Source organism: Monodelphis domestica, chromosome 4, assembly GCF_027887165.1.
Source record: "Monodelphis domestica isolate mMonDom1 chromosome 4, mMonDom1.pri, whole genome shotgun sequence".
Taxonomy (NCBI): Eukaryota; Metazoa; Chordata; class Mammalia; order Didelphimorphia; family Didelphidae; genus Monodelphis; species Monodelphis domestica.
The window spans coordinates 290,886,005-291,174,362 of record NC_077230.1 but is presented as its reverse complement, the minus strand read 5'-3'; the positions used below and the strand labels follow the sequence as shown (position 1 = coordinate 291,174,362).

General features: G+C 37.5%; 2 protein-coding genes and 1 pseudogene across 2 annotated transcripts; 2 read left to right on the top strand and 1 right to left on the bottom strand.

Annotated features, from left to right (window-relative positions):
- Positions 1 to 5,592: 5,592 nt before the first annotated feature.
- SAP18 (Sin3A associated protein 18) lies at positions 5,593 to 10,734 on the bottom strand. Its single transcript, XM_001366519.5, has 4 exons — positions 10,416 to 10,734; positions 10,070 to 10,179; positions 6,281 to 6,403; positions 5,593 to 6,010 (listed from the first exon to the last, which is right to left on the bottom strand). Exons 1-4 carry the CDS (start codon positions 10,542 to 10,544, stop codon positions 5,854 to 5,856), a joined length of 519 nt encoding a protein of 172 aa, XP_001366556.2. The 5' UTR covers positions 10,545 to 10,734; the 3' UTR covers positions 5,593 to 5,853.
- Positions 10,735 to 108,143: 97,409 nt separating this feature from the next.
- Positions 108,144 to 184,817, top strand: LOC100619618 (mitotic spindle assembly checkpoint protein MAD2A-like; annotated as a pseudogene).
- LATS2 (large tumor suppressor kinase 2) lies at positions 184,332 to 263,105 on the top strand. The gene is made up of 8 exons (XM_007495206.3): positions 184,332 to 185,129; positions 203,138 to 203,676; positions 246,307 to 246,439; positions 251,487 to 253,027; positions 254,494 to 255,076; positions 256,226 to 256,408; positions 258,033 to 258,139; positions 260,736 to 263,105. The coding sequence occupies exons 2-8, from the start codon at positions 203,347 to 203,349 to the stop codon at positions 261,228 to 261,230; spliced, it is 3,372 nt and encodes a 1,123-aa protein (XP_007495268.1). The 5' UTR covers positions 184,332 to 185,129; positions 203,138 to 203,346; the 3' UTR covers positions 261,231 to 263,105.
- The last annotated feature ends 25,253 nt before the right edge of the window (positions 263,106 to 288,358 follow it).

Sequence of the window (288,358 nt, the reverse complement as noted above, 5' to 3'; positions counted from 1 at the left end):
GTGGTCTTTATTTTTTTTGTTTCACTACTGCTAGCATTGTCCCTGTTGTAATAAGGGATTATTTGAATGATAAATGATAATTTAAGAGCTACAAATCTCCCTTTCCTCCTTTCACCCTCCCTGTTTGTTCCTCCTCCTCCCTTCCTCCCTCTCTTTCTGGTTGCTGCTTCTGTTGGTCTCTCTAAAATCAACTCAGAATGAATATTATGGTGTATCAAATAAATCACTCCTTTCTCTTCTCTAAGATTAAGGGATTTATTGGGGAGAAAGAGAAAGATAGGAAGATGGAGGGAAAGAGGGTTTGGGGTTTCCCTATTACTTGATTAGTTCCTAGGTTGGAGGATGGTGGCATATAGTTCAGATGGGGAAAATGGGTTAACAGGTCTGGAAATTCAGTCACTGTAGCACAGCAGAGAAATCAGAGAGAGCTGGACTTTGTCCTTTCTTTCTGTCCCCAAACCAAGAGATCTGATCTAGTCCCTTAGCCTTACTTTCTTCCTTTCTGTCTCCAAGGCAAAAAAGACCAAGATTTCAGTTTGTCTCCTTTCTCAACAGTCTTTTCTGGTCATCATTCCAATTAGAATGTTCTCCCTGAGTGACAGCTCAGTAGTCCAGCTCTGTTGCAAACTTTTCCCTCCAAATCTTGCTTTCACAACATTACACCGTCCCCAATTAACCAAGAGAAAAAGGAAAAAATGATCCTGGTGGCAAGTATGTATGGTCAAGCAAACCATATCAAGACAGCGGTCACATGCCAGAAAGATTTGTCTCTGCACCTTGAGTCTATCACCTCACTTTTAGTAGTTAATCACTACTTTGATGACAGCAAAGTCTTTCAGTCGTTTCTCTTTGCCCTGTTTCTACTGGTTCTGCTCACTTCCCCCTGCTTCAGTTTGTACTACGCAGGATTCTCTGTAAGTCTTATTACTTATTGTGGCACCATCGTGCTATATACAGTTCTTTCCATCGCTGTGTCAAGAGGAAATCTAAGGCACTCCCTTCTGTCCTAGGTCTTTTCTAGTCTTCAAGATTGGAAACTATTTTTACTTGTGACTACTACCTTTCTCAGTATTATCTTCCTACTTAAATCCCTCTTCCCACCCAGTCCTCAATTGTTTTCCCGTCATTAGAAGTGTTTCTATTTTTAAAAACTGGTCAGGTATGTGTTCAACCCTCCTCCGCTCATTTCAGATGAAAATGACATTTGTATGATGCCCACTTCTCCCCTCCCCACCCCTTCCTATCTGTATGGCCTTTTCATACCATTTCACCTTCTTCCTCCTCCTTTTACCTTCCCCCCTTTATTTCCCTCAGGTAAGAACCAATTCATGATAGGCACTGGGAATTCAAAATGGGTGTAGTCATCAACATTCATCTTGAGACATTTTCCCCATCCTAAAGATGCACCATGGAAGACCGCATCTCCTATTCGTTTGCATAACATTAGCTCAGTATCTCTGATCTGGGAATCATCACCCTCTTCTGACCTGTTACTGTATTGCCTGTCTAGCAGCACTCTACAACCCTTATTAGGATCTCCCTGCCTGGGATCTAGCTTCTTGTCCCAGCTCTGCTACTAGCAGTGCAAAGCTAGGCAATCCCTTTGGCTTTAAAGCACATCCCAGGTATCATCTCCTGCCTAACACCTTTTAAAATCCTTTCAATTATTAGTACTTTTTCTCTGAAAATGACTTTGTATGCATACCCTAACCATCCATTTAGGGTAGGGACTCTTATCTGAATATTCTCTACAAGGCCTAGTATTGGGCCTTGTACAGCCTAGGAACTTGATTGAATTGAATCTCTCTGGTTTTGTTCTTATCTGTAAGGCTAAGGGACTAGATCAGATCTCTGGAGTTGCTTCTAGTCTAGCTTCCACTATGAATGAACTTATGGCTGAAGCTCAGCTTTCTCTGTAGGGAGCCTCAAAATCTATTGCATAATCCCAGAGATTCAGGGATGCCTCTTCCCGTCCTTCCATCCTCTCACCCCTGCCTTTAACATGTACTTTTATTTGAACAGATCTTAAATCAGTGTACAGGTATAGTTCCTTCTCTCAAATACTTGAACCAAATTCTTTAGGAGAAAGCAAGTGATTGTAAATAGCCTTCAGTTATATCTATGTTGGAGGCTAGAAGGGAAAGAGGAGGCTAACAACTGAAGATTTTTTAGAAAGGAACAAGTATTAAGGCAGAAGTTTGGTTGTTTGGTTTTTTAAAGATTACATAATTTATATATTTGCACTCCCCTCTCAGCTCCCTCGTCTGGATTTATGCAATTTGTTCCTTTTATGGAATTCCAAGTCAAATACACGTTAAAAAGTTTTATAAATTTAAATGATGCCATGCCAATGTCATCTCTCCTTTGGGTAATTATTTCACACTTTTTGACAAGACAAAACAAAAGTTCACTGAATAGCATTGGCAGAAGACAATAGAGGGCTTTGATTCACATCTGCCAGAAAGTGGCCACTTCAGCCAACTTGACAGCAACAAGCTCTTCTTTTTCAAAGAGCCAGATGCAGTAGTGGCTACCTCCTCCATAAAGCCTTGGGCAACCTAACAGTTACTCTTCGTAGTTAAGGAATATTATCAGAATCTTTGTGAAGTCGTCCATTAGGTCACAGCCAACCATATGGACATCAGATAGCATGGGAAAGAACATAACCTTCACACCACCACCAGAGCCTAGCACAATACCAGTAGTACGGGGGTAGGACAGGCTGGATGAAACCATATGGCTGGGGTGTAGTTCTCACATGTCAGCTTTTCTTTGGTGGCTTCGGGGTTCAGGAGGCTCCTATAAGTAGCCCAGAGTGCTCTTCAAGAGGCGCATGGAGGTCATTATACTTCAGGGTCAGAATACCTCTCTTGCTCTGCACCTCATCATGAGGAAGCTCTTTCTGGCTGATACCTATCCCAGTGAACATAGAGCATCAGTATCTCCAGGGGACCCAACTATGAAACTTTGCACATTCTGAAGATATTGTCAACAATAGGGACAATAACATCATTATTCATGGCAAATTTAAATCTTTAAGGCAGAGGTGATGGTGCAGCACCTGAAAAGGAGGGTAGAGACTGGTGCTCTGCCTTGCACTAACAGCTACTCCTCCCCTCCTTTTCTCCACCCTGACAAAGCAGTTTTTTGGCAGCCAGGTGGTACTGCTTGAAGCAATGAGTCTAAAGTCAGGAAGATCTGAATTCAAATCTAGCCTCAGATACTTCCTGTGACCTTAGACAAGTCACTTAACTTGCCTTTTTCATCATCTGTATAACAAAATAAAAACACCTCTACCCTTAGAGTTGTAAGACCAAATATTTATAAGTGTCTAGCATATTGCTTATTCCCTTTCCACATGTAACTGTTACAGGAGCATGAACACAAGTACTCCCTGGTCACTAAAATATGCCCCATACCTACCCATTTGATCAAACTGAATTCTTCAGTTCTTTTTGGCTTCTACAGCTGTTCTTTTTCCTAAACATTTTACTGTTTCTCTGCAGCAACTGTTTGAGAGCTTGTTGGCTATAATGTACCAGTTGCTAGAAGCTCCTGGGGTAAAATTTGACTCAGTGAGTTCTCCAATCTTCTTCTAAGCCTTCTCTCCCATTCTTTTCCTTACAGTACTACCTGCTCACTTTTGCCAGTGCCTGTTAGGCCTTAAGCAGAAATAGAATTTTTTTTTCGTTTTCACCACTTGTCTTCTAATTTTTACCAAACTTTTACAATCATCTTGCTAAGTTCCCATGTGAAAAATTAATCTATTCTGAAAAATTGAGAATTTTAGATATACTTTATTGTATTAACTTCTGGGCCATCAGAAACTAATGTTCAGAGTGTTCTCAAACTATTTAGGAAATGTATGAGTAGACAAAATTTACCACCTTAGATAATTAAGTCTTTTTGATAGCCCTAGGGAACACCAACATATGGCCTAGTGTGTACCTGGGTTATAAGGGTAGAGAACAGTCCAAGTTCTGAGACCTAAGTTCAAAATTGCATTAAAATAAGTTCCAAGTTATGATCTGATGATGTATTTGCCCCTTTCCTGAGCAAATTTTCTCCAAAAAAAGATAGAATTCCACAAACATCTACTCATGACTTCTATATACATTAAAACTGGCAACTATAAATTCTGACAAAGTTTATCCTTTGATCTTAACCTAGATAACTAATGAAATCTTCCTCCCATCAAAAAGAATGGAATAAACCAATTCCTCTTATAGTATTACAAAGCAAATTTAGATTTTTGGTAATAGGCATCAGAAATTGTTTTTGTTCTCCAGTATATGGCACAATTTATAAAGATAAATGGATTTTTTTTTCAAGTTTTCTTTATTCTAGGTTCCTGTGAAACTGAAGGACGTAAATGAGCAAGTAAATGCCTGGCTGGCTTCACTGTCAAATATAAGTGACCTTTAAGAATATATTATATTTTAGAGGCAGCCAGGTGGCTTAGTGGACAAAGTGCTAGGCCAAAAGTCAGGAGGTCCTAGAGTCAAATCTGGCCTGAAACACTTAATAGCCACGTGACCCTGGGCAAGTTAGTTAACCCAATTGCCTAGCCTTTATCACTCTTCTGATACTTAGTATTGATTCAAAGACAAAAGGGTTTAAAATATATATGTAAAATTATAATTTTGTAGACAAATAGCAACTCCCTGATTTTACAAAGAAATTGAGATATATCACAATTATGTGATTACCCAAAAACATAGCTAAGTCATAAGCAATATTTCTTGAGAGGTTTTCTGATAAGGTGTATATTCTGACCTTTCTTTATTCTGAGGATTTTCAATTTCTAAATGCAGACTAAGGACCTAGTATTTTTATTTCTCAATATCTGAAGGATCAAGAGATAAGTCTTGAAAATGTGCTTCTATAAGAACATCTTAGAATAGCAAAAATGTAACTAAAGCAATTCGTTTCAATTCCCTCCCCATTTCAAACTTTATTATGGCTGGCTAAAAGAATTTAAGAATATAAAATTCATTTAATCTTGGGCATAAATATAAAAGATTTAAATAAAAACATTATACAGAAAATCACAAACTATAGCTGAAAACAAGCCTTACTTAATAAAAGGCTGTCACTCAATCTTTAGTAAAATCTACATACACCTCCAATTCTCAAATTGCTATTAGATTCCAAGATGTTCAAATGATCTCATTTTTTCCTCTCTTCTGTACTTAAGACATGCAGATGGAAGTGATTATGCAGAAATACTGCAACTGTAGTTTATTCTAGACTTATCTTCAGATTTTAACGTCCTAGAAGGTGGAACCAGTGTCTTGGTGTTTTCTCCACAGCCCAAGCCAGGGTACTGCATATGGTAAAATCAATCTTTTTTCACACACACACCACCACTACCACCATTCCCCCAGCCATTATTCCTGGCCCTTCCTTTGTAACTTCATTCAGAACATTTGTCCACTACTATTACAAGACTTCCTATTCGATGCAGACTCAATCCTGAATCATTCAGTTTGTTTCTGGGCTTCAGAGACCCATCTGAGGAAGATAGTGAAGTTAGCAGCGTGGAAAAGCAACACATTTCAAGTCAAAGAACCCAGCGTTGTTGTTACAGAATCAGTTCAATTGCACAAGTGTATTTTAGCAAGACACTTTCAATGAGAATGCTAAGAGCACTTTTATGTTCTTATATTTTACACAAGATTTGAAACATAGCCCCTCATCTGCCAATATTTGCACAACCACCAAAACAGAGCCAAGGTTTTAATTCTTAAAACAAATGATTTAAAAATAGGTTTAGGGCTTCCAAAGCTTAAAGGCAATAAAGAGCTGATATTGACACAATGTCAAACAAATGCAAGAAATTGTAAACAAAGTTTAATATGGTCTCATGCGCCCTGAGGGAGGTGGTGCCCGATTTGGAGGAGTGATTGCTATGTCCAAATAATCTCCTATTTGGAACTTCTGTGACTGTAGGGTCATGGAGTCATCAGTTCCCTTTCTGCCAGACATAGTACTGCCAATCTCTTTCACTCTGTAGAAAGGGAAACAAATTATTTAAAGTGTCAATTATTTACACTTAATCACTTTTAGCACATGTAGAAGAAAAAATATGTAGAAAAATTAAGGGTCTTTACTAATAGACTACTAGATACTAGTCATCTCTGATATAATTATAATCCAAAGCCGAGTCAGTCCATCTTATCTCTGCACTTGATTAGCCTTGTGAAAGAGCACTAAGTCTAATTATGCTGACATATAAACAATAATTATAGTGTAGTAATTAGATATAGAAGTTACCTACCGATAACCAGGTCTTTTAACATCTGTGAAAACAATAGCAAAATTGAAGTGTGTACCCTTCTTTCGAGCTTCTGGGTAGACCTCTTTTACTAAACTAGTCAATTCTTTCAAGGTTGCATCCATCCTAAGTGAAGAAAACGTCAATTTAATAAGTAACAAAAAAAATACTAAAATTAATTATTTGTAATTAGCAACAAGAGTTAAGTACTAAAGAGTTCTTAAGCTGTTCTTACTTTGTAATGAATTAACTGGGGTCTTATACACAAGTACAGTACAGTTTAAGGGATACTGGAAATTAACAAAATTATCCTGTGTTCGAAGGGAAGACTTTTTTTTTTTTTAATATCAATTCACATGTCCTTAGAAAAACACTTTTCCCCTACAACTCTATACAATATAAAGTCCTGGCGGTGTGTGTGTATGATCCTTGGCAAATCATTCAAGATCATAGATTTAGAGCAATAAGAAATCTTAAGAGACCCATCAATTCCAAGCCCCAGGTACTTATAAAAAAATTGTTATTCTGAACTTAAAAAATACTAAACATAAGCATTTCTATATGCTGAGAACAGAAAACAAAGATTGTATTGTATATATTATGTATAGTTTGCTTTTTTTAGGAAGTAATAAATTCACCACTTTAGTCTCAAAGTTGTTCTTCTGGTCTGTCTCTCTGAACCTCCAATTCTATGTGCACTTTTAAGAAAGGGACTTTACCATTTTTATCTTCCTTTTTGGCCATCATTACTGCTACCCTTTCCCTCTCCCTGTTAATTTTTAAAAAATCCTTTTCATAAGTAGTCAAGTAAATAAACAGTCTCTGATTCTGCATCTCAAGTCCATCACCTCCATCAGGAGGTGAATAGAAGTCTTTGTCATCAATCTTCCAGTCACTGACCTCCTCAAATTCCTTATTTTAAAAGGAAACTAAAGCACAGAAAGGTGAAATGAATAGCGCGCGCGCACACACACACACACACACACACAAATAATCACACAAATCACAAGCTGAACAGGCTAGTTTTTAACCCATATCTTCTGACTTCACATTCAATGTTCTTTCCATTCCACCACATACTTCTCCATGGCCTTTCCCCTAATCTAAGGTCTCTTCTAGTTCTGAATCAGTTTTGAGGAAGATTTTCGAGTCTGAGTATCCAAACTGCCACTTCAAACTGCCTGTGAGTCCCCCCATCCCTCCCACCCCCACATTATTCCAGAGAGTGGAGGAAGTGTTCACTTTGGGCTGCTGGACAGAGGGGGAATATGCAAAAAATGTCCTAGGGTACCATGAAGAGGGGGAATGGAGCAGCTCCCAGTGCTGGCACACATGCCAATACTTCAACAACACTGTCTTATGTTCTTCCTAAAAATTGGTTCTCATCTGATAAACAGCTAGATGAGCAAAATTTTAGTTCCATTTGACAGATGAGAAAACAGGTTCATAGAGGACCATGACCATGATCAGAGAGCACTAAGTGATGAGACCAGAATTCAAACTCAGGTCTTCTTATCTCCCAAGACTAGCATTAAAATAACCTGTAAATAGAGGCAGCAAGGGAGCACAGTGGATAAAGCACAAGACCTGGAGTTGGGAGGAGTGGGTCCAAATTTGAACTCACAGTTCCTATCTATGTGACCCTAGGCAAGTCACTTAACCCCAACTGCCTAGGCCTCACCATTCTTCTGTCTTAGAATTCATACTAAGAAGGGTTTTAAAAATAAATAACACTTAGTATTAACACTTTTATATGTTATTTTCCAATAACTTTCTATGACAGCTTATTCAGAAGCATACCATGGAAATATTTTTAAATTTCATTGATGCCTTTTTTTTTTAACATCAGCTATTTCCAGATTACTTTCTTCAAAAAAATAAACACCTCCTCTCCCCCGCCATCCTGCTTAAGGAAGGAAAACAGTCAAGCAAGACCAGTGCTAATCTATGCTTAATAGTAGATGAAACATTTCATACCTGTAGTCCCCTACCTTTACCAAAAATAAACATATTTCAATACTGCTTCTTCAAGACCAATATCATTCTACCTACTCACTTCAGCTTCTTTGTGTTTTTTGAATCAGATTACTATAACTGTGTGTATGTGTGTGTGATGTGCTACCCTAGTCAATTGACGCCCACTTAATTTCTCATTTTTTGCTGATACCTTACTCGCCACTGTGAATATTTTCATCCATCTTTGATTTCTTGGGTAGGGTCACTGGGCCAAAGAATATGAACAACCCAATAACTCTTTGCATTGTTCCCCTCCCCCCCTAACAATTCTTTACTGTACTAACTTCCCACAACCCTGCCAACACTGGGAAATAATTTTAGGGAAAGGAGAATTTTGAAATCAAATGAGAGTGCTCAGAAAGCTTAGAGTAGGTTGCCACAACTTTCTACTTAAGGACCTAAGTACAAATAGGAAACATGAGAAAGCCCCAAACTACTTTAGAACACTGGATAGCAAACTAAACTCTATTACACATTTTTTTATTAAACATTTAGCTCTTTAAAAAAATGTTATTCTCTAGTTAAAAGTTGGATAGGCTCCACAGAGTGATGAATTTTGGGGACAACTCTTGAAAAAAATCATCTACTAAAATACAAAAAAGTTGTGTGACATGTAGTAGAGGGAGTATTGACACACTGAGGAAATTAGATTAATTAGTACTTGAAGAATCTACAATGTTAATTCATAAAGAAGTAATCACTGTCAAACCTCACAGTTGCATAATATACAGAGGTGAAGTTTTTGGAATAGAGGATACAGTTAACTTCACTCAACAAGTAAAATTTGATTCTACCCAAAACACATAAAAAGGGGCAATAGGCTTTTCTCTTTGGGTTCCTGCTCAAAAATACTATAAGAATAGCATAGAAGTGTTGAATTTTCAAGTCAGATGACCTTGGTTCAAATTCTGGGTTTGCTACCTGTATGAACTCTGCTGAATCTAAATGAGAGTATTAAACTCTATACCCCTCTGAATTCTTGATATTTATCTTTTCTTTAAAATTTGATATATCATTACTATCATATGCAATAATTTGTGCAGTCACTCATATTATCTATTGATTTTCAGTTACCAGAAATTCCACACAGCAGAGACAATCATATTTTTTAGAAAGTTTTTGTTCACAAGGTTTAAGTATTCAGTCAGAAGCAGGTGAGGTTATAACCAGGCAATCCCAGTATTTAAAGAGTTATATTTAGAGATACCAAGATGGGAGTTAAGGATGAGTTTTTCTGCTAAAACAGCTGAAGACTACTAAGATGGAATGTGTTGTGATGTGACTGAGGAATGAATGATGGATTTGAAGTTCAAAAGACCCAAGTTCAATTCTGACCTCTAAAACTAACCCTAGGCCCTTAGCCTCTCCAAATTTGTTACCTTGTTTGTTAAAATGGTAGCACGAATTAATACCAGGGACACCTCAATGGTTAAACAATCAATGAACACTTTTAAACCGACTACTGTGTAAGGTGCTTGTTGGTTGCTCGAATAACATATGAAAGAATTTTGTTAATTTTAACGTACTATGTAAGTGTCTGTGGTTACTATTACAGGTCAAGGGAATCCCCGCATTAAGTCAGACCACAAGAGGTTTCATCAAGATGGGAAAATCGATTCTCCCCCATGGTCAAAACTACCCTACCCAAAGGATCCCTTCAAAAAGACAGTAAAACTAATGACGTCAGGCGGGCGGGCGGCCAAGGGGGGGTGGGGCCGATAATGAACCGCTTGGGGTCAGGTGGAGCCTCATCTTCCCTCCCTCCCCAACACTCACCAGGTGTAGATCTGCAGCTCACTCGAAGGCACGTTTCCGCGGGAGAACTCTTCCACTCGGTGATGTCGGCCGTTATTAGTGGTGAAGACCCGCAGAAGCAGAGGGCACGTCTGCGTGCGGGGGCGGAGAAGCCAAGACACAATTGAGGGAGGAAAGAGGCTCCGGACCCAGCCCCCTCAGCCCGCGGCCACTCCCTGGGCCCCGCAGCCGTCCCCACAGGCCCCGGGCACCCCTAACCTCCCCAGCAGGGGCCGCCCGCCCTCGCAGGCCGCGGTTTCCCACCCCCAACCGCCAGCAAGGCCCCGCCTCCGCCTCCACCGGAACCCCAGCGGCCCCGGGCCCTCACCTTCTCTCGGTCAATGGGCTGCTCCGGCTCCTTCTTAATTTCCTCCTGGGTGACGCGGGACTCCACTGCCATCTTCCTCCTTCGGCCTCCTAGACGCTCACTGTGACCTCCGACCCCGGCCGCGAGCATGAATGAACGAAGTCTCTCGCGAGGAGAATCTCGACAGACTTATAGGGAGGGAAGAGGCGGGGCAAGGCGAGGCGGCTCTCCAGCGCAGGCGCACGATATGACCAGGCCTTCTCTGCGGCGCGTGCGCATCTAGTTCCTGAAGCCTAGAGTCAGCGAGTGGGTGGGGCGGGAGTGGGAGGGACTAGCGCTGGGGGCGGGGTTAAGGTTGAGAGCGCGTTCTATTTACCTTCTGGCCCCGCCTTCCCCTACCCCTCCCGCTGCCACCCCCAATCCCTGGAGTTTTTATACCTCGTTCTTAAATGACCGAGTTTTCACCCTCGATAAGAAAATAATTTCCACAGAATGACCGAAGGCTTTCCTGGAGTGTGAATTGCTGAACTGAAAACTTAGTTCCTCTATAAATAAAAAAACACACTCCCCAGTTAATTCCTTCCTCCCTTTCTCGCAAAGATAAACCATTCTGCTCCTGAAGATTCTCTCCCAATCCTCTTCCTTTGGTAATTTAAGCATTTCAAAGGATTGCTTTGGAAAGAATAGGTAGCGCAGCAAATCAGAGCCCATTTACTTAAAATCATTGGCATCAGATAGAAGGACGTTGCCAAAACTCAATCTATAGGCCCTCTAAAACCCCTGGCTACTGGTCAGTTAATGAATTGAATTCAACCCAAATTGAGATCTATGACAATCAATAAACATTTATTAAGATCCTTCTGTATGCTACACTGTGCCAAGTATTGAGGATATAGAAAGTGTCAAAAGACATCCCTTGCCCTCAAGGACATTACAATTTAATTGATGGGAGGGTGAGGGGAGGAAAGGGACAGCTAAGTAGGTTGATGGATTGAGAGCCGGGCCCAGAAAGTGGAGGTCCTGGGTTCAAATATGGCCTCAGACACTTCCTAGCTGTGGAATCCTGGGCAAGTCACTTAACCCCCATTGTCTAACCCTTACCACTCTTCTGCCTTGGAACCAATATATAGTATTGATTCTAAGACAGAAGGTAAGGGTTTAAAAAAACAACAGCAATCTAATTGATATAATATATAAACATTAGGTATGTACATATGTGCAAACAAGCTATATACAAGATAAATAGAAAATAATAAACTGAAGGAAGACACTAGAGTTATGAGAGTTTGGGAAAGACTTCCTGTAAAAGTTGAGATTTTAGTTGGGACTTGAAGGTTGACAGACAAATCAGTAGAGATGAGGAGGAAAAAGCTTTCCAGTTTTGGGGAGCAAGACAGATAAAGAAAATGCTCTAAGAAGAGAGATGGAATGTCTCCTTCCTGGAACAGTGAGAAGGCCAGTGTCATTATCGAAATATATGTAGTGTAAAGATGAATTTAGAGTTGTGACTTTAAATCTAAATTTAAATGGTCACCAAATAAAATTCCCAAGCCAGTTTGGAAATTTATGGTAATTTAATTAATATAGAGGGAAAGAATTTAAAGAGAAGAGAGAGGGAGAGGGAAAAGAGTTAATTTAAACTGCTCCAGCTCAGGCTGAGCCAGGCAGGAGTTAAAGGCCTTGGCCAAAGGGGCCTCCCTGAGCCCAAGGGAAAAGGAAGTCAGTCTTATCATTCACCCGAGACCATCTCAAGGTAGTTCTGAGCCTGGTCATAGGCCAACTTTGGGATTCTGGGTACTGGGCTACATCAACAACAGAGTATCCCAGACCCCATATTCATCCCCTTGAAGTCCCAGGCCCTGGTACCAACCCAAAGTGTGGCCTAGAACTTGGCCCTTTCAAGCCTGCAGTAAAGCCCTAGCCTCAGAGCAAAATAGCTCGGACAGCCATCAGCAGAGGAGACAGAATCATCAGCTTTCAGAACTAGTCCATAGGCAAAAAAAAAAAAAAAAACTAGAAAAATGAGCAAACAGCAAAAGAAATACCTAATCTGGAAAATTTCTATGAATACAAAGAGGAAATCACAGATTCAGCAGGATAAGCCATTTAACTTCTGCCCCAGTTTCTTCATCTGTAAAAGTCACTTATCCCCCCATGGCCTAGCCCTTACTACTCTTCTGCCTTGGAACTAATAAACAACATTGATTCTAAGGTTAAAAAATTTTTTTAAATGGGATAATGATAGTACCTGCTTTCCATGGTTGTTGTGAGGATCAAATAATACAAGATTTATAAAGCTTAGTACAACATCTGGCTCATAGTAACTACTAAATAGATGTTATCTATTATTATTAAATATAGAATTTGTATTCGATTTTAGAGATGATAGAATTTATTGAGTTGAGGAGTAAGATGTTTGGAACTATACCTTAGAAAATCTCTTTGGTGACTGAAAGGAAGATAGACTGGAATGGGGAGAGACTTAAGAAAGGCATACTCCATTGCAATAATCCAGGTGTATGGTGATGAGGACTTGTACCAGAGTGGTAGCAGTGTCAGAGAAGAGAAGGGGACACATTACAGAGATATTGCAAAGGTAAAATTGACAGGCCTTGGCAACAGATTGGATGGGGGTAGGAGGCAGTGAGAGATATTGAGGAATCTAGGATGACTCCTAAATTGTGAGTCTGAGGGACTAGGAGGATGGTGTTGCCCTTTACAGTATTAGAGAAGGTAGGAAGAGGAGGAAGGGTTTAGGAAGAAAAATAATAAGTTTTCTTTGGGACATATTTAGAGTAAGATATCTATTGAATATTAAGTTTGAGATATCTGAAAGGCAGTTGGTGATTCAAGACTGGAGATCAGCAAAGAGGTTGGGGCAGGATAGGTGGATGTGAGAATCATTAGTATAGAGATGGTAATTTAACTCATGGGAGCTAATGAAATCACCAAGTGAAGAAGTATAGAAGGAGAAGAGAAGAGGATACAGGGAAGAACCCTGAAAGAAACCAGTAGTTAGAGGGTGAGATGTGAATGATGATCCAACAGAGATAGAGGAGTTGTCAGGGAGGAGGAGAAGCAGGGGTCAGGAAGGTAGGAGAAACAGGAGAGTGGTATCCTAAAAACTTAGAGAAAAAAAGTACCAATGAAGAGAGGGTGATCTAAAGGGGCAAACCTGCAGAGAGGTTAGGGGGAATGATCCCATTATTTGACAACTAAATGGTCATTGGTAATTTTAGAGAGAGCAGTTTCTATGGAATAAAAAAATCAGAAGCTGGATAGTAAGGAAGTAAGAAGACAGAAAGTAGAGGTACCTGTTGTAGACAGCCTTTTTGAAGAGTTTCCATATAAAAAAGAGACAGAAGATAATAGCATGAATGGAAGGATTAAATGAGGGTTTTTTCGGGATAGAAAAACATAACATGGGCCCATACTAGTGTAGCAGTTAAAAGAGTGGGAGCCATAAACTGTAATAGTTAAAATAGCTGTGGCATAAACTGTAGTGATTAAAATAGTGGAAGATATAAATTGTGATAGATATAAAGAGTGGATGAGTAAGTTGTGACCGCAGGAAATATGTTTTCACTACAGTGTTTTGTTTTTAAATCAAATATAAGGTGGTCACCAGGGAAATATTCCCAATTATTCAAATATACCCAAGTCAGCTGGGTTTTATAGAGATTTTAATTAATACAAATGAGGAATTAAAGAAAAGGAGAGAAAGAGAGAAAAAGGGGAATAATGAGAAAAGGTTAAGGATAAGCCGGCCCTGGCCAGTCCTGGCCAACCCAGGCCTAAGCCCTAAGAGAAAAGATCAGTCAGTCCTTAATCACTCACCACAAGATCTGTCCAAGCAAGGATTCTAGTGACACCAGGCCAGCATCATCTCAGCTGACTTCACTAGCTCAATCCTCAATCTGAATATTTCAGAATGACCCTTGAGCTCCTATTTGAGCTCCTATTTAAAGGGCATTTTCTCCTATGTCACCTCCCCTAAGTCCTTACATCTACCAATCATAGTAGACATTTTTCAAAGGACAGACCATTCTTAGTTCACACCTGAGTAGACTAATCTTTTGAGTAATTCACACCTGAGTAGACTAGAATCTCTCAGTAAGTTTTCACCTCTTTGCTCCTTGTAAGTTCATAAGTTGCTTGACCTTTATAGGTACTTAGCACCCCTTTGTATTAGTCCTAAAATAGGCATGGCTTAAGTATGGGTTTAAGTACTTTTCATTGTTCAGAAAAGAGTTTACAACTTTATCTTCCCCTAGGGCAGACTTAAGTAGGTGAGTTCTCACATTCCTGATTTAAGTAGAGTTCACTGCCCAAATGGGGAATGGTCTTAATCCAATCTTACGAAATAGGATCTGGGAATTTTTAAGGTTCACACTAGGCAGTAGGGAATAAGCCAATAGACAGAGAAAGATTGAAAATACGTAATAGAGTGGAAATGACAGGGCAATCTTTTGGAGAAGAAAGACTGGAAACGGATGCTTGAACAAGTGTGAAATTAGAGCGAAGGCAGAGATAGTGATAGAAAGCATCTAAATGATAAAAGAAAGGAAAGAGGGGAGAAATACCTTATAATTAATGGCCTCAATTTTTTTTCTGTAAAATCAGAGATGAGGATCTCACCTAAGGCAGGGAAGGGGGCCATGGGAGGACTAAAGAAAGAAGAAAAAGTTTGGGAGAGCCCCTGTGGAGGGTAGGATAGTGAGTTGATAAGTCAGGTATAATAGGATTGCCCAGTAATAGGGAGGGTTCAATTGAGGTTATGTAATATAAATTTGTAGTGTACTCAGTCAGAATGATTTCATGATTTTTCTTTACCTTCATCAAGAGCCCACATGTAGGAATGAAGGTGGTAAATGGTGAGAGTCATCCAAAGTAGAGGCTTGGCAGACAATGAATAGCCAATGAATGGAATTCAACCCAATAGCAGAAACATTAATTATGTATCATATCATGATTTGGAGACAGGTGATTTGTGTTTTAATCTCACTGTTCATGCTTCTGGTATTTATGTTGTATATAGCTTGTTTATCCCTATTTATTTGCTTTTTGTCTCTCCCATTATACTGTGAGCTTCTTGAGGGCAAGCATTGTCTTTTGCTTTTTATATTCCCAGAGCTTAGCACCTGGCATATAGTCTTCTCTTAATACATACTTATTAACTGTTTGAAGCACAGGTGGATAAGGCATATATTAAACTGCTTCCTATGTGGATACAAGTACAAGGCAGTAAGATATCCCTTGCTTACGTTAAAATTAAATTTTAAATTTAAAATAAATTTAAAATAAATTTAAAATAAAAATTTTAAAAATTAAAAACAACACACAAAGATGGTAGAATGGTAGCGAGGTAGAAAGGGAGTACAAGGTCCCAGAGATGGGGAGGAAAGTGCATAAAATGGAATAGAAGCCCATTTGGGGGCCAGATAAGGCTAAAAGTTCAACTATAAGTGCTAGAGAGAACCATGTTTAAAGACAAGTTTTCTCACAGTAGGTGAGTAGGTATACAGAGCAATGGGGGAAGGTGGTATGGAGGCTTGGCCTTGAAACAAGACAAAAGGCTCACTTTTGCTGTCAAAGAGCACAGCACTATGAGAAATGGATGAAAGGAAACACTCTGGGCAATTTTAATCTTTTTGCACTTGTTAGTGCAGGTGAGGAAGCCTAAACTGTGAGAGGTTAGAATAGGTTGGAAAAATTATGACAATGGCACATGATTGGACAACTCTTGGGCCTCTTAAAAAGAACTCCTTCAAAGTATGTCGTGTATTTTTAAAATATGTCATTTATTTGCCATCCCAGGAGGCCAGTTCCCTTTCTTTATCTAGTTATATTTGTCAGACTTTCCCGAGGCCCCAAAGTCATTATTTCCTAGCAGCTTTCACTATAGCTTTAGGTAATTGGCAAACTTTCCAAAATAATATCTGTAATACAGAGAATCATACATTAGCCTTTCAGGCTATACTTTTACTGGCAAAGTCTGATTTATTTGTTTAGTTTTCATCTTATTGTCTTACACCTGATAATCTTTTGTTATGTGACTGTTTGTAAGTTAAATTGCAATAACATTGCAAAAAAAACAATAGTGTATATTACTTCCTAATTTTATATTGGGCAGAAACAGAAATGTGCTTTTTAAAAAACTGTGAAATCTTTAGTGACCCTCCCCATCCATCCCAACTCCCATCTAGGTGCCCTTTCTTCGTCTTGAACCAGACAACTGGTATATTCATGCTGCCCCTTAACTGTACATGGGTCCTTCCTGTACTACATCACCTTAGAACTGTGGTGGTGAACCTATGATACATGTGCCAGAGGGGGTGTAAAAAATAGACTTGAATACAGGACTACAATCCCCATGAGCCTTTGCTCTACTTCCCCAGAATGCCTTGTAATCTCACCTGCGCCGAGATTGAGAAGGTATTTAAGCTGATTCAAAGGCTTTTGAGCTGTCTTTTCTTGCTCTTGGACTTCCGTTTTGGGGCAGGCCTGGCTTTTTTTCATAATGTAGGTGAGGTTGTGTCTAGGCCACTCTATGGCCTGGACACGTGTTTCTTATCCTGTATTTTCTTTAACCCTTAATCTTCAATAAACCTCTAAAAAAATATTATACTCCTTGCAGAGAGAAACTAATTTCTACCTGCCTCAGTCTCCCCGTCTCCCCTAAATTTTAATCTTTACAGTTTGGCGACCTAATGGGAAAAAAAACCTCAATCTTCTGATTTCTTTTCTGATCTTTAGTTCAACTTTTAATATCTAGTACCTAGAAAAAAAATTTTTTTGAGGCATATCTCTCTGGCCAAGGTTTTCTACCCTCGCAAAGCTGCTACAGGCTCCAGACCTGCTGCCCACCCCACCTGGCTCGGCCCGCCACTTCCTGCCTACAGCCTGCAGCCCCGATCATCCTCACCTGGTACCTGGTCCCGGCCTTGCCCACCCCCGCAGCCACTCCAGCTCCTGCTCCTGGCCTCTCACCAGCCCGCTGCCTGCCTATTTCTGAGCCCCAGACCCACGAGCACAACCCCAGTTGGCTCATCACCCAGATCCTTGGAGCAGATCTCTCAGGACTCATTGCGATCCAGCTGGTAACAGTATTGGCCACGTGGGCGGAGGGGAGAGACGAGAGGGAAAGGAGACCGGGTAATTTTCCCTTAAGCTAAGCCTCCAAGCAAACGGGGGTGTATTGGCTCCACGTGGGTGGACTGGGGCAGGAGGAGGGATCATATCAGGGGAGAGGGGAAAGAGAGAAAAGGGAGAGGAGAAGAAACAGATTTTTCAAATAGAAACTTAAAAAGCAATGGGCTGTTTAAAAGGATTTTTGACTGTTCTGGTAATTTCATTGATTTTACCTGTCTGTCAGGGAGCAGACTCACCCCAAAGATTCAACTTTAACTTTGGGGAGGAAAATGGGTGGCTCAGGTGACCTGATAGCCAGACATAAAGACATTTGGTCCTGGGTTAAAATCTGGCCTCAGATACTTCCCAGCTATGGGGCCCTGGACGGGTCCCTTGAAACCCATTGCCTAGCCCTTACTATGCCTTCGGACAATAGACATTTAAATGGATAAGAACCCAAGGAACTTTGAAGAGACTAAAGGCTATATTCTAAGGCATTTCAGACTCCAATGGTTTATAAAAATCTCTGTATCCTATTGCATTTTTTGTTTAAGGTTTAACTTTGTGATTTTAAGTTCATATATTACTGGATTCAATATTATTCTGCTTGAACTGAAGGTTGATTGAATTTATTTTGAATGTACTGAGTTTTGAAATTCTGTTGTTTTTCCCCTATAACTGTGTTGAACAAATATTATTGTGAATAAGCCCATATATGAAAAAAGAGCTTTTTTCTATTTTGCTGAGGATAGATGGACTTCAGAACTGGTTATAATTGTATTAACAACCTTTGGAATTTTAATGTGCTAAATACCTCAAATGATTTGATTTTAAGGGTTTTTAAAATATGATTTTTGGAATTTTTTTTAACAATCTGGTTATTTTTGCCTCCCATTAGCTGAAGTGAAATACATTTTATAAAACCCAACCTTCCCACATGTGAATGGAAGTTGGGCAGTTAATTTCAGGGCATTTGTACCCTTAAAAAGCCTCCAAAAGGAGCACCCCTTTATTTATACTCTTCAGCTTACTACTTTACTTGCACCAGAATGATATATAGATTTCTTGATTATGTTCTTAACCCTAGATGAGTTTTACTTTGTTTAAAAAAAAAAAGTATGTTTATTACCAAGGTTGAAAGATTGCTATGTTTGTAAAAATTGTGACAAATGTCCATCAATTCATAGGTTTTAAGAAATGCCATACAGCAACTTATATGAAATATGAAAGTGTGTTTGTTTGCTATTGTAATTAATTGGGCTATTGAGAATTTTGGGGATTTTGGTAACTACATAGTTGTACTACTGTATTTTTAAAAATGAAAAAATTGTTAATCTTGTTCAATTCATTTGCCTTCTACTCACAGTGATCATAGCCAGATATTAAGAGGAAATGGATCTCATTTTTGGTGAGAAAGTCTTGTAATCTTTATTTTCTTAGCTGACACAGAGTGTCAATGATTATAAGCTATATTTTTGAATTTTTAAAGCTCTTTTATTATTATATTTTTCTTGCATGTGCAATATACTTTTTTAGTTTTTTTATTATTTTTTTCTCTCCTTTTTATATTTGAAGCACATGTCACCAGCATTAAGTTTTTCTTTAACTTTTTGACTTTTCAGTGCTACAAGTTTGAAATACATTTCTCAGAGCATGCCCTAAAAAGCTTGTGACTATAAAAATGATGCCACTAATTATTTAAATAAATTATGGGACTTTGCTTAATGATTCTGTCTGATTCCAAGACAAGATATACACACAAGAGCCATTGCACAGAGCCAAAAAAAAAGGCCAATCCAGGATGGATTGATGCACTTCTAGGCCATTACAAAGGTCTTGAACCTAGTGTGAAGACTCGAGGTTACTATGTTTAACATGTGTTAAGACATAAGCTTTCCTTGTGTCCACACTCACTCTGAAGATACTCACAGACGAGTATCCCCAAAACCTTGGCTCCTACTTGGCTTCTATAATCTGGTCCCTTCCTTTTCTGCCTCTCATAATGTGGTACCTTTCTGTAGTCCTGGCTACTGACTGGGTAAATGCCTCATTGCTTAGATCATTTTGATTGGGCCCTGATTCAATTATACATTTATTTTTCTTTTACTTGGAATTTTTACACATAAGACTTTGATAGTCTATATTTTCATCCAGAGATTTTTCTTTTCTTTTTGATTTTTCTGATGTCTTTTTAATATCTCTTGCCAATTGATTCATATACCTCAGCCATGCATCCCTAAGTGATCCCAGTTTTTTAATCACCCTCTTAACTGGGGGGGGGGGGGATGTAAAAAAATATCATTATTTAAATTGCAAAGTTTAAATTCCTTTTGAGAAGAATTTTAGGTAAAGAAGATGCTACCTCTCTGAATCCAGAACTGAACTGTTGGAGAAGCCACCATGAAGAAGCCTCCAGACCACAAGCTGCACAAAATTGAACTTTGGGTGTGGTTGATTGAACATTTATTTGTATCTGTACTTTCATGCCAAAGGGGACTGCCCCCTAATTGGCTTTTTGTCAATGCGTTCAGCAATTATTGGTTTTATTCTTTTGTTTCTCTTATCCTCAAATTATTGTAATCTTTAAATTGATTATGTTTTCATGATCCTTTGGAAAAAAATTAATTTTTTTCAAAAGATCAAATGGGGAAATGTAAAAAATAGACTTGAATACAGGACTACAATCCCCATGAGCCTTTGCTCCACTTCCCCAGAATGCCTTGTAATCTCACCTGCGCCGAGATTGAGAAGGTATTTAAGCTGATTCAAAGGCTTTTGAGCTGTCTTTTCTTGCTCTTGGACTTCCGTTTTGGGGCAGGCCTGGCTTTTTTTCATAATGTAGGTGAGGTTGTGTCTAGGCCACTCTATGGCCTGGACACGTGTTTCTTATCCTGTATTTTCTTTAACCCTTAATCTTCAATAAACCTCTAAAAAAATATTATACTCCTTGCAGAGAGAAACTAATTTCTACCTGCCTCAGTCTCCCCGTCTCCCCTAAATTTTAATCTTTACAGGGGCACTCAGAGCCTTCTCTGTGGGAATACGTGCCATCACCCCAGCACAGAGTTCATTACCAGAAAGCCAGAGGGACACAGACCAGGCTGCTCCCTCTCCCTCTCCACAAGCGCCTGAGGACATGTCTTACATCACCCACCCCTTTAAAAGGCTCACCATCACTGCCCTAGAACAACTAGAGATCCTGACTCATTCTGTTTCTTAGTACTTCCCCCCTAGATCTGGAAAATGAAATTTAAAAATATATGTAGATATATGTAATATGTATATGGGTGTATGGGGTGCTCAGGGAGGGGTAATATCTCTGGTACGGAGGGCTTGTCGTGCCCTTCTAGGGCAGCTCTCCAGCCACTGACCCTCACCTGACACCCAGCTCTCACTTGTGGCTCCCAGTAGCTGCTAGCATGCGGCAGCGGCCACACCCCGGGCAACGGCTTTGACAGGCCGGTTAAACCTTGTGAGGGTAGCCATCGGGTTGTCAACCCCTGGTGAACCAGGGCTTTGCTCACCCAGCATGTGAAGACTGCTTCAGCCGAACAGGCAGAAGAAACCAACAAGAAGGTTCAACGGCTGAGATGGCGATGCAGCAAGGCACTGTGGAGTGCTTAGGGCGTGATGGAGCACAAAAGACAACATGGCCATCCAATGCAGCTGAGGAAGCCTCCAGGTGTAACGACTTTTCGTGCCACTGGACCCAGGCTTCCAACGCCGAGAGAGTGGGACTGTCTCTGTGCATCGACTTTTCCACTTAAATCTTCATGCACAGTTGTCTTTGTGCACAAAAACGCACAAAGACAATCATCATCCTCGGTTCGAGAGACAACCAACAACAACAAATATGTATATATTAATTTCATTGATGCAGTTATTAAAATAGATACTCTTAGCTGAGATTTTGATTGTTCTTATACGTGTAAGTGTGTTTGGGCCCAGATGATGTTTCTGAAAGCCATCTTTAATCACAGTTAAGAAGTGAAAGAATTTTTAAGACCACAAAAAAAAGAAACCAACCAGAAGTCGCCTTTCTTGCCACAGTAGATAAAAGTCAGCTACAACTTTCTGGGCTGAATGAGAGATTTAGTGGGGTTACTTATTTTAGGGCAAGTCGTTTCTCCTCTTTGGACTTTAGTTCTTTTATCTGTAAAATGAGGGTTCTAGCTTTTATATTCTGTGACTCTTAAGAATGCATCCTTCAGCCTTAAGACAAAGAACGCTATCCAACTCTAGAGAGAAAACTTTTAGAGTTGGAATCCAGACCAAAGCACACTATTTTCTACATTCGATTATTTGTTTTTATTTGGGGCTTTGGGTTTTATATAAGAATTCTTTTACAATGAACAATATGGAAGTATGTTTTGCATGATAATACATGTATAATGAAGATCAAATTACTCACCATCTCCAGGAGAGGGGAGGCAAGGACAGGAGGGAGACTATTTGGATCTTATAATTTCTGAAAATGTATGTTGAAAATTGTTATTACATGTAATTGGGAAAATAAAATATCTTAAAAAAAATAAAAAAGAATGCATCATTCAAAAGACTGCCAAGGATATTTAGACAAAGAGACACACGAGGGCACTCTAACCAACAACAATAGTAGGATAAATAGTTGAGGTTTTGAAATTCCGGAAAAATAACATTTTGTTTGTTGATTTATCCTTTGTTGATGATAATGGTGAATTCTGGCTTGCATTTTTGTTCAGGATAAGCCTTGCCCACCTGGGAAATTTCTCAACCTCTACTGCTTATCAGAATTTACTGATAGGGTTTCTTTTAAAGCCTTGTTCTTTTCTAGGTGTTAACTACCTTATCGTATAAACTAATCTAATCCTTTCTACATGTAATCATGGGTTCTTATGTCTTGTATTCAGTTTACCTAGGAGCTGGTTTATATTTCAATTGGGAGGTTCATTAACTCCCTTCTGGCCACACTTTGGTCTTTCCTGTCCAAGTTGAGTATCGCTATCAAACTTTTAAAAACTGCTTTCAGCAACACCCTAGTTTACATTACCCCCACCCCCACCCCCAATTTACTATTCCTGCTGGGCCACTGCCCAACTCCGAACTATCCTTACAGAATCACAGGACTTTTTAGAGTTAGTAGGGATCTCAGTGGCCCTCTGGTCCAACCCTCATTTGAAAGGAATTTCACACCTGAAAAGTGGCAATATAATCTCTCATTGGTAAAATCCAAAGAACAGGAAAGCACCACCAGCTAGGAGGCACAGTAGATTGGGGCTGAAGTCAAGAAGACCTGAATTAAAATTAAATTAAAATTAAAATGTGGACAAGTTAACCTTTTTTTGCCTCCGTTTCCTCATCTGTAAAATGGCAATAACAATGGTACCTATTTCCTAGGGTTGTGAGAATCAAATGAGATAATATCTATAAAATACCACAATGCCTAGCACATAGTACTTAACAAATGCTTCCTCCCTTCCTTTTGAGGTAGTCCATTCCACTTTTGTACAGTTCTAATTATTACAAATTTTTCCTCACAGCCAACCTAAATTTGTCTCTTTTCAACTTCAACCTACTTATTGATCCTGGTTTTGCCAGCAGAGGACAATCAGAATAAGTATTATCTTTTCCCACAACTCTTCAAATACCCAAAGAGAGTTATGTCTCCAAGGAGTCTTCTCTTCTCCAGATTTGAACATTCCAATCTTTTTTCAATCAATCCTTATATAGCATCCTATCAAAGTACTTTATCATCCTGGCTGTCCCTCCTCTGGATGCCTTGTAATTTAGGAATGCCCTCTCTATATAGTATGATCCGAGAGCTAAATATATGCTCCAGAGATGGTCTATAGAGGGCATAGTCAAGGCTTAGCTATGGACCGTTTCCCATTAATGAGCAACAATAGAAAGTTTGTTTTATTTATTTTTGTGTTTAAAACATGTTTATTTTTCAAAAGGTCATTTTTATTAAAGTTCACATTGAAGCAAAAACATTTTGTCTTTTAATAACTTGTTTCAGACTAAGATTTTGTTTCTATCCTTTTGCCTGAATGGCATATCTAATCTATAAGTGTATTTCCATTTGGCTTTTGTTGACTACCTGAGAAAACTGGAAATTACATCCCCTGGACTAATAATATTTAAGGAGGGTAGACAGACATAATTCTAGCCCCTTACCCTCTTGTTCCTAGGGAGAGCAAAGTGGCCAACCTTTTGGACCTAACCAACTGCTTCCCCTCCTGGAAGGAAAAAAAGTCTCGTTTGGAGAAGGAATAGGCAGCTGAGTAGCACTGTAGACAGAATGCAGGACCTGGAGTCAGGAAGATTCATCTTCCTGGGATCAAATCTGGCCTCAGATTCTTAGGAGTTCTGACCCTAGGCAAATCACTTAACCTTGTTTGCCTCAGTTTCCTCATCTGTAAAAGTGAGCTGGAGAAGGGAATGGCAAACCACTCCAGCATCTTTGCCAAGAAAATCCCAAATGAGGGGGAAGCTCAGTGGATTGAGATCCAGGCTTTAGAAGATGGGAGGTCCTGGGTTCAAATATGGCCTCAGACACTTCCCAGCTGTATGACCCTGGGTAAGTCACTTATCCCCCTTTGCCTAGCCCTTACCACTCTTCTGCCTTGGAACCAATACACAGTATTGATTCCAAGATGGAAGGTAAGGGTTTAAAAAAAAAGGAAGAAAGAAAATCCCAAATGAGATTACAGAATTGGACATGACTGAAATGACTAAACATGGGCTAGGGACACAAATACAAAAGCAATGGCAGGGGCCATCCTCAAGGAACTCACATTCCCAAGGGGATGGGGATCCAAGCCACTTAACCCTGTTTGCCTCAGTTTCCTCATCTATAAAATGAGCCAGAGAAGGAAATGGCAAACCACTTCAGTATCTTTGCCAACAACAGCCCAAATCCAGTCACAAAGAGTCAGACACAAGTGAAAGGACCGAACGAATAGCTGGAGAAGGCATAGAAGAGAGTAGGCTAGCAATGACTATTCTGCTTCCCTTGGAGCCACACAAGACCCTCTAGCTCTCTCTATGTGGAGGACAGACTTTATTACATACATCAGCAGTTTTCCCTCTCCCCCATTCTCTTTAAATCGATGGTCCTTCTCAGTGCCCTTACACTGTTCAGGGCACACACACACATACACACATCTGGTAGTAATCTTTTCCCCAAACTACTTTATACCTAACTATTCAAGATATATTTGTATTTATTTATTTATTTTTAAAACTCTTGTGTATTGGTTCCAAGGCAGAAGAGGGGTAAGGGCTAGGCAATGGAGGTCAAGTGACTTGCCCAGGGTCACAAAGCTAGGAAGTGTCTGACCTCCTGTCTCTATTCTTGGCTCTCAATCCACTGAACCACCCAGCTGCCCCCCTATATTTGCATTTATTAACTTTGCATGCTGTATTTATTTTTATACATATTCCTGCCTCCTCTATTAGAAGCGTGCTCCTTGTGAGTACAAAGTTTCATTCTTTGTCTTTTGCATCCCTCATACTTAATACAGAGTCTGCACTTGGTAAATAGTGTTAATTAATCGGTTCAAGATTCAAAAGGCAGTAAGCGAAGACATTCTCACCAGCCTTTGCCAGGTGTACTCTGGTCCTGACCAGGAGCCAAGTTTGAAACTACTATCTGGAAATCCTAATCCTAGTCTCGGACACCGAATCCTTCACCAGCTATCCCCTTCTCTAATGACCGATTTTCTCTTCCCTGTAGTCCCTTGTCATCAATGGACTGCAATGGTGACACAATCCTGTGTCCCTCTCGTCATCTTCAGTTGTTTCTTTTTCCCCTCTGAGACTTTGCCATCTTTGGCAATACAGTCTAGGTTCCTTTTGGCAGCATCCCTTGTGCCCACACGTACTGCCAGAAGTGGGTAGCAGTCATCTGTTTTGACAAGTCTTGAGGAGTTGCTTGTTATGTCTTGGATTCGCATCCCAGGAAGACAACAAACCTCTCTATTGTTGTTATCAGGCCGATAAATAGCTGCCTGGGTTACCCCTGAGTCACCCAACAGCACTATCTCCCATCTGCTTTCCCTGTTCCTACACCCTGGCTTCAGAGTGTGGAGGAAAATCAGGAGCTGCGCTGACGTGGCTGTCTTCAACGCTATACAATCATTTCTATTTTCTCACTTCTCAGAGGTTTACTCCCAGAATGACTAGTTCAGACCTTCTCCACCTTCCTTAGTTCCTTCCTCCTACCTTCATCTCCACTCTCTCCAATGGCTGCTGTATATTATATTTTAGAAATTAAGGCAATTAGGGAGAAGCTTTCTGTTTTTCATCCTCTACATCGTAGTCTAGCTCTGTCTCTCCACCTATGCTTTTTCCTTTCCTCCTCTCAGAGAAAAAAAATGTCCCCCATCATTCTCAGGGGTACCATTTTTGTGTTTGTGTCGCACTCCATCTCACCTCTTCCAGGACCCTGTTCCCTCAATTATCCAGGTCTCTTTTTAACATCATCAATCTTCTAGCCTTCACTTAAAATAGTTACCACGTCATAGCATTGTCCTATTGACCTTCATTTCACAGCTAAGCTTTTCGAAGGAGTGGCAGGCCTGGGGAGATATTTTCAGGTAGACAAGCTCTTCAGCATACCTCAGACCTCCTACTCTGCCCATGATTAGGACTGATTCCAGGGACAAGTTAGGATATTTGAGTAAAAAAAGGACATTGATCGTTTCATTTTTAGAAGTTCCCATTGATGGATTCAATGTGAATTTCTTCAAGAAAAATGATTTTTAAGAAAAAAATGTAAAGAATGGAGGGTTTTGTCATCATTAAGGTCAAAAAGTCCTAGATTTCTAAACTAAGAGCCCAATACAATCTTTGAATTAGAAAGGACCTCAGTTGTTGTTCAGTCCTTTTCCAGTCATGTCAGACTTGGTGATCTCATTTGTGGTTTTCTTGGCAAAGATACTAGAGTGGCTTTCCATTTCTTTCTCCAGCTTATTTTATTTTATTTATTAATTTATTTTATAAACCCTTACCTTCCATCTTGGAGTCAATATTGAGTATTGGCTCCAAGGTAGACGAGTGGTAAGGGCTAGGCAATGGGAGTCAAGTGACTTGCCCAGGGTCACAGCTGGGAAGTGTCTGAGGCCAGGACCTCCTGTCTCTAGGCCTGACTCTCAATCCATTGAGCTACCCAGCTGCCCACTCTAGCTCATTTTACAGATGAAGAAATGAGGCAAACAGGGCTAAGTGACTTGCCCAGAGTCACACACACTAGTAAGTGTCTGAAGCCAGATTTGACCTCAGGAAGATGAATCTTGATTGCAGGCCCTGTGCTATATCCACTGTGCCACCTCACTGCCCCAGAAAGATCTCAGGGACCATCTACTCAAATTTCAACCTATATCCTGAATAAAACCTAATGTGAAGATGGTACTTAGCTCTTCCTTGATTGTGAAGATTAAATTGTAATCCCTCATCTATTTTTAGATTTAATCCCCAAAGTGTAAGCATAGTACTTAAAGTTGAGTATAGAGATCTGTCTATTTTTAGATTTTGATCCCCCCCAAAAGCATAAGCACAGTACTTAAAGTTGAATATGTAGATCTGCCCACTTTGGATTTAATAAAAAAGGTACAAACACTCATCTCACACACTGAGTGGGTGGTCTGTGACCCACATGTGAAATAGTGGGTGGCAAATCAGAATCAACTGACTGCCTTATGGGCGGTCCTAGAGCAGAGCGTCAGCTGTGATTGGTAGACATAAAGATTACAGGAAGTGACACAAGAAAAAAGGTCTTTAAAAGAGAGTGACAAGGGCCTGAAGGCACTGAGTTCTTCTGGAAGTTCAATTTCAACTTCCACTTTGGCTGGAGTTCTACTGGCAGTTCTTCTGGAGTGGAAAATAATTCTTCATTCAGAAGAGTGCTGACTGGACCTGTTTTTCCTGGTGTCCCTGTTTGTTTGAACTGACATATGGTGAGTGTAAAGGCTGACTCCCTTTCCCTTGGCCTTTCTGGAGGCACCAGCCTCTGGAGAGGTCAATCATCTTGAGACTCTTTTCCCTTGACTGGGGCCTCTGAACTCCTGCCTGACTCAGAGGAGGCCAGAGCAACTATCTCTCTCCTTTTTCTTCTCTCTCTCTCTTCCTTAGTATCTTCCCTCTTTATTGTAAATAAACTACCATAAATTCTATTCTGACTTTAGAAATTCATTTGGGATTTAGTAATTAAATTCCTGGTGACCAACTAAAATATTATTCAGTACAACTGTAAAAATTAAATTTAGTCTCTAGTAATAGAAATATTATATTTTATGAGGTTTATTAAGGATTGATAGAAATCAAGGATACAAAACAATCATGTGCCCATGGCTGATTAGTCAATTCAGAATGTCCACACTTAGCTTACTTACTACATCATTGCAATGGCCAAGAGAGCATGTGGGAGGCAGAGAGCCAGTTAAATACTAATTGTGATCTCGCCCAGGTGGAGACTGAGGTGAGATTATAGGGAATTCTGGGAAATACCAAGGACTTCTGGGGATTGAAGTCTAAGGTTCAAATCTCCATTTTATACAACCATATAAATTTAACACTAATAATAATAAAACCAATTATATTATACAAGCTCTCTTTAAGTACCTCAACTGACATTGAATTCACTAATTTTCAAAGTAGCCCATTCCATTTTGGAGAAGAGAAATGTCTTTTTTTTTAAATTTTATTTAATTAGATGATTTAGAATAATTTTCCATGGTTACAAGACTCATGTTCCTTCCCTCCTCTCCCCCACCCCACTCCCATATCTGATGCACAATTGCACTGGGTTTAACCTGTGCCATAGATCAAGACCCATTTCCTTTTTATTAATATTTGCACTAGGGTGATCTTTTAGAGTCTACTTTCCCAGTCATAGCCCCACCAACCCATGGGATCAAGCTGTTGTTTTCCTTCTGTGTTTCTTTTCCCACAGTTCTTCCTTTGGAGGTGGATAGCATTCTTTCTCATATGTCCCTCCAAATAGTTCTGGATCATTGCATTGCTGCTAGTAGAGAAGTCCATTACATTTGATTTTACCACAGTGTACAATGGAGAACTGAAATTCTAAAGAACTTTTCTCTGATACAAAGTCAAAATATGCCTCTCTCTAATGTATATATTTGGTTCTATATTTTCTCTCCTGGGCCAAACAAAATATCTTCAAATATTTAAAATATTATTATTGTATTTAACTTAATTCTTCTGTTCTATGGACAAAGTATCACTGGTTTCTCCAACTAATTTTCCTATGGAATAGTTTCTAGTCCGCTCGCCATCTTGATCAATCTCCCTTGAATGAACTCTGGCTTATCAATAACCTTTTTACTATGCCATGTCTATGCAATACTTTAGCTATGGTCCAACCATAGCCCAGGACAGTGGACCTATCCCTTCTCTTATACTGGATATTATATACTATAGCTTGACAATATCATTAATGCTTTTGGCTGCCACTCCACATTGCCGGCTCAGAATGAACTTACAGTTCACCAAAACTCCCAAGGTCTATCTTTTTTATATGAACACTTTCTAGGCTTTTCTTCCCAAATTTGTGCTTGTATAGGTGATTTTTTTTCCACAACCAGAGTGCAGAAGTTAATAATAATCCACCCTTACTCAATTTCAACTTTGGTCTTATTATTCTAGTGTACTGAGATTTTGGTAGTGGCTGTTTCCATTGCTTTGGACTACTGAAATAGTTGTTAAATAATAATAGGATAATGGGTAATTTGCTATGTACTTAGTTCTAAGTTTGGAGAATCACAATTTAGAGCCAGAAGGGATCACAAAAGCCTTCTGGACCAATGCCTTTCTTTTGCAAATGAATAAACTAAAGCCAAGGGGGCCAAGTGTGACCTAAGGTCACATAAGTTGGGAGTAGCAGAGTGGGGCTTGGACCTAAGTTTTATAACTCTAAAACTATAGTCACCTAATTCAACACCCCTTCCTCCTTAATTTCATGTTTGAGGAAACTGAGTCCTGAAGAATTGATTTGCTGAAGATCACACAAATAATAAATGGTAGGATGGTGACTAAAGCCCAGATCCTTGAATTCCAAATACAGTGCTTCCTTTCACTTATAAAAGTTCTCAAGATGAAAAGTAAAATTAATGTTTTGTAATTATTTATAAAAATGGATTTTAAAAACAGTTATATTTGAAAAGGAAAGAAAACCAAATGGCCCTATCTATGGTAGATAGAGCAGTAGATAGAGTTCCTGGCCTGGAGTCAAGAAAACTTATCTTCCTGAGTTCAAATTTGACCTCCAACACTTAGTAGCTATGTGACTCTTTACTAGTCACTTAATCCTTTTTGCCTCAGTTTCTTTATCTGAAAAATGAGTTCGAGAAGGAAATATTGAACCACTCTAGAATGTTTGCCAAGAAAAACTCAAATGGTGTCACAAAGAATGAGACATGACTGAAAATGACTGAACAATGACGAAAAGAGTAGGCTGAGATTCCATAGACACTTACTAACTGCTATAGTAATACTGACAGTACTGAAGGTAATATCAAAAGGAGGATTTGTCGGTTTTTTTGTTTGGGGGCATTTTTTCATGTAAAAGCTATTTGAGAGTGAGAAAGACTCCTTTTATGCCATTACCATAATATTGCTGTGTTTTGTAGTAAAAATCTCCAAAATGATAGTAAATGTGGGATGCTGAGATGTCTGACAATGGAAAATAAGCCCTGTGAAAGCCATCTCTTTTTCTCCCCCAGCCCCCCTTCTCTCTTTTTATTTCTCTGGCCCTTGTATCATGAAAGGGACAAGAAGAAAGAAAAAAGGCAGATTGTCTTATTAAAATTAGAAAAATGTCATGGGAACATTCCCAGAATATTCTTCAGTCTGTCATGAACAACTTGAGGGTTTTTTTCCTTGCTGTTTTGATCAAGAAGAGTGCCTTCCTGAATAAAGAAATGGAGGTTCTTGAAATTCAGTAACTGGAGAGCTCATCTAGGGGCTCAGGGGAATTTTCTGCATCTTTTTAGAAACTGGTTTAGGTTATCCATTTGAACCTCCTTATGGGATTATTGAAGGGTTTTGTTTTCTTTTCCCAGAATTTTAAAAAAGGTTCCGTTTCCTTCAGGTATATCTACAAGTAGACCAGGCTTATGGAATTTGTAGACATTTACTTCATAGGGTTCTGACTGGGAAAGGATTGTGTTAGACATACTATCAGCAAAGCACCTGTTTTGTTACCAAGAAAAGGAAACATATATTGACAGATTAATCCTAGGAGAATCAAGCCTTGGGACAACAGAGTTATTACCAGGAAGAGATATTAGACTCGGTCCTTTAACTGCTTTTTGCAAATGAGTGCACAAATATGTTTAGAAGAAACAGTTTTTAAATTTCCCTTTTCAAATATAAGCACTGATACCTAGGGAAAGGGTTCATCAAAGAGTCATTGAAAAAATTTTAAGTTTGATTTGTTCAGGAAATAAATAGTAGTTTCCAATGGTTATAGTTGATTTGATTATGTGCTAATGAGAACAAGGTCACAGATTTAGTTCTTTCATAGGCCCACTAGCATTGAATAGGAAAAACAAAACAAAACTGTGTCATGGCATGAAAGATTTCTACCTTCCAGGGGAGATTTGGTTGGCAGAAGTTGCTGGAGATAAATAATTGACCTAAATGAAGAAGGGCAACATGAAGGTTATTTGAAGAACTTGTGAAGAAGAAAATTTGAAATCAGAAAACAGGAATTTGGGAAAACTTGAGTTGCAGGGGAATTCATTATTTTTTAAAAAATTAATTTATTTAGTTAATTTAGAACATTATTCCTTGGTTACAAGAATCACATTATTTCGCTCCCCCCTCCCCCTACCCTTGTGCGGCGTAGGTGCAATTTCACTGGGTTTTACATGTGTCCTTGATCAGAGGTTATTTCCATGTTGTTGGTGTTTGCATTAGGATGTTCATTTAGAGTCTACATCCCCAGTCATATCCCCATTGACCCATGTATTCAAGCAGTTGTTTTTCTTCTATGTTTCTACTCCCACAGTTTTTCCTCTGAATGTGGATAGTGTTCTTTCTCATAGATCCCTCTGGGTTGTTCAGGATCACTGCATTGCTACTACTAGAGAAGTCCATTACATTCAATTGTACCACAGTGTATCAGTCTCTGTGAACAATGTTTTCCTGGTTCTGCTCCTTTTGCTCTGCATCACTTCCTGGAGGTTGTTCCAGTCTCCATGGAATTCCTCCACTTTATTATTCCTTTTAGCACAATAGTATTCCATCACCAACATATACCACAATTTGTTCAGCCATTCCCCAATTGAAGGGCATTTCCAATTTTTGGCCACCACAAAGAGTGCAGCTAGGAATATTCTTGTACAAGTCTTTTTCCTTATTATCTCTTTGGGGTACAAACCCAGCAGTGCTGTGGCTGGATCAAAGGGCAGACAGTCTTTTATTGCCCTTTGGGCATAGTTCCAAATTGCCCTCCAGAATGGTTGGATCACTTCACAACTCCACCAGCAATGCATTAATATCCCCACTTTGCCACATCCCCTCCAGCATTCATTACTTTCCTTTGCTGTCATGTTAGCCAATCTGCTAGATGTGAGGTGATACCTCAGAGTTGTTTTGATTTGCATCTCCCTGATTATCAGAGATTTAGAACACTTTTCATGGGCTTGTTAATTGCTTTGATTTCTTTGACTGAAAATTGCCTATTCATGTCCCTTGCCCATTTATCAATTGGAGAATGGCTTGATTTTTTGTACAATTGATTTAGCTCTTTATAAATTTGAGTAATTAGACCTTTATCAGAGGTTTTTGTTATGAAGATTGTTTCCCAATTGGTTGCTTCCCTTCTAATTTTGGTTGTATTGGTTTTGTTTATACAAAACCTTTTTAATTTGATGTAATCAAAATTATTGATTTTGCATTTTGTGATTTTTTTTCTAGCTCTTGCTTAGTTTTAAAGTCTTTCTTTCCCAAAGATCTGACATGTATGCTATTCTGTGTTCACCTAATTTGCTAATAGTTTTCTTCTTTATATTCAGGACATTTACCCACTATGAGTTTATCTTGGTGTGGGGTGTGGGATGTTGATCCAAACCTAATCTCTCCCATACTGTCTTCCAATTTTCCTAGCAGTTTTTATCAAATAGTGGGTTTTGGTCCCCAAAACTGGGATATTTGGGCTTATCATAGACTGTCTTGCTGAGGTCACTTATCCCAAGTCTATTCCACTGATCCTCCTTTCTGTCTCTTAGCCAGTACCAAATTGTTTTGATGACCACTGCTTTATAGTATATTTTGAGATCTGGGATTGCAAGGCCTCCTTCCTTTGCATTTTTTTTTTCATGAATTCCCCATTGCAGGGGAATTCATTCTTTAAAAAAAAAAAAGGAAAAATACTGAGGAGACAGTCTTGGGGAGGATGATCTAGGGCAAAAGAAAATATGCTTGGTACAGCAAGATAAATAAAGATGAACAATCTTGGCAATAGATCTTCCTTATCTAATTGTTCTTTCCTGTGTGAATTATCAGTGATTTTGGAGGATCCAGTTGGAAAGATATCTTTTTAGCCAAAAAAAAAAAAGTCTTCAAGGATTGATCAGAATTTTAGAAGCAGATGATTAGATTCAAATGAGCCTTTTGCAAAATTTTATATTTTTAAGTGACATTTATTCTTATATAAATTAAAAAAAAAAAACCCTTACCTTATGTCTTAGAATCAATACTATATATTGGTTCTGTGAATTTTAAAATCTCCATCTTGCTTGGACTAGCACCCAAAATTGTGCACACCCACACTACACGGGCATGTGCTAGTCAATGACAAATCAGAAATAACTAACTGCCCACCTGGGCTGTCCTAAGCTAAGCTTGAGCCACCATTGGCACTTGTGAGGCACAGGAAGTGAGGTAGGGTACAGCCTCTGGAATTCGCTCACTTCCTGTGGATAGAGCTAGACCCCAGTTAGTGCTAGGAACTGGAGCAGAGAGGTGGCCCACAGACAGCTTTCCTTCAGATTGTGTGAGTCAAGGACTGATTCTCCTTTCTACCATGGCCTTAGGGCCTAATCTCCCTCTGGCTTGGCCAGAAGGTTGAGTTAACCCTTTTCCCTTTCCTCCTCTCTCCTTTACTCCCTGTCTTGTTTCCTTACTCCCATTGTGATTAAACCACCATAAACTCCATTCTGACTTGAGTGTTTCATTTTAGGAATTTCATAAGTAAATTCCTTGGCGACCATAAATTAATATTATAACAATCTTTAAAGGTGAATTTTCACCACAACAGTTCTAAGGCATAAGAACTAGGCAATGGGGGTTAAGTAACTTGCCCAGGGTCACACAGATAGGAAGTGTCTGAGGCCAGATTTGAAAATTTATAATTTTTTTTATGTCTTTCCTGTTTCTTTCTCAGGAGGTGGCTATTCACAGGTTATTCTTCAAATCTTAATTCTGTAGCTATATCTAATATTATCTTCGTTCTATTTTCTATTCATTTCTCTTTCATTATTTCAGATGTTTTTCCAAGTTTTTACAAAATTAACCTGCTCATCATTTCTTATAGCACAGTAGTATTCCAAACATTTATTCATATGTAATTAACATTAAACTATTGAGTTAGTTTTTTTCCATTTGAATTAGTTTATTTAGTCCATTTAGAACATTATTCCTTGGTTACAATAATCACATTATTTTTGAGTTAGTTTTTAAAGCAAGCTTAGTTGAACTTTAGTTTCTTTAGCTCATTTGATGAATAAAAATGATGTCCTTTGTAACTGACTATTCAGTAAATGTTCACCTTTAAACAAATAAGGAAAATCTCCTGGGTAAACACTTTAGTAAAATGTTCTATTGGCTCAGGATCACATAGCCTGGATATTAAAGGTGGGACTTAATTCTAGATCCAACTTGCATGGCTCCAAGGCCAGCTTTATTCACTGTACCATGGCTAGGTTTATTTCAAACTTTTGAGATTTACCTAAATATCTGAGTAACCTTAAAAATATCCATTAAAAAAATTTAAATCCTTAAGAATCAGATGATTTTTGGTGGTGTGTATAAATAACTAATTTTAAAAGTAAATCTCATATCGAATTTTATAGTTTTATTTAAAATAGTCATCCTCACTTATTTAAAGAGGCAGATTTTCCTTACGGTCTTAATACATCTGCACCCACCTCCATGGGATCACAGATCCCTAAAAATATCCCTCCCCTAACTGCTCCTAAATGAGTTCTAAATGGCGTCCTGATGGCCTGAAAGAGTTAATTTATTTTCCCAGTTCTTCATTCACTATGAGGGAGTGAATGCCTTAGGCCTGAGGGAAAATAAAGTCCATTAAAATGCCAGTTCCATAATACACATTAAGATCCTATGCTTAAGCATACTAAACATACAGTTGATTTTCCCCAGTGGACTAATAGAGTATGAGTTACAAAAATATAAAATTAAGAAGAAATATTGCCAAAAAATGAACCTGGAATTCACTAATATGGATTGTCATTTCTCTATGAGAAATACATCTGTTTGCATGTTGCAGAAATTTTAGGTACTCCATAGACTAATAAAATTATTTTATAACTTGGTCAAGACTCTGCTTATGGAATCTTGGTTCCTACCCCCTCGTGCTTAGCATTGCATTACCTAGGTTTGAACATCATTATGCACTTGCTCCTTTAAAACCAGAATGCCTTTTTACTGAAGCAGAAAAAATAGGATCCAAGAGGGAGGGAGACCCAAGCATCATTCACATATCAGATTAAAGGGATTCAAGAAGTGTCCATGATTTTCTCCATAATTAGTATGAAAAAGACTCAGACAGAAACCAGACATCCTTAGACCTTTACTGGAAGGCCCTTTTACTAGGAAGCAGTATATCCTGATGGAGAGTGTTGTAATTAGCAGCCAAAAGATCTCAGTTCAGGACTCTCTTCCAACACTGATTAGCTGTGTAACCAGGTGTGGCCAGGTGTGGCCATGGGCAAGTCACTTAAGATGCAGGTCTATAAGATGAGGATAATGTGATTTATAGTGAGGCTCAAATGAGATAATTATATAAAGTATTTTGGAAGTTTTATATATATATGTATATATATATATATATATATATATAGAGAGAGAGAGAGAGAGAGAGAGAGAGAGAGAGAGAGAGAGAGAGAGAAATATAAACTACTCACAGACTACTAGGGCTAACAGAAAGAATTCAAAAGTTTTGCCAATGTGCATGTGTTGTTATTTTAACTCTTACCTTTTGTCTTAAAAATCTATATAAAGTAACTAATAGAAACACAGAAGACAAACAACAGTTTGATCACATGGGTTGATGGGGATATGACTGGGGATGTAGACTCTAAATGATCACCCCAGTGTAAATATCAATAATATGGAAATAGGTCTTGATCAGTGACACATGTAAAACCCAGTGGAATTGAGCATTGGCTCTAGGAGGTGGGTGGGAGGAAGGGAGGGAAATAACATGAATCATGTAACCATGGGAAAATATTCTAAATTAATTAATTAAATAAAAAATTTCAATTAAAAAAAATCTATGCAAAGTATTGGTTCCAAGGCAGAAGAGCATTTAAGGCTAGGCAATTGAGGTTACATGACTTGCCTAGAGCCATATAGTTAGTAATTGTTGGAGGTCAAATTTGAACCCAGGATCTCCCATCTTTACCATTGGCTATTTATCCACTGAGCCAGTCACCTAGTTGCCTGTAATGTGCATTTGTTTTAATGCATCCTTCTCTAATGGATAGATTGTGTTTTCATACAAGATATGGTTAAAATCAATAATTGGTTAGGTTTGGGATCTAGTAGGTCCTTCAAACAAAACAGACCATAACCCATCTGTGTTTACCCATTCTTTGGGATTTGCTCCTAAACAGAATTTCCACAAGTGGTTCACTCAACATTCTCAAAGCTTTTCTTTAGATCTCTTGACGTGATCTATATTCTCTTGGATCAGACAAAGGGATTATTACTCAGTCATGCTATATGATTAACTCCATTTTTTTCTTCTTCTGATCATTTTGCTTTTTGAAGATAGCTTTGATGTGGCTTCTCCTGAAGAATTCTGTATTTGCAATGTGTTGTGGCTTCCTCATGTGCACCATATGCTGTTCTATTGCCCTTTTAATAATCTACAATTTAACTTCTTCACATTTTATGTTGTCTTATGATATATAGGCTTATACCATCACCAGGAGAATATTGCTGTTAGACACTGAACAATTTCTCAAAGGCAGCCTAAGATACTCTCTTCTTTCTGTTCAACCATGGAAAAGCTTTTGTTGTTCATTTGCAATATCACTCCCAGATATATGTATGGACAGACCAGCTTTGTGGATTGGTCATCCACCTGTATATCATACTCTGGCCAAAAGACATTTTTCATCCACTTGGTTATTCTTATGTATTTAGTACAAACTTTTAAAGTGATTGATTACAGATTTCGTTTATTAGGCTCTCTAATAATAATAATAGCTAACATATATCTAATTTTACTTATAGTAACTAATTTTATCTGCACATTAATCCTAAACAATTAAATCCTAATTTAATCTTCACAACAAACAATAGGGAAGTGCTCTTATTATCTCCATTTTACAAATGAGGCAGATGGAGATTAAATGACTTGTCCAGGATCATATAATTATTAAGTGTCTGAAGTTGGATTTGAACTCTGGTCTTCTAGTTCAGTTCCAACACTCTATCCACTATTCTGTGTAGTTCTATAAAATTACCACGCTTGATACAATCAGCACAATGTCATCTACAAGCAGAAGGATCTAGAGGACTTTATCTTTGACATGAAATCCTTCTTCATTTTGGACTCTTAGATATATTCCATGACAGTGGGAGATAGGTGCTATTATTTTCCTCATTTTTAAGTTGAGAATACTGAAGTAAAGAGAAGTTGAGGGACTTTTCCAGGATCACACAACTAGTAACTAGTGTCTATGGCCAATTTGAACTTGGATTTTCCTAGTTCCAGTGTGTTAATAAAAGAGGGTCATTAAACAAAGTTATCTCTACTGAATTCTTTCAAGAAATCTTGCATGATTTATAACACATGCTTGGAAGACTTCTTACTGGAAGAAATTCATTAAGGTAGAGTCTTGTTCTACTGAATCAAATGCTTTTTAAAAATAATTACAAGAAAGCTTTGAAAATAACATATTGAATTTACCATATACTTAAAAACAGTTCAGTAATACAGACTCACAGCTTCATGCGCAACATTCTTTTTCTGTGCTAATTAGGATATGGAAGTGATCATCTTATTTAGCATTAGTTAATTTCAGAAGTAAAAAAGAGAAAAAGAAAAATCAACAAACACTGGGATCTTATATTTTATCTTTTGAACATAAAGATGTATAGAGTGCTGTAGAATGTCATTTACAGATTTCTACCTGTACTGTTTTCAAAAGATAGTTGAGTTTCCTGCCGAACTTTCTATATATTTTGTTTTTTTCCCTTCACAGTTTCTTGTTGTTTTATAATATTATTCTGCTCATAGCCTTTCACTACCCTTTTCCATAAGATTTGACAAATGAATTTTATATAGTTCTTTTCTGGCAAAGAGATCAAATCTCTGCTGGTTGAAACAGAGATCTTTGATTTCTTTGTTGCAATGATTGATTTACATTTGCTAAACTTTCTGTAGAAGAGATAAGAATCAGGGGCAGCTAGGTAGGAAAGCAAGGCCTAGAGATGGGAGGTCCTGGGTTCAAATGTAGCCTCAGATACTTCCTCACTGTATGACCCTGGGCAAATCATGTAATTTCCACTTCCTTGCCCTTACTAGCTTCTGATTTGGAACCAATATACAACATTTATTCTAAGATAAAAGGTAAGGGTTTATTTAAAAAAAAAAGAAAGAAAAAAGAAATGATAAGGACCTGAATTGACATTTGTTCTTTTATCCATTTTCCATTTTTTCAGCATCAATGGCTTTTAAAAACAGATCATGTTGTTGTTTCAATTGTATATTATATCTTGTCATTTTTATTCCTTCTAGTTTGTTATGGATTTTGATATTTGTTCTAACAAATCAATGGCCTGACTCTACACAGATGATTAACTGGAAATGACTTCTGTATCAATAAAAAATTATTTCCTATCTGTTAAAATATAATCATTTTCATTTTGTGACATTAAGTGGTATTCACTATGTCCTGTACTTTGCAACTCTATGCTCAAAGAAAATATTTTTCATCTAGAGCCATGTTGGTGAACGTATAGCACACATGCCAGAGGGGGGCACTCAGAGCCCTTTCTGTGCCTGCTGTTGCCCTAGCACAGAGCTTGCCAGAATTTGTTACTAGAAAGCTAGACAGATGTGGGGCAGGTCTGCTCCCCTCCCCCTCTCTACATAGTTTGCCATTTGGGCACTTGGTCTCTAAAAGATTTACCATCACTGCTCTAGAGGTATGAGAATTTGACAGAATCTACAAGAGTTAGGCTTCTCTTTTTGGCTCCCTGAGAGTAAGAATTATTTCATTTCTGTTTTTGCATTCCCAACATCTAACACAGAGCCTGGCACATAGTAGGTACTAACAAATGCTTGTTATATCATTGGCTTGATGGGTTTTTTCTTTTAAAAAAGTTTTATTTGTTGATTACATTAAAATTCTCAGGTATTTCTCTCCCTCCCCTCCCCACATTAGAGGTTTCATTGGACAAAATATATGTATATAAACTATGTCTTTCATGTTTCTGTTTTTCAGTTCTTTCTCCAGAAGTGAACATTCACAAGTTATTCTTCAAACATTAATTCTGTTGCTGTATACAATGTTCTCTTAGTTCTATTCATCTTGCTTTTCATAATTTCTTGTAGGTTTTGCCATGTTTTGTTTTGCTTTTTAAATGAACTGTTCATTATTACTTATGGCACAGTAGTATTCCATCATAATCATTTGTCATAGATTGTACAGGTTCAGCCATTCCCCAATTGATAAATATCCCCTCAATGTCCAGTTCTTGGCTTAATGTTTTTTACTCCAACCTTCCTAGAATTCTTTTAGTCTTCTCTTGATATTTGTCTTTTTAGATGTTATTACATTGTGGATCAGTCACTTCCAATTGAAGGTTAGATAGAAATTCCACAACTTCACAATTAAAGGTATTTTGAAATACGGAAATTCCTTTCGCATTTGCATAGAGATTTTAAAAATGCTGCTTTTTGCTAGCATGGAAAGTGTGTAAAGTAGTTTGATATTACTTGTGATTCAAACATTAGTTGTCATCAAATTGACTTTACCCCATTATGTTTTACACATAAGTACTGGTTTGCCTTGTCATTTTAGGTTGGATTCATTAAGACACATTATCTCTGCATGAAAAACTAATTTTCAAAACCACTGAGTGTTTGATAATAGTGGTTGAGGGGAATTCTCATTCCAGAATGTTTCAGTGGCAGCCTGAGCTCAAAAGAATCATAATAAAACTTTTTTCTCTCTTCTTTTCTTGTTTTGACATGATGAGTATGCATCGGTAATAAAAAAAAATGTTGCTGTAAGGTGATATTCTTGGCACTCAAAATACTATAGAGTTATAATTGTGTCACTGTAGTGAGCCAAGCAGACATGTAAAGCTATGAGGATACTACGTCTGTCTTAACTATTCAACTCTACTGTTATCGTGTGAAAGCAGCCATATATTTTGAGTATGGACACATGAGTGTGGCTGCATCCCAATAAAACTTTATTTAAAATTATAAAAACTCTTCTGAGTTCATGGCTATGCAAAAAGCATTTGTGGGCTGGAATGGCCTATGGGCCATAGTTTGCCGAACCAAGCTATATCATAATGCTCTATACCCATAGTCCTACCTCTATAAGAAAGGGATAGAAGTACATTTTCTCATTACTTCTTCAATGTCAAGCTTGGTTATTATAATAATACAGTTCTTGGTTAGTTTTTTTGTTCTCTCAATCTAGATTATTATAATCACTGTATATGATTTTGCTGGTACTATTTACTTCACTCTGTATCAATTTAAATGTCTTTCTATGCATCTACTTAACTGGCCACAGATTTTTCATTGTGATAACATAGTATTCCATCACCTTCATGTATCATTATTTAGCCCTTCTCCAGCTGGTGGATACCTACTTTGATTCCATTTATTTGCTACCATGTGTAAAGATTAAAATTTAGGAAACTGAGGCAGGCAGAAATTAGTTTCTCTCTGCAAGGAGTATCATATTTTAGAGGTTTATTAAAGGTACGATATACAAGTAAAAATATACAAGTAAGAAAAGGCACGTGCCAGGTGGGCCATGAGGCCCACCCAAAATTTCACTCACATCATGAGACGAGTCTGTTTGCCAGCAGAGATAGGAAGTAAAAAGATCAAAAGGGCCTTTCCAATCAGGTTAAATACCTTGTCGATCTTGGCCCATGTGAGAATTCAGTGAGATTACAAAGCATTTTGGGGAAGTGGAGCAAGAGCTTCTGGGAATTGAAGTCCTGGATTCGAGTCTATTTTTTACACATGAAAAAGTATCACAATGAATGTTTTTGGTGTTTATGGGACCATTCTGTCTTTGATTTTCTTGGCAATATGCTAAGCAATGGAATCTTTGGGTGAAAGAGATTAATTCAAAAATTTTTGATCACCTTTTTTAATGTAATTCCAAATCTGCAATGATCTTCATAAAAATCCTTTTGTAAACATTCATCAAAATCACTGTAGTACAAAACAACCAAATGTTCTATGAAAGGATGTCTCTTTTGCTTATGCATGTAAGATCAAACCAACTTCTTTATTTTCTCATCTAGAAATCATTTTTCCATTTAATATCAATTTCCTTTTTTTCTTTTGGTTTAATGTATAGAGAAAATGTCAACAAAGGGGATTAACTAGGGAATTCCCTAATCAACCTGATGAATTTATAAAATTTATATAAGACTTTGTATAAGATTTCATATCTACTTCTGAAAAGAGTGAACATGACCATTGGATCTAGTCATGACACAGAATGGATTGACTGAAGATGAACTGACTGGTTTAGAGTGTTATGAGAAAATCCTCTCTCCTCTCCCCACACTTAGTACTGAGGTATAAAAGAGAGACTTTATCACTATTGATTTTTGCCCTTTTTTACTCTTTTATCTTCTTCCCTTTTTTGGAGGCCAGACTGGAGAATTGCAAAAAAAAGAATAGATTCCAAGAGTCACTGATGCCTGCTGAGTGACAGAAGTACATGGGAGTTGCCCCTGCTTTTACCCACAAGGCCAGAAGGTAGATAGGACCCATAAACCAGCATTCTGGGACTCCCGGGACCTGGATCCAGCCCTCAATAGGCAAAGACAGACGTACATTTACTCCCAATCACAGGGTCCTAGTAGAGGGGAACCATGGAACCAAGTAGTATATAAGGACTAGGCAATGGGGATTAAATGACCTGCCCAGGATCACATAGCTAGGAAGTGTCTAAGATCAGATTCAAAGCGAGGACTGCTCCTCATCTCTAGGTGTGACTCTCAAGCCACTGAGTCACCTAGCTGTCCCCTGTAATAACTCTTTAGGATAGCAAATAAGACAAATACTTGGACGAAAGGAAACCAAAAGTCATTGTATTTTGGCTTTCAAGAAATTTGTGACAATGTTATATACCAAAGGCTATTTTGCAAAATCTATTGTATTGGGATGAGGGCAATGTCTATCATAGGCAGGATCCAGAGTCGGGAAAAAAAGAATAGGTATTTCTCTGGGTGTTAATAAGAAAAGTATTAATATTATTCATCCCCTAGAAATGGGTACTAGGACAAGTCATATTACATCTTTATCAATGGTCTAGAAGAAAGAGTATGAGTTAAATCTTCAAGAAGACAATGAAGTTTCTAGCTGTTGAAATGTCAATAGGAAGGTGATAAATTATAGTAGATACTATAAAACTGTGTGAATAAACAGAAAAGTTACAGAAGTGGTAAATATGGAAAGAGTAAATATAAAATCATCAAAGAACCATTGACTTTAAAGTTTCCTTATAGGTCATCTAGTCCAACCACCCACCAGCAATAGGGGCATGTATTTAGGGGGAAATGATTCGAATTCTACTAATAAGAGCTATTCATTATAATTCAAGAAAGGAATTCTGAAATTGTTTGTTCATTGTTTCTGAAATATGAATGTCTTTTTAAAAGAAAAAAGAGATTGGAAAAGTATGTTATAATCTTCAATTCAGTTTACTATGTCTGTGACAGCTTGTTTGCAACATGAGGCTAAAACTCAAGTACCCCTGTCCACATGGCAGCACCTAACCTCCAAAACTGAAGACATGCTGCAGAGAATAAAATAAAACAGCTTTATATATATATATTTGTCTGACAAATCCAAATATAAAGGGACAGCAAATGCCACACAGATGAATAGTTAAATTGTCTCTGATGGAGACATTGCTTTATTTTAAAAATAACCAGTATCAAGTACTCTAACAATTTTAGAAGTTATAACATTAAAAGCACAATTTTCTGAACAGGAAACTTTGTTTGCTCAGAGAATAACTGTTCATTATGTTCAAGAAAGGATTGGGAGCTGGATAGGGAAGGATATCTGCCAACATCTTTTATTGTGAACATTAGAAATAAATATAAACATTTCAACATACAAAAACAGAAAGACTTGTATGAGAAACCAAACTAATAATGTACAATGTGTAAGTAGACATATACACATATAAATTTAACAGCATAGTACCAAAATTTTTTTGTTATATTTCGTACCTTTTTGTTTTCTTCTGTGTATTTTTTAGAAAATATTTTTGTTATGTATTGCTACCCAAGAACATAATAGTCTTATTCCGTCAGAGTGGAAATTTTTCTTTTAAGTAATATACAGAGCCCCACAGAATGGATTAATTCTTTGGCCATATCTGAGAAAACATATACTGTTCTGTATCTGAAGATTTTTGCCTCTGCCATGATATGGAAGCTATGTTTTATCACTATTCCTTAGAAAATATTCTTGATCATTACTTTGATAAGAGTTCTGAGGTCTTTCAATGTTGATTTTTCTTCATATTATTTTGTATTTCATAATCATTTCATGTTATTGTTGTTTTGGTCATGAAAATTATTTTCCTAGTTCTGCTCAACTTCTTTTGCATGTTGTTGTTGTTTGGTCATTCAGTTACATCCAATTCTTCATGACCCTGTGGACAATATAGCACGCCAATACTATCCATGGGAATTTTTTTTGGCAAAGATAAGGGAATACTTTGCTATTTCCTTTCCAATGGATTAAGGCAAACAAAGGATAAGTGACTTGCCCAAAGTCACATAACTAGTAAAGGTCCAAGAGGGGATTTGAACTCAAATCTTACAGACTCCAGTCCCAGCACTCTATCCTATCACCTATCCAGTTTAAAAATAAATTTAGCAAGCTCTAAAATAAAATATTTAGATGGAAAAACTGTTCAAATAAAGGTTCAAAACTTTTCAAAACTCTTTAACTCACCAATCAAGTTCAAACTGTTCAGATACTTTTGATAGAGGTAATCAAAAGTATCCTCAGTGATGAAGTGGAAGCTCAAATATGAACTTCCCTTCAGGGCCAGGCTCAAGGACATTAAAGAGACTCTTATTATAAACATAAAATGTTTATTGAAATATATAAGGATAAATAAAGGATTTCTAAATCTAAGGGATTCTAAATCCACCCAAATAAACTCCCAGGTTCCACAAGGAACTGCTTCTCCTGTGTTTCACAGGCTACACTAATCCTCCCTGATCTGACTAACCCAAATTTATACTATCTAAATAAAACTACCACTGATATCCTTAGAAATCTTAACTTCGCCTTCAAATTATAAAATAGCAAAGGCTAGCTGGTTGAGTCTCAACAAGAATCCAGTTAGGACTCTGAGAATAGACTCAGAGTCCAAACCAAAGACCAGATCTTTCTTTGGTCTTCTCAGATATAAACCAATCTATAAAAACCACAACAGATATTCAATAGTGTTTCCCAAGTTGGGAAAGGAAAACACTAAGTTCCTTCAGATCTTTCCCTCAGACAGAGAGAGAGGCAAAGGTGTTACCTCCTCCAGCCCTGAGAGAGAGTCTCAGAGAGTGTGTGTCTCTGCCAACTGCCAGAGAGCAACTCCCAACTGCTAGAGAGAGTAATTGACATAGAAAAAATGGTTATAACTGTCAGTAGTTGAAATTAACATGCTCTCTCAGCTCTGCTTCAAACTCCAATTCTTTTCTTAAGCCAGTCACTCTACTTCTTATCCATAAACTAATAAAACAATATTTATTTTCTAATATCATCCTTATACCACCCCTCGCTTTTCATACACTCATATAAGATATCCTGTGTTTCTTTGAATTAGCCATATTTATAATTTCTTTTAGCACAATAATATTCTGCTATATTTATATGCCACCATTTATTCATCCAGTTAAGTAGTATTTTGTTACTACAAAAACATGTGACAATATTCTTGTATTTATGAGTCATTTTCTTCTATCTTTGATCCCTTTGGGATATGTGCCTAATATATCATAGGGTCAGAGGATATGTATGTATTGGTAACATTTGAGATTTGGTTTCAAATTGTTTTATAGAATGGTTGAATTAATTCCCAACTCTTCCAATAGTGCATTGGTGTCCAATTTTCCCATAACTCCTACAACAATTATTATTTTTTTCTATCATCTTTTTCAGTCTGATGGATATGATATAGACAAAGTTGTTTAATTTGTATTTCTCTGATATTTAGTGATTTGGAGGATTTTTTCCTAATGATTATTGATAGTTTGCATTTCTTCATCTAAGAACTGCCTATTCAGATCCTTTGACTTGATCTAATACAGAATGGCTCTTATTATATATTTGTATATATAAAGGAAGACTAGTCAATGAAATCCCAGTCCTTCTGATCATGTGTAGCATACTCATCCTGGTTCAATCTCCCATGTTGATTTTGTATTCAGTGACCAATTCTGGTCCATTTATGATGTGTTGAGGAAAGGCTTTTGTTTGGTCAATGCCAGAATTTAAGGGTAACTAGGGAGGAAACTGACCCAGCCCAACAGTGGATTTATACCAAATTTGCTTTTAGTACACAAGAGAGAATTGAGAAGTGAACTCAGTGGGGTCAATACTTAGTAGCAGCCATTTAAAAGAGAACCCATTCTCCCCAAGGACTAAAGCAGTAAAGGAAAGAATATGCCCCAGGTTTGAAGGATTTTTTATGCTTCTCTTCTGGCTGTGTCTTCTCAGAAAATGTTCCTTTGTAAAAACTAACTGATGCCAATAAGCTAAATGATACTAGGTTGGTAATCAATGGACCAATCAGCGATCAGGGATATTAATTGCAATTGGTGATCAAATCTTGAAGAAAACACACTGGAATGGTGAGTTTGGTTGATAGCATTAGAAAGACACTCCATCCCTTCAAGGGTACCCCTAGAATACTTAGGGGGAAATCCAGCCTTGCTCTGCAGGACCCAACTTGTTCATGTAAGTGGGAGCTAGGATAAAGACCTCCAGAGTTTCATAAAAGCTCCATTATAAATTCTTCATATTTCATGAATATTAGACCTTTAGCAGATAAGTTTCCTTTAAAAATTTCCCCCTCCAATTGTTTCCCTTTTAATTCTAACTGCATTTGACATGCCTATGTAAAAGGGTTTCAATTTTATGTGATTGAATTTGTTCATCTTTACTGATCACCTCTATCTATCCCTTGTTTAGGTAACAGTGCTTCCCTACTGGGTATTGTGAATCATTTACATTCTTGGCAGGCAGGTTCAAGTTCACATGAATGATTATTTTGAACAGTATCAGAGAGAGTGGGAAGGAGAGAGAGGGGAGGGAGAGAGAGAGGGAGGGAGAGAGGGGGAGAGAGAGAGAGAGAGAGAGAGAGAGAGAGAGAGAGAGAGAGAGAGAGAGAGAGAGAGAGAGAGAGAGGGAGGGAGGGAGAGGGAGAGAGGGAGAGAGAGAGAGGGAGAGAGAGGGAGAGAGAGAGAGGGAGGGAGGGAGGGAGGGAGAGAGAGAGAGAGAGAGAGGGAGAGAGGGAGAGAGGGGAGAGGGGAGAGAGAAGCATTTATTTTGCATGGAAGAAAGTGCAAAATGGCCAGCCAAGAAAGAAGACAATAATGCCAGTGTACAAATTGTTTTCCTTAAGGCAACTTACTGACTTTCAGTTAAAGAAAAGCCATTCTAAATTAGAACAGTTCTGAAAGAAGGAAAACAAGGTGGTTATATGCCAGGTGAAAGCAACTACAATTGGCAGAAATGTAGGATGTTGCCCAGCCTGAGGCAGGAAAAGAAGCTGATAAAGTATTATCATTATTGTTTTTATGGTGAAATAGTTCTTTGGGGGCTGGATGAGGAGTAAAATGGGAAAGTGGTTATCTGTTTTTGAACATCACTACTATTTTATATTTATGTTGTGACTTTGGGCCCCTAAAATATCATCATTGCTGATAATTTCAACATTTGAGTTTTAGTAGAAAAAAGATTTTTGTTTTGTGGAAGATTCAGACCTTTGAGATTCTCTTTGTTCAGTCAAACCCAATGTTCATTAACTTTAAAGTAGGCTCATTTTGGGAAGAGGGGGAAGGTGGTTTTTGGGTTACTGTAGTAGGTAAAAATAATAAACACATAGAATATCAGAACTGGAAGGGACCTTAGTGATCTTCTAGTCCAATTTCCTTTTTTTTCAAATGAGGAAATAGCAGCTCAGTGAAATGACTAGTCCACAGACATACAAAAAAGAAGTGACTAAGTTAAGTTTTATACTTCTACTTCAGTGCCTCTAAGGACAAAGTTCTCCATGATATTATAACTTCTACTTTTTTTTTCACTTTAAAATAAGGGTTATATGTTCTTCTGAAACATAATACTGTTAAGTGTTGCACCTTGAAATGTAACATTTTGCTCTGATCTTTGTAATCACCATGGCCCAAGGCACATTTCAGTTCAATTTAATTTCTATTTAATACTCTTTCATTTTAGACTTTGCCAGGATGAGGAGGCTAAAAAAGAAAACCTAGTAGTACCTACCCTAGCATAGTTCAAACATGACATGGACATCATTCCAAAAGATTAGCAACCTGACCTATATAAAAAGTATATCTGTTCCATCTTGAAATTCAATTAATTTAAATAAACACCTATTGGTTCAACTAGGTGGCACAGTGCTGGACCTGAAGTTATCTTTCTGAGTTCAAATCCAATCATAGGCACTTCCTAGCCATGTGGCCCTGAGCAATAATGATGTAACAGGGATTAGAGAGAAAATTTTTGAAACAGTGGAACAAGATACAAAGAAAGAGGAAGGAACAGATATGGCAACAGTCTGTACACAAACCTTAAACTTATTAGGACATTATAGCTTAAAAAGCAAAGAACATGAAAGATTAGATCCAAACAACAGTGAATTGCAACGTCTCAGCACAAGACAAAAGTAACTTAATGGAAAGTAAAGAATATACTTTAGAAACAAAAAGTATAGAACAAATAGCAAAACCAAAAAAAGAACCACATGAGACACAAAGAGTAGAGGGTCCTAGATATTCTAAACAAACTGCAAATGAATTAATTGAAGCTCATGAGCAAACAACAGAATGGTCCAATGGGGAGGAAACTGCAATAACAGAAAACATTCAAATTAGCAGACCTCCTGGAGACAATGACACTGAAAGCAGGGATGATATTACAAAAGAAAATACCAATGACAGAATAGAAAAATCAACCTTAAATCCTTATGCTGAACAATTCCAACCAATAGTAATTGCACAAGAAAAAACAAATACAAACATTATTACACCATCCTTAAGTCTCCATGATAATGCAATTCCATTGCAAACTGATGATGGATTGCAAAATGAATGCTCAAAGCCACAAGAGACATCTGTAGCTAAAGAACAAAACTGGGATATGATAGCACATCCACAGGAACAAATACACAAGAACCAAATTTATCAACACATAACAGAGAGTTGCAGCATACTACTAGGCAAGAGCTTGCAAAAAACTTGGGGAATATAGAAATCACCAAGCAAGAGTCAGAGCAAGACACAAATCACACAGAACCACTACATACAACGATATTTGACTCAGAAAGCGAGGAAGAACAAGAACTTTATGAATATATCAAACTTTACAATCAAGATCACAAAGCTTTACAAGAGTGAGAGACAGATGATTACATTAACAACTCAAATCAAGAACAAATGATCCTGTCAGAAGAGTTAGTTTAGGACAGAGAATACACAAAACTCATTAGAAGAAATGCTGGAGGCATTGGTAGTCAAGAATTATCAAGAACTTTATGAAAAGTATGAGGTTGAGAAAGAAGACACTGAATTAGAAGCAGAACAAAATTATGTACCTGATAGAAAACAAACAGAAGAAGCAAACAACGTAATGATCTTACCACACCTTCCTTTCTCTGACTTAGAACTTCTCACAAACCAGACTGTCAATTAACAAAATATATACAAGCTTTACAAACAAGAATAGCAGAGTTGCATGAAATGGACTTGATAAAACAAACAGTACTGTTGGATTACAATTTGCACAACATCAAACCAGGAGATATGGTATACTTAAAAAATTTCAATAGAAAATTGGCTACAGACATAAAATGGACTGGACCACATGAAGTATTGCTTACTACCCCAATAGTTATAAAAATTGCAGGGAAAGACTCATGGTTTCACTGTTCCCACATAAAACCAGAAAAATTCAACATCACTGTAACAGATATAGAAGATAATTAGACAAAAGAAGGTGCTGAGAAATGAAAACAAAAACTGATTAACATCAAAAAGTACACTGCCAAGAAACAATAGTGACACATGTTTGAGACAACAAGATCCCAGCAGTTAAGCATGCCATAGTGAGAAGACAACTTTCCAGGCCAGAGGAAAAGCATCCCAGAAGAAAAGATTTTAAACCAGCCCAGAGGAAAAGATTTTAAAGCATCCCAGAGGAAAAGCATCAAGAAAAGCTGCTAGAGATAAGAAACAAAGAGGAAAAGCTGAAATGGACAGTTAAGACTGAACTTTTAAAATTTGTTTATATAAGAACAGGACAGATGGAAAATGAGACTTATATGTAAGACTGAGTGTGTTGAAATAATAATACAAAATTAATTTCACATATTAGGAAAATAGCATGCAACACTATGTTACTTGGAAGAAAGAAGAGATCCATCAGTAAACAGAAGTAGAAATCTGAAGAAACTTGATAAGTATTAATTCAATACAACACCATTAGACACAAATCACAAAATCACAAATTGACATATATTGGGTGACCTTGTTTAAATAAACAAGTGTCTGAAATTGTATTTAAGCAAAAAAAAATATATATATATATATATAGTTAATTAGTTAGTTCCATAAGGTCTTAGCCAAAGAGAAAGATAAATAGATATTTCTATTTGACTGACATCAAGATTAGGGAACTACATATATTATTGTATTATATGTAAATAATCTCTATGAATAATTATATACTATAATTAGGTTAGTCACATAGTGATAGAGTCTGTAAATATTTAGCATAACATGTATATATGTTGTACATAAGATTAGGTTATAAATTAGACTAGGGACTTAGAGAATAGTTATAATAAATGGGGAATAGATTAGGAGTAAATTAAGCATAGCATAGACAGTTAGTTATACTTGGGAATATACTTAAGCTGCATTTGCAGATAGTAAATTTTTAATTGTTTATTGTAAAGTTGATGCTGAAATTGTGTTTAATGGAAATATATATATATGTACATATATATATATATAAATAGTTTGCAAATAATAATAGATATATAAAATGCTGGGGACCATGTGCTAGGGGCCATCAGTTCCGATGTCTTGACAGAGTCACGCATGGTAGCTGGGGAGACTACAGAGTAGTCCTTGGAGAGATGTGACTGCCCACTCTATCCCCCTTGCCTGACTTCTCTCATCAATGCCCATTACCTATGAATTGACATGATTATTATTCCCCCTAGTCTCAAAAGAAATAATACAAGAGCAAAACACATGTACCCCAATTCCCTAAAACATCACAAAAAATCAGACCCTTAAACCCAATCCCAAAAAGTCTATCATGGGTTAACTTTTACTTAGGTGCATAATTCCCAGTGAAACCCAGCTACAGGCCAAGCCCAAAACTTTCTCATGAAGTCACCACACAAATCAATCATAGAAGCCCATACAATAGGTACAGGTACAGTACAGGTACACTAAGCCTCAGTATGCCTCAGTAACTCAATTACACAAATCAATAATTCAAACTCCCTAGTAAGCCACCTATGACAAAATCATTTATCTTGTATCCGGTCTGTAATCACAATACAAAAATATAGAATATTAATCAAGTGATTTGTTAAAAGTCAGTGTATCACTTTTCCAATTATATCTCTTTGATTTTGTGTATCTGCATGCCAAGAGAATGGGTATAAAAATAAAGATCAGACATTGGAAAAGTGGAGCAGCTGAGATGCAAAGCAATCCCATGGCCATTATGATTAAGCTGTCTTCTGTTTGTTATTTATTTTATTTAATTTATTTTGACTGATCGTTCGCCACCTGCCGGGAACCCTGGAGTTGTGAGTGGGGTTAGACCCTGACCATGGCAATAAAATAGGAAAAATGTTTGTTTTAGTTTAACTTTGCAAGAGCAAGTAGTATTAGCACTAAGATTCAAATCTCTTTGTAATGGTTTTGTTCAAACATTTATTGTACTGAATTTATTGTAAAACCCTAAAACTACCCTTACCCAAACTTTCCTGCATAGAATTCCTTAGAGTAGATAAAGTTAGCATAGAATAGTGATAGAGTAATTGAGGGAAGTTTATAATTTTGGGGGGAGTAGTTAGAAATTAGACTTAATAGCTTGGTAAATATAATAAAAATAAGTGACCTTGAGATGGTCACAATAAAAAAAGGGGACAATTGTGGAAAGGAAAACTGAAGCAAGTTTTGGACTTTCTGCCCATCAGATGGAACAAACAGCAGTTTGAATGTTAGAGAGAATATATTGACAAGTTGTGGGGGAGGGGCAACTAGGAGTGGCAATAGGTTGTGAATTTTAAAAAGTCTCCATCTTGGTCTAGCACCCAAAAATTGTGCACACCCACACTACACGGGCATGTGCTAGTCAATGACAAATCAGAAATAACTAACTGCCCACCTGGGCTGTCCTAAGCCAAGCTAGAGCCAACCATTGGATTTTGTGAGACACAGGAAGGGAGGTAGGGAACAGCCTCTGGAATTCGCTCACTTCCTGTGGAGAGAGCGAGACAGGAGTTGGTGTTAGGAGCTTGGACAGGGAGGACGCCCGCAGACAGCTTTCCTTCAGAGCGGTCACGTGAGTTAAGGACTGATTCTTTCCACCTGGGCCCTTTGGGCCTAGAACTCACTCTGCCTTGGTCAGAGGTTGAGTAGCCCCTTTCCCTTTTCTCTTCTCTCCTTCTCTCCCTCTCCTTTCCCTACTCCCAGTGTGATTAAACCTCCACAAACTCCATTCTGACTTGAGTGTTTCATTTTAGGAATTTCATAAGTAAATTCCTTGGCGGCCATTGTTCAATATTACATAAATCCTGTAGCCACATTTTTAACCATTACAGTGCTCATAACCTCTCCAAGAAGTCTAAAATTTCCACCATTACAAGGTCTTGTGATGCTCTCTTTTCTAGGCTCTCGGGCTGGAAGGAGTCTCTCTCCCCGACTCAGGATAGAAGTGCCTCTCTTCCTGATTTTCCCATATATTTGCTTTACCTGGATTCCTGTGATAATGCCATCGAACAAAAGAACTTAAGGGAAGCAGTTTGAACTGAAAGGCCCATCTTTAGGGATGTCAGCCTGAAGAGACAGTCCCAACCAGCTCTGAAAGTCAGAACCTTTTCTTCCTCTTGCTCTCTATTGCTAAAGACTTTGAACTTAAGAAAACTAGCATAGATCAGCATAGACAGGAATAAAAGAAATCCTCTACCGGCCTGCGAGGCCTGACCTCAGCTCAAAAGCTGAGAGAGACTCAGACCCAATCTAGGGAAATCCTGATTCCCTCTTCCCTGATACCCTCCCAATCTAAACTTGTTATTAAAATTTACCTTTATTTTTTTAAAAATCAGATAAGAGGACTATAATTTCAGGCAAACATAGAGGGATTGAAACCAAGTACAGCCATTAAACTGTAAAGATAATTTTAGCATTGTGACTTAAAATCTAAATTTAATTGGTCACCAGGGAAAATCTGAAATAATAAAATACCCAAGTCAGATGGAAATTTATGGTGATTTAATTGATATAGTGGAAAGAAACTAAGAAGAAGGGTAAAGGATTTCTCCTGCCTGGCTTGAATCAGGTGGGAAGATTAGGGGATCTAGAAAGTAAGGTTTTGGAGTGTGAAGGAGGAAGGAATCAGCCTGAACTCTAAAAGGGCTCAGCCAAGATGCCTGAGCCTGAATCAGCTCAAGGGAAACTCACCGCCAAACCCAGACAAATATCTGCCACCACATCAAGATGTCAGAACGCTTAGCACGCTGCCAGCCAGAGTCGCCTCTCTAGGGAAAGAGGGAGAGAGAGGAAGTGACATGCCTTATATAAACGGTTTTACGCCACTTTCCTGTGTCTCATCTGTACCAATGATAGCATAGCTTGACTTAGGACAGCCCAGGGGTCTGTCCACTGTTTCTGATTTGTCATTTGCTAGCACATGCCCATGTAGTGTGGGTGTGCACATTCCTGGGTGCTAGAACAAGCAAGATGGAGAGAATCTAAAAATCACACAACCCTAAACGGTCCTTATTGGACCCCTGCTGGGTGACCTTGGTCTGAGGGGATGCTTTTCCTTTAGGGGGGTCCATGCTTACCTGCTCTGGGGCATCTTCAACATCATTCAATAGAGAAAATGTTCCCTCAGGCTATCATAGGTGGCCCATTTCTTGGGAACCCCAATTTTCAAATATAGCCTCTCAGCAGGGGTATCTCTCACCTTTTTCCTCTCTGGCAGCCATATTCCCTCTCTCCCTTCAATTCCTCATTTCCCTGTTATAAAACCTTCCTTATCCCCTGTACTTCTTCTCCTCTCACAATCCCTATAATTATAACGCCCTGAGCAAGTCACTTAACCCTGTTTGCCTCAATTTCCTAATCTATAAAATAAGCTGGAGAAGGAAATGACATACTAAATCAGTATCCTTGCTAAGAAACCCCCCTCCCCACAATGGGGTCACAGAATATTGGATACCACTGAAAAACCACTGAACTGAACTGAAAGACCTGTTAAATGCCTTTTCTTTGCAAGACACAGGGGATTCTGAATCCTAGAAGGATTTCCAATTTTATCATATCTGATCCCAGATAAAGTAGGATCTTCTTTTATGTGATTAATACATTTTAAGACTCTTTGAGTAAGATGAAAATCTCACATAAAAGCAAACCCCATTATTTAATAAATATTTATTATATGAAATAACTAGGCACTTTATGACTTTTCTTTTTTTTTAATTAAAACCCTTACCTTCTGTCTTAGAGTCAATACTGTGTATTGGCTCTGTAAAAATGGAGATTTTAAACCCTAGACTTCAATCCCCAGAAGTCCTTGGTATTTCCAAGAATTCCCTATAATCTCACCTGAGTCTCCACCTGGACAAGATCACAATTGGTATTTAACACCTACCACGCTCTCTTCACTCTCCTCTCAGCCATTGCAATGATGTAGTAAGTTAAGCGAGGGGATTTAGAATGGGCTAATCAGCCATGGGCACATGGTTTTTTATTTTGTATCCTTGATTCTAATAATCCTTAATAAACCTCAAAAAATATAAACATTTTTATTATTAGAAATATAATTTTAAATTTTAACAGTTGACAACCAAAAGGGATGAGAGAAAAAACTCTCAATTTTTTTTTAAAGATAGCCTAGATAATTTTTTTTAAACCATGTTTCTCCTGCCAAGGCTCTTGATTTAGCCCACTCTTGCTGCCTGCTTCTGTACTCCAATTTGTGCTTGCCTCCAGCCATCCACTCCAGACCTGCTTGACCCAGATCACTCTCCCGTCCCGACCCACTCCAGCCCCAACCACAGCCCCAGCTAATCTCCAGCCTCTGAGCCAGATCTCCCCGTGATCAAACTGGCCAGCCCTAGGACCCAGACTGCTGGTAGCTTTTCCTGTGTCTTCAGAATCACAAACAAACTGGTAAAAAACTGGGGTGTTCTTTCCTTAGGCAACAATTAGCCTCCACATGGCAGGGGACCTCAAGGGGGGGGGTGGAACAAGGAGAAGGAAGAGACTTTTCCAAATAGGAAATTACAAGTATGGCATATTCTATGAGAGAGCAGTGCATTGCGTATTTCAAAGGATATTTTTTGAGTGCACTGATCCTTTTTCTTATGTTACCTGAGATTCAGGGGAGAAATTCATCTCCCTGCAACTCTTTGCCATTTGGGCCTGCCCAATTTGAGATTCCGAAAACCCATGTTCACTCTTTCTATGAAAAATCCCACAGTACTTACAAAAGATATCTCACCGGGAAAACAAACAAACCAAAAAACCATGAACTTTAAAGAGACTGAAGGTTATATTTTTAAGGCTTTTCAAACTTCAATGTTTTATAAAAATCTCTGTATTTCATTGCATTTTGCTCATTGTTTTGCTTAATATTTAATTTTGTTGGTTTTAAGTTCATATATTAATGTATTTGATACTATTCTGTTACACTGAATCATTTTAATGTACTAGGTTTTAACTACTGTTACATTCTGTTGCTTTTCCCCTTTAACTATACTGAACAAATATTATTGAATAAGCCCATATAAAAAAACAGCCTTTTTTCTATTTTGACTTTGTAATTTGTCACATAAAGAATGAATGGACTTCATCAAAACTGGTTACAATTGTATAACAATCCTTGGAAAATTTAATGAGCTAAATATCTCAAATTGATTTTAAGGGGTTTTTAGACATGATTTTCAGATTTTTTCAACAACTCCGATCATTTTGCCTACCTCTAATAGGAGGTAAGGTCCATTTTAGTAGCTGAAGTGAAATACAATTATAATCCCCACCTCCCACATTTATAAAAATATGAATGGATGGGACATCACAGTCTCATACCAAAGGAGTTGGGAAGTTAATCCCAGGGCATGGTACCCCTGGATGGCTCCCAAAAGAGGAGCATCTCTCTCATTTATAACTCTTCATTTCACTTTACTTCCACCAAAACAATCTAGATTTCTTGATGATGTTCTAGACCCAAATAAGTTTTACTAAATTTAAAAATGTATTTGCCAAGGTTGAAAGATTTGCTACGTCTGTATAAATTGTGGCAAATATCCATCAGTTCATAGGATTTTTTATGTCATACAGCAACTTATGTGAAATATGATAGTAGGTTTGTTTGCTATTGTAATTAACAGGACTATTGTGAATTTTGGGGATTTTGGCACTTTTTGAATTTATATTACATATTGTACTACTGTTCTTCATAAAAAACTGTTACTTTGTGAAATTCATTTGCTTATACTCACAGTGGATCATGGTCAGGTATGAAGAGGAAATGGATCTCATTTTTGGTGAGAAACCTTGTATTCTGCATTTTCTTAGCTGACACAGTGTGTCAATGATTATAAGCTATATTTTTTTATTTTTAAAACTCTTTTATTATATTTTTCTTGCATGTGCAATATATTATTTCAGTTTTATTTTTTCTTTCCTTTCTGTAGTTGAAGCATATGACACCAGTATTGATTTTCTTTAACTTTTTTTGATTTTGCAGTAATATAAGTTTAAAATATATTTGCTATAATGTCAATGCATACCCAAAAGCTTGAGACTATAAAAATGATGCCACTGATTATTTAAAAAAAATTTTTTTGGACTTTGCTTAATGATTCTGTCTGATTCCAGGACAGGAGAATACAAAAGAGCTATTGCACAGTACCAAAAAAGCACAAAGCTAAACTGCATAGTGCCAATTGAGCACAAGGTCAAAGAGACCAACCAATCCCGATGGGGTTGATGAAAATGTTGAGCTATGACAAGAGGACTTGAACATGTTTGGGGTTTGAGGTTGAGGCTGTTTAATATGTGTTAAAGGCAGGTCTTCCTTGTTCTACATTCTACCAAGTATCTCAAATTTGACTCCTACCTGGTTCCTATAATCTAGTCCCTTTTCTGTCTTTCATAGTGTGACAGACTTTCTGTAGTCCTGGCTACTGATTGGGTAAATGCATCAGTGCTAAAATCATTTTAATTGGTCCCTGATTCAATGACCTGTTATAGATTTATTTTTTCTTTCCTTGGAATTTTTACACATAAGACTTTGATAGTCTATATTTCATCCAGAAATTATCTTTTTTTAATTTGGATTTTTGGATGTTTTTTATTTCTCTTGCCAATTGATTCATATACCTCATAACTCAGTCATGCATCCCTAAGTCATCCCTGTGTTTTTTAATCACCCTCTTTGGGGGGAGGGGATGTAAAATTATTATTTTAAATTGCAAAGTTTAAATTCTTTTTGAGAGAGAAATTTTAGGTTAAGAAACATTCTACCTCTCCAAATCCAGAAAGTGAACTGTTTGGAGAAGACACCATGAAGATGCCTCCACAGACACATGCTGTACCAGAAGATCCAGAGCGAACTTTGGGATGTGGTGATTTGAACTGTGTGAGGTTTGAATGCATTTGTTTTGCATGTATACTCTTATGCCAAAAGGGACTGCCCCCTAACTGGCTTTTTGTCAATGTGCCTGGCAATTATTGGGTTTGCTCTCTTTTCCTCTTATCCTTAAATTATTGTAATTTCCTAGCTGGTATGTTTACAAGACCCATCGGAGAGACTAGTCTTCCTCGGGCCTCGGGGGGATATAAAAATGAAGATTTTGAACCCTAGACTTCAATCCCCAGAAGTCCTTGGTATTTCCAAGAATTCCCTATAATCTCACCTGAGTCTCCACCTGGGCAAGATCACAGTTGGTATTTAACTGGCAGTAACATCTACCACGCTCTCTTCACTCTCCTCTCAGCCATTGCAATGATGTAGTAAAAGATAAGTGAGGGGATTTAGAATGGGCTAATCAGCCATGGGCACATGGTTTTTTATTTTGTTTCTTTGATTCTAATAATCCTTAATAAACCTCAAAAATATACATATTTTTATTATTAGAAATATGATTTTAAATTTAATAACTCCAAGGCAGAAGAATGGTAAGGGCTAGGCAATGGGGGTTAAGTGACTTGCCTAGGGTCACACAGCTGGGAAGTGTCTGAGGCCAGATTTGAACCTAGGACCTCCGGTCTCTAGGCCTAACTCTCAATCCACTGAGCCACCCTTTATGAATTTTCTTCACTTATTAGAGCTATCAGCATCACTACTCTTATGCTTTGGGACCATTATTAAAAACTAAATAGCATTAATGAAATAGAGAAGTACTGCTGTGATGCAAACAAAGACTTGTCACAGTGAGAATTCCAGACAAACACTGATGCAAGAGTTGGTATTTGGTATAAAATACTAACACTTCTCAGAGTGATCAAACTGCTGTAAGAATTTACTCTGCTTGGAAAAATCACACAGATTTAGAATGTAATTGAAAATTTTTTATTTTACATATTTTTCTGCCTTTTTTTTGATGACCAATCGTATACCAGATTTTGCCTGTGTTGATCTTTGAGTAAGACAAGGTCCTAATATATAGGAATTTGCTAAGAGAGAGAAACTTGTCTGTGACCTATTAAAAGAAATCCTAGAAAGTTGCCTGAGGCAATCAATTAAAAATGATTTTTTAAAAAGCACCTACTATGTGCTTAAAATTCATTATTCTGGGTGCTGGAGATATGAAGACAAAAATGAAACAATTCCTGTCCTTAAAGACTTTAAATTCTATTGGGAAAGGAATAAAGGAACAAACATTTAGATAACATCTATATAAATGGAGTATATGGAATATTCAAGGAGGACTGACATCTCTGGTAGAAGGGCTCACTGAGCCCTTTTCAGGGTTGTTCACTCACCTTTGGTATCCACCAGTCACCCAACTCACCTGTGGTTCCAAGAAGCTTGTACCATGTGAAGTAACCACAACCCAGTAAAACCATCTCTGGAAACAAGCTAAACCAGGTTGAGTAATCTAAGGGGATGTCTGCCCCAAGCACATGAAGACTTCTCCCAATAGAATAGGTGAATGAGGGTAATTCTTTTCAACAGGCATTAAGGCAATTAAGCTGACACCATGGAGTGCCTAGAGCTTGGTCAGACATCAAAGATGGTCATTCATTGCATCCCAGACCATTTCCAGTCTTCCTGACTTTTGACTTGCCACTGAACTTCATTGGCTCTGGGAGAGAAAATGAAGCTGATGACTATGTACAAGTCTGTCTTACTTTACTCTTATGGCAAGTCAAGACATCACCCATGATGTTATTGGCTTTCTTCAAAAAGGAAGGATGAACAACAACAGCACCTATGGTACTATGTTTCAGGCACTGTGCCAAGAGGGTTTTTTAAATTTTAAACTTAATTTAAAATTTTTTCCATTTTTACATGATTCTTGTTGTCTTCCCTCCCCTCTTCCCTCCCTACTCCTGGAGTTGACAAGTAATTCCACTGGGTTAAACATATATTATCACTCAAAACTTATTTCTATATTATTCATTTTAATAGAGTAATCTTTTAAAACCAAAACCCCAAATCATAAACCAAAATAAACAAGTCATATGTTTTTCTTCTGGATTTCTTTCTGCTCCCATAGTCCTTTCTTTAGATGTGGATATGTGCCAAGAATTTTATTGGCAACAATATAATTTGAGTTAGATTAAGTGATCTGGCCAGGGTCACACTATGAGAGAGAGAGAGAGAGAGAGAGAGAGAGAGAGAGAGAGAGATGGACTTTGAACACAAAACCTGACTTCCAGCCCAGGTATCATACTACCTCTTGACATTAGGGATGCTAGACAGAAGAGGATGAACACAACAGTTTGGTGTTTGGTGTATTCAAAGACCCAAGACACTGGTAAAAGTTCACTACTTAACAAAAACTACTGGGAAAACTGAAAGAAGTCTGGAAGAAGGAAAAAAAAAGAAATAGTCACCCTCAAAGAGCTTATAATCTACTAGGGTGATACAACAAGGATATAGCTTACTGAAGCCAATAGTAAAATTTTTGGTGTGAGCATTGACACCTCAAAAACTGGCAATCACTATAGATTAGGACTTGATTTCTTGTTTTGTAGATTGTCTAGACTTAAAGAGAAACTGTTCATAGACTTCTAGACTTAAGAGAAAATGTTCAGAATACAGATTTAAAATGTGTCTTCCATACATGGAGAAGTGGAAGCGTCATACAGAGCTTCATCTGTCAAGTCAACTCTTTCTCACCCCCACCCTCAACTATTTAAAAGTGTGAACAGAGGAGAAATAATGACTTGCCCTGGGTCCCATAGCTAGCAAGTGTCAAAGATGAGATTGAACCTATCTTTTTGATTCTAAAGCCATTATTCCTACTTTGCCTCATCCCCGCCCTATATAGAGCATTTAACTTGCTGTAGAAACTAAATTGCACATGCACCGCCTAGGTTATCTACTGTGAGAAGGGTGGACACATCCGGCTCCTGACTACACAAGCTGCCACTGTCTATAGAGCCAATTTTACTTGGCAGGATATCAGAATGCAACTTGGATCCTGGGCTAGAAACTCCTACCAAGTGTCTGTCATATCATGAATGAGCTTTGTGGGATTTGCAACAATCAGAAACTGCTGAGACTTTAGTCTTCTGTCTAACAGGAAGTACCTTAGAGGGTACTTTCTGTACTAACTGGACTCTGCTACTCACCTCTACTTCAAAGATTCCCTACCTCCCTTTAAAGCAGAGCTCACATACTCTCTCCTAAGTGAAGTCTTTCCCTATGCCCACTTTCCTCCTTGAAATTTCTTCGTATTGTTTGGTATATATTTTTATACTGACTTACACCTGGTGTTCATGTTGTATTCCCCAGAAAGGAGGGGGCCTTAGCAGTACCAGATTGAAAACTATACTACAAAGCAATAATCATCAAAATGATTTAGTACTACTAGTTAAGAAATAGAAAAGATGACTAGTAGACTAGACAGAGGCAAATGAACACAGCAGCCCAGCATTTGATACACCCAAAACACTGAGGCAAGAATTCACTATTAGACAAAAACTACTGAGAAAAGTGGGAAAAAGTCTTGCAGAAATAGTTAAAGGCAAACATCTCACATAATATACCAAAATAAGCTAAAAATGAATGCATGACTTAGGTATTAAGAATGACATCATAAAGAAATTAGAGGCTCAAGGAAGAAATTATCATTCATATTTATGGATATTGTACGAGTTTATGACCGAACAAGGGATAGAGAGGATCCTAGATGACAAAATGTATAATTTTGATTACTTAAAAAAGTTTTTGCATGAACAAAGCCAATATAGCTTAAGTTAGAAGTGAAATAGGTAAACGCCCACATAAATCTTTGCAATAATTTTTGCTAACGAGTCTCATATATAGGAAACAGAAGGGAATTATTCAAACCTATGGGAATATGAGCCATTCATTCATTGATAAGTGATCAAAGGATACAAATAAGCAGTTTTCTAATAGTCATATAAAAATACTCCAAATCACTAATATTTAAAGTAGTTCAAAGTAAAGCTACTCTGATCTGTCTTATACCCATCATATTGGGCAAAATGGGGGAAAAAAAGGAAAATTTATCAATCAACTAGCATTAATTTAGATGTTTTATTACATAATAGACACTTGTCTATCATACATCAAACACTGTGCTAAGTACTAAAGATATAAAGGCAAAAAATAGTCCTTGATGTCAAGGCAGTCAGAGTCTAATGGGGGAGACAACATGCAAAAAATAATTATCAAACAAAATATATACAGAATAAATTTGAGGGAGCCTCAGAAGGCAAGTTACTAAGATTAGAGAAAGGGCTAAGAAAGACTTCCTTCCAGAGGTAAGACTTTATCTGAGACTTGAAGAAAGACAGGAAAACTAGGGGGCAGAGATGAGGGAAGAAAATATTCCAGGCATGAGGGATCACCACTAAAAAATCCTGGGAGCAGGGACAGCTAGCTTGCACCGTGTCAGGTTTGGAGTTAGGAGGACCTGGGTTTTCATTTGGCCTCACTTTTTAGCTCTGTGACCCTAGGCAAATCACTTAACCCCAGTTGCCTAGTTCTTACCTTGTTCTTCTGCCTTAGTATCATTCTAAGAGGGAAGGGAAGGTTGGTTTTGTTTTGTTTTGTTTTAATGCTGAGAGTGAAGAGATGCAGCATTGTATAGGCAGAACAGCAAGGAAGCCAGAGGGTTGATTCATCAATCATCTTGCCAAAAAAAATTCAACTAACCACAAAGAATAGCAACAGGAGGGGGGAAAAGGCCTTTGGATAATACCTGGAAGAAAAGAGTCAGTAAGGAAGGAAAAAAAGAGCCAAGTAGTATAAGACCGAACAGAACCTGGATTTAAGACCATTACAAGCTTTTGGATTTGGTGTTTGGTTATTTTAACTCCTCTCTTTATTAGTTTCTCATATTGTATATTTATTTATTTATTTGTTTATTTTTATAAACCCTTACCTTCCATCTTGGAGCCAAGACAGAAGAGTGGTAAGGGCTAGGCAATGGGGGTTAAGTGACTTGCCCAGGGTCACACAGCTGGGAAGTGTCTGAGGCCAGATTTGTACCTAGGACCTCCTGTCTCTAGGCCTGGCTCTCAATCCACTGAGCCACTCAGCTGCCCCCATATTGTATATTTATTTTGAAGCAATTATTATACTTAAATTTTACTTTTAAATAAGACTAAGGCCCAGAAGATCCTTTTTTCCTAAGCTGAAAATGACAAATTTTGGAGGTGCTTTAAGAAAAGAGACACAATATTGCAATTGGTAGAACTGTAAGCTAGTATAACCTTTCTGGAAATCATTTTAGAACTATACCCCCAAACTATACGTGTTTACCCCAAAAGTTATTAAACTGTTCAAATTCTTTCACCTAGCAATACTATTACTAGGTCTATACCACCACCACCACCCCCCAAATCAAAGAAAGAGGAAAAGGTCCCATATGTACAAACATATTTCTAGAAACTCCTTTTCAAATAGCATAGAACTAGAAACTAAGAGGGGCACCCATCTTTTGGGGAATGGTTGAACATATTATAGTATATGATTGTGATGGATTATTATTATATCACAAGAAATAGAGAATTCTTATCCCCAAAACTTGGATCTTTACTTTTTCTGAACACAAGGTAAGTTTAATTTTTTACAACTATTTGTTGTATATCTCTTCTCTTCCAGTGATCTGCTTTTCTGTTTCTTAGCCAGTACCAAGATAGTTTTGATAATTACTGCTTTATAATATAGTTCAAAATCTGGTCCCACTAGACCTCTTCCTTTAATTTTTTTCATCAATTTCTTTGATAATCATGACCTTTTGTTCTTCAAAATGAATTTTATTATTTTTTCTAGTTCAATAAAATAATTTTTTGATGATTTAATTGGGACTGTAGATTTATTTCCTAATAAGATTGGGGTAAAAGGAAAAAAATCTATATGTTCTAAAATATTTATAGCAGCTCTCTTTGTGATGGCAAAGAACTGAAAATTGAAGGGATGCCCATCAATAGGGGAATGACTAAACAAGTTGTGGCATATGATTGTGATAGAATACTGCTTTGCTATAAGAAATGAAAAGCAGGTTAATTTAAAAAAATGACAAAGACCTACAGAACCCAGAAAACATTTTAAACAGAAGCAAAAATGTTGTTTAATGAATGACTCGTGTATCCACCTTCAGAGAAAGAACTGATAAATAATTTTATACAAACATGTATAAAGGCCATCTAGTCGAATCCCCTCATTTTATAGATGAGGAAACCTAGGGAGGTTTAGTGACTTGTCTAAGGTCACATAGGTAGCAAGGATAAGAGGCAAGATTTGAACTTAGATCCTCTGACTAGAGCCAATACTCTCTCTTCTGTATTATATAGTCTTAACTAGTATTTTTTAACTAGTATAATTTTTTGAAATATGGAAAAGTAAATAAAATGAAAATTCCTGAGGTTTTCTTTTATATCTATCAGATTGGCATATATAACAAAAGAAAATAGTAAATGTTGGACAGGCTTTTTAAAGTTAGGCATATGTAGTGGTGGTGTGAATTGTTCTGATTGTTCTGAAAAACAAATTTGGAATTATGCTAAAAATGTCATTAAACTATAGATCCCTTTTGACACAACTCTACTGAACATATATACCAGGAAGGTGTAAGGAAAAGAGAAAAGCCTCAGAGAAATAAAATATTTATAGCTATACTTGAGATAGCAAAGAATTAGAAGCAAAGGAAGTATCTGTTAATTGGAATAGCTGTCCAAATAATGGCATTTGAATACAATGCAACATGATTAGAAATGACTAGGAAGAATTGAGAGAAGCTTGGAAAAATCTGAATAAACCTATGCAAAGTTAGCAGAACCATGAAAACAATGTATACAAAATGCAAAGCAAAATAGCATTGAAAGACAGAAATCAGTAGTGTGAGTTGGCAGCTAAAAAAAGCAAATTCATCTTGGGCTACCCTGAAGGGTAAACAATAATCTCATTGAGTTCTTTCTGTGTCAGTTCTCATCAAGAATTTTGAATTCAGTCCTGGGACTAAACATTGATGAGCTGTATACAGAGTATACTGAAAAATCAACCAGAGGGGACAGCTAGTGGCCCAATGGATAGAGATCCAGGTCTAGAGATGGGAGGGCCTGGTTTCAAATGTGATCTCAGACTCTTCCTAGCTGTGTCATTTGACCCTCATTGCCTAGCCCTTACCATTCTTTTGCCTTGGAACTAATACACAGTATTGATTCTAAGATGGAAGGTAAAGGTTTTTATTTAAAAAACTTTTTTTTTTAAAATCAACAGGATGGCAAAAGACCTGTGTGCTTTTAGCCTGGAGAAGAGAAGATTCAACAGGACTTTGGGAACTCTTTTGAAGTATTTGAAGAGCTATAATATGAAGGAAGGATTGGACTTGTTCCATTTGGTCCCAGAGGGGAGAACCTGGAACAAATATTAGAATTGGCAAAGAGAAAAATATAGGTTTGAGGTGTGAATTACTTATTATTCTGCCCAACTGGACCCAGTAGTGTCAGGAGCACCACCATGTCTTAGAGGAGTAGCTGCTACAGCCTTACTAGTGACAAAAACTGTTGATCTAGTATTGGGATGCCCGTTAACAATTATGTGCCCACATGAGGTAGAAGCATTGTTGCTAAGACATAGAACACAGGCATTTTCTGATCAGCGAATTACAAGGTATAAAATAGCCTTGTTAAACAATGAAAACATTACCTTGAAATGTTGTTCAACCCTTAACCCTGCCACCTTGCTTCCAGATTTACCAACTTCAGGAGAACCATTACATAGTTGTGAAACGTTAGTGTCCATGGCAGAAAATCCTCAAGATAATCTCTTGGACACTCCCTTAGACAATTCAGATCTGGTCTTATTTACTAATGGTTCTTCTTTTATGAGAGATGGCATACGCTACACTGGAACTGCTGTAATCACAGAATTTGCCACTGAGTGGTCAGCTTCACTGCCCTCTAACATTAGCGCTCAAGGAGCAGAACTCATAGCTCTGAAGCACGCTTGTATAATTGCCAAGGATAAAAAGGCAACAATTTATGTGGATTCTAGATATGCTTTTGGCATTTGTCACTCAGTTGGGATGCTATGGCTCTAGAGAGGATTTTTAACCTCAGCTAGAAAATCCATAGCTAATGCAGAAATTATTAATGAAGTTCTTTCTGTTCTCAAACTGCCTAAAACCCTAGCTGTAGTTCATTGCTCTGCCCATACAGGTGGTACTGACCCTGTCTCTAGGGGAAATGACCAAGCAGATACTACTGCAAAGCTAGCAGCCATCGAAGGGCCTGAATTAATTTTAACATTAACAACCACTGATGATTTAAATTTATCATTTTCCTATAATGAAAAGGAAGTGGGAAAATGGAAACAAAAATTCAAAGCAAAACAGATTAATGGAGTATGGGTGTCATCTGAAGGAAAACCCCTGCTCCCTAGAAGTTACTATCACCAAATTTGCCAATCTGTTCATAAAAATGGTCACTTTGGTACCCAGGGCATTGTGGACTCTGTTAAGAGAGTATGGATATCCCCCGGTATAACTACCAAAGCCTCTAAAGTGTGTTCAGTCTGCTTTACCTGCCAGGCATATAACCAACATGCCTTTCGTGGAAAAGCTTTTGGTGGGCGTCCTCTGGATTACACACCTTTTGAGCACCTACAGATAGATTTCATAACAATGCCAAAGGCCAGACATTATAAATTTTGTCTAGTCATAGTAGATCAACTGACCAGATGGCCGGAAGCATTTCCTGTGACCTGAGCCACAGTGGCTTTTGTTGCTAAGGTGCTTTTAAAAGAAATTATTCCTCGCTTTAGCCTGCCAGCACATATTGATTCAGATAGAGGGAGTCATTTTACTGATTCTGTCTTAAATCAAATATACTCTTGCTTGGGGATAACTCCCAAATTCCATGCTCCATATCATTGCCAGAGCTCAGGCCAAGTTGAAAGGATGAATAAAGAACTTAAAACTATGATTGGCAAATTATGCACTGAGACCCATTTAAAATGGCCTGAAATTCTCCCTCTGGCCCTATTTTCTCTTAGAAGCAGGCCTAGAGGAGACCTACACATTTCACCATTTGAGATGCTTTTTGGACATTCGCCTATAAAGGCTAAGCCTTTCTCTCCGGCATATACATCACTATTAGGGGGAGATACAACTAATGCTTTCTATATACAGGAATTAGAGCACAAACTGCGTGAACTCCATGAATCCAGAACTGCAGTACAAGCTGGACCGCTAGATTTTTCACTTCACGACCTGAATCCAGGAGATAAGGTGTATATTAAGAATTTCCAGCATACTGGAGCAACTCAGCCTTCCTGGGAGGGACCATTCCAAATATTGTTAATTACTCCAACATCTATGGAGAGAAGGACTCTTGGATTCATTGCTCACATGTAAAGAGAGGATCTTCTGTTAAGACTGATTGACTGTATCCTATCACATGCATTGAAGATAATAATCAATTGACAAGTGTTTTTCGAGAACACATTGAATTCCTGATTTTTTCCCCTTATTTTTTTTGCTTTTCTTTTATTTTGATTAGAATATTTGATTTCCCCCCCCTTTTCCTCATTTCTTATACTAAAGGTACATACAATTAAATTTTTTTCTCTCTTTGTAGTAATATGTTTAATATATATACTTGCTATAATATCAATACATACCCCACAGCTTTCAACTGTGGGAACTGCCATTAATTGATAAAATGTTATGGGACTATGATTAATGTTTGTGTCTGATTCCAGGAAATGGGATAAAAACAAGGAGCACAGACTTAACCTGAATAGTGCCAAAAGAGCACACAGGAAATACTAATGTGGACTCAAGGTTGCAACACTTGACATATGTTAAGTTGTAGGACTTCCTTGTATCTACACTCTTTGTGAAATACTCATACGAGTATCAAAATTTGACTATCATTCTGGCTCCCTATATCCCTGAGAATGACTAAAAATCAGACCAGGGAATGACGCTTCCCTATCAAAATAGAATTCTAATTCCTTTCCTTTTTATAGTATGGCAACTTCCTGTAGTCTTGGCTGTAAATGGGTAAGTGAAATATTACTGCATTCTGTCCTACAGATTTGTGGGATAGAAATTACTTTAAATTGGACCTGTACAAGGGCTTATTATGAATTTATTCTTGTTTACTCACATTTTATATATAGAAATTTTGGCAATTTTGATTCTGATTTTGAATTTTATTTTTTCTTTTTCCCAAAAGTTTAACTTTCTTCCATATTTTTTCCCTTTATATATTTTTGTTTTGTTTGTTTGTTTGTTTTGTTTTGATTGTTTTTGAATTCTTTTAATAACTGACTCATACACCCCCATAACTCAACAATGCATCCTGAGCTGAACTGGCTGGTTTTTTTTTAACACTCACTTCAGGGGGGGATTGTATTTTAATAAAAATCCAAGATTTTGCATTTTTTTTTTGTTCAAGAAAGGTCTTCAAGGAAGAAGCTCGCTAACTCCTAAATCCAAAGAATGAGTTGTTGCAGAAAGATGCCAGAAAACTTATATTATATTATATCAAGATCAAGAATGAACCTTGGGGTGTGGTTGATCGAACATTTATTTTGAATGTACACTCTTATGCCAAAGGGGACTGCCCCCTAATTGGCTTTTGTCAATGCACCCAGCAAAACATATGTTTTGCGCTCTCTCTCTCTCTCTCTCTCTCTCTCTCCTATTTCCCCCTTATCTCTAACTATTGTAATTTCATAGCTGGTATGTTTATAAGACCCATCGGAGAGACTAGTCTTCCTCAGGCCTCAGGGGGTAGATGGTGAATGTTAAAACTATTCCACCCTAATCAGACCATTCTTTAGAAGATTTGATTTAGCTATTTCCTGATCAATAACAAAGCTTCACAAGATTTTGAAGGTCTGCATCAAACTCAAGATTAAATTATCTAAGGAATGGCCTTCAACAGACATTTGCAGAAAAAAGGATAGACCTCTGGGCTGTCCTAAGTCAAGCTAAGTCCTCATTGGTACAGATAAGACACAGAAAAGTGATGTAAAAATATCCGTATGTCACTTCACTTCCTGTCCCTTCCTCTTAGCCTGGAGAGGCGACTTTGGCTGGCAGCATGCTAGGCGTTTTGACATCTTGGGAGTGGTGGCTGGGTTTTGGCAGTGAGTTTTGTACTTGACCTGATTCAGGTTCAGGCATCTCAGCTGAACCCTTTTTGGAGTTCAGGTTGATTCCTTCCTCCTTTACTTTTTAGATCTTCTAATCTTCCTGCCCAGCCAGGGAAGGGGGGGGGGGAAGGAAAGGGGGAGGAAACATCCTTCAATCCTTTATCCTTTCCTTCTCCCTTCTTCTTAATCTTCTCTACTATATCAATTAAATCACCATAAAATTTGGCAGCTGACTTGGGTATTTTATTATTTGGGTTTTTCATTAGGATTTTTATAAATAAAATCCTTGGTGACCTAAATTAATTATACATTCAGTCTCAGTCATAATTTCACCCTTTTACAGAGGTTAGGAAAAAAACTTCCTAACAATTAGAGCTGTCCAAAACTGGAATGATATAGGTTCTCCTTTTTTTGGTTGGGGGGGGAGGGTTGGGAGGGAAGGGAGATCCTTCAAATATAAGCTTTTTGCATTTTTAGCTACTTGTTGTGTAGAGAGATCAAAGGGATTCTTTTTGCATATGATTTAGACCAGGTAAGGTTGCTTGCTTGCTTCTTTCCTTCCTTCCTTCCTTCCTTCCTTCCTTCCTTCCTTCCTTCCTTCCTTCCTTCCTTCCTTCCTTCCTTCCTCCCTCCCTCCCTCCCTCCCTCCCTTCTTTCTCTCTCTCTTTCTCTCTCTTTCTCTCTCTCTCTCTCTCTTTCTTTCTTTCTTTCTCTCTTTCTTTCTCTCTTTCTTTCTTTCTTTCTCTCTCTCTCTCTCTCTCTCTCTCTCTTTCTTTCTTTCTTTCTTTCTTTCTTTCTTTCTTTCTTTCTTTCTTTCTTTCTTTCTTTCTTTCTTTCTTTCTTTCTTTCTTTCTTTCTTTCTTTCTTTCTTTCTTTCTTTCTTTCTTTCTTTCTTTCTTTCTCTCTTTCTCTCTTTCTCTCTTTCTCTCTTTCCCTTACCATTCCCAGGAGGGAGTGCAGGAGCTGCTCCCTAGACTTGATCCCAAAACTAATTGGCACAGAAACTTTGGCCTGATCCTTTCCTCTGTCCTTGGTCTTTTCATCCCTCTTTAGGCTCTCCCCACTTTCCAGAAACTATCCCTATTGGTGCTGGATTTAGTGTGGACATCTGATTGGCTTTGGTCCTAATGTAGTTCAGAACAATCGAGCTGAATCTATCCACCAGCTCGGCCTTCTGCCACAACAGTGATTATAGGTATGTATCACATCCTTTGGCTCCCACTGTGATTCTGAGACTTAAGAACTGTGATTAATGCAGTGACCAAATATGGACTTTAGAGAACTAATGTTGAATGTGCTTCCTTCCTCTCAGCAGAGACTTGGCCAACTACAGGTGCAGAAAGAGGCATACATTGTTTGTTACACATGGCCTTGTATTGTTTTGTTTTGCTTAAATCAGGCTTCTTTGTTACAAGGGAGAGTTCCGTGGTTGCAGAGGGAAGAAGTCACAGGGAAGTGATAACAATGTAAAAAAAATCAATGAAACATTTATTTTAAAATAAATACAAATCAGAGATGTTTTCTTTCTCTTTCTTTCCTTCTCTCTTTCTTTCTCTCCTTTCTTTCTCTCCTTCTTTCTTTTTCTTTTCTTCTTTCTTTCCTTCTTTTTCTCTTTCTCCCTCTTTCTTCTTTTTCTCTTCCACTCTCCCTCTTTTTTCCTTCCTTCCTTCCTTTCTTTGTTTTTTTTTTGTTTCCTTCCTTACTTCCCTCCCTCCTTTTCATCCTCCCTCCCTTCCTTCTTTTCTTCCTTCCTTCCTTCTTTCCTTCCTTTCTTTCTTTTGTTACCTTTAGTTTTAGAATCGATTCTAAAGCAGGAGAACATTATACACAGAGATGAATACACTATGGCACAATAGAATATAATGAACTTCCCTACTAGCAGCAATGCAATGATCCAGGACAATTCTGAGGGACTTATGAGAAATAACACTATCCACATTCAGAGAAAGTACTGTGGGAGTAGAAACACAGCAGAAAAACAACTTCTTGATCACATGGTTCACTGGGGGTATGATTGGGAATGTAGACTCTAAATGATCATCCTAGTGCAAATATCAATAATATGGAAATAGGTCTTGATCAATGACATGTAAAACCTAGCATCTGCTACGAGGGGGGGGGACGGAAGGGAAAGAACATGAATCTTATAATCATGGAAAAATATTCTAAATTAATCAATTAAATATAATTTTCCAAATTAAAAGAAAAAGAATTGATTCTAAGCAGAAGAGCAGTAAGGGCAATTGTGACTTGCCCAGAATCACACAGCTAGGAAGTGTCTGAGTCCAGACTTGAATCTAGATTCTTCTGACTCCTGGCCTGGCACTCTATCCATCTAGTTGCCCAAGGAGATTCTTTCAACTGAGCTCTAAGTTGGGTTAATGGTCTTTGGGGAAGAAAATAAATGTTTAAAAGTATACCATATGAAGAATGTCTGTGATACTCATGACTAGTCCACAGTGCCATCTTCATAACATTTTACATTTAATTAAATCAAGAGGAATTCAACTGTACTCCCAAGGGAAGCTGATTCATCTTTAGCTTCAGGTCTATAACAATACACTAATTCCTTGGACAGTGCTTAAAAGACCAACCGGTGTTAAAGGGACAAACTGTAATTATACACATTCATTATTTTCAAACCCAGTCCTTGACTTCAGTCCAGGCAAGCTCCCGGAGGCCTCTAATGATGATAATGCAAAGCTCTAATTCTTTGGCAGAAAAAGTGTGAGTATACTCAATTACAATAGAGCAGCTGCTGTGTGGGAGAGGTCAGAGAGCCTGAAACAGGATGTAGAATGAATAATCTCCATTCCTGGAGAGGGTGGTCCCAACAGGTCAGGGTTGAGTTCAGTGATATGACTGGCAGTCAGAGGAAATACTAAGCATGATGTCCATAATCCTTGATCTATGAATAAATATCAAACTGAATTTTTATGCTTTTCCTCCCTAAATCTAAGAAGAAATGAACAAGATTTGGGGGCATTTAATTTTTTTCTTCATTCTTCTGCACTAGTCAGACCAGTTTTTTATTTCTTTGTTCACTAAATAAACTTTAAAAAAGAGAACTTGTTTGCTTACTAATTAATAAACTGCCTCTTGGTTTTATGACTTTGAATTGTGTTAATTATATGATTTTTTTTAAAAAGCACTTTAGCCAAAGAGTGACCATAGTGGTCTTTATAAGTCCCAGTAGCAGACAGATTAGAGAAGCTGACAAGTAATGATAATAATATCAACAACTGTTATTATAGACATTTTTGGTAACTTGCATAGCTGCAAATGGTGGACACATTTTCTGAAGAAACAAAATTAAGGCTCATCTAGGAGGCCATGGAGATTGTGAGAAGCAGCAGCACAGAGGATTATTATCAGAAAGATGTATAAGCAAAAAAAAAAAGACTGATTATGAAGCAAAAACGAGGGATAATTAATAAGCATCCCAGGCATTCCTTTGGTGCCCATACTTTGTCAATAAGGTATCCAAGCCATTGACTTGGCTACCTATGAAGGATTTATAAGACAGGGCCAAAAATGGCAGAGGATGAGCAGGCTGGAGGATTAGTTGCTAACTGCATTGGTGGAGGAAATATGTGATTGAGGCTACAGATCATTCAAAGTATCAGGTTATAGTGACAAAATGCTTTAACGTACAGGGTGTCCAAGAAGTTTTAGTGTAGTTTTACTTAGCTTAAAATTACATTGAAGCTTATGGGACACCATTTCATTTCATTAGATCCCCACAATGACCCTTCTAAGGTTAGACAATACAACTATAGTTTTCCTCACATGCATAAGTAGAAATTCAAGGAGATTGTGACTTGCCAATAGTCACACAACTAGTAAAAGCATAGACTAGGAAAGTACTTCCTATCTCTGGATATTCCCCAGAAATCTTTACCTAATAAGCTTCCATTGATTAAAAGAATGAGTCATTTTATAATCAAACAGATATTCCCACTTTAAGAAAACAATTATTTAAGGACTAGTTCCACATACTACCTTCAATTGCCCTTTGATCATTTCAGAACCTGTTAGCCTCTCCAACTCAAAACTTCATTTTCCAATGATTTGGTATTTGGAGAAATTTTTCAAAAGAGATAATAGTAAAACTGTCAAATTTGAGCTTCAACTTATACCTATATTCTTACTCAACTCCCTGACACTAATGTCAAGAAAAATTTTCCTTAAAATTTCCTTAAAAAGTAGGTGGTAGATGTCAAGCAAGGGCATCTAGAAAGCTAAAGGGCTAGACAATATTCACTTTTTATGAATCTTTTGTTATTATGGGATTAATGGATCCATTCACAAAGAAAACTTCCCCCCAATGTACAGAATGTAGGGAGCAGAATTAAGTAAAAAAACTCAGATTCAAGTCCTTTCTTTGATACATACAGCCTTACATTTGACAACTCATTTAACTTTTCAATGCCTGAGGCACTGAGACTTTAAATCTAGAACTGAGGTTTAAGACAATATATATGAACCGTTACCTTCTGTTTAAGAATCAATACTAAGTATCACTTCTAAGGTAACTTGGGTTAAGTGACTTGCCCAGGGTCCCAGAGCTAGGAAGTTTCTGAGGCCAGCTTCCAACCTAGCTCCTCCTGATTCTGGACCTGGCACAAATTTAACCTGTCTCATTGATACCACTGGTCACTGCTGGATAAAGGTGTAACAATTTACAGGGTCATTATGGAGTAAGCTGTCCTGAAGTTTCTGTTTAAAGTTTTTGGCTTTTGCTGGAATACCTAGTTGAGGAGCAACCTTTTCTCCATAAGAGGAAAAATGGGCTTGGACACTTCTCTTTTAGTTTAAATTCCAGAGACCCAAGTTAAAGCTGTTTTAAAAAAGGAAGGTCATAAACCGTCAAAGGATATGAACAAGCAGTTTCCAGAAGAAATCAAAACTATCAATAATCATAAAAAACATCCTAAATCACTCTTGATTAGAGAAATGCAAATTAAAACAACTCATACCTATCAGATTGGCCAATATGATAGTAAAGGAAAGTGATAAATGTTGGAGAGGGTATGACAACATTGGGACACTAATGCATTGTTGGTGGAGTTGTGAACTGATTGAACTATTCTGAAAGGCAATTTGGAACTATGCCCAAAGGGTCATAAAATTGTGCATTCAAACCCTTTGATCCAGTAATACTACTCCTAGTCTGTATCCCAAAGAGATAGAAATAGGGGTGGGAGAAAGACATACTTGTACAAAAATATTTATAGCAGCCCTGTTTGTGCTGAAAAAGAATTGGAAATTGAGGGAATGTCCATCAATTAGTGAATAGCTGAGCAAATTGTGGTATATTACAATGATGGAATACTATTAAGCTATAAGAAATGATGAATAGGAAGATTTCAGAAAGAGGTGGAAAGACTTACATGAACCAATATAGAATGAAGTAAGCAGAACCAGAAGAGCATTGTACACAGTAACAACAATATTGTGGGATTATCAACTGTGAATGATTTAGCAACTCTCAGCTATGCAATATCCAGGACAATCCTGAAGGACTTATGACAAAGAATGCTATCCACTGCCAGAGAAAGAACCATTGGAGTTGGAATGTACTTTAGTTCATTTGTGTTTTTAGTTCAGGGTTTTAGTTTTATATGAGTATTCTCTTATAACAATGAGCCATAGGAAATAGGCTTTGCATGATAATATGTCTATAATACTGATCAAATTGCTCACCATTGGAAAGGGGAGGGAAGGAAGAGAGGGAGACAATTTGGATCTTATCTTCATAACACTCATGTGGAAAATTATTTAAAGTAATATGTCTTTTTTTTTAAAACCAAGTCTTCTTATTCCATGTCTCACACTCTTTCCTTTGCAACATACAGTCTCTAAAAAGTTTACTCTTACAAAGTGCTTTACACTTTTAAAAATGCTTTATGTCTTTAGCAAACATTCTCTGGATTCACTAGTCCCAAATCTCCCTTTTACAGTTTTAGGGCTATCCTGAAGAATGGGGTGTCTGCTCTCTAATGCTATTGATTTAAGCCCCCATTAGTTGTGTTTTGTGACCATCTACCCCTTCTTCTACATACTGTTACTACATACCAGTGACTATTGCCCAATTCCATAAAATGCCTTTTTAAAAAAAGGTCATTCATACTCCATTCATCGGACTAGGAAAAAACCCTCTAGCATCTCTTCACCCCATAAAGAGAGGGTCAGTTTGTGAGTCTTCGATATAATAGGCATTTCATCTCCAAAAGAAGATTCCTTATTTTGGGGGCCAAGCTCACAGAACCAGAACAGTCAGTCAGCCAGCCAGTCAAGGAACCTTTCAGTAGCCACAGGCTTTCAGTATTTTTTTAAACTCAATTTCCTGTCACAAAGAAATTGTCATTATCTGAAGTTTGTTGAACTTAGGGTCAGAAAGTACACATGACTCCCTGCTTAATGTCTGATTGACATTGTATCCCATCAATGACAATTTAGAGACTGTTCTTTCAAAGAACTGTGAAGGGTTCTCTAGATGTGAGGTTCAAGGTTCTTCATATATATATGTACTTGGCCTATTGCACACTAGTTTTGTGTGGCTATACAGACATATATAAATGCTTGAGCCCTTACTTTCCATCTGAAAATCAATACTGTATATTGGTTCTAAGGCAGAAGAGTGGTAAGGGCTAGGCAATGGGGGTTAAGTGACTTGCCCAGGGTCACACAGGTGGGAAGTATCAGAGGACAGATTTGAATTCAGGAAGATAAATCTTCCTGACTCCAGGCCTGGCCCTCTGTCCACTGTACCACCTATTTACCCTAGTAGATATTTAACAAATGCTTCTTTCCTTCCATTAAAAAAATTATAAAATTGAGTGGTTAAAGTTGGACTCTCTGACCTCTAAGATCCCTTCCAGCTCTATGTATTGGGGAAAAAAATGTCAAGCTATACTTAGTAGGAATTCATGACTTTATATACAGCCCCTTTCTTCTCTTCATATATGAACATGGTTGTGTTTGCTGGTGTTTATCAAATTCATAATAATACTTTTTTATTAGAACTACTAGTTCTGGAGAGAAAGACCAATTTCTGAGACTGGACTGCTACTTCCTACTTATATGTGCTTGGGCAAGTCACTGACCCTTTCTGAGCTTCAATCTGGTAATCTCGAAAAGGGTAAAATGAGAAGATCCTCATCTTTCCAGGGCTGTCTAGGAACCTATTATGTTAGAAGACAAATTAAATTCAGTTTCTTTGACTTCAAACCCAGCTCTCTTTCTACTGAACTTCTTGCTTCCATTAGCTATAAAATGAAGGGATTGAATTAGCTAAGGTACTTTAGTGGGAATATTTTATGATCCTATGATTAAAAATAATTAATACAGTAGCACTTTAAGGCTTACAAAGAGCTTTGTAGGGCTCTTCTCATTTCTTTTCACAACAATCCTATAAAGGAGATACTATTAATACTACCATTTTATATATAAAGGAAACTGAGTCTGAAAAAAGCTAAATGACTTACTCAGGGTCTCACATCAAGTGGATTTGAATTCTAAGATTTCTATGATCCCTTCTAGCTCTCCATTCTATAATCTTGGTCTACAAATTTCTTTCTAAGATAAAAATCAATAAAATTTTTAACAACTACTGCATGCTAGACACTGTGCTAGAACATGGAGATACAAAAAAGTTCTTATACCCCCCCAAATTTACAGTCTAATGAGAGAGACAACATGTGGACAAATATATATGTTTTCATATATACACACATATGTAACAATTATACACACACACACACATAAAGCTATATGCAGGATAAAGAAGAAATAATAGAGGGAAGATACTGGAATTAACAGGGGCTGAGAACGTTTTCTGGGGCTTCATAATTACTAAATTACTAAGCATAATTACTAAAACTTAATATAGATATGTAGATATAGATACAATTGGACTTCTTCTTATGCAAACCCAACATATGTAAATTTGAATATACACAATTGGCAATTGTAAAAAGTGAAGGCATTAAAAAATTTTGTTACATGCTAAATCCATGACATTTTCCCAAGTAGCAGAAAGATTAGTGTGAGTCATTATATTGTTTTGTGCCAAACAGTAGCTCCTGCATCAGTCTTTGCCCAGAGTTTTTGTATGTAACAAGTCATGTCCTTGCCAGAGCAGTGCTTCTTTTTGTTTTATTAAAGCCTTTTAGTTGTTAATAATGGCCCCAAAGTACAAAAGTAGTGATGCTAGTAGCTCTGATAAGTCTAAGAAAGTTGTGAAGTGTCTAGGTATGTTTGTATCTTGTATGAACTTATGTTTGTTAAATACTGGATTTGCTATTATGCAAGATTTTCAACTTACACAAATCTTGGAACATATTAGTTCCATAAAATGAGATCTTACTGGGAGAGGAGAGAGAGAGAAAGAAACAGAGACAGAGACAGAGACAGAGTTATAGCACAGTGAATAGAGCTCCAAACTAGAAGTTAGCAAGACCTGAATTCAAATCTCATCTCCAATCTGACACCAATGAGGTATGAGATTGTGAGCAAGCCACGTAACCCTGTTTGTCTCAGTTTCCTCATCTATAAAATGAGCTGGAGAAAGAAATGGCAAACCACTCCAGCATCTTTGCCAAGAAAATCTCAAAAATATATTTAAAGACAGTCTGATATAGCAGTAGTGGATGGAGAACAAACCTTGGAATCAGAAAGACAAAGATTCAAGTCCAGCTCATGATATATGCTGGCTGATTTAAGCTCTCAGTGCCTCAGACAATTCTATAAGACTCTAAATGGCAGAGTAGGTGCTAAGATGCATTGCTAGAGAAAGTTCTCCCTCACCTTTCATCCCAGAGGTCCTTATACTAATGAAATTACAGGTCCAGTTCATAAAAGTGATTTTTTTCTCCATTTATCTAAATTAACAACCCCATCCTGTTATATCCTGTATCCTGTTATATCAATAGTCCACAAAGTATTTTAGCTAAAGGAAAGGCTATTCTCTCTCTAGTAGGATGGGCATGTATAACCCAGTAACTAAATTAGAGGGTAACTATCAATAATAGTGTAATCATTGAAAAAGACAGAAAAAAGTGATTAGGATTTTCCATTTTGTAGGAATGAAAGCTGATTCATTTAAGCTTATTGTGAGATCCTAGCTTCATTGTTTCCCTTTTAGATTTTATTATGAAGATGGAATTTTTAGTGGAAAGTGAAATAGATACAATCACATACTGAATAGCACAAATACTAGATAATAGAATTCTAAATGTATTCTCTCTCTCCCTGGGTAAATATTGGAAATACACATATATGATGGCAAATGGGTTACATTAGTGCCTTCTTCTAGAACCTTAAACTCCACTTAAGTATTTAAACTTGGGAGTGAAAAGAAATAGACAGAATAATCATAACTTCATAAATTGCCTATTATTCTCAAAGAATTGGGAATATTAATAATTAGACATCTGGTTTCTAAAAATATTACAGTATACTCCATTAGAGCAGTCTTCAGCTAATTCCATGACATTTATAAATCTAAATGACAAAGAACAAAACAAAAATCTTTAAAGTAATCTGATGATTTTTGGTATACATAATCTCTATTTGTCTGCCAAGCATCTCTACCTGGATATCTCACTGGATTCTATCTCACCTCTAGAATCAATGTGTCCAAAACTCAATGTGTGATCTTCCTTGAGGAGCCAACTCTTCCTCTAAACTCATCTATTTTTGTTGAACTGCCATCTTCTCAGTTACTCAGGTTTGTAATACTGTACAAAGTATTCCCTGAACTTAAAATTCTATTTCCTGCCTCCATGCATTTACATAATTAATACCCAATGTCTAGAACACACTTCTACCACATCATCTTTCAGAATCTTTATATTACATCAATGCTTAGGTACAACTCCTTCCATGAAACCTTTTCTGATTCCTTCAGTTGAGGTTCTCTTTCCAAATTCTCTGATATTTACTTGTATTCTTCCCATGCACACCTTGGCTGTCTAAAAGCAGTCATAGGGAGGCACTGAGAGCAATCTCTGTAATCTTTCCCTTCCCTTTTCTTTAAACTTTTACCTTTTGTCTTAGAATCAATAGGAGGTATGGATTCCAAGGCAGAACAGTAGTAAGGGCTGGGCAACTGGGATTTAGTTGTCCTGGGTCACACAGCTAAGAAGTATTTGTAATAAAGCAGGAAAAGGAGAGATTTATGATAAAGGAAGAAAGGGTGAAAAGGGAATGGAGTCTTCTCTCTTCTAGCAAGGACAGAGTGAGAGGAGGAGTTGTTGTTTAGCCGGAGGAGAGAAGGAGGATGGATTTTGTCTTACCCCCTTCAGCCCTCTCTGACTAGACCCCCTCACTGTGGCTGCCTTAAACTCCTACTGCCAGGCTCTCTGGGATCTTTGTTGAAAGAGGTTTCTTCTGGAGAGAGAGAGAGAGAGAGAGAGAGAGAGAGAGAGAGAGAGAGAGAGAGAGAGAGAGAGAGAGAGAGAGAGAGAGAGAGAGAGAGCACTTCTCTTCCCCCCCCAATTCAGGCTGTCTTCTAATAAAGCTGGAGTCAATTCTGGGTTCTAATAACTGAGTTTATTCAAGGAAAACAGGAAAGTGACAAGACTGATGAATGATAAGGATTGAGATTCAGGAGGGAAAGAGGGAGAGGGGGTCCCTATCTAATTAACACCCTTCCTCCCAATGTTAGGTAGCTCAGGTCTGATAGCCTGAACCTCTGAGTGGTTCAGAGTACAGAAACCCTGGTTTCTTGGCTGGCACAGCAAGTGTCCCCAAGTTTAAGGTTCGAAGGGAGTTGCAGAGATCTTTGTGGACTGCTTGTCTCTCAAAGTCCTTGTCCACTGGCTGGGGTTCAGGAAGATCTGGGATCAGGAATTTAGGGAGAGAAAGATCACTGACATTGAGATTCAGTCAGTCAAACCCTCTGCTCAGGTACTCTCAGCCAGGAGTCAGTTTCAACTGCCTGGATCAGCTTTTTTTTCCCCCCTCACCCCAAGGTTCCAAGTTCCTTTCTGCTCATCCCTCCTTTGCTGTTTGCAGGATTCTTGCAGCTTTTCCAGGCTTATTCCCAAAGTTTCCAGATTTCTCTCTCTTACATATCTGAGACAAGATTTGAACCCAAAACTTCCTATCTCCAGGCCTAGCTCTGTATCCACTGAGCCACTCATCTGTCCCTTCTCTTCTCTTTTCAAAGGAGAACAGAGAGGAATAGAAGGGAATAAGCATTTGTGTTCCAGGCAATTTTTAAGTGCTTTACAAATATTCTCTCACTTTATCCTTACCACAATCCTGTGAGGTAGGAACTGTTATTATCATTCCCATTTTACAGTTAAAGTAAGTGGGGCAGTAGAAGTTAAATGAATTGTCCAGGATCACAAAGTTAGTAAGTATCTGAGAGTTGATTTGAACTCACATCTTCCTGATTCTATGCCTAACACTCTTTCTACTGAGCCACCCAATTGCTCTATGATTCCTAAGCCTAGTATTCCTACCTGGAAGGGAACAGGAGAAAAGGCCATGAGACTGGCCTCTAATAGAGGAAACAGGAATAGAATTATATCTTCTGATCTAGAGAAACATATATTTTAAAATATTTAAGCTACTTTCCTTATCTCTATCCCTTAAGGGAGAAGTAAGTCCAAGTTTACTCCCACAGGCTTAACTCCTTCCCACCAAATGCTAGTTACACAAAAAACCATCACAAACAGTGAAGGTTGAATGAACTCATTTATCTAAGAAAGGCAAAAAGTCATCAGAATCAGCAGAGTAGAATGTACCAGAAAATACACTGAGTGAATAAATCGTTTAGAAAGGGGCAAGCAAAGATCTCATTCAACCAAGGGAGGCAACAATCTAACCCATGCACGTTGCCTCAAGTCTTCTGGGAAGTAAGCTGGAACATTTTTAGTCACTAACTGAAAGCTTTTCTTTCTCCATGTGTCTAGAGTTAGTATTCAAGAGAGTCTGAAACCAGACATGTCTTTTCTCAAAGGAGAAAGTGCAGAATTTTTCTCCTCTTCCAAACTCTTCCCAACTCTACCCCTAGAGGTTCAGTAAGTTATCGATCCAGAATCACACTTCAACATCAATATTCAAAATGGCTGGAAATGTAAAAATCCGCGTTACACATACACACTATTTTCTAGTTGTTTTTTTTTCAGTTGGGCCCTATTCTTTATGACCTCATTTGGAGGTTTTCTTGGCAAAGATATTAGAGTGGTTTGCCATTTCATTCTCCAGATTCTTTTTACATATGAGGAAACTGAGGCAAACAGGATTAAGTGACTTGCCTAGAGTTACATAGCTAATAAGTGTTTGAGGCTGAATTTGAACTAAGGAAGATGAGTCTTCCTAACTTTAGACCTGGTACTTTATCCACTGCACCACCTAATTGCTCTATGCTTCCTCTGGATAAAGATTCTTCAGAGTAGAGACAATTTCATTTTTGCCTCCTGTGGCAGTAAAGTCTTAGTACTATGCATTTTAGCTGAGATTTGAAGGAAAGCATGAAGCTTTGGAGGGAGAGAATTCCAGACTTGGAAGCATCATGTTCCCATTGAAAGAACACTGGATTTGGGGTGAGAATGTGTGGGCTAAAATCCTGGCTTTTCTCCTTTATTCCATTAGGTTTCAAGTCTGTCAGTTGTTGCATCAATATATATGACCCATTTTTAAGGACTGGCCAATGAAAGTCCAGACCTTAAAACCTGCATAATCATTCTTTACCTGCTGCTAATTCAATACATGGACTTTCAGAAGCTGGTTTTGGCCATAAAGACCTAGAGATTCAGGTGGCTCAGTGGGTTGAAATCGAGGCCTAGAAATGAGAGGTACTGGGTTCAAATATGACCTCAGACACTTCCTAGCTCTATGACCTTGAACAAGTCACTTAACCGCACTCCCCACCCTCCATTGCCTCACCCTTATCACTGTTGTGCCTTGGAACGGATGCACAATATTGATTCTAAGAAGGTAAGAATAAAACAAAAAAAACTAACTTTGAGACATATCATGTGGTGTTGTTTTAAAAGCCTTCTAATTGTTTTCAAAACAAGGAAGAGTGATAACTTATAGGTCATCAGACTGAAATTGAGCTTCTGTACAAAACTTTTCCATTCTCTGAGACCATTTATACTTTTCCTTCCAGACCACAAGCAATCAAAAACTGTTGTGAGCCACCATGCAGGAAGAAGGGCAGGTGACCACTTTATTCTTCCTTCCCCCACCTTCCTGACCAATGTCCCTACATACTTGGAACCTGTTTCTTTTGTTTACTCTTTTCCTGATTTTAGGTGAATGAATATCCAGACACAGAACTGACCAGGTTTGACTTTGTGAACTTTGAACTATCAGCAGAGCCAATCGGTGGTCCCCTCAGATACCAAAGTCAATAGCAGAAACCCTTGGAGTCAGCAATGGCAGCCCACCTGTCAGTCAACTAATCTATCACTGATGCTAGCTAGGTTCAGAGGCAAACCTGGTGAGGACTCCATGCAGGCAGAAAAGGGTGACCAGAGCCAAGAGCTGCAAGGTACTCGCTCCTCAGCTCCATATGTTCCCTACCTATGCATGGTACCATTGTGCTTCAAATTTGAGCCTACTCTTGAGCCCTGGGACCTGGACTGGATTAACATTTATTATGTACCTTTGGGATGCCGTACACCGTGCTTAGTACTGAAGGTACAAAGAAAGGCAAGACTGTTTTCCCCCTCACAAGGAATGTTTGAGCAGAGGGAAAAATGTGCCTTCTCAGTACTGGACCCATGTATGTGAGACTGGGTTCAAACCCTAGAGTACACATATCTTATCTCAAACTGTTGGCTGTTTACACACACACACACACACATACACATACACAGAGGAGCCTGATTGAAAAACTGCTTTAATTAAACCAGAAAGACATTGTACCCAGTAATAGCAATCTCATGGGACGATAAACTATGAATGACTTAGCTTCAATAATCCAGGACAATTTTGAGCAACTTAGGGCAGAGAATGCTGCCCACCTCCAGAGAAAGAACTGTTGGACTCAAAATGAAGATGAAAACATACAATTTTTCATTTTAGTGTATTTGTGTTTTTATTTGGAGGTTTTGGTTTCGTATAAGTATTCTCTTACAATAATGAACAATATGGAAATATGTTTTGCATGATAATACATGTATACTGGGGGGGGAAGGAAAAATGCTTTAAGAGGTTATATAAAATAGAGATTCTCAGTTTCATGTATAATCTTCATCTGTTCTACTTTATATAGAAATACTCATCTTATTTGTCTTTTTTAAGTTCCAATTTTCTTCTAAAAATAAAAAAAATGAAAATTGTTTTAAACTTAATTATTTTAAGTTAAGGTTTTGGCTCTTCCTAGATTCTCCCCAAAAAGGAAAGTAGAAATGTACTCAATGTACAATATGAATCAGGCATTAACTAGTTATAGTGCAACATCCAATTCCACCCCTGCTACAAGTAACAAGTAGGAAAGCCAGGATTTCAAGCACATATTCTCATCCAAAATCCTATGTTCTTTTAATGGTAGTATGATACCTCTGTGACTGGAATTCTCTCTCTCCTTGTATCCTTCATGCTTTCTTTCAAATTCTAGCTAAAATCTTATCTTCTGCAAGAAGCCTATCCCAGGGAGCAGCTAGGTGGCTTAATGGATTGAGAGCCAGGATTAGAGATGGGAGGTCCTGGGTTCAAATCTATCCTCTGACACTTCCTAGCTGTGTGAACATGGGAAAGTTACTTGATCCCCATTGTCTAGTTCTTGCCTTAGAACCAATACACAGTATTAATTCTAAAATGGAAGGTAAGGGCTAAAAAAAAAAAAAGAAGCCTATCCCAGTCTCCCTTAATGTTGGTATCTTCCCTCCTCCTGAGATCATCTCCAATTTATCATATATATATATATATATATATACATATATATATGCACATATGTACATTAGACTGTAATCAGTCCTGAAGTTCCTGAAATTCTGTTCTGTAGTCAATCCTGAAGTGAATTCCTGAAGATGAGACTATTTTCACTTTTTTTAATCCCATCAGTTAGCACAGTGCTTGATACATTTGTAGGGTGCTAAATAAATGCTTGTTGCCTTGACTTGATGTCTATAAAACCCCTTTGAAACCATAAAACACTATATATTAATAAACTATAATTATTATTATTCCTATAAATTGGTCCCTTGAAGTTTTCCATAACTCTCCCTTTTACTCTTTCTCTTTAAAAACCCTTACCTTCTGTCTTAGAATCAATACTAATTTATGGTTCCAAAACAGAGGAAAGGTAAAGGCTAGAAAATTGGAGCTAAGTGACTTGTCCAGGTTCACATAGCTAGGAAAATAATGACACATTTTTTTCTTTTTTTTTTAAGTTCAGAATTGCTCTTTTTTCCTATATTGATGCTAAAGCAGAAGGTAAGGATTATTTTTTTTAAAGGCATTTCCAGAAAGAAAGACAACAAGAGTAGCTGTAGAACCTGTATGACCCTGAGCAAGTCACCTAACCCTAAACACCTAGCTCAGTGATGGCAAGCCTATGGCACACAGAGTGCTCTCCAAGAGCACTTGGCCACCCTTCTTCCCTACCCCTCAACCCTAGAGTTTCTTACTAGAAAAGCAGAGATTCGGGTGGAGCTGCTTCCTTCTCCCTCTCCACCATGTCAGATGAAATTTTTTCACATCACCCACCCCTCTGCCTAGCAGTCCAATGGGAGTGCACAGGGAGTAAGGTCAGTGGGCTCTCAGGCAGCAGAGCTGGAGAAGAGCAGAGTGTTCAGACCACTCCCCTTTCTCTACACTAGCTGAGGACATTCCTTATTTCACCCACCTCTCTATCCAGCAGCCCATTGGGAGTGCTTTCTCCCTCCCCTATGTGGGCTAATGGATGGATAGGCAGGGCATACCCAGCATGTGGTGGTGGGGAGGGATAGATACCCCACACAGTCTCTGGGGGCATTGGGCACAACACTCAGTCTGGGGCGTGAGGTTGGGGTGGGGCCCAGCATGCCATGTCTAAAAGGTTTGCCATCACTAGGCTAACCCTTACCACTCTTCTGCCTTGGAACTGATAATTGGTATTGACTCTAAAACAAAAGTTAAATGTTTTTTTAAAAAAGTCAGGGTTGATTTGGGCAATATTTCCTCTAATTTTTTTAAATTTGTGAGCAAATAGTTATGTTAAATAGCAAGTCATGAAGGTTCAGAATATATGTACAGAGATTTAGTATTGTAATAAAATAAAATGCACAGTAAAACTCTCTGATGCATTTTATAATATGTGTGTTAGTTATTGCATGACATGACAATTAAGCATAAATGAGAAACTGTTCCTATAAATGTCTCTAGATTCTTAATGCTTTTTAAAAAAGTGTTATTGATGTGTTTTGTTTTTACATTGCAAACATTTGCAGATCCTTCCCACTTAATGACAGGTCTCTTACAATAAAGTAAAATGGTTAAGTAAAACCAACAACACAATGATTTAATCAGAAAGGTCATGAAACAGTTCATATTTATAGCCTCTCCCCACCCTACCGTCACTGCACAGTGCCTTAACAATAACCAAATTTTTTTCCTTGTGTTGTTAGAAGTTAGGAGTGGTACCATGGACAGGGTACTGGACCTAGAATCAGGAAGGTCTAAGTTCAAATCCAGTCTCTGTCTCAGTGAAACCTGGGAAAGAAACACCTCACTCAAAACAAGATAGTTAGTTGTTATAATGAATAGATTTAGACATAAGTTCGGATCCTGACTCAGACATTTACTGTGCTACCTTAATGAGGTCATTTTCTTTCATTTGTAATTTAGTAATCTATAAAGTGGGATTGAGAAGAGCATCTTCCCCCCCTGAGGTTTTTTGTGAAGATCAAATTAGTTAATGCAGTGGCTCTCCAAATATTATCTGAGGTCCCCCTTTCATGGGGTTCTCTAGGTTGACTATTTTCATAATAATACTAAGATATTTACATTTCTCCTATAGTATATATGAATAAATATCCAGGGATGGGCTGGTAAATTTTTAACAATCCCATCTCTAAAAATAAAAAATGTGCATATAACATTCTTTTAAATTCAATCTGCTTTAATGACATTTTCTCCATCACTTTCATAAATCTAGGCAAAGAAACAAGCTCTATCATGAAAATTTACAATCAGTTGCAGAAAGAACTGGAAAGGAGGGTTAGAGAAGGGCACTAGTGGAACTGGGACAAGGTAGCCACTGTGAAACTGCCATATAGCAGAATGAGCAAAAAGGGAAGCATTTTTATAATTTCTAGCAATGTTTTTAAAATCCACTGAAAATATTTCTTTGAAAGATTTTTAAACAGACCAGAAAATTCTATTCCTAAGTTTATAAAATGTACAAATATGCATTTTATAAGTGAAATATTTATGTCATATTTAGTACTTCAGAAAGTAGAGAGTAAATATCCAGGAGGAGGAAGGATCAACAATGTCAAATGCTGCTGAGAGATCAAGAAGGATGAGGATCTAGAAAAGACCATTAGATTTGTATTTAAAAGGTCATGGATAACTCTGAAGACAAGAGTTTCAGTTAGGTGAGAAATCAGGAATAATGAAGAAATTGAGAACTGAAGAGGCTGTAAGAATTGTTTGGTGCCCTCAAAAATAATTCCATGTCAGGATAGCTAGGTAGCACAATGGATAGAGTTACAATTTTGGAGGGACTCTTGCTCCTTAAATGGAGAAATAAGGGTTGAAAGCAGTGAGGAAAGGGTTGATGAAATGGCTTCCTTACTACCCCCTCCCAGAGTCCCAGGATTACTTGAAAGGAGCCACAATGGAGATCTCCCCTCTGTGAAGGCTTGCCCTTGCTAGCCCTCAAAGGAGGCAGGGAAGTCTTCTCTACAAGGAGAGGTGTGTGGAGCCCCAATTCAGATATTCATTACTTTGGAGCGCTCACAAGCCTCCCCCTTGAGTCTTCTTGAAAGCTGACAGCAAGATGGAGTCTGCCAATGAGCTTTCTCTCCAGATATAAATAAACAAGATTAAATTCACTATCTGACTGCTCAATGTGATTTATTTGTGAACTGGGGTAAAGGAGAAGCAGGTAAAGGTTAGGGGGTTGTGGGTCACCCTAATTTCTGTCTAACTAGTTGCCCCTATCAGTCACTGTTAATTCTGTAGGCAGGGGAGAGGTAGAAAGAGAGAGAGGGCCCTGCTCACTGAATTGAGTCTAGTATCTCAATAGTTGATGGAATGAAAGTCTTCAGAGAAGTTAGGGTTTGTTTGCAGGATCAAGCGATATTAAGATTTCTGTCCCCAAAAGTGTCTTGAAATGGCCCAGAGAAACAGCTCCTCCTTCCACTCTCTTCTTGGTCTCAGCACTCCAGACCCCTCACCCCCCAGGAAAATTTCCCAGAAGTCCTTATCCATTTTCCAACTGTTGTTCCTGCCTCATGCAACTGTAGAGTTCTCAACATCCCATTTCCCCCAATGGTTCTTTTTTCCTACTCCCCATCATTACAGAGTCCCAGACCTTGGGAGTGCTTGGGTTCAAATGTGGCCTCGGGCATTTCCCAGTTGTGTGACCCTGGGCAAGTCACTTAATCCTAATTGCCTATCTTCTAATTCAGTGATGGGCAACCTTTTGAGCTTGGTGTGTCAAAATTCACCAAAAAACCGAGCATAACTTGGTGGTGGGTCACTTTGAGAAAAAAAATAATTTCCCAATTTTAAATAACAAAAATGTATAATTGTAATATATAACTGTATTTAATAAACTAAAAACTAATTATTTAATTTACCTGCTTAGTGACTTCTTTGCTCATCTGTCAGTCAGTTTCTTGTGTTGGTCTTGATATTATTTAACTTGTGTGGGGTGCTGTGAATTAAGTGAGGGGGAGGGGGAATTCTTTAACCAACCTGCCTATTAGTGACTTTTTTGTTGCTAAATTTTCATTGGCTAAATCTTCAATTGAAGATTGGTATTTTGTACAATTCAAGCCCAAGAAAGTGCTACTAACTTCATCTGTCGATCTGTTTCTTTTGTTGGTTTTGATATTATTTAACATTGAGAATAAGGTCTCACAAAAGTACATAGAGGGAAAAATTGTGAGTAAAGCCATTGCTATATTTTTCAGGGTGCTAAAAGTGTCTGGTAATTGGCTCCAGGCACTCCTCTGTTGCACATGGGCCTCTCAGAGCCCCACCCAGTCTTCCATAGCCAGGCAGGCCCTGCCCCGCCCCACCCCACCCCAGCCTGCCTATCCAGGCATGTTCATTCTTCTCACCTCTGAGGGAGCCCCACATGGCCCAGCCACCTGGCACACACTGCCCTCCACTTGTCCCCCTCCACCCCCAAGGACAGCAGGTGGAACAGCCTTCTATCCCCTTTCCCCAGGCCGGGGAATAGCCATGGCCATGGCTGCAGGCATGCAGCTTCCTAGGCAGCTCCTGGGTAGAGGTATTGCTGAGCCTGCATGTGGCTGCGTGTCATAAAAAATGTCCATACATGTCAGTGCTGACACATGTGTCATAGATTCATCATCACAGTTCTAATCCATATTCAGTATGAATTCTAAGACAGAAGGCAACAAAGATTTTTTTTAATGAATCTTATGTCTTGAGCAAAAAGCAAAATAAAATCATGAAAAAAAGGAAAAACAAACAAATAAAAACACAAACCCTCTTTGAACCATTGCTCTAAATTTTACTCTCCTTTATTTCTCTTTCCTTCTAGGAGAGAAGCCAGTTTGTATTTTTGGACCCAAATTCCTATCATTTAGAGGTGGCATGGTTGATAGAGTCCAGGAAGTCTAGAGTAAAAATCTGAATTCAGACACTAGCTATGTTACCCTGAATCACCTAACCCAATTTGCTTCAGCTTTTTTCATTTGTAAAATGAGCCAAAGAAGGAAATAGCAAACCACTCTAGTATCTTTGCTAAGAAAACCTCAAATTATTTTAAAAGAATACAAGCCATTCCCCAACTGATAAACAGTCAAAGGTTATAAACAAGCAATTTTTCAGATGAAGAAATCAAAGCCATTAATAATTATATGAAAAAATGTTTTAAATCACTCTCAATAAGAGAAATTCAAATTCAAACAATGCTGAGGGACTACCTCACACCCATCAGATTGGCTAATATGGCAGTAAAGGAAAGGGGTAAGTTTTGGAGGTCATGTGGCAAAATTTGGACACTAATGTATTGTTAGTGGAATTGTAAACTAATCCAACAATTCTGGAAGGAAATTTGGAACTATACAAAAGAGCTATAAAACTGGGCCCTTTGATCTGGTAATATCACTACTGGATCTGTATCCCAAAGAGATAATAAAAAAAAGGGGAAAGCACCTAATTGTACAAAAATATTTATAGCAGCTCTTTTTGTAGTAGCAAAGAATTGGAAATTGAGGGAATGTCCATCAATAGGGGAATGACTGAACAAATTGTGATAACATGTTGGTGATATAATATTAAGCAAAATGATTTCAGAAAGAGCTGGAAAGATATGTAGGAACTGATGCAGAAATAAGCAGAACCAAGGGAACATTGTACACAGTAACAGCAATACTGTAAGATGATAACTTTGTATGACTTAGCTACTCTCATCAATGCAATGATCTGGTACAATCCTGAAAGACTTATGATGGGGAATGCTATCCACCTCTAGAAAAAAGAGCTATTGGAGTTAGATGGATGCAGATCAAAGCATAAGATCTTTCGTATCAGTGTATTTATGGCTTTATTTGGGGGTTTTAGTTTTGTTTGAGTATGCTCTTACAACAATGACTAATATGGAAATTTATTTTGCATGGTAATAAGAATAAAAATTTAAAAAATAAGTAAAACATTAAATATACAGAAAAAAAGAGAGAGCCTCAAATGGAGTTACAAAGAGTCAGACTAGCTGAATGACAAGAACTGTCATTTGGCCATAGAAGAATAATTCACTATATGCAAAACACTCAAAGTTCTTTCTCTTTTCTCTTCTTTCTGCTAATTTATAACCTTTTATAACTTAACACTTTTCTTCACTTTATTATTTTTATAATTTACTTCCTTTTATTCCCTCTTAACAACTTGGCAGCCACACCCAACTTTCTTTTCTTTCTCTCAACAACTGTTACTCAACTATTCAAACAGTTTAGCCCATCTGCAGAGATGGTTTACCCCACCTTGGCTGGTGCACATGATATAGCTTCTTAGAATCACAGATAAGAGTTGAGGACCAGGTACACACCAAAGGTGGATGAGGAGCCCTGAAAAGAACTAGACAACCTTCTCACTAAAAGTGTTATTCTCCTTGAATAACCATACACCCTGATGGGCCATTGTGATAGCAAAGAATTGGAAATTAAGAGGTTGTCCATCAATTGGGGAATGGATGAGCAAGTTGTGCTATATGAATGTGATGGAATACTATTGTGCTTTAAGAAATGACAAGCAGAATGATTTAGGGAGAATTTGGAAAGACATGAACTGATGCAGAGTGAAGTGAGCAGAAACAGAACACTTTACACAATGACAGCGATACATTTTGATGAACAACTGTGAATGAATGACCTAGTTATTCTCAACAAAGCAGTGATCTAAGACAATCCCAGAGATTTGGGATAAAAAATGCCATCTGCCCTCTGAGAAAGAACTGATGGAATATGAATACAGATCAAAACATACTACATTTTACTTTCTTCTTTTGTTTGAGATCTCTTACACAAAATGACTAATTTGGGAAAATGTTTTATTTAATTACACATGTAAAATCAGATTTCTTACTATCTCAAGGAGTGGTAGTAAGTGAAAGAGAAAAAGTGAGAAGGTGGGAGAGAATTTGGAACTCAAAAAACTTTTTTAAATGGATGATAAAAAATTGTTTTAAATGTAATTGGGGAAAAAATAAAATCTTATTTAAAAAAAAATCACTGCTTTTATATCGATTGCCCTCTAGTTTTTAGGGAAACTTCATCATCCTGAAGTGTGGAAACACTTTCCTCTGGACTCTTCACTTCATCTTTTAGGAGTAAGACTAGCCTGTACTTTGAGTATATGTAGTAGACACTTGGTTTCTACAACAAGAAGAGTCCACCTAAGAAAATTCATGCCAATTCATTTATCTTGGGGGTAAGTCCCAATCAGGGATACTTACTAAGAGTTTTTCTGTCTTCTGAACATGGCACCAATGGGCAAATTCACACCCACTTAGAAAACTAGAATCAAAACTGACACCGGCTAGGCTTACCTCTGGTAAGAGAATAAAATTGATTAGTGAGTTCTTTTGATCAACCCTCTCCCAACATTCCTTTCTCTTAAATACTTGCATACTGATTACCTTCTTCTCTTCTTTGAGTTCTTCTCCTCAGGTTCTTTTCCTCTTTCAAATGGAATTTTCCATCTCCTAAGACATTCAGCTTGAGACCATCTTCTTTAATTCTTCCTCAAGTTCTCCTAAATTTCTCCTTTCCAAATTCAGTCTCTGGCCTTTTTCACAAGTCCAAAACATTTACAATATGGGTGTATTGATCCCAATTCCCTCTTTATCTCCAAACCCTTTTACCACACCACCTTCTTCTTTGAAAACTGGAAGTCTTCCTAATCACATTAAGGGTAATGATTTCTCTAAATTTATTAATATTCTTGAGACTCTCTAAAGCTAGTTGGCAGCAAAATCCTATGGCAGAATGCTATTAGCATGGCACACTCTAAAATGCTTTAGGGGGGCTTATTTTAGATCTCTACCCATTCTAGAAAAATAAAATGACTCTTTCCTCTAAGTTAACCAAACTGGAAAAGTCAATTCAAATCAACAAATATTTATTAAGCACCTATCAAGTGCCAGGTACTGTGCTAAATCCTGAGATTCAAATAAAGGCCAAAGAGAAAGGGAAGGAGGGTTGGAATTTAAGTAATGCCAGCTGAGGTCCTCTCTTCAGTCAGCCCTGCTACAAATAGTCCTTTCCCCTTTAAAGGCCACCGGATTGTATAATAATCCTGAAATGCATTTCTGAAGAATCAACCCTGACTGACCTTAGTGGGGAAAAAAAATCTCCCTATGGGAGTAACTACCACTTGACTAATGCTTTTTGAGTCTCTAAGAGAAAAGGCCCCCTCATTTACTATTATGCTCTTAAATAAAACATACCCTCGTTTCCAGCACAACAGAAAGAGTTTTTATTTCAGATTGATAGTTAGGAAACCCGACATAGCCCTGGTCATTATGCTGCAATTTACATGGGGAATATAGTCATGCTCTAAAAGCTTCGGTGCATTCCTTTATTCACATTTTGCTGGATGGTAATAAATTGTTTATTTGTGACATTATAAGGCTTAAAGTATCCAGCGTTTGTTTTGTCCCTGTGTGAGATTAGGAGGACTAACTGTTAAACCTTCATTCACCCTGGGCTTTTGCTTAGCTATTCATGGACCACAGACTATTTATTATGTGAGGCCTGCTGCTTTTAATGACAGATGACAAATACATGCCACCTGGGAATATCAAAGCCCATTTTCTATACTCTTCAATCTTGTTCAACAAGAGTATCCTGGGGGACAAAATGGGGGGGGGCGGGGAACTGATGCAAAATATATACAAAAAGAAGCAAAGCTAAAATTGGAATTGATGGCAGGAACTGCTCTAGGGCCTTTGCAAATAAGCAAGTAAGTAGGCCCCAATGGGAAGGGGGGGGGGAGAAATTAAGGCAGTTTGGTTTATTTTCTACTGTCGGAAGAAGGTTGAGAATAGCTGGAGTTTGAGAAATTGCGGGGAAGTCCAAGGGACCAGCTGTGACCAGAACAAAAGCAGAAGGTGGAAGCTGATGGTAATGGCTAGGGTTTAACAATTAAAAATCATCTCATTTCTTGGATATTTCCTGTTAGGATTGCTTTTCACTTTCCAGTTCAGCAACTTTTTATGGAACATCAGGGCTTTTTAGCTCTTTGCCTCCTTGGGGTAAAGATGCCTAACTGAGATCTGCTTGGTTTCTTGCCAGAAACCTAAGGAGCCTGACTTTAAACAAAACATTTTCTCCTCCACCCCTGGGGACACATATATCTCACCTCCTGGGGTGAGATGTAGTTCTGGGAAGTTCAACCCTTGCTCAGGAAAGGTGGTTTCCTATTGTGCCCATTTTCCCCAGACTAAGCCCAGAATAAGCCTCCCTCTCACCCCCACCACTCCTGAGCCTTAAACAAATAAATCTATTTATTTTTACATGTATTTATAATCTGTCCCTTCCATTTCCCTTTTCTGATTGAACAACAACCAAAATCAGACATGAAACCATCATCAAAAACATGCATAGCTCATCAAAGCTACTTTCCACCTTGGCCATGCCTCAAAATCTATTTCTTTGAATTGGAAGTCTATCACTCCCAGGTGGGAAGGTGGTGGCATGGGTCTTCTTCAGCCTTCTGGAATCATGATTTACCATATCATTGATCAGAGTTCTCAAGTCCTTCCTCTATAATGTTGTTGCATAAATTGTTAACTTAGCTCTATTCACGCTGCTCTGTTTGGGTACATAGAGGTCTTCCACGTTCCCTCTGGAACTTTTTCATTATTTCTTATGGCACAATAATATTCTATTACATTCATAGATCACAGTTTTTTTAGTCATTCCCCATAAAAGGATGCCTCCTTAGTTTCCAGTTTTTTGGCTACCAATAAAAGAACTGCTATAAATGTTTTTGTACTTATAAATTCTTTTCTCCTTTCTTGATTCCTTTAGGGTATAAACCAGTAGTGATATAGCTATATCTAGTCTGGTAACTGTTTGGTAACTTGTAAGTTACCAAGTAATACCATAACAATTCGGTTAATGGATTAATATGATTAATAGTAATTATTCTATAATATTAATCAATAATAGTAATAAAATTGATTATTGATAAATTAATTAATACACCAACAGTGTACTGGTACCATCTTTTTTTTTTTAAGCTAAAAGGATGAGATTAGAAGTAAGGAAAGAGGGAAGATTTTGAACCACTTATCTGGGAATGGGGAAGGGATCAAAAGATGGAGAGATGTGGACTAGATAATTGTGTAATTAGGTCAGATGATTTGAAGTTTTTTGAATAGTTATAGTCTGAGTAGTCATTAATGTTTCAAAGTCTACTAGGAATGAAAGTTCTTTAGCAAGATAAGTTTGACCTTGGCTGGTTTAACATTTTTATCAATGATTTAGATAAAGGCAAGAAAAACATGCTTATCAAATTTGTAGGTGACACAAAGCAGGGAGAAATAGCTAACACCTTGGATGACAATATTAGGACAGAAAGAAATCTTGATAAGCTAGAAAATTGGGCTATGATAAATATGATGAAATTTAAGAGGAATTATTGTAAAGTCTCACACTTGACTTCAAGAAACTGATTTCACAAAACGTAAGATAATTGAGACTTGATTAAAAATAAAACAACCCAGAAGATCTCAGGTTTTAGTGGACTGCAAACTTTATGAGTCAACAGTGTGATATGACAACCAAAAAAGATACTATGATCTTAAGGAAAGAGACTAATAAGCTAGAGAGAGAGTAATCTGAAGGCAACCTGATAGTGAAAGCCCTCAAGTTCATGCTTTATGGCAGTCCAATTGAAAAAACTAGGGCACGAAGGTGATGCAGAGTGGATAGAGCACCAGACCTGGAATAAGGAGTCCTAATCTTTGTGAGTTCAAATCTGGTCTTTGACCCTTACTAGTTATGTGACCCTGGGCAAGTCACCTAACCCTGTTTTCCCCAGTTTTCTCATCTATAAAATGAGCTGAACAAGTAAATGTAAACCATTCCAGGATCTTTGCTAAGAAAACCCCCTGTCTGAGGAATCAGACATGACTGAAAACCAAATGAACAACAATGAAAAAAACAAGAGCAATCTAGTACATTGGAAAGAGAATTGATTCTATAGTCAGAGAATATGGATTTGTATCTCACCCCTAACATTTGCTGTGTGGGTGGCCTTTGATAAGTCACTTAAAGTCCATGGGTTTCCGTTTCTTTATTTGTAAAAAGAAAAGGTTGGACTAGATGGCCTCTGAGGTCCCTTCCATCTCTAGATTTGATTTTTATCAACCAGAATTGTCTCACTTGGAGAAGAACTACTCAAAGGGACTACTTGGAAGATGATTTTTTGAAAAAAAGGATTACATTTTTTTTCTTAATCCTTAAAAGGGAGAAAAAGGTGCATTGGATGGAAGTTTCAAAGAGGAAAATTTAGGATTTCAGGAAATTTTTCCTTACAACTAGTGTAAGCTGTGTGTTCCTTTTGTAAGATATGTATATCCATATGAGTTGTCTAAATGCAGCTATCTAAGTGTACCTGAGATATCTCTGGAAAGCTGCCCAAACTTTAGCAAAGGAAACTGTAATTCCTGCTAGGAGGGAAGCAAAAGGAGGGCCAAATTGCTAACCTCTCTCTTCCCCAGTCTCTTGGGAGCAGTGCCACACTAGATTTTATCTATCTGTTCCCCCTAAATATTCTGCTTAGAATTGATACTGAGTATGGATTCCAAGGAAGAGGAGTGGTAAGTGAGTCAACTGGGGTTAAATGGCTTGTCTGGAGTTAAAGAGCTAGAAAGTGTCTGAGGACAAATTTGAATACAGGACCTCCCTCATCCAGTCCTGGCTGTCTTTTCACTGAGCCACCTCACTGCCTTTCCTGATCAATCTTAACAGGGGAGAATTTCTCTGAGGTTACACTACAAGTCTCATGAAAGTGAGGAAGCAGACATATGGGTCACTAATAATAGCTAGCATTTACTCAGCACCTCAAAATTTGCAAAACACTTAAAAATATTAGCTTATTTAGTCCTCACAAGTCTGGGAGTTAGGTGATATTTATATTTTGCAGATGGAGAAACTGAGGCAGACAGGTTAATTGACTTGCCCAGAGACACATAGCTAGGGAATATCTGAGGTGGATTTGAACTTGGGTCTTCCTGACTCCAGTTGTAATGCTCTATTCATTTTGCCATCTAAGCTGCCTCAGATATATCAGGAGTTGCTGATGTCTGATCAGTTGCCTTTGCAGGAGAAATATTACCATCTGTGATCTCCATCTGTGCCTGCTTCCTCACATTGATGAGAATGCAAGATTGAGAGCATCCTGGATGAAAACAAGAGAATGGAACAGTCAGATTTTTTATAGACCCTTTCCTAGAACATAACGCATCTCACACATAACTTCCCAAAAGATGTAGAAAATATGAGATCCTACTGTATTCATTATTTATTATTAATTTTTTTACTTTGTAAAAACTGTTGAAATAAAGTCTTAAAGGTCTTCCAAATACCCTCATTTTCAGATGATGTGTTGGAGTCTTAGAATGCTAAAAGGGCTCCCTCCATGTCATCCATACTGACTCAAAAGGGACTAGTCTATCTATCTACACTGGGAAAAACAAAGGGCATGACAAATTCATGCCACCCAAATGATGACTTGCAATCCGATGGATAACCTATTGGATTAATGACACAGTAGATAAGTCTGGATTCAGGGAAAGGTATATCCTGTAAAAGAACTAGGATTCACTTTCTCCTCCCTCCACATAAACTGAAGGATGGGAGGATGATTTTGTAAACTCATTTTGATCTATTTCCAGTGTAAATACCCATCAAATGGAAGTGGAAAGTGAGTTTCAGGGACAAGAAGACCAGACCTCTATGAAGGGTGTGGGGAATAAGTAGCATCAAGCACATATGCAGGCAGATCCCTTAGGCTAAGGGGTGATTGAAAATTCTTATAGTCTTATTCACCAGGACTACCTAGTAGTTAGTTGCATTTATATAACTTCATGTAGTTATGTTTATATTTTATGTAACATAGGATCATAGATTTGGTTCTGGAAAGGGACCTTATAAATCTAACTCCCTTATTTTATAAATAAAAAAACTAAGGCACTAAGAGGTTAAATGTAGTATCATGTATGTACTAAATATCTGAGGCAGAATTTGAATTTAAGTCTTCTAGACTCTAATATGCCCACTTATCAATAATATTATTTTTTATTGAAAAAAAAAACCTTACCCTACATCTTAAAATCAATACTGTGTATTGGTTCCAAGACAGAAGAGCAGTAAGAGCTATGCAATGGGGGCTAAGAAACTTGCCCACACCTAGGAAATATTGGAGGCTGAATTTGAACCCAGGACCTCACATTTCTAGGTCTGGCTCTATCAATAACATTCTAATCATATCTAGTGAAATTCTGGACTCATTCTTCCAGAACAAGGCTGGGGGTTTCAGAGATCCCCCTAAGGTGCTAGCATGATTTTTCTCTAATACTATCAGTTTGAGCCCCGATGCTTCCAATTATTGACTGCCAGTGATTAGCATCATAATTCCATTTAAACAATTAGCATCAATTACCTTTTTTAAAAATAAATTTCTTATTCATTTGTTTTTATCATTCTTTTCCTTTAAAGCTTTGAGTTCCAAATTCTCTTTTCCCCTTTCATCTCTTCCCCTCCCCACTGAGAAGGCAAGTAATATATTATCAACTATTTCATACGGATCATACCACAAAAAAGGGCAAGAAAATTTTACTATGAATTGTACTAAGAGTTCACCAGTTTTCTCTCTGGAGGCAAATAGCATTTTTTCGCCCTAAGTCCTCTGGAAATGTCTTAGATGAATGTATTGCTCAAAGTAGCAAGATCTTTCTCAGTTGACCCTCATTACAACATTACTGTTACTATGCACACAATAATCTCCTAATTCTTCTCAATCCACTTTGTATCAGTTCATATAGGTCTTGCTGCATTTTCTGAAACCATCTCCCTCATCATTTCCCATAGCACAACAGTATTCTATTATATGCTGCACCTTTTTTAGTCATTCCCCAGTTGATAAGCTTATCTTTGGTTTCCAATACTTTGCCACTACAAAAAGAGCTGCTATAAATATTTTTGGATGTTTTTTCTTTCATTTCTTTAATATACAGAACTGGCATGTGCCATTTTATATCCCTGTGGACTTAGTTCCAAATTGTTCTCCAGAATAGAACAATTCATAATTCCACCAAAAGTTCGTCAATGTACCTATTTTCCCTCATTCCATCTGGCATTTGTAATTTCTGATATATGTGAGATAATACCTCAGAGTTGTTTTAATCTGTCTTTCTCTAATCAATAGTGCTTTAGAGCACTTTAGAGTGTATATCCTTTGGTCATTTATTAATTGGGTAATGGCTCTCATTTTTATAAAATTTACTCTGTTCTATATTAATTGTATTCTGAGAAATAAGGCCTTTATCGGAGAAACTTGCTGTAAACATATTTTATATTACTTCACTGTCAATGGTATCTTTTAGCAAAATGCCATTTCCCTTATTATCCCTTTTAATTAGGTCTATTTTTGCTTTGCTTTGTCTAAGATCAAGATTGCTTATCCCCTGCCTTTTTTTTAGCCAAACCTTTTGAGATTCTTCTCTGGTCCTTATTTTGACTGTATGTAAAGTTTCCTTTACAGAAAGATATTAACTATTAAATTTATATACATGTGTATATTTATTAAAATAAAGTTACCTTCATAAAAGGATAGTTACTAAGTTTTATATAGGTATGCATATATTAAAATAAAGTCACCTTTTACGAAAGGATATTTACTTCAAAGATATAACAATGGAAGTATGAAAATTCCCAATCTCTCATTCCCCAACATCTTGGATATATATACTCCTCTTTATTCTCTATGCCACCACAGTCTCTGGAAATAATGGGCTCAAACTTAAAATAATTTCTACACAGCATTTGTCCACCCAGCTCACTTGCAAATGCAGCATGGCTGATGGATGGATGGATGGATGGATAGATGGATGGATGGATGGATGAGTTCAGTTCTCTGCTACTGTTGGACTCCCCCAAGCCAGTTGCTCCCCACATTGCTCCTCATCATTCCTGCTTCTGACAAATCATAGCATGGACTCCAGCTCCCAGACTTCTGGTGCTGTGATCTCTTAAACTTTCAGATGCTCACAAGGTCAGAGGCATCTCCAGTGGTTTCATCCAAAAGCAATAAAGAAAGCATAATAGAGGCAGTATCAACAACCAAGCTATATGCCTTTGATGGGGTAATAAAGATCCTGAGGACCCTTTCCCTACTAAGGCCATAGTCTTTACCTCCTCACCTGAACATAGGTAGGAAATGAAACTATTTAGCGCTTTTTGAACACATCCCAATTCTAACTAATCAATAGTCCATTTCTTCATCACTTGGTTAGTAACCCAGAACCAGTTATAGCATGTCTGAGCATGTGCTAAAGTCCATATGGGGATAGCATCTGCCAAACATGCTGTGAATACCCAAATGAAATGGGCTCATTGGTCAGCCCAGTTCTGCCCCTTTTACCCATGACCTACCCACCACAGTTTGTTTTGTTTGTTTGTTCAGCCATTTCAATTGTGTCCAACTCTCTATGATCCCAGTCGAGGTTTTCTTGGCAAAGATACTAGAGTGGTTTACCATTTCTTTCTCCAGCTCATTTTACAAATGGGAAACTGAGGCAAAGAATGTTAAGTGACTTGCCCAAGAACACACAGCTAGTAAGCTACCTGAGGTTATCTTTAAATTCAGGAATATGAGTCTCTCTGACTTCAGGCTGGGCTCTCTAACCACTGTGCCACTCAGCAGCCCTGGTTCAGCCTGTCTATATGTCCCCAGTGAGGGGGCATTTTCTTTGTTTCCAGTTCTTAGCTATCACAAAAATGCTGTTATAAAAATATATTGGGGCACAGTGGATAGAACACCAAGCCTGGAATCGAGAGGACCTGGTTCAAATATGACTTCAGACACTTCCAAGTTGTGTGACTGTGGATAAATCACTTAACCCCATTTGTCTTGCCCTTGTGCTTCAATGTTAGAATTGTTAATAAGGCAGAAAGTAAGATTTCAAATATATGCATTGTGAAATATATATGCATTGTATATGTATCACTTCAGTTGCATGCATGGTTCTCATTTTCCTGATTTGTAAAATGAATGAATTAGACTATATGGCTTCTGAAGTCCTTAGTAACTCTGGATTGATGATCCCATGATCCCTGAGGTTTATGGCCAGCAGTGGGGTCTAGACCAAAGAGCGTGGTCAATTTATTTCCATTTAAAACATAGTTCCAAATTGCTCTCAAGAACAACTGGACCAGTGCACAGGTCCAACAATAGTGTATTAGTATGCCTGTCTTTCTTCAACTGCTCCCTCCAGCACTATTTCCGTCGTTTGTCATCTATGCTGATTTGCTGGGTATGAGTTGAAACCTCAAATTTGTTTCAGTTTGCATAATTGTCATTATTAGTGATTTGGAACAACCTTTCATAGCATTGTTAATAACTTCTTTTGAGAACTGTTTCTTCTTTTGAGAACTGTTTGTTCATATCTTTTAGCCTCTTCCATTTACAGAAAGACATGGGCTTAGATAGGATTAGATGATCTGGATAGGTCATGTTCTGTTCTGTTCAGAAAGAGTACATGAACTGATGTATCAAACTGTCCATGCCTTATGTCTTCTGGTCAGCCCTAAGTGAAGCTTTGGATTTCAGTTCTTTGAAAGATACCTTTTCTATTATTCATTTCACAATTCTGCAATAACTGGATTTCTTTTGACTCCTTACTATAGCTGTTTTGTTACAAATCCATCTTTATCTTCCTTTCAAAATATCAAAACAATACAAATCCTTTAAAATGTCCCTTGTAATAGGTATCATAGTGTGATTTGTAGATTTCAGCACTCAAAATTTAGAGTGTGAATTTACAAATATTGATTTCCTTAGGAAGTTCATTTTATAGGGAATTAAAACTTTTATATAAAGGTGTTAGCAGAGGCAGCATAATAAAAAAGTATTGAACACAGAATCAGGAGGATCTAAATTTAAATCCTTCATCTGAAACTTACCAGTTAAATGACCCTGGGTGAGTCAAAAATACACATGTGCCTCAAATAGTTCTCTAGGAATTTACGTACTAAGTGAACTCTCTATATACATGTTGCCACATTGACAAAAAATTTGTAAAGATTAAAATTTGGGAAACTGAGGCAGGTAGAATTTAGTTTCTCTCTGCAAGGAGTATTATATTTTTTAGAGTGTTATTTAAGATAAGGATTAAAGAAAATACAGAATAAGAAAGCACATGTCTAGGTCCAGAGAGGCCTAGACAACCTCACTTACATCATGAAAGAGACGCGTCTGCTAGGAAGTGGAAGTAGGAAAAGAGACCTCAGTAGGCGGAGAACTCCTTTAAATAATAATTTATGATCTCACCCAGGTGAGAGTTCAGTGTGATTACAAAGCATTCTGGGAAATGAGCAAGGACTTCTGGGGACTGGAGTCCTGGATTCAAGTCTCCGTTTTTATAAATTATAAATTCCTTGTATCATGATATTTTATTGGTTGGTCAACTGTTCGGGTCCAACTCTTTATGACCCCCATTTAGAGTTTTCTTGGAAATTTATTAGAATGATTTGCCATTTTCTTCTCTAGCTCATGTTACAGTTCAAGAAACTGAGTCTAATAGAGATAAGTGACTTGTTCAAGGTCACATAGCTACTAAGTGTATGAGGCTGAATTTGAACTCAGATCCCTTTGACTCTAGGGCCAGTATTCTATCCACTACACTACCTAGATGATCCATTAGCCTATGATGGTTATTAATAAAATTTTATCTTTATAATATCTCTTTTGCTATAATGCTCCATCATACAGCTGACATTCTGAATCAGACTGAAAGATGCTCAAGATAAATCCATTTATAAAGCATTAGAAGACTGTTACCTCATATCAGGGTTTATTCAGAGTATCTGAAAACTAGAATATTTAATTAATCTAAACTCCAGGGAATGTTGCAGGAAATTTTAATTTAATAAATTTTTAATTATTTAAGAATATTTTGAGGGGGCAGCTGGGTGGCTCAGTGGATTGAGAGCCAGGCCTAGAGATGGGGGTCCTAGGTTCAAATCTGGCCTCAGACACTTCCCAGCTGTGTGATCCTGGGCAAGTCACTTGACCCCCATTGCCTAGGCCTTACCACTCTTCTGCCTTGGAGCCAATATACACTATTGACTCCAAGATGGAAGGTAAGGGTTTAAAAAAAAGAATAATTTAATTTAAGAAAGTGTTTTAATAGTTTAAGATAATTTAGGAAAAATAACATTTTTTAAAGAAGTATAGGCAGGAGAGTCAGGGCTTCTATCCTAGTTGTCTTTGGTCTTTTCCTTCTGTGTTTCAAAAAGATATCCCTGCCACTGGAATTTTATAAGAACTCAAAGAATTAGATTACATTCTTTATCTCATTTAGAGGCCTTTTTTTTTAATTGCTTAGTTTTTGGTAGAGCCCTCCAATATTTTCAGTGATGCAAATACATAGATAGATTTTTGCAAATCTTACATTTTTTTAGTGAAAATCAACCTTGGCAAATCTTATAACACTACATAATAAATTACAAACTCCTTTGATTCTCTAAAATCCAACTTAACATGATCCCAAGCTTTGGAAGAACAAATTTCATAAAACAAACAAACAAAATACTCCCCTCATCTCCTTGGTCCTTTTGAGAGGCTCTGAACAGAGGATTTTGATGTCTCATGGAGCTATTAGCTTCTACTTGACTCGTTCTAATTTTTAAGAAATTATTTTCTTCAGTGAGGTTTTGTACCTTTTTTAATCAAGCTATTTATATTTTCATGATTTTCCTTTATTACTCTCCTTTCTTTTCTGAAAATTTCTTCTATTGCTTTCATTTGATTTTTTAAAAATAATTTTTAAAATCTTTCTTTAGCTTTTCTAGGAATTCTTATTAGACTTGTTTCCAATCTTCATTTTTCTTTGAAAAATGTATTTTCAAGTCATTCTCTTCTGAATTTGTGTCTTAAACTTCCCTATCTCCATAGAAACTTTCTTAAAATCTAGTTCTTTGTTTGTTGTTTGCCCATTTCCCCAGTTTATTTCTTGACTTTGGATTTTATGTTAAAGTTGGGCTCTTCTCACCTCTGAGAAGGAGACAGCTAGCCTGAACTTCTATGACTAGATCTGAGGGCCTTTAGATTTTAGGTGCTTCACAAGTGGTGTGATTTGGGGAGAGTTCTGGTCACTATTCTCCTGGTCAATGATCTTATCCTTAATCAGGTAGAACCTCTATTCCCTACTAATCATAGACAGTAATTACTCCTCTCCACACTGGAACTACAACCAGGAACCGGGTAATGGATGGGGAAGCTGCCAAATGGTGCCATTACTTTGCCCTCTGTGATATCCTTCTGATAAGGTGTTTAATCCCCTTCCTTCCTATCTTTAGGTGCTGTTCACTCTTGGTGCCAGCATTGCTTCTGCTTCTTCTGCTGTTTCTGCCACTACTTCCAGGCTTCATAGCCCAAGCTGCTTTCTACCCCAGTGACCTTAGGCAGACCTATTTTCCAATTCCCCTAAGTTGTCCTAAACTGGAAAAATGAAATACTGGGTTTTGTTTTGATTTTTTTGTTTTTCAGTTATTCCACTTAAAATTTTATTTGAGGGGGCAGCTGGGTAGCTCAGTGGATTGAGAGCTAGATCTAGAGATGGGAGATCCTAGGTTCAAATATGACCTCAGACACTTCCCAGCTGTGTGACCCTGGGCAAGTCACTTGACCCCCATTGCCTAGCCCTTACCACTCTTTCTGCCTTGGAACCAATACACAGTATTGACTCCAAGACAGAAGGTAAGGGTTTTTAAAAAATTATTTGAGATGAGCTTTAAAAAAAGTTGTTTAAAGGGTCAAGAGTTCTTAAAAGATATGCTCAGTTCCCTCCATCATCTGGACTTTACCTCTAGGCATATATTTTGAGGGAGAACTTCATGAGATGTAACTGGACCTAGCTAATGTATCTTGCCAGCTAACTCATTTTACTTTTGTCTTTCCATTCTCCTTTCCTGAAACCCACTGAGAAAATGGATGTTTGGAGTAGGAACTAGAGGCTGGGGATGAAAGGGTAGTCAAACCAACTTTATTCCATAGGGATAGTATGTGTTGGCATTATTTCTTTCATAAATTTTACTCACCTCGTCTTCTTTGTGCTTTGAAATATAGTTGCTCAACCTTACCCAGACATCTTTTAGTACTTTCATCATCACATATAATTTTTCTAACATACTCTGTTAAACTCCTTAATCTTTCAAATCCTCTATACATAATTTTTTGCTTGTTGCTAACCATTTTTCATTCAACCATTCTGTGTTTTGTCTAAGCCAGATGTTTTTATTATTCAATGGTATGCATGACTGAGTCTTATAGTGGTAACTAACTGTTTCTTGGAATGCATGTTAGTTCCTGTAGGTATCTTTCCTTCCACATTCATTTCCCTTAATTCATATTACAGTCTTTTACTTTGGATTTAATTTTAGTCCTGTAACAAAATTTGCTTCAGCATTTTTCCTTTTAAAAAATTGTTTTTGCTACCATTCTTTTTACATCCAACATGGCTAGAGACGTAATGGAAAGAGCACCAAATCTGGAGTCAAAAAGACTTGGATTTGAATCCCACCCCTGACACCTACTAGTTCTGTGACCATGAGCAAGTCACAGCCTTTCATTCTGTTAATTCATCTATAAGATGAAGCTAATAATACCCATAGGAACTGCCTCGCAGAGTTATGAGGCTTAAACAAGAGCACATATATAAAGTGCTCTTCAAACCTTAAAAATGCTACTTAAATGCTTTGCTGTTGTTGTGGTCATGAGTTCTTGGCAGTGAAGATCACTGCAGTATACTACAAAAGATTAACCAGATACATTGTGATCCTGGAGAATTTTGGGCTATGTATTTATGCACTTGATAATAGAGTTTTTTGCCTTTCATCATATCCCATTCACTAAGCACAGAGTAAGTACTGCCTTTTTCATAACAGAACACTAATATATAAAGTTTCCAAGGTTTCCATAAAGGTTCCAAAGTGTTTTACAAACTGTTCACTCATTTACTGTTTAAAAACTTAAAAAATAAACTTGATAATTATCCATTTGGATAGTTTAGTAGAAGCTTACACATCTTTTTGCAAGTAAGGTGCCACACTTCCAATCAAGACGGTGACATGAACAGGAGAAGAGCCATCCAGTTCACATACATATACTTCAGAAAACATAAAAGATCATCAGACTCAATAATGATTAGGAAATGAAAGAAAATTCATTGAGAACCTTTATCTGGAAAAGGGTCATCAAAAGTCTGTGGATTTTAAGGGGTAGCAGGCAATTAAAGATGCTGGAGAAAGGTATGCCCAGGTCTCTGAAGTCTTCCATTTGCCATATCCTTGGGATGCTCCAGGCAGTAAGTCCCACAGTGATCAAGCACATTCTGGCCAGAAGACCTAGTGGTCCAGTGAGATAGGCCCCAAGGTGTTTAAATGCCCAGAGAAAGAGACCAGGAGGGCACCTGGCAAAGCAGAAAAATCTGGGATTACTGCACAGGTCCTACAGACTCTAAAATCTTCAGTGATGAAACTGAACCACTCCTGATGACTAGGAAAAGCTCATCACTCTGAACCTGGATAGATAAACAGACAAGCAGGCAGACAGACAGACAGAAGACAGACAGACAGACAGATAGATAGATAGATAGATAGATAGATAGATAGATAGATAGATAGATAGATAGATAGATAGATAGATAGATAATGTCTGGGGGTTTGTAAACAGCAGATAACAGCCATGGGAGGACGAGGAATAGGATCTCAGGCAATACAAATTAAGAACATGCAAGGGCCCATCAAATCACCTAAGGATATAGTAACAGGCAGAGCCTGGCTTATGAAAAAAAAATCTGAAAGGAAATCTTGAGACATGAAAAAAATAAAGAAAATGTCAATAATAAAGCAATTGTTATGTATCCATGGACCTCCAGGACTGAAGTCTAGAGGAAAAGGGTCACTTCACATTATTTACAGGCAGAGCCTTAGATGAGGGTATGACTTGCCTTTCTTTATGGTCTATTAGAATTCCTGGAAGAGATGAAACAAGACATTTTTCAAAGGATATTATAAATTAAATGAGAACACTAGAGGAAAGGATTTGAAGGAGAAAAAAGCAGGCTAGTAAAGGATATGCAAAATCTTATACAAGAAATAAACTGGAATTAAGAATGGAGCAAACAGAAATAAATTATTCCATAATATAAAATATTAAAAGAAAGTCAGGGACAGCTAGATGGCTCAGTGGATTAAGAGCTAAACCTAGAGATAGGAGGTTCTAGGTTCAAATCTGGCCTCAGACACTTCTTAGCTGTGTGACTCTGGGCAAGCCACTTAAACTACACACACACACACACACACACACACACACACACACACACACCCATTGCCTAGCCTTAACTGCTCTTCTGTCTTGGAACCAATACACAGATTTGATTCTGTGATGGAAGGTAAGGGTTGTTTGTTTTTTTTTAAGGAAAATCAAAAGGATGAAAAAATAAAAGAAAATTATCACTTATTTTTTTTAAAAAAAACTGATCTATAAAACCATTCAATAAGAGATTGCCTAAGAATCAACTACCAGAAAAATATGACCCCAAAAAATCTGTGAACATCATATTCCAAGAAATCATGAATGAAAATTTCTGAGACCTGGTCGAACCACAGGAGAAAGTGAAATTAGAAATAATTCACCAATCACCGCCTGAAAGAACCTTAAAATTTTAAATTCCAGGACAATGAGCCAAAACACAGAGCTTCTAGATTAAGGAACAAGTACTCCAAGAAACCAGAAGGAAAGGGTTCAAGTTCCTAGAATCACAAAAGATTTGGACTCTAGCACTTTAAAGAACAGGAGCTTAGAATAAGATAGAACAAAGGCAAAAAATAAAGGCTTACATCAAGAATAACTTACTGGGCAAAACTATGTATAATCCTACAGGACAAAAACAGATTTTTAATAAAATAGAGGAATTCCAAGCATTCCTAATGAAAATGCCAGAGTTGAATAGCATCTTTGAAAAGCAAATACAAGAATCAAGAGAAATCATAAAAGGTAAATACAAAGGAGTAATTACAAAGGACACTACATTGAAATGTTTATAATCAAATGGGGGAAGAAGAAACAGGTCCCTCATCAGAACCCTAATGTCTTTAAGGGTCATAGGGAGTTCAACAAGAAAATTAGAGAGTCTAGGAACAGTTTTGTTCTGCTTTGATCTTAAATGAATAGAAAATAGGGAAGGGGAAAGCAATATACTAGAAAAGAAAGGAGAAAGGGGGAGAAACTTACTGTTTCACATAATTAGATTGTTTGAGAAAAAAATAATATAAACTTGGAGGAAATGGTGGGTGGAATGGGCCTCCCACTAACTTCACTTTCCAGGCAGGAACAGGGAGAAGGAAAGGGAAACATAAGAGTAAAGGTAAAATAAGGGGAGGATTAATTACAAGAAAAAATGACTCCAACTTTGAAGGATGTATTTTGAAGGAGTGATTAACAGGAAAGAAAAGAATCTTATATTGTGGTTTGGAAAAAGGGAAGAGAATTATAGAGGAGGGAAGGGTATAAAGAGAAGAAAAAGGATAAGACAACAGACTGAAGGGAAATGCCCAATTAATGAGTATTATATGTAAAGATACTCTGCAGTTCCTGGTCCAAATTTTCATTTTCACAAAGGAGTTAAGTCTTCCTTACTCCCTCTGGATTCCAGGGGTAACTAACTATAAGGGGTGGTGGGATTTTCTCTAATGCCATAAGCTTGAGCTCCAGTTCTGGGGAGTTCTCCCCAATGTCAATTGCCAGCTTCAATTGGTATCATTCTTATAATATTGATTGCCCCTTCGGGAAGTGCGGTGGGGGCCAAAAAGAAACACATTTGAAATAAGAAGAGTCTCACCAAGTTAAAATAAAGGACTAGAATAAATTTTATTTTTCAGATGAATTTTAAAAAGCAGGGGGATATGTATCATGGTGTCAAATAAAGCAATAGTAAAAATAGATGTGATTAAAAGAGATAAATAGAATATTACATTATTCCTCATGGTACCATAGACATTAAATTAAAAGTAACACTTAATGTAGATATATCAAATGACATTGCATCTAAATACTCAAGGGAAAAGTTAGTCAATGTAGAGAAAAAAATATTCAAACTGATATTTGGGGACTTAAGGTATATTTTGCAAAAAGACAGAACTAAGGCAGCAATTAGATGGTTCAGTTGATTGAGATCTAGGCCTAGAGACACAAGGTCCTGGGTTCACATCTGGCCTCAGATACTTACCTCCTAGCTATGTAACCCTGGACAAGTCACTTAACCCCCTTTGCTTAATCCCTATCTTTCTTCTGCCTTGGAACTAATATATAGTATTGATTCTAAGACAGAAGGTAAAGGTTTTAAAGAAAAAAGGGATAAATCTAACAAAAAGATAAATAAGAAAGAAGATAAGATCCTGAACAGATTTTTATTTTATTTATTTATTTACATTTATTTTATTCATAGAAAAGATAAATATGATGGCTCCCTGGGTAATTAATGAACATGAATAGAAAAGCAAATGCATCTTTCTCAGATGTGAACAATCCCTTTACGAAAATTGATCGTGTATTAGGGCAGGGGTCCCCAAACTACAGCCTGCAAGCCACATGCAACCCCCGAGGCCATTTATCCGGCCCCCACCGCACTTCCTGAAGGGGCACCTCTTTCATTGGTGGTCAGTGCGAGGAGCACACTATGTGGCGATGCTGCAAATCATGGTGTCACTCACCTACAGTACTATTTCTGGTGGCATGATTCTTTGCATGGAGCCTTGTTCTGAGAGAATGAGGTGCCACACAAAGGATTATGTGGCTGCACAATGGAAGATGTCCATGGTGAGTGGCGATCTAGGGGAGGGGATTCTGCACTGTATATACTGCTGCCCGGTATAGTGATGGCGGTGATGGGCCTGTGTAAGGTGTGACAGACCCAACACAGTGAGGGCTGCAGCCTCCACTATTCCAGACAGTGGTATACGGATTTGTTCATAGTTTATTTTTTTATAGTCTGGCCCTCCAACAGTCTGAGGGGCAGTGAACTGGACCCCTGTGTAAAAAGTTTGGGGACCTCTGTATTAGGGCATAAGAAATCTTATAAACAAGTTCAGAAAAACAAAAAATATTAAACATATCCCTTATTGACCAAAGTGAAATAAAAAATAATATTCAATAATATGTTTTTGAATAAAGTACTGAAATTTTATTGAATACTAAATGATTTAATACTAAAGAATTTGTGTGTCAAAGAACAAATAAATAGTAGAAATGATGGAAAATTGCATCAATGTAACAATTAGACAATCTAGCAAAACTTTTGGGCTAAAGCACTCCTAAAGGGAAAACATATCTCTAAATGATTTCATCAATAAGAAAAGAGAAAGAAGAGATCGGTGAATGGGGGTATGTAACTAAAAAAAATCTATACCACCAAAAAATCAAAGAAGAGATTAAAAATTGAATTTTTAATTAATAAATAAAACTGGGAATTGTCCTTTTTAAGGAAAAAAATGAAGAAAGTAAGTTAATCACTTTTTAGAATGATTTTTAAATTTTTGATTTTTAAAAATATTTTTCCATGTTAATGACTCATTTTCTTTCTCTCCCTACTCCCAGACCCAACAAGCAATTCCACTGGATTATACAAATGTTATCACTTGATACTTATTTCCATATTATTCATTTTTACAATAGAGCAATATTTTAAAACCAAAACCCCAAATCATATACCCATATAAACAAGTGATGAGGCATATGTTTTTATTCTGCATTTCTACTCCCACCATTTTTTTTTCTCAATGTGGATAGCGTTCTTTCTTAAAAGTCCCTTGGGATTGTCCCTGATTATTGCATTGCTACTAGTAATAAAGTCCTTTACATTGGATTGTTCCACAATGTTTCACTTTCTTTGTACAGTGTTCTCTTGGTTCTGCTCATTTCACTCTGCATCAGTTCATGGAGGTTCTTCCAGTTCATGTAAAAATCCTCCAGTTCATCGTTCCTTACAGCACAATAGTATTCCATCACCATCACATACCACAATTTGTTTAGCCGTTTTCCCAATCAAGGGACACCCCCTCATTTTTCAATTTCTTACCACCACAAAGAGTGCAACTGTGAATATTTTTGTAGAACTCTTTTTCATTATCTCTTTGGGGTACAGAACTAGTAGTGGCATTGCTGGAACAAAGGGCAGACATTCTTTTAAAGACCTTTGGGTATAATTCCAAACCAGAATGGTTGGTAATTCACAACTACACCAGTAAGGCATTAGTGTCCCAATTTTGACACCTCCCCTTAAACATTTATTTTCCTTTACTGTCATACTAGCCAATCTGATAGGTGATAAACTTGATTTCTTGTACATATGACTTACTTAGTTCCTTATAAATCTGAGAAATTAGTCTTTTGTCAGAGATTTTTTTCCAGTTTGTTTTATTTCTTTGTCTGAAAACTGTTTTTTATTCATGTCCCTTGACCATTTGTCAATTGGGGAATGGCTTGATTTCTTGTACATTTGACTTAGGTCCTTATAAATTTGAGAAATTAGACCATTGTCAGAGATTTTTTCCTAGTCTGTTGCTTCCCTTCTAATTTTAGCTACATTGGTTCTGTTAGTACAACTTTTTAATTTAATATAATTGAAATTATCCATTTTACATTTTGTAATGTTCTCTATCTCTTGCTTGATCTTAAATTCTTTCACTTCCCAAAGATGTGACAGGTATACTATTCTATGTTCATCCAATTTACCTATAATTTCTCCCTTTATATTTAAGTCATTTACCCATTTTGAATTTATCTTGGAATAGAGTGTGAGATATTGATCTAAACCTAATTTTTACCATACTGTTTTCCAATGTTCCCAGCAGTTTCTGTCAAGTAGTGGGTTCTTGCCCCAAAACTGGGATCTTTGGGTTTATTGAACACTAGCTTGCTGAGGTCATTTACCCCAAGTCTATTTCATTGATTCACCCCTCTATTTCTTAGCCAGTACCATATTGTTTTGATGATCACTGCTTTACAGTACAGTTTAGGATCTCATACTGCTAGGCCTTTATCCTTCTCATGTTCTTCATTAGTTCCCTTGATATTCTTGATCTTTTGTTCTTCCAGATGAACTTTGTTATAATTTTCTCTAATTCTATGAAAAAAGTTTTTTGGTAGTTTGATAGGTATAGTACTGAATAAGTAAATTAATTTAGGTAGGATTGTCATTTTTATTATATTAGTTTGTTCTACTCATGAGCAATTAATGCTTTTCCAATTGTTTAGATCTAGTTTTATTTGTGTGAAAAGTGTTTTGTGGTTGTGTTCGTATAATACCTAAGTTTGTCTTGGTGAATAGATTCCCAAATATTTTATATTGTCTAGAGTGATTTTAAATGAGAGTTTCTCTTTCTAACTCTTGCTGCAGAGTTTTGTTGGAAATATGTAGAAATGCTGATGATATATGTGAGTTTATTTTGTACTCATTTTCTAGGATTCTCTAAGTAGGCCATTATATCATCTGCAAGGAGTGATAGTTTAGTTTCCTTGTTGCCTACTTTAAATCCCTTTCATTTCTTTTCTTTCTCTAATTGCTATCGCTAGCATTTCTAGTAAAATATAAAATAATAGAGGTGATGATGGGCATCCTTGCTTCACTCCTGATCTTATTGGGAAGGCTTCTAAATTTATTCCCATTGCAGATGATGCTTGTTGATGTTTTTAAATAAATACTGCTTATTATTTTGAGGAAAGACCCTTCTATTCCTATACTTTCTAGTGTTTTCAATAGGAATGAGTGTTGTATTTTGTCAAAGACTTTTTCTGCATCCATTAGGATGATTTTTTAAAAAGCTGAAAACCAAATTTCCAGCATCAAAAATCAAAAAGAAGAAAAAAAGAAGAAATCCTGGTGACTTTTAGAGGCTGAACAAATCAAATTGTTTTGAAACAATTCCCACATTTTCTGATACTGACAATAGACCTAGGATGGAATGATAGAAAACATCTAGGAATTGCTAGATAGTAAGTGAATAAAGTGGCTAAATATACTTTCACCATTCAAGGTAGAATGGAAATAGAAATGGTTTTAGTCATAGAGCCTGGATTCAAACCTTCACATAGTAAACTACCATGTGAGTGACAATAATAGTTGAATAAATTTACCTTCTGGACATCAACTTTGGTATGTTCTCTTTTTGTATATTGGAAAGGTGTAAAAACCTTACGTGATCAAGTCTATAACTGATTAAACAATAGATTCTATTATGCCATATCTGGATCACTGTATTTTCAAAAAAGGATTCAAGCAGCAGCTGGATGGCTCAGTAGATAGCCAGCCCTGGAGACAAGAGTTCTTGGGTTCAAATCTGCTTGAGACATTTTCCAGCTGTGTGAACCTGGGCAAGTCTCTTAACCCAAATTACCTAGCCCTTACCACTCTTTACTTAGCATTGATAGAAGAAGGTAAGGTTTAAAAAAAAGATTCCATTTTCCTCAGGGAAAAAAAATACAAACAAACATAGAGTAAGACAGGGATGTCCATGATTACCACTATTTTTTAAAAACGTAGTACCAGAAATGCAAATGAAAGCAACAAGATAAGAAAAATAAATCAAGGAAATATGCATAGGTAAAGTAGAAACAAAATTTTCACTTTTTCCAGATGATAGGATGATGTCCATAGAGAACACTAAAAAGTCCATTAGAAATACATTGAAATAAGTAAGAACTTCAGCAGATAGCACGCTATACGTAAGACTACAAACAAACATCATTAGCTTTTCTATATAGGAAAAACAAAATCTAGCAATTATATGTCAGCAATGTGCAAGTACTGGGCTTACATAGAAAGATTAAAACATAGAAAGCAGAAGAGTTAGATAACTAAATTAAATTCTAAAACATTTAAAGAATTTAAAGAAATAAACAAAGATAAACATAGGATAAAAATAAAAGATAAGTGGAATGTTGAGTCCCACACCACCCGGAGTCTCAGAACACAGACTGACTTTTTTTTATACCCTTACCTTCCATCTTAGAATCAATACAGTTTATTGGTTCCAAGGCAGAAGAGTGGTAAGGACTAGGAATAATTGATTTGCTCAGGGTCAGACACCAGAAAGTGTCTAAGGCAAATTTGAACCCAGGACCTCCCATCTCTAAGTCTGTCTCTCAAACCACTGAGACATCTAGCTGCCTCCTACTGTGTCACTTTTGAATGGACTGTTGCTAGAGCATTCTTAAGTCCTTGCCCCTCAACTTAACTGAAAACAAGGGCATCACCTTGGGTGGCAGTGCCAATATAGTCACCAAGTTCTCATTTGGCATCGACAGTGTTTTTATTAATGTGGCATATACCCATCTGAAACCTTTACACAAGTGCAGAAATATGGGCTCTGCTTGATCTCATAAAATGCTTGAGTAATGTAGTGGAACAACTAAAAGATTCGTTGTATAAGTGTTCCATTCAGAAATTGGTGGTGGTGACTTCTGATACGGAAAAGGGCAAAATCCTCGAAAGATGGTAGTTTGATATTGAGTGTGACAAGACTGAAAAAGATGACAATGCACCAAGACAGACATAAGAGAAATATAATCCAATGATCTGTCAAATTATGGCCACAGTGACATTTCTACCATTATTAGAAGGAGCTCATACATTTGGTCTACTGATTTACACAAAAAAATCAATAAACCCTGAGAAATGAGAAGAGCTGGAGCCATGATTTATTGCCAGTTCAGCTTTGTTCCTTTACTACTGCCATCCAAAAAGTAAACAGAACGGTAAGTAGCCTTTAAAATTCCTCTCAATGCATGCAAAGCAAGGGAAGGAAAATAATATACATTTGATTCTCAAATATGATTTCTCAAGATAATTTAACAAGAATTTTATTTTATTGGTTATTTATTGGTATATTTTGTTTTATTTTATTGGTTATTTATTGGTATATTTTATTTTATTGGTTAAACTTTATTTTTTAATTATAAAGATTTTTTTGGTTAAACTTTAAATGGAAAAAACTATTTCCCATTCCCTATAAGCATATTGTAGAAGGTATAATAATTCCATATTATATTAAGAGGGGAAATATCATGAAAACAATTTTAGTGATTTAGAGATTTTAGTATTACATCCTAATTTTAATGTATTTTTAGCTAAAATAGATGAATGAAGAAGCATGGTACAATATTGCTCAGCAGACTGAGATGAGATTGAGATATGAAGAGGTAGATAGTAGATAGTAAAACATAAATAATGTTCAGCTTCTAAAAGTAGAAGGTCCTGCCTCAGTGGATACAATGCCAGCCCTGAAGTCAGGAAAACTTCATTTCAAATCCAGCCTCAGACTTGAATATAATAGCTGTGTGACCTTGGATAAGTCATAACCTGCATTTGTCTCAGTTTTCTTATCTGTAAAGTAAGCATGATCATAGCACCTACCTTTCATGGTTGCTGTAAGGATCAAATGAGAAAATAGTTGTAATATACTTAGTACAGTGCCTAGCTTACAGTAAGAGCTATAGAAACATTACCCGCCATTATTAGTATTGTTACTGTTATTCATCCTTTGAGTAAAAGTTTTTATAATGTGGTAACAAATATAAACTATGCCAAAAGAGATCTAAGTATTAGGATTCCTAGTTTTTAAATTTCAATTTTGATCCTCAGAATAGATAAAAATACATTGCTAGTAGAAATCATATCAGTTGTAACAATAACTTAGTTCTACAATTATTTCTTTAAAAACCTTCCACTTGAGAGCAGCTAGCTCAATGGATTAAGAATCAGGCCCAGAGATGGGAATCTAGCCTCAGACACTTCCAGCTGTGTGACCCTGGGCAAGTCACTTAACCCTTATTGCCTTGCCCTTGCTGCTCTTCTGCCTTAGAATCAATAGATAGTATTGATTCTAAGATGGAAGGTGAGGGTTTAAAAACAAACCAAAAAAAAAACTTTGAGTGACTTAAATGTTATTATTAGCAATGTTTATTTAAGCTTTGTTTTTTATTTGTTTGTATTTAAGCAACATTTATATAATGTCCTATTTTTCTATTCTTATTTGTCAGGACAAGACTGATTTTTTTAGATATGCGTCTTTTTATATTTGTCCTAATTAAGTCTTAAATGACTGACTATAAAGAATGAAAAAAAGTTAACACAGTATTTTTATTTGGAAAATGAGAGGCTAGAACAAAATTTACTCTGCATTTGGAGATGACTCCAAAGAAGTAAGAGTTGCTTGCTAGGAAAAATACAAGTTTACCACATAAGGAGAAATAAAGAAGAAAATTACATTATGCTGAAAATAACCATAAATAAAACATCAATATCAACAGTAAACTTATATGATCCAAGCACCATAGCATCTAAATTCAGGAAGAAAAAATTAATTAAATGTCAAAAAGTCAAAGAGACTTGGAGGGATCTATGAGAAAGAACACTATCCACAATCAGAGGAAAAACTGTGGGAGTAGAAACACAGAAGAAAAACAACTGCTTCATTACATGAGTTGAGGGGATATGATTAAGGATGTAGACTCTAAATGAAGATCCTAGTGCAAACATCAAAAACATGGAAATAGGTTCTGATCAAGGAGACATGTAACACCCAGTGGAATTGCATGTCGGCTGAGGGAAGGGTGGGGAAAGGGGAGGGAGGGAAATAATATGATTCTTGTAACCAAGGAATAATGTTCTAAATTGACTAAATAAATTAAGGGGAAAAAAGGCAAAGAGAGTAATAGAGCAGATAGACACTTTTAATATTCCTTTCTCAGAGTTGTACAATCTAACAAAAATATAAAACTGAAAAGTGGAATTGAACAAATTGATGGAGAGTTTAGATCTAGAAGATGTAGGGCACCTTCTAAACAAGCCAGTAGAGAACAAATATATTTCTCAGCATCACATAACACTTTTATAAAAATGAACTACATATTATGGCCCAGAAACATATAAAAAAGAAGAGATATGAAATGTATCATCTATAGAGCATAATGAAATAAAATGGCAATCAATCCAAGGAGCACAAACTAAAAATATTGGTCTAACATGTAAAGCCCAAGTGGAGAGGAAGGGGTGAAGGGAGGGGAAGGAAAGAACATGAATCGTGTAACCATGGAAAAATATTCTTAATTAATTAATTAAATAAACTTGATTTTAAGAAATATATTTTTAAAAACTCAATCAGTAAAACAGATTAAGGTACCCAACATACTTAAGCAAATGAATATAGTTACATGGGGTTTCATAACAGCTTTTTTGGCCAGGATGGAATGACTGTCTCAAAGGAAGCCAAGGAATTGTATTTCTTCCCAGCAGGAGAATACTCATTGTGGGTTAAGGACTGAGGGAGAGAGAAGGAGGGGAAAGTTTCTAGGGTAGCTGAAGTTTGAAAAAATATTTTTGGAGAGGCGTGTGTGTATGGGGGGAGAAGTGGAGGGAGAGAGGGAGAGACAGAAACAGAGACAGACAAACAGAGACAGAGGGGAAGAGGTGGGATGGAGAGAAGGAAGGAGAGGGAGAGAAAGGAGAGGGAGATAAGAGAGAGACAGATAGACAGACACAGACAGAGGGAGGGTGGAGGGTGAGAAGGAGAGGGAGAGAGAGAGGGAGATGAGAGAGAGACAGAGAGACACATAGAGAGAGACAGATAGACAGACAGAGACAGGGGGGAGGGAGGGAAGGAGAGGGAGAGACACAGAGAGAAGCAGACAGACAGACAGACAGACAGATAGACAGACAGACAGAGAGAGTAATGACAGAGGCAGTGATAGAGACCTAGTTATTGGTAACAGCAAATGGCTGACTGGAGCCTTTGTCTTTCACTGGTGCAAAGTTCAGATTATTAAAACAATACAGAGAACAATGATAAAGCAATTCCACTCTCCTTTTCGCCATTCTTTTTTATTGCCCCTAGCAATGGACTCCAAGGTTAATTATTGAGGGTTGCTTTGCTATCTAAACATTTTGCTTACAGGTTATTTACATTTTTAACAGTGGTTTGCTATATTTAAGATAAGATAATTTTGAGACATCCTGAGTTTATCTTTTTTGTTATAGAGTGTGATAGAGAGAAGGGAACCTGCAGATATTTGATTACACCAAGTTCCACTGGCTGTGGGAAGTGTCCTGACTTGGCAATCAACTGGCTGCCTAGAGGCCTGAAGCAATTTATCAATTATATTTTCAATTTGTATTTCTAATGTTTTTGTTTTTCTTAAACTTTACAGAGAAAAGAAGCTTCATGGAACTTGGACCTTTGCCTTAAATCCTCGTGAGCTAATCTTGTCTCTAAACAGACGGGTCACTTTGCATGCACCAGTAGTCTCTGGGAGTTTTTCTCCACCTAGTAGAGAAAGGCTGAGGTTCTGCTCAACTAGACCTTTTGAAACCATTCCAGCCATTATATTCGGAGCTGTCCAATGAGGCCAGTCCCTTTAAGTATGTGCAGAGTACTGATGATGCCATTCTCCACATGGAAGAGGCTTGGGAAAGCCATAGAGGAAGTGCTTTGGCAAGACTTTGGAGCATAGTAGATAGACATTCACAGGCTAGAGTGCTGGGACTAGAGTCATGAAGACTCAATTTCATGAATTCAAATCTGTCATAAGACACTTAGTAGCTATGTGACCCTGGGCAAGTCACTTTACCCTGTTTGCCTCAGTTTCCTGATCTGAAAAATGAGCTAGAAGAGGAATGGAAAACACTTTTAGAATCTTTGCCAAGAAAACCTCAAACTGGAAAGAAAAACAAATGAAGAAAATGAAGAAAAATGACAACAACAAGGACCTTGAACTAGAACTAGGGGGTAGGAGGGGATTTAAGAGTCCTTAACATCAGATTTTTTTTATTTCTTTCTGCTGACTTCCTTCTGCTAGAGTTTGATAAACACAAAGATAATGACTACTATGGAACTAACTCACTATTTGACAAAAACTACTGGGAAGGACATGTAAAAGAATGCTATCCACATTGAGAGAAAGAACTGTGGGAGTAGAAATGCAAAAGCAAAACATATGACATCACTTATCACATGTATATACGGATATGTGATCTGGGGTTTAGACTCTTAAAAAGGTTGCTTTATAGCAAAAATGAATAATATGGAAATAGGTATCAAGAGACAACATTTGTACAACCCAGTGGAATTACTTGTTGGCTCTGGAAATGGGGAGGTAAAGAAAATGAATCATATAAACATGGAGAAATATTCTAAAAAATAAGGAAATAAAATTTTAAAAAGATAAGAAAAGAAGCAAATAAAGGGAAAAAAACTACTGGGAAAACTCAAAAGCAGTCTGGCAGAAATTAAATTTTGATCAAGAGCTCATATGGATACATGTCCCAGATATATTTTTCACACCTATATATAAAAGAAGAGATCTTGACCAGACAAGAGACAGAGAAGAATATTAAAAGATAAAATGGACAATTTTGATGACATAAAATTGAAAGTTTTTGCACAAACAAAATCAATGCAGCTAAAATTCTAACAGATATGGTGAACTGGAAAAGATCTCACCAAATTTCTCTGATAACAGTCTAATATCCAAAAGGAACTGTGAACTGGACCAAGCATTCTGGAAAGTAATTTGAACTTGTGTCCAAAAAGTTGTTAAACTGTGCATACCCTTTAACCCAGTGGACCTATGTCACCCAGACAATATATGTCAGAGATAGTCTTGAACTGAGTTCTTCATGAACTAAAGCCACCCTCATATCACTACATTATACTGCCTCTCTTCCACAGCATCATAAATGGAGAAGACACACACACACACACAAAGTGAATATCATGTAATTATAATGACCAAATTTGGATCTGGAAAAGAATTGAGAAAATGTACCTCTCTCCCTTTATTGCAGAGGTGTATGTCTATGGACATGGAATACTGCATCTATTTTCAGACAGGGTTGATCTGGTTTTGCTGACTTTTTTCTCTTTCTTTTTTAATCTTTGTTTTAAAGGAAGGCTTGCTCACTACTTTGGCTATAGCCTAAAGAGATCCAAGAAATAGAAAAAGGATTCATATGTACAAAAATATTGATAGCAGCTCTTTTTTGTTGTAGCAAAAAACTGAAAACAAAAAAGGTCCCCATCCATTGGGGAATGGCTAAGAGAAAAGGAGAAAGGGAGAGAGGGAAAGAAGAAGGAAGGAAGGAAGGAAGGAAGGAAGGAAGGAAGGAAGGAAGGAAGGAAGGAAGGAAGGAAGGAAGGAAGGAAGGAAGGAAGGAAGGAAGGAAGGAAGGAAGGAAGGAAGGAAGGAAAGGAGGGAGAGAGGGAGGGAGGGAGGGAGGGAGGCAGGGAGGGAGGAAAGAAGAAAAAGGGAAAGGAATTCTAAAGTCTTTGATGTTCTTACATCATTTTTTTCTTTTAAAAATATCTTTTGTATTTATATCACATTAATTTCAAAAAACATATCCTCTCCCCATTGAATAAGCTTATGTTATTAAAAAAAGATTTTTAATAAAAGAGAAGAAAAGTTCAGCAAAACCAGATCAACCCTGTTTCACAATGTATGCAATTTCCCATGCCAGCAGTCACACACCTTTGCAATAAAGAGAGGTACATTTTCTCAGTTCTTTTCTAGATCCAAATTTGGTCATTATAATTACAGCGTTTAGTTTTGGTTTTGTGTTCTCTCCATTTATGATGTTATAGAAAAGAGGCAATATAGTATAGTGAAATTAGGAGGTGGCTTCAGGTCATGAAGAATTCAGTTCAAGGTTACCTCTGATATATATGGGATGGGTGACCCTGGAAAAATCACTTAACTTCTCAATACCCCACATAACTTTAATCTAGAGGTTGCAAAGTAGGTGGCAATAAGCATTGGTAGAAAAGGGTTTCCTAGGGGGCAGCTGGGTGATTCAGTGGATTGAGAGCCAGGCCTAGAGATGGGAGGTCCTAGGTTCAAATCTGGCCTCAGACACTTCCCAGCTGTGTGACCCTGGGCAAGTCACTTGACCCCATTGCCTAGCCTTTACCATTCTTCTGCTTTGGAGCCAATACACAGTATTAACTCCAAGATGGAAGGTAAGGGTTTAAAAAAAAAAGAAAGAAAGAAAAGGGTTTCCTCACCTAGAAGAGAGTTCCTTTAACCAATGAAATCCAAGTCTGATTCTCAAACAAACAAATAAGTAAACACATAATTTCCCCAACTTTTACTTATTTTATTCTGTATCATTCATGTACATCTTTCTCTACTCCTTTGAATGTTTCATATTTATTATTTCTTATGACATAATATTCCATTCTAATATTATATTTATGTACCATAATTTGTTTACTCTCCCCTCAGTGGGCACTTATTTCATTTCCAATTTTTTGCTACTATAAAAAGTGGTGCAATTAGTATTTTGTCATAGTTGGATATTTTTGTCTTTGACTTCCTTAGGATATATACCTAGGAGTGAGATGATCTCAATCATATCTGAATCTGGGCATGGGCATTTTAGTCACTTTTTCTAAAGCATAATTTCATATTGTCTTCTGGACAGTTGGACCAAACTCCACCAAAAGTATGTAAGTAGGTAGGGATTATAACAGATTTCATATTCTCATAAAGAACAAAAGAAATTCTTTCTGCTATTGCCAGAGAGGTGAAGAATAAGATAGATGCTTTTGAGACAAGGTCAACAAAGTAATTTGTAATGCTTGATTATGCATATTTGTTATAAGAATTCTTTTCTTTTTTCATTCATGAGAGGAAATGTTGAGTAGAGAAAGTAGATTTTTGTTCATTAAAAAGATTAAAGGGTGGCAGCTGGGTAGCTCAGTGGATTGAGAGCCAGGCCTAGAGATGGGAGGTCCTAGGTTCAAATCTGGCCTCAGGCACATCCTAGCTGTGTGACCCTGGGCAAGTCACTTAAGCCTCATTGCCTTTAAAAAAAAAAGATTAAATGTATGTTTAAAGAGAATTTAAAAGAAAAAAACGTTAAGTTCTGGTATGAAGACAATGTAAGATACACAGTTTAGATTAGTCTTCCAAAGACTATGTCTACCTACCTCCAAAGCATCATGTTGAAAGGGTCAACCAAACCTCTAAAGAGGTCCCTTAAATTTGCTTGTTTCTTAAACCTAACACAAAACTCAAGAAATAGCTGAAATGAGTTTAATGTGGAGCAAAAAGGGTTGATTTAGAGTCACAGCACCTGGGTGGCTCCACCATTTGCTAATTGTATGACTAGACATGTTATATTAATTCTGGACCTCAGGGGCCCATAGATTTAGAGCTGGATCTTAGAGGTCATTCAGTCCATTCCTCAGTGTAACAAATGAAGAACCTGAAGCCCAAGAAGTTTAAGTGATTTCTCTTAGGCAATATAGAGAATAAGATACACATTTGAACTCAGGTTCTCCAATCACCATCAGGCTTCTGATCTGTTAAAAAAAATGGTATAAGCTAATTCTAGTTCTAAATCTGTGGGGGAAATGAATATATCATACCTCTCATGATTCCTCCTCACCCAGACTCTTTCAACTGAGAACCTTAACTCATATTTTATAGAAAAAAAATTTGCTGTTCCCCATGAGCTCCCTCTTCTTCATTCTTCCTCATCTTCTGTCATCTAGGTACCTTCTGCCATTTCCTCCTCTTTCACCCCTGTTTCACATGATAAAATGACTTTACTACTTATCCAGGTTAACCCTCCACTTGTTCAAGTGATCTCATCCCATTTTATCTCCTCCAGCAGATTGCCCCCTTTATCATCCCGACTCATTTTTTTTTTCCTTAACCTCACCTTCTGTCTTGGAACCAGTACTGTGTATTAGTTCTAAGGCAGAAGAGCAGTAAGGGCTGGGCAGTGAGGCTTAAGTGACTTGCCCAGGGTCACACACCTAGGAAGTGTCCCAAGCCATAGTTAAACCCAGGACCTCTCACTTCTAGCTCAATCCACTGCCCCCTCTCCTTAATTTCAATCTGAACCTCTCTAATGGCTCATTTCCTCCTACCTACAAATGTGTCCATGTCTCCTCTATCCTCAAAAAGCCCCTCCCTGGACTCTCATTCCTGATATTTCTTGTCCTATATCTCTGACCCTTTGAAGCTAAAATTCTCAGAAAGAACATCGATGATAGCTGCCTCTGCTTTTGCTCCCCTTCTTAACCTCTTAAAATTTGACTTCTGACCTTCTTCTTTCACATAAACTGCTCTTTCCAAAATATTAATGACCTCTTGAAGTTGCCTGATCCAATGGCCTTTTCTCCATCTTCGTTTCTTCCCAACTTCTCTGCATCCATTGACAGTGTTGATCAGTCTCTCCTCCATGATACTCTTTTCTTTAGATTTTGGGGACACTACTGTCTCCTGGTTCTCCTCCTACCTTTCTCTTTGGGTTTTTTCCTGTCACTTTTGATGAATCTTCTTCCAAATTATGCTCTATAAGGGTAGATGGTCCTCTGTTCTGGGCTACTTTCCTTGGTGATCTCTTCAACTCCCATGGATTTAATTACCAACTCTCTGCTGATGACTCTCAAATCTACCTTTCCTGCCTCAGTCTTTTTACTGACCTCCAATCTCTCATCCCCAACTGCCTTTCAAACTGGATGCCCAGTAAATGTCTTAAACTCAACATGTCCAAAATTAGAATCCATTATCTTTCTCTTTAAATCTTCTCTGCCTCCTACCTTCTGTATTACCATAGAGAGCATCATTTTCTCAATCTCTGGTACTTACAATTCCAGGAGACATCATGGATTCCTCCCTATGTCTCACTCCACTACATCCAACCTCCTGTTAAGCCCTGCTGATTTCACCTTTCAATATCTCATGAATATGCCCCCTTCTCTCTTCTAATGCTGACACCAGTCTAGTGCAGGCTCTCATCACCTTGCCTGTTGGTGGTTCCACCTGCTCCAAGTCCCTGTCCCCACTCTAAGTCATTCTCCATTCAATTATTAAATAGATTCTCCCTAAAACTCAGGTCTGATCATATATCCCACCCCACCCTCCACCAGCCCCTACTTGCAGCTCCTTAATATCTTCAGAAACAAATACACAATGATCTGTTTGGCATTCTAAGCCCTTTGTAACCTAGATCTCTCTTACCTTTCCAATTTTCTTATACCGTACTCCCTGCCTCTTATACTTCAACATCTATATCATTGGCATCCTGACTGTTCCATAAACAAAACACTCCAACTCTCTGCTCTAGGTATTTTTTTCTCACTATCTTCCATGCCTGAAATGTTTTCCCACTTCTCCAACTATTTATCTCCTTGACTTCCTTTAAATTCCAACTACAATGCCACCTTCCATTGGTGTCTTCCCTCACCCTTTTTAATCCCAATATTCGTCCTCTGTTAATTATTTCCTATTTATCCTATACATAGCTGAATTTGTTTTCAGGTTGTCTCCCCTGTTAGATGGTAAACTCCTTGAGATTAGGGATTGTCTTTTGCTTCTTTTTGCATCCCCAGTGCCTGGCACATAGTAGGCACTTAACAATTTTTGATTGATTGATTGATTGATACTAAACATCTCAAGTCAGTCAAGAATTTGAAGAGAATCTTGAAGTTAAGTATTTCCCAAGCGGATGAAAGGATCATATTTCTTCAATATTTTGTTCCCTTGGATCTTATTGTAGAACAAGTTTGTGGAAAATGATTTCATTGCGTACTGCAGTCAAACATTGGCAGGAGAATTTGTTAGCTGGGCCTCTCTCTTACTGACTTTTGTTCCTCTGTCCATCCATTTGGCATTTGAGATAGTGCATGGGAGATAGGGAAGCCATTTCCTGGAAATGAAAGAGCAAATTCCTCTGAACATTCCATATGCGGTGAGGAATTGCTTCTCGGAGGGAAGGAATTGAAATCATTTGACCATCTCTCTTCACCCTCAAGCTCGATTTCCTGACATTCTAAGAGTTTTTCAGTGACACATTCCTTTGGGTGTGTGAACTGACCAAACAGGGCGTAGGCCAGCATCGGGTGCTGTGAAGGGACTGCCCTTTTGAATGAAGCCAGCCTCTCATTTCCAGTTGAGACTGATATGAATCTTTTCTCCCCTTGAATCAGGATAAAGCCTGACTCTCAAAAAAATCAATTCACTTATGAGACTAATGTTAAAACAAACAAATAACTCCCCCTTCCCCCAAATTCTGAAATAGCAAAATCATCAGATAAAATGTCACCAAATTTCAAGTCACTGGTGGCTTTCTAGGCCCTTGGTTTCAAAACCCCATTTCTCCTCCATGGTACCACAATAGCTGTTTGGGGATCCCTGAATCCCCAGTTTTTGAGAACTTCAATTTCCAAGCTTGTGCCAAACCAAACAATAGTCAAACTTTAAAGGAGCTCAGAATTAATTCCCCAGCTGGCAGTGCTGACATTGCCTGGGGCATAGCTTCCTAAGGTTAGGGAAATTCCAGCCAAAGTCCCCAAATTCTTTTAGATCCTTCTGCTCTCACACAGCGTGCAAAATCAAGCTAAAGGTCTTTGAGAAAAGCAATGTGTTATCTGGGGGCTTCCAGGCACAACTGCGCCTTCTTTAGTAATCATCCTAAATATCTTGTTTTAGGCTTTTAAAAAATTGTTACCAAAGACATATAACTGTGTTCTATAATTGGTAGCATATGGTATTAACTTCAGCAGAAAATTCATTTCCCCTTCCCAGATTTGAGAATGATAAGCTGATCTGTTGGATTCAAGGATCACGACCAAATGGAAACCAAATAGGATTTATTCATAGCTCTATAGTTTTGCTTAGCACACTGAGTAAGCCATATTTACAAATGTACCTAGAGTGGTCCTGCTAGTACTTTTTCCAGTGGCACCAAATTTAAAAGGAGCTAGCATCATTTGGAGGCAGTTAGGTGCCTCCACGGATAAAGTATTGGACCTGGTGTCAGAAAGACCTGAATTCAAATTTGACCTCAGACATGCACTAGCTGTGTGGACAAGTCACTTAACCTTATTTGCTTTAATTCACTGGAAAAGAAAATGGCAAACCACTCCTGGATCTTTGACAAAAAAGCGCCATAAAGGGGTCATAAAGTCAGATGTGACTCAATGACAATAACAACATAATTTGTAGTTCTTCAGTTTTATGCAGAAATGGAGTTTAACATCTGATTATAGTTAATATCAAGATAATAGACCTAGACCTGGAAGGGATTATAGAGGCCATCTAGTCCAAGCTCCTTATTTGAGAAATAAGGATATCTCAGAGACATTATGTGATTTGCTCAAGATTATATATTGAACCCAAGATTTCTTTCTATCTCTTCCCATTATAACCCCACCCTTCCTGTATATGTGGTTATCTATAAGCTTATCTATATGGTTATCTATAAGCTTAAGTCATATGGGCTCACTCCACAATGGGACCTAGAGATATTCCCATTTTACAGATGAGAAAACAGAGAGTCAGATATTAAGACATTTACCCATGGTTCCATAGTTAGTAAGAGTCAGAGGTTGGGTACAAACCTAGGTCTGTTCCTAAGACCATTCCCTCAATAAAACAATCTGCTGCCTCTCATTTCATCATAGATACTTTTTCCACTTTTATAGATCATAATTCCTCCATGACAATATACTTGTATACTACTTGTACAGTTGCTCTAGATAAAAGATTTTCTCTCAACTGAGTTAAGCTGTTTCCTGGACAAGTCAGTCAAGAATGATCAGAACATAACAATGAGAGGGAATAGGTCATATTGGGAGAACATAAGGGTGCTGTGACAGAGACTGGCACATAAGAAAAGTGCCAGGCTGAAGAGTATGTGAAACTGATCACATCGATGGGGGAGGGGCCCCAGGAGTTTGGAATCTGGAGGAGGAGAAGACTCCATCTGGTAGAGGAGTTGGTTGCTCTCAGTCTTGAAAAGTCAAAGAGAGTAGGTGGGAGGGGACTTTCTCATCTGTATTAAAGGGGATGGTTAAGTTGTAACCTGAGGGGAGCAGTCTTTCAGTATAGAGAAGGGGAAAGAGAGTGGAACCTCCCTTCTCAAAGTGGGGTTCAGGGGAGACAACTGATGTTTAGGGTAGGCTCAGAGAGAGGAGAAGAGGGAGTTTGAAGATTTTTCCTCTTCTGCCTTCCCTCCTTAACTAAGGCTGCTCTCCCAGATTCGCTCTTGTCCCTCTTGTCTCCCCTCCACTACTCAAGACCAAAGGATCTCCCCTTGATCTGTTCACTCACACTCAGCTTGGGGAACAGATAACTTTTAATGTCAACTCAATCAGGTAATATAAAGGAATAACTAACACGGAAGGATGGGAAAGAGAAGTGGGGAAAAGGGGGTTGCTGTCTATCTAAAACCCTTTTCCTCCCTCCTTGAGTTTGGGGGGAACTCAGGCCTTGGCAGCCTGAGCCCCTTGAGAGAAAGTCATGTTGACTCTCCTCTGGGCAACAGGAGCTAAGGTAAAGTCTGCTCAGGTTTCTCTTCAGAAAATCACTTCAATTGGGAAGTGTTGGGGGAAAGATTTCCAATCACCAGTAGGAAAAGTGGGTAACTCTCAGGAGAAAGTCCCCTCCCACCTACTCTCTTCAACTTCTTAAGACTGAGAGCAACCACCTCCTCTACCAGACAAAGTCTTCTCCTCCAGATTCCAAATTCCTGGGGCCCCTCCCCCCATCAATGTGATCAGTTTCACACATTCTTCAGCCTGGCACTTTTCTTATGTGCCAGCCTCTGTCACATTTAAGGAAGAGAGGAAGAAAGGGAAAAAGAAGAATAAGTAAGAACTTGGAAGAGCAGCATTTCTATCATGCTCAGGACCCAAACTGTCTGATACAATTCTCTACCACCCAAGTTTGGCCTTATAAAATTGTAAAGAAGGATTAGTTCTTGAATAGCCCCTGCCCCAGAAAATCTCTCATCACCTTTGGAAGATCCTGAAAATCTACCACAAGGGATTTATTCGTTCTTTTAAAAATATTTTAGTGATACCTTCTATTTTTTACATTATGGTTCATTTTCCAGGATAAAATTCTCCCTTATAAAAAGGAAAAACAGTTAAGCAACTGATGGTGCAATTTTGTATAACAGGGTATGCAAAATTCCTCACCTATAATCTACTCCTTTCTACCTAAAGGAAGAAAGTGTGTGCGTTAATCTGAGTTAGGTTGTCTTGAACATTGTTTTCATTTACATTAGTGTAATCATTGTGCATATCATCCTCTTAGTTCTGCTTTCTTCACTATGTCTTAGTTTATACAAATCTCCCCATGTTCATATTTCTCTGAATTTTCCATTTTAATTCTTTCCTTTTTTTTTAAACCCTTACCTTCCATCTTAGAATCAATACTATCTATTGGTTCCAAGGCAGAAAAGGACTAGACAGTGAGGATTAAGTGACTTTCCCAGGGTCACACAGCTAGAAAGTGTCTGAGATCAGATGTGAACCCAAAATCTCCCATCGCTAGAGCTGGCTCTCAATCCACTGAGTCACCTAACTGCCCCCTTTAATTTCTTTCTCAAGGCACATTACTATTCTATTATATTTATAACTGCAATTTGTTCAGCCATTTTACAATAACCACTTTGTTTCTAGGTGTTTTTTTTGGGGGGGGCAGGTGTTGTTGGGTTTTTTTCGTACTTCAGAAAGTGTTGCTATGAATATTTTAGTATATATATATAAGGTCCTTCTGTCATTAATTTCCATGAAGGATATAAGGCAAGTAAATGAGATCTTTAAGTCAAACTGTAGGAACAATTTAGTAACTTTCCTCACATAATTCTCAATCGTTTTCCAGGAAGCTGGACTAATTTGTCACTCTACCAACTGTGAATCAACATAACTGTCTGCAACTTGGACTTCTATTCCTTAACTTTTTTTTTGTCAATTTGATTGATGTGAAATGAAGCATCTGAGTGGTTTTAATTGCGATTTCTCTTATTGTTGATAGTGCTACATTTCTTATTTTCAAATTTGAATGTAAAAACATCTATTAAGCACTTCAAATGTATAGAGAAATGTGCAAGGCACTAAACAATGGTCAAAAATTAAATAGTTCCTGCTCTCAAGGAGCTTACATTCTATCAAGGAGATACACAGATAAGTAAATAATAAGTAGATATAAAGTAATCCAAGGAGAGAATACTCTTAACTTGAAATTAATCAGAGCTAAAAATAAAAAGGATGTATTCCCATTGAAAAAGTTATTGTCAAAATTGTGCTAATCAGAATTATTTCTAATAATTTCTAAGAACACTTATTTCTAATTAAATCTAGATACTTAACAACTTGATATCTCTAATAGTTCTCATAAAACCCCAAGTCTTATTTAACAATACAAACTCCAAATCTAGTCTTCAAATTCCTTTTTATAATATATTTAACTGTGTTATCAGGAAAGACCTCACAGAAGACATATAAATTGAATTGTGCTTTGAAGGAAGGTAATGATGATAAGCTGAAGTGAATAGGGAGTGCACTCCATTCATGGAGTGCCCGGCATAGGAAGGCAAGGAGAGAGAGAATTTTGCTCATTTCGTCTTTTGAGATCTCTATTCTTTATTTGGTTATGAATTCTCTGAATAAACATGGCTGTAAACATAGCTTCATTCAGTTTCCTTTAATTTTTAAAATGATGAAATCTTTTACATTCTGGTTCCTCATCCGTTTTGAGTTTACTGTAACTTAAGGTTTAAGATACTGGTAAAAACCTACTTCCTACCAAACTCTTCCATTTTTTCCCCAAATAGTTCTTGTTGAATAAATAAGAATAATTATTCAACGAATAATTGAATAAACCTCCCCCAATAGCTTATATTCTTTGGTTTAAATTCACAATGTATTATTGTCATTTTTGCTTCTAGAGAATTAGCTTGTTTTAAGCCAGAGGCAATATAATGGCCTCTGAGACCCAGGTGATTCCCTTCCCTTTGACTTTAGAGAGTTTATTTTAGATGAAAAGTTATGAGTACAATCACAATCATTCCAAGGTCTTGGTTAGGAAAATTCCTAAAGCTGAGATGGAGGTTTGGCACTCTGCCTTATTTTCATTTATATCCATCCCTAGTTAACCTCTGACATCTTTGTAGTTGAGGCAAGATTCAGGTTGCCAGAAAAAATTGAGTTAATGAAGCAGCATACCATAGTATAGTGTCTATGGCTAGAAACATACCAGGAAAAGTTGGAGGAAGAGCAAATACTTTCATTGGATCTTCTTTCATTCACTGAGTAGGTAAGTACAATTGGTGGCATCAACCCTAGTCTTCTGCTCCCAGATGTCTATAAGGCAAATGATTCACCTCAATGTCTCCTTTCCTTTACATGACTTAGTCTGATCTTCTCTTTCTTTTTCCATTGATTGCCTCTAAACTGCTGATTCTTTCCAGCTTCGTTCCAGATGACTCTATTCCTTATTCTCTACTTCCAGATCATGGAATATCTATCTTATTCTAAGATAGTTTCCCTTTTGCATGAAAGTTCCTTAGAGAATTACAGAGTCTCTCATGCAGTGGATATGATTGACTCCATGAATATGCAGGCTCTGTACATACTTAGGTTGACTTAATCAAGAAATACTCTTCTTTATCAAAAGCAATTACTTTTAGGGGCAACTAGGTGGCTCACTGTACAGAGCATGAGACCTGGAGTTGGAAGGAACTGGTTCATATGTGGCCTCAAATACTTCCTAGCTGTGTGACCTTGGGCAAGCCATTTAACCCCTATTGCCTAGCCCTTCCTTCTCTTCTGCCTTGCAACTGATACTTATTCTAAGACAAAAGGTAAGGGTTTAACAAAAGTAATTACTTTTAAGTGGGGAAGGATAATCAATGAACTCCTACCCTTATACTTGTCTAGCTTGTTCCATGGATTTATCTTGCCATTTTTTAACCAGGACCATATTTGTTCACTTCTTTCTAATGCAGTTGGACATGTGGTCATACTAAGCCAACCACTTTCCTACTTTTTTCATGATTTCCCATGAAATGTTAAACTTTATGATATTATAATTGAATTTTAATAAATACAGCACTACATTTGTATGTTGATTCAGTTAATATGGTAGGCTAAGAATTGACATTAACATGGTATAACTGGTAACATCTTACAAGGAACCATGTTACAAGGAACAAGGAACCAAATCACAAGTGGAACATCAAAAGCTCAAACACAAGTCATCAGATCTATAGCCAAGTGGAGAAGAGAGATCTCTGAGGAACATGACAACAGTGGTTCCATTTAATGGTTTGAGAACACTTGGGGGAAGGGTGAGGTGCATGATAATGGTCCAAGAATATTCATACTATAATTCTTATTGGCATGTTAAATCATTCTACAGAATGACCAGTTCACAATTCTGCCAACAGTGTATCAGTGTCCTTATTTTTTCCATATTCTCTCCAGTATTTCATTTTCCTTTTCCATCGTGTTAGCCAATATGATAGATGTGAGGTGGTACCTCAGAGTTGTTCTAATTTACATTTCTCTAATTATTAATAACTTAGAACATTATTTCACGATTATTGATAGCTTTAGTCTTTTGAAAATTGCCTATTCATGTCCTTTGACCATTTATCAATTGGGGAATGGCTCTTATTTTTATACATTTGGCTCAATTCCCCATATATTTGAGAAATAATTTTTTTTCCAAAGAAACTTACTGTAAATGTTTCCCCGGATTGTTTTTGTTTGTTTGTTTGTTCGTTTTTCTTCTAATTTTGGTGGCAAAATATTTTGTGCAAAAACCTTTTAATTTCATGTTTCTAAAATTACCTACTTACCTCCTATGATCCTCTCTATCTCATGTTTGGTCATAAAGTTTTTCCCTTAGACCTAACAGGTAATTTTTTACTCATTCCTTTAATTTGTTTATATCTCAGTGGACAGAAAGCCTGGCCTGGAGTCAGGAACTCTTGAGTTCAACTCAGGTTTCAGACACTTTCTAGTTGTATGATTCGGGGCAAGTCACTTGACTCTAATTGCCTATTCCTTTCTGCTCCTTTACCTTGGAATTGATACTTAATATCAATTCTAAGACAGAAAGTAATGGGTTTTTTTTTTTAATTTTGCTTATCATACCATCCTTTATGTCTTAATTGTGTTATTTTGAACTTATCTTGGTATAGAGTTTGAGATGTATTCTATACCTTGTTTCTACTAGACTGCTTTCCAATTTTCCCATTAGTTTTTGTCCAAAAGTAAGTTTTTGTCTCTAAAGCTTGAATCTTTGAATATGTCCAAATGATACTTTATTATAGCTATTTATTACTGGTTAATCTATTTCACTGATCTACCACTCTATTTCTTAGCTGTGTCACTGGACAAGGAAGGAGCTTAACTTCTCTCAATTTTAGATTCTTCATCTAAAATAAGAAAGTTATGGTTCTCACTTCGTAGAATTATTGTGAGAATTATATAAGATAACATCTATAAAATACTTTGTAAATCTCAAAGTTCTATACAAAACTCTCTAATAGCTATTTGTTATCAATAAGATTCATGATAGAGGTATTTTTTAAATTCAGCATTTTATATTTCCTCAATTACATGTAAAAAACAATTTTTAACATTTTAAAAAATTATCTGAATTCCAATTCTTTCCCTTCCTCCCTCTCTTCACCCCTCCCTGAAATGACAAATGATTTGATATAGGTTACATATGTGCAGTCATGTAAAACGTTTCCATATTAGTCATGTTGTGAAAGAAATCAAAGAAAAAAAAACAAGAAAAATAAAAAGTTTTAAAAAGTATACTTTGACCTGCATTCAGACACTGTCAGTATTCTTTCTGGAGCTAAGGTTGCATTTTTCATCATAAATCCTTCAGAATTATTTTAAATCATTGTGTTGCTGAGAGTAGCAATCACTTACAGTTAATTATAATAAAATATTGCTAATACTTTGTATAATATTGTCCTGGTTCTACTCATTTCACTTTGTATCAATTCATATAAGTCTTTCCAGATTTTTCTGAAAACATCTTGCTCGTTATTTTTTATAGCACAATTAGTATTCCATCATAATTATATTCCACAACTTCTTCAACCATTCTCTAATTGATGGGCATCCCTTCAATTTCAAATTCCTTGCCACCACAAAAATGAGTTGCTTTAAATATTTTTGTACATATAGGTCTTTTTTTCCTTTTTTCTCTCTTTCTTTGGCATATGGACCTAGTAGTGATATTGTCTGGGAAAAAGGGCATGCATAGTTTTATAGTCCTTTGGGAATAGTTCCAAATTGTTCTCCAGAATGGTTGAAGCAGTTGACAACTCCACCAACCATGCATTCATGTCTCAGTCTTTCCACATCCCCTTCAACACGTCATTTTCCTCTTCTGTCATATTCATCAATCTGAGATATGTGAGATGGTACCTCAGAGATGTTTTAATTTGCATTTCTCTAGTCAAAAGTGATTTAGATCATTTTTTCATATGACTAGATAGTTTTGATTATTTCATCTGGAAATTGTCCTGGTAGAAGTACTACTAATTGTTTTTCAAAACATTTTATATAATTAACTTTCAAATCAATCTGAAAAAGTATTTTTTTTGATAATTCATTTACAGGTTGCTTAATATAATAGCTACTATTTATATAATGAGGGCAACAAGTTGGTACAGATAGAACATCAGGCCTGAAGTTGCGAAGATTCATCTTTCTGAGTTTAAATTTAGTCACAGATACTTCCCAGCTGTGTGACCCTGGGCAAGTCACTTAACCTCAGTTGTCTATCCCTTACCACTCCTCTGCCTTGCAACTGATACTTAGTATCAATTCTAAGATGGAGGGTAAGGATAAAAAAAAGCATACAGAATAATCGATTTATGGATTTAAGGCTGAATGGGATTTCAGACTCTATCTTGTTAGTCTTCTTCCCTCCCCGAAGGATTTTTAAGGTTACAAACTGTATAGTTTTTCATTTAAATTTCATCCATTTCTCCTTTAATTTTTTTTTGTATTTGTTCTGGGTTATAAATGTCTTGATTTCTAATTTTTTAAACTGCAAGCTCACCTCAACCATTTTGTTTATATATTCTTTTATTGATATCTCACTGGTTTACTAAGGACTACTTCAGTTATATCCCCAATGTTTTGGTATGTTGTCTTATTATTAGAATCCTCTTTGATTTTATATATTTTTCTTTTATTCTTAAAAAAAAAAGTCCTTACCTTCTATCTTAGAATCAATACTAAGAATTAGTTCCAAGGCAGAAGAATAATAAGGGTTGGGCAATTGAGATTAAGTGACTTGCCCAGGGTCACACATCTAGAAAGTTGCCTGAGGGCAGATTTGATAACAGATCTTCCCATCTCCAGGCCTGACTCTCTCTCTCTACTGTGCTAACTAATCATCCCCTTGTATATTATTTCTATAATTTACTCTTCAGCTTTCCCTTATTATTTAGGATAGAGGATATATAGTATGTTCCCTAAAGTATTAAATACCTACTACGTGCTGAACATTGTAGAGAAGTCTCTGCTCTCAAGGAGCTTCTTTATAATCAGGGAAGATATACAAATATACAGAATACAGAATAAATACAAAGTAATTAAAGAGGGAAGACATGAGTATTTGAAGGGAAAGGTTTTATGCAGAAGATGTGCTTGAGCTGGGTCTAGAAGAAAGTAAGGGAATCTGTGAGGTAGAGTCAGGGATGGGCTACAGCCAGATTGTACAGGATCCCAAGAGGTAATGCCACAAATCAGAGTTTGAATTATTGTTTTGTTGATTGTCTAGACTCAATAAAGTGATGGAGAAAATGTTAATAATGTAAATGTTGTTGGGGGGGTTTTAGAGCTAGTGATTAAATATTTACCAGCACAACCCTGGGTGGAGATGAGGAAGGATTATGTTCTAGGCATGAGGAAACAGTGCAAAAAAGCAGAAAGGAGATGAGTGGCTTGTGTGAGGAACAGCAGGGAGGACAGTTTGAACCATAGAATGCCAGGAGAGGAGTCATGCATTAGGAGGTTTGAAAGGTAGGCTGAAGCCAAAAGCAAGACTTTAAGTAAAATGGATGATTTTATATTTTATCTTAGAAGCAAAAGGTACTACTAGATTCTAATAAATAAGGAAGTGACATGATAATACCAACCCCAAAGGAGAATCTCTTTATCAGCCTCTGGAGGATAGGTTAGGACAGACAGACAGACAGACAGACAGACAGACAGACAGACAGACAGACAGAGACAGAATAGAGACAGGCAGATCACTCAGGAGCAATAGCAAGAGGTAACAAAGAGCTGAAATAAGGTGGTTATCTAGGTCAATAAAGAAAAGGAGGTGAATATGGGAAATGTAATACATATTGTAGTAGTAACATGAAGCCACTGAATTGCTATATGAGGAAAGGGAGAGCCTGGATTTGATGATAACGCCAATGTTGTGAACCTAGGAGACTGAAGGAAGATGGTACCTTTGATAAAAATAGGGAAGTATGGAAAAGGGAAAAGTTTGAGGGGAAAGAATGTGAAGTCAGTTTGGTACACGTTGAGTTTGAAATGTTTCTGGGACATCTTTTTTTTTTATCCTTACTTTCCATCTTAAAATCAATACTAAATATTGGTTCCAAGGCAGAAGAACAGTAAAGGGCTAGGCAATGGGCGTTAAGTGACTTGCCCAGAATTATGTGGAAGTATCTGAGGCCAGATTTAAACTCAGGCCCTCTCATCTAGGGGCCTGGCTCTCTATCCACTGAGCCACCTCACTACTTTTTCTGGGCTGTCTTTTTGGAAATGCCCAAAAGTCTATTGGTAATAAAGAATTGATGCTCAAGGGAAATATTTGGATTCTGTGAGTGTGTGTGCATGTGTGTGTAGATACAGCTTTATATTTATATAGCTAATCTTTCTAAAGACATACACATAACTATGTTTATATATAGATATAGATTTAGATATCTCTGGGTCATCTGCATGATGAGCTGACAGGAGTTCAAGAAGTTATCCTCAGGAGAAAGTAGGGAAAAAGAGGCCCCAACACAGAATCTTGGGGTACACCCAGAGGTAGAGGGTCTGATAAGGATGAAGTGTCAATCATAGGTAGGAAGAGAACCAGAGGGAAGAGAAGAAATCCAGGAGACAAGGGTGGTCAACAATAGTCCTAGAATGGTTTGGACTAGATGATTTTTGAGGAAACCTAAGTCACTAAACAGGAAGCTAGGGAGTGCATAGATAAGTGTGCTGATCCTGGAGTCAGGAAGACTCTTCTTCTTGAATTCAAATCTGGTCTCAGAAACTTACCAGTTGTGTAACCCTGGGCAAGTCATTTTACCCTAATGGTCTCAGTTCATCATCAATAAAATGATCTGGAGAAGGAAATGGCAAAAACCCCAAATAGAATCACAAAGATTTAGATATGACTGAACAACTGCAAAGTCCCTAAATACGCTGAGAGTTATATTTCTTTCCAGATGGGGAAGACAGGCAGCTATCATAGGATAGACACTGATAGGATATGGTTCCACAACAGCAAGTTTTTCAATCTCAGGATCAGGACCCCTGAGAGAAGTGAAGAACCATTCAGAAAGTTCATCCTATCACTTGACCTTTATTATTATCTGTACCTAAGATACTCCCTTGGGTGGAACTAAGAAGAAGCACCCCTGGACAACTTGTTTCAAGGTCCACCTTCATTTTATCCCTAGAAGTAAGGGGAGACTACATTTTTATTCTGTATACCCCTCTTTTCCCAACTTTTTCCAGTTCCCTTAAATTGTTTGCATGCATATGTGTGTGTACGCCTAGGGGAATAAAACAAAATATATCTGTTACTATTCTAACATAACCAACTCTTTATACCACCATTTTGAGGTTTTCTTGGCAAAGATACTAGAGTGGTTTGCTACTTCCTTCTCCAGATCATTTTGTATATAAGGAACTAAAGCCAGCAGGGTTAAGTGACACACAGCTAGTGAGTGTCTTAGGTCTGATCTGAACTCAGGAAAATTAATATTCTTGATTCCAAGCCCGGTGCTCTAAGTACTGTGCCCTCTAGAGGCCCAGACAAAACACCAACCCCTCTCTTATTTTTAGCACAAGACTATGGCAGGGAGGAGTTACATCTTTGACTCCCTCCATTTCTTTTCTTCCCAACCCCCTACTATAAATTTTCCTTGCTATTTCTTCAAACCCCTCAACTATTGATTTATTAATGAGGGAATGAGTGTGAATTTTAATTCAAGAAATATCAACTGAATTATGCCTCCTCCAGACCCTTTTATCCACTTTATATCTTTTGCCTCTTATAGGTTTTCCCCCATATTTTTCTCTTTGTTCTCTCATCTGACCTCAAGACCTCAACCTGAGATTTTTTAAATTTTCGATTTGTTTCCTTAGGGTGGGGCAAGACACTATCTTCCTAAAAGCACTAGAGCCTGGATTTTGTAGTTTAATCTTACCCTGTGAACTACATTTACTTACCTTTCTTGTATTTGTTTGTTTGTTTGTTTGATATGTTTGTATGTCATATTTCCTGCTCATCTCTGGTTTCTTTGGAAGGAATTATTTCCTTCCAGAAGTCTTTCCATCTATAAAAACCTTTATTAAAAAGCATACATCTAAATAAGACAGGGTCTAACACCTTTATTCAACAACCCCCCAACAGGTTGGTGGGAATTCCTTGGTAGCACGTAGAAGAACTGATTTCAAGATAATCAGGCCTGAGGGCATTCGTCTGCTTGGTAGAAGACCACAGAGGGTGGAGGACAGGAAACATAAAGTTGGCTTTCTTTATTATTTTGCAGAAGGTTAACTCAAGGCCTTAATATTTGTGGTCACATTTAACTTCCAAAAGAAGGAGCAATAGGGTGGTGCTCAAGGCTCTAGCAATTTTTAAAAATCCAGATGTCTTTACTTCTTGCCATTTAAACTCTTTTTCCTAGTGTCACTAATTAAAAGGCCCAGAAGCTGTGATCTGATGAGATTTAGCCTTATTTAAATAGAAATATTTTTAAAACTTTTTGAAGTTTTCTGAAAAAATTATTGGAATATACATTCTGAGGAAAAAGTCTTCAAGATGACCCAACCTTTAAAAATTATTTCTTGGACTCTCTTTAGATTAAGCTCATCATTTGATGGCAAACTTCTTGGTACTGTCTTTTGCCTCTTTTTGTATCCCAAAGACTTAGCACAATACCTGGGATGTAGTAGGAATTTTAAAAATGTTTAATGACTGATTGTCTCTGTTTCTGGGTCTCTCTCTGTTTCTATCTTGCTGTTTCTGTCTCTGTCTCTCCCTTTCTTTCAATCCTCAGGGATTGTCTTTGTCTTTAACACATCTTTTCTCTGTGCTTTTGCTCTCATCATTCTTGGCTTCTCCCTTTGTTCTTCTGTGGCTTTGCCAGATCTCCCTTGAGATTTCTCTACTTTTTGTTGCTGTCTTTTTTAGCATTTAAACTGGAAGGGATTAATTAAACCTTAAAAAAAAAAATCTTCCTTACCCCCACCCCCAGGCTCAAGACAGGATTATAGATTCTAAACCAGAGGTATATTGAAACTGTAATATGGTAGTCTAAATCTCAACAGCACCCTAGTAAGGGAGGAAACATAGCTTGTCTGATTTAGCCAAAATAACTTGGAATTCACACCTCACTCTATTCAACTATTGGGAATTTTGTTTTTGCTAATTTGTTTGTAGAAGGTCTGAGATTTTGAATATAGTGTATTTCTTTTTAGCAGAGATTTGAATCACAAAATTTAAGATTGGTGGTGATTTGTTTGAATCACCAATGACACAAAGTAAATCCTTAATTAGCATTTATCTGACTGGCTATTCCCATTAAATTATAAACTCCTATAGGGCAGGGAATTCTTTTGCTTCTTCTGTATCCCCAGCACTTAGCACAGTGCTTGGCACATAGTTGGTGTTTAACAAATGTTTAATTGATTGTTTGTGGTCTGGAAAATACATTCTGTAATTCCAAAGGATATGGTAACTTTTCATATGTTTAAAATACTTCATTGGGAGGTATTGTTGCTAGAATTTTGAATTTTGCCACTAATCAAGTGTGAGACCTTGGGCAAATTGTTTAACTGCTCTGGACCTCAGTTTCTTCATCTGTAAAATAAGGGTGTTAGACTGAGATGAATTTTAAGATCCCTTTGAGCTTTTAATCTATGAGAGTTTCTTTAGTGCAGGGCTTAGAATAATGAAAACCTATAGTTGAAAACAATGAGTAATGAATTCTCTGAAGTTTCACTGGATAAATTGGACAAATCCCACCTCTGACATTTTCTAGCTCTGATCCTGGGCAAGTCATTCTTAGACAGCTCTTTAAAACAACTGCTTTGCTGGAAGGCATTCTGTTCTTTGGCCAGTAATAGCTCCCAAAGGCTTAGGAATGACAACTAAAACAAAAACAAAAAAGGAAGTGTTTGGTTGTTTTATTAGTGTATTTATGTTTGGAGGCTATTTCCATGCATTTGTTGTGGGCAGAGTAAGTATAGCTCCAGAACAGCAGCTTAGTGTAATCTGGAAGACCTAGGTCCAAGTCCAGGCACTTAACCTCTTATTACCCCAGGAAAGTGAGTAAGACTCAAAATTTTGAAAAGGTGTAGCTCTGCATTAGAAGAGGTGATTAGTGCCTCCCTGGGAGCTCCATACACTGATGGAATCCCAGGTCCAATCCTCACAGCAACTCTATGAGGTAGGTGATACTGTTTTTCCAATTTTCTAATTTGGAGAACCTTGCACCAGAGTCATGAAGCTAAGTATATGAGGCAGGAGTTGAATTCAGGTCTTTCTGACATCAAATCTAGCACTTTATCCATTGTACCACCTAGAAGAGATGTTGTGAGGATCATGTGAGATAATTATATGTAAAGGACTTTATAGATCTCCAAACCATAAATAAATGCTTATTTTTCAAGTGTCCTGCCCAATTTTTCATGGTCCCATTTGGGGTTTTCTTGGCAAAGATAATGGAGTGGCTTGCCACTTCCTTCTCCAGCTCATTTTACAAATGAAGAACTGAGGTAAACTGGGTTAAGTGACTTTCCCATGGTCACACAGCTTATAAGTGTCTGAGGCCAGATTTGAACTCAGGAAGGTGTGCTTTCCTGATTCCAGGTCTGGTGTTCTATCTACTACATGACACAGCTGCCCATATGATGCTAGTTATTTATATTATTTAGAAGTCTCACCAAACTCCATTAGGGACCATACTCCCTTCTTCCACAGAAATGGAAGTATTTTGAAGACTACTTGGATATTAGTCATGCCCAGTGTTCAAGACAAACTTCAGGTAGGCTTTGAGCAGAAATATATGTCCCATTGATGGAAGAGTTTATTAACAGGGTATGATGTAGAACAAAGTAGAACTCAGACTTAAAAGTAATTTTTTTCTTTTTAAAGAAGTCAATTTGATATCTTTTTAGAACCCAAGTACTGCCCAATAGCCTGAATGATGCTTTGTGTTTTTTTTAAATACATTGCTGCATGCTATTCATTCAAAATAAACAGCTTTTTCTAAATAAAAGACATCAAGAGGAAACAAAGTTAAATAAGAAAATTAAGCACTAGTTTAGAAAATATCTAAATTTGCTATGTACATTGACTCTACCTCACCCATAAATTAGAGAGAATTCTGTCATAATATATCATGGTAATGCACTTTTTGTTTTGTTTTGTTTTGGGGTTTTACATGTGTCATTGATCAAGACCTATTTCTATATTATTAATATTTGCAATAGAGTGATTATTTAAAGTCAACATCCCCAATCATATCACCATTGAGCCATGTGATCAAGGAAATGTTTTTCTTCTGTGTTTCTACTCCCTCAGTTCTTTCTCTGGATGTGGATAGTGCTCTTTCTCATAAGTCCCTCAGAATTGTCCTGGATCATTGCATTGCTGCTAGAGTAGAGAAGTCCACTACGTTCAATTGTGCCATGGTGTATCAGTCTCTGTATACAACGTTCTCCAGTAAATTTTTTTTTTTTTTTACTGCAGCTTGGTGCTATAGATTTGGAGTCAGAGGAACTGCATGTAAATGTCAGTTATGGTACTTACTACAGGCTGCTAGTAGCACAATGGATAGAGTCCCAGATCTGAAGTCAGGAAAAGCCAAGTTCAAATCTAGCCTCAGATACTTAATAGCTGTGTGACCTTTCATGTTGGCAAGTCACTTAACCTCTGCCAGTCTCAGTCTCCTCAATTGTAAAATGGGAATGATAATAGCACCTACTTCCCAGGGTTGTTTTGAGAATCAAATGGGATATTTTTATAAAGCATTTTGCATAGTGACTGGCCTGTAGTAGGTGATTAATAAATGCTTGTTTCCTTTTGCCTGCCTGTATGACTTCAGGATAATACTATAACCTCTCTGGCTCCAGTTCTACATTTATGATCCTATGAATTATAATACAACATAACATATACAAAATATAAACAAGTGTTATCTGAAGTTCAAGGAGAATGAGAATAGTTTCAGCTGGAATAATCAAGAAAGACCACACAGAAGTTGGCATTTGAGCTGAGCCTCAGAATATAGTTAGAATTTTTGATGATAGAGATGAGAAGAGACCATACTAGAGGATTCTAATGGCACAAATAAAAGTGGGATTGATATTAAAAATATAGTCCAGGTGTCACATTTTGATCCTCCAAATATTGACAAGTTGCTTTCCCTTTAAAGAATGAGTTCCACAAGGAATTTTCAAATAAAGAAATCAAAGACATCAAAAATGATATTAAAAAAAGTTCTAAATCACTCTTGATCAGAGAAATGCAAATTGACTCTGAGGTATCACTTCATACCTATCAGACTGGCCAATATGGCAATAAAGGAAAGCAGTCAATGTTGGAGGGATGTGGCAAAATTGGGACACTAATGCATTGCTGGTGGAGTTGTGAATTAATCCAACCATTCTGAAGGGCAATTTGGAACTATGCCCAAATAACTATAAAACTCTCCATACCCTTTGATCCTATAATATCACTATTGCGCCTGTATCCCAAAGAGATAATAAAAAAGGAGAAAAGACCTACTTGTATAAAAATATTTATAGCAGCTCTTTTTATGGTGGCAAAGAATTGGAAACTAAGGGGATGTCCTTCAATTTGGAAATGGCTGAACAAATTGTAGTACATGCTGGTGATGAAATACTGTTGGGCTATATGAAATGATAAGCAAGATGAATTCAGAAAGGCTAGAAAGATCTGTAAGAACTGATACAGAGTGAAATAAACAGAACTGGGAGAACACTGCACACAATAACAGCAATATTGGATAATGATGATCTGTGAAAATTTGGCTATTCTCAGCAAGACCTGGGACAATCCTGAATGACTTATGATGGGGGATGTTATCCACCTCCAGAGAAAGAACTATTGGAGTTATCTTGTGAAGTCTTATGAATGCCAGGCTGGCTAAGTATGGACTTTAGTTGGGAGGCAACAAGGAATATTTTTGGATAGGGTAGTAACATGTAGTCATAGACATAACATTTTCATTTTCAAGCTAGAAGGAATCATAAAGACCATTTCTCTTTCCTATTTTCCAATGAGACAACTGACTAAAGAAGTTACATGATTTTTTTCAAGGTCAAACAACTGATTAGTTTTCAAGTCAGCAGCAAAATTTAGACTTCCTTATTCTTTCTCCTTTATCATGCTGACATGATCGAAACCTTGCATTTTCAAGATTAAGCTAGTATAATGAGAAGAAAGATTTCAGAAAAACCTGGAAAAACATACATGAACTGCTTTAAAGAGAAGTGAGTAGAACCAGGAAAACATTGTACACAGTGAGAGCAATACTGTAATATGATCAACTGTGAATGACAGCTATGCTCAGCAATACAATGATTCGTGACAATTCCAAAGGACACATAATGAAAAGGCCTTCTGACTCCACAGAAAGAATTGACAGTCTAACTACAAAATGATGCATAATTATTTTTCACTTTTCTTGTCCTTCCTTCCTTGCTTTCTTTTTCCTTCCTTCCTTCCTTGCTTTCTTTTTCCTTCCTTCCTTCCTTCCTTCCTTCCTTCCTTCCTTCCTTCCTTCCTTCCTTCCTTCCTTCCTTCCTTCCTTCCTTCCTTCCTTCCTTCCTTCCTTCCTTCCTTCTTTCCTTCCTTCCTTCCTTCCTCCCTCCCTCCCTCCCTTCCTCCCTCCTCCCTCCCTCCTTACCTCCCTTCCTCCCTCCCTTCCTCTCTCCCTCCCTCCCTCCCTCTCTCTCTCTTTCTCTCTCTCTCTCTCTCTCTTTCTTTCTTTCTTTCTTTCTTTCTTTCTTTCTTTCTTTCTTCCTCTCTTTCTTTTTTTAAATCAAAATGTTAAAAATTGTTTTTACATGTAATTGGAGACAAAAATAAAATATTTTTTTAAAGATTAACCTGGTATATAGAATAGATTGATAGAGGCATAGATATATAAGGCAGCAATAAACAGAAGACTATTTCAATAATCCATGTAATAGGAAATGAAAATAAATAGTGGTATCATTAACAGAAGTAAAGAAGACAGTAGGAAGAGCTGGTTTTTGAAGTGGAAATGATATTGATGTTTTTAGCCATTTGGGGCATTAGATACCAGTCCAGTGAGGTATCCAAATGGAAATGTTCAGCTAACAGCTAGAAAAATTTTACTCTGGCAAAATTCCATCATTATCACCTCTTGAATTTCCTCTGATCTGCAATATTCTCCTTTTTTTTTTTAAGTTCCCTAAACTTTGCCTTGATGACACATATCTTTAAAAAAAAATTTTTTTTTGGTCTGGTTAAAACCAAGAAATGGCATCATCTTTAGATATACTAAACTAAACTAGATATACTAAAATGGTATCATCTTTAGATATACTAAACATAACTCATCTTTAGAATATTTTTGCTTACTTCAGAAACATGTTTTTAACCTCCATGGATTTGCTTTCCCCATATCTCCACCCTTATCCTATTCTTTTCCAAAGTCCATTTTCTACATGCCTTAAATACCAAACTTCCCTCCCTACCCCCCACCCCAGGCACCCTTCCCCCATTCAAGTGTTTCCACCCCCACAACAGATCTTCTCACCTAGAACATTCTCTTAGCCTTTGATGATTATCAACTCCAGGACATTTTTCAAGTTCCATCCTCAAATCCCACCTTTCTCCCTAGTCTGAGATTACTGGCTGTCTAATAATATCAGCAATCTTGGCTTACCAGCTCTTATAGCTTTTTCTCCCCAAATCAGAGGCTCTCCTGGGAGAGACAAAGTTCTGAATCCCTCCAGACTTCAGGGTTAAGTGCTTGGGTTTTGGCAGAACCCATCTAGATCCTGAGCCAGAACTGATGAGGGACCCTGTGGCAGGCTTGGCCCAGCCTTGCCCCCATCTTAAGGCTCTTCTGGTACCCCATGGGCAACAGACCTCAGGAGATATAGAATGGGAAATAAGGTCACCTCCAGCCACCACTAGCTGATGCTCTGAACCAAGAACTTGGACCAAATAGCACCATCAACCCCCTCAGAAACCCTCAAGGAGCCAGGAGTTTTAATACTGTTGAATTAAGGAATTTTTAATGGGTTTAAACCATACCACCCCAGACCCTGGGGCTCCCTGCCCCCCTGCCCTCCTTTCCAAGACCATCCCAGACCCTAGGGTGCCCTGCCCCCCCCCCCCCCCCCCCCCCCCGCCCTCCTTTCCAAGACCCTGGTTTGCCCCTTTCAGACCTTGGAGCAGGACTGGGATACAGCCATTTTGTAACAAAAGCTTCTGGGTCCCAGACTCCTTTTATATCTATGACCTGAAGCCTCTGGTCCCTGGGTCACCCTAGGCATCTGAAGCTCTGGCCGAGCCAGCAGTTTTAGGGGAGGCTAAGGAATGGGGATGTCATTCCATCTTCTTTATTGCCCCAAATCTCTCTAGGTGTAACTTTATTGTTATCATAATGTCATCATGCTTATAAAAAACCATTTGTTGAAAGCCCACAGTTATCAAGACACCTTATTTTGGTTGTCTAATTAGATTACTACACTAAAATCCTTGTATTAAACTAAAAAAACACTTGTTTTATAAAAGACAAAGGGCTGCAAAAAGAGCACCAGACTTGAATTTAGAGAACCTGCCTTCAAATTGTGACTATACTACCTGTGTCACCATGGACAAAACCCCTCACCTTTCTAGGTCTCAGTTTCCCCATCTGTAAAATGAGATAGTTCGACTAGATAGACTTTTAGGTCTCTTCCATTTCTAAATTCATGATCCTATTAATTAAATCCACAATAATAAACTATAGTGACTTTAAAGATGAGATGATTAAAGGCATCAGAAGGTAGTTCATTTCAAATTCTATTCATTCAATATGTGTTATATGAATTATATTTCTATTTTTTTTCTTTTTAAGAAACTGGGGGCAATTAGGTGGTAAGGTAGATAGATCAAAATCCGTCTTGAAATACTTACTGGCTATTTTTTTTTTTTTTATTACCTAGGTAAATCACTTACCTCTGTCTGCCTCATTTTCCTCATCTGTAAAATGGAGTTAATTAGAGCATCTACCCCCCCCCCCCCGGGGTTGATGAGGACTGAATGAGACAATATTTGTGAAATACTTTACATTTTAGAAAACTAATGTTAAAAATTGTTTTTACATGTAATTGGGAAAAAATAAAAACCTTTTGCAAACTTTAAGGCACAAAATAATTGCTATCATCATCTTTATTATCATTATATTTTTTTAAACAATTACCTTCTCTCTTAGAATCAACACTATGTTCTAAGGCAGTAGAACAGTAAGGGTTAGGCAATGGGGGTTAAGTGACTTGCCCAAGGTCACACAGCTAGGAAGTATCTGAGGCCAAATTTGAACCTAGGACCTCCCATTTCTAGGTCTAGATCTCAAAAACCTGAATCACCCAGTTGACTCCATCATTATTATTAAACAAAGTTTTTATCCTTTTTTAAAAAACCCTTACCTTCTGTCTTAGAATCAATTCTAAATATCAGTTCTTGGGTAAAAGAGCAGTAAAGCCATTGGGGTTAAGTGACTTGCCCAGGACTATGCAATTAGAAAGTATCTGAGACCAAATTTGAACCCAGGTCTTCCCGTCTCCAGGCTTGGCTCTCTATATACTGAGCCACCTAGCTGCCCTATCCTTTTCCTTTCTTAAAAGATCAAAAGGAATTTGTTCAAGGACTTGCATTTTTCCCACTGGCATAAAATACATTTTTATGAAACCTCTTTGTAGTAGAGTCTTTAAAAAAAAATAAAAACTATTAGGGAAAGGTTTGACGGTGTATGCATGTGTGTGTGTATGTAGTCATAGGATAGAAATGAAATACTTCCCTTGTAATATCTGGAAAGTGATCACAATAGCATTCGACTTATGCTTACTGTGGAAGGCCAAGAAAGTGAAGTTGACAATAAACATAATGGAAAATAACGGGGAAATGGTTGATATTCCTGCCACGGCTGACTCCTCATGAAAAAGTAAATTAATACACAATAAAAAGAGAAGCCAGTCCTGGCCAACCTTTTCCTCTTTATAATATAAGGTGTCAACACAGAACTTCTTTGAGTACAGAGTGTGATTTGTATCTTGACAGTGTTTCTTTGAGCTTTGCTGGTTGGAAGAAAAAAAAAGCCTCCTCCTTGTTAAGCAATCCTGTCTTATGCAACCACATACTTTGTTACTCATCTGTGAAGCAGAGAAACAATTCAGAGAATGAGGCCCTGCATGCCCAGCTCCCTGGCATTTCATTGTCTGCCCTCAAACTTGCAGGTAAACCAGGATTGCTAAATAGTCACCCGTATCCTGTTGGACTTGTTGGAAACTAAAAGCCTGGAACATTTTATTTCCATAGATGGAGGGGCTTAGAACAACATTTTTCAGTGGATTTCTTAGTTTTGTTGTCCCAGCAGAATGTTAGGGAAAGTAGTAATAAACCAAAGCAGGAGCATACACTCTTTAACTGTACTAACTTAAGAAGGATACAATAGAATTGATATGAAAGAGAGGGGATCATTCTCCTCCCTTTCTCCCGCCCCCCCACTAAGTGCCTCATATCCCAATCATTAATTTACTATCTCTGCTGCTGGAATTCTTCATCAAAAATGGAGCAAATTCCTTCTAGTATATATGTATTCCGAATCAAGGATTTTAAAAGATAACTGTATTTGTCCAGTTACAATAACTCTCAGTATAACCAAGTTCTTTCAGAAGAAATGAAAAGAGTTTTTAAGTGAGATTTTTAACATCAGAATATTGGGGTATTTATTTATTCATCCAGCAAACAATTATTGAATGTTTCATGCATAAACAAGAAATAAGGAAGCTACTGAAAGCAACCGAAGATGTGGTCCTTGCCCAAAAGAAGCTCACAATCTAGTAAGAGTAGAAAATACATGCACATAAAATTAGAAAATAATATTCTCTACTTGATTTTATTTTAATTTTTTATTAAGATCTTTTTCAATCAACAAAAATATGCATTTTTTTCTCTCCTGCATTTCTCCTCTCCCCATTGAAAAAAGAAAGAAAAGTCAAATCCCTGTTTTATATATGTATTGTCAAAGGAAACAAATTCTCACATAGGACATGTCTGTAAAAAAATACACCTTAATCTGTACATCAAAGTGCAGAAGACTCATGATAAAACATTCTGCCTACCTCCCAATAAAAAGGGGAGTCCATTTGGAATTGTGATTGGTCATTGTGTTAATCAGAGTTCCTATGTCTTTAAAAGTTTTGGTTTTATAATATTATCATTGAACCCATTCTCTTAGTTCTCCTCACCACACTCTTCTGAAACCTCTTCCTTTCTTACATTGCAATAATACTTTTATCACAATTATATACCATAATTGTTCAGAGATTCCTCAATTCTTGGCACTCCCTTGTTTTCCAATCCTTTGTGACCACAAAAAAAGAGCTGCTATAAATATTTTTATACATCCTTAGTGTTTATTTTGCTTAATAATATTCCTTTCCTTAAACTACCTTCCTTTTTTGTCCTCCCTTTTCCTTCCTGTTTCTGTTTAGTTGCATGTACCCAACTTTGTGTATGTATATTTTTTTCCTTCCTTCCCTCCCTTTCCATTCTAGTTCAGAGGAGAATAAGATTCAGACATCAACAATCCTTCTTCTCATACCTCTTGGTTTGCATAGACTTCTAATTGTATATCCCAATTATGAGATAAATCTCCCCAACTTTAATCTCCCTCTCCTCCCTCTCCCAACCCAGTATATTCCTATTCATTTCCCTTTCCATTCTTCTAATAAGATCTTCAAAACATAACAGGGTCACTCCCAGTCTATGACCCCTGGGGATGATAAGGTTCTGAGAGAACACCAATATCATCTCTACACATTAGAATATAAGGAATTTATCCCCTTGTGATTATTTGTGTTTACCTTTTTTTCTTTCTCTTGACTCCTATGTTTACACTTCAAAATTTCTACACAGCTCTAGTCTTTTCATCAGGCATTCTTAGAAGCTTCCAATTCCTTTAAGATTCATGTTTTCCCCTGTAGGGTTGTATTGTTTTCTGGATAAGTTATTCTTGGCTATAAACCCATATCCTTTGCCTTCTGGAACAATGTATTCTAGGCTCTCTATTCCATAGTTGTAGCTGCTAAATTACATATGATCCTAACTGTAGCTCCTAAGTACTTGGATTCTTATTTTTCCTTAACTGAAAGCTCTGGATGTTGTCTAAAATGATCCTGGGAGTTTTCTTTCTTCCTTTGTTTCTTTGTGTCTTTTTTTTTTTAAAGAGGTAACTGGTAAATTCTTTCCAACTCCACTTTGTCCTATAGTTCCATAAGATTTAGGGAGGGGTTTTTGTTTTGTTTTAGTACTTTCCTGACATGTAATGTCTTTTTTGGTCATACTTTTGAGTTATTACAATGACTCTTAAATGATCTCTCCTAATCTATTTTTCAGATCTCAGTTGCTTTTTCTATGAGATGTCTTATATTTTCTATTTTTTTCAGTCTTTTGACTTTGTTTTAATATTTCTTGTTGTCTCATGGAATCAACTTCTATTTGATCCATTCTAATTCTTAAGGAACTTGTTGCTTGGATGAGGATTTGTATGTTTTCCTAACTAATTTGCTAATTCCTTTTCTTATTTCTTTCTTTCATAGTTCTCATTTCTTTTCCATTTTCCCTCTAGCACTCTAATTTCATTTATTAAAAATTTTTAAGCCTTTTAAAACACTTGCTTCATTTTTTCCAGGAATTCTAGTTGAACTTATGCTCAAGCTATTGTTTTGTTTTGTCTTTGTTTTGAGATTTTGCTGATAGATGGTTTGGAATCATTCACTCCTTTTGAATTTGTGTCTTGAGAGTCTTAATGTCATATTTTTTATGATGAAAAAAAATTTTTTAATTCTCATTCTTCCAGCTTACTGCTTCCTGACTTTGAACTTGATGTTAGGGAGAAGTGATGTGTACTTCTGGAGGGACTGTTTGGACTGATCTTACTGTTGCTTTCTTGAGTATTGAGTTATTCCAAAATCTCAAGGAAAAACTCAGGCTGTGGACTTGCAATCTTTCAGTGCTCCCAAAATGGCTTGAGTCAGGGGCAAAGTCAAATTTCTGCCTTCCTGGTCTGCACTCTGCAAATTCCTAAATGAGCAACTTGCCTGTAGGCCTGCCTCAGTTTGACTTCTGGTAGACTGTAAAATGACTTAGATACTACCAGCCAGCTGGAAAGCTCTGCTGGTTCATAGTGCCAAAACTTCAACTTCTTTTCTGGTCTGAGAAACCTGCCATGGTTATTTCACTCCAAGCTATAGTCTAGGCTAGAGGCTCCTGGAATCAAAACCATATAGCTGCTGCTTGATTCTGAACTTTGTCCTTGCTCAATACTCAGGCTATTCTTAACCACGAGTGTCACCCTTAGGTGCAGATCCCTTCCTCAGTCAGTACTAGATCTGTGACCTGGAACTTGTGAGTAACAGAGCTTCCAGGTGGCACCTATTCCCACACCCTGCATAAGACTTAAGTTCCTCTTTGCTGGCTTTGGAAACTCTGCTTGCCCTGGTAAACTCTACTTGCCCTCTCCATGCTCTGGAATGTTTGGGGCAGCCATTCCTGCCTAGATTCTGTCCCCAGAATCCATAGATCTTTCTGACAACCTCTCTATGTTGACCTGGGTTAGAAAAATGGCTCACTGAGATTTTTTTTTTAATTTCCCAATCAGGATTTCATCTAGTACATTTTCTAGATCTGCTTGAAGGTGTTGTAGAATATCCTTCCAGCTATTCTACCAGACTATTCCCACCTTTCTCTTCCTAGTTCTCAAGGCTCTGTATGATCTGATTCCTCTCTAGGCATTCATCATGCTTCATTTTCCTTTACTTCCTAGCATTTGCCCACTATTGCAATAAGACTACACACTAAATTCCTATCTCTGCATCTTCTTGTGCTATTTTCTCTATTTGGTATATCTTTTCTCAATCTCTCTGTCAATTAAATCTCATTCATATTAAAAGGTCTGGTTCAAATGTCTCCTCCATGAAGTTTTTGCTCCCTATTCCTATACACATTTATGTCTACCTTTTCTGCATACTTCATATTCTTATAGTACCAGATAATGTATTATTTTGTATGTGTTATATTTATCTACAAAGGTAGAATATGTGCTCTTTATTGGTAGAGACCATATCTTGTAATTTTATACTCATTACAGTTAGCAAGGTAACAAGATTTACTATGAACTTTTATTACATGCCAGGCAATATGCTAAGTGCTAGAGATACAAAGAAAGAAAGGCAAAAACATAACCCCTGTCCTCAAGGAGCTCCCATTCTAATGGAAATATGAAGAGGAAATATGAAAACAAATATGTGCATACAATATATTAATAGCTTACTCCAGAGGCAATCTCAGAGGGGAAAAAGTAGCAATTTAGGGGGAAAGAGAGAAGGCCAGGAAAGGCTTCTTGCTGAAGGTAGGTTTTGAGCTGTCTTTAAGGAAGTTAGGAAACAGAAAAAACACAGTTAATAAATATTTATCAAAGTTCCAAGACAATTGCATGAATTTATTTTTTAATATGGAGTAAAGAGATTTGTAGTTCCTCATGGAAAGCTTAGAGGAAACTAGTTTTAAGTCAAGTTTTAAAAGAAGTGAAAAACTTTGACTCAAATGATTGGCAAGGGAATATTTTCTAGAAAAAGCAATGGCATAATCAGAGGCATGGAGGCAAGATTACTCACATTGTTATGATAGAGAAGATGGAGAGAGATATGGATTAGACCATAATACAACTACATGGAGTAAAAACCAACAGTATAGAAAGACTCAAAGAATGTTGGTTAATGGTTCAGATCTCTATTGTAATACTCCAGGAATCTGGCCTTGTGCTATTTAACATCACTAAAAGTTACTCAGCTAAAGGCAAAAAATGTCATGACAATCAAATATGAAGATGACACATAGTTGAGAGGGTTAGCTAACACACTAGATGACAGAATCAGGATAAAAAAAGATCTTGATAAGCTAGAGCAGTGATAGTGAACCTATGGCATGGCAGAGAGCTCTCTGTGGGCACACACACACCACCACCACCACCAACCCAGATCTTCCCTGCCCCTCAGACTTCATTACTGGAAAGCCAGAGGGAGTCAGGGCAGAGCTGTTCCCTTCCCCCTCTCCATGCACCTGAGGACATTCCACACTTCACTGGCCCCTCTGCCCAGGAGCCCAGTGGGAGAGCTTCCTCCCTCCCCTGTTTGGGGTAATTGGGGATGAGGGCCCCCCAAGGTGGGGGGACTGGGGTGGCATTCAGTCTGGGAGGGGTTGGGCACAGGCAGGGCACTCATATGGGGGATGGGATGGGGCAAGGTCCAGCACTCCATCTCTAAAAGGTTCACCATCACTGAGCTAGAGCTTTGGGTCAAATCTAAGAAGATAAAATTTAATGAGGATAAATGTAAAGTGTCTTAGATATTTTTAAAAAATCAACTTCATAGGTGTATAAAAGATAATAGCAGTTGTTCTGGGGGAAGTCTAGTGATTTTTGTGAACCATGAGCTCGATACAATTAGCAATGTAATAGAAATCAGTCAGTCAGTCAAAAGCACTTATTAAGCTTTTACCTTGTTTCAGGCATTGTGCTAAGTGCTAAGGATAAAAAAAAATTGGAAAAGATAGTCTCTGTCCTTAAGAAAGACATTCTGAGTGAGACAGCATGCAAGTAAATCTGTGCAATCAAGATATATAATATAAATGTAGCAGCCAAAAAGCTCATTCAATCCTAGGCTGTATTGCAACAAGCATAGCTTTCGGGAATAAGGAGTAAATCATTTCAGTGTGGTGTGTCCTTGTCAGACCTCATCTGGAATACTGTGTTCAGTTCTGTTTGCCTTGGTCTTAAAAGGACGTTAATAAACTGGAGAGCACCCAGAAGAGAACATGGATAGAGAAGGGTCTTGAATTCTTGAATTCTATGAAGATTTGTTGAAGGAACTAGGCATGTTTAACCTGAACAAGAATAGACTTCTGGGACACATAAGATCTGTCTTCAAATATCTAAAGAGCTTATGTGTGGAGGAGAGATTAGATTTAGGAAGAACTAGGAACAATGGGTGGAAGCTGAAAGTTTCCATTTTAAGTTTGATGTTAGGGGGGAAAAAACTTTCTAACAATTAGAGCTGTCCAAGAGTGGAATGAGCTGCCTCAGGAAGTCATGAGTTGTCTCTGCTTAGAAATTTTCAAGGAGCTATTGGATCTGGCTTATTATAGTAGAATGTTGAGGGGTTTTTTAATATATTAGTTTGATTTGATGGTCACTCGATTTCTATCAGAATTATCAGTTCTATACAGATGACTCCCAAATCTGTATATCAAGCCTAAGTAGCTCTCCTGAGCTCTAATCACTTAGCATGGACTACTGCCTATCAGACATTTTGAACGTGAACTCAATAGGCATGTCCAACTGAATATATCTAAAACAGAATTCATTATTTGCCTATCTCTCTTCTAAACTTCCTCATAACTCTTGAGGGTACCACTATTCTTTCATTCACCTAGGATGAAAACTTTGGAGTCATTCTTAATTCCTTACTGTCACTCAGTTGGTTGCCAGATCTCGATTTTTCTGTCTCTGCATATCTCTCAAATATAGCTCCTGTCGTCTCATCACTTCTCTCGGAACACTGCAATAACTTCCCATTGGTCTCCCTGCCTAGAGTCTTTATCCACTCTACTCCTTAATCTACACAGCCAGGAAAAAGATTTTCCTGAAGCTCAGGTCTGACCATGTCATTCTTCTATTCAATAAACTCCAGTGATTCCTTCTTACCTATAGGATTACCATAAACTCTTATTTTCCAGCATTTGAAGCTCTTCACAACTAGATCTCTTCCTACTTTTACAGGCTACTTACACATTACTCCTCTTTGTACTCTCTAAGGTCCTCCTCATTTTCCCTTCTTGATTTCTCATAGTCCATCAACTTCTATCTCCTTGTCTTTGCATTGGCTGTTCCCAAGTCTGGAAAGCTTTTCAGCCACATCTTCTCCTAGACTCTCTGATTTCCTTCCAAATTCAACTCAAGCATCACCTTCTGTAAAAAGCCTCTACTTGTCCCTCCATCTAACAAAATCTTCCTTTTTTATTTTAATTTAATTTTTTAATTTTTTTCAACTGGCTATCCCCCATGCATACAGCAGCCTTCGCTTCCTTTGAGACTCAGCATCATTTTCTATACAAAGTCTCTCCTGATATCTCAACTACTAGTGGTCTCTCTCTTTAACTACCTTGCATTTTTTATTATATTTATTTTGTGTATTCCTCCTGTGATAAAAAAAAAAGTCACAATCTCCTAAGGCAACTCCTTCCACTTTTGGATATATGTACATCTTGTCTACCCTATAAAGTACAAACTCCTTTGGAATAAGGTATTTCTTTTTTTTGTCTTCATATTCCCAGAACCTAGTACAGTAGATGCTTAATAAATGCTTGTTGATTGATTGATTGATAGCCACCTATTCCACCTGTACAATCTTTGGGGAAGAGGGAGAGAGGAAGTGAGATGGAGAGACAGAGAGACACAGAGATAGAGACAGAGACAGAAATTATTTTCTCTCAATATACTCTAGCCCTCTTACTATCGTATTCCCAGTCTTCTCTGTGTGATTCTTGTAAGGTGTGTGTGTGTGTGTGTGTGTGTGTGTGTGTTGTTTATGAATACATATATACCAGGTGAAAGAGCAATTATCTCCTATATCAAGAATCACAAAATTGTGGAATTACAAGGGATTTCTCTCCTTACCTTAACCTTAACTTAACATTTAACTTTAATTTGTAGTTAAATTCTTACCCAAAATACAAATTTCATCTTCAAAATCTCTGAGAATTAAGCATCTAACTTCCCTTTAAAGACCTTCAACAGGAAATAACTTGCATCTCACAAGGCAGCTCAACTCATTTTTATATACTTTAATTCTTAGAAAAATATTTCTTATGATAAACTAAAATTTACCTTCATATAACTTATATACATTGATCTTGGTTTTTACTTCCAGGGTCAAGCAAAACTAGTCAAATAATTTTTTTTTAATCTAAGAGTTGAGATGTACTATAAGACCCATCTAATCCAGTACATACTTGACCAACAATTCCCTCCACATTAGAGGGTAACAAGTGGTCAGGTGCCTTTGCCTGTGTAAAGATTAAAATTTAGGGAATATGGGTAGACTGAGGCATCTGAGGCAGGTAGAAATTAGTTTCTCTCTGCAAGGAGTATTATATTTTTTAGAGGTTTATTGAAGATTAAGGATTAAAGAAAATACAGGATAAGAAACACGTGTCCAGGCTATAGAGTGGCCTAGACACAACCTCACCTACATTATGAAAAAAAGCCATGCCTGCCCCAAAACGGAAGTCCAAGCGCCAAGAGAGAGCCCTCAAAAGCCTTTCAATCAGCTTAAATACCTTCTCGATCTTGGCCCAGGTGAGATTACAAGGCATTCTGGGGAAGTGGAGCAAAGGCTCATGGGGATTGTAGTCCTGTATTCGAGTCTATTTTTTACATTTCCACGTATGATCATTTTTGGAAAAATTAATTTTTCCCCAAAAGGATCATAAAAACATAATAAACTTAAAAGATTACAATAATGTGAGGATAAGAGAAAAAAGAATAAAACCAATAATTGCTGAATGCATTGACAAAAAGCCGTTAGGGGGCAGTCCCCTTTGGCATAAAAGTATACATACAAATAAATGTTCAATCAACCACACCCAAAGTTCATTTTGATCTTGTGCAGCTTGTGGTCTGGAGGCTTCTTCATGGTGGCTTCTCCAACAGTTCGGTTTCTGGATTCAGAGACGTAGCATCTTCTTTACCTAAAATTCTTCTCAAAAGGAATTTAAACTTTGCAATTTACAATATTTTTTTTTTTTACATTTCCCCGTGTTGTGGGTGATTGAAAAAAAAAAAACAGAATCACTTAGGGATGCATGGCTGAGGTATGAGGTATATGAATCAATTGGCAAGAGATATTAAAAAGACATCAGAAAAATCAAAAAGAAAAGAAAAATTTTCTGGATGAAAATATAGACTATCAAAGTCTTATGTGTAAAAATTCCCAGTAGAAGAAAACTAAATCTTTAACAGGTCCTTGAATCAGGGCCCAATCAAAATGATCTAAGCAATGATGCATTTACCCATTCAGTAGCCAGGACTACAGAAAGGTACCACATTATGGAAGGCAGAAAGGGAGACCAGATTATAGGAGCCAAGGTTCTGGGAACCAAGTTTGAGATACTTGGTAGAATGTGGAACAAGGAAGACCTGCTTTTAACACATGTTAAACAGCCGCAACCTCAAACCCCAAACACGTTCAAGTCCTCTTTGTCTAGGCTCAAAGTGACATCAATTTCACCAGGATTGGTTGGTCTCTTTGACCTTATGCTCTATTGGCACTATGCAGTGGCTCTTTTGTGTATATCTTGTCCTGGAATCAGACAGAATCATTAAGCAAAGTTCCATAATTTATTAAAATAATTAGTGGCATCATTTTTATAGTCACAAGCTTTTTAGGGTATGCATTAGCAAATGTATCTCAAACTTGTAGCACTGAAAAGTCAAAAAGTTAAAGAAAATCTTAATGCTGGTGACATGTGCTTCAAATATAAAAAGGAGAGAAAAAATAATAAAACCTGAAAAAAGTATATTGCACATGTAAGAAAAATATAATAATAAAAGAGCTTTTAAGAAAATTCAAAAATATAGCTTATAATCATTGACACTCTGTGTCAGCTAAGAAAATATAAAATGCAAGACTTTCTCACCAAAAAATGAGATCAATTTCCTCTTTGTATCTGGCCATGATCACTGTGAGTAGAAGGCAAATGAATTGAACAAGGTTAACAATTTTTTCATCTTTAAAAATACAGTAGTACAAATATGTAGATATCAAAATCCCCAAAATTCTCAATAGCCTAATTAATTACAATAGCAAACAAACACACTATCATATTTCACATAAGTTGCTGTATGGCATTTTTAAAACCTATGAATTGATGGACATTTGTCACAATTTTTACAAACATAGCAATCTTTCAACCTTGGTAATAAACATATTTTTAAACAAAGTAAAACTCATCTAGGGTTAAGAACATAATCAAGAAATCTATATATCATTCTGGTGCAAGTAAAATAGTGAGCTGAAGAGTATAAATAAAGGGATGCTCCTTTTTGGAAGCTTTTAGGGATACAAATGCCCTGAGAATAACTGCCCAACTTCCATTCACATGTGGGAAGGTTGGGGGTTATAAAATGAATTTCACTTCAGCTACAATTGGCAAAAATAACCAGATTGTAAAAAAAAAATTCCAAAAATCATATTTAAAAAACCCTTAAAATCAAATCAGATATTTAGCACATTAAATTTTCCAAAGGTTGTTAAAACAATTATAACCAGTTCTGAAGTCCATCTATGTGATAATTTACAAAGTCAAAATATAAAGGCTGCTTTTTCATATATGGGCTTATTCACAATAATATTTGTTCAATAGTTATAGGGGAAAAACAACAGAATTTCAAAACTCAGTGCATTCAAAATAAATTCAATCAACCTTCAGTTCAAGCAGAATAATATTGAATCCAGTAATATATGAACTTAAAATCACAAAGTTAAACCTTAACAAAAAATGCAATAGAATACAGAGATTTTTTATAAACCATTGGAGTTTGAAATGCCTTAGAATATAGCTTTTAGTCTCTTCAAAGTTCCTTGGGTTCTTATCCATTGAAATGTCTATTGTCTGAAGGTAGAGTAGTAAAGGCTAGGCAATGGGGTTCAAGGGACCCATCCAGGACCCCACAGCTGGGGAGTATCTGAGGCCAGATTTTAACTAGAGATCTCCTGTCTCTGGGCCTGGTTCCCAGTTCGCTGGGCCACCCATTTTCCCCTTCAAAGTTAGTTGAATCTTCTCCCTGACACGCAGGTGAAGTTAATGCTATTACCAGAACAGTGAAAAGGTATCCTTTTAAATCCATTGCTATTAAGTTTCTGTTTGAAAAGTCTGTTTCTTCTCCTCTCCCTTCTCTCTCTCCCCTGCTCTGATACCCCTGTGGCCAATACCCCCATCCACGTGGAGGCTTAGCTTAAGGGAAAATTGCCCAGTCTCCTTTCCCTCTCCTCTCTCCCCTCCGCTCACGTGGCCAATACTGTTACCAGCTGGTCTCAATGAGTCCTCAGCAATCTGCTCCAAGGATCTGGGTGATGAGCCGGCTGGGTCGTGCTCGTGGGTCTGGGGCGCAGAAACAGGCAGGCAGGGCCAGAGGGCCAGGAGATCGGGAACCAGGTGATTGCAATCTTGGTTGGTGTTAGAAGCTTGGACTGGGAGGACGCCCGCAGACAGCTTTCCTTCAGATCGGTCACCTGAGTTAAGGACTGATTCTTTCCACCTTGGCCTTGGGTCTAAAACTCCCTCTGCCTTGGTCAGAGGTTGAGTCTATTTTTTACACCTGAAAATCTCCATTGAGGAGAAACTCTTCCTCTGAGGAAGTTTTTCCATATATCAAGCCCAAATTTGATTGGAAAATTTCTACCAGCTTAATTCAACCTTCTAAGTTCAAGTGCTCACAAACTATTCTTTTAATAATATGTTTTATAATTTTGTCAGAAACTTTGCCATTTTGTCAAGAAGCCGCAGAAGCTATTAATTCTAACCAATTTCTGAAAAACAATCCTCTCCACAAAATATTCACTAAATAGTTACTCTGTCTTTGTTTGAAGACCTCTACTGACAAGGAAGTCACTGTCTTCCATTGTGGAATGGAGCTAATTGTTAGAAAGTTTTCTTTATATCAACCCTATATTTGTATCTTCAGTTTCCACCTGTGGATCTCTGTTTTACCCTCTGGAACTAAAACGCAATCCTGCTTCCTCTTTTTTGGAAAGCTGAGATATTTACCTGTCTAGAGTCCTGTCCCACCTCTCCCATTCTAATTTTTTCCTTATGACAGTCTTTTATTTTTATATCACCTTTGTTTTCAAAGCTATCCTTTCACTTAACTAGAGAGAGGGGTCCTATATGAAAAAAATAAATGAAGGGGGAAAAGCAACACAGAAAAACTAATCAACACAGCTATTTTCCTGTCTTCTACCTTCATTTTAAAGTCCTTTAATGAAAATTTTAAAACCCTGGAAACCACACCAGAGAAATTTGACAGTATGACTTTTGAATTTCATTTGTGAACTATGTCCCCAGAGATACATGCCTCAGAGATCAATGATCAATGACTAAATAGTTACACTCAGTCAGGGATGTTATTTGATAGCCTTCAAAAAATGGAAAAGGCCTAGTGTTTTAGTCCTGAGAAGTTTGGGGTCCAGTATTTACTTGTAGAAAAGGTAGAGGATCTTATCACTGGGAATAATAGGATAGGATTTTAACACAGATCTCTTGGATATTATCACTCATAAAATATTGTTCCTCTCTTTTGCTGTTTTTCTTATAAAGATTTTCCTATATGGTTCCTATGCATTTTATATGGTCAATTTTCTCCCTTGTAACAGTTAAAATTTGGGGAAACCTGGGGCAGGTAGAAATTAGTTTCTCTCTGCAAGGAGTGTTATATTTTTAGAGTTTTATTAAAGGTTGAGAATTTAAGAATATACAAGTAAGAAAAGCACGTGTCTAGGCCCAGAGAGGCCTAGACAACCTCACCTACATTATGAAAGAGACCCGCCTGCTTGTAAGTAGAAACAGGAAAGAAAGCACATAGTCTTTACAACCAGGTTAAATACACCATCTTGCTCTCAGCCCAGGTGAGGTTACAAGGCATTTTGGGAAGTGAGCAAGGACTTCTGGGGAATGGAGTCTTGGATTCAAGTCTCCATTTTTACACCCTGCACTTCACTTTTCAGTTTAAAACTCTTGATAGATGTGAAAGACTCCTGGCAAATATATTTGCATTGACCCTTGTTAGATGAACTCCATCTCTAGCCAAAAATTCAAATTTACCTTATTTTATGGGAAGTTGTGATTCAAACAATTTGTACAAAACCCATTTTCAGAAACCATCCTCTTAGTTGTTTACTTCCTCAAATACCTTTCTTTTCTCTCTACTACCAATTGATAATAATGATGAAAACAACTTCTGGGCTCCTAAGAGTTCAATATTTTTTACCCAGAACTTCAAAGTCCTTAGCAATATTTCTGCATTTCTTTTGGTGGCATCATATGAATCACCAAAAATGAGTAATAGTCATCCATTTTGACAAATCTTGGGATGTTCTCTATAATATTTTTCCCCTCCATAATATCTTAACTATGTGGACTGGGAAAGGGACATCCTGATTCTTTGTTTATATCGGATCAACATCCCTCTTCCATATGGTAATGCTTTGAATATTTGAAGTTAATAATCATATCCCCATAAATCTTCTCCAGGCTTTAGCCTACCAGTTCCTTCAATATGGCAAATACATCCTGATCACCTCTCTTTCTATTCTTTTCTATTCATACTTCTATTAATGCAGAAACTAAAATTACAATAAATTTTGGGTTGCTACATCATGCTGCTAACTCAGATTATGTTTACTGCTCACTAAAAACAGATCTTTTTCACATAGACTCAATTCCATTTCACAAATATTCATTATCTACCTACAAGTCACTGTCCTAGGTACAGGGGATACAAAGAGAAATATAAAGCATCTCCTACCCTAAAAGAACTTATGTTCTACTAAAGAAATACATATGTACAAGTAAACAAATGATATATATATATATACATATACAAAGTAATTTACATTACAATTTACATACAAAGTATATACATATATACATACAAAGTAGTCATACAATTTCATACAATTCATACAATATACATACAATTTACATACAAAGTGTGTATATATATATATATATATATATATACACACACATACATACATTAAAAGTAATTTCAAAAGAAAGAGAATGCTATTAACCAGGGAGATCAGGAAAGTACTCACATAGGAGGTGAGATCTGAGCTGGGCTTTTCAGGATGGTGAAGAGGTGAGGAAAGTGCCCATTCTAAAAATGCAGGATTACTTAAAGAAACTAATAGAGATAAAAGAAGGAATGCCATGTCTGGGGAAGAGATGGTAGGGCACTTTGACTAGAACAGAAAGTACATAAAGGAAAAAATAAATCAAATTGTGGAAGACTTCAAATGCAAGACTAAGCAGATTATATTTTATCTTTAAGGTAATAGTAGAGGGAGCCAATCTGAAGATTTGTGAGTAGGGAGATAATATGGTCAAATAGCTCTTCTGTTTTATTTTTTAAACCCTTACCTTCTATCTTAGTATTAATTCTAAAACAGAGGAGTTGCAAGGACTAAGCAACTGAAGTTAAATGACTTGTCCAGGTCACACAGCTAGGAAATATCTGAGGCCTCAGATTATCTCTTTCAGAAATATCAATTTGGCATTTGTGTGAATAATAGATTGGAAGGCAAGAGGGTAATGTAATAGAAATGACTAGGGCTGAAAGTAGGTACTACTCTGAAGTGCTGTGTTTTTATCACCTTGTACTTGTGCCATTGATTTTTTGGATCCAATGTTTATCCTTAGTAAATTTCATCTTGCTGGCTTCAGCTTAATATTCCAGGCTGCTTGGATATTTGTAGATTGTGATTCTGCCCTCCAATGTATTAATTTTTCCTCTTTGTTTTGTGTCACTGATAAAGTTGACAAGCATGCCATTTGTCTTCTTCCATATTATTGATTTTTTTAAAATGTTGTGTAGAACTGGACCAAGGACAGGGTTCTACTGCACTAGTCAAAATTCTTTTCCTTGTTGTTGACATTAACCCATTTATCACCACTTTTTGCACTGGCCAGTCATTCTGTTATGAATTCACCTATTTGTGTTATTTTTCAGTCCATATAGGTCTATCTTGTCCTAATATTGTGACATATTTTGTCAAATGCTTTGCTAAAATTAAGCTATACTATATCCTAAGCATTACCCTAATCCATTAGTCTACCAAAAAAGGAAATGAGATTGATTAGGTTTGCCTTGATTTAAAAAAAGATCACAATTGTCTTTTTTATTATAATGAACTTGACAAACAACAAACATAAACATTTCCCACACAAGAAGATTAGAAAGGGAGACTTTGAATGAAACCATGAGTCTCTATGATGTGTAGCTTGTTTTTTAAAAGTCCATTTAACATTCACATTTAACATGGTCTTTATACCACTGCTCCATTTCTCTGTGATTCCTTCTGAAATTCCTTCTGTTTTAAAATGATTCACTGACACTTTTTTTGATTTTTTTGTAATTCCCCTCCTACTGTATTACTACCTTTCATATTCTTCGAAATAGTAGGGTATGATGGTAGTCAAGAAAAATAAATTCATAAACGGTTTGTGTCTGAAATTATGAGTGCTTTAGTCCATCACCTCTCTTCTAAGAGATTTCATCATCAGTCTTCTGGTGGTGTGATTGTTCATTACCTTGGTCATCATTCTTAAGTCTTTCACAGTTGCTTTCAATGTTGTAGTCATTTGTATAAATTATTCTCCTGCTTCTTATCATTTTGCTATATATATAAGTTCATGCAAATGTCCTCTAGTTTTTCTGAATACACCCCTTTCATAATTTCTCACAGTGTAATAACATTCCATTCTATTCACAAACCATTTGTTCAGCCATTCCTCAACTGATAGGCATTCACTTTGTTTTCAGTTTTTTTCTATGATGAAAAGTAATGCTCTAAATATTTTTGTACATATGTGTTCCCTCTTTATTTGATTTCTTTGGGGTATAAGCCTGGTAGTCATATGACTAGATCAAAAGGTATGCATTCTGATGATTTTTTTTGGATACAGTCCCAAATCACTTATAGATTTTGAGGGGAGGGAATTAATTCAGAGTTCCACTAACTGTCCTCTCACATCCCCTCTAATAATTATAATATTACTTCTCTTGTCTTTGTCATTCTAAATGGTTCAAGATGGAATCTCAGAATTATTTAATTTACATTTCTCTTCTTTTTAGTGACTTAGAGGACTTTTCATATGACTAGTAATAGTTTATGTTCCTATTTTTGAGAACTGCCTATTCACTGAGCAATGACATGGAGCAATATTTGTGCTTAAGGAAGTCACTATAGGAGTAGCATTGAGGTTGGAATGCAGAGAGCTGGGACCTGAAGCAGGAGGCTATTTAGGAGGTCACTGCAATACTCTAGGCAAATGATTAGCACCAACATTAAAGTGGTAGTTAGTTGAGTAAAGAGAAGGGATTGAATATGAAATCTCAGGAAGATAGAAATGACTAGATTTTGCTCCTGATTGGACATCTGGGGTAAGGAAGTATAATGAGCTAAGAATAATGTCAAAGTTACAAGTCTGGAATATTGTAAAAATGGTAGTGTCTTTAAAAGAAATAGCACTACTATGCTATAAGAAAACAACAAGGGGATGGTTTCAGAAAAACTTTGGAAGACCTATATGAACTAATGCAAAGTGAAGTGAGCAGAATCAGATCATTATATATAGTAATAGTAATATTGAAATACTGATCAACTATTAAAGACTTAGCTATTCTGATCAATACAATGATCCAAGGTAATTCAGAAGGACCTCTGATGAAAATTGCTAGGGCAGCTAGGTGGCACAGTAGACAGAGAGCCAGGCCTGCAGTTGGGTGAATCTGGATTCAAATCTGGCCTCAGACACTTCCTAGCTGTGTGACCATGAGCAAATCACTTAACCCCATTTGCCTAGCCCATGCCCTTCTGTCCTAGAGTTGGTACTAAAATAAAAAGTAAAGAAAGAAAGAAAGAGAGAGAGAGAGAGAGAGAGAGAGAGAGAGAGAGAGAGAGAGAGAGAGAGAGAGAGAGACAGAAAGGAAGGAAGGAAGGAAGAAAGGAAGGAAGGAAGGAAGGAAGGAAGGAAGGAAGGAAGGAAGGAAGGAAGGAAGGAAGGAAGGAAGGAAGGAAGGAAGGAAGGAAGGAAGGAAGGAAGGAAGAAAATTGCTATCCATCTCTGGAGAGAGGACTGATGAACTCTGAGCAAGAATTGAAGTATAATTTTCTCACTTTATTTTTTGTGCTTTTTTGCAACATGGCTAATCTGGAAATAAGTTTTGCATGATTTCACATGCATAATGGGTGTCATATTGTCTTTTTAGTGGGTTGTATAGGGGGCAGAGGGAAGGAAAGAATTTGGAACTCAAAAAAATTTTAATGTTAAAAATAAAACATATGAGACATAGAAATGAAGGAAGAGAAGAAGGAAGGAAGAAAGTAAAGTTTGGAAGAAAAGTTGGTTTGGTAGAACATTTTGGACATATTAAGTTAGAGATGCCAAATGGATCTTTGAGATGTGCTCTAGGCAATTGGTGATGTATAATTGATGTTCAATGGAGAGATAAGGGCTAGATATATAGACCTATGAATCATCTGCATTGAGATGACAATAAAACCTCAATGGGAGGGTGCAAGGGACAGAACCAAGATAGCAAAGAAGGTACAGGATCACTTACCCAGCAAAACTGAGCATAATCCTTCAAGTGAAAAAAAAAAAGGTATTCAATGAAAAGAGGACTTTCAAACATTCCTGATGAAAAGACAGAGCTAAATGGAAAATATGACTCTCAAATACCAGACTCAAGAGAAACATAAAAATGTTATCAGGAAAGAGAAATCAAAAAACATTCAATAAGGTTAAACTGTGTACATCCCTATATGGGGAGATTCTTATAATGCCAAAGAACTTTGTCATTATTAGGACATATACATAGGGTATACATAGGAGAAAGAGTATACATAGACAGAGGGTGAGGATATGAGTTGAATATGATGTGATGATATAAAAAATTTAAATTAAATAAAAGCATGAGAAAAAGAAATGCATTGGGAGGGGGGAAGGGTAAAATAAAATTGAGCAAATTATTTCACATAAAAGAGGCATGAAAAAGCATTCACAGTGAAGGGGAAGATGGGGGAGGTGGGCAGGAGAACACGTGAACCTTAAGAATATACACATTCAATTGGGTTTAGAAAGCTATCTTAACCTACAGGAAAGTAGGAGGAGAAGAAGATAAGAGAAGTTGGGTGGGGCTGAAAGAAAAGAGGACACATTGGGGGAGGTGGAGGTCAGAAACTAAACTGGGCTAAATAGGATGGGAAATAATACATAGTAATCATAATGTTGCAAAAAAATTTTTTACAAGTCTTTCTAATAAATGCCTCATTTTTGAAATATATAGGGAATAAGTTAAATATATAAAAATACAAGTCATTCCTCAGCTGATAAATGGTCAAAAGATATGAACAGGCAGTTCTCAGACAAAGTAGTAATTGAAGCTCTCTGTAGTCAAGCAAAAAATGCTCTAAATCACTATTAATTAGAGAAATACAAATGAAAACAACTCTGAGGCATCACCCCACACCTATCAGATTTGATATTATGACAGAAAAGGAAAATGACAAAACTGGGAGGGGATATGAGAAAGCTGAAACAGGAATGCACTTTTAGAAAAATTGTGAACTGATTCAATCATTCCAGGGAGCAATTTGGATCTTTGCCCAAAAGGCTAAAAACAGTATATATCCCTTGACCCAGTAATATCATTACTAGGTTTGTATCCCAAAGAAATTTTTTTTAAAAGGAGGGGAGAGACCTAAATGTACAAAAATATTTAAGCAACTCTTTTTAGTGGAGCAAAGATTTGGAAAGTGGGGGGATACCCATCAACTGAGTTAAGTTATATTATATTATATAAATTATATTATATACTAGTGTGCTGTAAGAAATGACAAGCAGGAGGAGCTCAGAAAAATCTGGAAATATTTACACAAACTGAAGTAGAGTGAAGTAAGCAGAACCAGGAGAACATTGAACAATGACAGGAATACTTTACAATGAACAACTGTGAATAACAGTATTCTTAGCAATACAATACTTGAAAACTATCCCAAAAGACTCATGATAAAATATTCCATGTTTCCAGAGAAAAAGAACTGAGTCTAAATCCAGATCAAAATAAACTTTTTTTATTTGCTTAATATTTTTCTATTTTGGTTTCCTTCCACAAAAAGGATTAATATGGAAAAATGTTTTACATGATTGCACATGTAAAATCTATATGAAATTGCTTGCCATTTCCAGGGGAGAGGGGGTTAGGGGAAGGAGAGAGGGAGAGAATTTGAGGCTCAATAGTCCTGAAAAATGTTCTATACTGTTTTTATATGTAATTGGGGGAAATTAAAATTTAAAATTTTAATCTCAATTTTAATAAAGTCACCAAGAAAAAGAGTATAAAGAGAAAGGAGTAGAGAGCTTGAGATAAGCCTTGGGAAATACCCAGCAAAAGAGACTGGCAAAGCAATTAACCAAGTAGGAAAAGAACCAGGAGAGAGCAGGATCAAGAAAACACAGAAAGGGAGAATGTGGAGGAAGAGATGGTAGTTAACAGTGTCAAATATAGCAGAATCAGTGAGAAGGTTAAGGACTGAGAAGAGAATATCATTTTTGAAAAGTCAGAGATTAATGATACTTGAAAGAATAGTTACAATCAAGTCACAAGATTGGAATGGAGACTGCAAAGGTTTGAAAAATGAGGGAGAGGAGAGGAAGTGGAGGCAGGGAATGTAGAAAGTTCTTTCAAGGAGTTTGACCACGAAAAGGAGGAGAATTATAGGATGATAACTTGAGGGGGTTTTAGGATCTAGTAAAGATTTAGACTGATTTTTTCCTTTCGTTTTGTTTAAAGGAAGCAAAATAAAAGTACCAGGAGATGGGAGTGGAGTGCATATTAAAGTGGGGATGGATAATTGAGGGAGCAATCTGAAGGAGAAAAAGAGAGTCAAGAAATTCAAGGACCCAAAGGTTGGACTTGGCAGGGAGAAGGGTTACATTGTTGTCAGAGACTAATGGAAAGGAAAGAGGAATAATGCGAAAAGGTTTTGCGATGAAGAGTAGGAAACAAAAAGGAACTCACCTCTAATGGCTTTCATTTTTACAGTTTAAAGTAAAAGGCCAGCCAAATCCTTCCTTGGCAGAGGGAAAGCATGGGGGAGAAGGTATTGGAGTCTTGAAGAAGATAAAAGAAGTTTTGAAAAAGCTTTTGTGGGGAGTGAGTGAGATAAAGAATCAATCAGTAAAGAATAAAAGGATTGTTACAATGGGGACCCAGTTGAGGTTCAATGACATGAATTTACGACCTCTTCTGAATCATTCTTGTTCTTATATATTTGTATCAATTCCTTATATAGCTTAATTATAAGTCATTTACCAGAGAACCTCGCATGCCTTGATTTTAATGAACTCATGCTGGTTTATAGTGCTTATTTTTGCCTTTCCCAAGTGTTTACAAACCTTTGATAATGTACTCCAGAATTTTATCAGGAATCAATTTCAGGTTTACTAGTCTATAATTTGAAATATCCATGTTCTCTCCCTTTTTGATTTCAGTAAGAATGTTTGGTTTTTCAAAGAAATTTCTCTTATTAGCCATGATTCTTCAAAGATTGCTGACAATTGTTTAACAATCAATCACATTTACAAGTTCCATCAATGCTGAAGGAACATAGTCTAGATCAGTTAGCTTTAATTGAAGCCAACTAGGAATTCTCTCACCATCTCATCACTTAGCTTTGGTTTTAATTCCCTGTTAACTACTTTTCTTGTAGAGATCATTCTCCAAGAACTAAGGAAAACAGAAACAAAAGAAATATTGATCAGTTCTGGCTTCTGTTGTCTTTTGTCATTGTCCATTCCACCCCCTTATCTTTTTCTCTATCTGACTCTTGCCCTCTACCTCTCAAAACAGCTAAAAAGGCTCTTTTTTGTTGTCTTTGGTATTTGTCCCAAGCCTCGGTTGGGAATGATCTTTGACTTTCCTGACACTATCCTTAAAGAGCTTGCCATTCTTGTATAATATGGCTATTTAAATTTTTATTTAGCTTATAAGCTCCCATTGTAGCTACATTGGTTTCTTTAGATACTTGTCTCCTTCCTTCCTTCAGATTTTGTTTTTAAATGCCTTCTGTCCCTCTTTGAAAGTAGCAGATCACCGAATCCTACCTATCCTGTTTCTGAATTCTCTGAAATTTGTTCCCCTAAAATCCAGGTTATGCCTAACATTCCTATTCTTAGAACAAAGTTGATATGGTCATTGCCTCCCAAGGTTCCAGGCATTTCCAAATAGATAATCAGTTCTCCTTCATTTGTCAAAGTCAAATACAGAATAGCAGTTCTTCCTTGTTGCTTCTTCCATATTCTAAAAGATGAAATTATTATCAAGGCAAGTCAAGAATTTATTAAATTCTTTGGTTTTAGCAGAGAAGGACCTCTAGAAGACGTCCAAGTAGTCCAAATGGTTGAATTAGGCCCTTAGTTTTAACACGAATAGGGAAACTCTTTCCATAAATGCAGATTGACAATTATAGTTTTACAAAGCAATCTGAAGCAATAGGAATTTAATTTATTTTTCCAACTGTCATGTAGTTTGTATGTCTCAGAGGCAGGACTTTAGTCCACATATTCAAGATTTCAAGCCAGCTTTCTATCTTTTATGCCTTGTTGCTTTGTTGCTTATTTCCAGTATCACAATTATAGCTTGACTCTGTGCCAAATTTCTGATTTATAACATCTAATTCTTCCAGCTGGTCTTTTGGAAGTATTATACTCCTAACATTATATTGTCATATATATGTATATATATATGACAATATATATATATATGACAATATATATATATATGACTATATATATATATATAGTCATCATCAAAAATAATTTACCAAGCACTTGTCATGTCCTAGGCACTTGCTAAGTACTGAAGATATCAAAAAAGGGCAATAACAAAATCTTTGTCCACAAGAAGCTCACATTCTTTTTTCTAACATTTATTTTTTTTTAATTAGGGGTTCCAAATTTTCTTCCTCCTTCCTGTCCTCACTTCCTCCCACCCCTCCCCACTTTCTGAGATCATAAACAATTTGATATAGATTTTACATGTGTGATCATGTAAAACATTTTTCATATTAGTAATTTTGTGGAAGAAGATGCAAAAAAAAAAGAAAATGAAATATAGTATGTCTTGGCCTGCATTCATACTCCATCAATTCTTTCTGTGAAGGCAGATGACATTTTTTATCATGTGTATCTGAGTTTGTCTTCCATCACTGTACTGTTGAGAATAACTAGGTCATTCATAGTTTTTCATCAAAAAATATTGCTTACTGTGTACAGTGTTCTTCTGCTTCTGCTCACTTCATTTTGCATCATTTCATGTAATTTTTTCCAGATTTTTCTCAAATAATCCCTTATAGTAAAATAATATTCCATTGCAATCATATATTACAACTTATTCAGCCATTCCCCAATTGATAGGCAACACCTCAATTTCCAACTCCTTGCTACCATAAAAAGGGCTACAATAAATATTTTTCTACAAAGGCCTTTCCCCTACCTTTTTTTTTCTCTTTGGAATACAGTCCTAGTAGTGGTATTGCTAGATCAAAGAGTGCACACAATTTTAGAGCCCTTTGGACATAGTTCCTAATTGAGGAGCTCACATTCTGATAAGGGAGACAACATGCAAAGAATTATGTATATACATAATATATATGGGGTAAATGAGAGTTAATCTTAGAAAGAAGGTGGTACCACTAAGGGAGACTTGGAAAGTGCTCCTGAAGAAGAGAGGAGTTGAGCTGTCTTCTAGAAAGTTAGGAGATAGAGTGAGGGAGAATAATATAGGCATGGGGGATAACTAATGAAAAGTCAAGATGTGAAGAATAGCCAAGATCAATGTTACTGGATTGGAGAGTACATAAAAGGAAATCAAGTATAACAACACTGGAAAGGTAGAGAAGACCTAGGTTGTGAAGAACTTTAAAAACTGAACCCAGTATTTTATGTTGATATTAGGGGTAATAGGGAGCCACTGGAGTTCATTGAATAAAAAGAGATAATATGATCAGATCTGCACTTTAGGAACACCTGCACTTTAGTAGCTGCATGGAGAATGAAGTGGATGGGAAAGATTTAAGAAAGGGAGACCAATGGTCCAGGCATGAAATGATGAGAGTCTATAATGGGATGATAGCCATGTCAGAGGAGAAAAGAAACCTATATAAGAGATGTTGGGAAGGCAGAAAAGACATGACTTGTCAACAGATTCAGTATGGGGGCTGCTACCATTTCTCCTTCCTAGGATCTGTACTCAAATAGTCTTTATCATTTTTCATCCCTTCATGTATTTTCATTCAAATATTTTCTTGACCCTTAATAATGGTAGGATGGTAGGATGTTGAATGAATGAATGAAGGTATAATGTTGTCCCACTGTCTCAGGGATGTGCTGGAGCCTGTTCAAACTGGCGATAGTAATTGTTAATTTTCCAGTGTGAGCATTTGCTCTGCTACAAATCAAGATTTGATGTATTATTTTGTTGACAGGCTAGACCTAATAAAGTGATAGAGAAAATGTTAGCAATTCAAATTAAGCTTAAGAATGTGTTATGAGTACACATGTCAGACCTTTGGGAAGGGAAAGACTTCAAAACCAAGCAAGACTTAGAAAGAGTTACAAAATGCAAAATAAATAATCTGGAATACATCAAATTAAAAAGTTTTGTACAAACAAAACCAATGTAACTAAAATCAGAAGGGAAGCAACAAATTGGGAAAAAATCTTCATAAAAACCTCTGACAAAGGTTTAATTACTCAAATATACAAAGAACTAAATCAATTGTACAAAAAATCAAGCCATTCTCCAATTGATAAATGGGACATGAACAGGCAGTTCTCAGCCAAAGAAATCAAAACTATTAATAAGCACAGGAAAAAGTGCTCTACATCTCTTATAATCAGAGAGATGCAAATCAAAACAACTCTGAGGTATCACCTCATACCTAGCAGATTGGCTAACATGACTGCTATGGAAAGTAATGAATGCTGGAGGGGATGTAGCAAAGTAGGAACATTAATTCATTGCTGGTGGAGTTGTGAACTGATCCAACCATTCTGGAGGGCAATTTGGAACTATGCCCAAAGGGTGATAAAAGACTGTCTGCCCTTTGATCCAGCTATAGCACTGCTGGGTTTGTACCCCAAAGAGATAATAAGGAAAAAGACTTGTACAAGAATATTCCTAGCTGCACTCTTTGTAGTGGCCAAAAATTGGAAAACGAGGGGATGCCCTTCAATTGGGGAATGGCTGAACAAATTGTGGTATATGCTGGTGATGGAATACTATTGTGCTAAAAGAAATAATAAAGTAGAGGAATTCCATGGAGACTGGAACAACCTCCAAGAAGTGATGCAGAGCGAAAGGAGCAGAACCAGGAAATCATTATACACAGACTGATACACTGTGGTACAATCGAAGATAATGGACTTCTCCATTAGTGTCAATGCAGTGATCCTGAACAACCTGGAGGGATCTAAAAAACACTATCCACGAGCAGAGGATAAACTGTGGGAGTAAAAACAATGAGGAAAAGCAACTGCCTGACTACAGGGGTGGAGGTGATAGGACTGAGGAGAGACTCTAAATGAACACTCTAATGCAAATACCAACAATATGGAAATGGGTTAGAAACGTGAACACATGTGATAACCAGTGGAATCGTGTGTCGGCTATGGGAGAGGGAAAGGGGGGGGGGGGGAGGAAAAGAAAACGATCTTTGTTTCCAGTGAATAATGTTTGGAAATGACCAAATAAAATAATGTTAAAAAAAAAAAAAGAATGTGTTATGGGTACATTTCCCCTGCCCTCTCCCTACCTCTCTATCCTCTATCTCTACCAGAGCTGGCTGTTAAATACTTACCAATATACTCTACTCCCCTTGATTGTATGTAATCTGTTCCTTTTGAATAACATGACCCCTTCTATTGCCCTCTTCCAATCCTGAGTGGTGCTTCCAGGTCCAACAAGTTTCAGTAACACCTGTGAGGTCATAGTTGTCTTCCCTTATTAAACCTACCTATTTGTTTATTATTGATATAATATGTTCTCAAGTAAAAAATAAACAACTAAGTCCATCGAATATTATTATTTATTCTCATCAATGTCTCCTATGAATTAGTGAGATTTCTTACTGCTGTCCTTCTTCCTGTATCTTACCTGCTGCTCTCTCTGTCTTTATTCTTCCAAATTGCCTATCGTTCCATTCCTGACACTTTAGATTTTTCCTACTATGCCATTTCCCCCACTCAATTTTTAGCTTCATTTTACATTTTGTCTTTCCCCATTAAAATGTAAGCTCCTTGAGGAAGGGACTGTCTTTCTTTCTGTTTGTATTTCTATTCCCATAGCTTAATACAGTGCCTGGCACACAATTAAAGCTCAATTAATACTTGTTGACTTTTTTACTTCACTTTTTTTTAAACTCTTATCTTCCATCTTAGAATCAATAGTAGGTATTGTTTCTAAGGCAGAAGAGTGGTAAGGGCTAGACAATGGAGGTTAAGTGACTTGCCCAGGGTCACATAGCTAGGAAGTGTCTGAGACCAGATTTGAACTCAGGACCTCCAATCTCTGGGTCTGACTTTCAATCCACTGAGCCACCCAGCTGCCCCTTTACTTCACTTTAAAGTATCTGCTTGATTGGCTAACATGACAACAACGGAAAGTAATGAATACTGGAGGGGATGTGGCAAAGTCAGGACATTAGTACATTGCTGGTGGGGTTGTGAACTGATCCAACCATTCTGGAGGGCAATTTGGAACTATGCCCAAAGGGTGATAAAAGACTGTCTGTTCTTTGATCCAGCCATAGCACTTCTGGGTTTGTACCCCAAAGAGATAATAAGGGAACATACTTGTACAAGAATATTCCTAGCTGCACTCTTTGTGGTGGCAAAAAATTGGAAAATGAGGAAATGCCCTTCAATTGAGGAATGGCTGAACAAATTGTGGTATGTTGGTGATGGAATACTATTGTGCTGAATGTAATGATGAACTGGAGGAATTCCGTGTGAATTTGAATGAACTCCAAGAATTGATGCAGAGTGAGAGGGGCAGAACCAGGAGAACATTGTACACAGAGACTGATACACTGTGGTACAATCGAATGTAATGGACTTTTCCATTAGTGGTAATGCAGTGATCCTGAACAACTCGGGAGGATCTAAAAGAAAGAATAGTATCCACATCCAGAGGAAAAACTGTGGGAGTAGAAACACAGAAGAAAAACAACTGCTTGAATACATGGATCAAGGGGATATGGTTGGGGATGTAGACTCTAAATGAACATCCTAATGCAAACACCAACAACATGGAAATAGGTTCTGATCAATGACACATGTAATACCCAATGAAATTGTGTGTCTGCTGCGGGAAGGGTGGGTAGAGGGAAGGGGGGGGGGGGAATAATGTGATTCTTGTAACCAAGGAATAATGTTCTAAAATGACTAAATTAATTAATTTAAATTTAAAAAATAAAGTATCTGCTTTTTCTTTTTTCTTTCTTTTTTTAAATTAATTTTTATTTTTAAATATGTTTCCATGATTCATGTTCTCTCCTTCCCCTCTTCCCTCTCCCCTCCTGGAGCTGACAAGCAATCTCACTGGGTTATACATGTGTTATCATTTGATACTTATTTCCATATTATTAGTTTTTGTAAAAGAGTAATCAAGTATCTACTTGGACATTTTTCTCCTTTCTTTTCTTCCTTCCATTTCAAGTTCTTACACATATCATGTCCCTCCATAGGCAAATACATTTCCCCTGGCTCTTCTTTCCTCCACTTTATGCTTTCACCCAGAAAGCCAAACTCTTTTTTCCAACGCCATCTCAACAGTCTCTTCACTTCTCCTACCTTCACTTTATCTACCTTCCATCAGCAACAGTGATTAAGACATCAGCCATGTTCCCCAAATCCTTCAGTTTCCTGCCCAGAACTTCATAATCCTCAGATATTCTTTCCAAATCCCTTCTCACAGTATCATTTCCCTGTCACATGAATAACCAGAAGACAATTGTGGGTAGTGAACCTCATATCATGTCCTGAATATCTAACCTCAGAATACATCACACTTCCCAACTATTCACATCAGATTGACCTCTAAGTTGCCTCAAGGTCTTTTGGGAAAAAGAGACCTACTATTATGACATAGTTCTTCTTCCTGAGGTCACCAATACACATCCTCACTCTTGGTAGGTATGCACATCATTTTACCATTCCATAGATCATGGAAAACTCCTTTATCTTTAGAAAGAGTAGCTCCAAAAAGAGTGTAGGAGGGGCATCTAGGTAGCACTGTGCTTAGAGAACAAAGCCTGGAATTGGGAAGACCTGGGTTCAAATCTGACCCAAGACACTTCCCAGCAAGTCACTTAACCCCAATTGCTTAGCCCTTTCTATTCTTCTTGATAACCAATAATACACCGTAATGATCCTCCTCTATCTTGGAAGTGATACTTAGTATTGACAAGGCAGAAGGTAAATATTTAGAAAGGAAAGTGTGGCTCCATCCTCTTTGGAAAGAACATTGTAGCCACTATTTCTCAAAGACCTTTCTTTCCTGATATTACTCTACCATCTCCCAATCTCTTAAATTTCATTCTTATTTGGATTTGTCTCTGTTGCTTTCGAGCAGGGATTCTTAAAGTCTATGAATTTTCAATTTTAAATAAATTTTTAAATATGTAAATAAATATATATTATATAAATGTAAACTTAAAATTCTTTTAAATTTTGAAAGCTATCTCAATGTAATTGAACTCCTTTGCAATCCTATGTATTTTATGCATTAAAAATTATTCTGATAGGAATCTAAAGATTTAATGAAACTACAAGAGGGACTAGAGACATGAAAAAAAAGTTTAGAGGCTTTTTTCTTCTTTATTTTTTATCCAGAGGCAAATGGCAGTAGACAGTTTGTCCTTAAAATGAGGAAGTAACTCTAATTCATACTCACTCTGTGACCCCTCTCTATACCATTAAAATTCAAGACATAGTTCCTATGCCCTATTCTATTGTTCCCCCCCTAGAATTATCTTCCTGACAAAGGAATATTTTCTCCTCTGTAAAAAGCTAGAAAGCAGTGAGCTCTTCTTTCAGACATTTTCTTTTCCTCTATAGAAAGAAGACTAGTTTCCAGATAGTGCATATCATTATTATTTACCTGTGTCTGAAATATTGACACGGCACCAAGGCAGCATCATGTAGTAGAGACTATTGGGCATGGAGTTATAGTACCTGGGTTATTGCTCCTTTCTGCACCTCAATTTCAAATCTGGCCTCACATGCTTTCTGGCTGTGTGACCCTAGGCAAGTCACTTAACCCCATTTGCCTAGCCTTTGCTTCTCTGTCTTAGAGTTGTCACTAAGACAGAAAGTAAGGGTTTTTTAAAATGATAGGATTGGACTAAGGAGTTCTCTAATTTAGTGTTGCTAAACTTTTATTTAAAAAATTTATAATGATTTTGATGTAATAGTTTCCTTTGTAGTCCTAGTCATTTTATTTAATGTATTTAAAAATATTCTGAGAAGGAAACCATGGTGATTGTTGTCCATTGTACAGGAAAAGGACCCAAATGACATCATTGACATTGTCTTTTGACTCAAGCAAAAATTGGATTTAAGTGAGGCAGAGATGCACAAAGTCTCTCTCTTCTCAAGCCTTCAGAGTCCATTGGTAAAACAAACATCAGGATTGGTAATAGCATTCAGTATGCAATGTATGACTTACTTACTTGATGTCTAAAAGTTAGAGGAGCTGGATTCAAATCCTACTCTTACCTTCTTTTGCATTAACACAAATGATAAAGCTCTTGATCCTTAACCACTTGACAGTTTGTCCTCCACCAGTTTGGTATAGCAGCGTACTGGGATCAACTCTGCTACTTATTAGTTTTTTACTTTTCTAAAATTTTTATACATATGTTTTTCATTGAATTTTTCCCCATTACATGTAGAAAACAATTTTTGACACTTGTTTTCTGACATTATGTAATTCAGATTCTCTACTTCCATCCCCCCCCCCCAATGCAGTAAATAATCTATTACAGGTTATATTAGTACTTTAATAAAATACATATTTCCATACTCCCATGTTGTGACTGAAGATACTCATGAAGGAAATAAAGTGGAGGATGATGTGCTTTGATCTGCAATCAGATAACAACAATTACTTTTTTGGCTGTGTTTAGCAATTTTTAAAAAATCTTGAGTCTCCTGAGGTTATCTTGGAACCTTGCTTTGCTGATAATAATTTTGTCCTTCACAGTTGATCATCATACAATATTTCAGTAACATAATTTTCCTGGTTTTGCTCAATTCACTTTGCAAATCAATTAAATCTTTCCAGGTTTTTCTGAATTCTTTGTGCTCATCATTTCTTATGGCACAATAGTTTTCCATTCTAACCATAAACCACTGCTTCTTCTGCCATTCTTCAATCGATGGACACCCCCTCAGTTACCAATTCTTTGCCACTAAAAAGGCCTACTAACAATATTTTTGTACAAGTAAGTCCTTTCCCCTTATCTATAATCTCTTTGGGGTGTAGATCAAGTACTGGTATTTCTGGGTCAGAGTATACATGGTTTTTGTTCTATGAGCATGGTGCTCTCCAGAACGGTTGTATCATATCACAGTTCCACTAACAGTGCATTAATGTCCCAATTTTCCCACATCTCCTCCAACATTTGTCATCTTTCTTTTTAGTCATATTAGTCACTCTAATAGATAAGAGGTAGCATCTGAGAATTGTATTAATTTGCCTTTCTCTAATCAATAGTGATTTGAAATATTTTCTCATATAACTCTAAATAGTTTTTATTTCTTAATTTAAGAACTGTGTATTCACATCCTTTGACCATTTGTCAATTGAAGAATGCTTTGTATTCTTACAGATTTGACTCAGTTCTCTACATATCTGAGAAATGAAGACTTTGTCAAAGATGCTTGCTATAATTTCCCCCCAATTTGTTATTTCTCTTCTAATCTTGGTTGCATTGTTTTTGTTTGTACAAAAACTTTTTTAATTTAATGTAATCAAAATTATTAATTTCATTTTTCATAATGTTCTCTATCAAATATCCATTTTGACCTTGGTGTATGATGTGAATGTTGGTCAGTGCTTAGTTTTTGCCATATTTTTTTCCAGTTTCCCCAACCATTTTTGTCAAATAGTGAATTCTTCCCTCAGTTCCTTGGATCTTTGGGTTTATCAAAAACTAGCTTACTAGAGTCACTTACTACTATGCATTGATTTCCTAACTATTACATTGGTCTATTTCTTAGCCAGTGTCAGATTGTTTTGCTGATTACCACTTCAGAGTATAGTTTGAAATCTGGTATAGCAAGACCTCCTTCCTTCATATTTTTCCCATTAATTCCCTTATTATTCTTGGAATTTTGCTCTTCAAGATGATTTCATTATTATTATTCTAGTTCTAGGAAATAATTTTTGGGTAGTTTGATTGGCATGGCACTTAATATGCAAATTAATTTAGGTAGAATTGTGATTTTTATTACATTGGTTCAGTTTATTCATGAGCAATTAATATTTTTCCAGTTGTTTAGGTCTGACTTTGTGTGAAAAGTGTTTGGTAATTGTGTTTATATAGTTGTTGGCTTTTGTGGAAAGGAAGACTAAATCAAGCTTTGGGTCTTTCTGCCACTCAGGTGGAAAAGACAACAGGTGGAATGTTGGAGTGAAGATATTGACAATGATGACAGTTGGTGGGGAGGAAGAGAGAGTTGGAGAGTGACAGTTGCTCTCAAGATCTCTCTTTCCTGGCTCTCAGACTGGAAGGAGCACTCTCTCCCTCTCTCTGGATAGAAGTACCTCTATTCCTGAATTTTTCCCAACTGTTTGCTCTACCTGGATTCCTGTGATCATGTCATCAAACAAAAGGATTTAAGGGGAGCAGTTTGAACTGTAGTGCTGGCCTTTAGGGCATTAGCCCAAAACAATAGGCCCAACCAGCTCTGAAGGTCAGAATCTTTTTTTCCTCTTGTTGTCTACTGCTAAAGTCTTTGAATTTAAGAAAGCTAGCATAGATTAGCATAGACAGGAATAAAAGAAACCCTCCACCAGTCTGCAAGGCCTGATCTCAGCTCAAAAGCTGAGACTCAAACCTAATCTGGGGAAAAGTATAGGGAAATCCATATTCCCCCTACCCTGATACTTTCCCAATTTAAACTTGTTAATAAATGCATCTTGAGTTAAATAACCCACAGTCAGATAAGAGGACTATCACTTCAGGGGGACATCGAGGGAGCAGAACCTAAGGACAGCCATTCAACCATAAAAGGTCCTTATTGGACCCCTGCCAGCTGACCTTGGTCTGGGGGGAGGCTTATCCCTCAGGAGGGTCTATGCTTACCTGCCCTGGAGTATCTTCAACATCAGTCAATAGAGAAGACATCCCCTCAGGCTATCATAGTTGGCCCATTTCTTGGAAACCCCATTTTTCACAGACAGCCTCTCAGCAGGGGGTGCCTCTCTCCTTTACTTTACCAGCATCCATATTCCCTCTATCCCTTCAACTATTCCATTGCCTGTTACAAAACCTTCCTTATCCCCTGTACCGCTTCAATCCTCTACAATTCCTTTAATTATTATACTTTATTTCAGTTAAGTATACTGCTAGGTATTTTGTATTGTCTACAGTTATTTGAAATGGAATTTCCTTTTCTATCTCTTGCTGTTGAACTTTCATGGTGATAAATAGAAATGCTGCTGATTTAGGTGGGTCACATTAACTTTGTGACCTTGGACAAATCACTTAACTTTCCTAGGCCTCATTTTCCTCTTCTATAAAATAATGAGGTTGTACTCCATTGACTCTGAGGTCCCTTCTAGCTCTAGCTCTCTGGAGCTATTTAAAAGATGACCTCTAAGTTTCCTTCAATTTCTAAATCTATAATGTTGTGATTTTGTTAGGTCACTGGAAGGTCACTCTATCATTATTCATACCTACTGAAACTGATATCCTCTGCTATTTATGTTTTTTTCTAGCTACATCCATAATTGCATTCAGATTCTATTGTCTTGAATTCAGGAACATAAGCTATTGATTTTTTTAAAAAGTTTTTAATTGACATCTTTTGGTTTTTTTTCTGTCATAATATTTCTCCCCCAGTATCCTTCCTCTTCCCTGTATCCAAGAGCCATCCCATATAACAAATATCCTTAAGGCAAAAAAAAAGAAAAGAAAAAGAAAGAAAAAAGAAAGGGAAATAATCAGCATAACTGATCTGTATATTGAAAAATTCTGAAAACATGTTTGATGTATACTTGTGGACCTCTCACCTCTGCAAAGGAGTGGGGTGGAAGTGTCTTACATATCTCTTCATAAAAGCAATGGTTCTGTGAAAGAGTAAATTGAAGAAAACCTGCAAACAGAGGCAATGGATGAAGGTTTGCAGAGCTGTCCATCAAAGAGCATTCCAAAGGAGAATGTGACCAGGAGGAGGCAGTTAAAAGAAACATTCAAACTGCTGAAAAAAATCTCTTTGTCCTGGCACCTGAAGGAGGAAGGACTAAGAAGATCTTTTCCTTGTTGGTTACTGATTTTCTCTCTACCTTATCAAGAAGTGACTCAAAGATCCTCAAATCTGTTAGCCACATCCCTCATCCAAGACTATAATTTTATTTCTCAATGTAGGATTATTTAAGATTAGGGAAACCCTAAACCCTCTCTCCTCTCCAATTTCCTTTTCCTTTCCCTTCCTTAAAATGAACCCTTGTTCCATCAACTTAAAGAGTGAGTTATCTATCAGATACATCAGGCAATTTACTCAGAACTGAATCCCAGTTTGTCACCAACTGTAGAGATTAACTGAAGTGGGAGGGAGAAGGGAGGAGGGAGACAAAAAGGAGGGGGGAGGTAGATCTGATTCCTCATTAGCTTATTGGTTTGTCAGTTTGCCCAGCAATCTTACATTATCATAACCCATCTAATATACCTAATACAGATTCTTTATAATTTTCCAGCATTCGCTTATGAATTTTTATTTTTCTTATGTGTGGGTATTCGTTGTTTCTATTGCTGTCATTTTGAACATTGTTTTCTTGGTTCTGTTTGCTTTATTTTACATAAGTTCATATAGAACTTTCTATTCTTCTCTGAATTCATGATATACATAATTTCTTACAGCACTGTAATATTTCATTCCCCAATTTATTAAACAAGTACCTAGGAGGTTCCAGGTAATATACTAAGTGCTAGGAATACAAAGAAAGGCAAAAGGCTCCTTTTTCAAGGAGCTCACAGTCTAATGAAAGAGTCAGATGAAATATAGACCAAGACCATTTACAAACAAGAAATGTATTGGGTAAACTACAGATACTTGCAGAGGGAAGACAGGAAGATTAAAGCAGACTGGGAAAGACTTCCTGTACAAGGTGATTCATTGGCTGAGATCTGAAGAAATCTAGGGAAACCAGGAGTCAGAGATGAAGGCATAGAGGGTACCAGACATGGGGAATAGTCGGTGAAAATGCTTGCAGTCCAGAGATGGAGTGTGTGACAGAGTTTGGCACTAAAGGAAAAGTGCCAGGCTAATGAGTGTGTGGATCTGATCACCTTGATGTGGAGGGGTCCCAGGAGTTTGGAATCTTGAGGAACAGAAGATTCTGGCTGAAGATCAGTTGGTCTCTCAGTTCAGGAGAAGCTGAAGAGAAAAGGTTGAATAAGACTTTCTCTTGAGGGTTACCTAACTTTTTCCTGCTTGTGACTGGAAATCTTTCCCCCCAACATTTCCCAATTGAAGAGACTCAGAGAAGAGAAATCTGAGAAAAGGCATTTTGAATCTCTGTCAGACTTTACCTCAGCTTCTGTTGCCCTGGGTCTGAACTGTGACCAAGGGGTCAAACCCAGGGTCAGCCAATTTGACTTTCTCTCAGGGGGCTCAGGCTGCCAAGGCCCAAGTTCCCCCAAACCTCAAGGAGGGAGGGAAAAGGGTTTTAGATAGAGACAGGGACCCCTTTTCCCACTTTCTTTTCCCATTATTTCCTTGCCATTTATTCCTTTATTACCCTGATTGAGTTGACATCAAAATAGTTATTTTTTCCCCAAGCTGTGAATCAAGTGTGAGTGAACAGATCAAGGGGAGACCCTTTGGTCTTGAGTAGTAAAGGAGGAACAAGAGCAAATCTGGAAGAGCAGCCATAGCTAAGGAGGGAAGGTAGAAGGGGGAAAAAATCTTCAAACGCCTTCTCTCTCTGAGCCAAATCTAAACATCAACTGTCTCTCCTGAACCCCACTTTGAGAAGGAAGATCTCCACTCTTTTTCTCTCACTATACTGAAAGACTTAACCCCTAAATTTCAAGTGTCACATGTGAAGAACACCAAAAAGCCAGTGTCACTGGATCCCAGAGTATGTATCATGAAGTAAGATCAGAAGATGAGGCAACTGGGTGGCTCAGTAGTTCCAGACCTGGAGATTGGAGGTTCTGGGTTCAAATCTAGTCTCAGATACTTCATAACTCTGTGATGCTAAGCAATTGCCTAGCCCTTATTATTCTTCTGCCCTGGAATAAATATATAGCATTGAGTTTAAGACAGAAGGTATGGGTTTAAAAAAAAATGTCAGAAGATTAAAAAGACAGTTCAGGTTATAGAAAGTCTTTTTTTTTTTAAATATATATATCTAATCCTTGAGGAAATTGGAGCCAAAGAAGTTGATTAAGTCAGAATGTGCAATGGTTAGACCTATGCTTTAGGAAGATCAGTTGCACAGTTGAATGGAAGATAGACTGGGGTGGGGAGATACTTGAGTCAGACAGAGCCTCCAGATGGCTATTTTACATAGACCAGGCATGAACTAATGAGCATCTGAACAAGTAGTGGCAGTATCAGAGGAGAAAAGGGGATATGTGTGAGAGATCTTGGGAAGGGAGGAAAGTCAGGAATTGGCAACTGATTGAATTTGGTAGTGAGGAAGAGAGAGAGTTCAGGAGGATCCCTAGGTTGTGAGTTCTAGCATTTACATAGGATCATAACCATGATACTCTTCCTCTGATAAGCCCCCTATCTCCCAGCTGTCCTTGGAATTTGTTGACTGTTTAAGTTTGTTCATATTTAACAAGAGCCTCAGTCAATTTTGAGCTTTGGCCTTCCTGACACCATTTTATAGGACTGCATAGAGCCATTCCTTCTTATCCATTTATGTTCAATTACCTGCCCTTGCCTTTTTCTGTATAGGCCACCTGCCCCATTAAAGGAAGTAAGTGAGCTCACTTACTCCTTTAGAAGATCCATTCAAAGGATACTCATTAATCAGGGAAGGGCTGAACAAACTGTGGTATATGGTTGTGACAAAATACTTTTGTGCTATAAGAAATGATGAGCAGGAGGATTTCCAAAAAACCTGGAAAGACTAATATAAATTGATGTAGAATGAAAATAATATTGTTCAATGAACAACTGTGAATGCCTTAGTTATTATCAACAATACAATGATCTAAGATGATTGATTCCAAAGAACTCATGATGAAAAAAGTCATCAGCCTCCAGAGAAAGAACTAATGGAGTATTGAATGCAGATTGAAGCAGACTATTTTCCACTTTATCTCTTTCATGGGTGTTTTTTTAATGTGTCTTCTACAACATGACAAATATAGAAGTGTGTTTTGTATGATAAGAAAATGTATAAATGATATCAAATTGCTTCCCACTTCATGGAAGGAAGAGGAGAAGTAAGGAAGGGAGAGAGAAAGAGAGAGAGACAGAGAGAGAGAATGCGGAACTCAATGTTAGAAAACACCAAAAATTGTTTTTACATAGAAAAAGGAAAAAGGAAAACCTGTCTAAAAAAAAAATCCATGAGATCCTACATTTAGAGTGGGGAAAGAACCCCAGAGACAATCTAGTCCAACTTTCTCACTTTATAGATGAGGGAACTAAGACCAACAAAGATTAAAATGACTTGCCCAAGTTCACACAGGGAGCAAAGTATCAGACTTGGGATTTTAACCATTCCTTCTGGTTCCCAATAAAACCGTCTTTTTATTGTACCATATTATCAATGGTGAATGCCACCTTTTCTCTGAAAGGTTTAGGGTGGGCATCATAGACATCCCAGGGTTACCTTTTGTAGGGCTAGGCAAATCAAATGCTAACTGCCCTAGCTTTTCATGGATCCCTGACAATTTTCATCAGGAGCCAGGCTCAAAAGTCACCTCCTCCAGGAAGTATTTACTAATTAACCCATCTCACTGATAATTTTTTCATGTCTACAGGGTATAAGCATCTGTTCCTGTAGTCCCATTCTGCAACACCATCATTGTATACTATTGCACATTTCTGTATGTATCAAAACACTCTTGCCAGATTGTAAATTCTAAAAGGGGAGCTACCATGTCTTAAGTAGTAAGAATTCTGAAGAAGAAATATAAGCATCAATTTCCAGGGGCTCAATCAGATTATTGCTGTAAACATTGAAAAATACAGGACATATATTGGTAAAGCAACTTTAAAAAAATAAATGAAATAATCTTACTTTGAGAATTTAATATTCATCCTACTCATTGTTGTACCAATCCCTGTTAGATTAAACAAATCAAAACCTTTCATCTAAATAAAGTTACATATGTAACCCTTCCTATTGTTCCTAATCTTGGGATCTGCATTCACCCTTTCTAGGTCTCAAATTACTACATTTTCACAGTGGCTGGAAGCTTTCCTTCTCCCTAGTCTAGGCAGAAGTCAGAGGAGTTCTCTGCTAGTCTAGTTAATACCCTTTCTTTCAGAAAACTAGTTAATCTAATCTCACTGGCAGATTGTGACCTGTCTAAAATAGGGTAATCATATGATAATCCTAAAGAGCTAATCCTCACCTCCTCTTACAGATCTGGATTCATCCCAACTGAAATTCCTGAACTCCTGCAACGCCTTACAATAACCTTTGCCTCATTTACTGAATTTCTTAACAAGGACTATTTGCTGTCTCCTGTAAGCATTCCCATCTCTAGGCCTTTGCTTACATGGTTCTCATGCCTAGAATGCTCTCTCCTCCCCATCCCCCATATTCACCCTGGCTTTAGAAATTCAAGTCATCCTTTAAGATTCAACTCAAAGCCTAAGTCTTCAAAGAAAATTCTCCCCATTTCCTCATTTGGAAATCATTTTTCTTTCACTTAACCTCAAAAAACCTTTGTATCTGACTTCTGTTCCTGTAGTCCCATTCTGTAACACCATCATTGTATACTATTGCACATTTCTGTATGTATCAAAACCCTCTTGCCAGATTGTAAATTCTAAAAGGGGAGCTACCATGTCTTAGTTATCATATATCTCTCAATGCCAAGTGCGATGCTTTTGCACATGATAGTTTAATACATGATTGTCCAATTAAAGAATTAATATTGTGTAGATAGAATCAATCTGCTCTTCCCTCCAACTCGTCCCCAATTTGATGCATGGCTGGATATCAGGTGAAGAACACTAGGAACATGACCTGGAGCTAAAGGTTATGGATCCAGGTTCAAGCGAAAGGATAAAGGTGTGGGGCAGGGCACTCCAGCTCTCTCTATTCCCTTGAAGGCAGTGGAGAAGGACCATGGCTGAGCAAGGCAGCTATGTGGAGAAACACGTAGTCAGAGTTAGGTTAGATTAGGCATAAATCTCTATATATCTGCTTTCTATTTCAAGTGATTATTAATAAACTCTATGGAAAATAATAATTTGGAGTTATTAATTTTAATCTAACAATATATTGAAAAAATATTCTTATCTTTCTAGGGAAGATTCACTCTCTCCAGGCTCTCTTTTTACTTATCTATCTGGCCATTTTTTACAAATTTTCTTTCCATGTTATCCATCTGTACCTGATTCATTACCTTTAGGTGTCTTTCTAAGCTCTTTCCTAGGCCCTTTCCACTTCTCTTTTCACATTCATCTCCTTCATATTCTTCTCTTCACTCTATATTTAGTTCTCACCTCCAAGCAGAAGACTCTCAGATCTTCAAGTTTAGCCCCAATCTCCTGAACTTCTATCTTAGTAGATCTCTAGTTGTTTGCTAGACATCTCCCATTTGTTATCTTACCTCAAAATGAATATGTCCAAAATTAAATATATCCCTCCCAATCTACCCATAATTTACCCCCTAAAATGCCTTATTGTTGACAGAATCATCATCTTCCTGATCAGCTATGGGCGAACCTCAAAGTCATCTTCAGCTTTTCCTTCATCTTCCTCCTTCATATCCAATGTGGTGCCCAAACCAGGCAATTACATCTGTGTGATTCTATCTCATCTTCCTCTTACTTTCTCTACTAGCTCTTTCTCTCTCTACAAATAGAGGTCTCAGGCCTCTTTTCTTCTTTCTCTAACATTGAAAGAACCACTTTTGAGTCACCAGGGGCTGAGATATTGGATCTTCTTGGACATTCAATATGATCCTCCTAGGCCTAAGCAAGCTCTTCATCCATTACTTCACCTGCCTCTCTATTATTATCAATCTTTAACACAGTATTGGGCACAGAGTAAGTGCTTAAATGATTAAAAATTATAAGAAAGATCCAAATATAATACTATTTTAACCGCAGCCCCAGTACAATAGAAATAAAGCAAAACAAAAGTCATTGTGATTAGAATAATCCAAGGAGGTTTCTTGAAAGGCAGGCCTATAAGAACTAGTATGGAGGGCAGGTAGGTGGCTCAGTGGATTGAGAGCCAGGCTTAGATACAGTAGGTCCTGGCTTCTAGTCTGACCTCAGATACTTCCTAGCTATGTAAGCCTGGGCAAGTCACTTAACCCCCATTGCCTAGCCCTTCCTACTTGATTCTAAGCCAGAAGGTGAGGGTTTAAAAACAAACAATTAGTATGATTTTGACAACTCAAGGTAGAAAGGCAAATAAAGGGGAGTGTTGAAATAATCCAGGTGAGAAATGATCAATTTTATTATTATTTTTCACCAGGGAGCTTGCTCTTTATTTCTTTCTTTCTTTCTTTCTTTCTTTCTTTCTTTCTTTCTTTCTTTCTTTCTTTCTTTCTTTCTTTCTCTCTCTCTCTCTCTCTCTCTCTCTCTCTCTCTCCCTTCCTTCCTTCCTTCCTTCCTTCCTTCCTTTCTTTCTTTCTTTCTTTCTTTCTTTCTTTCTTTCTTTCTTTCTTTCTTTCTTTCTTTCTTTCTTTCTTTCTTTCTTTCTTTCTTTCTTTCTTTCTTTCTTTCTTTCTTTCTTTCCTCTCTCTCTGTCTCTCTTTCTTTCCTTCCTTCTTTACTTTCTGTCTTGGAATCAGTACTCTGTATTGGTTCCAATACAGAAGAATTTGAACCCAGGACCTCCCATATCTAGGCCTGGCTCTCATTCCACTGAGATACCCAGCTGCCTCCCAGTTGATATTATATTTCAAGGATTGGAGATTTCATTGGTACTGGCACTGCTCCCCTTCCCCCTCCACACATCCAGATTGCAACTCCTTTGTAACTTGGTAGACTTTGAAAGTTAACAATGGTCAAAATTTCATCACCCTGTGGCCAAACTCGAGAAGAGCCTGGATAATATAATATTGCCTGTTTTAAAGTAGGACATTATACAGAGAAGCTAAATAACTTGTTCAGCTGGACATATTGGAAGATCCAGGAATAAGATTCTGGATCTGACTTCCAGTAGGCTCTCCCCACCCAGTTTCTCTGCATATTCGCTTCATTTTCGTTTGCTACAAAGTACATAGTCGCGAAGTGCTAACGCAGCACTGTACAAAGTCCAAAAAAAAGTCAAACAATCCTGCTGGAAGAAAGCATACTGTTTTGTGCACTGTACTGCAGTTATTTAAACAAAATATACGAGATCAAGTGGGCTGGATGGGGCTAAATTCTGGTTTGCAAAGAGAAGTCCTTCGTTCTTTGCAAGATCCGACGGGTCCTTTAAGGAATTAGGAGGGGTCCCCTTTCTTGCGCCATGTTTTTGATGACTGCCAGCTGCTTGGTGACTCTCTTTCCCCTCCGAGTCAGTGGATCTACGTCTCGGCAAGCCTAGGGAAATCCTTAAAAAAGCCAGAGGCTGCGCGGGCCCATGGGGGCTACAAACTTTTTTTTATAAGGGACTATTGTGAGCAGGGATTTAAGTTGGGGGGCGGGTGGCAGAAGTGCAAAGACAACAACGAGCTGTAGAATCAGAAGCACTGGCTGGGGGCAGAAACGGAGTCCCGGCTGGGTGACTGGGGACTGGGAGGGTACTGGCCGGATTGCAAGCTAGAGGTAGAAGCTGCTACGGGACCTACAGCGGTGGCTCAGGCGGCGGCAGGCGCCCCGCCCGGGCTGGTATGCGGGCGGAGAATGACGCGGGAGGCGGGGTCACGTGACGCCCATGGAATGCCAACAATGTAGCGAATGTCCCACTAGGGTCTGCGCGTTCGAACAGCGGCGTGAGCGCCCGGGGAAGATGGAGCAGCAGCCGCAGCAGCAGCCGCAGCAGCAGCAACAGCCGCAGCAGCCGCCCCCACCGCCGCCGACCCCGACTCCAGCGCTGCTGCCTCCTCCAACCGGGGCACCTTCCTCCCTGCGGGGCCAGCAGCGGCCCGAGCCTCCCGTGCACAGCTGCTCCGCGCGTGAGGCCACCGAGGAGCTGCTGGTCAGCGGCCCCCGATGCCCTTAGACCCCGCCCGTCTTTGGAGGTGAGTAGGCGCTGAGTGCGGGGTGTTTGCGTGTGTGTATGTGTATGTATAAGTGTAAGTGTAAGAGTGGGTGCAGTTATGGAAAGTTTGTCCCGGGGCGGCCGAGCTCAGGGTACTCCCTTTCCTTCCTCTTTCCAGTCCCCCGCCTCCGCCCCAGGAGGCTCCGGACGGTCGGTCGGCGGAGCGTCGCCTCGTGCGGCCGGCTCTGGCCAAGGGCAGCGACTGCCGACACTCTGGGGCGGTAGAATAAGGGACCGAAGGGAAATTCTCTTCCCTGTTCACCCCTGTGCTTCTCCTTAAAGGGGGGTCGCGCCCACCGTATGCGATGTTGAGTAGGGGCGAGGAGGGTGCCAGGGCATCCCGGAGGGGGATGAGTTCGCCCCAGGGAGAGATGTCTCGGGGAGTTCGGAATTCCGATCCTGCTGCCCTCACCGCCGCTGCCGCCGCAGTGCAAACTAAGTTTGAGACAAGTTGGCAGAGCAAGGGCTGCGGGACTTTGTCCGAGTGCTGTAGGAGCCGCGGCCCGGCGAGGCACTGGGAGCGCTTCTTTGTTGTGGGTCCCCGAGAATGGCTTTTTTTTGGTGTGTGTGGAAGGGGCAGGATCACCCTTTTCAACCCAGCCCAGCTGCCCGCTGGCGGAGTCCGGAGATGGTGTCCTCTCTGGGCGGGGGTGGGGAGATGCCTTCCCAAGAGGAGGAAAGAGCGAGAGGGCCGGGGGATGTGGAAATGGGCTTTTACATCAAAATGTCCCTTAGGGTTGCACGCTCTTCTTCCGCTGGGGCGCTGGTGGCCCCCGGGGCTCTAGATAACTCTGTTCTGCTTGGCTTAACTGGGCCTGGTCCGGTCCCGGGGCTGTTGCACGTCACTGGCCGGGATGTCCCACGCAGGCCTCAATACCCTTGGGGCTAAATCCGGGCTCTCTCTCCGGCGTTTTCCTCTCTAAGTTTCCCTCTCCCTGTTCCTTTCTCTTTCACAAGTTTGTGTCGCTATTTTCCCCTAACTCTTTAAGTTTTGGGAAAGCTTTCGCCGCGGTAACTCTGGTGGCAGTTGCATAACATGTCTTCCCTGTGTCCTAGTTTAGCTGACTTTTCTGGGACTTGACTTTTTTAACTTCCTAATGCCACGCGCTCGCGTTAACCGGGAGCGTTTATTTCTCCAGTCCGCGGAAGGAGGAAGGAGGTGCTCGTTGTGTTCCCTTTACTTTTTTTTGTTGTTGTTTGTTTGCATGTTATCTGGACAGTTTTCTTGTCTTTGGAATCCAGGAATTGCAACTTTCCCCGGGGGGAAAAATGCATCATATTATAAGACCGGATTCCTCACAGTCTGGAGAATTTGGGTGGAAAGCTTTTGGATTTTGATTCTTCCCAAGTTTTCTGTATACAATGGAGTAGTACTTGGGGGAAAAACCCTTGGTCTGTATGTCTTGTTGGTATGGAGACAGCATGGTGTGTAGGTTAGAGTAACCTCCTAGGAGGAAATAGTCCCGACTCACCATGTGACCTTGAGCTGGTAAATACCACCTATATATTCCCTGCGGTGAGGTGAAAACGAAGGCTCTGAAAGCTCAATGCCAGCACATTTGTAAGGAGGCTTAAAGGTGTTTCTTTAGGAATTAGAGTGTGTAAATGAAATAGGTTTTTGATAAGGACAAGAGTTTTTACTTTGGGGTCGGGTACACATTTAGGGGAAACTGAAGTGTTCTTTTATAACATGTAGGTAGTAGCCTGGCCATTGTGAACACTAAGCCAGGGATGATGTTAATAATACTCATAAGTAAAAATTCAAATGAAGTTTTTTTTTTCAGATATAGTTTTTCATGAATTTGTTTATTTTTATAGCAAGCTTTGTGAGTACTTTTAAGACAGAATGAAACAGGAATTAAATTCCTTAATTCTGTTTGGAACTCTACTATATCTGCAAATTGTTAAATTTTTTTAAGTTAGTGGATTATGCGAAGCAAGTTAAGAAAGAAGTTAGCGGTTGACTTTGGGAAAAGGTTGTATCTTGAAGATTTCGGGCTTTATTTTAGGATAAATGTAGTCAGCTGCTGGTTGTATTCCCTATGTGTGCATGAGAACCATTCATTCTTGGAGTACTCCTAGGATTGAGCTATTTCCGACCTTTTTAGTTTGTTTCACAATGCCTATTGTAATTCAAATGTATCACTAAATTAGACCTTCCAAATTCTGCAGAAATGAACTCTTCAGAAAAGGGCCTTTTAAATGTACACAGTTTGAGCTGACCTCATAAAATTTGGTCTAATTAGCTCCAGTTACATAGAGGATTCTGCTTAATGAATACATGTGTCTTCCTTTGAAATGAATTCTCTGAGCATTTAATCAGAACAGTCAAAGTCAAAAACTTGGGTAATTTTGAAATTGTGTCTTGGATAATAACTGCTGTGGAAATATTCAGGTTAATTAGTAGAATCTTAGAAATTTAGAGCTACCAGGGACCTTAGAGACCATTTAATCTAAACCACCTCATGTAGTTTTCAGCTGATATTAAGGCAGTATATATTTCTTTATCTTTTTCTCCAAGTCTTTATGGAGCATTGAGAGATCAAAGTCTATGGAATAAAATGTCTTATTATTTAAAGGACTATCTAGTTCCCTATATGTCATCTTACAAATCCGAAGTCCCAGAAATGCTGCTATCATAATATAACATACAGTAAGTTGAGAAGTGGTTTGGAGAGCTTTTTTGTGGGGGAAGGGTTGTAGCAGAGAAATTGTCTTTAAAAAACAAATAGAGACTGGATGTGAGATTTCATTGGTAGAGGAAACTCTCCTATGAGGAAATTTCCTTAACCAAGGCAGGTCTGTACCTTCTCTGAAACTTGTAGTTTTAGAGTTTCTTAAGTTACTGAGAGGTTAAGTGATTTGCCCAGGGTCACACAGCCTATAAACAATAGCTGGTTTTGAACTTTTGTTTTCCTAGCTTCTAGGCCTGTCCTCCCTCTAATATACTGCAAATCAGAACAATATCATTGTATTATCCATTTTAAAAGTTATTTTACAATTATTTAACTATAAAACTTCACAATGATATTCCTTCCAACACCTTTTCCAGCTATTACTTTCTTGAAAATTGTCAGAGAAATATCTCTACTTCGTATGCCTATGAAATTGCTTTTACAGAGAGATTAATTTGTTTTTCTAGGTCCCATTTTACTCAGTGATCTATCTACCTGGATGAACTGGAATGATCTTTTGCTAGGCATATAAAATACTTTACAAGACAGTGTTATTTAACTTTTTCTCTGTGTGTGTGTGACTCAAGCAAACAATATCATTGAAAATAGAAGTTGTTTAAGATTTTTAAATGAAGGCTATAAATCTGTTGTTTAATATTTTCTACTTCAGGGTTACTCTAATACCTTTTTGTATCATGGAGGGGAGTCTAGTTCTTTCTTTTTAATCCCTTACTTTCTTAAAACAGAAGGGCAAGGGCTAAGCAAATGAGATTAAGTGACTTGTCCAGGGTCACACAGCTAGGAAGCTTATGAGGTCAGATTTTACCCACATTTATATCTACTCTGCCATCTAGCTGCTGCTTCTAGGTTTTTTCATAAGATAGTACAACTCTTTTTTATAGATGATGCCCAGGAAGATTTAAATCACTTGCCCATGCTCTGGAAGATAGTGTCAAAGTCAGGATTTGATCAGACCTTTTCCCAATCCAAAAACTGCCTCCCCATAGAATACCTATTCAACTTTTATTAAACCACTTAACCTCTCTAATCCTTCATTTCTTTTAAATGATGATGTAAGACTAGATGACATCTGAGTTTTCCAGCTCTAGGTCTATGATCTCATGAGATGTCTTATTTGTAAGTAGCAGAATCTGAGTTTTAAATCTAGATTTTCAGATTCCAAACCCAGGGCTTATACTACAATATGATGCTGTACTGCTTTTCTTTTGAAAACTATATAGAGAACAAACTCTGGCAGGTTTTATACAATTGGAAAGGGTTGAAGTAGGGGCTGAGCAACAAATTGTCCCCTATGGAACAGCCCTCAGAACTTAGTCTCAAAACAGAATGATGTTTTTGCTTTGGGGGGGGGGAGGGCTTTCTTATTTTGAAAACTGGAACAGCTTCTTTTAAAGCAAAGAACAGTTGTAATAATCTACATTGGTGGAAGGAAGGAAACACTTATTAATCACCTATTATGTGCCAGGTATTGTGTCATATGTTTTACAAATATTATCTCCTTTGATTCTCAAAATAACTCTGGGAGGTAGGTGCTGTCATTATCTTTTTACATTTGAGGAAACTAAAGGTAAGTGACTTGCCCAAGATCACATAACTAACAAGTATGTGAGAGGTACCACAAAGAGTGCTGCTGAGAATATTTAGATGTACATCAGTCCTTTGTTTCTGTCTTTGACCTCTTAGATTGAAGGGAATGAGCCACTGAAGCACTTTTCCACTGATTGATAGCAAGAACTTTTGTTTAACTAATTCAGAGATGCACCAACATTATATTAGTTCCACTGACCTCTTCATCATTGGCTGTGAATGTTTTTTTTTTGTCTTCTTGGTTAATTTTTAGAATATGGGGGGGAGAGAGGGAGAGGGAGAGAGGGAGAGAGGGAGAGAGAGAGAGAGAGAGAGAGAGAGAGAGAGAGAGAGAGAGAGAGAGAGAGAGAGAGAGAGAGAGAGAGAGAGAGAGAGAGAGAGAGAGAGAGAGAGAGAGAGAGAGAGAGATTTGTTTTAAAAGTTATTTCTCTGGACTCATTATTACAAAGTGACTGTATCTTCACCTCCTAATAGACTCCTTCCTTCTTATTTCCCTTCCTCTCTCACCTTCTATATTAGAATTGACACTGAGTATCAATTCTAAGGCAGAAGAGCAGGAAGGGCTAGGCAGTTGGGGTTGTCACTTGCCCAGGGACTCACAGCTAGGAAGTCTTGAACAGATTTGAACCGAGGTCCTCTTGCCTGAAGGCCTGGTGTTTTATCTACTGTGTTACCTAACTGTCCCCACATCAAGTTTTGTATTCTTGAAACAGCCTGTACATTTATTCCATCAAGCTTATGGCATTTAAAACCCTGTTGAAAACATTTTTTCCAAGAAGTCCCCCTTAAACAATCTGAATATGACCTCTATACTATACTATTAAATATTAGAGGAACCCGAGGGCAGCTAGATGGGTGACTCGGTGGAAGAGAGCCAGGCCTAGAGATGGCAGCTTCCTAGCTGGGTGACCCTGGGCAAGTCACTTAACCCCAATTGCCCATTCCTTACCACGCTTCTGCCTTGGAACCAATACTTAGTGCTGATTCTAAGACAGAAGGTAAGGGTTTTTTAAAAAGGAAAAGATCAGTTATTGTTTTAAATAATTTTTCTTTTTCTAAAACGTGATTTCCCAATGCCTGAACCTTTAAGCTCCATACCTGATCCTTAGAAACCTTTCTTATAACAAGCAAGTATAGACAAACTAAATAAATGAATTTACTGGTCCACGCTCAGGTTTTCAGGTGCATTTAAACTAGAAATACCTGAAGAGCCCAATTCTAATACACACAATAGATACACTTAAGATATCTGTATACTATTGGTGTTCCATGACCCCATACCTCTGATACCAAGGACAGAGCTATAATAAGGTTATATTGTATTTATATATCGTCATAGATATTTGGGTAAAAATATGATATACATACATAACTATTTCAATATCTGAAAATACCTGACCTGATCAGTGTGGGTACAATGTCTACTTTTTCAGACCACAGCTCCTCTATTCCTTTAGGTTGGTTTCATGAGATGTCATAGTTGAAAAGAATTCATTAACTGGTTACCAACTTTTTGGTGTAGAACCTCTCCTATGCTTAGGTTTTTGGAGAATAGTCCATTGCAAGGATGGTCATTGAAGGCTTTTTCCCATCTTGGTGGGGCCCAATGGGAGTCTCTTTTATTGACTTAGCTTTTTATATAGACCTCAGGATCTCTTCCATGCTGTAGTCATTCACCAGAAGATTAAAACAAATTTTTTTTAAACCCTTACCTTCTGTCTTAAAATCAAATACTGTGTATTGATTTTAAGTCAATCAGTACTTAAATCAATACTGTGTATTGATTTTAAGGCAGAAGAGCAATAAGAGCTAGGCAGTGGGGGTTTTCCAGGGTCACAACTAAGAAGTGTCTGAGGTCAGATTTGAACCTAGGACCTCCCCTCTCTAGGCCTGGCTCTAACCACTGAGATACCCAGCTGCCCCCCCCCCCCCCCCAGAAGATTTTTTAATAAAGATTTAAATACTCTGATATAGTCTTCCATTTAGATTCTGAACTTCTTTGGCCCATACCTTACTTGAGTTATAGCAAATAACTTATTATTTAGGGTAATGCCATACCACACTAGAGACTGATAAATGATTTTGCATTTACTTATTTATTTAAACCCTTACTTTCTGTCTTCAGATGGATATTCATTATTCATTCCAAGGCAGAAGAGCAGTAAGTGCTAGGCAATTAGGGTCAAGTGACTTGCCCAAGATCACACAGCTAGGAAATGTCTGAAGCTAGATTTGACTCGAGGATCTTCCATCTCCAGACTATCCACTGAGCCACCTAACTGCCCTTTTGAATTTATTTTTTAAACTCCTTGAGAGGTTTCATTCTTTATATTTGTGTATCTCTGGTTGCCTTGCATAGTATCATAGTAAGTAGATACTTAATAAGTGGTATATTTAACATGGAGCATATTAATTGCTGTATATTTAAGAAAAATTTCTTTAAAATCTGACCTCCTAGATCAATGACTGGGAGTGAGTTTTGATGACCTCAAGTTAGAGAGCATACTTAAAATATTGCAGGTGCATTAAGGCCTTATGATCAAGAACAAAACTATATTCTTGGGTAGAGAGTTTGCCATCTACATCTGGGCTCAACAGTGGAAAATGATATTCAATTGTAGTGAGCATTTTTGTACATTATAGCCTATGGTTTCTTGCAGTTTCCCTTTAAGCTGGTTTTAAACTGATTGGCATTGGCTCCAGAGAAATGTCAAAATTTAGAGTGATTCCACTTAAATGGCTAGTGGTTTGATTGTGTTGTTTCCTTTGTAGCCCCAAACCCACTCTTCAAAAAAAGAAAGTACATATCCCAAATGCTTTGGAAGGGGAAGGTTTTAAAAATTCTTTTTTGGAAAAATTTTCTCATCCTTAACCTCATTTATTAAGATGATAAAGTGTGTCAGAATGTCTTGTTTTTAGCCACTAATCTCATTCTGACTTATTGCATTCCTATTGTAAATCCTTTCAAGAGTTTGTAATTTGGCCATTAAATAAGTTGTCTCCAGGCCAAAAAGTTTAGCACACAAAGTCTGTATCTGAGAAAATATTCTCTATTCTTTGTGAAACCAAAGAAATTTGTGTCCTTTCCAAGCAGCAGGCAGGCATGAGTGCAGCCTACTATTTTAAAAAACAGTTGTTTTTCACTTAGCTGTTTTTAAACATATTCAGGGGTTTTTTTGTGTTTTTTTTTTAAAGAAAAATACTTGTGGTATTTTTTTAGTCCACATTACGTACATTTCCTACAAGATTATGGTGAAAGGAGGTAGACAAGCTAAAACAGTGTGTGGCACCTCATTCCTCCACCCTCCAAGTTGGAGAAAGGTTTTAACAGAGAGCCAAGAAGTCTGTTTTGGAATCCGTTTAGGGCATATTCACTCAGCACTTAGCCCATGTATAAATATAGACATCAACACATAAATGTTGTCTCACTCCTACCTGCGGTGGTTAATTTTCATAAATGGAATTTTTGTGTGTTACACTCAAGGATCTGGTTATAAAACTCCAAGCCTATCTTTTAGAGGTGAGTTATTGGGAAGTAATCCTATCTTATAGAATTTCCATGCATTGATTGGTGAAGATGGGCATCAAGACTTGTATATGTGATGTTAAAGATTTATATCTTCATGGTTCAGCCATAGCTTTTGAAGTTGAGTGTTTTACTAGGCCTTTACTGTTCTGCTACCCATCATTTCATTTCAGATTTTCATAACAAAATTGGGTACCTGAATGTGACTGATGACTGGATAACCTGCTTTTGCCTGTGACTCTATATGAGGCTTCTTTATTACATTCATGTGATGTTACTGCCCTCATTGTATTGGTAAATTTTGAATTTTAAAATTAATGAAATATGTTTTCCCTGAAAAAGGGCTAAAATCAATCATTTGATATATTGCTATTAGACACCTTTGGTATAGGCACCTGTGGTTTGAACAGTAAAGATTGTGCTAGAGGAAAACTTTGCCAATCTTAGAGAGAAGCATATTTTAATTCCTCAGATTTTTATTTCTATGTTTAAAGTAAGAAAAAAAGTTAAGCACCACATTTTGGAAGTTAAAAAAAAAAACCACCTGAGTTTAAAGAGGATAGTCAGTAGTTAGTTAAAACCTTTAAGGAATCACTCATACAATTTGGTACCACTTTCAATAGTCATTAAATTATCAGTGCTGGTCTATTCATAGACTCGATTAATTTATTTCATTCTAATTTATCCAGGTGCTTAATCCACTACCTGGAGGACTTAGCATGCACATGCGTAAAAATATACCTTACATTAAAAAAAAATTATCAAAAAGTTATTATTTTGGCTTTTTCATTTAAACTTTTATACATTTTGTCTTTTATGTCACTTATTTTTTAACTATATTTTTATGGGAATAATTATTTTAACATCATTAAGATTTCTTCTAGTTACCTCTCTCTGCCCTTTACCAGAAAGTCATCTCATATAGCAAATATTTTTAAAGAAGGGGAAAAAATCAATACATTGAAAAAGTCTGGAAATATGATCATTGTATCATAACTTTTGGACTGCTTATCACCACAAAGGAGTAGGATGGGATTATCTTTTCCTGTCTCTTTGGAGTAATGCTTATTTTTTTGTTTGTTTGTTTGTTTTAAACCCTTACCTTCTATCTTATAATTAATAATGTTTTTGTGGAAAGGAAAATTGAATCAAGTTTTAGATTTTCTGCCACTGAGGTGGAGCAAACAGCAGTTGGAATGTTGGAGTGAAGATATTGACAATGATGACAGTTGGTGGGGAAGGGAGAGTTGGAGAGTGACAGTTGCTCTCAAGGCCTCTCTTTCCTGGCCCTCAGACTGGAAGGAGCACTCTCTCCCTGTCTCTGGATAGAAATACCTCTATTCCTGAATTTTCCCTGAAAAGATAGGCCCAACCAGCTCTGAAAGTCAGAACCTTTTCTTCCTCTTGCTGTCTACTGCTAAAAACTTTGAATTTAAGAAAGCTAGCATAGATTAACATAGACAGGAATAAAAGAAACCCTCCACCAGTCTGCAAGGCCTGATCTCAGCTCAAAAGCTGAGACTCAAACCTAATCTGGGGGAAAGTATAGGGAAATCCCTATTCCCCCTACCCTGATAGATTTTCCCAATCTAAACTTATTAATAAATTCATCTTGAGTGAAATAACCCACAGTTAGATAAGAGGACTATCATTTCAGGGGGACATCGAGGGAGTAGAACCTAAGGACAACCATTCAACCATAAAAGGTCCTTATTGGACCCCTGCCAGCTGACCTTGGTCTGGGGGGAGGCTTGTCCCTCAGGAGGGTCTGTGCTTACCTGCCCTGGGGTATCTTCAACATCGGTCAATAGAGAAGACATCCCCTCAGGCTATCATAGTTGGCCCATTTCTTGGGAACCCCATTTTTCAAAGACAGCCTCTCAGTAGGGGGTGCCTCTCTCCTTTACCTTACCAGCATCCATATTCCCTCTATCTATTCCCTCTATCCCTTCAACTATTCCATTGCCTGTTACAAAACCTTCCTTATCCCCTGTACTGCTTCAATCCTCTACAATTCTTTTAACTATTACAGTTTTACTTTCAAAATAGAAGAATGGTATGTGCTTAGACTATGAGGGTTAAGTGATTTGCCCAGGGTCACACAGCCATGAAGTATTTGAGATCAGCTTTGAATCCCAGACTTCCTGACAGTCAATCCATTGAGCTATTTAGCTTCCTCCTACAATGTTTATTCTTCACATTTTTGTAACATTCACTTTTAATTTTTTTGTGTGTTCCGTGCCCTTGTCCTTCCCCCCCCCCCAGCCATTTATATGTTTCTAGACATGTATATTGTTTTCATGGTTCTTGTTTACTTCCCATTGCATTAGTTCACAGAAATCTGCTCCTGCTTCTTGGAATTAATCATATTGGACTTTTCTTTTACAACACTTTCATATTCTATCCATTATATTCTCATCTTCAATGACAGTTAGTTATAATTGTCATGCTCATGTTTTTGTGTTTGTTCTTGCCAATTTATCCTGTATATAGCTTGGCTTTTACATATTTGTTTCTGTAGTCTCCCTCATTAGATTATAAGTTCATTGAAGACAAAGAGTATCTTTTGCCTCATTTTTTAATATTTCAGCATTTCATATAGTGTCTGGCACCTAGTATGCGCTTGTTGAATATTGATTGTTGATTGAAGTAAGTTTATATGTTTTTTTTTCTGCTTACTTCAGTCTGCCTCAGTTCATGTAAATCTTTCTTTGCTTTTCTGAATTCTTCATAGGAATAATTTCTTATAGTTCAGCAATAGTCCATTATTTTCATGCACTCTATTTAGTCATTCTATAGTGTGTAGACATCTATTTTGTTTTTGGTTATTTGCTACCACAAAAATGTGCCTGTATGTCGGGGCTTAGAGGACTTTTCTTGCCAAATTTGACCTACTGCCTTGCCTGTGGGATCTCAGGTCAAAGGGCAAGGGCATTTTAGCCACATTCTTTGCCTAATTCTAAGTTACTTTCCTGAATAGTTGGACCAATTCACATCCTAGTCAATAAGCATTTATTAAGTATCTACTATGTGCCAAGCACAGTATAAAGCTCTGTAGATATACAAAGAAAATCAAAAGACAGCCCTCATTCTCTGAAGAGCTCTCTGGCTATTAGTGGAGACAACATGCAAACAAATAAGTATAGAGAAGCTATATATAGGATAAATAGGAAAATAGGCACTAGAATTAAAGAGGGACTGGGAAAGGCATCTGCAGAAGGTGAGATTTTAGGTGGGACTTAAAAGCCAGGAGGCTAATAGTTATACTTTACATTGTTATGTTGTTTTACAATTTTCACAGTATTTTCATGTTATCTCATTTGTACCTCATGAACTGCCCTGTGAAAGAAGACAGGGTAGGTATTATTTCCCCCATTTTATAAAAGAAGAAACCAAAGAAAGATGAAATGACTTGTCCAAAGTAACATAGAGCTGAAATTTGGTCTTCATCCCCCTAGAAGTACCTGCTGCTTTAAAACTTTTTCTGAATTTGCCCCTTCTTTGGAGACTTCAGGTTGCTCAGCTGAGAAGCAGATTTCAGCAGCTTCCCTTTAAAACTATTTGGTTTAATTAAAAAGACAACCTTAATTTACTTTTCAAGCCTCTGAATCAGCTAGGTCCCCAGAACTTTGATTTTCCTTCATCCTATTCCCTTGTGGCTAAAAAGGAAAAAGATTACAGGCCTAAATTAATGTACTCTGAAAAGAAGCAAAAGTACCAACTACAACAATGGCTTAAAGCATAAACTCCTGCAGCTTCAGACGTCTTTGAAATATTTTTAGGAAATGCTAGGTAGGCTAGAAAAATCAAAATAGCTTCTCATTGAATCTGAAATTTACTCAGTACAAGAAAGGTAGCACAGAACAGTGAGTGGATAGAGATCATTGGACTTGGAGTCAGGAAGATCAGTGTTCAAATTCCCCCCTCTTGAATTTACTAGTCTCTGACACTGAGCAATTCATTTAATCTCTTTGGGCCTCAGTTTTGTCAACTGTAAAATGAGGGGGCTGGACTTAATCTTCAAGAATCTTGCAGCTCTAAGTCTGTGGATACATAGAGTTAAGTTGGCTAAATAAATTTATTGAAATGGAGATTCATTCTCTTGTATGTTGATCTTCTATCATAGGGAAGGTCATTAAACTTCCAGGTCACTAGAGAGAAATGCGAAAGTAGACAGGCAGAGCTAGATTTCTTTTCATTTTACAGAATCTCAATGGGTATGGACCTTTGAGGTCCTTCATCTCTTACCTGAGTAGGAATTCTCTTTACAATATTTCTAACAAATAGTCATCTAGGCTCCACTTAAATCACAAATGATGGAGAATTTATCACTTACTAAGTAAGGAGTCCATTTCACTTTGGGATAGTTAGGGTGTTTTTACTTGCCTCAAAAGCCCTGAATCTGCCTCCTGGTAAGTCCTAGTCATTCCTCTTAGTTCTGAACTCTAAGGCTAACCACAGGTTCAATCCTTTTTAAATATTTGAAGACTGCTAATTTATACCACTCCCCCAAATCCCCTACTCTTCAAGGCAAACATCTTCCACTCAAATATAACAACAAAAACCAAAATTAAAGTCAGCCTTATATGTAATGATTTGGATTCTCCATCATCCTAGTCAGCTCAACAATATCCTTTTATACTGAGGTGCCTCATGGATTCTGCATGTGATCCAAATTTGCACAAAGTGGGGGTTTTAATCTTCACAGTTAATGTGTTTAATACAACCCAAAAGATTGTTATGCTATTGACCCCCATTGACCTTACAGTCTACTTATATGTGTACAGGATCTAGAAACTTGTGATGTCATTTAGTCCATTTCTTTCATATTACAGAAAGAAAAAACTGAGACCTCAAAAGATTAAATGACTTTTCCAAGTTTATTCAGGGAATGTAGTAGTGTCTCGGTCTGAAGAGCTTTTGCCTTGAAATCAATGCTTTTCCATTATATACCACCATGCTTTTCTGATCTCCCCCACCCCATAGCTACAGCTTATCCATCCTGAACTTGTCCAATTAATTTATAATGTCTATGTAATCATAAACTTAATAGTCATTAACAAGAATAAGTAAGCATATAAAAATAAGGGACAATATATACTCTTTCAAAGTTATTGCTTTATGATACTATAATATGACATAATTTATTCAGTTCTCCAGTCATTAAACATAGGCAATCTTCAGGTTTTTTCCTTCTATTACAAATAGTGTAGCACTCTGAATCATTTTTGCACAGGCAGATCCTTTTTCCCTTCCATGATATCTTTGGAATAAAGTCTTCAGAATTATGAAGCTAAATTTGGGACTTATTATGTGTTGCTATATTGACCTTCAAAATGTTTGCATCAATCTACATTCCCATCAACAACATATGAGTGCCTACTTGTCCACAGCCCCACTGACATGGAATTTTATCTTTGTTGTTATTTTGTCAATGTAGTAGGTATAAGATGATATCTTAAGGTTTTCCTGACTCATAGTTCTCTTTTCTGTTGTTAGCCATTTAAAAAAATACTTTACATTCTGTCTTAGTATCCCTTCTAAGACTTCTAGAAGAGTGGCAAGGGTTGGGCAGGGCTAGGTAATTGGGACTAAGTAATTTGCCTGGGGTCACACAGCTAGGAAGTTTCTGAAGCCAGGTTTGAACTCAGGTCCTCCTGACTCCTGGCCCAGCACTCCACTCTGCTACCTAGCTGCCCCTATTATTAGCATTTATTTTATTATTACAAAAATTGTCTATTCATCTCTTCTGGGAAGTGTCTTTGAATTTCTTTTTAGACCACTATATCTGATATATTTATTGTGACTAGTTTTCCAAATTCATTGTTTTAGAAATCAAGATGTCAAGTTTAACAAGACTTCAGAGGCCATCTGATTCAAAGCCCTCATTTTATTGCTGAGAATACTAAGTTTGAGAAGCATCATAGGTTGACTTACTTAAGATCCACCAGGTGAGATAGTGGTTGAGGCTGGATCCAAACAGGTTTCTTTTTTGCTCTTCTTGTGCTGAAACCCTTTCTTTTTTCTTATTCTTTTAATAAATAAGCCCATTGCTTAAAATACTCAATAGGATGAAATAGAGCCCAGTGACATTATGAGTTAATGGAGCTTATTAAATAAACTTTGTAATTCCATGGCAAATGAGTCAACAGGTACCTGTAGAAGCACTTCGGGGATAAGAATACAAAAGTGGAAAGAAAAAAATGCTCTCAGCTTTGATGAAGTTACTAGTGAAAAACTGGAAGAAAAAGGAAAATTTTACTTCAATTTACCATTTGCTTGATTAAAATATTTTTTTTTTGGTAAATTGAAGTAATTCTGCTTCTTCAGAGACCCAGATGTGCCAAATTTCACAGCAAAATAGCAATATCAAGGAGACATTGGTGCTAAAGGGGATGGACCTTTGTTGCAGTGGGCAGTTTATAATAATTGAAAGCCAGATGTGATGCTGTAACACAGAAGTATATGCTATCTACAAAACTCCCTGGAGCAGCGGAACCAGATTATAATGTGATTGGGAAGTATTAAACACAATAAGTAAAAATATAATAGAACATAAATAATGTTAATTTATGGTTTTCTAAGTCAATATGTAGCCATTAGGGATGTGTTTCTATTTGAGTATGAGGTGACTGCTGTAACATAAGAAAGCTGGACAACCAGCAGATGAGAAATGGGACAGATTTATTGGTGTTTTTACACTGATCTGTTGTTTTCAGTAGTGATAACAATGGCATCACCATATTTGGACTCTCCTACCTCATTACCTAATGTTCCAGGTCAGGGAATAACTGTGTAGCTTAAGCAGATGAAGAGCAGCTGGATCTGACTGAATACATTCAGAAGAAATCTATGCTAGAAGAGACATCTAAAAGAAATAAAAAGATCATGGTCTATCCTTTCTATCTCTGTCCTTCCCTTTACATTACTAAAAGGCATTTGCAGCTGCAGAATTGTATGACTTCTTAGCTAGCATTTAATTAGTGTTTTAATTTTGGGAGGTGGTTGTTATATTATGCCCATTTTTCAGATGAGGAAATTGAACTCCGAGGTTATAGTCAATAAGTGTTTTAGTCTTCCCAATTCCAGGTCCAGTGCCCTCTCTGTTTCACTGCACAGCTGAATTAAAAAAAAATACATGCTAATACTACTAGTCCTTGTGTACACACACACACACACAAAAGGGGGGGGGGAGAACAGTCTTTTGGAAGAAATGTTTTGTCAGATCACTTCTCTACAGTCATGTAATTGAGTCACGGGCAATAAAAGATCACTGGTGATTTATTGATTTTTTTTTAAGAGCATGATAATAAAAAAGGAAAAGTTGACCACATACACCAGAACATTTGTAGGAGTCAAAGATCTGGTATCACATTAGAGGTTTATTGATTAGGAATTGGATAAACAAATTGTGGTACATTAAAATGGGATGGAATATTATAGGAGTGTAAGAAATGATAGCTAAAAGTTTTATAGCATTTAATATATGCCAGCCACTGCTAAGTACTTGTCAATTATTCTCTCATTTGATACTCAAAAAGTCCTGGAAGGTAGGTACTATTATCCCCGTTTTACAGAGGAAGAAACTGAAGCAGATTAGAGAGAACCCACAAATAGTCACAAATTTGTAAAAAAAAAAAATTCATTGTTTCTTCTTCTTGTTCAACTGATCTGAGTCTCTGTCCTAAGAAGAAAAGGGTCATAAAATGTAAATGCCAAACACTTTGAAACAAGAGCATCAAAATCAGTTTAAATGAAAAAACAGACAATTGGGAGAAAATGGCCTTGCTGTTAACCAGTATTTTTATTTTTTAAAATAATAAGAAATATAGCTGACATTTATTTAGTGTAATTATGAGATGCTTTATATCGTATTTCATTTGATCCTCAGAAAGATCTTGTGAAGCATACAGGACAGGTATTGTCCCCATCTTGGTGATTAGAAAATTGAGGCTTAGGTTAAATCCCTAATCAAGGTCACTTGGCTAATAGGTAGCAGTTCTGGGGTACGAACCCAGGTGTTTTTACTTAAGTCCTGTAATCTTTGCAGTATATCAGATTGCCTCCATGGGTTATTTTGTGAGTTGGATAATAAGGACAATAAGGATCCTATTTTTCCAAGTGACATACTAACACTAATTCTGTATTACTTCCTTTATTTGATTTTTGATGTATAACTTCTGTTTTGGAGAAGTTTGAGAGATCATGAGGATCAGAGAAAACATCTACTCCGCCATCTTGTTGCTCACATGACCCACCATTTCCTTTGTTTCAAAGCTTTAACTTGACCCATGGTTAAAGTGATTAGCTGGTTTTTGCATTCCATCAAATGAAAAAATATAGCCAATGTTCTTGTCCCCATTACTACAGATATCTTGAATATGTATGTTGTTTTAGTACCTTTCTTTTGGGTGTAATTGTACATCAATGTAATATAAGATTCAATCCAATTCCAGCTCCAGCATTCTTTTCCTAGCAGCATGGCCAAGAGCAAATTGCAACCTCTTACTGTAATTTCTTCATTTGTAAAGACAGAGACAGGGGGAGATTAGAGATCTCTATAATTCTGTCCAGCTCTGCTGTTTTAAGATTCTATAATTCTTCTAAATTTGAAAAACTTTGGGAAAAGGTCATAATTGGTCTTTTTCTCTGGGGAGTCAAAGTACTAAAAAAGTAGTTTCACAGCATAATGAAGGACTGATGTTTGTAGAGTAGAGATAGGTGATTAGCAGAACCAGCACAGGAAAGAAGGGAAAGTAGAGTAGATAGATATGAAGCAAGATTTATTGGTAAGAAGAAACAAATAAACTATGAAACTAACCAATAAACTATAAATAAAATTGTAACAAAATGTCAGTGTAATGGATCACAAGCTTTGATAGATCCTACCTAGCAGACAATTGATACAGTGTGTCCCCAAAGTCTTAGCATAGTTTATTAAAGCGTTAATAGCTTTAAACTGGGCTAAGACTTTTGGGATACCTTATATAACTGGTGTCTAAGGACCAGCTTAATTCAGAGAAGTTCATCACTAGGTTAGTCTCAGGTGATGAAATTTTTGACCACAGTTAACTCTGATCATCTATTAGGAAGTTCCAACATTAATACAAGCACAGAACTGTGAAATACAATTGAAATATTAAACTTTAGAATGGTATTTTTTTCTCTTGACAAATTTGATTTTTTATATTTTGAATTTTTATTCAGAAGTTTTAGAAATTAAATTTAGAGTAAAACAAAAATTTACTGTATTCCATTAATTTGAATATTGTGTTCTAATGGTCTACTGGGTGACTTGGGAACCTGACTGAATTATTTAGACTACTACCTCAGACAGCTTACTGTGATCCTAGGGAGGCACTTTACCTAAGTGCCCACTGCTCATGGAGCCCCTCCCTCCCTCTCATTGGATTGTGGAGACCTCTTCTCTCAGAATCTCCATTTAAGGAAGGAACCCAGGACTTCATTTCCCACCACCTATACTCCTGCACTAATTCATCATTATCCCATGGGGGAGAGAGAGGTACCACCTCTTGCCCTCCCTCTACTATTTTGTGCTTCCTTTTGTATGTTGTTTTCCCTATGTGATTGTAAGCTACTTGAGAGCAGAGATTGTCTTTCAGCTTTCCTGGTTTCTCCAACAATTAGCACAATGCCTGACATATATAAGCATTTAATAAATATTTGTTGATTGGTTTAATTTTCCTCATTTGTAAAATGTGTATACTAATAACTTCTACCTCACTGAGTGACTACGAGGATCAAATGAGATGATATATGTAAAACACTTTGCAAATTTTAATATGATATTGAAATAGTTGTTAATATTCTTTCATCAGCTTCATTGTTATTTTAGTAACACTGATTTTTATGAAATAGAATATCTTTCCTTTAAAAAAAATCCTCACCTTCCATCTTAGAATTAATACTGTGTATTGATTCCAAAGTGGAAAAATGGTAAGAGATAGGCAATAAGGATTAAGTGACTTGCCCAGGGTCACACAGCTAGGAAGTATCTGAGGCTAAATTTGAACTCAGAACCTCCTATCTCTAAGCCTGGTTCTCGTTCCACTAAGTCATCTAGCTGCCCCCCGAAATAGAATAATCTAAGACATCAGTGCAATATGAAGTTTTTTCTAAATAGCATATAACATTTTTCTTTTTCTTTATCTTTTTCAGATATAGCTCTGCAAAATGAGGACTCTAGAAATTTTTAGGTTCTCTGTAGGAACTATGAAGATTGAAGCAAAGAAAAATTAAAAAGGAAATCATTTTGAAAGTATGTTTACAATGAACTGATACTTGTTGACAATAAATTGAGTGTTTTTTTTTTAAATAAAGTACTTTAAGAAGATTGTATTTATGTTAAAAAGAAAACTGGACTAACAATGAGGCCAAAGACTTTTCCTGCTACAACGTATTCTGGAAACAGCAGACAGAGATTGCAAGAGATTCGTGAAGGGTTAAAACAGCCTCCCAAATCCTCTGGTCAAGGCTTACCTGTTGGACCAGGCAGTGACACTTCCTTGGACACCAAAATCTTGGTAGTAAAAGATGCTGCAAGACAGCAACAGATGAAACCCACTCCAAAGTTTGGACCTTATCAAAAAGCTTTAAGGGAAATCAGATATTCTTTGCTGCCTTTTGCCAATGAATCCAGTGCAGTGGATGTAAACCGACAGATGTTACAGGAGTTGGTCAAAGTAGGATGTGATCAGGTAGGTGTATGGATTCTCTTTGGATCTTTGGGTGGTATCAAGTAGTAATACATTGGGGAGTAAAGCGAAAGTCATGTTTTAGCAAGTGTTAGTGTATTCTGAGATCCAGATTGGTCGCTTATTACAGAGAAGATTTCTGGGCTTAATAATTGCTCTTATTAATTAGTAATAGTATACATTTATCTTTCCTATACAAGGACTTTAGGCACATCTGGAAAGTTCTATCATCTTTTCTGTACTTTAGAAGCCAGGAAAGACTCCTGCACTTAACTTGCATCATGGCTTCATTTAGTTTTCAGTTAATGGATTTTCTGTTCAAATGTGTTGGTTTGGTCTTCATATCCTTTCTCAGACTGTACTTACTCTCATTTCAGTGTTGTTAAAGATGTGTAGGCAGTTCTTATGGGTAGATGAGAAGGAATAGAAGAGGGAGGGGGGGAAAGTCAAGCCATATGCAGATTAATTGCAAATAGATCCAGAAATAGTATCAGTATTTATGTACCTTTTTACTGTTTCATGTGCCCGACTGTGACCATTAAGAACATTCTAGCTAGAGACAATTGGGTCTAAAGTAAAACTAGACAGCATTTTGTAAGTCTTCATTAATAAAAATAATCTTTCCTTGTGAATGGGCTCCTGAAAGTCATTGTTGCACCATCTGCTATCTAGTCATGGTTGCTTTTTCAGGACTAGAATAAGCTGGGAACTTTTGCTACCAAAGTGCCTTGAAAAACGAGATTTCACTTTCAGAGCAAGTGAGGGTTGTTTGAGTAGTTTAGTTTCTTCAGAAAGTATAGGAATGAAAATACAAGAAATAAAGCAAATACTCCTAGTATTTCATACATGATTGTTAAAGATAGAGGATATTATTTGCATTCAGATTCTTCAGAACACACTATGTATTGAAAGACTTGGTTGCCTTTCAATCAACATATAACTTAGTTTGGACCAGAACTCGGATTTCACTGGCATAGTTATAAAACCATTCAGTTGGGAAACCAATGCAGACAACCCCTCTTCAGCAAGTTATTGTCTCAAAGAATTGCCTGGGAGCACTGAAGGGAGAAAAGGGAACATTTTTGGGTCAGGGAAGTAGAACTTGAACTTGAGTCTTCCTGATTTGAAGTTGAGGATTCTGCTAGCTACACTGCCTCTTCTTTCCATGACTTTCATTTTACTGGTTTTCATAGTGTTTGTGAAGCCATTCCTGCTTTTTTTCAGTCTCCTTCCTCAAGATGCTGAGGCTGTACAGAGGACCAAGTGTTTTATGGCATGCATTGTTGTATAGAAAGTGTTTTACAAAGCATGAAATCAGAAATAATGTGGTGCAGAGGGTTTCTAGCAGTGTAAAATGACAGCAGAAGGCATGACCTTGCTCACTGCAAAAATATGAAGCTAAATAGGCTGCCAAGTGTTATTCCCTGACAAACAAAAAGCTTGATGGGTTTGAAAGTACAGAGGGACCAGTCTTGGGGAAACATCAGAGTGAGATCATGGAGAGACTGGCAGGTCAGCAGCAGAGTTTAAAATCTGTCCCTGTAAATCACCCGCAAACAAAGAGGTTATTAGAGATGGCATATTGGGTGCAGTTATGTTTCAGCTGTGATAAAAAGAAGCAAGTGAAGCATGTGATCCAAAACACAGGTGGAATCCCACTGTATCACAAGCCATTAGTGATAATTACATTACAAAATGTAATGTAGAGGATGCCTTCTTTTCTGTTTCCGACTGGGTGAGATCCCAGTGCATTCAAATGAATAAGGGTGGGCATGCCAGTGAAGTTGTAAACAACAAAAGTACACTTATTTTAATTGCTCTCATAAAGGGAACTGTTTACCATGCTTAATGCCTCTGAAAAATTAAACCTAAAGTCAATTTATTGTGTAGTGTTGCTTTGTAACTCAAAACAGCTGTACCTCCACCCATACCACCCACCTCAACCATCCTGGCAAAATTTGACTATGTCTGGATGTGGAGGGAACCTATCCTTATCTTAAAAGGTTTTTTAAAAGCATTCTGGGAAGAAAGATATTATATAAACCCAAACAATGGAAGATGAGACAAAGTGATTGAACACCTCTAGTTTTTGTCTCATTCTGCTGGATAGAACTGGGTATCATTGTAATTCAAATAGGATACTTAAAAGAGAACCCAGTTGTAGCTGCACATGTCTTCCATCTCCTCTTACCCCTCCTCCCTTCCATCTGCTTTGAGCCTTATTCCCTTTCTTCATCTTGATGGGAAAGAATTTAAACTCTTTTCCCATAATCTGGTAGGCATAGTGTTTTATTTTGATTTGGCTCTGTTGAAGATTGTACCAAAATGTTGCTTTTGCCATTTTCTTCCAAGTAGGCTTAATTCAAAATGCTTCACTCCTCTACCAATTGTGTTTATTTTTCCTTAAAATAAGTGAAGACTTAAGTCCCTCTGCCCTTTCCCCCTGCCCTCATATATTCTATGTAATGAGGCTGTGAATTAAACTAAATAGCCCAGTTACTAAGGCTCTATATAAATCCTCTAGAGGAGGAAAATGATCCCTGTGCCAATAACTTTATTCCTTAAAGAAAGCGTTCCTTTTAATGCAAAGTCCCATGTTTTTCAATGAGTTGAAAAGATAAGTTTTCCAGCATGAGTGTCATGCATTTCTGAGTATCAGTTTGGTTATATTTTATTGGCCTGTAATGAAGTTTTGGGGTCCTAGCTTTAGCTTATCTCCTTATTTTTCATTTCATTCCAGCTTTCTTTTGCATACTTTTTTCTTTGTCACAGATTACTTTTTTTTTTTTTAAGAAAGAAATAAGTTTTTGAGTCTCCCCCCCCTGCTTTTTGGCAGTCTTTTAAGAACCACTAATTTGATTATACAGAAATTGTAGTATGAAGAATGTTCCCATTTTTCTGGAACTAATACTTTTATAATTCATTTACCAGCTAGTTATATTACAAATTGCATATTATAGCTAGCAAGTTCAGCATGTACTATATAATATGTAGTTTTTGGTTATGTTAGTGGATTGAAAATGAAATGCTTCTTGAGGACAACTAGCTTATGTAGAACTGGAGAATTAAAAGTTTGTTTATTAAGGAAAGGGAAAAAGCTCTTTGCATTTTTCTAATCTAAAAAGGAAGAAAGATTCTGTTTCTTAAACCTAGGAAGTACCAAAACTAGAAAGATAGGGTTAAATAGAGCCCTTAGCGACCCCATTGTCTCACTTTGTATATCATTATCATGAAATCTCAAAATGAAAAAGGACCAAAGCCAAGTATAACAAAAATGGAAATTATTCAGCCAAGTATCCCATAACCACTGTACTCTGTTTTCCCTTTTACACATTCTGTCTCCAATACTTCTTAATAATCTGTAAAAAGTTAAATGTTTGGGGAGGTGGATTAAACTCATAACCATTGGCTCAGCTAGGATTTTTTTTTTCTTTTGCATCTTTTGGAGGTTAAGCCGACTGCTGTAGGATCTAGAGGTATATTGTAGAGGGTTTGTGAACTTGGGGGAAAATTAAATCTTCATTTTCACTAATTTCCAGCTGATATCTAGTATTTCCTTCAGTTATTTTAAAACATTATTTTATGCCCTTGATTCTAATAGCATCCATGTGAAAAAAGTATTACACAACTTATCATTTTTTTTAGTGATTCTAATGAGGAATCCATATGCTTCTCCAGACTGCCAAAATGGGTCAGTCATACAAAAAAAAGATAAATAACTCCTGATCTAGAAAAACTTTCAATAGCTCTGCCCTAGGTCCCAAATGATTCCTAACCCCTTCAAGCCCCAGAATCAGAAGTTCAAGATTCCACTGCTGTCCTTGGTAGTGATAATAGCAACCAGGAAGTCTAGAAGTATTTCTGACACTTGGGGTTCTAGAATTTTTATTCTCAATCTCAGTCTTTGTACTTCCTTTCCAAAGTGTATCTGGTTTGTGCAGAGCACCTACCCTGGCTTCTTCAGGCCACAAGCTTAGGAGATAATTTGGCCACAGCAATATTATTAGGAAAAATTTTAAGTACTGTGAGAATCAGTCTCACTCTTATAAATGAGGAGATCCATAGACCAACCAGCCTATGATTAAGTGATGAAATCAAATGAACATAGTGATTATATGTTTCTTAGTTCTGAGAGGAAAAATTAACATGCTTAGGCTAGTTCAATTTTAGGATTCTTTTTTTTTTTTTTTTCAAAAGAAGCAGAAAAGGTGTAAAATAGAGCACTAGATTTGCAGTGAGGAGAGACTTGGGATTCAAAACCTGCCATTGACAGTTAACTAGCAGAGGGACTACAACCAAGGATCTGAACCCTATTTCCTTATCTGTAAAATGGGAATAATAATAACATTGATATTTATCCAGGTTGTTGGTGGGGATCAAATGATATAATGACATGGTTTAAGGAAAAGGTTATATTTACATTTGGAGTCAGAGGACTGAAGTTCAAATTAGAGCTTTGCTTCTTATTATTAGTCATTTAACTTCCTTTATCTGTAAAATTAAGAGCCAAGATAGACATTCCTTAAGGGACCTTCTTGCTCTGAGCCTTTGATTCTATATCAAGTGCTTTGCATATTTTAAAGAGTTATGTAAATATTTATTATTTTGTGCGGTTTTGGTTATTGCTGCTCTTCCGGACCTCTCGTTTCAAATTTTGGTTATCAGATGATGTGCTGTTGTTTAGTCATTTCAGTTGTCTCTCTCTTCATGACCCCATTTGGGGTTTTCTTGGCAAAGATACTGGAATGGTTTGCCATTTTCTTTTCCAACTCATTTTACAGGCGAGGAAACTGAGACCAATGGGGTTAAATGATTGTTCCAGATCACACAGCTAGTAAATGTCTGAAGTCAAGTTTGAACTCTGGTCTTCCTGACTCAAAGCCTGGCACACTATCCACTACACCACCTAGCTGTAATGCCATACCTCATTCCAAAATGTTTTCTTATGTTCTGACATTTCTTATTAGTATAATCATAGTATTCTTCATCATCTTCAATCTCATTTGCCATATTCTTAGTGTCTAAGTGGGATTACCTTATTATTGTGAACATCAGTGATTTAAAGAGACAAAATAACCTATAATTGATTTCGGGTATAGATAAACCATGTACCTTTGTTGCTAACCACAGGGTTTCTTTTGTAGTAAGAGTGTCATAAATCTTTGTGGTTATATGTAAAAGAATAGAAAGTGAATTTGTGTGGGGGACACTCGCATAGGAGTAAGGGAAGATCAAGAAAGATCTCATTAGAAGGTCATCCTGAGGTAGCATTTTGCTCTGATGATTAATATGAGATAATCTGTATACTTCGAAATTGTAAAATGGGATTTAGAAAAAAAGTAAATCTCTGGATCAATGTTTCTCAACTGCTGCCTGAAGGGAGAATAGTCTAAATAATCAGTATTCATTCTTTAAAAATACCTGTAGAGGGAGAGAATTAATCAGGTTATCACAGCTTGATGGACAGATGGACATAGCCCTTTCTCATTGAGCAACCCTATGATGTGTCATTTGATCTCCTGAATGAATGTATTTTGAGGAAGGGCATCTCTGTTTTGTGCAAATGATCAGTATCAGTTATCTTGCTAGATGTCTTATAATAAGTGAATAAGTTAGCACTGGATTATTGGAGAAAAAGGTCACTAAATTTTGAAAGAGAAGACTTCGAGGCTCACCTCAGGTACTACCTCTTATTTTTTTTTTAAAGAATTGGTGCTAAGTATCAGTTCCCAGGCAAAAGAGCAGTTAAGAGCTAGGCAATTAGGGTTAAGTGACTTGCCCAAGGTCACACAACTAGGCCATTTCTGAGGCCAAAATTGAACCCTAGACTTCCTGCCTCCAGACTCTTTATCTACTGAGCCACTTAGCTGCCCCACCACCTCTTATGAAAATAAAGCCTTTTTGGACCCCTCATTGCTCCTGAGCTCTCTCTTTCCTCGAATTATCTTCTGTGTATAACTACATATTACATTCCCCCAATGATGGTAAACTCCTTGATTTCAGGAACTTTTAAAAAAATTTGTCTTTGTAATCCCAGGATTTAGCACATAGGGTAGCTTACATAGTCTCTGGGGAGAAACTTTCTTTGTCCCTATCATCTATCTCTCCATGGGCCTTCCTTCCTTCCTGAAGCAAATGAATATGCAAGTGTATCTAGATTTACTTGTTACCTGTGTTTTCTGTAAAGGCTTTCAGGATTCTTGTAAGAATTTTTTATGACTAATGTGAAGTGAGAGATTGCTAGAAATCCTTTCATGTACCAATAACTTCAGTCAAAAGAGAGGTCCTTATTTAAATAATGAAAGTTAAATAAAAACATTGTTTATAAATTAACCAGTCCTCTTGTTCTCGGACTTTAATCACTAGAGTTCTTTTTGGTGTTAAGCTGTGGTGTGTATATATATGCATTATTAATGATGATAATGCATAGTACATCAATAATATTAGTAACACAATATTAATAATTAATATATTGTTAATAATGATACATAATTAATTTTTATAGCATTGTGAGGTTTGCAAAGTACATATTTATACACATACTGTCTATATTATAAATCATTGTAGTTATGAATCTATAAATTTATAATTATATGTTTGAGCCTCAAAATAACCCCATGAATTATAGGTCATCCCAGTTTATCAGATGAAAAAACTGAGTCTGAGAGAGTTTCAGTGATTTGCTCTGGGTCATACGAACCAGTGAGGGGTGGAGACCAACTTCAGATTTAGGTTTCTTTCATTCTAAAAGTCCAGCACTCCATCCATTATACCACCTAGTTGTCTCAATTAAAAAAAAAAAATATTGAAAAACAGAAAAAACAGTTTCATCTTAAATTTATACAGGATTACTATTTCTTTGTGCGTTGGTAACGAGATCCCATTTTAAAGTTATTTCATTAAAGATATTTTGCATTAATGAGTTCAATTAATGAGTTCAGGTGATAATGAATATTATTTCTTTGCTTGTTCAAAAAGGAAAGGTCTTTGTATCACTGAAAACTTTTTTTAAGCTCATCTTCTGTCTTAGAATCAATACTACCAGATATTGTTTCTAAGACAGAAGACTGGTAAGTGCTAGGTAATGGGGCTTAAGTGACTTGCCCTGGGTCACACAGCCTAAGAAGTGTCTGGGGCTAGATTCGAACCCATGATCTTCCATTTAGGCCTGACTCTCAATCACTGAGTGATCCAGCTCCTTTCCCATTTACCCCCATTGAAAACTTAAGACTACTTAGTAAGTCACCAGTATTGAGGAAAGAAGAAAACACACAGTTCTTTAAATTCTTTAAATATGTGAATGTCACACTAAAGTAACAGGAAGTTGTATTACAATGGTATTTGGGTGTAGCTGTTCCTTACCACTTCTTTCCCCTATTTTAGGTTTAAATCTGCTCTTACTTATAAATTGCATACGTTATGTGATCAGGCTATGAAATTATTTTGACAAAAGACAGATAAATTATTCCTTTTTGTGCTGTCTTCTTAATTATGCCTGTTGGTGAGTGGATGATACTTGATGACACCTTTTATTAATAAAGAAGATAAAAGCTGCATGTGTTCATAAGTATTCTTGATCATAGAGCATGTAATTTCATTTTCAGGATGTTTGTGAGACGCTATATAATATCAGGGAAGAACATTCATCTGAGATTCAAAGAACTTGGTTTCAGGTTCTATCTCTGTCACTTCAGTCACTCAGCAAAGCCCTTATTAAATTCCCACTGTGTTCCAGGTACTTCTAGTGCCCAATAAAGACAAAACAAAAAAACAGTCCTGGACCATAAGGAGCTTACTTTCACGCTATAGTACATCCAAGTGTGCTGGTGGCAGAGCTCACTGTTAATTTTTCAAACTGTGAGCATCAGCAACCACTACAATTAGAGATCAGCAAACACTACAATTCAAGGCTTGGTTTATTGTTTTGTTGATTTTCTAGATTTAAGAAAGTTATGGAGGATATGAAAATATTACTTAAATGTGCCCCATCCCCCAAAAAGTTGATTGTTCAACATTTGCCAGCCCTATATTATTCATTATTAATATGTTGTCTCCACTTAAGAAGAATGTGAACCCACTGAGGGTAGAAACTATTGTTGCCTGACTTTATATCCCATGGGCTTGGCACAGTAACCATTTACAATACAGTAATACAGTAAGCACTTAGAAACTGTTTATTAACATTCAAGAAGAACTTCTGGACACATAAGACAGGCTAAATCCACAGTGATGGGAATAGGGCTCTAATAACTGGAGGAACTTGAGCTGAAGAGAGTGGAAGCTAGGATTTCCCAGAGGTAGAGGTAAGGAAGAGCATTCCAGATTGGGGAAGAAAGACAGTCTGGGAATAGGCAGTCAGATAACCTCACTGGTCTCAGCTTCATTGTCCAAAAAATGAAGGATCTGTTCTATAATTTTCTGACACTGGGTGTTATCTTTTGTAGAACTGTGAAATAAGACTAATGCATTAGTCTAGAAGGAAATCATGTTAAGGATCCTAAAGAGAACTCTTTGCCATTTCCTCACCTCTCCTAGAGGCCCATTTTGAGACTGATAGAATTATGAGTTAAAAGAAACCAGCATTCCAGCATGAATTGGTCATATATCACTATTTGGTACAGTTCTACTTTCTCAGGATAAATCATAATATGGATAGTATTGTCTCAATTTAATATCCTACTCGCTTCACCAAAAATACATTTTTCATTGGTTTATTTTGTTTAACATAACATTGTATCGTTCATTTCAGTTCATTTTTAATACCTACTATATTCAAGGCTATGAATTCAGCCTATAAAAAGTCTTAGAGCTTTCCTTCAATCTCCCAAGGCTGCTCAGTTGGAGAGAGAGGAGAGTTTCATAATTGTCCTATACTTAGCTTCAGTCCAACCTAAGAATTTGCTTGTCATCTTCCCTCCCTTTCCTTCCCACCTTGAGCTGTTGTGTATTAAGTGAGGCATCAAGGCACTTAACAATGGTGTGTTAACAAAATATCCCTTTAGTGAATGAGTGTTATTCTCCTGGTTGGTTGTCTGTAGTTTGTTTTTGAGATTCTTTTCAGTTTCTTCTGTTATATATAGCTCTCACGCTTCTGGGTGGTAAAGATTAAAACTCAGGGAGAAAAAGACATTAGAACCGCCTTTTGATGGGATTATGATGTTTTAAATTAGCTTTTAAAATAGTCATTCCCCAACTTCTCTTTAATTCACTTACTAGATGGCCCCCAAGGTCCCTTCCCCACTCCGACTCTATCATGCTATGTTCATAGTTCTTTATAATGTAGCATAGTATTAATTCACCACATAGACTTTTTAAAATTAAGTATAAGTCAGTTCCCTGCAACAAATAAATATAAAGCAACTACTGTGTATGAGGCACTGTCTAGGTACAGGGAATAAAAAATAAGATATAAAATATGAGGCTATTCCTTTCTTTGCCTCATTGCCACCACATTTTGTTAAAATTAAAGATAATTCTCTGCTCTCTTGATGATAATTTTATGCAAAGTGCCTCCATTATTCTTTTGGAGCTTATTTATTAATATGTAATTCTGCTAGAGTTGTTGACATGTCTTCTTGGTGGGGGGAAGGAGGGAATGCCTGCCCTTTTATTCATCATATTCTCCCTCTTCTATTCCTCTCCTCCAACAACCAGTATTGTGTTTTGTACATAGTAAATGCTATATAGATATTGATTTGGGTGACCAGTTTTTAAATAATAATAATAGTATATGTGTAGCCTTAATACTAGAACTGCCCTAGCACATGAGGTGGTGGTTGATAGTGGAGAGAGTATTGAAGCTTGAGAAACTTGGAATGGCTATTTTAAAAAATTCTTTTAATAGTATCATTGTCCCATTATGCAACTTCATTTGTGTTCCCTCTGTCCTGAAGGAGTGCATGTATGGTATGCATGACTTTCCTAGTGGTTTTGATTTATCATTTGGTGAGTTAGGATATTAGAAAAAAGAATTAGTCATGTGATAGGAATAAAGGTTGCTTTATCCAAAAGTGTGCTTTCTCAATCAATAAATGTGCCCTGTGAATTTAAAACAGCTTCATTTGTGTTCTAAAAGCTTTTTATTTGGGTGAAGGGGGAAGCTTTTTATTCATCATAGAGTGAGTCATACTTAGTATCCATGAGGCCAAGAGATGTGAGAGAACATCCTGGAATGAACTGAGCTAGGTGGAAAAATTTTAACTATAAAATTACTTGGGATAAGCCTGGAGGACATTTAAGGAGCCAGGATGTACATGTCTTCCCTCCTAATCCTACCCTTTTACCAAGATGTAATTAGTCTGTTAATAATAAAGCCATCCCCTAAGATCATAGAAACCCTTTAGTCCAGTAGTTTATTCAGATGTAATGGTTTTACTAAACTGTCCTTTATCCTTCAGTAATTTTAGACTAGAAACTTAAGTATAGGTCCCCAACTTGCTGGTAGATCTTGAAGGAAGTTACCATTCCCCATAAAGTCTACATCTCTTTTCTGAGGTTCCCACTTCTACTTTGAGACTTCATTGTTATCCTTTTTTGTACCACTCATTTTGGGAAATGAAAAGTAACTTTGTCTCTCAAAAAGTTTGGGGACCTGTGCCTTAAACTTCTCTTTGGCTCGTTCCCTCTCATTTATCCAAGAAGAGGAGCGGAAATTCAGCTAACCAGTTGACAGATTTTTTTTTTAAATTGGACATTATGTGCAATGTTTTATACCTGGGACAAATCCTGTAAAAAAGTGAGGGAAAATATCTTCTCACATATTTTCTTTGGGGCAACTTGTTCTTTAAATTTAGCAAAACTCATTTTCAATTGTTTTGCGGTTATTCTCACCATTTACATTGTTGTTACATATTGGTTTTTTGGCTCTTCTCTTGGCATTTGTTCATGAAAACATTTCTGTTCCTCTGTTTTCATCATGTTCATCATTTCTTATGGCATAGTAATAATAGTCCATTACTTTCATGCATCACAACTTGTTTGGCCAGTCCCCAATCATTGGGGCATCTCTTTTGTTTCCAGTTCTTTGCTGCCACTAAAAAGGTCCTGCTATAAAAATATTGGTATACTCTATAAAAATTCCTTTCTTTTTGTCAGTAACCTTTGGGATACATGCCTAGCAGCAGAATCTCTGTGATGTGATGTGAACATTTCAGTTGCTTTCTTTGCATAACTAATGATAGCTCTAGCATCAGTATAAAGTTTTTAGCTTTACAAAAAGCTATACAAATATTATCTCATATTAGCCTCACAAAAACCCTGGGAAGTAGGCACTACTAATATCCCCATTTTATAGATGAGGAGACTAAGGCAATCAGATCAAATGACTTGCCCAGAATCATACAGCTAGGGTCTGAGGTTAGATTTGAACTCAAATTTTTTTACTCCATATCCTCTTGATGCCTAGTCCAATGCTTTATCCACTGTGCCATCTAGCTGCCAAATTTTTGGAATAGTTGTACTAACATCATGCCACAGATAGTGTAGTACTATGCTTATCTTTCCACAAGGTTTCTAACATTGATTCTGTGGAACATACTATCATATGGTTGTTTATAGTTTGCCTCTCTTTTTGAGAACTGTTTATTCTTATTCTTTGACTACTTATCTATTAGCCAATGGCTTTTGTTTTCTGAATTTGTTAGTCTTGGATATCTTGGATAATAAACCTTATCATAAATTTGATACAAAGATTTTCTTCAGTTGATCTCTTCCTAGATGCACTGATTTTGTTTGTGTAAAAGCTTTTTCAGTTTCATGTAATCTGTTTTGTCTCTTGTAATTACCTATATTCCTCTTTTGGTTAAGACTCTATCCCCTCCTCATACTCTATAGCTTGACTTTCAGGGCATCCTAGTATCTCTGTGATGACACCCCTAAAGTCACCACAGGGAACCTAGGATACCTGCTGTACTGTATTCTAAAGCCTTCTTAAAATGCCCTTAGCCAGCAACACTTTTCACAAGGATCACAGGACCCCCACAATTCTGAGATAATCCATCTTGTTCACTCTAAATTCCAGAAGCCTCAGGAACAGAATGCTCTTATTAAGGACTTAGACCATTAGTGCATACTGTCACGCCCAGCAGGTGTTTCATGAGTACAGATTCTAAATTCATCAGTCCAATAGGAAAGCAAATGAAAGCTTAAAAAATAAAGCTCTTCAAGCCAGCAGCATCTATCAAGTTTCAATCTATGTAAAGGGACTCTAGGTGTTTCTCTCCTTTTCCAGCTGTCTTCCCTTTCAGCTTTCTAGCTCTCATTGGTTGTTTCCTTTGGTGAAGATCCATCTACTCTTGCTCCTACCATGTAGTGTTTCTTCAAAGAGGCTCCCAAATGATAAAGGTCAAAATTCAGCATATAGTTTTAACATTATATATGAATAGAATTGAAGGGCGATAATGTGGCAAACTCAGATTAGCAATGAGATGGGTGGACATTTGTTTTAGTGGTGCAGAGAAAAACTAGATAGAATCCAGGCAAATCAGCTTCAAATAGTAAATCTTCACTTCTTCCATAGGTTAAAAGAAAAAAAATAACACTCCATTCTTGGTTTCTCTTACATCTCATTGCCATTCTCTCTAAAAACTGGTCTCAATAGGTAATGGATAATTGATCTTTATTAGGCAAATGCTTTAGGAAACTTCTAGTGGTATGATTTTTGAATATCCTTCTCAATTTGTCATTTCCACTATTTTCAAAGTTGATGTGTTTATTACATCCAAATTCTCACATTAGCTATATTCTTTTATTTGTTTTGAAAAGTCTGTTCAATGGAAATTTGGAAATGGAAACTATTTTATTTTTTTAAATAAAATATATTTTAACTCATTGATGATGCCAAATTGAATGAAGTAGCGAGTCTGATGAGATAGAATTTTCAGAGTGTATTAAATTTTTTAAATGGATTGGATTTTATAGAATTAAGTTGAATGCAGATAAATGTAGGAAGATTCACTTATGACTAAGTAATCAAATATGAAAAAGGGAAATAGTTTTTTCCTATTACTGTAGTGCATAAAGATCAAGGAATATTGGTAGGTTTTTTGGAGGGGAAAATCTTTAATAGAAAATGAGTCAACAAGGTAGCATTCTTACATAAAAAGCTAACCAAATGTACTTGATCTGCAAGTCTGTGATCTAGGAACAAGCACTTAAACCCTTTGGGATGATAAATCAGTCCCGATATAATAGGCTGGTCAGGTCAGCGCACTGTGTCCTGATTTGGAACCTGTATCTTCAGCGAGATTCATTAATCAGAACGTATTTTCTAGGTACTTATTGTGTGCCAAGTGTTATGCTAAGTGCTGAGGATACAAAGAAAAAGCAAAATTTTGCCTTGTCTTCAAAGAATTTATATTCTACTAGGGGAGACAACATTCATATACATGAGTATGTGCAAGATGTCTCCCCAGTTTATAAAAGGTGATCTGAGAGGGGAAAGGCACTATTGGCTGAGGTATCCCAAAGACTAAAAGAAGGTACTATTTTAACAGAGTCTGTGAAGCCAGGGATTCTGAGAAGCAGAGGTGATAAGGGGAGAGTAGTAATTTATAAGACTGGTAAGCTAGGATAGTAACATGCTGTAAAGAGCTTTATATGCCAAGCAACCATTTACATTTGATTCTAGTGAACCACTGGAATTTATTAAGTTGGGGAGAGGAGGAGAGGGGAGATGGCATTATCAGACCTGTTCTTTAGAAAATAATTTTATTTGTTGTGTGAAGGGCAGTGTGGAGTGGGAAGTAATTAAGGCAGGGAGACCAGTTAAGAGGCTATTGAAATAGTCTAAAATAAGAGATGATGAGGGCCTGAATTAAATTAAAAAGAGGAGAGGATATATATTTATTGTTGTTGTGGAGAAACAATTGGCAACTTATTGGTTAATGTCTGATAGGAGATTAGAACTCAGGAGAAAGACTACTGAATAAATATGGGAGTAGTTTGCAAGAGATAATTAAATTCAGAGGAACTGATGACATTACCAAGTAAGAATATAGAAAGCCAAGGAACTTTGGGAATGCCCATAATTTATTGGCAGGATATTGTTGAAGATCCAGCAAAGGGTGCTTTGAAGAGTGATAAAAACCAGTAGGAAGAGGACCAAAGGAAAGCAGTGGCATGAAAATTGGATCAAAAGAACTAGGTTTCAAATAATGGTTCTATACTCACTATTTCTGCGATTTTTGAAGAAATCACTTTACCTTTTTGCACCTCAGTTTCCTTTTATTTATAAGAAGAAATTGTACTAGCTGACTTCTGATTCCTCTACCAGCTGCAAATTTAAGAGCCTCTGTATGTATCTTGTATTTCCTATTCATTTGTTTTTCCACTATTAGAATGTAACATCCTTGAGGACAAGAAGTGTTTTTGTCTTTCTTTTTCTCCCTTACATTGAACATAGTACTTGGCACATAATGGGCTCCTAATAAATGCTTGTCAGTTTATTTGATTGCTCTTTCTACTTGTTCTGAGTGACCTCACAAATGGAAAGAGAACCAGCCCTGACATAAGAGGACATTAGTCCAAATCCCACCTCTGTGTAACCTTTGACAAGTCAGTTGTCCTACATTATCCTCAGTTTCCTCATCTGTAAAGTGAATGGATTGGACTAAAATAATTTTAGTTCCTCCAGCTTTAGAACTATGATCCTAATATCCTGACTTGTGTTATTTTATTTGGCACAAGTATGTATGTTTCTGATGTGATTAAAAGCTCCTTCAGGGTAGGAACTACATTTTCTAAAACACTTGTATTCTTAAAATTTCTCATTTTTAACACACTGTGGTATAATCGAACGTAATGGACTTCTCCATTAGTGGCAGTGTAATGTCCCTGAACAATCTGCAGGGATCTAGGAGAAAAAACACTATCCATAAGCAGAGGACAAACTGAGGGAGTAGAAACACCGATGAAAAGCAACTGCCTGACTACAATGGCTGAGGGGACATGACAGAGGAGAGACTCTAAACGAACACTCTAATGCAAATACAAACAACATGGCAATGGGTTAGAATCAAGAACACATGTGATAACCAGTGGAATCACGTGTCGGCTACGGGGGGTAGGAGGGAGGAAAAGAAAATGATCTTTGTCTTTAATGAATAATGCATGGAAATGATCAAATAAAATACTATAAAATTAAAAAAAAAAAGAATGTAAGCTCCTTGAGGACAGAGACTCCCTAGAATTTCTCCTATGGTACACTTAACATGGTGCCTGGTTTACAGCAGACAATGCTTATTGACTATCAGTGTCTTAAGTCTTAAGAATTAAACCAATGTGTTTTAATTAATTAATTATTTTATTAATATACACTTCCACCCTACATGCTATCAAATTCTTTTTTTTTCTCCCTTTAGAAAGGAAAGAAAAGCAGCAAAATAATTTATCCCAGACAGCATTTCCTTGGTGCCTTCAAGCTTAATTCTATTTTCATAACTGTATTTCCTGATCACTCAGGTCTGTGTCTCACTCAGAAAGCTTTCATAAGCTGAGGGCTAAAAAGTTTACTTGGTTTCCTGCTTAATCTCCAATTGGGGATCTTGTGTAGTCAGATTCATTTTAAGGGAAATCTGCTAAATAAAAACAACAACAAACTCTGTGGATCTAACTCCTTACCCTAGTTGCCTTTGTGGACTCAACTTCTGTTATTCAAATGAATCTAATAAAGTTCAGTGGTCTATAAAAAAAAAAAAACCAAGCAGAAAATTTTGTATTTGACCTTGAAGATCATATATAACCTGCAAGTATGTATACATATACCTATAAATAAATATATCTATGATATAAATTATTTCTATAACATATACATTAAAAAAAATTTCTCATTTTTAGTAGGAGCTGCTCAAGAAATGCTTATTGAATGGAACTGGAAAGGGTCTGGGATTCAAAGCGAAAAATGAGAGAATTGTAGGAGAGAAGGGAGACTTAAAAGAACTTGGGAATCTCCAAGATAGGAAAGGAAAGAAGATGGAGTAAGTGATAATGTGACTAAAGATTCCACAAATTATTGAAGCTTAGTTTGGCATCACTCTGTACTCTATGCAAGCTGTGAACCCCAGATCCTTGGAAAGGAAAAGCTGTCTTTTCTCCTGGGGCTAAATTCCAGGTCAACTATAGTGGTCAAGCCAGTATTTGTTCATTTGAGATTGATCTTTTTCTTATTCTCTAAATGAACAGCTAACCACTGGGGAAAGTTCTTAAATTAAACAGCTTCACCTGCATATTGGGGATCATTTGAACCAACTCTATGTGTTTATAAATAAGATGTTCAGGAAGAAAGGCCTGACTTACAAAAAATAAATGGAACACGTTTCCATATAGTGAGTACCATCAATGGAACTGTTCTGTTATTTGGATCTCAGATGCATATTAGTCCTTAGTCAACTTGGTGAAGTTCAGGGTTGAAAAGGGCCTCTAAAGGTCACCTAGTCCAAGTTACATTGAAACAAAACAAAACAAAAAAATCCCCTCTATTACCCTTTGTTTCAAGTAATCTTTTGCTCAAGAAGACTTCAAGTCTTGTATGGGAACTTGCCACTTCAAGGAGCAACCCATTCTTTTGGATGGCTCTCATCATTAGGAAGTTTTTTCCCTTATACCTATCCTGAAATTCACCGCTTTATAGTTTCTGTGAATTGTTTTTATGTCTGTCCAGAGACCAAACTGTACAAGCCAGATATTTGAATAGGGCTATCGCATTTCCCTCCAAGCCTTCTCTTCTCCAGGCTAAACATTCCAATCTTCTTCAATCCATCCTTTCATGGCATGCACACCAGACACTTTGGAATTCTAGCTGACCTCCTGGATACTTTTTTGAAAAAGTGGTGTCCAGCATTGCATGCAACCTTTGAAAAATAAAGCTTTGGGCTTTACATCTGTTCAGATCACCATTTCTTGGTTCCTTCTTTGTTGAGGGAGGAGGAATCATAATGGCAAGCACCACCTATTCCTCTTCTCAGCTGTTCTGTAAGCAGTTTTCACACTCTTTGATTCCCTCCTAAATATGCTCTCTTGCCAGAGAATAAACTAAATGGCCAACTGAGAACTAGCTATGCTTAATAAATCCTTGAAATAACTGGCTGCTACCTGGACTTCCAGTTGGCTCTGCAGACCCTAGAGCATTCTTTGTTTCAAAATTGGTTCAGAATTAACTCATTGGGATTAGTGTGATATAACAAATTAATAAGAAGTCCTTTTAGTCCTAGAACAGCTCTGCACTCTCCAGTGCGGGGGTAGCACTGTAGGAGTGGATTCCTGTTTGTTGTGAAATACCTTACATTCAAGAAGGTATAACATTGTTGCAGGTTGCCCCATATTGCTTTAGAAGCATGGGAAACTCCCCTTCCCCCATCTCTGTTGGGCTTTTTAGCCTCCCGACCCCCCCCCACCCAAACTTCCTACTCCTTCCTGTAACCCATTGGGAGCATGTGCATGTAAATCTGTATGGCTTCCTCCATCCTTTTATTCATCCAGTAAAGAAAGAACAAACCTTCCGCTATCTCCAGTGGATTGATTAATGGGGAATATAAAAATAAGACTATCCCTAACCTCAAGAAACTTAAAATTTCCTAGGGGTGGTGCCAGGAGTGTGTGCTTATACAAATATAATGCAAATTAGGATACAAATATAATAATACAACTTGTATTTGTATTCTTATTCCCTTACTAGATTTGTAAATTCTACCATATTGAAATTTTTTATTCTCCCCAAAATATTATATACATAGTAGATTAAATGACTAATAATAAATGTTAGTTGAATATCTGGCAGTGAGAATGGTAAGAAGGAATAAAGGCCTTTGGGTGTGTATAATAACTAGATGTGATAACTCATTGCATGTGGAGTTCAGTGAGATGGAAGATAAGCCATAATACTAATAACAGAAATCAGAAGGAGAACAAGGTTTGGGGATAATGGTGTGTGGTAAGGGCTGAGTTCAAATCAAGCCTCAGACACTTCTCTGAACAAATCACTTAACCCTTTTTGCTTCAGTTTCCTTATCTGTAAAATTAACTGAAGGAGGAAAGGGCAAACCACTCCAGTGTCTTTGCCAAGAAAATCCCAAATGGGGTCACAGCAAGTCATATACAACCAAAACAGTTAAACAACCACAACAAAGGCCACTTTCAGACATTTTGAGCTTGTAAGTCCTCTTAGAATATTCTAATGGAGCTTCTTTAGTAGGTCATTGGAAATCGGAGTCTGGAACTTTGGAGACTTAGAAAATAGAGTTATAGATGGAAATTTGGGAGTGCTTTTAGTTAGAACTACTTGTTGGAGTTGTGGGGGTGGAAAAGATCAGCCAAAGAGTATAGAGGAAAAAGGGGGAAAAAGCTGAGGTCATAGCCATGAAGAATGCTCATGTCAGAGGTGTGGGAAGAGGAATAAGAAACCACAAACAAGAAAAGAGAAGTAGTGGAAAGAACCCAAATTTCTAGAAGTGGCCTAATAATTATAAAAGTGATAGCTGACGTTTTATCTAGCTCTTTAAAGCTTGCAAAATTCCTCTTTGCTTGGGTCATTTCATTTAAGCCTGACAATGAACCCCTTGTATATAGGTACTACAGGTAGCATTATCCTCATTTTAAGAATGAGGAAACAGGTTCAGACAAGTGATTTACTCATGGTCACACAGGTAGTGAGTGACAGAATTCTTACTTTGGTCTTCTTCCTCAGAATTCAACACTCCCTTCTGAGCCCTTAATCTATTTTAAGGTACAGTCAAGGTGAGGACCATTTTTATTATTTTTTATATTTGAGTAATGATATGCACAATGCCCTGAAGGAAGAGTCCTCCTATTATCCTGCATTACACGAGAGATGTGTGATAGAAATTTCATTTTCTTAAAACCAGGACTAACTGTATTTATTTTCGTAGAAGTCAAAGAATTATAAGTAAATGCCTTTAGTAGGATAAGATGGGTATTTTATTTATTCCCTTTTGAGCCATAAAATTTAAGGTCTATATTAAATCTTAATTTCTAAGAAATATATTTGTCGTGTACATACACAAACATCTCAGGTACTTCCTAGCTGTGTGACCCCAGACAAGTCACTTAATCCCAGCTGCCTAGTCTTTGCCACTCTTCTGCCTTGGAACCAATACACAGTCTTGACAGAAGGTAAGAGTTTAAAAGAAATTATAATGTAGGTTTCATTCTGCATCCTGAATCCATCACCTCTCTATCTTGATATGGGAACAAGCTAAAGAAACTAAAGTTCAACTAAGTTTGCATTATTGAGCCACCTAGCTGTGCCCTGTTTTTATTTTTAGGAATAATATTGTATTGATTTTTCTCCTGGTTATGCTCATTTAATTCTTAATTGGTTCATGTAAGTCTTTGCAGGTTTCTTTGAAATAATCCCTTTCTTATTTCTTATGGCATAATAGTATTCCATTGCATTCATGTATCTTTAAATTTGTTTAGTTGGTCCCCTTTTATGGATATACTCATAGTTTCCCTTCTTTACTACTACTATAGAAAGAGCTACTCAAAAGATTTTTGCATAAGGATTCTTTTTTTTCTTCTCTTAAACCCTTACCATCCATCTTAGAATCAATCCCATGTATTGTTTCCAAGGCAGAAGAGCAGTAAGGGCTGGGCAATGGGGGTTAAGTGACTTGCCCAGGGTCACAAGGCACAAAGATTCTTTTTGTTCTTTATTTAAATAAAGAGGCCTTTCCTGATTCCTTCCTCCCCTACTGCTAATGTTTTCCTGCTAAAGTTGTTTTGTATACTTTCTTCTCTGCTAGAATGTAAGTTCCTTGAACACAGCAACTGTTTTATTTTTGTCTCTGTATCCTTTGCACCACATCTGGCACATAGTAGGCACTTAGATACATGTTAATTGTTTGAGAGTGTTCTTGAACAGCTCTTGAACAGCTGAGTCAGAGCCTTCCATCACTAAAAGGAGTGGAGAATTCAAGGACAAGATTCCTATCTCTGCTCTGTGGTTATATTTTTATGCACATCCTTCTACTCTATTATAAGTCTCCTACACCTCATGGAAGGTACTACACCTCTCAGCCTTTGAATTCCTTTGCACTCTCCAAGGCTAAGAAACTAAAGCACATCTAGACAGAACAGTGCTTTTTTGTTTATGGATTCTGTGACTTTTTCCCTACCTTTTCAATAACTGGCATTAAGCTAAGGCAGTTTTAAGGAAACTCCCTATGGTTAAAGATTGCTGCTGTTGAAGCATTGAATACACTTTTATAAAGCCAGTTATGTGGATTTCTGGCTAATATATAATCCTCTCATAATAATTGCTAGCATTCATAGAGTACTTGAAGACTTTCAAAGCACTTTACAAATATTATCTCATTTGATTCTTTACACAATCCTAGGAGGTGGATGCTATTATCATACTCATTTTTCAAATGAGGAAACAAAGGCAGAGGTTATGATTTGCCTAGGATCAGTTAGTGTGAAGGCAAATTTGAACCCTGGTCCTTCAGGACTATATGCTATAATTCTTTGCTTCCTTTTAACACCAGCATGAGCAAATTGAGCAACAATTCAGTGGACAATCTGGCCATGGTAAATACTCAACTGTTAGGTCAGATTAAAAAGCTGCTGCTGTTGGATGTCAGCATTTAAAAGTGATTTACTGGTATTCTCTGTGTGTCAGAAAGGGAAGGAAGGAGGTGAAGGCAAGATGGAAGAAAGTAATAAAAGGGAGCAGGGTTGTTCTTCACTTTTTTTGGAGAACTGTTAGTTATTTGCCACATGAAGTTATAACAAAAAAAATTTTAATGATGATCCAGCTTCATTTGCGTTATTTCAAAATCTGGATAATTTGCCAGTACTTGGAAGACCTTCCTACAAATCCCAGCTTTGTCACATCATCTCTAGATTCTCCATAAGGTTCCTTCTAATTCTAATGTTTTTTTGGCACCAAACTTCTTTCCGAGTACCTATTACCATGTGAGACCTTTCGCTTTAGAGGCTAGTGTGGCAAAGTGGTCATTGGACCCAGAATGTGGGAAGTTTGGGTTTCCCTATTCCCCTTCTAAATCTTATTGGCTGTGCTACTATGGGCAGCTCACTTAGCTTCTCAGGGGCTCAGAGTCCTCATTTGCAGGAGTCATCGTACCTTTACTACCTCAAGAGCTTTTATGAAGAAAATACTTTGGAAACCTTCAAATTCTAGATAACTATGGATAGTCATTTTTGGTTTTGTTTCCTTTTATGGCAGTTCTGTTGAGTTTGGAGGACTTTTAGGGGAGGTTGGTTTTAGATTGGTTAATGGACCTCCCTCAAACACATCCCAATGTGACCCTTACCACCAGCCCCGCATTCCCCATCCTGTGTGAAATTCTATTCGTCACTATTTACCATGCTGTATAGGAATATTGTTTTAATTGTTTTATTCCTTTGTCAGTTATTTGTAGCACCTTCTGGTTATTTATCAGATTTATATCTCTGTTGAGAACCACTATCTACCAATCACCTGATGAGTCCCTGACACTGTAAGATAGCTTCTGGAACAAGTAGCCAGTTGGGGGAGGGAGGGAAAGGGAGCTAGTAGCACAATGCATACAGCACCAGGCTTGGAGTCTGGGACCACCTAATACAAGTCTGGCCTCAGATACTTTCTAGCTGTGTAACCTTGGGCAAGTCACTTAATCCCATGCTTGGCCCTTGCCCTTCTATCTCAGAGTTGTTGTTACTAAGACAGAAAATAAGAGGTTTAAAAAAAAAAAACAAGTATCCAGTTTGCTATCTAGACCACCAAAATTCCTATGTCCTAGAGGTGGCTTTCTGTTATAACCAGCAATCTGACAGTAAAATAAATTGTTTTAAATACCCCAAGATCAACTGTTCCTGGTTCATTCATTGTTTCCTGTTATCTGAACTTGGGGGATTGGGGAATAGAGGAGAGGGCTGCATAGTTTTTGTCTAAAAATTGAAGTGAAATCCTGGCTTATGGTAGGGAGATTAGTTAATCAACAGATATTTCTTGAGCTGCCTGCTCTCTACCAGCCCAAAGATATATAAAGGATTATAGATAAAGAGCAGGAAGGGTCTCTGGAGCTCTTCTAGTTCAACATCCTCGTTTTCTAAATGAAGAAGCTGAAACATGAAGTTAGTGAGTTATACCAGCTCACAAAGGTATTAAGCAGCAGAGCTGAGATTTGAACCCATGTTTTCTTGACTCCAAACACAGTCTTTCAGCTCTACCACAAATTTTAGGTAAACTAGTGGCCTCACACTACAGAACACACAATCTAATTAGGGAAGTAACATGTTTGGAGAGAGAATTCACAATTCCAGGCCATAAATAAGTAAGCAATAGAGACAGTGTTATGTTAACAGAGCTCAAAAGAACAAAAGATCATTTCCAGGGATGGTTCTCTGGAGGAAGCTGGACCCTTTCAATTGACCTGATTAGTGTAGATCCCATCTTTGAATAAGTTGGTAGAAAGAAGAATCATAGGCATTGGGGAGTTTCCTGTGTGGGAGTTTTCTAATGCACTATAATAGCTTATGTTCATGCAGCACCTTCAAATTGACAAGACACCTAGAAACCTAAAACCACTTGATAAATATTCTTTAAGCATATATTCCATCATTTTGAGACCCTTTGAGCATTTGTTTTTGTTTCTTAAATTGGACTTTGAGAGTGATAGCAAGATCTATGGAGTTACTCTAGTCAGCTACTACTGCCTCACTATTACCATAATGCTTTAAAAAATGGTTACGTTTATAATTTTCATCTAGATCTTTTGTTTGCCTTCCACATACTTCAAATGTTTTCTCCTTACTATTTCTTTGTCAAAGATCATCCTTTATCCAGATGTCAAAATTATTTAGCTAGTTCTTTAACATTAAAAAAGGCAGCAGAGATTAGCTTTTTTTAAAAAAATCTGACTTTTATTTATCAATTTCACCAGGGTATTGATGAATGTTCAGCCTGAGTCAGTGTTTTAAGTGATACCTACAAGGCATATTGGATATTTTTTAAAATGCAGTTAGAATGGGATAATTGATTTATCATGTGACCTTATGACACAGGTTCATATTCCAGTCTTGATATTAACCTATGTGACCTTGGGCAAGTCACTTCCCTGGTCTCTCAGTTTCCTCAGCTGAAAATTATGGGATTGGACTAGATGGCTTCTGAAGTCCCCTTCTAATTCTAGATTGAACATTTTGGGACTAAAACTTGGTGATGGAGACAGGTAGCACAAGTGGCTAGAGCTCCAGGTCTGGAGATGGGAGGACCTAGATTCATATGTGGCCTCTCACACTTCCTATCTGTGTGACCCTGAGTAATTGCCTAGTCCTTACAGCAATTCTGCCTTGGAACTGATGGTATAAATTCTAAGAGAAGGCAAGAATTTTTTTAAAAACCAAACTTGATGATAGCAGAAAGTGGTGCTAAATGTCATTTAAAAGAAAATAAATAAAAAATAAAGGTGCTGTCTAGTAATATAAGTGTCAAACATTACTTTCTGGGGTGGGGTAGGGTGGGAGGACTGACTGAGGAAATAAACATTCCATCTCCTACCAAGTATGATGAGCTTTTGTGCCACCTTAAGACTATTTTCCCTCCTAGTGATCTATTGTCTATCTTCTCGAAGCTATTCAACTTTTAAATTCCACTTCCTTGCTATATAGTTCTCAAATATCTATCAAATGTTGAGAGAGGGAACAAGAAGGGAATTCCAGACATATCACATGCTATGTGCCAAAGTAAAGAGAACCTACGCGTGCATGGTAAAGTAGCAAATTGTTTGAGGTAAAGAGGACAGTCCCTCAAAAATTTGTACTCATACTTCTTTACAAGTCTCTCAACATATAGTTAATCAACAAGCATTGATTAGGTACCCACTATATGCCAAGCACAGGAATAGTATAGTAGGAATAAATAACAATAATAACAAATGATAATTTATTATTATCAATATATAAATATATAAAAATAAATTACAAAGGTTAAGACAATCCCTGCCTTCATGTTTATATTCTATTAAGAGAGACAACGTGTATTGTGTTTAAGTGACATATAGTACATATGAAGTTAAGGGGGTGCAGGGGAGGATGGGGAATAGAACCAGAAAGGATAAAAAAAGGCTTAACCAGACTTCATCTCTAGCTCTTGTTTTTGTTCATGACAACACCATCTTCCCAAGTCACCTAGACTCAAAACCTCAGTCATCTTTGAGTCTTCCATCTCTTCTACCCCTAAATGCAACCAGCTGCCAAATCCTATCGGTTCCTCTACTTTATTTAGCTTGTATTTTATTTAGCTCCTTTATATCCAGTTCTGTCTACTTCTGCTACAAACCACCCTAGTTAGCATCTCATTGCCTCCCAGGGTCTATTTTAGTAGCCTTTCAGCTGTTTCCATCTCCATCCTTTCCCCTCTCCAATCTTGCCCTGATACCTGAGTAATTTTGTCAATAAACTTCCTTCATCATAAAGACCATAAACTTCTGATTCTAGTCTTGAAAGTTCTCAGCAATCTGTTTCCAGGTTGATTGTCCAACCATATCTCATTGCTTCCCTTTCCTTACTCTACTGTCACAAGCAGACTGGCTTAATTGTTCTCCCTTCTATGCATAGAATGAGCTCCCTTCTCACAGAATCCCCCATCTCCATCTTTTCAAATCACTTCTTGCCTTCAACTCAGGTGCCATTTCCATGAAAGTCATCACTGATTCCCCCCCACTGACAGTATTTCCTCATTCTTCTAATTTCTCCTCATGCTTTGCCTGTATCTTTCCCTTACTCGTATTTCCTTCTCCATTAATATCATAGTTGTGTATGTGTGGTTTCCTCTCACTAGGATGTAAACTCCTTGCCCCCAGAGTGTATGTCTTACCCATCTGAGGCAGCATGGCATTGGAGTCCAGGGACTTAGTGTTTAACCTGGCTTCTAGTACTTACTACCAGACAAATTACCTAATTCCTCTGAACCTCAGATTCCTTGCCTACCCCAAAGGGTTGTTACAAGGCTCAGATGAGATATTTAATGTCAGTTACTATGACTACCATTGCTACCACCAGTCTTCTTGCTGCGCTGGCACCTTGCACATGGAGGTGTCTGTTAAACCAAAATAACCAGTTTTCCTGGCTATTTGGGAATCTTATTTAGAGAAAACTTTCTGATTGATATTATGAATTAGCACATGTTCATTCTTCTGGGTTTTTTAAAAAGTCTCGACCAAAACAATACCCTCAAGCACAGTACTCAGAGGAAAAGATAGAAGAAAGTTGTCAGCAGGCAAGAAGCCATAACAACTGATTATGGGCCAATTGGGACTCACTGAACTCTAGAGCTTACATAACTCTCCAATGAATAAATTGTTAATTTTAACAAGAAACAGTCATGCCTCTACATATGACTATTTGTAGATTGTGTTTGACCTGAGTAGAAAAAAAAAAGTAAGGATTAAACAATATAATGCCATAAGAATTTACTGTAATGAAATGTTACAGCTAACAAGGCACAGAAGATCGGGAATTGAAATTCCCTGTGACATTCTCATTTTCTTCCATTTGTGAATACTAAATGTAAGTTTATATTTTACAGTTATAGTGATCATAGGAACTCATATTAATGATCCATGTCCATTTACAGTCAAATAGAGTAAATTCACCGTCTTAAAATTAGATTACTTAAAATATGTCAATCTTGTCAATTGACTGGCTAAATTTTTTGAGGACCTGTTTGTTACCCATCTATTCAAAGCACAAAGTTCCAGTGTTGAAGGTAGGTCTTTTCTGGTCAAAGGATCGCAGCATCTGGAATACATCATAAGCAGTGGCACTCTCCATTATTTCTATATTCTGGCAATCCCACAATAGCCAAATGGAATTTTACCCCAAGATTTCCATGGGACTGGATTTCTTAAATTCCTATCCTGAGGGAAAACCTCCCAACAATGGCTTATAATGAGAATACCTTTTCAGCCATCCATCACAGGGAGTCACTCAACCTTGCAAATAGCCATTCTCTAAGAGACTATAATGATAGAGAAGGGGAAGCAGTAAAGCTTTTGCTGATCTTTATTTTAATCATTTTCTTTGCCACTTATGAACACTGTGAACCATTTGGGGGTGGGAGGTGAAGATGGAGGCAGAAGAAAAGTGAATTCTTGGCAAAGTTTTAAAAACCGTAGGGCCAAAATGAGAAATACAGTGTTCAGTTTTGTGATGTAGTAGAAGGAAAATGTAATTGGAATCTGAAGACTCTTATTGAAATCTTGGCTCTTCCACTTACTAGCCAGCTATTTGATCTGAGGTAAATTACTTAGTTTCTCTGAACTTCAGTTTTCTCATCTGCAAAATGGGGGTGGTGCTTACTTCTTGTGGTTATTTTGAGGCTTAAGCAAGTTAGTATAAATATAATTCTTTATATTTAGGAATAGAATTTGGCCCAGTGGTTACATTAATAATAGGATTTTCTTGGGTAAGGAAACTCCTATTGCCGATAGGCACCTTTTTTGAACTGTGGTCTTAAAGAGTTGCCTAAAGCATGGTGTCAGACTCAAATAGAAATGGTCACCAGTGAATAGGGGGTAGACCTGGAATCAGGAAAATTCAATGAGTTCAAATCTAGCCTCAGACACTTACTAGCTGTGTGACCCTGGGCAAGTAACTTAACCCTGTTTGCCTCAGTTTCCTCATCTGTACAAAGAGCTGAGCTGGAGAAGGAAATAGCAAATCACTCCAGTATCTTTGCCCAGAAAACCTCTAATGGGGTTATGATTAACAACACCAACAACAAACTGTAAGTCATACTTGAGGATCTTTGCTATTGACTTAGAAAACAACTTTTTAGCATTATCTGTGTTCTGTTGTCTATTTATTTTGTTAAGTATTTCCTAATTACATTTTAATTTGATTCTGGCTACCCTTCATGTTTAATACCTCTAGAATAATGAGAAGTTTAGAACCTTGCCCAGAGTTGCAAGACCTGTATGTATGAGAGTTGGGATTTGAATCTAGGTCCTTCTGGTTTCAAGGCCAACTATCTGGCCTTGTCATTGTCAATATCTAGGACTATATAGAAATAAAAGTTATTTTCATGTCTGTTATGCATACTAACACATTATATTAAATGAATGTTAAGATCGAGGAAAAAGTAAATCTTATTGGTTTTTGACTAGCTGCATAATCTTGAGCAAATTCTTTATTTCTCTGGTTTGTATGTTCTTTTGTAAAACGAGAGTTCAACCAGATGGCCTCTAAGGGTCCTTCCAGCTATTAATATTAAGCTTCAGTGATCCTTTGACTTGCAACCACAACTTGTTTTTTTGTTGCTGAGGATGACCGTTTCTGACAACCAGTTTTGATAGAAATTGAAGAGGGAAAAGAACTGTTTCTGAAAGGACTGAACTCTCAGTGTCAACTGAGAAAGCGGTAGGGAGAGGAGAAAAAAAGAGACTTGAACTGGTTTCCCTGTGTATTTCTGTTACAGTATACCCCTCCTAACTTCCCACAAGGAATAACTTCCTTATTCTTCTACCTGGGAATCAACTGTCTAAATTTATACCCAACTAACTGCTGAAACTTTAAGATGAAAATAAATGGTTTGTTTTAACTTTGGTTCTTTATCACATGTAGGTTCCCAATAAAAAGAAGTGAGGGACTGATGCCTTGGGGCAAATGGCACTGTAATAGGAGCTGCTATTTGTATAGCTTTTAGGTACATTGTGCTGTGGTCTTTTGCTTTGTTTAAATATGATTTAATCTATCATCATTGAAAGTTAGTAAAGATTAATAACAAGAGCCAAAAGAAATGGCAAATGCAAAGGCTTGCAGAGAAATGTAAAAACACTTGTATGAAGTGGTACATAATGAATAAAGCAAAACCAAAATAATGTTTAAAAGAAATAATCACAAAAACTTAAAGTACTTTATAATGGACAAACCAAGACTTAGGGAGCTGTCATTTTAGAAGATACCATAAGAGAGAATAAAGTCTGAAAACTATAGCCCAGTGAGTTTGATTTAATTCCAGGCAAAATTCTAAAACTTTGGGGTAGTTAGTGAGCTTCTAGGAAAGGAAGTAGGGAACCAACATGGTATTTTCAAGAATCAGTCATGCCACATTATCTCACTTCTTTTTTAAGTCTTAGTAGGATGCTGTAGATATCGTTTACTAATTTTAACTAAGGATTTTGCAACATTTCTTATATTTCCCTTGTGGAAAAGATGAAGAGCTAAGGTCTAACATATAGTTCAACTTCTATGAATTCAGAATTGCTTGGCTGTCCAGACTCCACTATAACCATTGATAATTAAATATCAATTGGGAAATAGTCTAGCAAAATGTCATAGGAGTCTGTCCATGTCCCTGTTCTCTTTCACTTCTTAATTAGTGACTTGGCTATTGACAGTGACATACTTAATTCAATATGAAGGGGACCCAAAAGTGGGAGAGATTGCCAAAATGTTGAATTGAGTCCAGATCTAAAAAGATGGTGATAAATTAGAATGTTAAGCTGAATCTAGTAGGAAGAAACCCAGTAGGGATAAGTTTAAAAGCCCTACACTTGGATTCAAAAAAAAATTTTTTTCCACAAACACAGGATAAAGAAGCATAGCTAGACAACAGTTCATCAAAAAAATCTGAATTTTTTGGTAAGTCCATTGTGATATGGCAGCCAAAAAAACTAACATGATCTTAGCCGACAGTGAGAAAGTTTCTAGATCTAAGGAAGGGGATAGTATATTTGCTATACTTTAAAAAGCCGTTTGCCTCAACAATCTCTACCCATTGCCCCTTAGTTCTTTGCTCTGATGACAAGCAGAACACCTTTCTTTTGTGCCTGAGATTAGGAACCGTTCCTCAATAATATCTACCACTAGAATGGGCTATTTTGGGAGGTAGGGAATGAGTGGTTTTCAAACAAAATATGGATGAATGGTGACTTGTCAGAAATGCAATGGAAGACAATATTGTTCCATTTTGGACTAGAGTAATGAGTTTTAGAGTACCTTTTAACTCTGAGATCTGGGGATTCTGTGGGATGTAATGCCTTTATTGTTTAAAGAAGTTCAGTAACTTCTCTCTTTTTTTTTCCTTGATTAGGTAATAAGAGGATTTGAAAGTACTTTTTTTCCTTGCTCAAGGATAAAAGATCTCTTCTGTCATAGTGAGTGCTGTGCACCCGGTAGATGCTTAATGTTTGTTGAAGCTATATAAATGAGTATGGCTGTGTATATCTAAATGTGACTATGTCTCTGTTCATACATAATTATTAGCTTATTTTTGTAATGAGCAGGATATGCTTGGTCATGATCTTAGTGCTTCGTATTTTACTTAACCAGAATGTGTCTTGTGTCCATAAAGATATCCAGATTGATATCGTTGTGCACTCATTTCCTACTTGGTGCCAATGTTCCCTCCAGTCTGGATCATAATTAATAACACTGAATAAAACTTGCTTTTATAAAGTAAGAAGGCAGCATAAAAAAGTAGAAGAGGCAATCTATCTGTGGAGTCAGAGAAGCTGGGCTCACATCCCTTCTCTGACACTTATCTATCTGACTGTAGGCAAGTCACTTAACATAATAGCCCCCAGTTTCCTTCCTAGACAACTGACCTCTAATCCTTCCAGTTCGGGGCAGGATGATCCTGATATCATATCTTGGGTAGAGATTTAACAAGTGAGAACAAAGTCCCCAGAAGTATTGTGACAAACCCAGAATCACATATGTCATAAGTAGAAGAGCCAAGATTTGAAATGAGCTCCTCTAGCCCTAAATTTCCTTTCCATCATTCAAACTACTTAAAAAATAATGATCCCAAAGTTGCAAATTCTCTATAATGATTCTTATCCTTTGAAACTTAGATCTGAAGCTAGATGAAATTTATGACACAGCTCTGATGTCACATAAAACAGGTACATACTTATAAGACATTTTTGACTTTAAACTTCTATCTTTGGAAACAGTATTTGGAAATAAAAAATTTTTAGAGCACATAAGGTTTCATAATAGATGTATTGATAGAAGAAACTACCCAATATATTTTTAAGAAGGTAGCATATTGAATTATTTAAATACAAGTTCTTGCCTTTTTTATGAGGAATGACAGTATTTTACAAGCAGAAGTTGTCTGGAGATGAAGACCAGCCCCATCTTCACATACACTCAACACACATAATTTCAGGAGCCTGAACTGGCCTATAGCCCAAATGGTTTGTAAGTCTGTTCTTACAGTTACAGATCTCAGAACCACATTTTAATTGTTCCTGGTTCTGCTTTGATGAATGTATTGTTTATTTCTTGGCTGGCTTAAGTGGTTATTTACTGGACTATACAATGCTTCAGTCATGGAAGCATGTAATAAACTCCAAGTCTCAATTTTTGTTATATCATAAGACAATCCTTTTGTTAATCTGTATTTACTATTCGCTTTTTTCCTCAATCATATAGAAGTAGCATGCAAATGATTATTCATTTCTGTCTGCTTTTGAGAATTCATGAGCATTACTGATGAACCATTTTCCTTCTGCCTTTCTGTAAGGATAGATTTCCCTGGCTATATTTGAAAATTTCTGGCACAATTACCTTGCTTGCCAAAGCTATTACTCTTATTTCCTTAGTCTGGTCTCATGCATAGATACACAAAATGGACTCTTGGTTCGTGAAACCTTTTTTCCTTCATTGAGTATGAATAAAATCTCCTCTGAAATTCCTCTGTCCTTCCTTTTCAACACATACTTAATCAGGGACCCCCAGGTTTGTCACTATTAAGTACCTCAGTCAACTAGAAGGTGAATGTCCGTATATTCTAGATTTTCTGCCCCTGAATTCCCGTGACATTCACAAAATTCTGAGGTCATTTCAAGCCTGATTTCTTATATCTGCTTATAGTTTCTAGTTTGGAAGTCCTGAGAAACAATTGTGGGGAATCTCCGAGTACCTGGGAGAGGGATCCTACCCTAGAAGTGGATCTGTGGCTACACCTGGAAGGATGTTCTGGCTCCAACAGCATAGTCCAGTGGAAAGCATGCAATAACAAAACTCAAAAGTGGGTTCTCTCACTTGCTACCTGTGTGACCTTTGGCTAGGATCCTAACATTTCAGAGCTCCCCTTTGTTTCTCCAAGTGTAAAATGAGGGGTTTGGACCAGACAGACCCTAGCTTCCTTCCTTGTCTAAAGGTGGATTCTAGATTTCTTCTGGTATGGAAACCTCACCCCTAGGAGACTGGTTTTTGGTTTTCATTTGTTCTCCTTTTTTGTGTCTGTCTTATTTTGAAAGCAGTTTTGTTAACATTTGTCAAGTGGTATACTGAGTTCTTCTTCCATCTGCCCAGGCTTCTTTCTGTTCGCTCTTAAAGTACATTGTTTTGTAACCTAATGGTATGTTTTCTTTTGTTTTGGAAAGCAGGACCTCTACCCTACCCCCTGATGTCAAACTAGTTCCCAGATTTTTTCTTAGAATTCTGTCTTCTGTGGGACCAACTTCTTTCGTTTCCATAGATTGCACTATTTTTTTGTTTCCAAATAATACATCTGCCAAAGGGCCCCCTTTTCCCCCCCATGACTCACAACACTGGTGCTAATCTCCTGAAATGCTGATTGTCTCCTGGCGTGATCTTGATTTCCTTCACTGTTTCCTTAGGAAATAGTTATTGTTTCTATAGTCTCTGTGGAAGGGAAAGGCACATGGTCATATTTTTTTTCCTTCTCTTATGCTGTGACTTGTGCTAGCCAATATAATGTACCTGCTGCCACACTTAGACTTGATGGACCTTTGTGGACATGAGAGATCTTTTAAATTCTTGCACAATCTCCTCTTTGAATAAGTGTGCTTTGGCTTTCTCAAGTTGATTGGAAAAGAAATATTGCCAACTAGCTCTCTGGTGCTCTGAGAAGATAAAGTATTACTGCCAAGACTGATGGATGTTGGCCAGATTAGAGACTGAAACTGGGAAAGCCTTCTGCAATCTTGGATTATTAAGCACAGAAAAGCAAGCTAATTGTGTGTGCATGCATGTTCATGCCTACACAAACACAAAGTCATTTTTACCCTGTAATCCTTTATGGGAATTGGACTTAAGAAGGGATGTTGTTTAAGGTGATTCCCCCCTCCCTCCAAGACCTTCTCATATGGAATAAAGGTGTGCCGTACTTTATTGTAAACCCCAGTGGGGCTAACCACAGGGAAGTGCTCTGGGGCTCCAGGAAGCGGATGCCCATTGGAAGTAAACAAACCCTCCTGTACTCATTGAAAGCCGCACCCACCATACAAGCACATCTCTGCCATCACTGCAGAGACCGAAGGCACAAGAGTGCTGAAGAGGAGCCAGGAATCTTTCACATTGGCTACTGCCTCTTCTGGAAAGCAGGAAGCCTGAGCCCAACAGAACCAGCATCCGAGGCACCCACTGATGCTTAAGACCTGATCTGGTCACCTTTCCTAGCCTTGCTGTGTGGGCACTGACCCAAGACATCAGTGCAAGATAAAATGGCAGGATTTCGCAAGGAGGACACTTATTCAGGTCCACATCTGACCCAAGAATTAACCCTTTTTCTGATGTCTGGGAATCTCTTGAACTAGCCTGTTAAGTGAATTTGCAAGTCTTGGGTCAACCTGTTTAGGATTGACTCAAGGGAAATGTGCCCTGTCTTTGTGTTTCCTTAGGAGGTAATTCCCCTTGGTTAAGAGATGCTCTTATTTTTGTAGGCATTGAGAAAGAACCACAGGACTGGCCCGAGCAGCTCAAATTGCTATAGAGTGTTAGAATGGCACTTGTCTTGGCTTGTGGCTCTCGGTCTTGATATCTCTGTGCACTCAAGAGATACCATCCAGAGAATATAGTCTCTTTGTAGACCCTTCTAAAGTCATTTTTATTCATCTGATATTTGTGTAATTAAAAAAAATTAAAGATGTGGGAGAGGGAGGGGAATATGGCCCAAAGACATTTTTTTAAAAAAAACTTTTTTAAAAAAAGCCTTTACCTTGTCTTAAAACCAATACTGAGTTTCAGTTCTAATGCAGAAAACCAATAAGGGCCAGGCAACTAAGGTTAAGTGACTTGCCCAGGGTTATAGAGATAGGAAGTATCTGAGGACCCAACTAAGTCCTCCCATCTCCAGATCTGGCTCGCTCTCCATTTACTTCACGCCTGGCTCGCTAACTACTGAGTCACTTAGCTTCCCCATAAAAGACTTTTAAAATAAAATACTTAAAAGAAAAAAGATAGTTTTACTCTTCAGACAAAAAGTTCAACCAACCAAATATTTGAATGCCTACTATGCATATATAGGGCACTCTCTTAAAAATTGTTTATAATTGTTTTTATTATGTAGTAGTGATTTGGGGAGGAAGGGGCAGTGAGCTCCTTGAGAGCGGGGACTGTGGCACATAGTAGGTACTTAAATGCTTGTCGATAGATTGAAAGGTCTTCCTGCTCTCTCTCTCCAATGCTTTACCAGCTGCTGTTGGTAATCAGGTTTGAGTTCCATGGGAGCCCTCTTACCATTGCCAATTGCTGACTGAGGCACGGTAAGACCAGCCCTCTTTTAGCACATGTTGATAAGAACAAAATTAGCAACCTAGGAGTGCTTTCAACTCAGCTCACATAGCAAGGGCTTGTTTCATTATCATTATTTTAAAAATCTATTAGCACACGTTTATTCGAACTTCAAAAGCTGTTTCATTTTCTCATCATTTTACTTTCTCAGCAACAGACACATTTAAGCAGAAACTGCTTTGGAAACTCCATGCTGAACTATTTGAATCCTCTTTGGGAAATCAATAGAATGCAAAGAATGGCTTGTGGCTGGGCCTGCAAGCCTTGCTTATGATTTATATGTATTCTGCCAGGGGCTTATGTTTCTTATTAAGGTTTGACAACTGGCTGTAGCATTGGCTAAAACATTATGTGCAGCTATGCTTTTAAAACATAACTTTCCTGGAATTATTTTGCCTAGAAAATGACTAACAGTGGAGCCTCTGAAAGAATGCCAGCTTCATAGATATACCTTTTGGTGCCCCAGGAAGTGTGATTTATGAAGGCAGATTCCCTACCCTGACCTCACCAGTTCTTTTTTTTCCTTTGCAAAATTGCTTTTCCATTAACATCATGTATTAGTTTATTGAACAACTATGTATTAAATACCCTTCTCTCTGGAATGTATTGTGCCAGCACTGGAGGAGCTATAAAGATAAATAAAACATATTTTTTTTTGCCTTCAACAGAATGTAGAAGGTAAGCTCTTTGAGAACGGGGACTGTTTCATTATTATCTTTGTATCCAAAGTACCTCACACACACACACACACACACAAATATGTTGGTTTGACTTAATTAGTGCTGCGTCCTATACATAAATAACTACAATGCACATTAGGTTGAAATAAGTTGTTTCAGAGTTTTACCTTCATCTGAAGAATGGAGATGACTTCATGGAAGACTTTCAAAGTGTGCTTCAAAAAATAAGATGGGCAGTAGGGGAAGGCATTCCAATCTGGTAGCTGCAACATACAAATATGCCACAAAAAGGCATGGTCTTTTCCTTCTGCTAATCTTAACCATTTTTATTCAAAGACATTTTATTTTCCCAATAAATAATAATTTTCAAAGTACATTTTCAGGAATTATAAGATCCAAATTGTCTCCCTCCCCCCTCTTGAAGATGATAAGCAATTTGATCTGGATCATATGTGTATATCATGCAAAATACACTCATGTATTGGTCATCATTATAAGAAAATACTCAGATAAAACCAAAATCCCCAAAATAAAACCATAAATAATCTAATGTGAAAGATAGCATGCTTTGATCTGCATCTGACTCTACCAGTTCCTTTCTCTGGAGGTTGGATAGTATTCTTTGCCTTAAGTCCTTCAGATATATCCCAGATCATTGTATTGCTGAGAGTAACTAACTAAGTCATTCACAGTTGATCATCATACAGTGGTAGTGTTACTGTGTACAATGTTCTCCCAGTTCTGCTTATTTCACTCAGCATCAGTTCATGTCAGTCTTTCCAGCTTTTTCTGAAATAATCCTGCTTATCATTTCTTACAACACAGTAGTATTCTACCACCACCATTATACCACAGTTTGTTCAGCCATTCCCCAATTGATGGATGTCTTCTCAATTTCCAATTCTTTGCCACTACAAAAAAGAGTTGCTAAAAACATTCTTGTACATGTAAGTCCAATCCTTTCTCTTTTTTTATGATCTCTAGTATACAGACCCAAAATTGTGGTATTACATGATCAAAGAGGTACATACAGTACACCCTGTGTAGTTACAAATTGCACTCTAAAATGGTTGGATCAGTTCACAACTCCACCAACAATGCATTAGTGTCATAATTTTGCCACATCCCCTTCAACATTTATCATTTTTCTTTGCTGTCATATTGGCGAATATAATAGGTATGAGGTGATATCTCAGAGTTGTTTTAATTTGCATTTTTCTAATCAAATATTAACCGTTTTGAGAGGGATTATTTTTAAAATACCAATGTTTTCAAATTATGAACCTGGAGAAAGTATCATCTCAAGATTTCTTCTGCCTTTCTTTTGATAAGCTAAAGGCTTTCATCTTTTGTCACTGAGAATGCAGTGAAGCTATTAAACCAAACTGGATTACAAATTTCCTGGTTGCTTTGTTCTCTGTATAACTGGCAAATGCGCCCCCCCCCCCAGTTTTACTTTGCACCTAAATTGGTGGGTATTGGAGTGGGACAGAGGGATCAGGATCAACCACACAAAAACATGAATAAACCCCTAATGTGCAAAAGAACCATAGCACAAAAAGGTTTTCACCTAAAATTTCCATCATGAATGCTATCCAAAAAAATCAAGATGTAGATTTGCTAACATTTCAGAAATGCTTTTCTGCCAGAAAAGAAAGGTGGGGAAAAGACCCTGGTGGGAAATTCTTTCCTTCATACATAATCATTTTTCATGGAATTTAAATTATTCTCAGTCATGTGTTGATGCCATTGAAATACCTTAGCTATATAGAAAATGTACACCACCCTATCACCTTCCTATGAATTATGAGTCATAAATTTTAATATTCAAGTTTGCTACAGCTATTTCCCTACATAGGATCTTTGAGTAATGGAGAGAGAAAGACACCGCCATTGGAAGATGACAGCATCATAGCAAAGCAAAATGTAAGCAGAAATATTCGTGTCCTGGTTGTTCTACTTCAAAAATAGCTTTTCATATTTCATAGAAACTAGTTCAGGATGCCTCAGAGTGCAGTGGATTTCTATTGATCAATAACTCTGACACAAACCATATACTGGCTAGAGGTAATGTGAATGACATTAACCTAAACAATCAGCAAGCATTTATTAAAGGCTTAGCACAGTGCCTGAAACATTGTAGGTACTTAATAAGTGTTGACTAACTGACAGCTTACTATGTGAAAGGTGCTGGGTTATGCTCTGGGAATACAAATACCAAAGTGAGATAATCTATGCCCTCAAGAAGCTTACATAGTACTCTTAGTTATCTATTCTGCGTATTATCCTACTCTGTAATGACAGTGGAAACAAGTTACAGCAAGAAGGATAAACTAAACACCTAGATTTTTTTTCTGTATGTATCTTATTTCCAAACAGAAATGAAAATAATATTTGGACCATCCATTGTAGTGTGTTTCATCTATAATCAATTATTAACATAGATAATCAAAAGCTGCTTCCAGATTGCACATTGGCTACGGGAAGGGGGTAGGGAGAAGGGGAGGGAAAGAACATGAATCTTGTAACCATGGGAAAATATTCTAAATTAGTTAATTAAATAAATTTCCTCCAAAAAATTGCTTCCAGGTGCCATCTAATACAGACAGGGAATTATATGATAATTTTTCACTTTGCTATCTGGGAAACTTATATTAGGTCATTTATTAGTGTAAATAGGAAACTAAGCCCAAATAGGCTCTGCATGATGTCACAATGGGTGTAGGCCTTGAGCATTATATGGGAACCATTCTTGAGAACTTTGGGTTCATTATTTCATTGCCATGAGTCTTCATATTGATTGAGCTCATGATTCCTTAGTTATTTCTCATTTATGGGACTAAGAATCTTTTCCCTGCTTCTTTGTTTTTGTTTTTCATAAAGGATCCAACCACCATGTTAATTTAATTGGGGGGGGGGGTATCTAACTAGGCTATAAATCAGATTATTATTATACAAAATAGTAGAAGTTTAACAAATTGAATTGTTTCAATATGTGCCCTACATACATCTTTTTCTCATCATCTAGTTCCTCTATAAGGTCTTATGGTCATTTTTAGTTTAATTCTAAAATTGTGGTGTTCTGTGAGTTGAAAATATATATGTATGTGTGTGTTGTATGTATGTTTACATACATGTGTATCTATAATAGAAACTATCATGCATATATAAATATATTTGTGTGGGGGCAGCTAGGTGACTCAGTGGAGTCAGGCCTGGAGGTGGGAGGTCCTGGGTTCAAATGTGGCCTCAGATATTTCCTAGTTGTATGACCCTAGGCAAGTGACTTAACCCCATTTGCCTAGCTCTTTACCTAGCTCTTCTGCCTTGGAATTGATACTTTGTCTCAATTCTAAGAAAGAAGATAAGAGTTTTAAAAAATTAAAAACAAGTAGCATATTTGTGTGTATAATATATGTATATTATATGTGTGTGCATTTATACATACATTATTATATTGAGCCTTTTTTTGATCATCTGTGGCCTATGTACTCTTCAGAATTTTTTTTAATGCATGAAGTAAAATATACAAAGGAAACCAAAAGTTGGTGAAAATAAAGGTGTCATTTTTTTCCCTATCCAAAATCAATGATCTTGAAATGTAGTCTATGGATCCCACATTAAGAACCAAGGAAATATACATCTATTACATAGATGGATTCTATTACATCTATTACATAGATGTATATTTATTTATTTATAAATTATATAAGTATTCCTGTGCTAAGAATTATGTAATTCTAAAAGTCACTCAAAATCAAAATGTAAAAGGAGAGATAAAGATGAAATAATATTTGATCCTAGAGCCTCTGGAATTCTTGAGTAAGGGGACTGGCAGAGTTGGACTTATTCTTTAGGAAAATAATCACGACAGCTGAATGGACGATGGCTTGTAGTGGGAAGAGGCTTCTGGCAGGGAGACCAATTAACTGGCCACTTCGGTAGCTGGCGCTTAGGTTGTGAGCCTGGGTGGCTGCCCAGATGGCATTGCTCTGGAAAACAGTAAGAAAATTTGAAAGAGGGGGTTTGGGAAGTAATATACTAAGGTCTGTGGTGGCTGCCTCTTGTTTATACCCTCTTATCTTATGGGACTCTCTGTTCCCTCAAAAATAATCAGTGGGGAGGCTATTGCTTCAGAGCTTAAGAGTCTTTTCTTTGAGGCATCTTCCACAGCCATTAGGTGGTCCAGATAACAGATGACTGAAGTGCTCTGGTGAGAAGGGAAGGTGGTTTCCCAAGTGGCACCACCTATACAGGGCTACCGTGGGATATCCAGCACCCAGCACCTAACCTGGGGTTACAACTGTCCTGAGGAGATGATTTGGGCTCAGAAGTGGGGTGGTTGGGCTGTGTTGGGAGATAAAGGCAAGTATCGTTTTCTGAGAGCCAGGCTCACAATTGATATTGCAGGGAGGTCCAACATAGCCCATCTCGTCCAGGTCTGATTAAATAGTTGTTCCCACATCCCTTGAGGTCAGTCATTGGTCAGTCTATGTGTGGTTTTGTTAGCATATTTCTCCCCATTGGGAAGAGCAGTGCTCTGGACAATGAAAACGTACGAGTTGTTTGTTGAAAGATTTTATTTTGAATTCAGGTGATAGAGTTCAGCTAACCTCTAACATTCAACCAAATTAATGCATTCTGATGATTGCTCCCCAGGGAAAGGTGAGAGAGGTAGCTGCAAACTTGTTGGTATTATTTTCAGACTAAGATTGGACAGCCAGTTCTGATTGAAGATTAAGGATCATCTTTCAATTTAGTCTCAAGGGAAAGAGAATGCTGCAAGGTTATCTTAATAATAAATATCTTGTGTTTATGTTGTATCTCTCTACGAGATGTTGAAAGTCCTCTGCAGACATGATCTCATTGCATAACAGACTTATGAGGTAGGGAGGTTGCAAGTGGTATCACCTCTTTACAGGTGAAATGATGAGTATCCACCTCACTCTTGAACTGTTGCTGTTTTTCACCTCGTTGGTGTCTCAGATTTTAAAATCGTTTGGTTGTTTTTTTTTTAATCTTTCTTTCCTACTTCTTTGACCTGGACATATTCTTCCTCAGAAACCATCACTGGCTTTCCATACCCTTTTATTTCAATTTCAGTCTGCCTGAAAAGACTTTGAGAATCTTCCACCAATGTGCCTCTGTATCCCTGCTTTCCTGATATCTCACCACCATCTCATTTCTGTTTGTTCCCTACCTTGGCCAGTTCCCATTTTAAGAAGATATATACTATCTATCCATATGCATGAAATATATTGTTCATATTCTATATATAGGCAATCCCTCCATATCATGGAACCAATAGCAACTTTTTTTTTTAGACTTGGTGAGGCTTCCTGCCAATATCCGGCTCGTTCTTGGCCATCTCTTGCTATTACATAGTCTTACTAATATGTGGCTGGGAAGCGCACATCCCTAAGGCGCTTTGATTTCATCAAAGTGGATAGGCACGAACAGCTCATCATTTGGTGGTCAGCCTTTGGGGATGAGCCACACTATATTTCATTAAGCTGGTTCTTGAGCCATTCTTCACCTCTAAAATTTACCAGAGTTTTTGCTTCTCCTTTGAGAACCTGAGATCATCTCCATGTAGATGCTGGATGTGGAGTCAGAAGGATGTGCCTCAGACTTTCTAGCTATGTGATGCTCAGCAAGTAGCTTAACCTCTCAGCCTCAATTACTTCATCTGTAAAATGCAGATAATAATAGAACCTACTTTACAGAATTGTGAGGAGCAAGTGAAATAATGTATTTGTGGATCTTAAGTGATAGATATTATTACAGTGAAGCATTTGGAGCGTGAAATGAATGACAGGATTTGTGGTGGTATCATGGAAAGAATGAAACTGGGTTCAAATCCCAGTTCTGCTGTGTGATATTGGACAAGTCACTTAACCTCTCACTAGGGTTCCTGATCTGTAAAATGAAGGGATTGAATCTTTGTTCCTAGACAACAGATGAGGAAACACATTTCCCTCTTCTTAGTAGAGAGATGAGGCACTATAGGAATGGACTATTGCATACATTGTTCTAAATATGGTAGTTTTGTTAAATTTGCTTTATTACAAGGGAGAATAATGGTAGAAGGCAGGCATATCAGTCATTTAAAAAAAGATATTAATAAAACGACATTGAGAACAAACTTGTTTCTGGCATTAGCCTCATCTACACTGAATTGATAATGATAAAACTTTGATGTTCAGTCATTTCTGTCATGTGTGACTCTTCCATAATTCCATTTTGGGGTTTCCTTAGCAAAGATACTGGGGTGGTCTGCCATTTCCTTCTCCAGTCATTTTACAGATGAGGAAACTGAGGCCAACAGGGTTCAGTGACTTGCCCAGGGTCACTCAGCCAGTAAGTCTCTGAGGCCAGATTTTAATCTTCTCAACTCAGCCTGGCACTCTATTCACCCCAGTAAATTTACAAAGAAATAATTTCTTCAAAAATAGGAGACAAGATTACATAAATATTACATCACATTTTAAGACCTAGGGGCATAGTTTAGTGGTACTACAGCTAAATTAGTGACTTCGTTGTTATACAATCTATCCTGAACAACCTGAAATAAAACCACTTCTTTCCTAGTTTTTCTTCTTCCAATACAGGGAAGACCTCTCCAGTTTCTGTTCTGATGATGCCCCATTTCTCTAGCATTGTTAGGAAATGAAATCTTCCACATAAATGATTTTTCTAGATAACTGAAGCTCATCACTTAAAGCAGGAAAACAAATTTAGCTGTTTTAGAGAAAAAGGCTCTAAGGAGTCTACATTTCCCTACCTTCTTAAGGAAGGCTCATGGAGTATTTCTTCTTTTTCCTCAGTGGAGGACCATTATTATGAGTATCACTGGGTGATAGAACTAGAGGTGAGAGGTGCCTCAGAGGCCATCTAGTCTTCAGCCTTTTTTATTTTACAGATGAAGAAGCTGAGGCATTGAGAGGTTATGACTTATACTAAAATGATCTCAGAATCTTGAGGCAGCCTGGTAGGGGATTGCTTTGCCCCTGTGTTAAATGACTTCAGCATACCATACTTTTAATTCTTTTAAATGTATTTATAGTTTATGTCTTCTTAGTAAGGCTGTCTGTTGTCACCACCTTCTAATTTCCTGCCTGTATTCTGGATGCTAGTGAAGCCAGATGATTGTAGTGTGTAGGAATTGTTTATAAATCATAGTGATCTCAGATCGAAAATCTGAGGTCTTCCTTCATGGAATAAGGTTGCTTAGAATTTGATGGCTAGTTCAACAATTTCAAGGCTTTTAAATTTACTTTTAGGTTCATAACTATGTTTAAGAGAGTTGAAATTACTAGACTTGACTCTCATGATTGTTACTGTCATATATTATCAGTTAAAATAAATTTTATGTGATTTGAACATTCTGTGCTGAATCTCCTTTTATTTATTTAAATTTTTAAGTATTTTTCCATGTTTACATGATTCATTTTCTTTCCCTCCTCCCTACCAGAGCCGACAAGCAATTCCACAGGGTGAACAATTGTTATCACTTGATAACCTATTTCTATTATTCACTTTTGCCATAGAGCAATCTTTTAAAGCCTAAACCTCAAAGCACATACCCATATATACATGTGATAAGTGATGTCATATGTTCTTCTTTTGCATTTCTACTCCCATAGTTCTTTCTCTCAATGAGAACATAATGGCAAGCCATTCTAGTAGCTTTGCCAAGAAAACCCCAAATGGGGTCCCAAAGAGTCAGGCAGGACTGAAACAACAGAACACCATCACGATATCTCTGCAAAGTAGGCAGGGACAAGTCTTCTGGGTCCCCATCTGACAAGTGGAAAAACTGAGACGGAAAGGTCTTCCTAGGTCTAGCTATTGACAGACACAACCCTTTTAACCCTGAGAATACTATGATTTCCACTTAGCCTTTGCTGACATTGATTTTATAAATTCATGCAGATCCCAGCCAAAAGGTAACAAGAAAGAGAGGTAGGACTCAGGTTGCTTTGGGGGACTTGGATTCAAGGCGAATTTCTTGGTTTATTTTAGTATGAAATGTAGACATGTGTAAATAGGTATGTGGTCATTTGTGTAGCCAATTGTGTTTATTGAGAAGCATCTAAAGAATCTGGAGTTAGGAGGACTGGATCTTACTCTCTGCATGGCAGGGACCTCTCTCAGCCTCTGTTTGATCATCTCCAAAGTGGAAATAATAGTAACTCTACCTACCTAATAAATAATATGTGGGAAGAGAGTACTTCTTTATTCTTCAAGCCCAAGTGATTATTGTTATTGTATGAGTTCACTATAATTGTACATAAGACAGTTTAGACCAAACACAACAGAAGGCGACAGTTGACAGTCACACTTCAAAATCTGGGCAGAACCAGGTATTCAATCCTATGAAAGGGGCTTCAAAAGACCTGCATTTCTCTCTGATTCATATTTGCTTTTCCTTTTGTTCCAGGAGATGGCGATAAGAGCGCTCAAACAGACAGGCAGTAAAAACATTGAAGCTGCCCTGGAGTACATTAGTAAAATGGGCTACGTGGATCCGAGAAGTGAGCAAATTGTGCGGGTCATTAAGCAGACCTCCTCAGGTGAGCACAGACTTCTTCGTTCATCTGAAGAAAATAACTTCGTGTTTTAAATGTGGGGTTGCTTTTGGGGGCAAAAAGAGCCAAATCTATCCATCTTCAATGAATTTTAAACCATTTTTGCTATTTGTTATCCTGAAATTAACATACTAACAGAAACATTTCCATGTACAAAGAACAGAAACAAGTTGCATATTAAAACCAAATCTTTATTACATCCCACCTGTTTCCTTTTTTAAAGAACATAATCAATTTAATATATTGGTTTCAAAGCTGTTCTGCTTCTCTTTACCTTTCTTGTGAACACCTAATGTTCATTCTTTTCAATAATTCATTTGCAATTTTCTTTCCTTCCTTCCTTCCTTCCCTCCTTCCTTCCTTCCTTCCTTCCTTCCTTCCTCTTTCTTTCTTTCTTTCTTTCTTTCTTTCTTTCTTTCTTTCTTTCTTTCTTTCTTTCTTTCTTTCTTTCTTTCTTTCTTTCTTTCTTTCTTTCTTTCTTTCTTTCTTTCTTTCTTTCTTTCTTTCTTTCTTTCTTTCTTTCTTTCTTTCTTTCTTTTTCTTTTCTTCCTCATTTGCTCCTTCCAACTTTATTTTAACCTGTCTTAGAATCAATACTAAGTCTCAGTTCCAAGGCTGAAAAGTGACAAAGGCTAGTTAGGTTTAGGATCATATACCTAGGAAGTATCTGAAGCCAAATTTGAACCTAGGACCTCTTATTTCCAGGCCTGGTTCTCTATCAACTGAGCCATCTAGTTGCCCCTCCTTTGAGCTTTTATTAAGCCTTCCCTTATAACAAATAAGTATAGTGAATAAAAACAAAATTCACACATTGCTCAAAAATCTTTCTCATTATCCCTTACTGTAATCTGTCACCCCTGTTAGGAGATAAAAGGCAGTCTTAATCAGTCCTCTGGAGTTGTGATTGGTCATTGAATTGGTTAAAGCAAAGTTTTTTTTAATACAATATTATAGTAATAATTGTTCTTTTGCTTCTGCTTACTTCATTCTGTATCATCACACAAGTTTTTCAAGATTTTATATCTCCTTTTCCCTTTTTTAAGTCATAATATTCCACTAGATTCATATCCCATAATTTCTTTGACCATTCCCCATGTTTCTTGGTTCTTAGATACAACAAAATGTGCTTCTATGAATAGTCTTCCACTTAAGAGTTCTTTTTTCAACTCTTTTATCTCTGGGTTATATTCCTAGGAGTATGCTGGTAAATGCTTAGTGGGTTGTGTATGTAATATATGCACACATTTTTAAAGTTTAATATCTATTAATAATTTCTTATATCTAGACAATAAAAAAATAATCAAGCCCTGATTTGTAATATTGCTGATTTCTGAGGTGTAAATAAATGCTCATGTTGAAAATTTAACAATGGACTCTTTCAACCCACTTCAGCTGTTTCAAGGATCCCCTGCACATTCCTAGTAGTGGTATTGCTGGATTCAGGGGTATTCATAGTTTATTGACTTTTTGGGTGGAGTTCAGAATTGCTTTCCAAAATGTCTGGACCAATTTTCAGCTCTTGCAAGTGTTTGTTTGTGTTTCCTATCATAGCACCTCTAACAGTTAGTCATCTTTTGCCTTTTTTGAGTCATCTTTTTCTTTGTCATTTTTCTTCATTTTCTCTTATGTTAAGAAGTAGCTAACTGCCATAGTCGATAGAAGTGGGTTCATGAAGACCTGAGTTCACATCCTGCCTTAGATATTTACTAGCTTTGTGACCTTGGGCACATACTTTTCTGTGCCTCAGTTTCTTCATCTGTAAGACAGGAAGAATAACACTTCACATTGTCTTTGTAAAGACAGTCAAGTCAAATGAAATAATATGTGTAAAGCACTTTTATAAACCTTAAAGTGCTATATAATTCTAGCTATTATTAGTGATTTGGAGGATTTTATCAAAGGCTGTTAAAAGCTTGCTTTTCTTTTGAGAATTATCTATTCTTATCCTTCTACCATTATTTTTTAGGGAGCAGTTCTTATTCATATATATTCATTATATATTTTATATATATATATCTTCATACATCATATATCACACATCATATATAAATTCCCTGTATATCTTGGATATAGCTATTTTTATCATAGAAACTTCCTGGGGAGATTTTCCCCCTTCTCCCACCCCTCCCATTTTCCCTCTTAATTTAAATTGTACTGATTTTGTTTGTGTAACAACTTTTTAATTTTATATAATCAAAAATCGACATTTATCTCCTTTGCTCTTGTCTTTTGTATGGTACGTCTCTTGTATGCTCTTGTCTCTAGTGCTCTGATTTGTTTATGGCTATCCATAATTGAGGGATTTTCCATGGCAGGTCACCAGAGTCCATGTTACAATTTCAAATTTATTCAGATAATAGGTACATTGGAGCACCATACCATGGTTATTACCAAGAGATTGAGAGATGGAAAAAAGCAAAACATGTCCTAGTCTTCAGCCTCTAAATTATACCCCAAAAAAGTAACAAGAGTATACTTTTTTCTTTACAGACAGAATAAAAATTTCAAGAAATATTTTTAATTTTGAGTGAGAAATGTGAGAATATTTTTGATTCGTTAAATTTCTTTGTCTTCTCCCATATGGGTTCAGGGACAGTGAATGACAAGGTGCTATTCTTAAGGATATTTGTGATTAGTGGTAACAGTACTTAAGGTGCTTTATACTTAGCTGGCTATAAAATATCATGTCTTCCCTAGCAGGAGACGCTTGGCCACCACAATTCTGAGGCAGATAAAGAAACTGATATATGTGGTAATCTTTAAGTTGAAACCTTTAAATGCCATGGAGGCTGATAAAGAAGCTGTGCATAGAGAAGGCTTCCCAGTTCTGTTGGCTAACTTTCAGGGATGTTATAAAAAATCCTGGGTAAACTAATTCATGTGATGAGTATAAGAAAATCACAGGGTGGAGTCAGCTGGTTAGATCAGTGGTTTGAGAGCCAGGCCTAGAGATGAGAGGTCCTGGGTTCAAATCTGATCTCAGACACTTCCCAGCTGTGTGACCCTGGGCAAATCACTTGACCCCCATTGCCTAGCCCTTCTGCCTTGGAACCAATACACAGTATTGATTCCAAGATGGAAGATAAGGGTTTAAAAATAAAAAAAGGAAAGGAAATCACAGGGATTGTTAGAGGTTTTATCCTCAAAGGTCTGGAACTTTTTTAAGATTTCTACTAACAAAAGGAATATGTTGCATCATACATGGGACAATCTTATTGTGCCAACACCTGATTTAAAGGGAAACCCATAGGGAACCCCCTTGCTTGATAATATCAGGTTGTTTGGACTATTTTTGTTCCGTGTTCCTTTGTGTCAGAGCAACTTACTCAATTTATTCCAAGTGATTGCTTTCTTTTCTGCCCTACCTCCATAACAATATAAATTGGCTCATTATTATTTGAAATCCTTAGATTCTGTTTCTTAGCAAACCAATCACTTCCCATTCATTAGTTCTTTAAACCCAGTTAATGATTTTAATTTTGTTTATATAGAAAACTGTAACTGAAGTGTGAGGCATGTAAGTTTGATGCATAAATATTTTTACCTAGGTTTAAGCTTCGCAGAGGAAATAAAAGGGAACAAGGGAAAAGTACTAGATTTGGAATTAGAAAACCTAGTTCAGTTACTAGCTCTACTCCTTATTACCCTGCCCATATGACCTTCAACGGTCTTCTTTACTGGGCCTCAGTTTCCTCATTCATAAAAGTGAGAAATAGAGTGAATTAAATGGCCTCTGTTGTCTCTTCCAGCTCCAGATCTATGATCTAATAGCTTCTGTTAAAATTTTGAAGTAGATTCTGTGAGTTGGGCAGTGCTATGTTGCTTATTTTTGAGTTTATTTTACTCTCGGTTGCTATAAAGCTAGCATAGATTTCCTCCTATAAAGCTAGATTAGATTATCTAGTGTGAATGTGCTGGCACATGGTGAGCTCACTTATGCTCAAAGTTACTGCTGTCAAATAGGATTCTGAAGCTTCAGAAGGTCGTCTTCTGCTCCAGAATATTTAGACCTCTTATGTGTATTTGCTTTAGTTGTGTCAGATCTTTTCCCCTCTGTGTCCTGATTAGTATTTAATGGGCAATTCTCGAGGGGCTGTGCATTGCGTACAAAGTATCTCTCCATGAAGTGTCTGCCAAAAGGCATGGTGGAGACCCTGTGCCTCAACAACATCCCATTGCCAAGTGAGATGCAGTGGCAGATGTGAAGTTTTTTTGTAGCTCCTGCAAAGGAGAGCTTTGTTAAAAGGGGTTGGGGAGTGGGCTAGGATGAAAGAAGTAATGATAGCAATGAAAGGGCTTAGTGTTTCTTTATTTCAAGGCAGGGGCACCCAGAAGTGCCTTCCTTTGGAGGAGAAGAAGTGATAGATACTGGGAAGTTTAATTATTTTTCCCTCATCTGCTTTAGAATATATTGATGCTTTTAAACTTTCAAGTGCATAATTGAGGCAAAAAATAATGTTTTTCTGAATATCTTATTCATTACCATGTATAAAAGATATACCAAAAAAAGTAACAGAGTATACCTGCCTTTCTTTACAGAAAGAATAAAAAATTCAAGAAATATTTTTAATTTTGAGTGATAAATGTGAAATGGATTTTTTTGGTTTTTTAAATTTCCAGATTCTGTGCTTTCCCCATAGCTTTACAACCGAGAGAGGTTGGTGTTAGCCATTCCTCCTTTTCTCTGGATGTCTCATTTCCTCTCCTTGATTCTCATTCACATATTCTTCAGCCTGCTTCTTCATTGTCATTTATTGACCCCTATTCCACCTCTTCTTCTGTGCTTTTGTAGGGTAAAAGCAGAAGGAAATAAATGCCCAGTGGCCCCTCTCTGGCATGGCCCTCTCTGATGCAATGTTGTAGAAAATGGGTCATTTGTCTCTTATTTTCAAAGAACCAGAAGGGCTCTTTGGATCGGTGGGGGTTGCATCTAAAAGCTAGAGAGCCAAAATAAAAATAAAAGTCAAGAGAGCTCCCACCCTTGGGCTGAAAGGATAGGTCCTAATGCAATGTCTCTGTTCTTTCTCTTCAGGAAAAGGAAGTGTGCCAAATAATGTCAGTCGAAGGCCAAGCTTTGAAGGAACGAGTGACTCTTTTCCCTCCTATCACATGAGTAGTGCCGGCTACGAAGGGCCAGGCTTTGGCGTAGAAGGGGCAAACATGCTGAGTGACGTGCCCAGGCAGTACGTGGACTATCTGCTGTCTTCGCCTCCGCCTTCAGCTCTGACCCCGGCAGGGCCGAGACCCCTCGGGGTAAGCCCTCATACCACAGGCGGCAGCCATCAGCACCAGTCCAAAGCCTATCCTGCCGGTTTGGAGGCTCCGGGCATTAATTACCCGGTGGCTAATCACAGCAGCCAGGCCCTGCAGCTGCAGCCCCCCCATGGCTCAAACAACCCCCACTACGGCAGAGCGCACATGGCGGTCCAGGGGGAGCCCATGGGGTACGGCATCCAGCGCAGCCCGTCTTTTCAAAATAAGATGCAGCAAGAGGGAGGCTACGCAAACCTTCCAAACAAAGGGCAAGTGGTCCAGAATAGCTCTGGCCACTCCTTCCAGCCAGCAGCCGCGAGCCTGTACCTGACGCACTCTCATCATAAGCAGAGCAGCCCCTCGTCTCACCAGATGCACATGATGGCCGCCCGCGGCCCGGCGTTTGCTAACGACTTCCCCGACAACCCGCCGCCCAGTCTCCTCACCCCCTCCAGAAACAGCCTGAATATGGACCTGTACGACATGAACAACCCTGCGGGCCCGGGCTGGCAGGCGTCTACTCTGTCCCGGAGGGATTCTTTGCAGAACCCGAGCCTGGAGGCTTCCCCCCGAGCGCACGTCTCCTTCCGACCCGACAGCCACGTGCCCAGCAGAACGAATTCATTCAACAACCACCAGCAGCCGCCGGTGGCCGTGTCCATTCGGCCGGGACCCGCCGGCAAAACGGATGCCTCCATCTCCTCCCCCAATACGATCACGGCTGTCACGTCCGCCCACATCCTGCATCCAGTGAAGAGCGTAAGAGTGATGAGGCCAGAGCCTCAGACGGCCGTAGGTCCGTCTCACCCTGCCTGGCTTCCCCCAAAGACGCCGGCCGTGGAAGGGTTAGAAATGATGGAGCAGCACCCTCTGCCAAAGGGCAGCCCCAGTGCTTACTCACTGGAGGTGGATTACGGCGCCCAGGAGCCCAGGTGCCCGCCGCCTCCCTATCCGAAGCATCTGCTCCTGCCAAATAGTTCGGAGCAGTTTGACATAAATAGCCTCTGTGTAGGGGTGGAACAGAGCCTTCGAGGGGTCCCTAACTCGGTGAACAGTCAGGCTGAAGACGGCATTGAGCGAAATGACAAAAGCAGCAAGAATTCCAAAGGGGAAAAGTCAGGGAAGGATATAAAGCAAATCCAAACCTCCCCTGTCCCTGTTCGGAAGAACAGCAAAGATGAAGAGAAAAGAGAATCTCGAATTAAGAGTTACTCCCCTTTTGCTTTTAAGTTCTATATGGAACAGCACGTGGAGAATGTCTTAAAAACCTACCAGCAGAAAATTAACAGACGACTACAATTGGAGCAAGAAATGGCTAAAGTAATTTCTTTTTTATACATCTATATTATAGAGATAAATATCCTTTAGTTTAGTTTTGTGTCAGTAGTAACCATGACAGTGGAAGTTGAGGAACTAGAAATGTGTCTGAAAAATGTCAAGAAATATGGCCTTAGTGGGGATAAATAACTGTCTTCAAGTATTAGAAGGATTGCCAGTTGAAAAGAAAAACTCATCCTCTTGGCCCCCGAGACCTGTGCTAGGGACCCCAAGTAGACACTTCAGAGAACTACATTTAGGTTTGATGTGGAGAAAAATTTCCTCACGGCGCTCTCCAAAAATGGAATGCAATGCGAGGTCCTAAGACATATAGTCAATTCTCCCTCATAGCCATCTTCAAGCATAGACTAGATGATCAAAGCATCAGAAACGTTTTAACATAAAATTGCATTGTTTTTGTTTTCTTTTTATTTATTTATTCAATTAGTTAATTTAGAATATTTTTCCATGGTTACAAGATTCGTGTTCTTTCCCTGCCCTCCCCTAACCCCCTCCTGTAACCGACGTGCAATTTCACTGGGTTTTACATCTGTCATTGATGAAGACCCATTTCTGTACCATTAATATTTGCACTAGGGTGCCTACATCCCCAATCATATCCCCATTGACCCTTGTGATCAAGCAGTTGTTTTTCTTCTATGTTTCTATTTCCACAGTTCTTCCTCTGAATGTAGATAAGAACCGCATTGTTTTCTTAAGGTATCAAGAAGCATTATACTGCTGGAGTATTTTGTTAATATTTCTAAGGATAAGAAAGTAGGATTTGTGGTTTTCTAGCTTAAAAGTTTATAAAATTAGACATGATAATATATATGCCCAGTATTGATGTGTCATTTATGTACAACATTAATAAATCATGCTTTAAGTGAAATTTGTGAAATAATGCTGAAAGATTCTGGAAGGTCCATCATTCATTTAAAAAACTTAAATTTAAAACACAGAAATTTGAAAAAAATCAATAACTTTTTAAAAAACTTTGTTTTGTTTTAAAACTACCTGCTGTCCCAGCAACCTGGCAGCTTCACTGAAGTAATCATCTTCTTTCCCCCCATTTCCCTGAGCTATTAAAATGTTAAAGAGCTCTTGAAGTTTTCAGATATTTCATAACACATTTCCCATAGACTTGTTTTAACCCAAACTTTTGTCATTTCAGGACTTTTTCCTTCTGTTAGACATTCCATAAACAAATAAGAGAAAGAATTTGATGTTTCTCTTGTTTTTTGGATTCTAAAATCTCTGCAGTGCTAGGCTGGGATCCAATATATAAAAGAAAAAAGATAATTAATTAGCATCTTCCTTAGAGTGAATTTTGGACTTATCTTTTCTCTATTATGCTCTGGATCAGAGACCTGATTTCTAGTGTATGATCAGTTTGTCCCTATACTTCATGGCTTATTTTTTATGTTCCTTAATATGTCTCTCTCATTGTTTCTTCCCCCCCACCAAAGGCTGGTCTCTGTGAAGCTGAACAGGAACAGATGAGGAAGATCCTCTACCAGAAGGAGTCCAACTACAATAGGCTAAAGAGGGCCAAAATGGACAAATCTATGTTTGTGAAAATTAAAACCCTGGGTATCGGTGCTTTTGGAGAAGTATGCCTTGCTTTCAAAGTAGATACTCATGCCCTGTACGCCATGAAAACCCTGCGGAAGAAGGATGTTCTAAATCGTAACCAGGTGGCTCACGTCAAAGCCGAAAGGGATATATTAGCAGAAGCAGACAATGAGTGGGTAGTTAAACTCTACTACTCCTTCCAAGACAAAGACAATTTGTATTTTGTGATGGATTACATCCCTGGTGGGGACATGATGAGCCTGCTCATAAGGATGGAGGTTTTTCCTGAGCACCTGGCCAGATTTTATATTGCAGAATTGACTTTGGCCATAGAGAGTGTCCATAAGATGGGATTTATTCACAGAGATATAAAGCCAGATAACATTTTGATAGATCATGATGGTCACATCAAACTGACTGATTTTGGGCTCTGCACTGGATTCAGATGGACTCACAATTCCAAATACTACCAGAAAGGTATTCTGTTTACTCATGATGTGGATTGTTTTTCTAGATCAGGGGTTCTTGATCTGGGGTTTCTGACGTTGTAGGTTTATTCAATAACTATATTGCAACATATTTGGTTTCCTTTATAATATTACATATTTTATTTTAAAACATCCTAAGGAATCCTTAGGCTTCACCAAGAGCATGTGGCGGGAGGGAGGAATAGGAACTGTGTTGTCCATGACAAAAAAAAAAAAGATTTAATAACACCTTATCTAAGCCATCTTGTTCACCTTGACTCTTAACTGCTTTGGAATCCCAGCAATCTATTTTTGTTTACATATTTCTGTCCTTCACTCCCTAAAAGTATTGCCTGCCTGCCTTATAATATTGGTTTGCTATTTTCCAGTGAATTATTTCTTATTTTGTTTTGAGAATTTCATGTTGCTCATATCCTTAGTAAAGATACCTTAAGGATGTATTGCAGAGACTAAGCTGGAAACTGCCAATCTATCCTGTCTTTAAAAAGCTCTAAGAACAAAAATTCTGCAAGTCTCATGAATGTACTCTGAAAACAGTTCACTAAAATTTCTATTTCTTCTTCAGTTTTTGTCTCTTCTTTGGTTTTATATGTAATTTTTTTTCATGTCCCAATAGCATGTTATCCTTCAAATGAGCAATGAGAAAATCCTACCCTAGCATGTTATGGCATAGAGGCTCTCAAAGACCATGCCAAAGCAATACAAATTCAGACAGGTCCTATCCAAGTCAATACAATTCCAGATAACGAGCCTGATGATGGATTGTGCATCCATCATTGAAGGACAAGACTAGATACCAGAAAGTATCACTATCTGTAGGTGATGTTTGTGGCCATAACAACTCACAATGGGAACTAAAGTTCCCAGATCTTTTGAAGTTTGAAGCTTTGAAGCCATAGATTGCTAAATCTTTGTAACCTATAGTTTACAGTGATTCTTCATCTGCTTTTCTGCTATTTCTCTGTCTAACTGATTATCTGTTTAATTTCACTTTAGGCCCATGCTTTACTACTGTAACCTTGAGGATTATTTTTTACATTTATCAATACTGTTTTAATGAATTCCCTTTCCTATTTTATGTTCTTTATATCAGGTTGTTAAAAGTTTATTTTCTTCCCCTTTTTTTTCTGGGCAAAAGGGAGTCACATCAGACAGGATAGCATGGAACCTAGTGACCTCTGGGACGACGTATCAAATTGTCGATGTGGAGACAGACTAAAAACCCTTGAGCAAAGAGCTAAAAAGCAGCACCAGAGATGTTTGGCGCATTCACTTGTCGGAACTCCAAACTACATTGCCCCTGAAGTTCTTCTTCGTAAAGGTATAAACTTCAGAATTTCCTTGGCCTTGAATATTCAGAACATTCCCTGCGTTGGTAGGTAAGCCTTACACTACATGATGACTATTCTTTGAAACTTGAATGCTGAATGGTTTCCATGCCTCCCAGGGAACATTCACCATGGGAAAGACACTGTCTACCAGTGTCTGTTTTAATGAAGCTGTGGGCTAATTGAGAGGGAAGTGAAGTGTCTCCTTCAGTGTGGAGTTGTCCTGGTTGTCTCTTTACGGTTTCTGCTCTATAATGAATGGAGCACTGGGTGAGATAGGTGAGCCAGAGCATAAAGGAATAATCCCAAAACCTTTTTTTTTTCTCTTTGACAGCAAAGTCAGAAGACAAATTTGGTTCAATGACAGACATTCCTGGCTTATACATGCCTTAGTAATAATTTATCTTAAGTTGAGACTGAGAGAGGCTTTTGTGATTTGCCAAATTACTAGGCAAAGTAAATTGCCTAGGGTGGGTTGCATTGCTTAGAAGTTTCTGTGGCAGATTTCAAACTTGGGTTTTTTCATCGTTAAGCACAGAGCTCCATCCATTATTCCAAGCTGCATCTCTGATGATTTCTGAGTGCTAAACCCACAAAATGAACAAATCGGCTTCTGAGGCACCTAAACACTCTGAATGACAGTCAGGGGGCAAGACCGGGACGGTGGCCACCATGTTTAAGATGATAGCACCAAGCTCATTTGGAAATGGGGGCCACTGAGGATCTCTGTAGGCTAAAGATTGACTTTAAAAATTACAAATTAACATTTTCTATGTTCTATTGTATTTTTATTCGTTTAAATAAATTAAAAATTAAATATTACATTTTAGTATGGTGCCAGCAGCCTTGTGTTTGACATCTCTAAGTCACACTTTTTCAAGTTCTAATTCTTTTTCTCGCCCAACCTACTAAGCTGAACCTTTCCATCTCAAATTGATACCAGTTTTGTGCCTCCAAATAAGTTTGCTATCAGCTGCTGACACCACAGGGCACAAAGCACTACTCTGGTACTATGCCATGATTCCAAAGATCATACTAATAGCTACTTCTGCATGTCTTGGCGCTTTGCTCACGGTGATAGTAGTTTGCTAATTCAATTTTTTAAAATCAGTCATTCTGAGTCTTCTCCCCCTTCTCCACTGTCCTCCTTTCTGTCCTTCCCATTACATAGTAAGGTCCCAGGCTTTTGCCTCTTTCTTTGTCCCTGGCACTTAGCACAGTGCATGGCTCATAATCAGTGTTCACTGACTGACCAGTATATAGTTAAGTGACTTGCCCAGGGTCACACAGCTAGAAAGGGTCTGAGACCAAATTTGAACCTAGGACCTCCTGGCTCCACAACCGGCTCTATCCACTGAACCACCCAGCATGTGAGCCTCTTGGAGCCAAGGAGCACATCTTCTACCTTTATACTCTAGCCAGAATTGCTTAGACCTTTGCCCACACCAAGCTGTTCAGTCAACAGCCTTTACAAACCCAGGTTAAAAAGACTCAATCCCAGCCTTCTTGACCTTTGGAGTCTCAGGGATTGAATAAGGTATCACAGAATTTGTGAATGATGTGCACAATGGCTGTGGTTATTAACTGAGAGTGGCTTTTATCTATCTTACCTTTTAGGATATACTCAACTCTGTGACTGGTGGAGCGTTGGCGTGATCCTCTTCGAAATGCTAGTGGGGCAACCCCCTTTCCTGGCCCCAACTCCCACAGAAACCCAGCTGAAGGTCAGTAAGAAGGGATTATCCTTCTGATATACAAGGGTATACATACAAGGATATACACATCATTTAATCAATTTCTTGGTAAACAGAAAAATTTTTCTCTCCCCCCATCCCTTTCTTCTCTGTGAATTTTATAGTATGGAATTACTCCATGCTCTTAGAAAGAAGTAAAAGTAGATCAGTAGGAATGGGCCTAAGTTTTTAATTTCTTCATTCCATGTGATTTATTCTCTCATTAGTTTTTATTTTAAACCATTGATAACCAATCAATCATCTAGGAAACAGTGTGATTACAGAGGACAAATGATACTATAATGCTCTATTACCTACCTCTTCACAGAAAGGTGAGGGTTTCAAGATGCAAAATGACATGTCTTGACATAGAGAGTGTGACAATTAGATTTGTTTGTGGGTATTTTATTATTAAAAGGGTTTTTTAGTTTTTATTGTAGAGGTCGGAGAGCAAGTAATTGTTCATTGGAAAATAAAATGAGAAAATAAAGAAACTTCATGTGAGAACTAAAAATAAGAAAAGGAACTATTATCTACAAAATTACTATTCTCCAGGGAATGGATTTTTGCTGGGAAAAAAAAATCATATCCCCAAAGAAAGAAATTTGGGGCACTAATGGATTTAGTGGAAGGAACCACCAAAGCCATTAATCCAGTTCCTTCATTTTACAGATGAGGAAATTGAGATTCAGGAATGTTTAAGAGACTCATCCAATGACACAGAGATAGTAAGTGCCAGGATCAGGATTTGAACCCAGAGTTCTGATCTAGAGTCAGTGATTAGCAATGACCATACTATGTTCCCTTCTTAAAGGATTACTGTTTCTAGAGCAGAAGTATTGTCTGTGTTGCTCAGATTAGTTGTATGTGTTCATTATAATTACTTTTAAAGAATCTCAAAATCTAGAGCAAGGCATGCATGTCTTTTGGTGTCTAATTCTTGTAGAATCAGATGTACAAAATTGTGTTTTTTCAACACCAGTCTGTAGTTCTTAGATCAAAGAGATTAGTTGTTGCTGAGGACTCTTTCCTACTTGATTTAATTGAAGTTGCCAAGAAATATGTCTGTAGAGTAATAAACATCAGCACATTCTCTGCCCTAATACAGAAGACCCTTAGGCACTTAGCCTTGGTGGATGAGGGAAACTGATCCCACTTGAAACTTAGAACTAACATTTTCTCAAAGGACTTTCTCCCTGACCCCATGTTACTGTTGTGGTAGCTCCTAGTTCTCAAGGAACCTTTTAAAAAGTTACATTTATTTTTTAATTAATAAAAAGCACAAAATTATAGTGGCAAGAGCACCAGACATTCATCAGAAAGCTTGGGTTTGGGTTCCAGATCTGACATTAATTGGCTGTGTGATTGATTTTGGATTAGGCCCAATAAACTCTTCACATCATTTCCACATTTGTTGAATGAGGGAGTTGAACTCTTTGACTTTTTAGGTCCCTTTCAGCTTAAAAGTTATATGATTCCCATAAAAGTCACTTTTATCTTCACTTAAGAAATGAAGTGGCTGCTCTCCATGTGCCACCCATACTTTCCTAAAAGACCCCAACAAAAGTTTTGTTTTATCAGCTGAATACTCAAAGTCCTTCACTGACCTGAGTAGCTCTTAGGGACTAGGAATAGCGATTGTATCTGTGATTTTATTGAAATAAAGAACTCCCTCTGAGGAATTTCTCTTACCAGCATGTCAGCACCTTCTCTGCAACTTGTTATTGTAAGCCTTGCCTAGGGCATTGAGGTGGACTGGCCCAGGGGTCACAAGCTAATAAGTGTTAGATGAGACTCGAACCCAAATTGTCTTAGCTCCTAGGCCTGCTCTCTATCTACTACATTTAGATAAAATAAGCCTAATTTCATTTATTTAACCAAAGGTCATAGAATTCATGCTTTTATCCTCCTTCCCCTCAAAACACATACACACAGACTTAAGTTTAATAATCCAAAACTCTTCCTATAAAATCAATCAACCACAAAACTGAGTGTCTGGCAGAATTGTGTTCCCCACGTGTACCCCATTTCCCTATAGAATCTCAAAAACCTTTGTTTCCCATGTCTACCTTTTGCCTCTGGGGCAAGAGGGATTATGTAGCCACAGCTTGTATCACACCCGGGCCAGTCATTAAATAAACTCCTACAAAAGGACTGAAAATATGGATAGATTATTGAAAATCTAGCAGTTCAACCAATGCAACTGTTTATAGTACACCAATAGTCTCATTTTTCTTAAAGGATTGTATATTTTCCTTTTGAGAAAAGTCATATCTCTTAAGCGGTGTCACCCTTCACATTTTCTGCTCATTTGGTAGTTCTTTATTATTCAGCATTTGTCTCTTTAGTAGCTTCCTTACAAAATTTACCATGCAGTTTTGTAGAAAATAAAATCCACCACTTTGAGTGTTGCAGTTTCCTGAGGGAGTAGGTAGCCAAGATGCTAAGATATTTGCTTTTGAACCTTTTGACCCATATCAACTTACTCCTGCTTAATTATAATAATAACCTAGATTGGCATCGGAGCTAATGAGAAATGAAACCCAAGAGGAAAAATTCACATTTTGGTTTTTGTCTTCTCTTTCAGGTCATAAACTGGGAAAGCACACTTCACATTCCAACCCAAGTCAAGTTGAGCCCCGAGGCCAGTGACCTCATTACCAAGCTTTGCTGTGCTGCTGAGAACAGGTTAGGCAGAAATGGTGCTGATGAGATCAAAGCCCATCCATTCTTCAGCTCCATGGATTTCTCCAGTGACATCCGAAAGCAACCAGCCCCCTACGTGCCAAAGATCAGTCACCCAATGGACACCTCCAATTTCGATCCTGTTGATGAAGATGGTCCTTGGAATGATGTCAGTGGTGATAGCACTAAAGCCTGGGACACGCTGACTTCTTCCAACAGTAAACACACAGAACATGCCTTTTATGAGTTTACTTTCAGGAGGTTCTTTGATGACAATGGCTATCCATTTAGATGCCCTAAACCTTCAGGAATTGAAGCCACGCAGTCTCAGAACTCAGACATAGAAAACAAAGACATGGTGGATCCAACTGGAGACTGTCAACCTGTGTACGTGTAAATGATTACAGAGCATGCCCCAGACAGTCTGGGTATTTAGAGAGAAGGGAGGGCCTCAAAGCTGATCTCTAACAGACATGCTTAGGAGTTGAGGTCAGTTTTGTTGTAAATAAGTACTTTGATTACTACACTTGAAATTCTGGTCTTCACAGGAAAAAAAAATACTTTGCAAGATGAGCAATTCTTCATTTCTAGACTCTGGTTTGTGTGAGATCAACACCACTCACACAAATAGGATTTAGAGACAATTCACAGCATTAAATGATATTTTTAAAAATTTAGTACAGTTTAGAAAGAGCACTTATATTTTGTTTATATCGATTTTTTTTTCCTACTAAATGATAGGGATTAACTTTGACAAATCATGCTGCTGCTGTTGTTATTCCTTTTTCTACATTGGTATTTTAGCCATAGCACTTATTTCACATTTAGGAAAATGCATTAAAAACTGAAGAACACGATGGGAAAATCTCTGTGCAATAATGTAAAAAAGGAAAAAAGATAAAGCACTCTGGGCTGATGTTACTAGATCTGGTTTTATTCACGCCATGGGGTTGTTTTTGGAATCCCTTCCTGTCCTTCCCTCTCCCCTATCAGAATTGTGACATCACCTTAAGAAGCTGCTTTTGTTTCCTTTTGCATATTAGTGTGTAATAGAAAGTGTGAGCAAGGTGACAAGTTGGGTGTGATTTCAATGTCTGATGTGTGAAGAATGTTGCATGAGCAGGGTTTTTCTGTTCAAATAAGTTACCATATCTTGCCATTCACAGGCAGGTCCTGTGAATCTGTTCTTAACAAGTATCTTTAAATGAGCTGTTCTAGGCAGAGTGTTGATGATGTATTGTGTGGATGATTTCCTTGTTATGATTGTATACCTTATTGATTTCTTATTTTTTAAATTTCAAATGTCTAACTGAGAAGTGATTGTGTCTGTATTGGATCATTTTTTGTGTGTGGAGGGGGTAAATTTAAACACCTCCTAACCTTCTAAACTGAGAGTAATTAATTAGCAATACCTCTTAAAGGTTAATTATGGAAAAAATGTTGATCCTTGTTGTCTATATCTTGTTCCATCCGTGGAACAATTTGTATGTGGTATTCAGTAATTATGACCCTGTCAACTAATATTTTCTGTTAGCATTACACACACTGAAAAGATTTAAAAGTGTGTCCTCCTTTTGTCTCAGACAGTTGAAGTGTTGCCCTAATGGAACAGTCATCCTCTTGTTTCTAACAGAAGTGTCAAATTTTAACTGAGTTTAAAGTATGCATTTTAAAAATTTTGTAAAAGTGAGGCTTATTCAAAGTGATATTGGAATACTAAAATAATTAAGCCATAAATATTTGCATATAAGTATAGGTATGTATATAACTGAATAGATAAACACATAAAATATTCCTTAATTCAAATTAGTATTACAGTCCTATTTAAAGTGATTTATATTTGAGTAAAATGCTCTCTTTTTTTTTTTGCTTTTTTAAAAAATCTGGCGCTTTGTATTTTTCATTATGTTATTCCATATATTATTCCTTAATTTTTTAGCATATTGTATCCATTGTTATCTAAGCAACAACATTTATAAATTTATCATTGTCTAAACTAAAAAAAATTATTCTTGTGTACGTGTTTACAATTGTATGAATGGCATGTTCTGAGGTCTGCTGTGCTTGTATTGTGACAGTCCACGTAAGATTCAGTATTACTGCTTTTTTTTATAGTGATGCCATTTTTTTGTTTTTTACAGCTATCTGACATACTTTCATGTGGTAGGTTCTTTCTCAGGAACTCAATTTAACTGTTATTTATTGATATACCATTGCCTTTGAAAGCTTCTACTGGCACAATTTATTATTAAAACTTTGGATTCCCAAATCACAGTTGGTGTGGTGTTTCCCTGGAATGTCTGAGTTTCTGCTTACAGAGCCTTCTTGTTTTGGTCTAGTTGTGGCAGGAGGGAAAAGTCCGGAGCAGCTGTCGTTGACTGATTCTATAAGGGGGGGGGGGAGAGACATAGCAGGGAGAATGAGCACAACTCCTTCAGCCTTTGTTTATAAATGGACTTTGTTATTTCGGCCTTCAGAAAAGGGAAAGGAAAAAGAGGAATGCTTTTTAAATGATGGAGAGAAGGCTAAGATAATTTTATTGAAGCCTTGACATTTCAAGATAACTCTAAATTCTCTGTGGCATGGTATGGTGTGGGTGTCCTGATTTTAAATCCCCAAGATATCTTGGAAGGGGTTGGTTGGGTGGATTTTTTTTTCTTTCATTCCCTTCAGCTGCTCATCTTGCCCAGTCAAATTGCGAATTGTTTAATTAGGCTAATGGCCAAAGAGCAGATTCCTGAGAAAAGACATAGGCAGTGTTTTTTGTCAGACCCTAAAATGGATGAAGGCTGCGCCCAGACCATTGCAAGGTCACAGCCGCTTCTGTCTTTGGCTTGTTTGTGGTCATTGTTGGGTGCGATGTGGGGTCTGTGCTGGGACAAATATCTTACCGCATTCCTTCTAATTTACTCCTGCCTCAGTTCAGCTGACAAATGAAATGCTGTCTTGGAAGAGAATTCATGAAATGAAAATCATCAGCTCCCCATCTGCGCCTGCTCTAATTAAAACAGTGTCTCCATTTTGCTTTTGAATTGGGAAGGACCTTCTGGAGGTCGTCTGGTCACCCCCCCTCCCTCCTGCCTCTGGGCAAAACTGTACCTAAATAAACCGAGTCACTGAGGAATCCCTGTGACCCCGGTAAGAAGCCAGCACATGTTTGTTCCTACTGGAACAATAGGATTTATTTAGTGCCTCTTTGCAGTCCTCCTGGTGCTTCGCCCTGTCCCCATCCTGTGTTTCTCCCAGATGAAAATACTGTCTCTTTGGGAAAGTAGGGGGCCTAAAGGGGGCGTCCCTGTTTGGAAGTCACGTTGGGAAAATGTTCCTAAATTCCAAATGCCCTCGAATCCTGAGAACGTTCACACACGTCACTGGAGGCCGATCTATTTCTAAAGTCCTGAATTGGGAAATATTCACCTATTCCTGCTGCCTTACTGATCCATCCTAGTTCTCTCAGTCTGGGGTCTTGACCCCAGAGTCACCCATTGGAACAAGGCTTTTCCTCCACACTCCTTCCCTTCTGTCCCAACCAATGCCTAAGCCAGGGGAATGCCCACCATCCACTTTCTTCTTATTTATACTTTATATCTTGATCTCCTTATATCATTTCTTCTTATTCCCAAGGCATTTAGTGCTGGAGGAAGCCTCAAAACTGGGACTATAAATTCTGGCTAACCTTACCCGAGCCATCCTGCAGAGCCATAATTTTATATACAACTGATTTGTCCGCTTTCCTCAGTTTCCCCAGTTGCTGTTCCAAGCCTCTCCTTAATCCCCCAGCTTCATGCTCTCCCCTAGGACATTTCTTTTACCCCCTCTAATCCAGCATGGCCCTTTGATCTCCCTGTCACAGTAAAGCCTCTCTAGGAAGTCCCTCTACCTTCTTTGGAATAATGTCTGATACAGGCTAGACCAGTGTAACCTTGGCTTGTGTCTAAGAGGTAAATTCATGCAATAGGGTCCAAATTTGTTGCAGATCTGCATCTATGAAATTGTGACAAATGTCACAAATACACAAATATACAAAGTGATAACTTATGTTGTATATTTTTATACAAAATGATAAAAACTTATGTTTTTAAAAGGATTCAAACTTACGAGATTTAAGTTATTTCCATTTAGCCTGTACATGAAAATTGCTTCCAACTCTAAATAACTCTTCACTTTCTCCCTGCAAAAAGACAAATGGGACAATTCGTCCATTTTTTTATACTATTAGAGATTGTTCTCAGTGTTAGGATATCAGCCCCTCAGCCAAATAAAGATTAAAAAAAAAAAAACCTTGCTAAGGCTAACTCTTCCATTGTACCCTTTGTGCTTGATTCCATCCCTAATTCAGGAGCCTTGCCTTTCTCATCTTCCATTTTTTTCCTCTACTGGTTCCACATCTACAAAACATGCTCAAATATCCTTTACTTTTTTGTTGTTTTGTTTTAAATACTTACTTTCTATTTTAGAATCAATACTATGAATTAATTCTAAGACAGAAGAGTGGTAAGGACTAGGCAATGGGGGTTAAGTGACTTGCCCAGGATCACACAACTAGAAAGTGTCTGAGGTCAAGTTTGAACCTAGGACTCTGGGCCTGGCTCTCAATCCACTGAGCCACCCAGTTGCACCCCATAGTAACCTTAATAACTTAATTAAGTGGAACCGGACCCTCTTACCTCATAAGAAAGGGGAAAAAAGTAACCTGATTGCTAAACTGAACCAACTGGATTCAGGTCTTTAGTACCAGCCACTTGGAAACTATCCACTAAAAGTAATGTTCAAATGTCATGTAAGAAAAGGCTTGCTAGCATCATTTCTTACCTGGCACTGGTTCTGTCGCCTTGGACACATCACTAAACCTCTTACTGCCTTGGGCAGTTCTGAGATTCATGAAGTCTATAGAACAGAAGAGCCTCCTACAGAACACTTGCCAACCTGTATTATTAATAATAGTAAGCATCTGTCTAGCACCAGACATTGTGTTAAGCTCTTCAAGAATACTTATCCCATTTGATCCTTGAAACAACCCTGCAAGGGAGGTGCTCTTCAGGCTCTTTACAGATGAGGAAACCAAGGCAAGCAAGTTTAGCAACTTGCTTGAGATCCCATAGCTGGTAAGTGTCTGAAACTGGATTTGTATTCAGATCTTCCTGCTTCTAGGACCAGTGCTCTATACACAGTGCCACCTAGTTTCCTTAGTAAAGGGAGTTCTTTACAGTGATAAAATTGTAATTTTATTATACAGTATAAGAGAGAAAAATGCAAAAGAGAAATCTGATCCAGTGGAGCTAGAAGCAGCCCATGTGGGGGAGGGGCAGAAAGGAAAAAACCCAAGATTCCAGGGAGAGCACAGAATCTGTGAGAAGTCAGACTGCCAGCTCAACTCCACTCCTCCAGCTGAGAGCCTGAGAAAAGGACCTCTGTGACTGGGGATCCCTTTGGACATCAACTGCTTCCTAGTGAGCCCCTAGTAAACTGGACTTTGAAAGAAGCCATCTACTGAGGAGATCTCCAAGGATTATTCTGTACCTCTCTATCCCCAATCTGTCCTGAACTCCATCATCCTAACCAGATTAGCTCAGGAGTAGGGACAAACCCAGCAGCTGACCAGAAGAGGGGTTGAGGCCAAGAGCTTGTTCACCCAAGATTTGGGGGAGTCAATCTGCCAGCCAATAGGGATTCCTACTACCCACTCTCCTCACCCAATACCTTCATTCCTCCCTTCCCTGAGTGATCCCAATTAAAAGTGTTACTACTTAGATCAGGTCTTTCTGCTTTCTGACAGTAAAGAAGGGGACTGAAGAGTTGGGGAGAAATACACCCCTCCCCAAAGAGGATTAGCTCAAAACTCTGGGGGAACCAACAACTATATCCAAAGAGCAATCCTCCCCTGGGCTGAGAAGTAAACCCAAATCATAAAGGGAAGAAGTGGCAATTGGGGTACTGGAAGGACTCAGACAGAAAGTCTATCCTGCCTCTCCACAATAGCTGAGGTCAAGAAGGGAGGCAGTGAATCACTTCACCAAAGCTTTTGCCTATAAGCTAACCTCCACTTTCCAGACTCATTCTCTGAGGAGACATATTCAGTTCCTCAAGGAGACCTAACCGGGTTACCTTTCCCAAAGGGAAGTGAGTGGGAAATCCATCCCTTTCTCCTCTCATTCTCTCAACTCTTTCTTTCCCTCTCTCCAGTTCCCCAGTGTAGGTGGGTGTAACCCTCCTGACTGGACATATATTACAACAGATATATTTTAATATATATAATAAAATTCTAACCCACCTTCCACCAAATATAAAGGGAGTACTCAATAATCCCAAAATTACAATTTTATTATACAGATATAAAATATATAATATATTTTAATATATAATAAAATTCTAACCCACCCCTTCTACCATATATAAAGGGAGTTCTTAACTATGATAAAATTATAATTTTATTATATAGATAATATAAAATATATAATATAATATATGTATATTTAATATACATAATAAAATTCTAACCCATCCCCTTCCACCAAAGACCTAGATGTCATTTGTGGATAAATATACAAAGTTGGGAGTGATAACTGAAACACTGGATGATAGAATCAAGATCTCAACCATTCTATTGGGTCAACTCCAATAAGATAGAATTGAACAGAGAATAAATGAGGTAAAAAAACAATTTCTCAAGTACAAGAAGGGAAAGCCCTAGTAGTCAGCAGCATGATAAAGTAGCTAAGATGGTGAATGTTACTTAGAATTGCATTAATTAAGAGATATATAGGTTCTAGGAACAGAGGTCCCTTGTATTTGGCCAGAAGTGGACTTTACCTGGAGCTTTGTGTTTAGTTCAGGCTCCATAGTTTTGGAAAGGAAACTGATAAACTGGAAAACTTCCAGAGGACAACCAGGATGATGAGGAGCCTGGAATTCATAACAAATGATTGACTGATGGAACTAGAGATGTTTAGACTGGAGAAGAAAGTTAGCAGTAGGCCATGACAGTTTCAAATATTCAAAAATTCAAAAAAAGGAATTATTAAAGGGCAGCCAGTTGGCTCAGCAAATAGAGTCAGGCCCCAAGACAGGAGATCCTGGGTTCAAATATGAACTCAAGACAATTCCTAGCTGTGTGACCCTGGGCAAGTCACTTAACCCCAACTGCCCTTACCATTCTTCTGCCTTAGAACTATATGTGTGTGTGTATATATGTATATATATATATATATATATTTTTTTAAACCCTTACTTTCCATCTTGGAATCAATACTATGTATTGGTTCCATGCCTTAGACTATATTTAGTATCAATTCTAAGACAATTCTAAATCAATTCTAAGGTAAGGGTTTTTGGTTTGTTTTTTTGTTTTTGTTTTGAAAGAAAGTATTAGACTTGTTCTATTGAGTCCCTTGGGTATGAACTGGAATGGGCTGCTTCTGAAGGTCATTAGAGATCTTCAAGTAAACACTGGATGACCACTTGGATATGTTCTAGGATGGATGCTCTTCAAGGTGAGTTGGACTACACAGCCTCTGCCATCCCTTTCAGCTCTGTGATTCTGTGTTTCTATTCCCTACCTCAAAATGTCATGAACACACTTAACTCTGTGCCTCTCCTCCCACTCAGAGTGACTTCACCTCCTCTCTGCTTCCCCAAATTTCTATTCATCTATCAAAAACCAACTCAAGTCCCATTGCTTCCATGCACCCTTCCCCAACCTTCTCAGCTTGTTGCTCCTTTTCCTCTGAGGTCCCATCTTCATTTGTTTGAGCATGAGTATGCAACAGGTCCCAAATCTGAAAAGGAGACCTGCAAGTATTCTGGCTTCCAAAGCTATCCTCGTGCCATCCAACAATTGCCAGCTCTCTGCTCGTCCTTCCTTTTTCCCCTCTCCTCATATCCCTCTTCCCACCACCAGCTGATCTGGATTCTTTTTCTTTCTTCTCAAAGTGGAAGAAGGGAAGAACAAAAAGTCCCCAACCCAAACCTGCCCCATTAGGTTTTTTTAATAAAAGGTATTGAAACCAAGCCTTAGATTTAATCTGTTCAGGAGAAAAAGGCTTGGGCTGTGTAGGTACCTTTCTAATAACTTAAGGACAAGAGCCATCACTGGAGAAAGCAAGAATTGTTCCCTTCCTTCAGGTTTCAGTGTCCAACTAAATCAATATCATTCTTGCTAAACATCTTCCTGCTATGACTAAGTATTAACTTTTTTTTTTACTCTTACTTTCTGTCTTGGAACCAATACTACTAGGTATTGTTTCCAAGACAGAAGAGCAGTAAAGACTAGGCCATTAGGGTTGTAACTTGTCCAGGGTCACACATCTAGGAAGTATCTGAGGCTCTATCCACTGGACCACCTAGCTGCCCCTAAGTATTAGCTTTAACTCATAGAAGATCCAAGAGTCTCATTTAGTTCCAGATTGAATCTGAAGCACCAGGTCAGCCTGAAAGAACAGGTCTAATTCATAACAGATACTCAATAATGCATCCTTATGTTGCTTAATTTTTCATGTGCTTGTTTAGTCTCTCTACTTAAATGTATTTTTGGAGGACTGAATCTACCTGTATGCCACATAGCACACCAAAGAACAATAGAATTAAAGTCAGAATCCTGCTCCAGCACTCCCTGTGTGTCAGCAGGCAAGGTACTGAGTCTCAGTTTGGGTTTCCTCATCCATAAATTGGGGATAATACTGGGACTAAGTGTCTTCCAGAATGGTTGCAAGGAAAGCATTTTGTAGACTTTTAAGCACTGTATAAATGAATAGTCAAGCCCATTGTTTTGAATAATTATAACTGTTTTGAGACACACAGGCAATAATCCATATCTAGGTTTCTCCCACAACTGGGTACTCATGGAACCAAGATGGTATTCAGACTCAGCCTAGTCTAGACTCCAGCAGATTCATTCGGCAGCCTCAGAAAGAAATTCTCTCTCTCTCTCTCTTTTTCTTCCTCTCTCCCTCCCTCCCTCCCTCCTTATGTTAGATTTGAAGATTTTAGAAGAATAAGGAATATTCTGTTTAGTCCAGTCATATGGGTTTTTTTTTTCTGGCAAATTGCTCTAAGTCTCTCTTTTTCCTTTCTTCTCTAAGATACATGGGGATTATATATAAAACTGAAACTTCTTTCTTTTACAGTGGTAGGGAACAATAGGTGTGGGAAATTGAGTATACTAATAGCCTAAATGTATTGGTTTGTTTTGCTGATCTTTTTTTCTTTATTTAATTTATTTAATTTTTAATTTTAATTATTTTAATATTATTTTATTTTTATATTATATATGATTATAATAAATATAATTTATTTTAATATTTTATTAAAAGGAGTGTCTTGATGGATAGGGAAGTGGGAAATGTGTGTGTGTATTATATGTAATATATACATATTTGGAAATTAAGGTGACATAAATAAACCAAAAGATCCATTTTTTTTTTAAATTTAAAGACTTAAGCTACTTAAGAAGATTACCAGGACCCTAGGGTCAGCCCTTCTAGAACAGCCAGGAGAGAGAAAACTACTCAGGTTTATCTAAGTCTGAAATATCCCAGAAATAGTCTGTGAAATGGGAACATTTCTTTTCTCCCCTCAAGATCTTCAACTTGGTCTTCTCATCATTGCGTCCATGTTTCCAAACAAACACCAGCTGCTTCAGAGGCAGCAGTGGATGAACAGCAAACAGCATAAAAATAAATATTGATAGACATTCAGTGTCCTTATTCAAACATATTTTTGTTTTGCTCCCACCCAACTGCATAGTAAAAAATAAACAGTAAACTTTGGAGCCAGGGACAGGATAGGCCCCTGCTGAGAAAGGAATAACAAAAACACCATCTATTCCAGCTGTAGCTAAGACAGCAAAGAAGGAGAGGAATGACGTTTGATGTCCCAGTGAGCCGGAAAACAGACACACGCCTTCTCAGGTTGTTGGGAGCTGAGAAATCAGTGGTTCCTGAACAGCCTTATTGTAAACATCTCCATCCTGTTCTTCCCTGCCCCTTTTAAATGCAAGTAGCAGAAGGCATAACACAAAGATCTTTAAGCATTCCAGGCACCACAAAATATATGTTTGTGTATATGCATATATCTATACCTATGTAAATATACATATTTATTTATGTGTGTATAGAGAGAGAGATCTCTATAGAGAGGTACAGATATACACATATATGTGTGTATCTATATCTTTGTATATTTGTGTATTTATATAGTGAGATATCTATAGAGAAATATGGATACACACACAGACACATATATACAGAAAGAGAAAGGAGGAGAGAGAACAAGAGAAAGAGAATTATTGAAGCTGACTGTGCGAGTGTTCTACATTTCATTCTTTTGTCACATTCCATTCCAGCTTATTCATACATCCATTCTTTTATATCAATCCCTGCTTTCCCCTGGAAGAGTGGGCCATAGAAGAACCTCACTTGGCCCACTAAAACAAGGAGTCCAACACATTGTAACCCTCATTCCCTTGGCACAATGTCTGGCAAAGAGTAGGTACTTAAGAAACCCTCATGAATTGATCAATTTAACTAGTGGTCATCAATTGCCATTTTCTCCATTACTGTAATTTGTATCATTATGTTTTCCCAAGTTAGAAACCTTTAGGGTTTGTTTTTCCATTTTTGTTTCCTTTTTACCCTCCCCAATAGTTAATTCACTGCCAAATACAAATTCCTTCTCAACAAAATTTTCTTGACTTCCTTCTTTTCCATTCCCACTGACACCACTGAAATCTAGAACCCTATTTCAATATTCCCAAGGATTGAAACTAAGCATGAAAAGTTTTATCAGGGGCAGGAATCTTGGTTCCCATTCTATCCATTTAGAATCTGTGCTTTCACCATACTTTTCACCAATACATGTTCTTCCTCTCCTTCAAAACCAATTTCAAATATTGTTGCAATTCATTTCACAATGAGAATTTTTTAATTAATTAATTTTTTACCAATTACATGTAATAATAAATTTGCACTTGTTTTTCATAGTTATATAATCCAAATTATCTCCTTCCTTTCTTCCTTCACCCTTCCCAGAACTGGCAAGCAATTCAGTCTGGCTTATACATATATCTTCACACAAAACACATTTCCATATTATTCATTTTTGTAAGTAAATAATCTTATAAAACCAAAACCCAAAACATATACCCAAATAAATGAATGAAAAATCATTTGTTTTCATGTGCATTCCTTTTCCAACTTCTTTCTCCAAAGGTGGATAGCATTCTTTTTCATGTGTTTCTCAGAATTCTTCTGGATCATTGTATTAATGATAGTAGCTAAGTCTATCTCATTTAATCATTCTACGATATTGCTGTTTACTGTGTACAATCAACAAGCATTTAATAAACATTTCTCAAGAAGTTTACCCCTTCCTGAGGTGGGGCACACGTACACACACAAATAAATATAATGTTTTGAAAACTGGGAAAAATTTAGGGAAAATACTAACTGAGGAGACTGGGAAAGATCTTGAATAGGAAGTTGGAAGCATGCTAAAGTCTCCTTTTCTTTTAGGAAATATTAATAAGGAACATTATGTCAGCATTTTGAGGTCTTGATCTCTCCTGAAATGAAAAATCTAATCTGCCTCCCTTGCCTGGAAGGCTTAATCAATGCCAGGGAATCAGTACCCTATCTTGAAGTCCTTGATTTGATTGTTATCAAAGTTTTAATGAGTTCTTGCAGATGATTAAATTCAGGGAGGAAACTTGATTTCCTGTTTCTAGGGGCCAAACTTGGAGTGGAAATGCCTTTGTTTAATTCAATTTGGAGAAGTATCTCTTGAATTCAACTTTAATCAGTCTGAAAGAATTCTTAAGAGGAAGTGGTAAAAAAAAAAAAAAGGGAATGTCCCTTTGTTAACCAAAAGACTAAATCAAAAAAAGTTGACCTTTTTGTTACCTTGGAGCTGACCTTAGTTTTTCAGGAAGACAAATCATCTCCACAAGTATACTTCCAACAATAATAATACAGCAATATGAAATTATGGTTCTACTTAAACACATTTTTTTTAACCTAGGCCATTTTTATGATGGATTATTTTTTGCCCTTTTTTTCTTGAGCACTATAACATTATTATTGAGTTCTGAGTCCCAGTTCCAGAGAAGAGAGGAGCACTGGTTGTTAGTCACTGGGGAACAGGAGCCTTGGTCATAGTTCCAAAGAAAAGAAGAGTGTTAACACTTGTGGCTGCAGGGGACAAGGGGCCCTTCCTGGGTAAAGACCAAAGTATCAACAAGGACATCACTGATGACATCCCTCCCAGAATCATACTACCTTGTGCTGCAAAAGAAAGCACATTACACTACCTTAGAAGCACCAAAGAGCTTGTAACCTCCCAGAACCATCTCTGAAAACAGTAACACCAAAAAACCCTAAAACTTGGGACAGAACAATGTACAAAAATGACCAAATAAAATAATGTTTAAAAAAAAAAAACTTGGGACAGTGCATTCCTATCTGCAGGTAAGCAGAATCCAACTTTAACACAAAATATAAAGTCAAGAAATAGGCTGGGAAAAAAGAGCGAACAAAAAAAGAAGCTGACCATAAAAATTTACTATGGTGGCAAGTAAGATGAAAGCATAAACTCAGATGACAACAATGGCAAAATATCTAACCAGGGGGCAGCTGGGTGGCTCAGTGGATTGAAAGCCAGGCCTAGAGACGGGAGGTCCTAGGTTCAAATCTGGCCTCAGACACTTCCCAGCTGTGTGACCCTGGGCAAGTCACTTGATCCCCATTGCCTAGCCCTTACCACTCTTCTGTCTTGGAGCCAATACACAGTAATGACTCCAAAACAGAAGGTAAGGGTTTTAATAAAGAAAAAAATATATATATATATGTATATGTAACCAAAAAATCCTAAAAGAAAAATGCTAATTGGATTCAAATCCAATAAGAATTATTGGAAAAGTTAAAGAAAGAGATTAGAGTAATAGAGGAAGAATTGGGGAAAGAAATGAGAATAACAAAATTATGAAAAGAGAATTAACATCTTGATAAGAGGAAGAAAAAATATTGAAAAAAAAAAAAACAGAATTGACCAAATAGTAAGAGACACAAAAATCAACTAAAGAGAAAAACTTCTTAGAAAGCAGAAGTGGCCAAATGGAAAAAAAGAGGTAAAGAAACAATTAATTTTTTTAAAATTTAGAACTGAGCAAGTGGAGGTTAATATATCCTTGAGACATCAAGACAGCCAAAAGAATGAAAAAATATTAAATATCTCATTGCAAAAACACCTGATCTGGAAAATGGATCAAGAAGCGATAATTTAAGAATTATTAGACCATTTGAAAGCTATAATCAAAAAAATAATCTAGACATTATATTTTGAGTTTATCATTGCCTTGATATTCCTGAACCAGAGAGCAAATTAGAAATTGAAAGAATCCACTAATAACCTCTTAAAAGAAATACCCAAATGGAAAGATCCAGAAATAGTATTGCCAAATTCCAGAGCAACCAGGGCAAGGAGAAAATATTGTAAGCAGCCAGAAAAAATAACTAAACAAACAACAATTCAAATATCATGAAGCCACAGTCAGAATAGCACAAGATTTAGCAGCTTCTATATTAAAAGGTTGAGGGCTTGAAATGTAATATTCCAAAAGGTAAAGAAGCTAGGATTACAACCAAGAATTACCTACCCAGAAAAACTGAGTGTAATCTTTCAATAGGAAAAAAATAGATATTTAATGAACTTTCAAACATTCCTGATAAAAAAGACCAGAAGTAAATAGAAAAATTGACTTTCAAGTACAAGAATCAAAAGAAGGATAAAAAGGTAAACAGGAAATAGAAATCATAAAAGATTCAATTAAGTTAAATTATATTGGAATGAAGGGATGAGAAGGAGGGATCCACTGGAATAAGGGAGAAGGGAGAGATAGAATGGAAGTTTTTCTTATATAAGAGAACATTAAGGAAGAGATTTTATAGTGGTGGAGAAAAAGTGGGAGACAGTGAACAACGATTGAATCTCACTCTCAGAATTGGTTCAAAGAGAGAAGAATATACTGCATATGTACATTCAATTCTGTATAGAAATGTAACTTACCCAAAAGAAAAAACAGAGGGAAAAGAGACAAGAGAAAGGGATAAGGGGTAATAAAAGGAAGGATAGATTAAGGGAGGCAGTGGTCAGAAGTAAAATAAACTTTTGAGGAAGGAAAGGATAAAAAGAGAAAGAGAGGAAGAAATAGAAGTAAATGGAATGGAAGAATATACACAGTAATCATAACTGCAAATGTGAATGGGATGAGCTCACCCATAAAATGGAAGCAGATAGCAAACTGGATTAGAAACCAGAATCCAACAATATGTTGTTGATAAGAGACACACTTGAAACAGAAAGACACACAGAGTTAAAATAAAAGGCTGGAACAGAATCTAATATGCTTAAGCTGAAGTAAGAAAAATAGGGATAGGGACAGTGAGGTAGCACAGTGGATAGAGCACCAGGTCTGGAGTTGGGAGGACCTGGGTTCAATTCTGGCCTCAGATACTTCCTAGCTATATGATCCTGGGAAAGTCACTTAACCCCAATTACCTAGCCTTTATTGTTCCTCTCTCTTAGAATTGATACTAAGACAAAAGGTAAGGATTTAAAAAAAAAAGCAAGGGTAGCAATTATGATGACAGACAAAACAAAAGCAAAAAGAGACCTAAATTAAAAGAGAGAATCTGTTGTTATTATATTATATTAAAGTTATATTATATTAAAAATATATTTAAAAGTACCATAGGTGTTGAAATATCAAAAAATGTTATAGCAAGTTTCTCTTATAATGGCCTCATCTATCTCTGTAGATAACAATAAAAATCATTAAACTTTCTGATTCCACTCAGATTGAGAAGCCATTGGATTTAGCAACTAAGCATCAATGGTGACCTTGAGGATTGCCTAGCTCAGTGTCTAATGCAATTTCTTGCATGTTGTTTGCACTTAAAAATATTTGTTGAATTAAATTGGAAGTATTTGAGGGTAAGTGATTGTATTTGGAAGTGCTGTTAAGTGTCAGTGACAGAGAAAGAGCCTGAAAATGTCAGCATGGAGCAACAAGGAAGCCAACTCCTCATGGTCCAATGAGATGAAGGGAGAAAGAGTGACTGGCTTAGGAGAAGGTAAGGAAGGATATGTCATCAGGGAAAGGTCATATTTCTGTCAATACCAGAAGGGAAGAGGAGGCAGCACGAGAGAGCTCTGTCAATGACCATTTTTTTTGGATTTAGGGGACCTGGGTTCACAAGTCATTGAACCTTCCTATAAAATGAGGTTATTGGTTTTTGTGCTTCATTCTACCTCTAGATTATATGTATAAAAAGAAAAGATGAAGAAGATGTAACTAGGTGGGGCAGTGGATAGGGTGCTATAGTCAGGAAGATCTGAGTTAAATCCCACCTCAGACACTTGTTAGACACTCTAACTTCTACAGTCTCAGTTTCCTCATCTGTAAAATAGAGGACTATTAAATAAGAGGACTACATCCTGGGGCTGCTGTAAGGATAATAATGAAATAATATTTGTAAGGTGCTTTGCAAACCCTAATGTGTTATATAAATGATGGCTATTTTTAATAAAAGGGAGATCTCTTGACATAGAAATGATAGACTCTCATTAAAGAAAGAGATATAAATTTTCCAGAAAAGAAAAATGCATAGATTTGTTTTGCTTGATAGTGAATTATTAAAAGGGAGGATTTGTGTGTGTATGTGTTGTGTGTGAATGTGTAAACATGTATGAGTGTAGAAACAGAGAGGGAGGATAGTGATAATAATCCTCTCTCCAAAAAAATAGAAAGAAAAAAGCATCAGTGGAACTTTTTTAAATACAAAGAAAGGAATAGAAAAAAAGTAAGAGGAAGACATAGTCAAACAAAGTGACTTCAGAATTAACCTGCCTACTTTTGTATATACTTAAAAACAAAAACCAAAATATACATAATAAGAGTCTCAAAGTTTTATATGTAATCATCCTTTCCTGGTTTTTTCCTTCTACATAGGATGTTGATATTTGTCAAAGTCAAAATAACAAAAAAAAAATTAACATCATGGAGAAAAAAAGAATGAAAAGTAATTTATTGACAATAGAATATGACATCCAAATGGCACAGCTGAAGCAGGAAAGGTAAGGGTCAGGACCCTGGTAGATGAAGACAAAATACAATAGGGGTGGGTAACAGAGGAAAGGAATTTGTACCTTTGGTGGAAATGGTTTTTGAGGAAGGGAAAAGGAGATTTGTGGTATGTTCTCATCCCTGGCAAAAACCTTTTTTTATAGGACAAGGACCTGCACAGATACAAACTCAATATCATTTCAGATCTGCAGTTCCAGGTGAGATTTAAAATAAACATTGATCAAAGTGGAGAAGTTCCATGGAGACTGGAACAACCTCCAGGAAGTGATGCAGAGCGAGAGGAGCAGAACCAGGAGAACATTGTACACAGAGACTAATACACTGTGGTATAATCGAACGTAATGGACTTCTCCATTAGTGGCGGTGTAATGTCCCTGAACAACTTGCAGGGATCCGGGAGAAAAAAACACCATTCATAAGCAAAGGATAAACTATGGGAGTGGAAACACCGAGAAAAAGCAACTGCCTGAATACAGAGGTTGAGGGGACATGACAGAGGATAGACTCTAAATGAACACTCTAATGCAAATACTATCAACAAAGCAATGGGTTCAAATCAAGAAAACATCTAATGCCCAGTGGACTTACGCGTCGGCTATGGGGGGTGGGGGGGAGGGAAAGAAAATGATCTATGTCTTTAACGAATAATGCTTGGAAATGATCAAATAAAATATATTTAAAAAAAAAAAACATTGATCATCACTTGTTCCTCAAATACTGGTGTACCATAAGCCTTAATCTTGAATGGACACAAAATGGATGGCACTCCTCTCAGTAAAAATACAAAAGGAAAGAATTCCAGGCACCAAAGTTATGCTGCTCTGTGAAGCCTCAAATGGATTCTCCACCTACAAATATGCTATCTGTTTTCACCATATGGTCCACTTTTATCCACGTAGAAGTTGGTCATTAGAGCCCTTCCTCAAGATACATGAACCCCTTCCAATTATTTGGCTTCCTTAAACACCCTGATGCAAGGCCATTTTCAGCAGTATCTATTCAAGCAAGCTGTTTGCTACAACCTAGACACTGTCGAAAAGCCCCTGGGAATTTCCCAGATGAATTTCCAACATGATGTGTAAAGTTTCGCCAGTTCCTACTTCTACATCAGAATAAAACATAGTCTGTTTTCCCTGTTAAGTATTCTTCTAAAAGCAGAAAAGAGCTTGCCTCTCCATGTGCCCTATAAATGCAAAGGTGAGAATGGCAGAAGGGCAAGTGTTTGCAAAAGTCACTCTTTGCATAGTACGTGTTAGTCCACTGTGGTCTGTTTGGCCAGTAGATTTGTGTGTGAAAAGGTTTTTCTTTTGGCTGTGATGTTGGAGTACCCTCTCAGGAAATGAGATGTCAGTTTTGATGGTGAGTATCAGGAAGAGAACAATAACATTATTCACAAATAGCAGGAGTCCCACAAAATTCTAGAAACTTTGGCCTCCCTAGGCTCAATGTGATGTGTTTGGGGGTAATTGTTGTTTTGCAAAGATAGGTTGAGTCCTCATCCAAATGCATTATCTACCAGAAAATCTAATAAGGAGCATAAATCAAACAGCAAACATTTAAAGGGGAAAGATTAGCAAAGTTAAAAATAGAGAAAATCAAGCAATGTAATCATTTTCAGCCCCTCAGGTAGTAACATCTTTCTTCCTCAGGACAGGTTTGGTTAGGTTCAGGACAAGGAAAGTCAATAATCTTCCTTATCTTTCATTGATGTTGCCAGGGAAAATTCTGATGGGCAAACACATCAGGGCAGAGACCCTAATCATGATTCTGGTGTTAAGGAGGAGGGATGCCTGGATATCCAGGCCTGTGGTTCCTGATATTGCCCATGGGTTCTATGTTTCCTAAACTGAGATTTGCGGCTGCTGAGATTCTTAATCACTGTCCTGGTCAATAGCTGAATGTTTTAAGGATGCCTAGAAGGAAAGCATTATCAGGCAAAATGTGGCATAAGACTACAGAGGGTAGAGACACAGAAACAAGTAAATATTAGGACTTCTGGATTGCATGAGCAACAAGTTAGAGAATTAAACTTTTTTTTTTATCTCTATGACCTTTCATGCTTCTCCAAACCAGAAATTATATATGAAAGGGAAGGCAACTTCAGCTATCCACATTGTCTAGGATACCCAGAATCCAAAAGAAGGTTTAAAAGGAACTTCCAGAATCCCTGAAGGGACACCCACTGACTCTGACCCCACATTACCAGCAGCAAGTCTGACCCAAGGACACAACAAAAAGTTATTGTAAAAACTGATTCCCCTTCCCTTTTCCCAATGCTATGAAGACCCAGCTCCAGGACATGGAAATTTGCCTTGATCAAGACAGACTTCTAGGCAATGGAAGGCCCTCAGGAGCACAAGCCTGCTAGGGCTCATAGCCCTATGCTGCATAGCCCATGCTGCAAAACTCGGAACTGCTATTACTTGCCAGGACAACCCTGTAGCATCATCAGAGCCAGACCTGGACCAGTAATCCTTTAACACTGGCAGAGCCAATCCTGTGATGAACAACACTGTAGTACCAGTGCTGCAGGACTCTGAACTACTGGTGCCTGGCTAAAGAAGTAAGGAAAAGAGGAAACAGCAAGACACCAAGACAAGACACTCTGCAGGAAGTGTGGAGGGGACTGTGCAGGACTTCACTAAGCCTGGGAGAAAGCATAGTATTCAGCTGGGGCCAGATCTGACCACTTAAAAGTCATGGAGGGCAGAGACCTAGACTGGTGAATCATGTGAATTGCCCAGCAGAGGAGTAGGCTGAGATGTTTGGAGATCTTGTCCCCAAGGAAACCACAACCAGTGGGGTTAGGGTCAGAAAGTGAGTGGTAAAGGAAAATAATGTGGGAGAGGGGTGCAACTGAAATGACCAAAGCTTTCAGGAAGAAGAAAATTCAGGCATATGTTGAACATAAACAGATAAATCAGGAGGAAAGCTAGTAACAACTGAAGGAAGTATTGCTTTCAGATTCGATAAATTAGTTCAGACATCTATGATTAAACATTTCAGAACAAAGGAAAATGATTCAATATTTGATGAGACAAGAAACTGGAATTTGAGGAGAACTCAGAAATACAACATACTTTTCCTGTGTAGTTCAAAAGAGAAATGAGAATGGTGAAAGCAGAATTTTGCCCGACACAGCAAAAATAAGGAGCAAAACAGAAAAACTGGCATCTGCATTGGCAAACTTCACCAAAGAAAGAGAGAGAACAATAGATTGGACATGTAAATACACAGAAGTGAGGCATAATCTAGAAGAAAAGAATCCAAAAACAATTATATTAAGAGAAAATATGCTTGTTTTGTAAGCAAGACATACAGATCTCAAAGACAGGATGTATTGACATGTACCATGAAAACAGACCCCAAAATCTGAAGTAGTTTTAGAAAGAAATTTATCAGGTCATTTGGTAGAAGAGAATGTGCTGGAAGAGAGGTATGGTTCTCTCTCCCATTCAGGCTCTGGAAGGTACCAGTATATAAGATTTAGACAAGGGTGCCCACACACAAACCATATAGTTAAGCAAAGCTGCCAAGAGGGCAACTTGAAAGCAAAACATGAGGGAACCCAAAATACAAGGTTGGTTGGACCCATCACAAATCCTGGGTGTGGTAACCCAAAACAAAAATGCTTTGGGTGGATCGAGGACCTGAGGGAACCCAAAATACCTTGTAGCTGTCTCCAGCATTCCTAGAGAGTTACCAGGCAACATACTGGGTGTGGACAGCCTTTAATTACATAAGGTTGCATTTAAACAGTATGATAATTTTTCCTGAGTAATATAATAAGTCTTTTTTCCCACAGAGTCAACCAAAGGTTCATAGGTCTCCAAAAAGAACATGACAGTACAAAAAGTCTTAACATCAAAATGAGGGAAGGAATAAAATAAAAAAAAAACTACTGGGAATTTCTGAACATAAAAAATGAAATACCAATTGAAAGGATTTATGGATCATATCAGAAAAAAAGGCCAAGGCTGCAAATTCCAAGATACACAGTGGTTAAATTTAATTAATTTCAGAAACAAGCAAGTTTTATTGAAAGGAGACATTCATAAGGGGCAACCATGGAGGATGGACACAGGTCAGTCTACTGGGCTCCTAGGTGGAGTTATGCACCCAAAATGGTCAAAAAGAGTTGGGTTTGGGTAGGATTCTTATCTAGGTCAAATAGAACCAACCACTAAATAGGAAACAAGGGGTTTAAACCTGAGAATTGACCTTCATTTAACAAAGTAGGGAGAATCATGAATTTCTTTCAGTTTCACAGACTCCATTACCAGTGGGGAAGAAAATATGTCCTAGCCAATTAATGTTATAAAGTGAGAAAGTGTCTGGAATACCTCTCACAGCTCTAACTCCTTGCAACCTTCTTTGCCTCACTACTGCCCTATTTCATCTTTGAAGCTATTGTTTGGTGCTTTCCACTGAGTGGCAGCTGCCATGAAATGGCCTTTATCTTTTCAAGACTAAGGAGGTGAAAGAGTTATTGACCTTTTGTGAAACTGCAGGGAGCCAACAAGCCAGTGAGTGACCATGATCAATGAACTGCTGATCTACAAAAAGGAAGTTCAGACAAGTGTCAAGGCCTTTTTTTACTTGACTTGCTCTGATCCCCAATAGAAAGTCCCCCAACCTTCATGCCTAACTGAGGTAGGATAAATGAATTCCTTTCAACGATTTTTTTCCAAGGGGGCAAAATGATTTATTAATACTTATAACAAAGTACAGAAATAGGAGAGTTTGCATAGATGGACCATCAGTCCTCCAGAACCTTACCCTAAGGATCTGATAAGCCTCAGGGAGGCACTTAGCAACAATGGCAGGAGGTCAAAGCCTATAACCTCCATTCCTGTCACTATCCTTTTTGATGTGTCTATAGTTTTTTTACATTTCTGATCATTTTCTCCTCCTAAATACTCTCTTTTCTCTGGTTTTCTTGGTTCTGCCCTCTCCTGATTCTTCTCCTGCCTGTCCTGCCATTTCTCAGCCTCATCTGTTGGATCATCACCCATGTCCCACCCTCTTTGTCTAGGTATATCCCAAGGCTCTGTCCTGGCCCCTTTCCTCTTCTTTCTCTACATTGACTTAGTGATTCATCAATTACCATGTATTTGATTATTGTCTCTCTGAATATGATTCATAAAACTACATATGCAGCCTTTACCTCTCCCCTAGCCTATTCCTACATCATCAAATTCTGCTCTTAGGGAGCTAAGAGCAACATCTACCTAGATGCCCCATTGGCATCTGAAATTTGAAATGTCCAAAAGCCAACCAATTCTTTTCTCCCAAGTCCAGACTTGATTTTCCTATTTCTATAAAGAGTACCACCATTCAGTTGTGAATTGATCCAATCATTCTGGAGGGCAATTTGGAACTATGCCCAAAGGGTGATAAAAGACTGTCTGCCCTTTGATCCAGCCATAGGACTTCTGGGTTTGTACCCCAAAGAGATAATAAGGAAAAAGACATGTACAAGAATATTCACAGATGTTCTCTTTGTGATGGCAAAAAATTGGAAAATGAAGGGATGCCCTTCAATTGGGGAATGGCTGAACAAATTGTGGTATATGTTGGTGATGGAATACTATTGTGCTAAAAGGAATTGAGGAATTCCATGGAGACTGGAACAACCTCCAGGAAGTGATGCTGAGTGAGAGGAGCAGAGCCAGGAGAACATTATACACAGAGACTGATACACTGTGGTACAATCAAATGTAATGGACTTCTCCATTAGTGGCAATGCAGTGATCCTGAATAACCTGGAGGGATATATTAGAAAGAACACGATCCACATTCAGAGGAAAACTGTGGGAGTAGAAACACAGAAGAAAAACAACTGCTTGAATACATGGGTCGAGGGGATATGATGGGGATGTAGACTCTAAATGAACATCCTAATGTAAACACCAACAACATAGAAATAGGTTCTGATCAAGGACACATGTAATACCCAGTGAAATTGCGTGTGGGCTGTGGGAAGGGTGCGCGGAGGGGAGGGAGGGAAATAATGTGATTATTGTAACCAAGGAATAATGTTCTAAATTGACTAAATTAATAATAATAAAAAAAAAAGAGTACCACCATTCTCCCGATCACCCAAGCTCTGAACCTCAAAGTCAGCCTGAGCTCTTCCCTCTTCCTTAACTCCTATAACACATTAGTTGCCAGGTCTTGCTGATTCTGCTTCTATAAATTTTTCACTTTTTTCTCTCCTCCACCTATTATAGACTGTGCAAATAGAAACTTGCTACACGTGAACTATATTTACCAGGATCCTTTTAAGTTACATCTTCATTTTATATACGGAGGCTTGGGAGATAAATTTGGCTGAGACCCACACTTTGGGGCCTTTTTGGAGTGTGGGTTTTTTGGTAAAGCATGACAGATGTGGGTCTATTTATCACCTCTTACCTGGGCTACTGGTTGGTCTCCCTGCCTCCAACTCCTTTCCTCTCTAATCCAGCCTTCATTTAGGAAAGAGGCTCAGGCTGGTCTGCTCTTAATCTCCACATGAACCCTATTAATGACTTTCTGGACTTTAAAATCTTAGCAAGAAAAGATAACAAAGGGGCAGTTAGGTAGTACAGTGGCTAAAGTGTCACACCTGGAGTTGGAGGACCTGGGGTCAAATCTGACCTCAGATATTTCCTAACTATGTGACCCTGGGCAAGTCTTAACTTAACCCCAACTGGCTACCTCTATTACTCTTCTAAGACAGAAGGTAAGGGTTTAAAGAAAAGAAATGATAATAAAAATGATGAATGAGGCAGTATTGATAAAAATTAATAAAATATCTTCATTTAAATTGAAAGTAACTTTAAAAACTCAGATCATAAGTATATTTTATATGATTGCTTTTATGGTAATTATTATGTCTATTTTTCATAACAAAGAGATCTGATTGAAAACATACTTCAATCCTTTCATGAGCAATGCAAGGGACTATGGTATGGAGTGTTCCATGTGCTGTCAAATGAAGTTGATGTATGAGTTGCTTTTGCTGAGAAAAAAAAAATCTTTTAATGTGTCATAAAAGGGGAGGTTGGCTTGGAAAAGGAGGTAGATTGTGTATATTTGAGAATGAATGTGAAATAAAACACATATTCATTAATATGGAAGTTACCCCTTTACTTCAGATCACAACCTACCCATCTTTTGTAACTTTTGTACCATAGAGGAAACACCAAACTGGTATCAATACAAATTAATAAAACTTTACAAAGATACCCCAAAGAGATGCCACTTTAGGGAGGGGACCCAGAGTCTAGGGTTATTTATATCTGGATCATTGTAGTAATTAGTGCACATCTACTACATAGCATTGACATATAAGTTCCTTAAACATTTACTAAATCTATTTTTAAAAAGTACAGGACCATTGATAAGAATATTTTAAAGGCTCCTACTCATTACTTCACTCCTATCTTTCCATTTGCTGCCTCTTTGCCATTTTTCTGGGCTCCAAGGATGACAAACAAACCCGTCGATATTGTTTTGAGAGTAAAGTTGTGGTTCCTTGGTGACAATCTAAGAACACAAAACCAAATATTGCTTCTATGACGGCAATACACACCCCTTGGATGGCTGAAACCACACCCATTCCTCTGCTTTGGCCTTAGGCTGCTGATTCAGTTAAATTTTCTTCCACAAAAAGTACTCCAAAAAGTGTAATAAATACAGCTGTAAAAAGGAACTTCAACAATTTGAGAAGATTCCTAAGACCTAAATGAGTAAAAATCAATCTTATATCATAGTTTATGTTTAAGTGAGTACTGCCATCACCTTCCCCTCCTTCTCTCCCTCTACCCAATATTTAGGTTGAGCATTTATCCTTGTTCTGCCATTCCATCGGCCAATGTCCTACTTTTCTGTGACCCTGTATACCAGATTGTCCATGGATTTATTATTTGGGGGGGGGGGGGGCAAGCACACTGGAGTGGTTTGCTATTTCCTTCTCCAGAGGAATAAGGCAAACTGAGGTTAAGGAAGAATAAGTCCTTATCAAACCTGTGATAAGTCAGGCAGCCTGGCTTTCCAAAGAAGAAAGATAAAGCAAATCATAATTTCTGATGTTTATCACTGAGAAAGTTAAGAGTGTCCTAAAATAAATTCTTAAAATGCCAAGCTTTAAACATAGCAAAAACTTTTCAGGACTCCTGGGAAAATGAACTTTTATTTTAAAATAAACATTCAAGTTGTTTGAAAACAAATCTAAGTCAATTTTATAGTAGTGTCAATCGGAAAGAGCATTAAAATGAATATTAGAGACCCACGTTGTAGTCCTGATGGATCTACAAGTCCTGGGAAAAATAATTTAATGTCTTTAGGTCTCCATTTCCTCATCTGTTAAAAAAAAAAAGGTGGGGAGAGACTAAGTAACCTCTAAATTATTTTACAAATCAAAAATGCTGTGATCTATGAATCAGTCCATGTCTAGACTTTAAAGAACAAATTCGAGTCACACAGATATGTAGTTCTCCAGTCTAAATGCAGGTTTTTCTGGTTACTATAAACCTGGGATGATACGCATATGTGAAAAGAAGTACAAAGATAAATGTGCTAATCAGTTTCAAGGGCCAGCCAGTTTATCAACATTCTATTTGAGAAGCCAAGTTCCAGATAGGAAGGAAGCTCTGTCCAGAACTTTGGGCTACATCTGAGTAGCCAGAGGAGTTAGAGGTGAAAGGGTTTTATCCTACAGACAGAAAGGGAGCCCCAGCCTTTATTATCTATAGCAACCATATGCCAATCTAGGGCACACCTTCCCCTGGAGCCTTTAGAACATGCTAATTAGGAGGAAGCTAGATAACAATTTATACAGGGAATGGTGAAATTCCATTGGTGTGAGGAGCTGCTCTCTCAGTGCTTCATCAGCCATTCTAGCTATTCCCATCTACTTATCTCCTATGGCCTCACTACCTCCCTCCAACCCTAGAAGGATGAGATACCTAGATCTAGACTCTAAGGCTTAACCCATGTGTTGCATTGGTGATGTTTCTTTCTCTGTCTGCCTGTCTTTCCTTAATAGTAATTAAAACAGGTTCTTGAACTGGTGTCCATAGACTCATGGATATCAGAGGGTCTCTGAACTTGGTTTTTACAAAATATATTGGGGGCAGCTAGATGGCTCAGTGGATAGAGAACAAAGCCAGAAGACAGGAGGTCCTGGGTTCAAATATTGTCAGAGACTTCTGAGCTGTGTGCCGCTGGGCAAGTCACTTGACCCCAGTTCCCTAGCCCTTATCATTTTTCTGCCTTAATACTTGTAACAATTCTAAGACAAAAGACAAGGGTTTTTATTTGTTTTTTTATAACTAATCCTATGTATTTTGTGCACTTAAAAATGTGATTCTGTGTTCTCTAGACTTCACCAGACTGACTAGAGTCCATAATAACTCAAAAAAAGTTTTAAGAATCTTCAGATTAAAGGGAAAGCTTCCTTAGGTAAATTGGAAAACTTTTAAGTTACAATTACTACTCAGATTTAAATTCTAGTTATATCAGGAACTTCCCTTAAGAATTTCTCCTTGAAAAATGAGGGGATGCCCTTCGATTGGGGAATGGCTGAACAAATTGTGGTATATGTTGGTGATGGAATATTCAAAGGAATAATGAACTGGAGGAATTCCATGTGAACTGGAACAACCTCCAGGAAGTGATGCAGAGTAAAAGGAGCAGAACCAGGAAAACATTGTACACAGAGACTGATACATTGTGGTACAATGGAATGTAATAGACTTCTCTACTAGCAGCAATGCAGTGATCAAGGACAATTCTGAAGAACTTATGAGAAAGAACACAATTCACATTCAGAGAAAGAATTGTGGGAGTAGAAACACAGAAGAAAACATATGATGATCACATGGTTCAATGGGGATATGATTGGGGATGTAGACTTAAATGATCACCCTAGTGCAAATATGAATAATATGGAAATAGGTCTTGGTCAATGACACATGTAATGACACATGCTATGGAAGGGGCTAGAGGAGTGGAGGGAAACTATGTAACTATGAAAAAATATTCTAAATTAATTAAATAAACTTTTAAAAAAAGAATCTCTCCTTGAGAAAAGTTATTACTCCATTCACTTACTTCAATACACTTTTCAAATGAAATGTGACCTGATTACATTACCATGTGAAAATTACCCTCAGGACAGGTTTAAGGAGGAGATATTACTGTGATTATTATCTTTGCCACTTAACTGGATGTAAGAAACGTTTGGGGTTCCTTCTACCATTGTAAAATAGGTCATATTTTAGGAATCACAATAAACACAATTTTCATATATAATTTGTACTACACCAAGGCTTTCAGAGCTTTGAAATGAGAAGTCTGGACTAGTAACCACCCTTCAGGTCTAAATTTATGATCTATGATAAAATTGTATTAAATAAGATCATGCCCATGAAAAAGATAAAATATATAAATTATTGTTCATACACTTTGACCCAAGGATCCCTCTACCAAGTGTGAATACACACATTTATGTTATATATACATATTATATACATATGTGTGTATATAGGCACACACTCATATGTCAAAAGGAAATTTTAAAAGGAAAAAAAAGATTGCAATTTGACCAAAATATTCACAGCAGCATTTATGTGCTATCAAAAAACTGGAACTATGGTATCTGATGCTGAATGGCTGAAAATATTGTGGCATATGAATGAATAGAATGGGAAGTTTTTGCCTTATATAATGATATGAAGAATCCAGAGAAACATGGGGAGACATATGAACCAATAAAGAAAATGAAATAAACAGAACCAGGAAAACAGCCTCAGTTGACAACAATAATGCAAATGAAACAGCATTAAAAGGTGCAATCTTTTCAATTCAATGCAATAAATATTTATTAAGTGTCTCAGTACCAGGAGCTGTGGTAGGCACTGGGTATGTAAAAAGGGTCAAAGGACAATCCCTCACTTCAAGGAATTTATAATCTAATGGGAGGAAAAACATACAAATCAATATGGTTCATACTGAACAAGCTATGAGATAGGATAGATTTAAGAAATGATTAACTGAAGGAATATTACTAGAATTAAGAGAGATTGGGAGAGATTTTCTGAAGGGGATGGGATTTTATTTGAAACTTAAAGGAAACTAGGGAGTTTGGTAGTATAAGAGAAAAAGGGAAAGCATTCCAGGCATGGTGGACAGCCAAAGAAAATGCCTGGATTACAGAGATGGAGTATCTTCTTTGTGGAGTAACCTAGAGGCCTGTGTCACAGGAATAAAGAATATGTGTTAGGGGATAAGGTGTAAGACTGGAAAGATAGGAGGGGGCAAAGCAACAAAGGGTTTTGAATGCGAAACAAACCATTTTGTGTTTGCTCCTGGAGGTAATAGGAAGTCACTGGAGTTTATTG

What these genes read in the sequence shown, in the direction of transcription:
- SAP18 (XM_001366519.5), bottom strand. Translation starts at nt 10,544, where the DNA reads ATGCTCGCGGCCGGGGTCGGAGGTCACAGTGAGCGTCTAGGAGGCCGA. An exon ending in AGCCCATTGACCGAGAGAAG is followed by an intron (nt 10,180 to 10,415) that starts GTGAGGGCCCGG and finishes CCCCGCACGCAG; the next exon opens with ACGTGCCCTCTGCTTCTGCG. An exon ending in GAGCTGCAGATCTACACCTG is followed by an intron (nt 6,404 to 10,069) that starts GTGAGTGTTGGG and finishes TTCTTCACTTAG; the next exon opens with GATGGATGCAACCTTGAAAG.
- LATS2 (XM_007495206.3), top strand. Translation starts at nt 203,347, where the DNA reads ATGAGGCCAAAGACTTTTCCTGCTACAACGTATTCTGGAAACAGCAGA. An exon ending in TTCCAAATACTACCAGAAAG is followed by an intron (nt 255,077 to 256,225) that starts GTATTCTGTTTA and finishes TCTGGGCAAAAG; the next exon opens with GGAGTCACATCAGACAGGAT. An exon ending in CCACAGAAACCCAGCTGAAG is followed by an intron (nt 258,140 to 260,735) that starts GTCAGTAAGAAG and finishes CTTCTCTTTCAG; the next exon opens with GTCATAAACTGGGAAAGCAC.